Source organism: Rousettus aegyptiacus, unplaced genomic scaffold (genome assembly GCF_014176215.1).
Source record: "Rousettus aegyptiacus isolate mRouAeg1 unplaced genomic scaffold, mRouAeg1.p scaffold_m13_p_18, whole genome shotgun sequence".
Lineage (NCBI taxonomy): Eukaryota > Metazoa > Chordata > Mammalia > Chiroptera > Pteropodidae > Rousettus > Rousettus aegyptiacus.
Genome location: NW_023416293.1, coordinates 11,599,303 through 11,884,333, shown reverse-complemented (window position 1 = coordinate 11,884,333; position 285,031 = coordinate 11,599,303). Strand labels below are relative to the sequence as shown.

Sequence of the window (285,031 nt, the reverse complement as noted above, 5' to 3'; positions counted from 1 at the left end):
CGATAAATCACAGGACAGCTATCCTCTTCGCCACTCCATGCAACTTTGGACCGATCGCCTAAAGCGCCTCAGGAAAAACGTCTCTGCCTTTGTGGAAGTCCAGTGGGGGGTGACCTCAGGGGAAGCGAGGAGGGACAGTGTTAACTTGTCCTTGTCCCATGCGGGCAACCCTCATTGCGAATCGCATGACAGTAAGAGATAACCATTCACAGCCTATCGTCCTGAACGACCCTCACCCCTCAGAGGATAGTTAGAGATGCGCCCTTTGGAAAGAAAAGGTGTGTGTGTGTGGGTTGGTGGCTTTTGTACATCAGGAGTTAATTGATAGTTGTTTTAGATCGTTGTTTTAGAAATAGATGCTACGGACCCGACGGGCAGCACTAACCAGGTCACGTACAGAGCCTTCCGGGATTCAAGTAAATAAACCTTTTGCTGAAAACAAAATTTCACCAAATAAATGTGAGGATCTGATTGGCTTGATGTAGTGATTCAGGAATCAGGCAGCAGCCAGAGGTGCTCCCAGAGGACGGACCGAAGGAAAGGCCTTTACAGGCAGAAGGAAGGGGTGCGAGGCGGTGCCCCCACAGAAAGGGAAGCACTGTTTCCGGCCAGGCGTCTTTTGGGGGGTGGGGGTGGGGGTGGGGAGAGGCAGGGGTTCATCATGCAGATTCCCTCCCCAGTGCCAACCCAGAAATCTCAGACCCACTGTGCAAAGGTCTCGTTCAGGAGAAAGGCCGAAGCCACCACTGAGTCTCGGTTTGCTGTCGTGGGGCCAAATGACTCCGTTTTGGCCTGTAACGTCTTTCCTTTTCTTTTCTTTTTCTTTTCTTTTTTTTCTTTCTTACTTTTCTTTTTCTTGGGTAGGGTTGTTGATGTGCTTTTCTGATTGTGATTGTCGATGGTTTTTTTGGCGGGTTGCTGGTCGGTAGGGTCTTCTTCATTCCTTCCTTCCTTCCTCCCTTCCTTCCTTCCTTCCTTCCTTCCTTTCTTTCTTTCTTTCTTTCTTTCTTTCTCTCTCTTTCTTGTAATTTTTTTTTTTAACACTCTGAACATATTACCACAGGGGTTTGTGAATATTCCATTTCCGGAAATCTTTTAACTACCTGGACCATCATCTTGCAGTTGAGAGTTTTGTCTTGCCATGACATAAAAAGCTGTACTGATTAAGCCCTCGGGTCTTCACAGGTCAAGCTCTTTGTGCTTATATATGACCAGCGGGAGAGGAAAAATGCCCAGAGTAGGTTCATATGAATCTCTCGTTTTGTCCTCAAAACTTTATCATTATGGGCATCTGAAGAAACTGGAGTTCACACCCAGGTCACAAAGCTTCTATAGAATGTTGCTTCACACCCAAGTCTCCTGATCCTAATTGCATACCTGTTTGCCTTGTCTTTCTGAGCCCTGCTGCCATGGAGGTCAAAGGGTGCTCATCTCCCAGAAAAAAGAGCACCAAACACAAAATGGTCTGTCTGGTTTTAACACATTTGAATTATAAAATAAAAATTCAGCTTATCATCCTATAAGGATTCAGAATGAGTCACCCCAAGATGTTACTCTCTCGAATGTAGATTGTTTTGAGCTAAAGGCAGCCTAGATCCTGCGGGCTCAAGAGAAACTTCTGCCCCACCTACTTAACCACCTAGAAGAATTTAAATTAAGGGCCTTGTCCGTAGTAAGAGATCATCGGAGATCATCTTTTTGACCTCTCTATGGGGCAGGGCAGACTTCTAATCACTAAACATCTGCTTTTTTTTTTTTTTTTTTTTTTTTATCTCTTGCAATGAACTTTCTTCCCTCTGAAGCCCCAAGGCGACTTACCCGTCCTTAGCTCTGAATGCCAGACAGCCCTCACTTTAACTTTCTGTCCCTGAACCTCTCATGAATGTGGGGTTCCCATACATACATATGTAATTTGGTCGTCTTCTCTCGTTAACCTGTCTCATGTAGATTTAATTATGAAACTAGTCAGAAGAACCCTGAAGGGTTCTTTCCGACAAATACGCTTTTTTTTTACATTTGGTTTTGGTTTGATTTTTTTCCCCATTCAAATAGAAATTGAACTCCTTTATTTACTCCACCATTCCCTGACTGTGCAATGGCCGTGACACGAGGTCGGGGCCATTGCACAGAAGGATGGATGACTGGCTTTTGAGAAAGGACGTAGGGGTTAGGACAGTAGGTCAGGGTTCATCTCAGCGGGGATCGCCTTGCCCCTAGAGAGAGACAAAAATGTGGTCGGACAGATAGGGTCAGTTCGTGTCCTGGTAGAATTCGATCTCTGATGTTCAAGATAGCGCAGAAGGCAGAGAAGCACCAGACAGGTCCTCAGAGGCAGACAGGACGGGCTCAGCCAGCAAAGCAGGCTTCGGCCACTGAGGAAGCCGGAACCTGAGCTGCTCTGACCTAACACAAGCCTGAAGCCAGCGACCCCTGAGACCCACTTGGTTCAAGTGTCTTCTAAAGTAGGACCTGCCCGTGACATCCATCTGTTTCTTCAGCATCGGGATGGGTTCTCTTCTTACTGTTAGTACTTGGTGGTATGGCCACCATGTTCTTCAGAAATGTGTGTGTGTGTGTGTGTGTGTGTGTGTGTGTGTGTGTGAGAGAGAGAGAGAGAGAGAGAGAGTGAGAGAGAGAGAGAGAGAGAGAGAGGGGGGATGCTCTCACTAGGAACCCCAATCTCTGCAGTTCTTCCGGGGCCCGAGAATCACAGACGGGCCTAAGGCTCAGTCCTGGACCCCACAGTCTTCATTAATGTCTTGTGCACTTTGCAATGTTCGGTCATTTAGTTGGTAAGGAACAGAAATAGAAGAATTATGTAGGAGACTAATGAGAGAGAAAGAAGCTTGGAAAGATAAGGTTTGGGCCAAATTATGAGGATCCGGAACTTCAGGCCAAGGGAAGGTTTTGAGAAACATGTTTTTTTTCCTTCCTTTTAGTAATACATTTTGCCTCTTGTGGACCAATGATATATGTAGCTGACTACTCTTCAGCCAAAGATTTTGATAGCATTTAAATATTGTCTTTGTACATTTGCCACAATTTATGCAAAGAATGCATTCCCAAAGGTTGTGGTCAAGTCACATGTCACAAATCAAATCATATTTTAAGTGTGCTTGGGGACCTTGCTATTTACAGAGCCCCTTATAAACATTTTGTCTTCTGAACACTCATACACACACACACACACGTGTGTGTGTGTGTGTGTGTGCGTGTGCATATGTATGTATAGAGTATATTTATTTTGGCTTAAAAGTTGGATAAAACCCTGGTTTATTCACCCGCTCAATTTACCGTCTATTGAACTCTTGCTGCGCTATCCTTTCTAAGCATTCACTGCCCCGAGCGTCTGCCTAATTTTCAGACAGGAAGACACCACTTCTTTGTCATTTGCTTCATGCCCAAAATAAGCTATCTGAGGTGCAAGAATGCCTCGTGAAAGGGTGTTTTATTTTTAACAGTATAAGAGGGAGGAGGGAAGGAACTGCCTGGGCCCGCCCCTCGATGTCCGATGTCCACGGAGAATATTGTTTGTCTGTTTCGAAGGACACTGCGAGCTGGGGAGACGGGGGTGAGGGTGGAGGGCGAGTGTTCAAGGCCATGCCCGGCTGGAGGGAGGAAGAGGGGGTTGCAAAGTGCAACTCGGAGAAGCTCCGCAGATCAAAGAACCACCTTTCTGAATGACTCAGCTCAGACAGACAGAAACGAGCCTGTTGCTTGAATTACGCAGCTCGCCGCTCCGGTCCCCACTCTGCTTTGTCAGTGGGAACCTTACCCACACGCGCATTAGCGCACCAGTGCGGCTCCCATTTGCATGCGAGAGCCATCTGTTTCTTTTGCAGCTGGCGCGGGCTGGCTGGGACCGGCTCTGCATGTTTTTCTGGTCATCCTGTACTCGCACAAGCCCTTTCGGTGCTCCTGTCTCAAGGCTCTTTCTCATGAGACTTCCCGTTCTGGGGTACCTCGTCCCAGGGCAGAGATGAGCACGAGGCCAGGGAGATAAACAAACTGTCGCACAGGGGTGGGGCCAGGGTGCACCCCACCTGCCCTGACTCCATGTTCACGGGTTTCCAGCTCGGCCACATGGCCTTCCTCTCTGTGCATATTCATTATCCATCATGAACCACGACCCGCTATGGGGACATGGGTCACTTAGCCATAATAATTGCCCAATCGGAAACTGTTTATCAACCTTGGAACAAATGAATGCCAGATCTGAGGTTACATTGATGTGATGTTTAAATATGCGTTTAATTCAGCCCAGTGACTAATTATCTAAAATCCTGTCTATGGGGATTTGACTTTCTTTTTCTTTTCTTTTTTTTTTTTTTTTTTTTTTTACAAAATTGACTGGCTGCTTAGTTCTGTGTTGACACTTCCTATGAGTAAGTTATCCTCAAAGGCAGGATTTTTCCATCATTCCTGAACCCAGTATGCCCTTGGAGAATTCAGGGAAGCCAAAAAAAAAAAAAAAAAATGAATGTCAAAAGCTATGAAAAGAGCAGGGGGTGACTCAAAAGAATAACTTTCTTATTTGTTTGCAAATTTGCCCTTGGAATCACAGGGTTTAAGAATAACGAGATCCGAAGAGGAGGGGGGACTCCATGCGCAAAACAGGGATCGAGTAACCAAAATTTGTCACCGGAGTAATTAAATTAAATTATTCCATTCTCTTCTAAATATTTATTCCACCATTGGCATTCAGTGTAACAGATTCCTCTGTGTGAGATTTCCACGCTTAAAGCCACTTCTCGTATTATGTAGAAACAGGAACCTGACCTTTTAATAATTCCCATATGATCCCATAAAATCCATAATAACAACGGCTCCCATCACATTACCAAGTGCCAGGCCTTCTATTAAGAACTTTGCAAACAGTATCTCATTCAATTAATCCTCAGAACAGCCTAATAAGATCTGGTATGTTTCTTCCCATTTTCTAGATGACGTCATTGAAGCTCATTTTTGCCTGCACGGACATTCTTCCTTTGAGGACCAGCCTATCTTTCACTCTGTAAGCTACTAGGGTTTCTTTTCTATTTTTATTATTATTATTATTATTATTATTATTATTATTATTATTTTCGCTACTAGGGTTTAAATCCCAACTCTGTCCAATCACAGAACCACAGAGATAGACACATGACCAAGAAAGACCAATTAGAAACTATCCTGGGGATTTGAATTCTGAGCAGAGTTACATTCAGGACTCAAAAGCACTTAGAGAGGGGGTGCTCGAGCTGAGCCTGACTGCCCGAGGGCCTGAGAAAGACACCCAGGCCTTGGAGATGAGGGACAACTGAGCCCGATAATCTTCACTTTTACTCACAGGCTCACGTCAAAATTTCTCGAGCATGCACCTCCCTCCCGAGAGGCGCATTATTTTTATAAATGACAAATATTTACTCAGGAACCATTGTATCATCTGTTATAAAATGTATGCAAAAAAATTTTTTAAGGATGCATTAAAAAAGCATGAACGTGAGTTATAATTCCTTACTTCCGCGTCTCGTCATTGTGTTTCGTATCTCCAAGGGTCCTCGCACATACTTCACTTCGGACGACGCTGACCTAGGGGTCAAGAGAAAGAGCCCTGGAGTAAGTCCAGGTGATTCTTTGGATTATGATTTTTGAAAGATTTTTGAAGGCCTTCCCCTACTCCTGAGGTCTGCATATAAAAATAGTGTTCATCTTACTAAGTCGGCCTTAAAATATTACATTAATTAACTTTCGTGTGCGTTTCCCCATCGGATGGTGACGTTCTTAAGGGCAGGGGCCGCGTCGTATTTCTTTGCTTTCTCAGCGTTCGACTCTAACACGGGACATCGCACAAGTAGGCGTCTAGAAAACAACTGTTTAATTTAATAGAACCCCGCTCCCTCTGTAGCATTCCTCCCAGCGTTGTCCACCCAGGTACCCCTTCTGTTTCATGTTGGTCATGCCTGGGCCACCCCTGGCACGGTGTCGCTGAGGCCGTCTGAGCAGCTGGCTAGGGTCTCAAGCTCAGCAGCTCTGACCAACAGCAAATACCCGATTCATTTGAAACACACACAAATACAAAGAATTAACCGTCAAGTAGCCTCAGGCGTCAGAGAAGGAGATCTATTCGATAGCGATATCTAGATTGCCCGTAGTTATAATCTCCAGTGGAGGGACGGGCAGGCAGGGCTCCCCGTAAGGACTTTCTGAGTTTGCTCTGCAACGGAAAAGACACTCCGGAGCGTCTCTGGGTTCTCCCCAGCAGCTATTATGAAAGAACCCCATGTGGCATTCTGACCCCTCTGTGGTGAATTACGCTTCTCACATCTGCAGTTCTTTGGTCTGGAGGCATTTCAGCTTTTGCAATCAATGTCCTTAATTGTGCTCAGGTCGGGAAATCGTGCACATGCCTCTTGGGTTTTCCAGTCCCTTGACTCCACATGTACCATGAGGCTTTACAGAGGCGTAGGTTACATCGCGCATTTTTGTGAGATTACGCAAGTGCTCTTCCCTGGCGTCCCAGAGGAAGCCTGGGAAAACTCACAGTTTCGGGCTATTTTCTTTCCCAGAGGGAAAAGTGGAATTCCATTTATTTTTATTATTTTTTATTTTTGTCCCCACTGCTTTGCCCCACAGAGGACAGAGCTATGTGAAAGGACTACTGTCCAAGTAAGGTAGGCACTCACATCCTCGGGGAGAAAATTAATCAGATTTCCAGGGCCAGAGAGATGTAAAATGTCCAACTTCCAGGCCTGTCCCCCACCTCCACACCCCACATTTTGAAATGATTAGGCGAAGGGAGATCAGGCCTGATCCGTCTGGGGAAAGAGGCGGAGTGAGCCACAGTAGGAAGGAAGAGGGAAAGACGAAGTGAACGGAGAGAAGTCGAGGCACTAGAAAGGTCCACCGGGCGACCTCCCACTGAACAGGCCGTTTAACTGGAGACCCGTTTAACTGGAGACGGAGGCTGTTTCTTCTGAGATATTGGGACTGGATACCTGGGGCCCTTCTGGCGAGGGTGGGGAGGTAGGGGTGGGGATGGAACTCCCCCGGACTTGACTCAGAGCCCACAGATGGACAGACAGCAGGAGGGGACTTAGTCACGGGCCCTCTCCTCCCGCACAAACGGTGCCTGAGCCCTTTGCGGTGGGCACCCTGGGGTGCCAACCTAACGCTGGTCACTGGTCACTCCCTGCTAACCACGGAGGGGGCTATTCTCCCTGCTCCCCCGTCTGGGGCTGACACTCCAACATGCCACACGACACGCCGCGGCACGTCTGCACCCGCTGCACTTCCAAAACGTTAAAAAGAAAGGAGAAAAAGTCTTGATCGCGTTTCCCCCTCCGGCACAGCCAGCCGATTAGTTCCGGGCTCCCTTCTGGCTCATTGCTATTCAGTGAAAACCCCCCTGAGCGGAACCCCTAACCCCTCCTCCCTCCCTCCAGTTCCCCCAGAAATCCACGGGGTGGACAAACCGAGAGTCTATTTCCTGGCCTGCGTTTTTCTCCCTGAATCTGTGGACACGAATATTACGGTAGCGTCTGTTCTCCTGAGCCCGGAAGAGGAGGAAATATTCACACGAGTCTGTCTCGAAACTTTCTCCTTGAGCTGGCCTTGGCCCTCATCGTAGCCAGATTCGCAAAATGACACTGAGTGGTCCTCAGGCTGCCGGCAGACTGCTGTCACCCCTCTGCGGAGGGGTGAGGGGCGTAGAGAGAGTTTTCCCCACTCACGCTGGCTGCCGACGCTGTGGAAAGCAGTTTCCACGTTTTCCCACAGGCTATATACTAATCGAAGCACATATGTGTGGCACAGACAGGCCAAACTATCCCAGCCCTTCGAGGTCTCCACCGTTCACCCTGGAGGTATGGATCTTGTCTTTTTTCCTACACATGAAGTTTTTTACTAAAAAAAAAAAAAAAAAAAAAATCAACTATATACTATTATTTTACTAGACTAAATATATTATATATTTTTCATATTAGATATTATAAAGGGTTTTATATATATGTACATATGTATGTGTGTGTGTGCATGTATATATATATATACATATATAGTACACTGTGTGAGTATACCCTAATTTACTTAAGCAATCCTCTATTTTGGGAGAAAAAGCAGGCTTTTGTGTTTTTCGTTTTTTTTGTTTTGTTATCTGCACCCATGGGTGTTTGGGGATGTCAGCTTCTTGAGACCTGAGTGTGAGAAGCAAAAGGCAAAAGGAACAGTTAGTTCCCACTGTATTCCTCAAGGCCAAGGCCCTTAGCCAGTCGGCCACTCTGCCTTCGAAATCATCTTATGTCGTTTTATATGTAATGTCTAGGGTTTTGAATGGGACCTAGTGGGGGAAATACCAAAAAGCATGCCTACTCCATCTTCCCTGTTCCTTCCTTTAATCTTTAAAGCAGAAGGAGAAGCAGCCATGCAGATACAGGAAGCTATATCGACGCGTACCTCTGACACATACCTACATTAATTCCCACCATGGAAAAACCAAACCCCACACTTCTCTCATCGAGTCCAATTCGCCTTTATAATTAAGTAAACGTGAACAGTTTGTGTGCAGAAAGATCCTCGTCAGGAAAAAGTCGGAATCAGCTAAAAGCGGAGCATTCCTCGTTCAGCATCTAATTAGACTTGTCGCCGTCGGTCCTTTGCCGGTTACGAATCCTCGGTAGTTCCTATGACTCCATCTTCATAAGGGCGGGCAGGGCGGTTCGCCCTGATGCCAGCGGTTCCGAGCGTCGTCAGAGCAGGCGTAAGTCCTCGCGCGGACCTCGCGCGGGATGTCCGGGTGCGTGACGTGCGTACATCGCTATTATCTGTAGATACTTATTGGCAGCAAATGCGTAAAGCCACGGCAAAATGCTTGGAGTGTCATTTACGAAAGAAGCATAATTTGTGTCTTTATGGAAATAAAACTGAGAAATAAAATGCGAAGACGTCTTCCACCACAGTGCTTTCGATCAGCACAGAGCTCACCCAGACAAGCAGGCTGGGTAGTGACAAGGCTACCCCACCGCGGGTCAGGGTCCCGGATAAACTGGATAACGACTGGAACCAGTCGCCGCGATCTGATGTCCTGGTTGTTGGACCTAGTTGCTTAGCTTTAGTCACTGTCCTAGACCTTGAGGGTGGGGGGCCGTTAAATACGCAGCGAGACAGCTCTACGGAGCAAAAGACGGGGAAAAGAGACAGGGCGGCTGAGACGGAAGCCGGGTCTCCCCCAGACCGAACGGGCAGACCGGCTGAAGAGCCGCGGGCGCCCCGGGCTGCAGGACAGAGCTCGCTGCTCCCGGCCACCCAGGCTCGTCTGGGGACCCAGCTGTCGGAGGGAGCCAGGACGCCGTGCGCTCTCTCTGGGGCGGTCAGCACGCATCCATTCAAGGCACTCACCCACAGGCTCGTGAGAAAACAGAGACGCAGAGTCTGAGTGGCTGGCCCGGTCACACAGGACGTTAGAGACTAGAGTGCGGTCCCTGAACCCAGGCCTTGCCACGTGGCTCTCCTTCCCAATTCCGCCATGCCTAGGCGACAACACCGATTTGCCTTTCCTGAGTTCACACAGAGACACACAGCGGAGAGATGGGCGAGACATTTCTTATAGGAAAGTCAACTCGGGATCACATGTACTTCAAATAACCCACGGAGAGGAAGGACGATAGGTGACTAAAGGACAGTCAGACACACGCCACACCATGCAACAGTTCGCCCTGAAATCCAGCGGACTCTCCTTCCTGTTTCCCTCCATTAGCTAGATTACCACCTCGGCTATAACTGAGTGACTCCACGCTGTTCAGCCTCAGGCTCCACGACGTGGGCTATTTAAACATTAAATGGAGTCAGAAAGACATAAGGAGAGATATACAGCTCTCAGCACATGAACTTGAGCTTTCTGGCAGAGTCCGACCATTAAACCGAGAGCACTCTTACTGAGTTGAAATTAGCTCGTCATCTGTCTGCGGAGCTGGCCCGGGGCGATCACTTTTCTCACCGAGTTCCATCTGCAGCCCCGCTGCCCGGTAGATGGGGTTGGCGTTTCTGAGGGGGGCTCGAGGAACTGCCTGCAGCGTTTCTCACAAACTGGTACCCTGCTCTGTCCTCAAGGCTTTCTGCTTAGGGGGTTGGGGACAGGGAAACGGCTCCAGCGACATATAAGCCGGCTGGGTGACAGCTGTGGGCCAAGGAACTATTTCCCCTCTAACAAAGTCATACACCACGGAGACAGAAGGAGAGAGGAGGAGCCGGGTCCAGTGTCAACGTGTGTCCGAACACTTGAGGAAGACGAGACAGAAATCCTCCAGGACAAACAGAGGCTGGTCCGTCCCTGAGAAGGCCGGTGGCTGTCGGAGCCTGGCATTGTATCCCATGCTGGGCTGTCCCCCCATCCCATGCTGGACTGTCCTCCCATGCTGGGCTGTCCCCCCATCCCATGCTGGGCTGTCCCCTCGGGCTTCCACAGAAAAAGTGTAGAAGGGAGAGTGACGAGGTACCCGGGAGTGAGCAGCCCAGGCCTGCCTCCTCCCGACTCTGGACCAATATTCCTGATGAGCGTCTGCCGAGTTCGCCCTCTGTTCCGCACCCTTCCCGGGCACCATACAGACTTTCTAGATGAGTCCTAAACTCCAATACCGCTTCCCGTGGCCCCATAATCAATCGAAATTGCTGGAGCGTCTAACTTGTTACCACCCAAACCACATCTTTGAGACTATTTCCTGCATCTGGAAATGGATGACGAGCGGCCATCTGTGTCCGCAGCACATGGCTCTTCCTGGAGGAGCGGGCACTGGAGAAGGGGGACCCCTCCGGGCAGCGACCACCTTGCCGAGCAGGGACGGATACGGCTGCAGGACGCTGGGTCATCGATGAACGTGGCTGGGCGGGATGAAGAAAGGCAGCGTTAACGCTCAAGAGATGTTAGATGCAGAGAACCGGCGTCGCCTACACTGGCACGTTCCTTAAAAGACATAGATTATGAGCGCATTCCGGAGTGACCTTCCTCCTGCCGGTCGTCACACTCTAAAGGGCTGGACAGAACACGACTCTCCAGAAACCTTTCAGGGGAAATTCTCGCTTCTCACCCCGCCCACGCTCCTCCCTGAAACCCCGCACCTGGCACCATCCCCTCCATTAAACGGCGCTTGCCAGGAACCTGGCAAGAGCTCCGTTCGCTCACCCTAGGAAATCCATCTGCTCCGTGCGGTGGCCTCATCGACACGGCCTCTGGTGAGAGAAGTTGTCGCCGATACGGAAAACATTAGTGTCACAGACTAAACAAACACAACCCCACCGGGCCCCAGAGTTGATCTGAGGGGTTAAGGCACCGCTTTCTTCTCCCTCTTCTTCGTAGAGCAGTCGCCTGAGGTCCCTGGCAGATGTCCGATGTCCGCCATGACCGTCCCCTTCTGGCACACCAGGCCTGTCCTTCCACCAGCCTCCCTCCGGGCATGGCCACTGCTCCGCCGGGCGGCCGGGCGGCCCCTGCACATGCCTGCCTCCTTCCACGGTGTGCTCTGCACCTGCGGTTTGCTCTGTGCACCCGAAACGTCTGCTACTCAAATTCCACCTGCTGAAACCCTACCTGCCCCTCAGAATTCAATTCAAATACCACTCTATCCGGGAAGTCTTTCCTCGCCCATGTCCCCCAACCCTCTCCTAGTGTGGGGAGCCTTTTCCACCTCATCGCCACCTCAGTATACACCACGATCTCATTTTGCCCGGAAGTCATCAGCAGTTAGTAACCTGAAAGAATTTCTCTCATTCAAAATGTACATTCTTTATAATTATAAAAAAAATGTTTAAATTGTAATTTGACAGTTTTTGTAATTATCATGATACCTAGCAAGTCACCTTACCTAGAATACTCAGAAAATTTATGTGATAAACTGACAGTAGGTAGGACTGGACCTCCAGATTTTGTGAATGTTTAATGAGAAGGAATCAAAAAATAATTTGTATAAAATAACTGCTTGTCTCTCAGACCACGGGCCGAGCTGAGGCCCCTGAAACTGTGCTTTTTTTGTGATTGTCCTGTCGGGGATCATAGGATTAGACCACGCCCTGGTGGGTGGAGTTGAAGGATACTTCAAATGAAATAGACACCTAGATTACTTAATATTGGGAAACGAGAACAATTTGGGGTCAGGGAATGAAGAATCAGAAGGGAGGTCTTGGTCTGGCATGACAGCAAAACTCCCCCCATTTTTTAAAGGCCAGAGTGAGTAGGGCTCAGACTTAGAGATGAGGAAACACCTACGGTAACTTCGGAGGTGGGAGATGAGCTCCCCGTGGCCACGAGGGTGTTAGCTGCCTATGGGAGAGACAGCAGACCTGAGACAGGACACTCAGACATCCCGGCCCTGTGAATGTGGCTATTTCTCTTCCATTATCCTCACACTTCGATAGATTCTTGTTGCCTGTAGCAATCTGCTGCACCGTGTAAAATTTGGGGGAAAGCCATTGTCGCACTTGCGATGAAGGGAAGGGAAGGAGAGCAATACTTGTGTCCCTGTCGTCAGAGGTGTTGTCACAACGGTGGGGACTCGGCACAGAGGTGACCCCGCAGGGGACACGGGGCCCTGGAGGAGGCAAAGGACTGCACGCGGACAATTCGGTACTGAAAAGAATGTGATGTTAAATACTTTACATAATCTGTCACCGTCTAATTAACAAGTGTGCTGAGATTTTCATATCAGGTGTGTTCGAAATGGCTGATGACTGTCATTGATTCGAGCGACTGCGAACACCTGTCGGAAGGGAGCGGAAGTCACAGAGGTGCCATTAAATACAGCAGAAGTACCCAAGGTGGTTTTCGCACTTATCGTCAGGAAAGATGCTGCTTGGCAGAAAGATGTCTCAGGACTCAATAACAAATTAGGTTAAGGATAACTAATTATGGAGTGTGTGCAAAAGAACAACTCAAATTAATTTCTGAAATTTATATGCCCAAAGATTAACTTTATGGAATTGAAGTCCAGACTGTTCCACAGTTTAATCACTGATAGCATCGCCCTCAGCCTTGGGCCATCTCTAAAGGTTTCTACAGTGTTCAACAATTTTGAGCAAGAGCTTATCGAGCATCTACTGTGGGCTCTGACCACACGCTGAGAGACCCCTTAGAATATTAAAACATAATCCCTAATTCAAGGAACTCATATTTGATAGCGTGATGTTAGATTACACTAAGATTCCTTAACAAATGGTTGGAAGACAATTTAGTGAATGCACTGATTGAGACTGCAAAGAATAGGACGGGAGTTCCGAAGGGAGGGCGGAGATCAAACGCTTTCTGATGACAGATCTACAAAACTTCTGTTCGTGTACGTTTCACATCTAATTGATTTGTTTTTAAGTTATATATATATAGATTGTCTAATTGCTTGCAACTATTCAGTACCATCCCAACCAGTAACATATCTGGTTCTGTGGCTGGAGTGTATTCATTCATTCATTCATTCATTCATTCATTTTACAGTGTTAGGTGCCAAACAGGGGTGCTGAGACAGCTGGACACTTCCGGAATGGCGGGGTGAGGACTCTGGCAAAGATTCTCTTAAAAAACACAGATAACACTGCCAAAATTATCAAACGCAATGATTTCAGAACTCTAGAAATTAACCAAATGCATGCAACGAATTGGAAGCATTTATTCAAGAAAAATAGCTGACCCTGAGTGAGAACCGCGGGGTCTGTAGAATGTTAATTTGGAGCTGTTCCCCCTCCCCCTCCCCTGGCCCATGGTACTGTAATTGGAAAGACCAGCAGCCTCATGGACGGGGTGCTGACCTGATTTGATGCTTGCCCAAAAAATCCATGCCCTAGCGCACTGTCAAAAATAATAGCAATTAGCAGCAAACAATGGGGAAGGTTAATATTACAGCTGCTAAGGCTATGGTACAGTTTGGGATAAGCAACAGATCAGCCCCAAATTTAAAAGGGGTATCTGGGAAAACAAGACAGCCATGGGGCTTTTGGAAAGCCCCAACGTATTCCTGGGGGTCTGGAAGATTATGCACATGTACAAGGCTTGCACGTGCACTCGGGAAAGAGCAAAGAAGGTCCCAGGGCTCCTGAAGGAGCAGGAGGCCCTGTGCAAGCAGGAAGTGAAAACCGAGATGGAATCGTGAACTGTTTGAACTTTGAGTGTGCACCCACCCACGCAGATCCTTTAGCAATGGATGAAAGCTTTTCTGGCTCAAGATGTTTAAGGTAAACTTCTGACCCGGTCATTGGATAACCACTCAGCTATGCTGACCCAGAAGCGACTGCTGGGAAGCCTGGCTTAAACTGCAAGTCTCAGGAAACAGATTTGATCCCGGAGTATTGATCCGTACGGGATTCTGTAAGCAAAGCCGGCCAGTTTGAGATGAGACTGTCTGCCTCTGAGTTTACGATGACACCAGGCGGCTTTCCAACTTATCTCCCTCCAGCCCGTTTCCTATTAGTCACCCAATGAGAGCAAGAGAAAAAGGTTCTGTTTACGAAGCAGTTTCTCTCCTTCTCTCTCTCGCTCTCTCTCTCCCTCTCCCTCTCCCTCTTCCTCTCTCTCTCTCTCTCTGTCTCTCTCTCTGTGTCTCTCTCTACCCCTCTTTCCTGTACCACTTCTTCCTCTCTCTCTCTTTTTTTTTTAGTTTCCATGGAAATCCAGCACAGAACTAACTAGCAGACAGAAAGCAATATTGTTGCCTGGGTGGGGATGGCAGTAAGATGGCCCAGAGAGGGGAAAGTGAAATCCCAGAGACCCCAGGAAAAGCGGGTCGGCCCTCACCTGAAAGAGAGTTGCCTAGGTAGGCGACCCATCAGCACCAAGGGGTCTAGCACAGACCCAGTCCTGGGAACTCGGGAAAAGAGGAAGGTCTCAACGCCTAGAAGAAATGTGCCACGGGTCGGGAAGGGCGAGGAAGGGCTCTATGTCAGAGGAAGCAGGTGACTGGGCAGGTGATAAGGAATCAGACGCAGGAATAAAGTGGAGAAGAGAAGCCACTTACTAGAAATGCGGCGAGAGTCAGGAGGTGTGCACCGGTCAAACTCAGAAGGGGATTAGCAAGGAGACTGGCTTGGGGCTGACTGTCCGGTGTAGTTTGGGTAATGCGCAGAGCTCAGAGAACGCAAGGGCGATGAACGCCCGGTCGGCAACGCCTTGACACTGCATTCGGCCTTTCCGAAAAGCAGCGTTTGTTATAGTTCCCCTAACTTTTAAGGGGACAGAGACTTTTTCCTGAGGGTTTTTAGGGCAGTGGAACTACTCTGTCTGATGCTGTGATGGTAGATACAGGTCATAACACGTCTGCCTAACCCCACTAAGCGTGGACGCTGTCGTAAATGATGGCCTTACACCCTGGGTGCTGACGATGTGTCAACGTGGTTCGCCAATGATAATACGTGTACGGCTCTGGTGGGGGACGTGGATCATGGGAGGGAGGGAGGAGGGGAGAGAGGGAGGGAGGGAGGAGGGAGGGAGGGAGGGAAAGTAAAAAGGAAGAAAGAGGCTGAGCCAGGCAGCGGGGAGCCGGGCGGGGTGCGGGGAGAGGCAGTGACTTGGGAATATTTTAGCAGCCTGCGCTCCCCGCCCGTGGGCTGCTAGTCTCTTTCACAACCGCTGACTAATGCCCTCTCCCAGCCTCATCTTGGGAATGCGATCCCCTTCCTGTGCACTCAGCCAGTGCACTAGATGTGACCCCGTGATTGGAGGGGCCAAGACCTGCGCCAGCAACCTGGGGAGAGGCGGACGTGGCCGCCCAGGGCGACGCTGCTCCTGGTGCTGGTCATCGGCGCAGGCGAAACCGGCTCCGCGCGGAGGACTTGGCCCCCGTCCTCAGGAGAAGGTGCCTCGGGGCCTCGCTTCTGCCTGTTCTCAGGCTCCAGAGTGGCTGGGCCCCGTCCTCACATTTGGTTTGAATCACACACACACACACACACACACACACACACACACACACACACACACACACGCTGCACAGATCTGCCCGAGGGAATTAGAACCTCGCTTTCAGGGCCTCGCGGAGAAGGCAGGAGTCAAGAGAGGACTTGCCAGTTGGACTCAGACGTGGCCGACTGGTTGCCGACATGGCCCACGTTACCTTAGGACCTGGTGACCCGGCCGTCTGAGAGTTCACGAACCGATGGAGGAGATGCTGGGAACGGTCGGGCGTGGAAAGCGGAAATCAGACGCTCGGAGGCAAGAAGGGTAAAAGCCCACGACGGGAAACTCCGAAGGGGGCACGGTTAACAGAAGGAAAAGGTTTCCAGAATGATTTCGAATATCATCCCAATACCGCCGTCCCTAACAATCCCACTGCCGATTTAGGTGTGGCTGGGACAAGGCGTGTGTCACTGTTCAGCTGAGGTTTCTTAAATTCTTAACGTTTGCCCGGAACCACGCAAAATGCTACAGGTGATTCCTCCCTCGCTCCTAAGACAACTAAGTTTGTGGGGTGCTGCCGCTACGCCCGCTTTACAGACGAGACGCCTCCATGAGAGAGGGCATGCCGAAGGGACAGCATCGCGACGCGTAAGGGGAAAATTACGCTCCGGTTTATGAAAATACTGACTTTTCCACAATTTCTGTTCAAAGCGGCACTAACAAGGCCGGAACGGGTCCCTTCCCTGGAGGCGAATGACAGAGCGAACAGGTGTTCGATTTGCTTGACAGCTCCAGGTGACTAGGTGAGGGGACCTGGAATTCAAAGTCACAGGGGTTTCCGGGACACTGTCCGGACTAGTTACCAACGTCGGCCATGGCGCGGGGACCCAGGAGCAGCTGCATGGGCTGCGTGTCGGCCGCTGCTGAGAGAGGCCCACGGACGGCAGCGGGAGAGCAGGGTGCTTGCAGAGTGACTGGCGGAAGCCGAGCTATGTGGTGGCACCGGGGAGCTCACCCTGACTGACAGAGGCATCTGCAGCAGGCGGCCTCGGGAGAGTCTGCTGCACATGAGGGGAGGCCCCAGCTTGCTCTTCAGAGCCACTGGCCAGGTATCCAAAGGTAACTGGTAAAGGAGGGACCCTCGTTGCAGACGAGCAAGATCTTGGGGAGAAATCAGCCAGTGACGTGGTGACTTGGTCTCAAAAACAAGGCAGGAGCCAGAGGCCTCGTCCCCGGAGGACAAGTCGATAAGTCGGAGTGAGAGCAGCAACATGGCTCCGTCACAGCCCTCGGCAGTTAGGGAACTCGGTCCGCAGATGTCTCTCCACACAGTGCCTGCAATTCTTCTAGAATATGGAGAGGGACTAAGCCAGCAACTGGGAATTAAGGGACCCTGGTTGTTGGTGAAACTTGAGAAAGCTAGGTCCTCACACCCATCCTAGCGAGAGAGGATGGGGAAGAACTGGTCTGGCCACCAGTCAGAGGAAAAAGGCTCGGAGGCGTGCAGCTGACCACTAAACTAAAAGGAAGCCGCGGCTCTATGACCTCTACGAAAACTACTGCAGTCTGCACCCGCCCCGTTTGCAGAAGTGTGGGTGCAGATCGAGGGGCAACACTCTGCATTTTGCATTTGTCAAAAACAAATCTGGAGAACTGCGCCCTGGTCTGGTGACCCCGCATCGAGGAGGCCAAGGACGAACCGCAGGTTGGCGAGAGCGTATTAAAGGTGCAGGCGAGGTGACCGAGGCTGGGGATTGCTTTGGTTTCGTTTGCGGGTCAAGAGAGGACTTTTAAGAATCCTTCTTCTAGCCAAAGGGCTAGCATTTGGAGGAAGACTCTGACTTATTCGTAGTAAGTCCTGAGGGAATAATTAAAACCAATGGGTGACAGGATAGGGAGGCTGATTTCTAGTGGATAAATGAAGTTTCTAAGCAGTAAGATAGCTTTCCCCCCCAGGTCATTTCTCCACAGATTACCCCCCCCCACCTAGTGGCATTATCAGATGCCCCAAGGGGGAAACTTAGGGAATCTCTGGGGTAGACAGATAAACCGGTTTCTTCATGGCTGAACTCCTCAAACCCTCCAGCATTTAAAACTTCTCCAAGAAGAATATTTGCCAAATTAACTGACCAGGAAAAAACGGGAGCCTGGAGTCTCGCCACGCCCAGCCCTGCGGGGCTGTCTGTGCAGGGCGAGCTGAGCTGCGTCCTTCACACAAAGGACAGAACCAGGCTCTTTGCCTGGGGGTTTCGGCATCTTTCCATGAATCCTGGCACTGCCCCGTTGGGACGACTGCTCAGGATGGAAGTTTCTGTTACGCTCACCACTTCGCTCTTAGTGCTTCGTCAGTGCGCACAGTAGGTGCTCCATCACCGTCTCTTCATGATTAAATAAAAGAGTGAAGGGCGATCCTCCGAGAGGAAAAGGCGGGAGATGAGACGATCTCGAGAGAGGAGCTGGAGGTCAGCCTGCGGGAGGCGTGCCAGGTCTCGAGGGACATCAGAGTCACCGTGGTGGCCCACGGCCACTGGGCCTATTTCGGCATGGGATGGTGTTACCCGTCGCCCTGCCCACACGCAGCCACTGCACCAAGCCAAGGATTCTTTCAAAGGAGGAGACGATTTTAAAATCTCAAGAGGGGAAGGAGTACTTGGTTTTTAAAAGCATGTTCGATGTGCTTCCGGTGTACTAATAGAAATGACAGCCCACAGAAACGCACGGAGTGCCGCGCATTAGCAGGGAGAGCACTTTGCAGGGAGCCACCAGCGGCTTTAAAAAAAGTCGCTGAGAACCACGGCTCTGAGTCTGCCCTTGCCCTTGGGGAGGATGCCGCTTCAGGGCCCTTAGTCAGGAAATAGCACATAAGCCTCAGCATTGGAGGGAAAAAATAAACATATAATCCTACCGCGGAGCAATTAAATCCACGAGAAAACCTACTCGGTTAACCAGCTGAGTGCTGGAAACGTTTGCCTCTGCCTCGTGAAAGTCATCTCTCACTAACGGCTGTCTGATCTGCACCCGCAAGGATTACTGAGCGAGGAGTGGCAGATTCACCTCAGACAGCAGCTTAGCGACTCATCGCCAATGTCAGGCCGAAGCATTTGGGGGGAAGTGGGGGAGGAGGGCCCGCGGTGAACTCTGGGGGTGTCGCTTCTGGTGGAGAGACAGCTCACCAGGATCTGCGTGATGGGAATTGTCATACGTTGAGATTTCCTGCAAGGACTCGAGAACGTCCAGGCTTGTTAACGGAAAGTTATTTTGTGTGCACGGTTCTCTGACACTGTTCTCTTTCTCCATATTCTTTGGGACAACGGATAGAAAATCTGTAGTAACACCTCACCGTAGGAATATGAGATTATTTCAGATTGTCACGGACACAAGATCAATTACCCTTCAACTCCCAACAAATGCTCAGCTTTTCTGGCCTCGACTCCATCACCCCCTGAGATTACATTATACATCTGTTGCCGTTGGTAACCAAGACTCGGAGTAAATGGAACTATAGAAATCTATGGCCCTTTTTGATTTTCAGATGGTTGGAATTTTCGGAAAATGACTTAGTTTATTTTTGGTTTTTATGGTTCAGATATTTATCAGAAGGTCAGTAGGCCTTGGAAACTTTAGATGACTGGAGCTATGTTTTAAATTAGAAGATTGAGGACTTATCCAAAAACTTGAACTTACAAAAAAGAAGAATTGTAAGATAAGTAGGATTTCAACCGCCAGCCCAATGCCCTGTACGTCCCATTCGGGGTGTCTCTGTGAGCCCCTTTCTCTTCAGGGCAGCTGCCGCTAGTGTTGCAAGGACCTTCCCGGTGTCCCCACAAAATCTGTTTGGGATTTTTCTCTCAGTCTTCACCCTGTGTTCACCCTTTGGACTCGAAGGAGGAATATTGCTAACCCAGGGATTTTTGTAGTTCCAAATAACCAGAATATTCAACCCAAACTTGGCCTCAAACCAAAAAGAGAATCTATCAGCTCACGTATTGAAAACTTCAAACGTTCAGGCATATCCTGGTACGAGAGCTCGAATTCTATCTCCGGGACCCATTTGCTTTTCTCCGCGCCGTAACTCAGCTCCCTTTGAGTTGATTCTATTCTCGGGGAGCCCCCCAACCCCCCGACGCACACACACACACACACACACGGCCCCCAAATGGCCTCCACCTACCCTGGGAACAACTTCCTTCTAAGGTTCAAATCTGCTAGAAAAGAGCGAGTATCTTTGACTCAGAATTCTCAAAAAAAAAAGAAAAAAAAAAGTTCCAGACATTCACATTGCTTAGAACAGTCTGGATCTTATTCCCGCCCTGCGCCAAGAGAACACGGGGGACCAGTCAGCTTGGGCCTCAGGCCAGTTCCCATCCCCAGAGCTCGAGCCCCATCTAGGCCACGGGGGATGGAATGGACAAGGAACGATCCCAAAACAAGCAACAGACAGATGTCCATCATGTCCAGCCACGACCGTCAGCTCCTCCTGGGCTCAGGTTCTCCTCGACACGCCAGCCACGAGGCGCTCCCCACACCCCTAAATCGCCATGTGCTCCTCGTCCTCACGCCATCCCGCGTGCTGGGGTGCATGGAGGGGAGATGGGCTCGCTCTGGGAGCCGGAATCACCGGGCTCCGCCCAGTGAAGCTCCCTCCAGCCCCGCCAGGGCTGCCGGGCACCTGGTGCTTCTGATCATCTAACTGAAGCACGCCTCGTTTTGAAAATCTGTCCCAATGTAGGAACAATGATGATAAAATGTCCGCAGCGGAGGCGGCGTAGTGCCCAGCAGCACTTGCCGGGGTGGCCAGTAAAATCTGGGAGCGTTTTGATCTCGGTTGTCTGAAAAATATTTAAAGACTTCCCCTCTAAGCCATTAATCCTTTTGAAACTACTAAGCACCTGACACGGCCATTCATTCGACTTAGAGAACAAGCCAGCTTTGAATAAATACGAAGGACAATGAGCTAAGTAGCGATGGGGAAACAAAATAAACTTATTTTGTGCTTTCGGTTTGTTTTCGAGCGGATGACTAGAGCTAAAAGAAGGGGAGACATGGCACATTTCAGTCACCACACATTTATCCAGAGGTTGCCAAGTGCCAGAGCAGAGCGGGTCCCGTTGAGATGAAATAAAGACGACCCTGCCCTCAAGGTGCAAATATTCTAGCAGGAAACAGGTCTTGCGAACGATACACACACTAACACACCCACTACCCGGTGCCCCCCAGGCTGGGACCCCCGTGGCCTTCTCACTTCCAACATTCCCACCTGGAAGAGAGGTGAGCGGTCTTGCTTCCCGACATTCTATGCCCTCCTCGGCCTCTTCCAACGGATGACTGACTCCTCGTTCCCTTTTTTTTTTTTTTTTCCTTTTGCGTTACATCCTGCTGCGTCAGGCCCATCACGGCCCATCGCTGCCGCTCTCCCTACTGCTGTGAAAAGGCTGCGAGCTGAAGGAAGGCTCGCTGAATAATTCAAAGGCGGCCTCTCACTTCCAGAGGCAATGCTCCAGTTACCTAAGATAGCATTAGGCCCCTGCGCCTTCCACCTGTGCCTGGGGCGGGTCTCCATGGGCTTCCTCTAAAACAGCTAATGGATCAGCAGTGCCGACAGCTACCCCCCAAATCCTCAAGCGTCATGGACTTGGCCCAAAGTTGAGGGATAATGCTGTGTGTGGACGAGGAGCTGGTCAGGTGAGTCGGTCAACAGCAGGAGAGTAAGCAAAAACGATCGCCTATGCTACAATAACGTAATCACGGTTATGTAGAGTTTTTTTTAATCGAAAAGTTTTATCGACTTCCTCCTTACCTCCGGCCGCCCCTCCGTTATTTCAATAAGCACCTTCACCAACGAATTAAGAGAAACGCAAATCATTAACACATTTAACATACTTGTGTCGAATTGTAAACAGAAACGAGACTTTTCCCGAACAATATGCAGGAAGGCCTAGGATTCCCAAATAAGCTTCGCTCCTGCCCATCTGCAACAATATTGTTCCAAAAATTCCTTAAATTATGATCGTACTCGCAAGATTTCTAGGTGTGACGATTGAAAAACGCTGATTTAGTCAGGGATAGATATTGAATATGAGCTAAAGTTAAAGGCAGAACGGAAACAAATCCGAGAAACAAGGTCCTCTTTATACCCAGCCCGTGGAGGCTGCTCGTATTAGTTTAATTAAGCTCCTGGATTAATTTAGTAAACCCCTCCTGATTCATGCCTTACTGTGCAGGGAACCCAGTGCCATTCTGAGCTGGGCTCACTTTTGGCCTTAGGAACGTCAAGGCACGTTGAAGGATGAGTGTGTGTGGGGAGGAGGGTGTGTGGGGGGGTGTTCGACAGGAGTTTCCTTATATAAGGCACAGGGGAACCTTCTGGAAAAGATCTCTTCAGGAAACAGATTTCTAAGGCAAACGCGTTTGATAAGTGACAGAAGTCCAGATGAGAGGAGCGAAAGGCCAAAGAGATGGCATGGGGGGGGGGCTTCTGGAAGGTTGAGAGACCCCCAAACTATTTCTGTTTTCAAGACTCCTGAAATGTTATAACAGTACGAAACGCCAAAACCGAGTTACGGAAACAGGCACTTTTGCAAATTTACATTTAATATATTAATGATTTCGACACTAAAACAAAAACACGTGGCAAATAACTGTGCCAGTCAGGAGACAGAAGGATTCGCAAGCATCGCTAACTCACGATTCAGCGTAGGTGAGGTGACCCAGTCTGGGAACACGGGAGCATGGCCGTGGCAGAAGGCCGTCTTCTGTCAGTCGGGTGGCTCGCTCTGAGGTGGTACGAAGGACCTCGTTTGGAGTCATCCCCACGAGTGGCCTGCAGGTGGCTGCGTCTGTTACTTAGAGTGTCTCGCTGGGTCCGCACTGACCCAGCCTGAATCACGTGCCCAGGGGCCGCCGGGAAAGAGCGAGTGGAAACCGCAGAGCTCTTCGGCGTAAGCGCTGAGAGACTGAGAGACGCTGAGCTGGCGAACCTGGGGCCAACGAGCTCTTCGGGGACTTTGCTGACTTGAGCAGCCGCAGGCGGCACCTCAGACATTATCGCTTCCACCGGGCATCAGCGGCCTTGGCACAGGTGTTGCTGGGCCATCAAAGCAGTGGCCAGGTCTTCCTTCCAGGCACAGAGAGCCGAGCTGTCACTTTCCAGTGCTGGTTACGAGAAAGAAAAACAGTGAGAGCCCGGTCACCAAAGGCAGGAAGATCGCAGGAGCCAGGGGAGAGCAGGACGATCTCGGTCCATCATTAACCCTTGCCTGCCCTTTCCCTTGGGGGCCTCGTCAGAGAGCGCCTGAGGGGAAGGAGCATCGTTTCTCAACAGCCAGCTGTAGAGAGACAGACCAAGCGGGAAACACTGCCTGTGTCTACGTGACCAAGTCTGTTTCATCCCAGGGTTTCGTATTTAGAAGCCCACTGGTCCACAGATAGAAAGTTCATTCTCCAATATAAGTTTAATCGGGGATTTTTTTTTGAATATTTAACTAGGACTCTATATGCTGGTTCTTTTGTCTTATTTCTAGATTGTTTCAGAACTCGGAAAAAGAGAAATGCAACTTACCGAGGCTCTCAGACATTCATCATCATCATCATCACCATGGCCATCAACATCACCGCCATTATCATCACAGTAGTCTCAAGTCCTGGTGCAATGTTTGGCCCTAGCGGACACGTAAAACATATATTCGAGGGAATGAATGAGAAAATATACTCAGTCCTCACTTCCAGGCAGCAATATCTGGTTGGAATTTGAAGGGTGTGTTATAGGTAAAAGACAGATTCAGAGAAAAATTATTTGATAATTGTTACAATGACTCGGTCCCCACCCCCCCTCCCCCCCACCCCCCACCCCCAGAGCTGGTACATCCTGGAAAACACAGCTAACTCATTAACCGATTTGTGTTTTCCAAAAACATCCTCTGAGCACTTAACAAGCACCAGGCACCCCGAAAGAAAATTCCCACCTTTAAGCGGTTTAGGCTCTGGGTGGGTAGGCAGACCTGAAATTCAATATAACAAGTGATTTCCTAACAACATAAACCAGTTACTGTAGTAGCATAGAGGAGGCGACAATTAAGTCTGCCTGTCAAGAAAGTTAGGAAAGTTTTAAAAAGCTAAGGACCAAAAAAACGTCGCCTGAAATCCAAGGATTCACAACATGGTAAAGAAACGCACGCTTTGGGCGTCAAGCAAACTAGCGGGTGATTTTCAGTGTTTCTTGAAGCCAGAACACGGAACAGACCTCAGTTCCCATCAGTCAACGAGTGTTAGCTGAGGGCCTACTATGTGCAAAGAACTGCCCTGGGCCCATGGTAGCCACAGAAAAGGACAAAGACCCCAGAGCTCTGTAGACCTTCTCGGCTGTCACTCCAGGACCGCGCCCTCGGGCCCCGTGCTGGGCGGGCACCTCCTTCCCACAGTGGTTCCCACTCAGGAGGTGGGTGGGTGTCGAGCAATTTGAGCTTTGGCCCAAACCTGAACCCGTGACCCTGGACCTCTTAATGAAGAGGATTAAATCTGGAACAAGCTGACATTGAGCATCTGAGCAGTTTCCTGTGTTGCAGGTAGTAGAAAATACGATTATCACGGGACGAGGATTCCTTTGCCCTGAAACCCGATAATCACGGAAATGGCCACTTAGGATTCCGACACTGGTTGTGATGGGGGCTTCGCCAGTGGGTGTCCTGCAATGCAACCCAGTTTGAGATAGTGTCGCATCCCACAGGTTAAGGGCTTAATCCGATAAGACTGGTCCTCCGCTGTCCCAATGCTTTACCTGTCATCCGTGCTTCTGACCAACTGGCTCTGCAGGAAGTGCCCACGACCTCCTCTCGTCATTTCCTTCTGTGACAGCAAAGCCTTCAGTATGGTCGTTGTTACGGCCTGGCCTTGTCATGGCGACAAGTAAGGGAAGGATCTGCGTGGACCAGTAAAGCGGGGAACAGACCTCCCTCATCCCATGATAGCAGGGTTGATCCAAAGGGAGATAGATAGAAGATTCTAGAACTGTAGAAAGTGCGCAGGAAAGGGAATGGTGGCCCATGGTAGAGTAGGGGTCACGGTCTGGAACTGTGTCAAGCAGAGACACAGGTGTGGCATGACCGACCTGGGAACCAAGGTGAGGCGAACTTCCACCACCCGCCTCTTCCCCACAAAAACTCAGATCGAGCACATCTGAGTTCCAATCCCAACTTCACTACTCAAAAACGAAGTAAATTGGACCAAGTTTCCAACTTCTTTGAGTCCCAGTTAGACCCCCAATGAGAATACCAGTCCCCAAGGGGATTATAAGAATTCAAGGAGGTACAGTGCCTGGCAAATTGTCTGTATTTTTCCTTCTCTCTTTTCATTTTACTACGAAGAGGAGATGGTGAATAATTAAAACTGTCATCTGTTCCCCTAGTTCATTAGATATCTGCTTTTAAAGAACTCAAAGGATGTAAAATTAAATTTTAAATGGTGCCTGTGTGGACAGAATTCACACGCATCTGGAAAACTCAAAGTCGAATCTTTGTTCCCGCTGCCGGCAATTAGATTTTTCAGTATTTCCCTGAAATCCTCTTGCTGTTTCATCAAATCTGATTGGGGAGGATCACGTGATTCCCTAGGGTCTGGGGTTAAGCATTAGATATGAAAGTCACATAGACATGCGGAGAGATGAATAATACGTCTCAGCTCATTTATTTTCAAAAGCTTTTTGAGGCAGAAAGAAGAGGCGGATGGGAAGACCTCCGCAAGAGTAATCAGGTTTACCAGGCGAAAAGATCTCATTTTTACAGTTTAATACTGTGAAGCAGGATTATCTTTGATAAAATAGTTATCTTGGAATTGGAGTAGCTGCCGTTTTTATGTGTTTCTCCCTTACAGTAAAAAGACGTTATAATGGATGTAACAGGACCACGTGAAAATTTCATTTTGCACCTGCCCACTCTCTTCCCATCTCTGCGTATACTGTAACTAGTTCATTAAGCAGCAATTTCTTAGTTATCGCCTATACGTTTTTCCTGCACCATCCAAACAACGCTATGTTCTTTTGTTTTAATCCATGAAAAATAGGACCTTTGCATTGCCCTTACTTTGAAGGTGGAGGCGATAATTAGCTTGGGCTGTTTGTGCTTTAAGCAAACCAGTCATTTCAGCGGAGAAGAAAATTGGACGATTAATAATAATGATGGACTTTCGGCGCTCATGATTCAGTGTTATTTAACGTGAGTCTACATGCAGACAGTTCCACGTCAAACGACCCCATTCCCCACCGCACGTTGGGAAACGCAGCTCCTGCCATTATATCCAGAAACCTCGATCCTTACGCTACAAAACCCTTAACGTGTGGCTTTCTCCCTCATGGTCTCAAGACGGCTCCGCTACGTCTTCTAGATACTGTGCCCTCATTGTAGGTGGGGGGAAGGGGTCATGGCAACAGAGTCAGCATCCCAGTAAGTCTTTGATTTTTTCCCCGGAAAACAGTAGCTTTCGGTGCATCTTCACGCAGTAGAGAGCAGCTTGCATCTCGCTGGCCAGAACTACATTCACATTCATTGCTAATTGCAAAGGAAGCCTGTGCGGGTGTTGGAAACGCTCTATCGAGGCTTGATGCTCAGCTAGAAATGGTCGCTTCTATTTCTATCATCCTGGGCATATTCTTCCTCTTGCTCCTGTGTTAGAGTCTCAGGTTCTCGGATGCTTACTTCTTGGTTTACTCCCTTTTTTGATGGCGCCCATCCTTCGGTAGGTTTTTTGAAAAGGAGAAGTAGATTTTTGAGACCTCGCATACCTGAAAATATCTTTTATCTCGTGTCGCGCTTGAATGATAGCTTGGCTGAGTAGAATTCTGGATCAGCAATAATATACGTAATATATACATTTACATACAAATATATACATATATATATTTTGGCTTTCGAAAGTATTGCTTTATTGTCATCTAAATTCCAATGATATAATAAAATATAAGTATTTTTAAATATCCGTATTTCCAGTGATGCGATTGAGAAGTCCGAGGCCATTCTTATTCCAGAACTTGTTTATATGTTCTATTTTTCTTTCTGGGCATTTTGTGCCTGATCTACTACCAAAGTTCTACAAGTCGCTTTGTTCTTTGTTTATTGTTTGGGGGCACTTGTGGGCCCTTTGACTCTGGAGACGTATGTCCTTCAAGTCTAGAGGAAGTTCCCACATTGTTTCTTTGACCATTTCCTTTGCTCCAGGTTCTCCGTTCTGTTTTTCCTGGAATGGCCGTTAATTACCTATTACACTTCTTGGGTTGCTCATTTCATTTTCTTGTTTCTGCCTTCTCTCATGAACCGTTGCTTCTGCTTTTTATTTTTTTTCTTTCTTATGATATGTTGGCACGATACATCTTTCTCCATCGTTTTCCTCTTCATCTGTGTCTTCGTATTTGAAGGACATAAACAAATACGTCTAATGGGAGGCAGATGGCAGCGTAGCGGCCGCAGGGTTTGGAGCCGAGCGGCGAGGCACTCTGCCCGCGACATTCCTTACGTAACCTGTGCCGAGTAAGAGACAAGGCAGGACGGTCCGGGTCAAAGAGCGACATCTGCTCATCTGTTTGGTACGAAAAGGCGGAAACGGAATGAATTTAAATTCCAGCCCTTGTCGGGTTTGGCCGGGACCGGGGAGCCGTGCGACATGCTCCATGCTTCCTTCTCTTCTCCGCAGACCACGTGTTTAGGGCAGCGATAGCAACTTCTTCTAATACCGAGGGGACAAAAGTAGGTGTTTATCTTTAAGTTTGAGAGAAACGAACACAAGAGTGAACTTCTCGATTCCAGAGAAGAGATTCTCAGCGTAAGGGAGAGGATCGAGAAGGGGAGGAGGCAGTGACATTTGGTTTAAAAATTTGTAAACTTATCGTAATTGTTCCAAAATTAGGTACACGTGATCAATGTGCTTTATTTTTCTTTTTAGTGTGTGTGTGTGTGTGTGTGTGTGAGAGAGAGAGAGATGAAACAGATATGGAAAAATGTTGTTAATTGGTAAATCTAAGTGATGAATATACATGGGTATTTATTTTAGCAATCTATCATTTTTCTATATAATCAAAGTTTTGCGATTGAAAATGTCATCACGATTAAAGAAGACAAAGCTTTGTAGTTTTTAAATAGTCTATTCAGTCCATCCAGGGAGTTTCCAGAAGCTCCATTACCAACCCCCACATTCCCCTCCCCAAGGCTCTCTCTCCACCCACTTAGAACTTGGGCGAGAACCTTGAGAATGGGTGCTGGAGAGACACACCCAGCCCTTCCCCCTCGCCACTCCTCCTCCTCCGGGACCTCTAGCCAGCCCAGCTGGGAGCCACAGCTCTACAGGCACTGCTGACACTGGAGTCACTCACCGAAGCAGGCTGGGCACCATCACTCCCCTGGGGAGTTCTACTCGCTTTGAAGTTTTAGGCATAACCTTCCTCAGAGGCAGCTGCTTGGACCAGATCAGCCTCCCAAGGTCCTTTTGGTTATAAATGTGCCCGAACGCTGAGCGCGAGCATTTGGAGCCTGAGGAGTGCGTGTCATGACTCCCTTTCTCCTCCCCGGTGGTCTGTCGGCCCGGAGTTCTGACGCTGGCTCGCAGGGCTGGTTTCGCTCTGCTCAGGTGGCTGTCCTGCGTCCAGTGTCTGCTGGGCAGAGTTTCCAGTGGCAGCGTTTCCCGGAACCCCCCACGTTCAGATGATATCAGACCTCCTGTGACCCTGCCACCACCGGATCAGAAACACGACATCATTCCAGGACATGGGCCCTTCCAACACAGAGCCAGCTGTCCCCCGGGCTTCTGTCGCTGTGAGCAACGAGCCATGATGTCAGGCAGCTGTGAACAGGTGAGGCAGACAGCAGACTCACCTGAGTGGTGGGCGGGCTGTGTTGACCCCACCAAAGTGCAGGGACTTCCGGGGACAGGCCGTACAACATACTCGACATACAAAAAAATAAAAATAAAAAACAACACCATTCTACAGTCGAAGGCCAGACTATAAGGAAGGCGACTTTCTCCTGGCGAGATGGGGTTAGTGTTTTGTTGAGTCAGGCAATTTGGGCAGATGTTGGAGTGAATCCTCACTGCTGATCGGCTGGAGGAAACCGACTCTGAGTACAGATGGCACTTGCGCCTGGACGAAAATGGGGCGCGAAGCCTTAGGGGGCGTTAAGAAGAGTCGAGGCCTGCTTTAAAGACGTTTGTGATCCATAATCACCTTGCGATAATGACAGAGGCCAAAGCCGGCGGTGGAGATGAAGAGGCGATGCCCATCTGCGAGGATAATTGCAGCCGCAACGACAGACAGTAATGGTTTACGGAGCTCTTGCCGTGCGCCCGGCGCTGTCACCTGGTGCCAAGCATGCTCATGGCCTTGCGAACAGCGCGACCAGCTGAGCCGGCCGCCGTCCGCCTCACAGCGCTCTTAACCTTGTGTCCTAGGACAGCTGACCATTGTCCCCCGCCCGGTGACGCTGACTCTGTCGGATCAGCCTCCTGCCATCTGGAGTGATTCAAAGACATCTGCCTTTGGATCGGAGACAGGCTCGGGCGGAGGGAGGGAGGCCTCAGCCGCGTGGGTCCTGCGGGCGCTCGGCCACCGTGTGGAGCCTGAGCGAAGCCGAGAAGCATCGGTCCCGCTCCGGCTCACAGGTGCGTCGATCCGAACGACGTCTGCGGGCATCATCCCGGAGCGGCGAGCCTCCCGCTTCTTTGCCGTCTACACGGCCTCGTGCAGGACTCGCCTCACGCCGTGCCTCAGTCCTGGGTCCCTGCCTCTAATCTACAAGCTCCCCCCGCCCTTCCCCAATGCACCCCGTTTGCCCTCGAACGCTGTTTTTAAAACTAGTCCAGGAGGTATTTGCTCCCCCACTTTCTCTAGGGATGTGTTCGCCCTCCTGCTTGCCCCGTGAGCAGAGGCTCCCCGTCGCTGCCCGCCGCCTGGACCTCGACTCGTCACACTTTGGGGGGTGCGGGTGAAGACGTGAGGACATCTCTTCGCCCCTGGCCCGTGAAGTAAGGAATTGCTGCTTCAGTAAGTCATCCGTGTGACAGAAGCAGGGGTTTGCTGTTCCCGGCATCTTTAGGACTCTGCCCCAAGGGCGACAAACTGTTTGCCCCAAAGAGCAGGGCCACCCTTTCGGGCCAGAAGCCGAGGTTCCTATTTGAAAGATGCTGAGTGGTCCCTCACCCAGCTTGCCCAGAGGGCTGCAGTGAGAACAGGAGCAGTAAACATGATCCCTTTCGGTGCAGGGACAGTTAGGCCGCCTTGCCGTCCGTGGAGGATGTGCTTCAGTCGTTCTTAGAGAATAATGCCATTTTAGAGGCAGACTATATCTTAGGATCATGTCGCTCAAGTATCACATTGTTTGTAACCTGGTAAACTGAGGCCCAAAGAAGATAAATTGCTTGGGAGTCTCCCAATAAGAAAAAAAAATGGAGTTGGGACTAGAACGTCACCCCCAAGCCTCAATCTGGAGCTCTGCATCCCCATCCCCCGCAACACACACACTCACGCGCACTCACACACACACACACACACACACTCACACACTCACACTGCCTTCCAGAGTCGGCGCAGGAGTGCACTGAGCCACGCCGGTTCACGTCACGGTCAAGGTCACGGGTTGCAAAACAGCTGGACGTTTTTTCAGGGCCGAGTCCCGTGTTCCAGATGGAGCAGAACTAACGAACGATATGACGTGAGGCCTCACTGGCAACGTGTTCTTCCTGGTCGAGCTAACCAGGGCAGACGACGGTGAAGAAATACCGAAAAAAAACCCCAAAACAACAACAAAGCACCGTAATCACTACTCACCCGTGAGTCTGATACTGAGAGACGGACTCTCGGTGAGAGGAAAGGTGATATCACCCTACGCCAAGTTTTAACTGTCTCGGTCCTAGTCAAAATTCTTCGCTGTGACAAAACTCTAACTGAAATCACCTTAAAACAAATTAAAAAAAAAAAAAAAGGAAGGAAGTGGGGTGGATGGGCTCACGTGGCTCAGAACAAGAACTTGGGGAACTCAAAGAACTCGAGGAGGGCGGGGCGGGGTTCCACCCTGCACCTGGCCTTTTCCTCGGGCTCTGTGCCCGAGTCGCTCGTCTCTTCCTGGAGCGAGCCTTCTCGATTTGGTTAGAAAGATGAGCATGGTCATCGGCTTCAGATTCTTCCGGCGCCGTGACCCCCGAGACAAGACAGTTGTTCCTCCGATTTCAGACTCAGACGAGATGCAGCTGCATTTCCCACCGTCTCCTGGGCCACCACCGTGTCTGGGAGGGACAGGAAGCTGTGATCAGCCAGACTGGTGTTACTGGCCCCTGCTCTGTGAATGGGGAAGGGGAGGGAGGGTAGTTACGGCAACAGGGGGGGGGTGATAGCAAAGCGTGTTTGTGTAAGGAAGGGATGGGAGCCAGCACCAATGCTTCTTGTCTTCCATCACTGCTGGAGTTCAGCACGGCCGCCATTGCCTCCCTCCAGCCCACGTGCGTAGCCATGGACCATCGATGAATGAACTTGGGTGATAACATCGGCAGTCCCAGGAATTCTCAGCAAGTGAATCAGGCTTGCCAAAAATTGGTCCATATTGGCGGGCAGGAGACGAGGTGCCGGAACGAAGCCTTCTGGAAGAGACAGCAAGAGTCTGGGTTTGGTCACTGACCCAGTCTGGAACCTTAAGCAAGTCTCTTCACCAATTTGTTTATACAATGGGAGAAGTTGGTCCAGGAGATGGAGACCCACCTAGCCCTAACTTCCTGCAGGTGCAATTCAGGTGTGGTAATAGAGCACATCACTGCTCCCCCTGGTGGTTGATTTAAAGTAGGACAAGAGCTCAGAAAATCTCAAGATTTGAAATAAAGTGAAGAACAACTCTCTGCACAGAGCCTGACAGGCACATTCCAACGGAACGAGGTTAAAAGGAGAGTTTTGGGGAACAGAAGGACACCATTGCTTTGTCAGTCCAAGCTCTGGAGAAGTATAGAAAACAGAGACCCCTCCCCAGCGTGGAAATGCTGCAGCCGCCCTTCGAGGTACTGTGCGTCCAACCAGCCGGTGGTGGAGATAGGAAACCGACAGCAGAGAAAGAAAACTACTTGTCGAAGAGAGTAAATAGCTCTGCAGATGGCAGAGGATGAGAAGGAGACGAAGGTTAGTCTCACAAATACCGTCCATCGAAACTCACTTGGTCCAGAAGTGTTTGTTGAGCATCTACTGTGCCCTCGGGGCCGATTGTGATTCACGGCCCAGAGGATAAGAGAATTCACGGGCCGGTCCTCCTGCAGCTTATCTTCCTGTAGGGGATGCAAGCATTGCCTACACGCGCGCCATGAAGTGAAACTCGGGGGTTCTCAGGGCCCATAGCGGGGGGCCCACAGCCTGCCTTAGGTATCGGGGAAGTGGTGGTTAAGCTGAGTTTCGAGGGCGCTAGCAGCTTCCAGGTCAGTCGTGTGGGGCAGGCAGTAAGAGCCAAGAGTATGGATCATTTTGGGGATAAATATATATATTTTTAATTTAAAACATCAAATTTAAAACATTAAATTTAAAACATTAAATTTCTGAAGATGCAGTGATGAATAAAGTAGAATATTCTTGCCTTCACGGATGACAGTCTAGAGATGACAGAGGAGAGGTTTTGGGCCCAATAGCAGCTGGATTCACAGAGGTCTGTGGCTGCAGATGGAGGGTAGTTATGGCGTTAATAGAAATCTAGACAATGTAAAAGGCCAAACGTGTCTTAGTGACCAGCACAGTTCAGGAACTAAGGGCTTTTCTAGACGCGCGCTTGACAGTGTGCCTCCTGCAAGAGCGGAGGAGACGAGACGGCCCTCGTCCTGGACACCACGACACGGCTCAAGGGCCACGTCCCCACGAAGGCGCTCGCTGTGCTCAGCAGGTGACGGATGCAGCTGCGTCCTTCCGCCTCGGCAGCCCAACCTGTCGCGTTCGTTCCGCACACATGTGTGGCACACACGGCCGCGGAGGCGAGGGGCGGGAGGAAGCCCACGGGCGTGCTCCACAGCCAGGCGATGGGAAGCAGCTCGTGTCTGTCAGGTGCCGAAGTGAGATGCTGATGTTGCTGGGACTCAGGGATATCTTGGATTTGAGGCAGGGACTAGAAATTGAATGAAAACTGAAAAGTAGGGACGTAGGCTTGCACGCTAATGCCCAGAGGGCGGAGGACCAGCCTCAATACCCAGACCAGCTGTAGTGCCTTATGGGAAACGACGGTTATGCCTCGGACTGTTCAAAATGGGGTTCGGATCTGAGAATGTCCTTCATAAAACTAGGGCTCTCAAGAGTTTTCCCTTGGGTAAAGGAGTACTTCAGAAAACAGCCATCTTCCAGCACAGGGTGTTAACGAGAGAGCTCGTCTAATTCATCTTGGCCCTCTGTGGGAAAACTTCTCCCTGAGGGTTTAACACCGCCCCCACCTCCCAAGCCAAAGAACTAACCCCTAAAATGTTTCTAAGTTCCTGACATCCCTATGACATCAGACTGGACCAAGTCAAAACCTGCTCCTGGGCTGCGATGCCTTCAACCCAGGCTGCATGGGGTCCCCACACGGAAGGTGAGGTCATGTTCGACATTACAAAATGCCTGAGGAAACATCTCACCCCAAATGAGTCAGAACTGGACCCTAAAACATTGGATGTTAGGATGGCCTAATACAGTAAAATAAATAATAAATAAAATTACATAATCTACCTCTATCTATCTACCTATCCATCCATCCATCCATCCATCCACCATCCTTCCGTCCATCCATCCATCCATCCATCCATCCACCTACCTGCTGTATACATACTATGTACTGACCATGCATTCCTTGCTTAACGGTATCTCCATGTAGCTCCAGTTCTAAGATGGTCTCATTATTCTGCCTCCATTTATTCAACTGTGAAAGGAGAATATTGGACTAAATAATGTCTAGATTTCTTTCCAGCTCTAAATGCCTATAATTCCAGTGTAGTACATAATTACTTTGTTACCTTTGGTTAAAGGTGTTTTGTCTAGCCAGAGGAATTGTATTCAAATTCTACCTGTTGTATGGAAAATGGTACAAAGTATTACACTGTATTTACTCACAATCTTCTTTTCCACTGTCTTAATATCAGTTTATTGAGTTATTTTACACAGCCATATACATACGCGCCTTTTCATGAGAAAAGCCTCAGAACATTTGATAAAGTAAATCTTGCTTTTAAAATTTTTGATAACTCACATTTACAGAGTTGTTAGTAGTTGTGCTGGAGAGTGAGTGTTTTTTATGTTTGGTTACTGTATTTTAGGATTATACAACCTTCCTATAGGCAAACCAACCATATGAAAACAGAATAAACTTGTGGTTAGGTAGTTGTTTTGTAAAAAATAATCTCATAAGGATTTATTTCTAATAACAAGGTCTTCAAAGTGGTTCTGTCACATGACCTGGATGAAATATTCACTATACATACACGTATATGTGTGTGTTTTGTATACATTCGTGTATGTATATGTACAGACACATCCATCCACACACATACGCACACGACCACTACCTAGACCCCGTTCCTTTCAGCTTCTAAAAACAACCACAAAAGCCCAAGGACACCGCTGACAGCCATACCAACGTTCGCAGACGCGTTTTCCACTAAAACCAGAAAACGCAAATTCTAAAACAAATTAAGGAATAGCTTTCCTGCTCTGATAGTAATAATGATTAATTCCCCTCCGTGACAGTCCTTGTAACACTATATATTTGGAAGGTCTTTTCAAGACCTTATCGTGTCTTTAAGAAGCAAAGAAAAATAGATATCAGCGATTCGAGGTTACCGGCATCTAGAGTGTAAAGGGCAGGATACCGCTGAATATCATACGATGTACAGGGTAGGACAGCCCCACGGCAAAGAATTACTGGGACCCAAATGTCAAAAGTGCCCTGCTGTAAAACGCTTTCCAAAATTAGATTCTCCAGGGCTCATAAAGATGCCTGAGACTGTTAGATTTACTCATCGAATGTTCAGTACCACTAACGCGCAGTGACCAAAGTGACAGGTTTACAGTTCATGGCGCTAGTAAATCCTTTATCCTACCTGATAACATCAAACTTTGAAAAATGGACTGCTAATGGTTGAAATAATCAAAATACAATTTGAGTTAAAAAGTCCGTCTGAATACAACATTTCAGGCACACACGTGCAACATAAAGTTTAGTAAAATGACAACGATCCTTTTAACGTTTGTGCTCAGAATTCACCTTGACCATCTCTCTTACGTGTGAAGAGTCCTAATGAGTACACACAATGAAACCAGATTTAGGGGATGGTAAGTATATATCTTTGCCTTTGCCCGTCTTGCACTATGGATGAGTTCATTTATTAAAACATCCTTAAAGGGCTCTTTTCATATTCATTACTGACTTCTGTTAAATATTTTATATACCACGGTCAACAACACTAAATGGCTGAAGTTGTAACATATAAAACACTCAAAGCGTTTCACTGACTAAGATATTAACGTGCATTAACCAGGGCTCACTCCATTCAGCCCTGAAATATTTATTAATACATTAGTGAATTATTTATCCCTTTGCTTTATTCATCGCTTAACATCTCGGCAGTTTTGCACTTTAATTTCTTTAGGAAAAATAATTTCGAAATGGATCTTGCCGGGTTTCCAGAGCTTTAAGTCATACCTTACAAAAGCTATCGTTCTCCAAAAAGGTGTAATTTCTTAGGAAATCCCATTTAGCCAGAGTAGCTGAGCTTCACCAAGCGTGCATATAGTATAGTGCCATGCACGCAGAGAGTACACGGTTAGCGTGGAAAGATGAAGTGGTGATGGAGAAAGTGGGGAGGAGGAAAAGAAAAGAATGGACCAATAAAAATAGAATACAAACGGATGTCGAAAGATTCATAGTATATGGCTACATTAATAAAATGTAAGATGGGATCACACGTTTAAAAAGAATTAAATGTGGGTGGCTCATTTTCACACATACACCCTATATTGACTTCATGTCATCATTAATGATAGAAATTTAAAAATTTGACAGTTATTGTTTTTTAATGCTAATAAATCAAGCACTGCTCGTGAGAAAAAAATACATTTTAAAAAGTAAAAATAAAAATCGACAGTTATTATACATATCGCACGGTCTATTTTATGATTAAATGAAGGCTGGCAAATCATTTCCTGATCTCAAAGTTTAAGGTATTTGTTGTGTGAGACTCCTAGAGTTACATAAAGCATAAACTAAATAATAAACGTTTATTGTTTTTCCTCCTTTTCTATGGAAAGCATCACTCTTTAAGCATTTGGTGGTGATAGGAAAACTGTTTCGCAGCTACATTAAAAAATTGCTAGATGCAAAGGAAATTACTAGACAATTTAAAACTCATAGAGTTGGTTTTTCAGAGTTTGCAATAACAGCGTTTTATTGTACTGCTCGTAAATGATTATCCAACATTTTATCTTTTTCAAGCGCAACATTTATTCTGAATAAATGCCTTTCAAAATGGGTTCAATGCTTCAGTTTGCTTTGACTGTTGGTTTTTTAAAAAGCAATGTCCATTGCTTCCTTGCTTTTTTTGCCATACACATTATTGCTTAACTGCCTGAATCTTTGTGTTGCTGAGGCCTTGAGTCACCATAAATTATCTGTTGGCCATTTGTATTTCGAGTTTAGTGAATGTGTAGTTATATAATCCTTGATCTTAAGTGTCACAATTAAATTTTGTCCTTTAAATAGCCTGTTGATATAGCACTAAAATGGTTGTTTTTCTAGTAGATATAAATGAGCTAATTGGCAAATATTTAGTTCTGTGTTTCTGTTTTTGTTTTAGCAACAAAGAATTTACCACGACTCTCACAGAACATTTTGAATTTTTCTTTAAATTTTTCTATAAACTTTTAAGTTCAGACAATCCTCAGGGGAAGCGGGAGGGCCTGACTATTAAAAAAGTCGTTAGTAGTAAACACCACAGTAATTTTATGTGAATCGATTAGCAGGTCAGAGTAAGCTATAGATTGAGGTGCTGCTTATCAATAAACTAATTCATTTAAATACTTGTGAAAAAGTCACAAAGTGTGGTCTATCTGCATTTTTTTTAAACAAAAAATATGCACATTGTTTCAAGAGTTTTGAAACGAAGACAACCCAAAATCATATCAATACTTAGGTAGGAACGTAATAAAATAATTCCAACTGGATCTCTTTTGTACTGGTTCAGTACACGATCCCCCAAACTGCCTATTTCCACAATAGAGGGAGCCAGCTGAGAACATTTCTCATTGTCAAGTATTCTAACTATAAAAAATATGTTAGAGTTTACGGTCGTATATCATTGATTCTAAAATATATGGCATCTTAGGTTCAACAAATATAGTATATGCCACATTGAATCTATGCTAAATGGTTTACACCCATCAGGTAAGGATAATATCTCCATGTTACAGGTGATGAAATTGAGTTTGGAGAGATTAGAGTAACTTGGCCAATGGTACCATTAAAAAAGAATAATGCTAGAATACGAGCTTACGGTGCTCTGACTTTAGAGCAAGCCCTACGCTAGCCAGACCACACCGTCTGACGAACATTTGCATAAGGCTTGGCAAGAGGACCAGGAATTAAGATATGTGCAGAACAGGATCTGTTTCATATAAAAATAAATATCAGGTACTCATGAAAGCCGATGTGGGAATTTTTAAAAAGCTATGTAATAAGGAAACACAGTAAGTCAAACATCTATTTGTTTAAAATTACCTTGATCCCAGTCACTGGTGGGCTAATAAATATTTAACAACTGGTTTTGGGAAGAGTAAATGCTAATGCGTAGTGTTTGCTGATTTCTACGGTGTGAATTGAATATTCTCACTGGGGAGGATTTCGAGAGACCAAGGTGAAAGCAACTGGCTTAAAATTTCTTGAAAAGTTAACAGCCAGCTTGCTACCAGCAGCTTGGGCACACCTCTGCCACTAATGATGAAGAAAACATTTTATCTCGTGGGAATATCTTATAACATCTTATTTGTAATTAATTCAAATTGATTTGGAAAAGAGAATTAAAACTTGATAAAATTGTCTTAAAGCAGCTATGACAATATGGCAACCTGTTTAAAGGCGGGGTGGGGTATGCAGGGGAAATAATAAATCTGGTCAGCATATTGGTCTACAAGCATTTATTAAACTTCTAGGGTGAACGAAGCACTTTTCAATCATAGTTTCTACATAAACAGAGTGAATGTGATAGTCATATTTTTAAGGATTTTCTAAGGCAGGAGGACACTCATTAAAGAAATGTAGAGATTATTTTATATTTGGAAGTGTTGCAGATAATAAAAAGACTGGGTGAAAAACATTTAAAAAGCTTAAAGGAGAAAGGACCTTGAGGGGAAAATAAGTTTCTATTTCATAAAATGGAAATCATTGAATTTAGCAAAAATAATCTCACACACTAAAATTGAAAAAAAAGAAAAATTCAAAGGTATCTAACTGTGCTATGCAAACTTAAAGTTGAAAATGCATTTACCAAATGATGGGCAAAAATGCCAGGGCATCTGATAAAATACTTAGTCAGGAAAGACATCAAACTCCACAGCCTCCAAGGAACTCGGGACTTCTGTTGTTCTAGAGTTTTGTCACTTAAATATAGCTTGAAATTTGTAGGGTTTTGGGTGCTGTTGTAAATCAAAAAAAATAATCCCGTTTGGAAAATGGTATTTATTTTAACTGAAATATTAAACCGAGCACATTTTGTATCTCTGCATTTTATTTTTTTTTTGGAACACTCGCCCATACTAAGAAGTACAGTTGACGCTTAATGTGGGTTTGAACTGCGTTGAGTCTACTAACACGTGGATTTTTTAAAAACAAATATGTACGGTGCTATAAATGTATTTTCTTTTATGATTTTCTTAATATCTTCTTTTCTCTGGCTTACTTTATTGTAAGAATACAGTATATATACATGTAACATGAAAAATGTGTGTTAATCTACTGTTAATACAGAAGGCTACTAGTAAGTACGTTTTTGGAGAGTCAAAAGTTACACATGGATTTTTAACTGTGTGGGGGTCGGCACCCTAATTCCCATGCTGTTCAAGGGGCGACTGTATATTCAATTCACTTCCAGTCTATGAATCTGAGTCTCTTGGGCTCTGATTCTGTTCATGGACCTTCCTAGACAGAATTCCTTGCCCCGCGGCCTGAGGCCTTGATGCCCTCGAAACAGCTCTTAATTAAACAGATCCCTACGAGAGGAAGCATGAGAAGAAGTTTTGAAGGGATTCGCCTTGTCCTTCACCTTGCCCTTCACCTTGCCTCCCCAAGGCCTCGCCTCTTGTGTGGTGAGGCTCAGAATGTCCTTCTTCTCTTCTCCCTAGTTAAACCGGACCCATCCTGTACGCGCAGTTCAGGTCCTGTCTTCTTGACGTCGGCTTCCCTGGCGACTGGTCACGGCCATCTCTCCAGACCTCCTCCACATGTGTGCCTAGACCCCTTTCCTTTGGGACCTGTTTTAATTGACCTATTTTGGCAGCCTTTTCTTCTTTCCGCCCTTCCACAAACATTTATTTGCCAGCTGCCCCTTTGTCAAGGACTTTGCTAGGCACTGGAGAGAGAAACAAATTCCAGTAAGCCCTAGTCCTTTGAGTTCCTTCATGAGTTTGCCTCTCCTTTCCTCTCCAGCCTCATCCTCACACACACTTTTTTTTTAAATTTTTACTCTAAACAGGCCGAAGGATATTCGACTCTCTAAACACACGATGTCCTCTCATCTCCGAGTTCTGAGCTGTTTCTGCTGTGTCTGAGAATGTTTTGCCCTCCCGGTTCCCATTCTACCCTCCCTCTGGGGTATATCTAACTAACACCTACTCTATCCTTCTTATCTCAGCTTAGACAACGCTTGCTCCAGGAAGCCCTCCCTGATGCCAACCAACGCAAAATGCCCTTATTACATACTCCCTCGTACTGTCCCCAAGATTGCACTTTCAAAATGGAGTATGTGTTATTGGAATCTATTATCTATTAGCACAGATATATTTCTTTTGTATCTTGGGTATGAGTCATGTATATGTTTAGCTCCTGTATCTAGCAGGTTTAAAAAAAAAATGTATTAAGTGAATGATTGGATGAATGAACGAATGAATGTCACAAAGGTAAACAGGTCACAATCCCTGCCCTTGAGGACGTCACCATCTAGTGGGAGAGACAGAAAAGCAAACATAAGCCATATTACAAGGTGCTAAGCTTTAGAATAGAGACATAGAAAAAAAATTGTCACGCGTGGTCCAAAGTGATTCATTTTGCCTGTGGAAGTCGGGTCCTGAACCGAGAAGGTGATCTTTGAGCTGAGTTTTGAAGGATTACAAAGGTCTCTGGGTAGAGCAGAAGCATATAGCACATGCCCAGTAATTAACTACTTTAGAGTATTCTCAATCTTTCTGTTCATAAGTAATTTTCTAACAGAATGGTAATACCATTAACAGAAAGGCATCTGGAATACGAGTGACTTTAAAGAAGGCACTGGAAGAGGGGAGAAGCTAGTAAAATATCCAGAAATAAAGTGATCAAAGGAGAAGAAAAAGGCCAGGCAGAAAGAGGCCGCTTCTTTGAAGCTAAGGTTTGGGAAAGCTTTTTAAAAAATGGTGGTCCTGAGTGTGGAAGTCACAGTGAATTCAAGGAAGATGTTGGCCCCAGTGATCTGAGCTCACAAATCCCAAGGCAATGGCTTTTTGAACTTGGGGACTCGGGTTTAAATATAACTCCTTCAAACAGTTTCCCCTTCCCCAAACCTGACTTTGATTTTCCTTATGAAATTGCTGATTGGAAGTTATCACTCAGCTATGAGAAAACACTGGGGACATTCTATTTTAACCCTTTAAGGATCAACTTTAGTTGTGCCAAAAAGAAAACAAAAAATATTTGGTCATCTGGGCTATATTTTTATGTCCAAATGAAATCACAAATATTTAAAACAATTAAAAATGTCCAGGTAATTGGTCTAACTTCTTCTGAACTATGCGAGAGGAAAAAAAATGTCAGAGAAATAAAAATGTTTTTCTTAAACAAGACATGGAAGAGATCAAGTTTTCCATGAAAAAGGTCATCTTGGTTACTTATATCACATTTTGTCAGGATTAAGTTCAGCTCGAACAACAAAAACAAAAAAAACCCCAAAATAACAGTAGCTGAAACGTGCAAAGATTTAATTTTTCAGCTAAGAGACACCCCGGCATGGTCTTCCAAGGTCCATGTCACAGTGCCATGAAGCAGAGACCCAAGCCCCCACCTTCACACTCTGCCATAGTTCAAGTCACTTCATTGTCTAATATGAAGCTATAGCCCTAATGTCAATTTCTGCGAAGGAGACAGAAAAGGGCAAGGAATGACCAAAAGGGTTTTCCTCCTCCAACTTAACTTCCTGGGAACCACTCTCAACTTCTCCAACAGTGTGTGCTCTCTCTTTCACACTTTGCTGCAGCCTCTGCATTTTCTGCGATCTGCTTTCTTATGCCTGCGTGACAGTCACTGTCTAACACGGTCCTCCCACGCTCCACGGAAACCATGGCAGCGGAACCCCCGCAGATTTACGACTCCCCGGCGGAAGAGTTCAGTTCATGAATGTGCTGTAAATTCGTGAAGGGTATCTAAAGTCCTTAAGAACATTCATGAATGAGCCTTTTCAACACCACTTGGGAGGAAGTCGGGAACGTCACCGCTGAAACTGAGCAGTGATGAAATCCGGTGGCCACCACCACACGGGACATAGATGAATCCCTCCGGGCAGAACAAAGCCCAGCAGAGTCAGCCAAGGGCAGTTACTGCCACGAAGCACGTTTCCCTGAACAGGAACTCGAATGGTTTTCAAGGAAGGACATTTTAATCTTTCCAAAAAGTGTCATATGTTTCTCATTCATTCTGTAAAGCTAAGAATCTAAATTTAAATACTGCTTTAGTTTGGTATTGTGGCCGTAGTTTCAGGTTTAATCATTAGGACTGGACGATCTGAGGATGAGTTGCGTTTTTTTCAAGCTTCGAGTATAGAATTACAGTTCTCTCATGCGGAAGGAACCTTATGGCACATCTAATCCAACCATATATGTTATAGATGAAGAACTGATCCCTGTAACCTGATTACATAGGAATTATCCTATTTTGTGAAGTTCATTCTACTCTAGAAAGAGGGATGAACAGAGCAGGAACCTGGGCACGGAATTCTACTTGTTATAACATTAAGACTAAGTGTGCACACAGCCCAGTCAGAGCCGAATGCTCTGGACTTCATCTATTTGCTTTTAATTTCTTTCCATCCCATTTTCTGGCATACAAAGTGGAGGACCACTTTAATTTCTTTTTGGGAAACACGTGAGTGTCTATGGTACTTGCTGCTAACATTAAAATAATTCCTTTCATCGTTTTTACTTTTTAGAAAAACAATTTAAATGACGAGTCTTCTCAGACACTTGGATAAATTTCATTAAAAAACTGACATAAGACACTTTCTAGATGACATTGTGACTATCCAACTGGACGATGCATAGGAAAGTACTTCAGAAATATGAAGTACTTTATAAAAGAAATGGCTTATTCTACACATTCCATTCTATTCGTTACTAAAGCAAATATTTATGTAGCGCTACGTGCCAGGTCCTACGCTAGGTCCTGCGGATGTAAAGTGGTGTTAAACGAGAGGCCAACTTCTAAGAGTTTACAACGAAGTCTGTACCTGACCATCCGTCCCCAACCCAATAAAACAAAAACAAAAAAATCTGGGTAAGGCACCCCGCTGTGTTCTGTCATAGCACTTTGTACTTCTTTCCTTCCTTGCCGTTATCCCAATCTCAGGTAAATAGTTGAACAATTAATTGCTTCCTACCTGTGCCAGAAGCTAAATTTAACCCCTTTTATCCTCTTTCTGCTCCGAGCCTCGCGTGTCTGGAATAGAAAAGTCTAGCAACGAATGGATGGATGGATGGATGCATGAATGAATGAATGAATGAATGAATGAATGAAAAATGAAACGGATGCCCACAGCCCGAGTCTCTAACCCAAGACGACAGGACACGAGCGACTAGGCGTGCACGGCACGGCGGGAGTCGCAGGGGCGTCCTCGCCCGGCCGACTTCCCGAGCAGACATTGATCTGAGACTCCGACACTCGCCGGACGCCATCTCGCAGTCGCCGGCCACTGGCGTGACGCGGAGCGCTCCGCGCGAACTATCAGGCTCGTGCCAACAGCAGGGCATCGGCGAGACGGCTTAAACGACTGAGAGGTCGGCGCGGACAACATCCCACCCGAGCACCGCTGGCCCCAGGCCCCAGCGAACCAGTCGGCCCGTTCCCGGGCGGCGGGCCGGACCGGACCTACGCGCGCGCCAGGTTTCCGCCCGGACGCGGGACCCCGGCCGCCGGCGCTCACGTGACCGCCCCGGCGCGCCGCGCTCCGGACCGGCGCGCGCATGCGCGGCGCGCGGGCGGGGGAGCCGCGTGCGCTGACAGCTTCCGGCCGGGTGTCCCCGCCCCCGGTGGCTGAGGCGGTGCGGGCTTGGCGGCGGGGCGGCGGGGGGCAGGGCGTGGCCAGCGAGGTGAGGAGAGTGCCGGAGCCGCGCTCCCCGCAGCCATGGCTTGCTCCATCGTCCAGTTCTGCCACTTCCAGGACCTCCAGGCCGCCCGGGACTTCCTCTTCCCTCACCTGCGGGCGGACACCCCCAGCTGCGCGATGCGGAGGGACCCCAGTAAGTGCCGCGGCGTCGCCGGTCCCCTCCCGGCTGTGCGCGGGGCCTCCGGTCGGTGGGTTGGGGCCTCCGAGCCGCCGCGCAGGCTCGGCCGGGGGGCGCCTGGTCCCCCCGCTCTTCCTCCTGCGGCCACCCCCGGCCCGTTTCGTCCTGCAGCCCTGGCCGCCCTGGAAGCGGCCGTGTCGCCTTCCCCTCGCCCCAGCTTTCTCCCAAACACCCCGACCTCTGGCCAAAGCCGCGTCCCGGTTCCTCTCGCCTCTCTGCCCCGCTCCCCCAGTCCCCACTCCCGGCTTTCTCCCCGAGCGTCCTCTCGGCGTCCCCCTCCTTGCAGCCCGGCGTTCCCGGGTCCGCACGGGCCGCTCGCATCCCCCCGGGTTCCGGGCCAGCTGTCGCCGCTCCACCCTTGTATGGCCCGTGACCCCGCCCTCCTCCATCCCCGGGACCGTGGCCTCCAGCTGCCTCCCATTTCGTGTTTGTCGTCGCCCACACTCTCCCTTCTTCCACCTTATTTACCCCTTTCAGGTTTAGAGAATAAATGGCTGGTTGACAAGTGAGTGACTCCTAGGGTGGTGAGTAAGCGTCTCTTCAGTAAGGGACATAACCTGTCAGGAAGGGAGCGAGAATCAACATCAGGAACTAAAATTACGTGTAATTTACGTGTAAATTGCACGTTCCGCGATTGACGTGTAATTTACACGTAAATTACAGCAACAGGGCCAGGGAAAGTTAATTTGCTTCATTGAGATGAGATGCCTTCCACCTGTTGTCATCAGAGCGTCAAGCCCTTGCCCACGTTGTATAAAATCCCGAGTCTGGTTTGTTAGATACTGCATCTCTCAGAATTTCCTACATTTCTCCTGTTGAAGTAATGTGTGTTTTGTGTTTGTTTTCGTCATATTTCCAGTCTGAAGTACATTTCGCTTTGTAGTGCAGTGCTATCACTTTGGGCAATGCTGGAATGGTGATAAAAGGCCCACTAAATGTGCTCCTCCCCATTTAGAAGTCATCAAATCAAAATTACCTACAAATAGATTCTCTAGGGCTAAACATTAAATAAAGTTGGTGGTCTCCACCCTCAAGGAGTGTATAATTTACTGAGACAAATAGATTAGCAGCTACTGTGTGATTGACATATGTACATATGTAAATATATACCTACAGTTCTATGAGGTGCTAGGGAGTAATTCCTTGAAGTGGTAATACTTAAGCCTGCCTTTGAAGTAATAGATGAATAAGGGACAGGTAATGACATATGCGGAGGAAGGGAAGCCTGAAATGGCTTAGTACCTGGAGCACTAAGCAAAGCTGAAGGACCAAAGAGGAGAATGTGAAGGTTGGAAGGAGCTGGGTCATGAGAAGCCTTGTGGAAGGAGTGGGGAGCCTCCGAAAGACTAAGCAGAGAAAGGATGTGGTCACGTTCAAACTTAATGTAGTCAGAAAAGTTTTTGAATGGCTAACATATGCTTTGGCAGCAGTGTGCAGGAGAGATAGGAAGTAGGGAAATTGGTTAGGGAACTATTCCGATAATTCATGCAAGAAGCGATGTGAGCTTGAACTAAAATAGCTTAGCAGAACTTGAGAGGAAGGGCTAGATCAGAGAGCTGGTACGGGGGTGGAATCTGCAGGCCCTAGTGGAGAGCTAGTGGGGGTTAAAGCTGATGAGTGACAGGGACTTAGGGACACCTTCTGGCTTTTGACTTGAGCAAGTGTCTATAACGAGAGAAGGAAGGAGATAGGTTTTAGACCTTTTGCATTTTAAATGTTTGTGGTTTCTCCCAGTGAGGGGGTCCAGCTGAACACTAGACATAGAGGTCTAAAATTTAGGATTCCTGGGCCAGAGATGTTAATTTGGGAGTTATCAGCAAAAAGCGTCCTATCAGTTTCAAGGATTACGTCGTCATGTGCCACGTAGCACCTGAGAAGTGAGTGGTTCGGTGATTGCCTCGCCGTAGAGTGTCACTTACACACACCTGTGTGGCACAGCCTGCCACCGTTGCTGTATGTGCCACGCTCGTACATGACCGGCTGCACAGTAGGTTTGTTTGCACCACATCGACACAGACACATTACGACGGTGACGAGGCAAAAGGAATTTTTCCGCTCTGTTGTGATCTTATAGGACCATCACCGCGTGCGCCACCCATCGCGTAGTGAGATGAACTGAGCATTCAAGTTTAAGAGCTGAGTAGAGATTCATGGGAAGAAGGCTGAGAAACAGGAACAGATGGAGAGGAAAGCCAGGTGAGAGTCACGTCCCAGGAGCTGAGGGAGGAGAGAATTTGACGGGAGGGACGTGGCCGGCGGTCGCCTGTGTCGCAGCGGTCAGCTAACAGGACAGAAACGAGCTCGTCGGTTTCCGGAAGGCAGAGGTGACCGGGACCCAAGGATAGCTTCAGTGGGATGGCAGGGGCAGAAAGCACGTTTACAGGATATTGAGAGGTTAAAAATGAAGTCGAGTATTGCAAGGAGCTGGGTCTGAAGGGCGGTAGATGCAGGACTGTGGACTTTCCTCTTTCCCACTGCCCCCCGCCTCGTCCGGGCACCGTCTCCTCTCCCGGGCAGCGGCACCAGGCTTCTACCAGTGCCAGCAGACCCTCCTGCTTCCACCCCTGCTTTCTCGTGACTAGTTCCCCAGAGCAGGCAGAGCGAACTTTTAAAGACGTGGTTTAGATGGTAACGTTCCCGTTCATAACCCTCTATGTCTTTCATGTACACTTAATGGTTCTTACGAGGCTTTCAAGACCCTTGAGGCCCTGCCTCCTGCCACTTCCTGCCCCACAGACTCCTCTCTCCTTATTTCTTACACTACACACTTTTGTTGTTAAACCAGCCGAGCTCAGTTGTGCCTGAGGCCTTTGCCCTTCCTTGTGTCCGCCTTGGATGCTCTCTGCGGACCTTTGCATGCATGCCAGTCGCATCTCGTCAGTCAAGTCTCAGCTCAGATGTCAGCATCTTGGCGAGGCCTTCTCACTCCTACCCCTTGATCTCATGCGCCACCCTCAGTAGTATCATCTTGTCTGTTTTCATCCATATGTCTGTGTCCAGTGTGTCAGTCTTAAGCTACATCTGGCTTTTGAGCCCTTGAAATGTCACAAGTGGTACTGTGGAACTGAAATTTAAATTTTACTTTAAATTTAAATTCCAAATGTGACTCGTGGCTACCACATTGTATGGTTTAATAATTCTTTCTTTTTAATGTGGGCAGCTGCCAACACATAGTAATACCTGGTACCTGGGCACCCAGAATGCAATACTACTCTCTGCTAGATTTGAATTTTCAGAGACTATAACACTATGACTTGATGTTAGTTTTTATTTTCAATTATAAAATAAGACTGTCTTCTGTGTTAAGAGAGATCTTGAACCTTAGTTTCCCAATTAAGTGATGACTCAGTCAGATGCCGTCTGTTTCAGGTATAACATTTTGTCTGATGCTTTGAAATTTCAGAGATGGGCAGTTGTATGAGTCCCCATTTAAGCTACGGTGACATAATTTCCAGTGAGACTGGATTTCTAAACCAGAGCTTCTCAATATTTATAATTCAGTTGAGCAAATGAAGAAGAGGAGGAAATACTTATACAGAGAGGGAGAATCAGAATATTGGGGGGTAATCAGGGTGTTATAATATTTTGGATCTCTTAATTACCTAATAGTAAATTAATTGCTGGCTTGCTGAAAAGGTAGAACAGCTGTCCTTTCCTCTTTTACCAAAAGATAGAAGATAAAGCATGCATGGAATTACTTTGGCGTCATCAGTGAAAGTCATGTTTTTATACAATGACTGAGAAAAGTGTGCTTTTTAAGATAACCTGAAGTCATAGAATCACTTTGCTTTATGGTACATTTCAAAAGGTATAAAATACCTGTTTTTTATATGTAGTGAAATTGATTTCTCTTGTTTGAGATCGTACAGGAGAGAGAGAAGTAATCTGAAAGTAGAACATTTATAGGAACTTCAGAGAATTGATGGAGTTACTGGATTTTGTTAGCTGTATAAATTGGAAGAGGATCTGACAGAATTTTATCATTGAGGAAACTGAGACTGAGCAGTCTTTAATTTCCATCTTTCAGCTCATGTTTACTGAGCACCTACTACATACTAAGCACAATGTAGTCGTACAGGTACATAAAATAGGCCCCTACCTTTGAGGAGCTTTGAGCCAGTAAAGGAGATATGTAAGAGCAGTGATTAAAGGTGTTACACTATCATCTGGCACACGCTAGTTGGAGAATGAAGGAGTGTTGGCTCATTCTACGTAGGGGGCTCAGGAAAGCCTTTCACAGGAGGACTGTCATTTTTACCAAGTCCTAGTGGTTCAGTAGATGCCCATCAGGTGGAGAGAAAGTGGTCAGGCAAGGGATGGGAAACAGTGTGGGCTTCCGACAGCTGCACACAGTGGTTTGTGGTAGGAGAGGCGTGTGGTAAGGGGAGAAGCTGGAGAGATCGGTAGAGGAATGTAGATTTTACGCAGTGGCAGGATCTTCAGATGGAGGGAGGAGTACCTTAGGGTTACTTGGAAATGTGCTAAGGATTACTTGGAAACAGATAGCTGTAAGTAAGTTTTAAATATGACGATGAATGTGCCTACTTTCCCCTTCTCCCTCTTTGCTAAGTAAAGTCTGACCCTGCTCACATCTCAATATTATAGTAAATCCTCCCAAGGTGTTAAAAAAACCTTCCCTTTAACTAAGGAGCCGTAAACTTCCCCGTCCATCTAATCAAGAGATTTCCGAGTGATTTTTGCTATTTATGTTTAATAATTATTTATCAAAAATTGTAATATGTATGTTGTTTGTCTCAGTTATCTGCTAATAGTCATTACACTAATCAGACAGATTTTAATACCTACGACTACTGGAAGACTATTTTTTCTGAGTTCAGTTTCTTTTGCAGAGAAGTTTTTGGACAGATTATTAAAATCTGTATTACATTAGAATTGCATTCTGTGGAGGAATCACAATGAAAGAAGAACTCAAGGAGAAATGAGGACTTACAAATTTACTCTGAGAGAGATGTTTTGAAATGGGTGTTGGTGGGCGTCATTTCCCTAGAGTATTAGAATCCACTGAATACATTTAAAAGGATGATACAAATTTATATAAAAATGTCCACGTTTACGGTAGATGAAAAATTACATCTTTAGTGTAGAGGTGCATAGTACTGAAAAACTCTTTTGGGGTATATGTAAGCGAAAAGTTTGAAGACATTCTCCTGTAGAGCTCAGCTCAAGTCATTCATTCTCCAGCATTTTTGTTTGTTTTTTGTTTTTTTTTGTTTTTTTTTTTTTTTTGTTTTTGCATTATAGCATACATAAAAAATAAGACATGGACTCAGGATAGTGAAAATGCTTTTGAAAAAGAAGAAAAAAAGTTAGAGGGCTCATACTTTCTGATTTAAAATCCTACTACAAAGTTACAGTAATCAAAATTGTGTGGTGTGGGCCTAAAGGACAGACAAATAGACCAGTAAAACAGCATAGAGAGCCCAGAAATCCTTGCGTGTTATGGTCTGATGATCTTTGACGAGAGTGCCGAGGCCGCTCAGTTGGAGGGCGGTTTCTGCAACAAACGGATTGAGAAAACTGGGAATACAAAAGAATGAAGTTAATGAAGCTAAACCCTTTATCTTACCTCATATACAGAAAGTAACTCAAAATGGATAAAAACCCAAATGTAAGACCGAAAACTGTAAAACTCTCAGGAGAAAACAGAGAGACAGCTTCACGACATTGAACTTAGCAATGAGTTCTTAGATATAGCACCAAAAAGTACAGGTAACAAAAAGCAAATTAGACAAATGGGACTGTATCAAACTTAAAATCTCTGTGAATCAAAGGATGCAACCAACAGAGTGCAAAGCTTACATATGGAATAGGAAAAAGCACTTGCAAACATATATCTGATTAAAGGATTAGTATCCACAATAAAGAACTCCTACAGCTCAGCAACAACAAACAATAAATAACAAGTATAAAGTAGGAAACAATTACAAAAGACGTACAAGTGTTTTCTAATATACAAAATATATCATTGCTTTTAGTGGCTAGCTTCGAAAAGCAAAATAAATAGGAAGGAGAATAAGACATTAAACTTCAAGTCTATAGATTTTTTTAATTGTTTTTGTTAAGGTGGGTCTAAAGTTTTCTTAGGTTTTGGGGCAAAGGGAGCATGTTGAATAAATATTTTAGAGCAGAAGGACACATTTTATTACTGCTTAAATATATCTTCAGTTCTGTCATTTTGTGAATTGATTATCAGAGCCTATTATGTGACATAGGTCACTTATTTGGCAACAGGAGTCATTGGAATTGTAGAACTGAAAGGGACCTTAAAGGTCCAGTCTGATTGAATCATGGTGATTAGAAAGAACTAAACCCCCTGCGTTTTGAAAACAGGTTGGCCGTCTCCTTTTGGACTGCTACATATTTTTATGTGCTGAAAAGGATATGCAAATATGAAATTAATTTTCCCATTTCCCCAGAAATAGAGATTAATAATTCTGAGGGAATTAAGAAGCAGCTTCTCTATTTTTTAGTCTTTTTTAACTTCGTATTGCTACGTGACGCTTTCCTTGCCTTGACCAAGAACACTGAACTAAATTTTGTTGAACCCCCTGAATTATTTACAAGTCACAGCTTCTAGAGGTTCTTCCTCTTTAGAGAAACAAGAGTACATTATTTCTGTTTTTTTTTTTTTTTTCTAGTTTTGGAAGAACGGAAATGAATTCGCTTCCGTGCTAATAAGATCTTTTATTAGACCATGGAGATTAAGTTTTTCCTTTCCTAACATTTAATGATTTCAGTTTCTCATTTAGTTTTCGATCTTGACATACTCATATTGGAAAAGGCAAATAACATCAAATTAATTGCCTACTTCTAGAATTCAATTTCCTTTCTAGCTACAGGTTCTTGTTAAATGAAAAACATATACTTAGTTTATGAGGACAGACTGTTCAGAAACAGATGAGAATAATGTATTTTTGGAATGAAATAGAGCTATGGAAAGCAGAAGCTGAATTTCTTATTTAAGCTTTTGTTGGTAGAATAATTCATTCATTGGAAATACCTCTAAGAAGGGCATCTGTAATTTTTTGATGATCGAATTAAAATGTATTTTCTCAATGATTTGAGTGTTTTAATGACTATCATTTATGAAGTGAAGCTAAACAGTTTTTTACACTAGTATAAAGTTTTATTGTTTTGTGTTCTATGGAAATGCAAAATGTTTAGAATCAACAACTAATTTATTCATTATATTAAAAAATATTAATTTAAATCCTGCTGCTTTTATGGGAATGTATGGAGAAACGTTTGGGTAAGAAGGTCATTTTCAAAGACATACTCATTCAGCAAATATTTAAGTACTTATGATGGTCTTGAAAATATTTATTTATGTGTGTGTGTGCATAAAGTGTTTGCAAACACACACCATACATTCCCTGTCCTCCAAGATTTAACAGTTTACTATAGACACTACGTACATTTATGACAGATCAGACAAGTCAACAATACAGTGGATGACCCAAAGCAGTTTATAATTAAGTTCTGAAAGAAAAATACAAGTAAATGCTGTGGTTTCACCAGAGAGAAAGATCATTGTAGATGCGAGTACACGGCATAAAGGATTAATCTGAGCCCTGGAGAAGCCGACTTTGGAGAGGAAGAGACAAATAGGAATGCATTTGAGTTGATGAACATGGGCTAGGCAGAGGCACAGAGTAAGAATGAGGAATGAGATGTCGTATTTGGGGAATAATTTTAACAGCCATTAAGGGTATCTTGTGCCAAGCACTGTTCTTAGGGCTTTGCATATATTAACTAACAACAATATGATACAATTATTAACTCTATTAGATACAATTATTAACTCCTTTTTTCTAAAGAGGAAACTGAAGCAGTAAGATTAAATGCCGAAGGTCATAAAAATGGATATCCAACCCAGGCAACCTATGGTTCTAGGCCTGTGCTGTCTCCTACTGTAGCCACTAGCCGCGTGTGCTGTCAAGCACTTGAAATGTGGCTAACCCCAACTGAGATGTGCTCTAAGTGTAAATAAAACTTCAGATCTCGAAGATTTAGTATTAAAAATAATGCAAAATAATCTCATGATCAGTTAATGTTGCTTCCATGTCGAACTAATATTTTGGCAGCATCATGTTAAATAAAATAGAATTAATTTTACCTGTTTCGACTTTTTAAATATGGCCGCTAGTAAATTTAAAACTGCGTGTATCACTTGCATTCTATTTTTCTGGAATAGTGCTGCTCACAGTCGCCCGCCACTGAGTGAAGAGTCTTGAGTGGAAGAAAGAAAGAAGGATGATGCAGGCAGAGGACAGGCTGGTCGGGATCAGATTAGGTTGGCGCTGAAGTTTGTCCCTGAAGCTAGTTTTCCTCAAAATGTGATCCCTGGATGATCTGCGTCAGATTTGTGGCATGGGGCCGACCCTGAAACTTCAGTCATCCCTGATGATTTAGTCTCTTCCTTGCTGAGGTTTTAAGATTACCAAGAGAGGGGCATCTGCAGAAGACTGTAACTCTGGTTTTATACAGCAATGAATGTGAATGCTGCTTTCCTCATTTTCTGATCGATTTTGTTGAGTTGGACTTAAGCAGAATAAAGGATGCAGGCAGTTAATGACAGTGTCATGTAATGAACTGCTCTTTGGAGACTGGGTTTTTGGCTAATTTAATAGATGAGGCAGAAGCTTTTGACTGAAACGAGTGCCCCTTAGCGCGTTGGATGAACTGAGGAAAGGCCAGTGGCTTTGTGATTTGTGGGGCTTGGAATTTGTCCACTGGATCCTGCGCACCCTGCAGAAGTTGCCTGTTCTGATGTCCTTGTGCTGTAATGTGCTTTGTTCTGCAATATACTTTGTTAACCATACTTTGTTAGCTTCAAGTTATACTAGAGCCCAGGACTTTCAAATCTGGCCGAGGGGAGATTTTGATCTGTTTATTCTAAGAGGCAACCACTGTGAACTATTTTTAGCTTTTCTTTATAGTGATTGATCATATCATAGAAAATAAATTCGCCTTATTTCTTCACGAGTTCATAGAATTTATAGACCTTAAAGTCTTATGCTGATGTTTCATATTGACATCACACACAGTGCACAGTTCTCAAGTGCATGTTAAACTCATTGCTTTGGTTATCCACAACCGTGATCAGTGGCCAGTTAAAAACACACATGGCAGTATCGATTGAAGAACACTGTCCTTCATAGAAAAGTTACCGGAAGGAAGGCTGCCTCAATAAAACTCTTTACACGAATGACAGCTTTATTAGACAGACATTCATTAGCTATCTTTCAATATAAATCATCTTTTTTTTTTTTTTTAAGAATGTGCTTGGCCTGCTCACATAGTTTGAAGGTATAAGAAATAACCTTGGTAAAGTGCTGAGATTCTAATGCTTTTTAACAGCCAGCAATAGCTGTCAGATAGCGCCCTGCAAAACAGTGTCAAATGATATTCAGCGGGATCAGGAGGCTGCAGATGTATCGTTGGCACTGTGTAGAAGCAGCCACAAGGCCAGTGCAGTTTGCAGATGATTTTCTCTTAAAATTTTTTTTTAATGTTTCCCATTTTTAAGATGACTAGAATTTAGAATGCATTTCCTTATAGTATTGTAAATAGACTTATGACTCTAGACCATCCTTCAAAAACATCTTGAACCTACCCGAGTGATAGTTTTGTTTCACCTTCCTTAAACCTCTGTCCCATGGTTTCTTTGGAAAACGTACTCCTGTGATAGTGGGAGGTGCCTGATTAAATTCCTTCCCCCTCGTAATAGAAACTTGCCAGCCAGGGCCATTGGGAAATGGCTAGACTGTTAAGAACACAAATATCTTGTATAAAGAAAGTATTTCTCAAGGTCTTTCTCTTCCTGGATGTTTTGAATTGTGACAAAGCGATATTAGGTGTCTGCCAGGGCCGAAACGCACAGCACTGCTGTCCTCTGACTGTGTGAGTCATTCGCGCGTTGAGTCAGGCACTTTTTGTACCATGATGGAGGAGAAATAGCACGTTTTTTATGGTTTTGTTTTGTACAGCGTTCAGCAGAGGTCGTGTGCACAAGCTGAGCTCTTTGAAGGCGTATTTGCTTTTGTATCTCCAGCACTTAGCACAAGTGCCCAAGACATGAAGATGCTGTGTCTCTAGAATGAATGAATGAACGAATGAATGACTAGCTGACCTCCACGCAGTGCTGTAAATTCTACGTGGTCTTTCTGAGATCGTGGCAATTTGATAAATACATTATCCATACAGCAATTTTAAAGTTGAGTTGTGCTTTTTAGAGTGATAAACTTTTCTAGATACTTTGCTTTGTCATACAAGTGACAGTGTGTTTCCTGAAAAACTGTGTAAATGGGATGGCCTAGTTGCCATCAGCGCACAATGAGGCAGTTGTTTTTGATACAGTGGAAAAATCAGCAGAATAAAGAGATTGCCTCACTGAGTTAGAGTGCCAAAAGACAAACTGTAATTTTCCAAGTTACCGAAAGAAAAAAAAAAAATCCAGATTTCAATATTAAGGAAGGGTTTCTATTTTCAAATAATTATTGTCTTACTTTCGGCCTTAACTGCAAGCCCCACCGTCCCCTCGTCGTGATTTTAGCAACTTGTAAAACCTTATATCTGTAAGTGAAAGCTCTGTTTGCTTCCTAGAGACCAGGTTCAGTCCCATCTTTTTAATTAATTCCCCACAGTATTTTGAAGCTGATTGGTTTAAATACAATATTCATATTTTGTAGTGTTTTAATGGCTAAATCTTGATATTTAGCATTGGGGACTTATGTGCCAGGCCCTGAGGGCTTCGGCGTGCAGATTTAAACCCTAACGACAGCCCTACTCGATGTAGGCACTGCTGTTTTCCGTGCGTTCGTGGGGAGAGAACCAGAGCTCACGGGTACGGGTGCCTCGCCATAGGTCACAGCTGGCAAATGCGGGGTCCAGGATGTGAACCGAGGCAATTGATTCCGGGGCCTCAACTCTCATATAATTATGCAGCTGCCTGCTTTTTTCACATTGTATTTGAACTTCGTGTTTTTAATTTAATTTGAGGTAATACATAGGAAGTATCTAATGTTTGTCTCAGAGTAGTCGCTCAAAAACTGATAGTTACCCTTCTGATGTGATACCGTACGAGATAGAGTCAGAGATCATTTTGTAAAAACGAGTAACGTGAGCAGCGTAAGGAATTGCACTCTCGGACCTATGTGGGGTCGTCGATTCCCCGTTGCGGTGTTCACTGATCGTCCCGTTTCAGCGCGAGAGAACCTCTCCACGTGTGAGAGGCCGCGGGAGAGCGGGAGGCGGAGGAGGGCGGGCCGCCCTGTGCGGGCCACTGCTCAGGCTTTGGGCGCTGTTCGTATCGACAAGCAGCTCCTGTTTGGTGACGCATCTGTGAAGTTTTAGGTGTTCTTGTCACTGTATATATTTAGCTTGTCTGATGTCTCAAGTAACAAATAGTTGTCATTTTAAGGTTTATTTTTAAAGTCGCCTTTGCAGTTTGATTTAAGTGTGAGTAAACTCGATGTCCAATGTCTTACGGTCCAAATAACCTGCCCCGTTTTCCTGTGACATAGGTCCGAGTTTCCCGACGGTGAGTACATATAGCAGCACCCCGGTGTAGCGGGGTCTGCCGTTGTTTTCTTGCCTCACATAACGTTATTTTTATATAATATGTATTTATATATAACATTCATATGATATTATATGTCAGGAGTTGGTTTCTCTATTATGTTTAGAGAAAATGTTTTTAAAATATTTGAAGCTCTGTATTTCATGTAAGTGCTTTTCATCTTTTTAAAAAACAGGTAAATCAACGAACTGGGACGACGACGGCTGGGGAGCGTGGGAAGAAACAGAGCCCCAAGAACTTGTGAGTCTTTGTAACGCGCGCGCGCTTCGCGGTAGCGGTGTGCTCCTTCTGTGATGCTGGCGCCATGTTCCAGTGTTAGGCCGACCTTTCAAAGTCCTTGTCAGGGACGTTTTCGTGCTTGCTTTGTGGTGCTTGAGTTGAAACCTCTTGTGAGGGGGTTAGTGACCGACTGTAGCTACGTGGCCTAAATGGAGAATAGTTGTTTTCGAATTCCTTTTCCTTCACTAGCTGTTCTCTTAGATGCTCTCGCTTATTCACGCAGCATACGCGTAAGTGCCCACTGCACTCGAGGCATTTTCTAGGTGCTGGGGCTGTACCAATGAGCAGGATAGAAGTCCCTGCGTGTTGGTGTAGTTTCACCAATGAGTAATAGGACACGCAACCTAGCGCGGCTTCAGTAACAGGGAGCTTCGTTAACGCTCGTGGAGGGAAGTCGGGGAGTGTGGACTCCTGGGGCGCTGAGCCGATGACTCAGCCGCGTCCTCGAGGACTCAGATTCTTTCCGTCTCACTTGCCTACACGTGTCGACTTCATCCCGAAGCTCGTTTCTCCCCCAGAGGGGGCAGCGACATGCTCATTCACGACCGGGGGGCAAGACTGGGCTTTCCATGACGCTTCGGGGAGTAGGGATGGCTTTCCAGAAGTCGCTCGCAAACCTTGCCCTGCGTCTTCTTGGGTCAGAGTTGGTCCAGAGACTCATTTTTGAACTAGTCACTGGCAAGGACCTAAGATTTTCACTGGTCAGTCATCGCACTCCCTGGAGTCAGAGGGTCAAAGGGTAAAAGGGTCAGCTTCTGCTGAGCCCCAAGGCCACGCGGGCGCGGGGCGGTTGACGCCTGAGCAGAATCAGGCTTTTTTCATGAAGACGGGAGAATGAACGTATTTATCGAATAGCTCTTCTTAGCATCCCTGTTCCTAGCAGCGTACGTTCTGATGTAGAAAGAGAGATTTTTTAAAAAATAGATGAAAAGCATCAAGTGGGGGTAACAGAATTCAAGTGGTGATGCGCCAACAGGTGGCCGCGTGGCTCCTGTGGGTTGGGCGGTCTGCGCAGGCTGCTCAGACGACCGGTGACCACACACCCGTGACGCCGTCAGGAGAGTCAGCACGGGCTCAGCGAAACGAAGCTCTGGCGAAGGGCCCTGCAGGCCAGGGCAGCAGCTGCCGCCAAGGCCCTGGGCACGAGTGGGCTTGCAGTTGCAAGGGACACGGGGAAGGCCCCGTGGCTGGGCCGGGCCGACTGGCCACAAGACGGCTCAGGGAAGTGAGCAGCCTGACACAAGGCTTTGTGCGCCTGGAGTTTGCTGTGAACGTGATAGGAACCCACGCTCACGTGATGTGTGAGCAGAGCCCCCCGGAGGGGGTGAGCTGGGAGGACTTCTGAGAGGGGCTCGGCACAGCGGGCGGCCGCCTTGCATGTGGCTCTGGGTGCAGTCACTTTACAGCAGGTGACCACCGGGAGTAAACAGCCAGCTCCCGAGTGCGCGTGCGGTCCTCTGCGGTGCTTTTGCATTCTCGCGGGAGGGCCGGGGGGACAGTCACTGTTAATGTAGAACAGTGCTGGCTCCAGGCGTGGCGTTTTGTGTACAGACCCAGAGGCCACGTCCCGAGGCCACGGGCGCATGGCTGGTCCCGTCTGGGGTGGACTTCTGCTCGTGCACGGTGCAGTCGGGGATTCGCGGGCGAGGCTGGTTTTCCTTACGAACACCTGCCACGCCTGCCCTGGCGGTGTTAAGGCTGTTCGCTCACTGGTCGCGTGTCAGAGCCCTGCTTTTTGGCTCGTCCGACAGTGTCCCTTCCCTAAGCGTTGTCACCTTGCGTGGTAGAGACGACCGCCCTGCGAGTCGGGGTCCGAGGAGACGCGGGCGACCTGGGGCAGGGCTTCAAGGAGGCGGCTCATGCCAACCGTGAGCAGAACGCGCGCCGAGTTCCGGTTTTTCACGTCGCCTCGCCACGCTGCGGAATCGCCCGGAGCAGGTCTGTCCCCTGCGCTGCTTAGGTTCTGAAAGGCCAGGAAACAGTACTTCATGGCCGTTTCATGAGCATTTCACGTTGGCCTCGCTGACAACGCTGTGGGCCGTCCCAGGCACTCCTAGCCGTTCTCGTCCTCCGCCGAACCCTTGCACCTGGCCATGGTCTTGTGCACGTGGCGAGGGAGAAGGCACCTGGGTGACCCGAGTGGCGAGGACCAGCAGTCGGTCTGGGTGAAGTCAGAGGACGGCTTTGCCGGGGGAACCGCCGAGCGCCCGCGGGGCCGGCGGCGTGGCGGGGGGGAGCGGGCGCGTCAGCACGCGGCCTCGCCGAGCCGGGCGTTCCTCCAGGACAGCCAGCAGCTTTACTGGGCTGAGGCGACGCCTGCTCTTCTGCCACCGTCTCCGCTCGTGAACGGCCCCGAGGGCAAGGCCAGCGGCAGAGGCACCGCGGGAGCCAGCAGACCGGCCGACGCGGGGGACGCAGGAGCACGTGCGCTTGTCACGGCGACGATGGAGCCGCCTCGGAGCGCGGGGAGGGCGCTTTGCGCTCTGTCCGGTTAGGAGCAGGCAGCGCAGTCGGCACCCGCCTTCCCTGCGGCTCTCAGCGGCCGGGCGCGGCCACTTCGAAGATGGGACCAGGCCTGGGGAGCTGGACCACCGCGGAGTCCGTTTCCGGGTGTGGCGAGGCACTCGGACCGTAAGGCAGGGACAGGCTTCTCCTCCCGCGGCCGTGGGCTCGCGGTGCGCGTGATTCGCAGAGGAGTCGGCTTTTCTTGTCTGTCACTCTGGCTTAGATGTCGTGTTGCAGTCGCTAGGAGGGGAGCCGTGGTGCAGGGACCAACCTCAGACGGGCCAACTAAGAGGCCATGGTCCCTGCATGACCCGGAGGCCAGCCGGCTGCCACCGGGCCCAGCAGAAAACTGTCATCGCTTCAGGGCGCCTTTTACCTCCGCGTCGGTTCGCTCTTCGGGAGTAGTTTCCGATTTTCCTGGCAGAGGAGAGTAAAGGCTCTGTCATCAGAGGGGTCTAGTGCCAGGGGCCTGGCCAAGGCTGTGGGAGGAGGTAGCCTCGTGAGTGCTCCGGTTCTGCAGTGTCGGCCGAAACGTGGCCAGGTAAGGAAAGTGTAATTTAATATGTCGTCGGCAGCCACACCCACGTCCAGGAAAGCATGCGTCCACGACTCCGCAGGCCTCGAGCCTCAGGATGGCGTCTGTCTGGCCCCTGTGGACACTTCGTGCCCATAGTCGTCTGCTTGGGCGCTGCAGCTGGGGGGCTTGCACAGAAGGAATCTGTTTTCTCGCAGTTCTAGAAGCTAGAAGTCTAAGGTCACGGTGCCACCAGGGCTGGTTTCTGGCCAGACCCTTTCTGGCCTTGCCACGTCCTCGCGTGGCCTTGTCTCTGTGCACGGAGACGGGGAGCCAGTTCTGGCGTCTCTTCCTCTTCTCACAAGGACGTCGGTCTGTCGGATTGGCGCCTCACCCTCATGACCTCATTGAAGGCCCCGTCTCCAGAGAAAGTCACATGGAAGGTTAGGGCTTCAACGTGGGACCGTTGGTGGCGGGGAGGGGGCAGGAGGGCACGGTTCAGGCCTGACAGTGCCCAAAGTAACGGATCCGTGGCAGGCCTAACTCTGTGCACGAGTGCAAGGAATGAGGCCGAGGAGTTCCTGCTTGCCCGTGAGCAAACACACCGAAGGGGTGCAGAGGCAAACAGCAGGCTTTCAGCGCGGGAGAAAGGGCAGAATGAAGACCTTCCTCTGCACTGAGTTTTAAATGGGCATCATGACAATAGTGTCCGGCTTGGGGAAACTGGAAAAGCAGGTAGTTATACTACCGCATCTACCAATTAATGACTGCGTAACAGAGAGCAACTGGCTTTGCTGGAGTTTTTACTGTGTTACAAGCCATTTTAGCTGTAATTACAGTTTTTTTGCTTTGAGAAAGAAGTCAGAGGGGGATATTTGATCTGCCTCATGATTAATGGGAAGCAGGGCCGTTCAGGAAGAAGTTTGACAAGGCTCGGCTTAACTGGCAAGGCAGGTTTAACAGCTTTCCTTCGTTGGTAGATCAAGACCAAAGTGTAGGAAGCACGGACTCAAGGATCTGCTCGTGTCTGGAACAGGAAGCACGGAAGGTTCTGGGATAAAGGCTGCGGTTAAGCGAGGCGGCATAGAAAGTTTCCACTCAGGGACACTGGGGAGAGGCCCCATCTGCGTCACACAGTGGTTTAACGCCGTCGGCAGGGGCAGTCGGGGTCGGGCAGGTTATTGGGATGGCGGCGTGCGGGTCAGGGAGAGGCCCCAGAGAGACGCTTGTTTACAGGCTGAGGAACAGGCTGTCGCAGGCGCGACTGGAGACGCCTAGAGCAGCAATAACCCGGGACGACACTGGGAAATACTCTGCCTCGTTTTAGCGTCATTAGACTCTGGTGGCATCTAGCACACGAGACAAGCGCCAGGCGGGCCGTGGGCAGGAGGAGGGCGCCCAGCTTACACGAAGGCTGGGCCCGGGTCCTCACGCAAGGGGGCGGCAGCCCCCAAATGATCGGTTGATGTGTATGGAGGGTTTATGAAGTGAAAAGGCCCTGAGTCTGTACGAAATGCTGAGACCCATGAGGCTGAGCTCTGCCGTGAAGGCGCTGCCCTCGCCGGGGCTCGGTGGTCAGCTCAGGGTCTCTCAGCCTCGGCGCCGCTGGCATCGTGCGCCGATCCTTGTTTTGGAGGCTGTTCCGTGCATTGCTGGATGGTTGACGGCCGCCCTCGCCTCCACCCACCCTGTGCGGGAGCACTCTCCCAGGGGGACGGACACAGATGTCTCTAGACGTTGCCAAGTGTCCCCTGAAGAGTACAGTGCTCCCAGTTGAGAGCCACCAGTTTTGCTGAATAAGAAACATAATTGTAAAAAATTTGTTTCAATCAACAAAGTAACTCACTTGTCATACTAGATACAAAGCAGTGCGATCAAAGACCTCAGACCTGTTCGTCTGTACGGACTCGGCGGTCGCCCCCACATGTAGGTCAACATCACTCTCAGGCAGCCGGCAGGATTAGAAATCTTACAAAGCAGCGGAAGGAACCCTGAGGATCACTTGATTCAAGCTCCTCATGGTCCAGAAAAGGAAAGCAAGGCCCAGGACTGTTAGATCCCAATAGTACGTAGTACGGGCAAACCTCAGCAAGGCCGATGTTACTCAGGGGTGTGTTACTTACGGATACCAGCTTTAAATCAGTTGCTCGTTGTCATACAGTTTCCTGTGCAAGAATAAAACTAGGACGTTCGTGTGTCTTTGTGAATACGAGGAGGAGAAACTGGGATGCTGTTCTTCACGCGCACGTGCCCTGAGCGGGCGTGGGGAAGCGAGGAAACGAAGCGTGGGCTTTGCCCGTTAGAAGGCGTCTGGTCCAGCGCGAGAGAAACACAGTCACGGAGCTAACAGGCAGCAGGGAACCGCGCGACTCTTCACTGCAGCGAGTTGGAAAGAAGGGGAAAGAGCAGGGCGGGCTTGCTGTTTTCCCTGCGTGGGAACTGGGACTCGAGATGCAAAGAGGAAAGAGCGGGAAACTCTTTAAAGGAGTGCCGACTGCCTCAGGAAGACGCCGGCTCACACCTCCTACATCGGTTCAGAAACCGCAGGAAGATTAGCCTGATGTAAAGCGCTAAGGGAAAAGGTAGTTCTTGCTGAGGAAAGGCCTGCCATCGGCCTGAGAGCAGAGATTCAGGTGAGGTTGGGTTTCTCACGGAGCCGTTGCAGGTGCCCACCCTGCTGAGCCGGGCGACGGGGTGGCGGGGCGGGAGGCCTGGCTTCTAGCTCAGGCTCTGACACCCATCCCTCAGCCTCCCGAGACTCCGTGTTCTTGGCTATAAAATGAGGTTTGGGACCAGTTCGTCTTTGAATTTCTTTGACTCTGCGGCAAATGTAAACATGCAGGTCTGGCCCCTGTTAGTGGCCCGACTGTGGAAACGTAAGACAGAGACCTAGAAATAATGTTCTTTATTGAGAAATAACTTTTAGAAAATTTTAAGGATTTACTCTCTGAACATAGTTTTGGAAGTTCAATAACGGGAAGAAGCCTATTTGTATAGATGGTCAATTATTTTTTTATATTATTATTTTTTATAGAACTTGCCAAAATTGGGACTCTGTCCTCTTTCTGAGTATTTAGATTCTTTTTTATTGCAGTGAGATGGAACTCTTAGGGTAAGAGTCAGTTATCAAACATGATATCTAAAGATCACCCCGTGTGACTTGCCCAGCTTCTTGCCTCTCCCTGGAGGTGCGGCCGTAATCAGTTGTGAAGCCCCGAGCCTGCTGGTTGGTGTAACTGGGGTCGCAGTCATCGGGGACCGAAGGTGGTGTCGTCTTCGCTCACTGCCGAGCCCCTGCGAGGAGTCCTGGTGAGCGCGGCTACACGGACGATGCGACGGCAGAAATCGTAGGTTCAGGGAGAAACTAATTGCAGCTTACTTTTACCTTACAGCTTTTATCACGAAGGAGTAACTTTCTCCCTAATTCATATTTAAAATCCACGTTAAAGACAGCAAACCGGATAGCAAAATTCCCCCAAAATAAGCTTGACTAAAACGAGCTTTGCCAGCGTTGCCCTCCTCCCCGCCTCCCAGCAGGTGCGGCAGCCTCCTTGGCTCGCCACACTGAGAAGCTCGGCCGAGCGACTGAGGCCCGACGTCCCTCTGAGGAGAGGTCGTTGCACGGCCACGCTGGGTGTCAGGCCTCCTCGGCGTTTTCCTGCAGATTTCCTGTGACATCACGGGCTCACGTTTTAAAGGTTCCTGTGTGACATCCCAGCAAGAAATAATTTATCTTACTCTCATACTATTTCTGACCAGGATGATTTGTTTTTGTTTTTAAAATCTTAAATATTACTGTGCTAGTAATGCATGCATATTGAAAGTTTTAAAAAGGCATAAATGTGTGATTTTTTTTTAAAATGTGAAAATAGCCTGCATCCCCTTCCCTTTCTTCCTCCTCTTGATTAATTTGGTCTAAAAGCCATGGGATGGGGTCGAGTAAGGTAGGAGTCCACATGACATAAAACCGAAGCTGTAAGAGAATAGACCAATAATTGGGCTACATAACATTCACAAATTTCTGCTTGGGAAAAATTAAGCTACCACGTGGACTGGGAAAAAATATTTGCGACTCTTAATGTTCAAGGGGCCAATTTTTGTACTAGGTAAAGAGGACACACAAATCCATTAGGGAAAGAGCAGCAGCCCAGCAGGAGGTCTGCGCAGGGGGGAACGCGCTGCTCCCTCGTGCGAGAGGACGCCTGTTCCCGTCCGCACGAGCCCGGCTGCTGCGAGGCCACTCGTCGTCTTTTAAATTGACAAAGAGCCAGGGGCGAAGCATCTTCGAGCCGTGCGTTGGGGAGCAGGCGCTGCGGGAAGCAGGCACGTTGAAAACTTGCTGGTCAGAGTATAAATGAACTCAGCTTCTGTGGAGCACGATTTAGGAACATCTAGCAAATCTGCTAATACACATTCCTTGTGACCCAGCACTTTCGCTTCTAGGAATTTATCCTGCTGATATACTCCACACAAACTGGCAAACGTTTAAAGTTATTCACTGTCACATCGTTTGTAGCAGCAAAAGTCCAAGCGTCCATCAATGAGGGGCTGGTTCAAGAAATTGTGTGTCTGTACAGTGGAATATTATGTAGCCGTTAAAAAGGAAAGAAACTTTGAAGATGTCTAAAGTATATGTTAAGAGAAAAAAGGAAACTATAGAAGTTTTGTGCTACCATTTGTGTTAGAAAAAGGGGGAAAGTAGTAAATGTGTTTGCTTTCATGTGCAGAAATCGTCTCTGGAAATCACACCAGAACCTATTACGTTGGTTGGTTGTAGAGCGAACAGACTTTCCAGAGAGACTTTTCTAGACCTGTTGAATTTTTAACCAATGGAATTTACCTATATAATGAATAAATTTGCAGTGAAAAAGGAAGACACTTTTCAGGTCAAATAAACAGAGAGAAGTCAGGCTTACGAGTAGTTTACGGACCCTGTACCCTTGCCCATCAGACAATCCTTCCCTTCCTGTCTTGCAGCAGACACCGTGCCATCTCTCTGGAATAGGGTTATTCACTAAATTTGCTAGTACTGAATCATTCCTGGAGTGATCTTCTATGACATTCTTTTAATGTTTTGTTAGTTTATATTTGTCTGCACGACAGTGTTTTTGCGTTAATATTCAAAAGTGAGATTTGTCTGTAGTGGATATTTTGTTGGCCATCTTTAACATGTTTTGATAAAGGAATATTATTGAGACTTTGTAAAAAAAGAAAAAGAATTGGGAAGTTTTTTTCCCTCTTTTTCCTTTTTCTTCCTCCTTGCCTTTAAGGTGGATAAGCAGAATTGAAAGACTCTCGATGTTTTTGCGTGTACAATAATCGTAGTTTTTATCTGCAGGAAGAAGAAGGAAATACATACAAAACACAAAAGACTTCCTGGCTTCAGGATTGTGTGTTATCCTTATCACCAACCAACGACCTTATGGTGATAGCTCGGGAGCAAAAAGCTGTGTTTCTAGTGCGTGAGTATCTACTGCTTTTCAGTGGTCTTGATTTTAATGCATGAAATGGAATAGAAAGTGGATTAGGAAGAAAAAAAATGTTACTTCTATTGTACGCATTATATGGTGGCATCTTATAGTTCATTTTATATATAGCACTTTATTTCTTTTGCTCCTTTTTTCCCCCTTTTCTCTTCTGTTTCTTTCTTCTTGTTTTCCTTTGTTGGCTGCAGATAGTTTAGCTTTCTCTCTGTGGCCCTGCAGAGACAGCATTGCCCTGTTTTTACATGGGGCAGACAGCTAAAAGGCCACTGACCCCTTCTTAGTAATGACGTGAGTGAGATGATTTTCAACTGTAATTGAAAACTCACAGTCCTGTAGTTTCTTATTTGGGGCATAAGTTTGAGGCTCATAATTTTTGTCGAAGATTCAAATGAAGGTTTGGGTAGGTATATGTGGGATGTGAAAAACCTCGCCGGTCAAAATGAGTCGTGGGCATGTTCTCTTTGAGCCGATTTACCCGCAGGTGGCATAAATCTAATGGAAAGTTTTCTTTGCCATCTGAAGATAAAAGTCGTTTTGTAAATAAAATAGGTGGTGTGGTACATAAGAATAACTTACAGGGATTTAATTGGAAGGAAGGAGAGACTAACGGTAGAGTTTTATAAAAAGCTTATAACAACTTTAAACATTGTCTTTACCTGTACAAAGACCCAAATCAGTTATTACAGAACTATTACATTTGTACTCATAATTCTAAAGGGAAAGAATGAAATCTATAAATTACTTTTGAAACATAGTATAGGGTGACTTTGTGTGATCACTTAATTTTTCCAGCAAAATGGAAACACAGCGATAAAGGAAAGGAAGAAATGCAGTTTGCTGTTTCTTGGAGCGGTTTTTTAAATGTCGAAGAAGGGTAGGTACCAGTTAATTTTTTTGCCTTTTCTGTGCATTAAATGTATATGTGAAATTGTTTGACTTGTAAGTGACTCTATTAAGAAGTTTCATCATTTGGAATATTTAGTGACTGTATATTTATCCCAACTTTATCACGTGATCTGGTCAGCAGATTTTCATTTTACTTACTATGTGATTAAACACACACACACACACACACACACACACACACACACACACACACAGCCCTGTTGGGATGGGGTGTGAAGGAGAGTTCAGGGAGACTCACACGGCGTCTTCTCTACCCTCCGTCATTTCCTCTGCTCTGTTACTAAGTCACCCAGAAAGTCAAGGGCAGTCAGTGTCTTCCGTGCTTTGCCACCATCGGCATGTGTTTGAAGGGGACGGCGCTACATTTATCCTTGAAAGTCATAAATACTTTAGAAGTCCAAGTTGGTAAATGTGAGTTTCCTGCTGACGCAGTCAGATGTCTAGCGTGGTCTCGCGATGGGGCTGCTACCCTGGAACCCAGAGTCAAAAACGCTCTTGAGTGATGGAGAACTCTGATCAGAGTGAATGCATTTCTTCCAGCTTTGCTTTCAGATAAGACACAATCAAGTAGAAGCCCATAGTGCATGCCCGACGTGTTGCAGATGCTCAATGAAATGTTGTCTGCTCTTAGCAAAAACGAAAGTATTTCTTCTTAAGTCATTTTAGTCTAGAGCATTTTGAAGACGTTTAATTTCTGTTAGAAATTCAAACAATGGTTAAATGACTTTAAAGACAGCAGACAAACAGAAAGATTGATTTTGCCTGGAGATCACCTGCTTCGATGTGTGTGGCGAGGGTTTGTGTGTTTCTTGAATAAACCGGTTGTTGGTGGTGCTGAGGTTTGACTGGTTAAATAATAGTCACGGACTTATTTTAATTTTGAGGCTTGGTGTCTGAGCTCCTGACAAATTTTTGAAGTCTACATGTCAGGAAAAAAAAATCTTCTAGGGAACATCCTGCCTAGCAGGTGCTTAGAAATAGGTTATCAGAGGCAGTTTCTACACACTATTAAAGAAGGCGGCCACCAGTTGGCACAGGGCAAGTCCCTACAACAGAGGGCTCCGCAGCGATGCAGTTAGTCCGTAAGGTGCTCAGCAGCTTCTCCCACCCCCTGCCCGGGTGTCAGCTGAGGGGGACAGTGGGACATGACTGCCCGGCGATCATTTGGTATTTCTTCAGCTCTGTGTATAATCAGTGTGTACAGTCAAGTTTTGCTTTCTTTCATGCTTTTCATGATGAAACGAAATGAAAAATACTGTTCGTTTATTCACCTCCGGCGGATGTGACATTACCTTTTACGGGAAAGGGTTTTATGATCCCGCTTGTGGTGGAGTTTTGCTGGATTTTCACTTAGGCGTTGAATAAAACTGGCCCGCAGAGCTCCTCTCCCACTTATGCCTTTGAACATTACATCTAGAGAAATAAAAGCACTTGGTAAAGCCGTTAGACAAGCAGATGATCCTGTGTTTCGTTTTCAGAGAATGCGTGACCAGCGCTCTGTGTATCCCACTGGCAAGTCAGAAGAGGTAAGGAGAAACAAGAGTTCTTCATTTTGTTTGCTTTGATTTACGAGCTGCTTAGATGACAATTTTTATTTTTCCGGTGACAGAAGTTCCACCGGCCGCCCGGACTGGACCTGCATCGTGGTGGGCTTCACCTCGGGCTACGTGCGCTTCTACACGGAGGTGAGCTCGTGCTCGGCCGTCAGCAGACGCCACTCACTGGGGCACCTGGTCCCACAGCCCCCATCACGCTCCCTCGTGGCTCATCACCTGCTGCTTGGGCACCTGTGGTCTATACTCTCCGGGGGCGGAAGCTGGGACAGGGGAGGGTGATGGTGGAAAGTTCTGGTAGAAGCCGTCGAGAAGAGAAGCCGTAGTCTGAACAGAGAGTACCTGGCATCCGTGACAAACTTGCTGGGAAAGTGACAGTCATGCCTAGCCCTCCCTGTCCAGGTGTGTCGGGAGGAAACAGCAGGGCCCACCCTGTGCTTTCTCCTAGAGCGGCGTGCTCCTGCTCGCGCAGCTTCTGAACGAAGACCCCGTACTGCAGCTGAAGTGCAGGACCTACGAAATCCCGCGGCATCCCGGCGTGACGGAGCAGGTAACGGCGGCCTTGCTTTGAACGAGTTCCTTCCTCTTTCGTGGGTGGAAACCTTGGTCTTGTTGCACAGGCAGCCGTGCTAAAATATTCTAGAGAGAGAACCAATTTATAACGGACTAAAGCATACCAGTCTTGCTTTACTTATTTAATGAAATATTGCATGTTTTGTTCTACAGTAAATTAAACACTTTATTAGAAGCAAAAAAAAAAAGGTTTCTTATTTTTAGAATTTGGTATTGACTTAAGGCAAAAATGTGAAATACATAACTTTGTATCATTTTTCACTTGGATTTTGGTGTCAAAATACAAATATGCCGCCTTCTTTGTACTGCCCTGCTTCCAAAAGATTTCAAGTAAACAGATGCATATATCATGGGCCTGTGGGGACTCGCATGACAGATGGACAGAAGGAACTTAACAATCCAGTGAGAGAGACTAGACCAATGCCTGTTAGTGCCTATGAAAGAGTTAGGAATATAAAGCAGTCCCTGGTTTTGGACGTGCTGAGTTTGAGGTAATGGTAGGAAATAAAATGGAATTACCAGTACACCTGTAACGATGCAGAAGTTCCTAGGCACAAAGACCCGATCGAAGGGGGTGGTCGAAGTCACAGGTAATGAACGAATTCTTCCAGGCAAAGACCTAGGGCAACAAGACCTAAGGCCGAAGAAGGCGTAGAAATACTACTCATGATAAGGCGATGGGAGAGAGAGAAACCAGTGAAGGGAACGGAGAAGAAGCTGTTGGAAATCCACGGGGATAATCTGTTCACTGACAGTGCTTCTCAAGAGCCATTCTCCGTTTTCCTGCAAATTATCTGTATAGTGAAAGTTCTGTAAACACTTTAAACTTGGTTATGCTTATAATACTCTTTATTTTAGAGCCTATGGAAAAATATAATATTTAAATGCTTACTATTTGCTCTGTGAGTCAAGAAAATCTTTTAGCTAAAAAATAATTCTTATCGAATATGGAGAGAAGGAAGACTTGGTGTTATGCCATATTCTACAGAAGCATCTCTGGATCTCATACACCAATTTGTATATCAAAAATCTCTATTCTTCAGTGTACGCTGAAATTTATTGAAGATCCTGGGAGCGTGTTTCCTCTAACTCAGTTCTCAGGGCAGTGAGCCTAGGGGTGACAGGAGGAGTTCCGCAGAGGGGAGAAGATCTCTTCTGGAACGCGAAGCTTCCGCCGCGACTTCTGCACGACCCGTCGCCGAGCGTCGCCCTGCGGCTTTGGAACCACTGCCGTTCGTGTTGGTGCTCGCTGCAGGGGGACCGCCTGGCCTCGGCGGCGGGCGACCGCCTGGCTGGCGATCAGCCCCTCCGGGTCAGTGGGGCGGCGCTCTCCCCGCCGTCTGACTCGCTGGACCCCGCAGGCTTGGCCTTGTGCACCTAACAGCTCGCTTCTGCTACGCGCCCCGTTCCCGTCCCTGTGGCCCCCAGATCTTTACAAAATGGCAACAGCGCAACAATCCAGTAGGGATCGGGGCAAGACACTTCTCAAAAGAAGAAACGTAATTGGTCAAAAAGCATCTGATAAAATTTTGACAATCTAAGAACTACAAGCAAGGGCATTGGATAAATATTTACCTTTCACATTGGCCAAGGTGAACACTAGCAAACTGTTGGAGAAACAGGCACTATAATGCATTATTGGTGGAAGTATAAAATTAATAGGTACTTTCTTGAAGGCCATTAATAATATGGATGAACATGAAAAATCGTGAATACTCTGTGAGCCAGCAGACCCAACCCGGAGGAATGTATGCTACTTAATGCGAAAAGATGTGCACAGGAGAAGGTTTACCGCGGGGTGTTTGTAATAATGGAAATGCACTGCTGCATTTATATAACCACTGAGAATTTGACTCACGAGGTTCCCGCTGTCATGGAGCCTGCAGGCCGGGGACGGTAGAGGAAGCCGACAGTGAGCAGCCGGCTACACTACGAGGATTCGGGTCTGTGGCAGGCGCCGCGAAGGGCGTCATCGTGTCGATGACGTCGTAATAACGTGGGAGGAATGGAGATGCCCTTTGAGATGGAGTGAGCCCTGAAGGATGAGCAGTCAGGCAGGTGCAGACCTGGGAGTCAAGGTCCAGGCACAGGCAAAGCGCAGAGCTGACAATGACCTTCCCGTTCAAGGAACAAGGGGCAGGGAGGTGGCATCAGAGATGCGTGTGGATCGCGCCGCGCAGTTACAGCGTCCAGGCCCTCGGAGGCCCTCGGAGGCCTTCCCCACGAGCGGGGTACTCCGCGCCTCTCGGGAGGGCCGTGCTGGCTGAGCGGTCACGCACCGCGTCGAGCAGGGGTGGGCGCCGGAGGCCCAGACCTGCTTAGCCGAATTCAGTGCGTTCAGTGCAGCAGGACGAGTGACGTTCACGTATTGCGGTAGGGAAATGCTGACGTGGCCTGGCACAGCTTAGATGTGCTGCGGGATGCCGTGTGTGGTGTGGTCTCGAGCAGAAGTGTGCGGTTACAGGGGAGGCGTGTATTGAGACCTGCCAGGGTTCTAAGGGAGTTTCCCCTTTTTCTTCTGTCTGCTTTTCTATTTTATTTATATCTGCAAAGTGACGGTATTTCATTTTAAAGAAACTTGTTCCTCTTTTTGGTAACTTCACCATCTATCCTGAAAGCATTGTTCACCATATACAAAAGCTCATATTTGAGAAGAATTTTAAGTCCTTGGCCAAATGCATCCTGAAATTACTTTTCCATTTATTTTTACTATTCCTCTGCCTGATAAAATTTTGTGTGTGGGTGGTTGACAGTTGCTTAGTCATAGTATTTTTTATTTTTACATTAATCATTGACATTCAGCTATAATAAAAAAAAAATCCTTATTTGGCAATGATTAAAATTTATTGTTTTCTCTTTATTTCTTTGATAGAATGAAGAGTTGAGCATCTTATATCCAGCTGCCATTGTGACTATTGACGGATTTAGCCTTTTTCAGTCTCTTCGTGCTTGTCGAAATCAGGTAGCAAAAGGTAATTATTTGGGCAGGAGTATCCTGATGATGTGTGTCTTATCTAACCTGCTAAGGGATTTAAATATGTCCTCTAAATTAGAAAGGCTTCCACACTGTCTTTAAGGGGAGAACTGCCTTGCTTATAAGGTGAAGTCGGGGACTTACACATCAGCCCTGTCCTCTCGGTGCGAGTGGGCCCGTGACCACGGGAGCAGGCTTTGCTCATGACTCCAGCAACCCGTCTCAGCCACCAGCGGGATCTGCAGTTGTACCAGGAATCCACTTTGGGGCTGCAGGTGTAATCGCATCTCTCCGAGCAGCCAGATTTCTCACTAGATCAGCAGCCGTCCGGCCAGCCTGCTGGAATCTTGTGATTCCACGTTGCCTCCGCCCTCACTTAGGGTCAAGATGCCACTGTGTGTGTGTGTGGGGGGGTGTGTCCCCCAAGGTGGGCAGGGCGCAAAGGGGAGTCGGCGGCAGCTTCTTGTTGCTGACCCGTGAATGGAGATGTCAGAGGCCTGAAGGTAACGGACACATAGGCAGCTACATTGATTGTTTCCAGACTCGAGTTTGAAAAAGGTACAAATAATTCAAGAATCCTTAGTTTAACTCCCCTCAGTTTACATTCCGATGCCATTATATTTTTGGAAGAGGATATATATCATTAAATTCAACATGCCATTGATCATAAGATTCACTATTATTTTACGCGCCACTAAGAAGCCAAAATGCTGCCTGTGAAAGACACACCATCGAGTCTAGAGCCCAGTTTTAAAGAGGGGGAAGGAACGTGTTAAAGTCAGTGGAAATACCAGCACTAGTGCTGGTCGCCCGCTCCCTTCTGGGTCTGGGTAGAGGGTCCGTAGTGGCCCTAAAAGAAAGTTTAACTCTGACGTGATTTAGGCGGCGCCCGAAAAACGTAGGTGAATTAGGATGTGTTTGCTGAGTCGTAACGGTTGTTCCTAAATTCAGAACTAAACTGTAGGGTGCAAAATAAACAATTTCTCCTAAGGGAAGAATGCAGCATTCTCTCTATTGCAAGAAAATATTTTTCACTGTCTGTTTAGCAGATCAAAGTGATAGGTAAAATTCCGAAGTCTTGGTCTTGTGATTTTCTAATAGACCATGTTTTTCTATTAAGTCAGAATTCGTTTGAATTTCTCTATTTTCATAATTTTAAAAATTATTTAAATGTAGTCCATTATAAATTCACTACCTTGGGGACATTTCAAATTGTTACCGTTAATAATAGATATGCCCAGAGAGACAGGCAATTTTCTGTAGGTAAAAGCCCTGTTAGCAAACTAGAAATACACTAGTATGTTATAATTAGTATTGTCAGCCATTTAATTTTTACTGGTTTCGAATTGCTATTTATTACGTATAAGACCATGAGCCATTTGTCTTCTAGAAAGTAAGAACATAAGCTATTTCATGCCCTCATTTTGCAAGTTGCTGTAAAAAGAATCTGAATACTTAGCCACAAATCGACGTGACTTTTATTTCACAATATAGGAAAATTCTCTCCTCTTGGCCTTGCTGTCAAATCAGAAATGCTTCACTCTCCAGAATAAACAGGCAGAATCAGCTGTGTTCTGGTGTGTAGCGTGAGAACTTCCTGAGAAGTGGACCTTGCTTTTTCTTTCGTTACTCACTAGGGGGAAATGCTGAGGCCGATGGTCTCATTTCATTAACTTTTTCTGGCAGTACTGTTGCTGGTCACATGCCTTTCTCTCAAGCTTCACCTCGGTCACCTGCCGTGGTGACCTGCTGTCCACGCAGTCTTGCCAGCTCGTCGTCGGGCTTTTAGATTGTCACTGAGAAGCGCCCTGGTCGCTGTCCCCAGAGTTTGATCCACTGGCTTTCTCAAGGGGTAGAAATTGTTTTCTTGGCTTCAGTTGCAGTTGAATTCACCTTGATTAGTCTAGACTAATAGTCTGGACTTTTCAGGAGTCTCCTCTAATTACAGGAGTGTTCCAGAATCTCTTGGGACAGCCAACCTCCTCTTTCTCATGTTTGCGTTTTATTGCATTCTCTTAATGTGGATGGATCTTGCTTTACGCCTTCTTTACGTTGCTTTGTCTCATGACCGTTAGTTGAAATTTTAGAATAATAAATCAAGTTATTGGATTTTCCGTGATATTTTATAAAACTTCATTTTATCCGTTAGAGTTGACATCGACTTGTCTAATTTTTCTTCCACAGCCGCAGCATCAGGCAGTGAGAACGTCCAGCCACCACCGTTAGCTTATAAGAAATGGGGTCTACAAGATATCGATGCTATTATCGATCACGCCAGTATCGGTAAGCATTACTAGTTTGCTTCTTTTGGAATTTACTTCTTATACTTTTTGACCGACGTAGTTCATTGATTAGGAATGTAGATTTATTCTTACATGTAATGAAAATATGTCGCCCGAAGTGAGACACGTGGCAGGTCAGACTTGCCGATGACCACAGCGTTGTGTCTTTAAGAAATGGGGGCGGCGTTCACAGCTGCGCCCTCAGCAGCAGCTCCGTACAGGCTCAGTCCCGCACTGTTTGGGCTTTTTCTGCAGATTGGTTTAATTCGTGTAGTTACCATATGGATTAGTATTTTAAACATGTGACCTTTCAGCCAGCAGAACAGGGATGGAAGCAGGTGTCTCCTTGGAACCAGTGTTTCAGGGCTCGCCGTGGTAGGTGTCAAGAATACGGAGAGGATAAGACAGCATGAGCCTCTTTGGAGGTGACATGGGAAGACAGTTACGGTGCCACAGCACGATCGTCGCGGGCAAGTGGGCCAGCCAGAGTGGGAGCGGGGAGCCCCTCGCCCTGGGGCTTTGATCTGAGAGTGGAGGGACCAAGAGACCAAGCTCAGGAGGCTTCTGGCCACACAGGCGCGAGGGTGGGGACGCACTGCATGCTGGGAAGACAGTGGACGCCAAGGAGAACTGGCAGGAGCAGGGCCAAGTGTGCAAATGGAGGCCGAGCAGCGAAGGGCCTGCTGTACTGTGCGGAGAACCGTGGAAGGGCTCTGAGCAAGAGACTCTTATCACTGAGCCTGTTAGGAAACTCGCTTTGGCAGAAGTTTGGAGCCTGCAGTGGGGGTCAGGACTAGAAGCTGAGTGTGGCAAGGGAGCTGTAATGCTCTCCGTACGAGGTGATGAGCTTCTGAATTAAGCTCACAGGCACGCGCATGGAGGCGGAGGAAGTGCTGTTTTAAAACGCGTAGGAGTCTTTTCTGTTTATCAATATAGTGTGTACTTAAAAAATTCAAATAGTAGTAAATAGTAAAGAGAAAAGGAAATAAACATCCCCCTAAATCCCACTGACTAGAGGTCTTGGCATCGGCATTTTGGTAAACGCCCTTGCAGATGTATGTGTGTGCGTGCTACGGCGTGAGTGTGTAGAGAGAGGTTTTCACAAATATTATGTCGTACCAGTGATTGTGGCCCTTCTCTGATCAGCGTGTTACGAAGGGACTTTCACATCAATTTTGATAAATACACATTTTATCCCAAAGAGGGTAGATGGCGTCCTCGAAATAGGGTAATTGAAAGGGTTTTACTTGCAGAGAAACTTTAGAAGAATGTGGGGCTGGAGAACGGGAAGGCTTAGTGCAGTACCTCGGGGCTCGTCACAGTCGGGCTGTCACCCTCCTGGGCCTCAAGGGTGAGGGCGGACAGAGTTGCAGAATCAGAAGCTGAGGAGCAGGTCAGCGCTGGGGGGCTCGGGCGGAGCAGTGGAGGTGGAGAGCGGTGGGCGGATCTGAGATGCGGATCTGAGCTGTGTTTGGCCCTTGCTGGGGGGTGGGCTTTGTTCATTGTCAGAGGGAACCAGATATCCTGACCTCACTCTCCTCTCTCTCTCACTCTCGCTCTCGCTCTCTCGCTCGCTCTCTCTCTCTCGCTCTCTCGCTCTCTCTCGGATCTCCCGATGGGGCTTCGCACTGTCTGAAGCCCCTGGAGGTCCGCACAGTCTGCACGCACTGGCCCTGGGGCGAGCGGGGAGGAAGGGCCGGCCTGTGCGTCTGAGGGCCAGACAGAAGGTGGGTGACATGCGGGCCGTCCGTGTCTGTTGCACGGCACTAAGTGGGCTGTTCGGTAATGAACACCTCACTGGCAGACGGCTGGTTTGCCTTGACATTTTTGCTCACGTAATAACGCTGCAAAAATCCAAAGTGTTGAGTCCAGTTCAGGGTGGCTTCCCTGTCCTGTTAATTAAACTTTGGAACATTGAACCAGGCTAGGGAAAATAATTGGATAGAAAATATTATTCTATTCATTTATCTCTCAGCCTACAAAATGGAAAAAAAAAAAAAAGTCAGTGAACTTTATGTAAAGGTCCGAATAGTTCAATCAACAAATAAATGAGTGAGTACCTATTACGCCCCAGAAGCCAACATGGGTGCTAGAAATATGAGGCAGACAAGACCCCCGCCCTGATGAAGCTCGCATTCCAGCGAGGAGAAGACAGTAAACAGTTAAACCAAATGAGTAAGTACAGCGATAGCACAACGTTAGTCAGCGTCATGAGGAAAACCGGAGTTATGAGAGCAAGTGCAGGAAGAGGGTCCCTCAGGTCGACCGGTGAGGACAGGCCTCAGCGGGGCACTGGCGCTCAGACCGAGACGTGAGGGAGCCAGACGTGAAGAGGCGAGGGAGAGCCTCCTGGCCGAGGAAGCGGGAGGGATGAGTGTGTTTTGGCACTGATTTTGTAGCTTTTAAAAATGACTTTTGTCTGATAAATAAAATTAGGCAAAATGGAATAGAAGTAAACAGTTAAGGACCTTCAGTGACAATGTCATTTCGGTGCATTCGAATCATGTGGTGTTTGTTACTGCTTTATCATTAGGTATCATGACGCTGTCCCCTTTCGATCAAATGAAGACTGCCTCCAACATAGGAGGCTTCAATGCAGCGATTAAAAACAGCCCGCCCGCCATGTCTCAGTACATCACCGTGGGGTCCAGCCCGTTCACTGGCTTCTTCTATGCTTTAGAGGTGAGAGCGTCGTCTCCGATCACAAGGAAGGCCACGGGCTGATCTTCAGCTCGTCTACCAAACGCACGTGGATTAGGCAGTTTATGTTTCCAAGTTTCAGTTTAAGCTGAAATGAACTCCAACTTACTTCTCAGTTCTTTAGGTTGACTGATAAGGTGCTAAAGTTAACGTAAAACCAACAAACTTTGTCTCTGATGCCCCGAGCGGTTAGGTTGCCTTTAAGTACCGGTGCGGTCATCAGAAGCCGGGGTCGGTGACGGTGTCGGCCACCGGGATGCGCGTCAGGGACAGTGGTAAAGATGGTCGCGCTGCCAACTGTTGTCGACACAAGTGGTGACAGTTGCTTCCTAAAATAGGGAGAGTCAGGCGTTCCATTTGGCAGTTCCTGTTTCTCGCTTACAAAGCAGCCTTCTCAAAATCGACCAAACTATCTTGTCACTTTAATAAAAATACATGTTTTCAAAAAGGCGCAAGTCGCGTATAGATGGGAAATTTGTAGCCCTGCTGTGGACGCCATCTTCATGTCTTAAAGTTTCCTTAATGAAATTACAGTTTGAAGGAGAAAATCCCGAGGACGAGACACTAATGCTTTTTCCGTTTAAACTACGGAGTCAAAACTTGCCGGTGATATTGCTTCTTCCTAAAATAAAGTTTGCGCCACACCTCCTGCCAGGAGCTGCCTGTTCTCGCGCGTCCAGGCCTCCCAGCCTCTCAGACGCCGTGCGTTCTGTTCGCCAGCCGTTCAGTTCGCTGCCTCAAACGCTCTGTCTTCCAGGGAAGCACGCAGCCGCTGCTGTCGCACGTCGCGCTCGCGGTCGCCAGCAAACTCACTTCGGCTCTGTTCAGTGCTGCCAGGTAATCGTGCGACAGTCCTGTCTAAAAGCGTCGCGTCTGGGCTGGCTTCGTGGTGGCTCGCCGTGTGATAGGACGGGAGGCGCCGCAGGCCCTGGCTGACGCCGAGCGTTCTTTCTCCCCAGCGGCTGGCTGGGCTGGAGGGGTAAACACGAGGAGGAGACGGTCCAGAAGCAGAAGCCGAAGCTGGAGCCCGCCACCCCGTTAGCTGTGAGGCAAGTCCGCGGCTCCGCTCCCGGGTGGTGGTCTTAGAAGGGCTCAGCGCCGTTCGGGCGGGGGCCTTTTGTGTGCAGAGCTCGTTTGTCAACCCCACGCGTCTTGGGAACCTCTGAGAAGCCATCGGTGTGGGACGAGTTTTCCCAGTAGAGAGTCAGTTTCGCGAGGACGTGGTCCTTGCTGTTTTAGTCACCGCTGTCTCCCTGTCACATCGCAGTTGCTCACTACGTATTTGCGAGTGTGTTTTTTTTTAACACCTGTAAACTTAGCTTGAGTTGCAGGACAGTTAATTTGGTGATAGCTGATGAATTTCTTTTTTAAACATTTAGAGTCATCAGTAAGCTGATAAACTTAAAAAGTACTTAGTGGTTTCTTTTTAAAAAACAATTAAAAAACGGGAGCTGCATGATTCTGGGACTCTTCAGAAGGCCGCACTGTGCTCCTTCGCTTCTGTAGGACGGATGGTTGGCGCGATTTGTCAGATCTGGGGGGTGCGGGGCATGAGGTTTGCCCCCGGTTGTATAAAGTCCCACCGTGCAGGGAATAGAAACCCCCCCCTCCACACACCTTTATAGATGTTCTTCACCTAAAGAGACATAATTATGTTACTAAATTTTATTGAAGTCTATTTTTTAGGGTTTTTTCACCTTATTTAAAAATATTTTCATATGTCACATTTACTGAATTCACCCAAGAATCTAGAAATAAGCCGAACAGGCCCCTGCGCCCCACGGAGATGCCACAGGGTCTAAGTGCGTGGCCTCAGGGGTGCTGGTCAGATGGGGCGCTGGTCAGCGCGGGTGCTGGTCAGAGGGGGCTCTGGCGCGGTCTCTGCCTCTCTTCTTCCACTCACAGTTCTGAGATTGATTATTGATCAGGAGCAGTTTAGAGATAATTAGAAGAAGAGAAGTTCTTGCTTTGAGCTGATATATTGATGTCAACAAGATAGGAAATCGAGGGACAAAGAGAACAGGTGACTCAGAGCTAAAGCCGGCAGCAGATGCCGGGCGGGGGCAGCACAGTAATCCCCGGCTCCAAGAGTCCCTTCCTGTGACGCGCCGCTTAAGCAAGGAAGGACAGGACGTTCCTGACGCTCTCTCAGAATGTAAGGCGGTGGACATCCGTGTCAGAACCTATGAGCAGCACACAGGCGTTTTGATTTTATAACGGAAGAAATGTATTTTATAGTACAAAGTGCCAGATGCGAATAGTTAGTAAGTTTACTATTAGTTCACGTGAGGTTCACGCTTCTTCAAATAAAACCAGAGTCAGCCTATTTCGTAAATGCGTTTCATAACGTATTTCTAGATCGGCATGTGATCCGAGCTTCTTATTTTCTTTTCAATATCAGATTTGGACTTCCAGATTCTAGACGCCATGGCGAGAGCATATGTCTGTCTCCATGTAGCACGCTGGCGGCAGTGACAGATGACTTTGGCAGAGTTATTTTGTTGGACGTAGCTAGAGGGATTGCAATACGCATGTGGAAAGGTACGTCCTCCAGAAACCCAGAAGGAAAGCGCCTTTGCTTTTTACCCCAGTGGTTGAGCAACATGATCGTCGCTTGAGCTGCTGGTTGCGAATACTGTTTAATCCTTTATGTCTATACTTTCTTTTTTAATGTGATCCCACATCAGCAGCATTTGGTCCATTGGTCCAATTGATAAATCCTTTAAGTTTGATCAACTCACAGGCACTCGTAACCTCCTTTTTATGTACTTCCTGTCCATTCTCATTCATTGTCGATTCCCGGGCTCACTTTCTTGCCCCTGCTGCATTCATTCCACTTCACAAGGCCAGGCTCGAGTCATGTCCTCCCCGAATTGAGATTAAAATAGATTAAAATAGCAAAACCGAGCAGAATCCATCTCAGTGTGGACTTGCAGTTGGCTGCTAGTAACAGACCCAAGTAGAGGCTTGACGTGAAATCCCCACGATGCCCTCAGAAGCCAGTCTCCTTCCACGCAGCTTCCCCATGCACGGTTCTCCCGTGCTGCAAAGGCTGCCGCAGCTCCGGCCTTCGCTTCTGCATTCCAGGCAGGAAGGAGGGGAAAGGAAGAACTGCCAACCGAGTCAGTCCACTTTGAAGACACTTTCCGAAGTCCCTGCCGCTTTTTTTAATAGTACGTTAGCCAGGACTTAGTCACATGGTCATACCTATGAGGGAGACTGGAAAACATGCGGGCCCGTTGTCAGCCCAAACAGTACAGCCTTGACTGAGGGGGAAGTGGGGAGCGCATCTTTGGGAATTGTCTGGAATGGTAACAGGGCCGCACAGACCAGTGGCAGGAAACCAGCGTGAGGAAGGATGGAGTCGAGGACGTTAGCTTGCTCTGGACCAGCTCGGGGCCGCGCCCCCCTCTGCCAAAGGGCCCCCGCGGTGGCCGCCGCCGCGTGTGCGGGCGTCCGCAGGAGCCGCATCCGCATCCTTTCCCCTTGGTGTTCATCTTCCGGAATGCGCGAGGGAGGCGCTGTCTCAGCAAGAGCCTCACAACGCAGACGGTGTGCCCTGCGGGCCGCATGCGGGACTGCGGGCTCGCCGCCGGCGTGTCGCTTACTTACCTTCCAGCGGCAGGTGCTGGGAGGAGAGGCATCTGTCGCCTGTGGGGAGGGGTTCCCCGGGAGGCCCCCCCCAGAGTGGAAGACAGTGCCAGCGGCAGCTCCCCATGTCATTCCCAGCCCGATCTCCCTCCGTCTGCCTGCTGCCCAGGGACTTGAATAGCAGGAAATCAGTTTCAGCTCTTTCTTGCATTTTCATTGGACTTTCATTTTAAACCCAAACCTGATCACCTTCCCAGAATGTTCTAAAGGGGGAGAGTATTTTAAAGAGGAAGGAAAGGAAAGGGTCACGGAAGGAGGGGTACGCAGAGGCTGCAGTGATACCTGTTCTCTTTTTAAAGTAAAAAGTAGTCTGCAGCAAATAGAGCAAAATAGTAAGACTTAGTAAGACTTCATGATTGATTTCATCTTTATTATAATCATTTTCTGCTTAAGATATTTCATAATTTAAAAATAACAACGTTTTGCAACTTTTCTTAAATTCTTCCTCCCCCAAAACTATCCCAGAGTGCTTCAGAAAGCCCCCGTGGAACTTAGGTTAACTCACTCATCAGCCCCCTTTGCCTCTGTCCCCCAGGGTACCGGGATGCACAGACTGGCTGGACCCAGGTCGTAGAGGACCTCCAAGAAAGGGCGCCGGAGAGGGGGGACCCCTCCCGCTTCGGGGGCGCGCAGGGCCCGGGTCGAGTAGCTCAGTTCCTCGTGATCTACGCTCCCAGGAGGGGGATCCTGGAAGTGTGGGGCGCGCAGCAGGGGCCCCGGGTGGCGGCCTTCAACGTGGGCAAGCACTGCAGGTGAGCGGCCGCTGGCGCTGGACGCGGAAGGGGCGCCTCAGACGAGCAGAGCCGTGGTCGCGCCTGCTCCTCAGTTGCAAGTCGTCTGGGACCCGAAATGCTCCTTACTGCGGTTTTTCTTGCGAGTGCCTGGTGTGTAGTTATTTACTAACGGCTCCCTCTGGAAAGGCACGCCATGCTCCTGAGCGGCAGCGAGCCTTGGGGCTGCGTGTGCCCTGCCCCTTACGCCGGGGACGGGTCTTTCACATCCCCAGGGGACGATGTTAAGTGAGGGGGTGGTGTGTGTGTCGTCGCACAGTAGGCCCGTGTCCGTTGGGTTTTCTAGCACGTTTTAGCGAGGCTCCGCTCTGCCGGGGCCCTGCTCTGCGTCTGCTTCGGGGAGCAGCCTGTCCACTTCCCTCGCGCCGCTCCCGAATCGGCGGTCGCGCAGGGCGCCCGGTGCCATGAAAGCGCCTCCGGCGTTTCTCCGATGTTTCCCAGCGTTGCTCTGTGATTTCCTCAGGCTTCTGTATCCTGGCTACAAAATCATGGGCTTGAACAACGTCGCCAGCCAGAGCTGGCAGCCGCAGACATACCAGATCTGCCTCGTGGACCCCGCGTCCGGAAGCGTGAAAACAGTGGCCGTCCCTTTCCACTTAGCCCTGAGGTGAGCAATGCGCGCGTCCGCCGCCCGCGTCCTGCCGGCTCTGCTGCCCCTTACTCAGCGGTTCGTTTTGTGTGGTTTTCTCAGGTTTTTCTTTTTTCTCATTAGACCGATATCTTTAAAGTTAGGTAGGAAGAACATAAAGGATAAAAAAATTCGGAGTGTCAGAATCAGAAGGAAAGCCGTTTCACGGCCCGTGAGAACTCGTCGTCTTGTCGTTTCAGTGATAAGAAGAGCGAGCGAGCCAAGGACATGCACCTCGTGAAGAAGCTGGCGGCCTTGCTGAAGGCGAAGCCTCCCGCCCCGGGTAGGTGTCCCTTAGCAGAGGACGAAGCGCGCCGTGGTGTCGCTTCCTGAATTAACAGAGCATTGTGAACGGAGCAGTCCGGCCACCCCAGGGCACCGATGAGCTGTAGCAGCCCCTTTCCAGAGTGAGGCGAGGGGCGAGGGGTCCGCGCGCTGCTCGGTGGAATCGCTCTGTCAGGCCGAGCGTGCCCCCCGGGGTCAGGCCGAGCGTGCCCCCCCGGGGTCAGGCCGAGCGTGCCCCCCGGGGTCGGGCCGAGCGTGCCCCCCGGGGTCGGGCCGAGCGTGCCCCCAGGGGTCAGGCAGAGCGTGTCCCCCGGGGTCAGGCCGTGCCCCCCCCCCGGGGTCAGGCCGAGCGTGCCCCCCGGGGTCAGGCTGAGTGTGCCCCCTGGAGGTGTTCACTTGTGTGACAGCGATGTGCGAGGGCTCAGAAATCTTTTAAACTGACCGATAGTACAACAATATGCATTTTTCGTTCAGAAGAGAGTTTACCTGTAATAAAAGTGAAAAATTCACTTTGCTTAATTTTCTCTTTCTAGATTTGGTTGAAACAGAAATAAAGGAATTGATTCTTGATATTAAGTATCCAGCAACCAAAAAACAGGTAAGTGTATCTAGTATGTGAGCTGTCCTGCCGAGTAGCTGTCACACGTCCCTCTTCAGAAAGTCTCTATTTCCTGATTTTCCCTCCAGACGTGACGGGCCGAGGTCTCCTTCTCACGCCCTCATTCACGCGCATCCTCTTTTACTGTCCCGTGCGGGAGTTCCTGTCGTCGCTTTTCTCCTTTTTTTAGTTACTGTTGCCACACGCACAAGTACGTGTGCTTTGTGTGTGCGCACACATGCATAACACGGGGCCCGATCAAAGAACAAAACTAAACTCGCGCACGACCACCCGCCTTCGGAACATGTTGCCGGGAGCCTCGGAGAGCCCCCCGCGCGCCCCTCCTCAGCCGCGTCCCCTCCCACCGCAGGCCGGGCGACCGGCGGTCAGGATTTTGCGTTTTCTCGCTGTCACTTTTCTCGAGCGTTTTAGCATTTCCATGTGGCTCCTTTACAACATGTCAGCGTCTTCTGCCTTTTGGAAGTCCGTGTGAATGGAGCCCGCGCCGTGTCTCCCGTGACTTCAGCCCTTCGGCGTGACGTTCCCGGGGTCACCCGTGTCGGCACGGTGGCTCCCACCCCACGGCCGCAGTTTGCCAGCGCTGCGGCCGGGGCGTTCACGTGCTGGCCAGTCTCTCGCTGCTGTGAACGGCGAAGCCACCGTTATCCTTCAACGCGTTTTCTGCCCCCCCCACCCCCCCCATGCAGGGGTTTCCCGGGCGCATTTGCGATCTCGCTCCCCAGCACATGTCATCAGTTTGGCTGAAATACATTCTTAAAAAGCATGTTTAAAAAAAGTTGCTTTTGCTTTTACCCCTGGAAGGGGAGTTGCCAGGCTCTGAGCTCCTTCAGCTGCGCTAGTGACAAGTCGCTCTCGGAATGGCCGCGCCGACATGGGCTTGCGCTGGTGCGCGTGACAGGCCTGTCACCCCCAGCCTCAGCGCCCCACGTGCCGCCACGCCGGGCCCCTTTTGCCGGGCTCGCGACTACACACGCTGTCTCGCGGTGTCTCTGACTCCCGATCTTCCTACCCAGACGCCTGGCGTGCCGCCCACAAGTGTTCCGGGACCGCGGGCCCCGTGGGTCCCCTGGCTGCCCCCGCACCCCTCCTCCGCCTTTCATCAGAACCGCAAAGCTCGTGACGGCCTCGCTTCTAGTTCTTCCGTGGACGGAGTCATACGGAGCTCCCAGCTTGTTCCTCCTCCTTTTAAGCTTCTTCGGGTAGAGACCTTGGCAAACATGTCCTTCCCGTCCTCCACCACATCCGATGCCGGAGACATGGCAGCGTTCCGTGCATCCTGATTCCTTTTTGTCTGTTTTATTTTACTGTTACGGTGGTTTTTTTAAAAACACTTTTCGTTGTCTCATTGTAGAGCAGGCAAGTCTGACTTGTGATCAGGTTTCCATTCCACTGACAGCTGTGGGCTCTCAGTTTCCTTAGGGCGAAATCTCAGTAATTGAGAGACTGTTGGGACCGGGCGGCATTCCCATGGGCACCTCAGGGCTCTAGTGTAAAGGGAGAGTGTGGCCCGGACAGTTCTTATTTGACATCATCTTCCTGTTTTCACGTCATGGAACAGTTTGGGAAACCGGTGTGGTGCAAACTGTCTTCTCTTCACGCTACCGAATCGTGTGTGAAGCTGTAGATTTCATTTCAAATGCCGGGAAACCCAGCAGTGAAAGTCGTGTATGGTTTTCGACATGAAAGAAAAGAAATCAGTTTTGACTTCAGACTGAATAAGCCAGCCGCTGGCTTGTGTAGCAGACAGAACAGAGGCCGGTTACGTTTTCCTGGGCATTCGCCTCTTTCGGTCACTTTCTTTATATCTTCCGGGTAGTAGTGTCATCTGGGGCCCGGCCAGCCTCCTGAGCCGCCCTCCAAGGCCATTTCCCTCCCACAAACACACAGAGGTTCTTGTGTTACCATCTGGTATTTGTCTCATGCCCTATTCTCAGCCTACCTTGTAAACTGTTTGATCTCATCAGTAAAAAGTCCAATTTAATATGCTACCGTGTAAAGTTAGCTGCTTGCTATGTCTAACCCGTTGGCGATTCCGATGGGCGCTTTGTTAGGCATGAAGAAATGATTTGGAATTGGTGGTGAAATCGCTTAAATTTCTCCCAGGGGGAAGGAAGGGGCAGGCAGGTGAGGCGGGGTGAGGCGGGGTGAGGCGGGGTGAGGCGGGGTATGTGTGATATCTAGCTGGTCCATAGCTTCAGGCAGCCACGCTCATAGGCAGTCATTAAGCAGCAGTTACGTCTTCTTCATCAGCTTTTGTTATCCACGTGACAATAACAGCCTCTACTGCTCCATTCGTACTTATGTGCTGCGGGCTTCTTCTGACTCTTCCTGTTGGGGAATAGCTTTGTCTTTGTTTCTCTTTCGTTCTGGCCATTCTGTTAAATGTCTGCTGCCTTCTGGTGTTTCATTCCCTGGACTTTTTGTCGTCATACCTTATTTGGCATGATAAGAAACTGGTTATGTATTAACTTATGCAGCTTTAATTCTCAAGTATTTATGCTAAAACGTGTTAAAAATGGAGCTTCCCTAGAAGCTTGGGGCAGTGAGGGCGTAGGCACGAATGTCGAATGTGAAGTCGCCTTCTGATTGCTAGACTCGCTCAATCTCTCCCTCGTAGGCTCTGGAAAGTGTTTTGGCGTGTGATCGTTTGCCGTTTTCCTGCCTCAGAAACATCACTCAGACTCTGCTGGACACTCTGAAAAATCAAGGTAACGGGCTCGTGCTGATTGGCGGTTATGGCCTCACGTCAGATTTTATAACTCTGGCAAAAACTATCACCGCCTGTGACACACCATCATGCCGCTTTAATGTGGCAATAACACGTGTGGGATCAGGGGAAACATTTCATACCTTCAGTGTTTGGGGACAGCGATTGCTCTTCATCTGAGCTCTCTCCGAGCATATCGACTCTGTGTCCTACCACAAACGTTTTTCTTTTATGAAGAAGGATACCAGCGTGGAATGATGAGAAGCGATTATTCTGATGTAGAGCAGTCGAAAGCCACGGGCGTGAAGGGCAAGTTAGCAAAACAGCCAGGTTTTCTTGCTGTGTCATTTTTTATTTAACGTCGTGAGAGGAGGGAGACTTTTGTAGTGGGGGCGTTCTTTAAGTAACGTTGTTTTGACCGAGGTAATGATAAATAATTTGTGATTCGTGGTGTGGTGTGTTGTGTTAGTGTGTGGAGTCCATGTCTTCTCATGCATTTCCTCATCCACAGAGTTAGGACTTTCAAAATCACAGACTGTGGTTAAATGATTAGTTCTGAGTTTCCTGGTTGTTTCTTACCATTCAGAATTTGTCTGAAAAAGAATTGCATTTGTGACTGGGGGGTTGTAACTCCATAATCTCTCCAGCTGAGCCAGCAAAATTCAGTTTATTCTGATTTTCTAGCATCAGTCAAGTTGTAGTGTGTAGGATACTGATTTCATCTAGTCGTGAGTTTTTGCTTGTCATGTTAATCATATAAAGCCAGCTTTATGTTAATTATATTTAAACCAACTTAAAGTGGTTTAATTAACAAATCATAATATGCCTTTTCAAGAATTTAATTCTATTTTTAGATTCTTTTTTCAACACATGTATAGCTGACGTTTGGTAAACAGTGAACTTCTTTAGTGCACAGAACTTGTTAGAAATACCCCTTTAAAAAGTATACCACACTTATAAAGCCTCCCTCCCTTCCTGCAAGAGTCTAACAAAATGTCAAAATCTATTAAAAATTATCCTGCACTGGGCTGGGAGTAAACCAAACACCATTGTTGGGTTCCGTAGCATCACTAGTTCTGCCTGTAAATGAGATTCCTAAAACTTTCAAGTGTTCAGTATGCTAAGTGTTATTACAGCTATTCCAACTTAGACAGCATTTCGGATTGCTGTATCCGAAATGAGTTCTTGGGGGTTTTCAGTGTCTCCCTTCTTAAAGAATAAGTATTTGTTTTATATTAGATATAAATGTTTAAATTACCATACAGGAAGCTATTATATAGAAAGTATTTTTTCAGCATTAATCTTGAAAAAAACCTGATTGGTAGAGGAAGGTAAGTGGAACTCTGCTTTAGGTCCCTTTGCCACGCTTTCTTGAGGGCACCTCTGTCACACCACAGTTTTCGGGTGAATGAAAATAGCTTCGGCCAGCGCGAGAACAGGAAGAGCTGAGACGCTCTGTGGTTCGTCTGTCTGTAGTGAGTGAACCTGACAGGCAGCGTCTGAGTTCCGGGGGAAGGGAGGACGTTCTCAAAGCTGTTTGCATATCATTTACTTAAATTTGAATATTAAACTAAGATAGTTCTTCCTTTTTCTTTTTTTTCCCTTTTTTCCCCACCCCTACTTTTAGAGCACCGTATTTCATTTAAAAATTTAGATATCTTGCCATGGTGGAAAAATTATCTTTGCCTTATTAATCTGCTATAGCTTAAGCATCCCAGTATTAAATAAAAGAGAATGTCACGGAATTAATGTACTATTAAGAAATTTAAAGGAAGAAAAGCCTTTCTTTGAGTCTGTTAACTATGTCTCTTTAATGTGTTTTTTCCTTCTGCCTTTCAGAGCTTGAGTCTGTGGACGAAGGATTGCTCCAGTTTTGTGCCAATAAACTGAAACTACTCCATCTCTATGAGTCTGTCAGTCAGTTAAATGCCCTTGACTTTCATTCAGACACACCATTCTCTGATAATGTGAGTAACCCCATTACCCCGAGTAGTAGCGTACAGTACAGGTGTCGCATTAATTAAAAGTCATTTGCTCATTGTCCTGCACTTCGTTTCGGATGGCGGGGTTGACACGCGTGTCGGGTTCACAGAGAGACACGGTCTCTTCAGAGCATGTTCCCCCCCGTCTTTCAGGACTTGGCTCTGTTACTAAGGCTCGATGGGAAGGAACTGCTTAAGCTCCAGGCGTTATTGGAGAAGTACAAACAAGAGAACACGAGGGCCGCCGTCCGGTTCTCTGATGACAAGGACGGTGTGCTGCCCGTAAAAACATTCCTGGAATATTTAGAGTGTGAGAAAGACGCGGTCAGCATGAAGAAGGCAAGCGAAGAGGAGCACGTGGCTCTCGGTAGGTAGAATCACGAGGTGCTCCTGGGGCCCCTCCTCTCCTAGAAAAGGCCCGGGGGCACTCACAGCACCTCAGAGATTCGGTTTGTTTCGAAGTTAAACCCACCAGAGACATGACTCTGTATTTTCCCATCAACGAAAGACACTGTGGATCTGTGGCTGCTCCCGTGTCCAAAGGAGCGTGCCGTGTTTGTGAGTGTCAAGGGGACACCCGGCGCGCAGCGCTTCGCCCGCTGCCGCCGTGAACCGAGCACGTCGGGCCGTCGTTTTCTCCCGTGTCGTCTTGTTCGTCGGGGGATCTCGTGAGCTGAAATGTTGGGTAGCCATTGGTTAAGGCACTTCGTTTTGTCTCACTAGGCAGTTTCTTCTTTTGGAAATGTTTGCACGGAGGAAGCTCCACGGAGGACATGTGTCACACTCTGGGGTCAGCGGGACTGAGCCCTCAGCTGTTGCTGGTAAGGCGTCTTTCTGCCGGGCCCTTCTCTTTCTTGCTGACGTCCTCTGGAAGTGTCTGTCCTTTTAACCATTCTCTAAATCACACTATGGGACATACATGAAAACTATTTAAAAATGATCAAAGAAACTTATAATGATCAGAGTTCAATGAATGATATTTTATTTTTCTCACTCCCTGTAAATTATAACAAGGATATTCCATGGTCGGCCTAAAATAAATTTAGACTCTGACACACATGCGTTTACAGGGGACTGTGATCGCGAGTAAAAATGTTCACATTAGAATGAAAAAAGATCTTAGAGAGCAAAATTAACCTCTCTTAAAGCAGAATTATTAGACGTTCCCAAACTTCGAATATACGTTAGGGTTAATCTCTGTTCCAGAAGAAGTGTAGATAACAGAGTCCTCCTATGGAAAAGCAATGGTGAGGGAAGTCGCCCCAGCCTCGTGAGGCCCCTTCCTACCTCCCCCACGTGGACACACGTGGTCATTTCACACAGCTCACGGTTATGCGTGGGGAGGGAGGGAGGAACTTCCGTTATTAAAAGTCTGTTATTCAAATGTCATCTGGTAATATGGCCATACGTGACACTTATGCGAAATAATTCACATCTATAGTATGTGAATCTATACTATGAAAATTCACATTGCGAATAATGTGACATTCTTCGCTGTAATGTTTGGAAAAGATCTTATTTCATACTTGGCGTATACTGTATACTTCTGTATATGGTCTTTTCCTGTTGTTTGTCCATCTGTGTGTTTCTGTGTAGCTTAATTTACCTGTATTGTCGTCTTTAATTATTTTTCTTCTTTCACCTCTATTTTTCCTGAAATTAAAAAAAAAAAAATCTTACTGTTGCCTAGAAATGATTCCCAAATTGTGTCATTGCATTCTGGCGGCTCCTGTGGTACCCCTATTTCCACTGACTTTTGTATAAACAAAAGTTTAACGATTGGAATTTTTAAAGTTTACTTAAAAAATAAGAAAAACACAGTGTAGGTTATAAGCAAAGATTACTTACCTGGTTGGGCGACAGAGAGAGAGAGACCGAGACACAGGAGAGGAGAGCTCAGCGCCACGCTTGGCTTCCGCGTTCGCTCAGGGCGTCGGCCGGCCAGGGACGGGTTGAAGGGAAGAGTTTAGAGTCTGGAGATCAAGGCGTGGCACTTAATTTGTCTAAATAGCATTTAGTCTAAGCCTTCGGGTGGCCAGTCTTTTCGAGCCCCTGGAGGCCCTGCTGACGGGGGCAGGAATCGGGCTTTGCAGGACCCCAGAAACCTGGCGGGCTCTGAAATAAACAAGCCCCGGTCCTACACCTGGTGCCTGAAATGAACCAGAGGGAGGCTCTTGGTGCCTTGACAGTGAACCTGAAAGAGACTCTGCGGCCCCATGTGGCCTCTGGACATGCTGTGCACGTCCAGAACACCGACTGCTCCCAGTTGGTTGTGGGGTGATTTTATTACCTGTGAGGCAGCCAGGCGTTTTTAGCCAGCATGCAGATCATGAGCCACAGTGTCGGGCGAGACCAAGGCGAGGTCTGAAGGGCGGGCCTCGCCCGGGCGAGTGGCCGTGCTCGGGCGCGGTGTGGTGTGCAGCTTGAACAGGGCGTGACGTGGTCCCGTTCTGTAAAAAGGGGCCCCCCGCCCCGTCCCCGCTCTGGTAAACTGTGGCGTCTGTGCTCACAAAGCCCCGGCTAGCGCCGGTGCCTGGCCCGGCAAGTCTGTGTAAGCGTCAGCGTTCCTGTCCTCAGCACTGTCGTCGTTTCGTGGCTGTGAGGGAAGATACGAAACGGTATCTTGGGCTGTGAGAAAAATAAAAAGGCTTCTGGATCAATTGAGGTAGAAAGGAGGCTGACATGGGGAAAAACGTGGAAGGATTAACCAAAAAAAGTACAGAAGTTTTTAAAAATGGGAAGAAACAGAAGACTTCACTTTAAAAAGTGGGAGTGGATACATTTGTACTTGTCAAAATTATGTACGTATATAAATTTACTTGCACACGTACACACACGCACAGGTACAAATTTTTAAAGAGGAAAGCAAACATGCATGTTAGAATCAGGCAGCTGCAGGTTCAGACTTCAGTCTTGACTCATTGACTGTGTGCTGCTGGGTGAGTGACCTTTCCTCTTCATCTGTAAATCCCGCGTACGCATCCCTGAGACGTCGTCAGGGTTAAGTGAGATGCTGTGCCGAGCCCTGTGCTTGCCAGAGCTCCTGGCCTTGAGGACCTTCTCGTAAGTCGATTTCCTTCAACTTCTCACTCTTCTTAATTTTTGAAAATTATTTGCACTAATGCATTGAAGCCGGTAGTGAGCCTGTCATCTTAGAGTGTTCTCAGTGTCATCGAAGGTGCTGCAGAATCACAAGCCAGAGCCTTTCACGGATAGCAGCGCTTGCAGATGCGACATCGTGCCTCTCAGCTTTTCCTTATCTCAGAATTATCTGCGTGTGAATTTCATGAATCTAAAGATGTTTCGCATTTAATTACATGTGCTCGTAGGCATCTTAGAAGCACTTATGTTGATGAGAGTTTTTGTTTAAAATTGTTTCTCGTGACTTGAGATTTACACTTGGGGGTCGTTAGTTTCACTCGCTTGCTCCCCATGGCCAAGTCCGCAGCACCTCGTCCAGCCAGGACGCGGGCACGGCCCCCAGCGCCGCTGCTGGCCCTGAAACCTCCAGGCAGTGCCCTCTGTGATGAGGCAGGCCCTCGAGTAGCACCCTCTCGGCGTCGTTTCGTTCCGGCGTTGGTGAGACGCCTCAGGAGCTTAACTCTTACTTGTGGACATTGGGCCGCGGCGAAACCGGTTGCGTCATGGGTCACTTCACTTCGAGTCACAGGACCTGCCGATGATGCTAAAGGAGGATTTACTTACTGGCATGTGCTTCTCAAAGCGGCTCCGACTGGAAGACGGTGCTTAGACCAGAGACGGAAATGGTGAAGTGTAGGGTTCCGAGAGATGACAAAGAATTTCTTAAGTAGACGAGGTACCGGTTCCGCCCCTCACGTCACGTGGTAACATCACCAACGACTTAGCCCAGGAGACCGAATCTCTCTCACACACGCGTGTGTGTGAAGAAAGTGCAAGGTGTTGTTTGTGTTAAATACTGTTTTAGACTGACAAACGTTTAAATTTGATTTCAGTCCCTGCTCCTGAGCGTTTGGCTTTCTAAGGAAAAGGATATTCTGGATAAACCGCAGTGTGTCCGCGGCCTTCACACCACGCTGTCCGTCCTGAGCAGGATGAAAGGTAGACGGCCCGGGAGGCAGAGCTCGGTGTTTGAAATGCCACAGAAACGGGCGCGCGTGCGTGTGTGAGTGTGCGTGTGAGTGTGCGTGCGTGCGCTGATTTGGCTAAACAAAAGGAGACCACAGTGCACAAAGTGTTTCACTCTAGAGATTCTTTTATGTATTGAGAAAGCTCTTACTGCATGTGAACTATGCTTTATGAAAATTAAATTTTTGCATAATTAGAAGTAACGATATTAACTGAGCAAGTAAATCAGATGGTCTTTGATGGGAGTTCATCTTCTTCTTATTTTTGGTCGCATCAGGACAGTGATCTGTTAGGACATTCAATAGTAGTTTTCAGCAATGATGACACATTCCAGACAGGGGTTTAACGTGGATTCAGGAGCAGGGTGGCCGGCGCGGCATAAGCAAATGGATACACGTGCTCTGAAGGAAGAAGACTGTAGATCGATTTCCTAGTTCATTCAGGAAAAGACAAGTACCTCCCTGGGGAATTTACTTTTAACACGATGTTTAATGTGAAAGATTCGTCCCCCAAAAACCAAGAGAGTAAGTTTCTTTTCAAACTTTGCGCGCAGTGGCCATCGACGACGCCTGGGACTCGCAGTCCGTGTCCCCGTGGTGGCAGCAGATGCGCACGGCCTGCGTCCAGGCCGAGAACAACGGGGCCGCCCTCCTGGCCGCACTTGTGGGCCACTGCGTCGCCGTGCAGACGTCGGGCACCGCGGCGGAGCGGAAGGTGAGGGCGGAGCCGCGGCATTCGGGGACCCGACGGTCCGGAGTGTGTGTCTGGCAGGTCCTCGTGGCTTTTCGGGGTGAGGAAGGGGGTGAGGGGTGCTGCCCCTCATGTGTCCGTTCAGACGACACGCGCACTGAACCTAGCCGTCGCCACGTGCGCCGGGACCGAGCTGGGCGCAGGGGTCTGGCAGCGGCTGCGGCCCCTCTCCAGGAGGGCCCGGAAACATCCTCCACTGTCATCATCTGAGTCGGGGGGCGCCACTGCAGATCTCTTTGTAAGCGCCCAGGCTCCGTCCCCGTTGTCCCTGCGTCCCCAGGCCGCCACTGGCCCCCACGGGCCATCGACCGTAGTGGCATCTGTGGAGAGGCACCCGAGCGTAGCGCGCGGGGTGCCCCGCCTGTCCGCCGGCCGTCGGGCCGCGAGCTCGTTCAGGCCCGCGTGTCGGCAGCGCGTTCTCCTTCTCTGCCCAGGCGGCCTTGGGCGCGGACGCGGAGGCCCTCAGCGACTCCTGGGAGGCGCTGTCCCTGGACACTGAGTACTGGAAGCTCCTGCTGAAGCAGCTGGAGGACTGCGTCGTGCTGCAGACGCTGCTGCACAGCCGGCCGCGCGCCCGGCCCCCGCGAGTGCCGCCGCCGCAGGCCGAGCCCGGGCCCAGGCTCTCCGCGAAAAGGCTCCTGGAGGGAGGGAGAGGTAAGCGCGGGGCTGCGCGAGCCTCCGGGTCCGCGTCTGGGCCCTCGTCTGGGCCCTCGTCTGGGCCCGCGTCCGGGCTCGCGTCCGGGCCCGGGTCTGTATGGTCTGGGCTTTTGTTCGTTTGTAGAAAGACTAAAGAATGAGAAATGCACTCGGATTTTTACAACATATCAATAACCCACCACACACTTCCCAGTTTTCTCACAGTCCGACCCTGTCATTTCCCTGCTCAGGGCCCCCCGCTGCTCCCGCCCCCAACCTCCCACTGGTGGCATAAGCAGGGGTTCGCACAGCACCGTCCGAGGCCCTCGGGGTCCCCCCTAGTCCAGCTTCATGTCTGTGCGAGGCTGGATTTTCCTCGTGTGCTTGAACCACCGCCCAGAGCACAGTGTGCTGGGTGCAGACTGGGAGGTTCCAGAAACCAGCCAGACCTGGGCAGGATGTGCAGAGTCGGGGGCCACTGTCTCCATTAAACACCTTGTTCTGCTTTGCGAATTACAGTTACATCCGTAAAACAGTAACAGAAGATGGGCATAACTTCTCCATTTTCTAATACCGTAAACATCGATTACCATAACCCATGAGCTAAATTCTTGGGGGTTGTCAATTTTTTAGAGTTTAAGGGCCTGAGATGGAGACCAAGAAGTTCAGAAACTGCTAGAATAAAACGTGAGCGCTGAAGCGTGCTCTCCAGGAATTTCCGCCTTTGACTCCAACCCATTTTTCTGTTTCTTGCGGGTTGCTAGATCTGAGTCCAAACGAAGCATCTGTCTCTGGGTCTGAGCCTGTGCCCGCCCCCCACCCCACCCCTCATGTTCTGAGTCTTACTCACCAGCTCAAATGCTGCCTCCTCCCAGAACCTCTTGCAAGCCGCCCGCCCCCTGCGAACTTTCTGATTCTCACAGAACATCACACCCTTTCTAATGTCCTGGAGTCGCTGGCTCCTTGCAGGACCAGAAGCATCGTGAATTTTGAATGGTCTCGGCATACTCCCTCTTACCAGCAGCTCTGTTGGGCACTTGATACTGAAATGACTATTTCTGAGTTTATATTTAAATACCCAGGGTTTTTATAGATTTTTTTTTTTTTTTTTAGTTAACTCATTTTCTTAGTCTTTATAAGACTTGCAAACATTTTTAGTTGTAAATTCACACCTGGTAAAAGTGTGAGGATGCCATTTTAAAATTAACTAGAGCAGTATAATCAGGGGCTTGATTCTGGAACGAGAGTCATCAGGTGATTCGGAAGCCAAGCATGAGGAAATAGGTCACCCAGCACTGCTCTCGTCGGTGGGGCCTGTGACTTTACTGTGAGGCATTCTTACTGTGGAAAGGTTTCTATTTGACTCAAAAGTAGGAAGAGAGACTGAGAGAAAAGGTTTGATAAATTATAATCTATAAATTTGTTTTGTATAATAAACAGGAACGTTTTTCGCATTGCATTTCTAATTTTTTAGATTACGTCGATGACTGCAGCATGGCATAGCCTCATGTTGTTGATTTACTGTGGCCGAATTTTGTGCATAAAAATTCCATATAGGCAAGTTGGTTGACTATTAAAAGTAACATATTGCTCTAAGAAGCTAATCAGTCTCTCTTCACTTTCATGAAAGTGTTTTAAAGACGTATTTGTCCCTTTGTCTGTGGCTGGTAAAGTGTATTGAGTTTGTGACGGAGCAGGTACGTGGTGTTCAGATGTCCGTGTGCGTCTGCATTACGTGGAGCCAATATTTTACGAGAAAGTAAAGGCGCCTTAGGTATCAGACACCCCACCTCACACACTGAGCGGAACACCCCTGAGTGTCACGGCGTTGGGGGGGGGTCCCCTTCAGGCTTTAAACTGAAGGTGGCACTTAGGTCCCTGTCTCGGCTGCCTTTGGCCAACGAGGCACATTCTCACTCTGCTTCTTGCCTCCAAACTACAGGCGGCATCGCAGACAGTGTAGCCAAGTGGATATTTAAACAGAACCTCAGCCCTGACGTGCTGACGCTGGCCAGCACAGAGGGAGATGCAGAGACGGCCGACGAGGCCGGCGGCGGTCTCCACGGAGGCTGCTCTGCGGCGCTCGAGGCAGAGCCGGGCCCGGGGGCCGCGCCGTCGCGGGGCTGGCCCGACGCCCTCTCCTGCCTCGCGGGCCTGCGCGGGGCGCGCCGGCAGTTCCCCTGCAGCCTGGAGCCAGACGTGCTGCACGCGCACTGCTGCTGGGAGTACGTGGTGCAGTGGAACAGGGACCCCGAGGTGAGGCCCCCCGCGCGTCGGCCCCCCGCGCGGGCCGTCGAAGTGGGCGCCGTGGGCTCTGGGTTTCTCCCTTCGGGGATGTCGCCGTGCGCGGCCTGGTTCACCCGCCGCCTCTGCCAGGCCCCGCGGTAAACCTGGGAAGTGCAGCTGTCGCTCTGGAGAAGAGGACGCTCGGGCTCAGAGGAGTCGCGCTCCTTGCCTAGGGACACGCCGCCGAGTGGAGGCCAGGGCGCCTCCCGCGGTGTGTCCGCTCCGCTCCTCGTTGGGTCGTGACGCGTGTTTACCTCCCTTTGATCCGCCTCGTGGGAGGCGGCTACGTCACAGCCACCACGATGAAAGTCGTGGCACAGGGCCCGATGCCGGCCTGGTGCCCGCTGGTCCCAGTGTGTCTGTCTGTCCCTCACTGCGCGCGGTCTCGGGAGGCTCTGTATTCTGTTTGCTTTATCGGTTGTCGAATAATGGTTGAGGGCATGAATGATATTTGCAAAGAAGTAAACCCATCATTTCCACATCTGTGTGAAATTCAAGTATTTATTAGAGAGAACGCTGCCATGGTGTGGAAACCACAGGCCATTTGCATTTGATGTCAGCACGTGTGATCTGGGGGTTTCTAGGAATCCGTCATCCTGTGGAAAGTGTGGGCGTGGACGAGACCACGCATTATCTTACAGACACCGCTTCTAACCGAACTCGGCGTTCTTACCACAGCATTTGGGCCCTTTATGCAGAAATCCACGTAAGAAGTCTCCGTTTGTATTCGAAACGTCTGTGAAGTGACGTATTTTTTCTTTTCTCTCCCTGTATGTAAGGAAGCGCGTTTCCTCGTGAGGTCGATAGAGCACTTGAAGCACATTCTTAACGCACATGTTCAGAACGGTAAGTACCGGCCGTTAGACACCGTCGGACGCGGAAGCGGCAGGCCAGCCTCCACCGATGTTCTCTTGCTGGCCTCGCCGCCGAGCACGCTCCCGGGTGTCCCTGTGTGCCCAGTCCTGGCTGTCTTCGCTGCTTGGGGAATGCCGTCCAGGAAAGGGGGAGGGGTTCGCAGTAATTGCCACCTCCTGTCCCCACCCGTCGTGTCCCGAGCTGCTCTTCCTACGTGTAAGGAGAACGTTATGCACGGACGCCCTCTTTAGCTCACGGGCAGGTAAAGAGAAGGACGGCTGCCCAGGACCGTAATTCCTGAGTGGAAAGTCAGGGAGCCAAAGCCTCCTGATACTGCACCCTGGAAGCTCCCTGGGCTCAGGTCCCCCACTGGCTGCCACGCCGTGGGGACTGCTGGTGTCTCTTTGAAAAAAAAAGTTACAGTCGTTGTAGAAATGATAAGCAGCTTGCCGGCTCCATTTAACCGACGAGCTTCCTTCGAGGACTGAGGGAGCACCTCAGCGGGAGGCTCGCGAGCCGCCTCCCTGCGCAGCGGCAGGTGAGCGGAGGTACCGCCTGCCTCGCACACGCATCTGGAGGAGCTGCCGGCTTCTCCCGGCCCACCCTCCTGCCGGCGGGCTGGAGTCGAACTGCAGAAATTCTAAAACGTCTCATTTTACATAAGAGACCTCGATTATTTTATCTGCTCGTCTCTTAGATCTTACCTTCTTCTAAGAAAAAGAGACCTAAGGGACTTGTTTGGGAAACACGGTCTCTGGCGTACTCTGGCCTTCCTGAGAGAAGGCTGTCAGGCTCGCGCGAGGTAGAGCCTGGCCCGGGCCGCAGCCTCCCTCCGGGCCCCCCAGCCGGGCAGGACTCGCTCCCAGCTGCAGAAGCGACGCGGGTCGGAGCGGCCGCGTGTAGAATGTCGTGTTCGTGCTGCCCGGCCGACGGCTGTTTCAGGCGTTTTAATGTCAGCGCCACAGTTGGCTGAATATGAAAGTGTAAAGACCGGGTTTTGTGTTCGGTGGTTTTTCATAAAATGGTTTTGCGTTCCGTTTACTTCACCGGTTGCTTTACTTGGCGGTTACGTAAACTGCAGGCGGGACCTCGGCTTCGCTGCCCCCGCCGGGCCCCCAGGGACGGAGCCGTTCGCCTCTGCAGAACGGCCCGGTCGTGGGGCGACACACGCCTGGCTTTGGGTGACAGCGCCAGCCTCCCCGGTGGTTGCACCAGCTCCGCCTTCCCAGCGGCAGTGCGCGAGCGTCCCGGTCGCTTCCACGTCCTTGCCAGTGCTCGGCGGTGTCGTTTAGAAAGACGTTTCTCGCCGTCGCTGGCTGTGTGGCGACACCTCTTCGCGATGGTGTCATCCTCTCGCGCCCAGGGACGTGAATCTCTGCTTGTGCCCAGTGGCTGTGCAGACGTCCTCTTGTGCAGCCTCGTGTTGATTCCTATTAAAGAATACAGGTTTTTGTTTCATAAGTATCACACGGGATGCGCGACACGTAAAGAGCCCGCGTGGGCGACATGTAAAGAGCCTGCGTAGTTTGACGCGCTCGGGGAGGACGGCCGTCCGCGGCGTGTGACGCACAGGTGAGCCCTCCGCTGACGCGCCTCTCACTCGCTCTCCAGGCCTCGCCCTGATGATGTGGAACACGTTCGTGGTCAAGAGGTTTTCCGCTGCTGCGTACTTGATGGACAAGGTAACTTTAGACGTCACGTGCTGACTTCCCGTTTGGTTCTCTTCACTGATGTTAGAAAAAGTATTTGCCTTGGGCTTTGTCAGGCTGTGTATTTGGTGGTGCATTTTATTCCTGCTCAGTAAAATGTCATTCCCGGTGCTGGCATCTGATGACCCAAACGGGAGCCCCAACCCCTGAAGGAGAGTCCCACACCGTAAAAGCCTCTCAACCCCAGAGGCGAGGGCCGGGGCTCGCTCAAGCAAGGATCTGCGCTTTCTTCTCCATTGAAACGTAGAGACGAGCCCTGACCGGGGTCTGGATGCGCGGCCAGGACGTTTCCTTTGAAGTTCTGCTTTGGTTTTCCCACATACACATCTCCATAGGAGGTGGCCTAAGAATTCTCGGTCCTTTTTCTTCGAAGTCGTGGTGCAGTCTGCAGGCAGCATCTAGATTTTTCGTAGTAGCGTCCTGTATTCAGGCCAGCGGCCTGGCAGTTAGCTGCTGTCCTCCACAAGTCTTAAAGCGTTGCACCCTGGTGGGAGCGGAGGCCGCCAGCGTGCTGGACAGTAAGTGGCCGGGGGCCCAGCCAGCGCGCCTCACGGGCCCGCCGAGGACGCGGCTGCACCTGGCATCAGTTTAAGCGACGTGAGCCGCAGTGACAGACACTCCCGGGCCACCAACAGCACAGGATTCAGCCCTAGTCCGAGCGCAGCTCCCCCGAAAATGCCCCTGGGTCCCCACGGGAGCTGCCTCTAGTCCGCTCTGTCCCGTCCGTGTGCTCTGCTTTCTCGAACCCCTTCCCCTGGCCTCTGCGACCCCCGCCCCCGAGGGGGTGACGCACAGCCTTACGCGTGGGTCACTGTTCCGTCTACAGCGTCCTTGGAGCTCGGGCTGGGAGTCTGACCCAGGAAGCGCAGTTATGGGCGTCGCTGGGTAAATGTGTGAAGTGTCTTCTTTGCCGAGGGTTGTGCCCTGCTCCGTGGCTGCAGAGCTGTCCCAGGCTACAGGACAGGTAGCTAGACGCCAGGGCGCTTTGGGGACGCAGAAGAGGCAGTGAGGCTCGGGGAAGGCTCCCGGCCTGTCGTGGAGCAAGAGCGCGTGAGCCAGGGAGGAAGCGCCCTCTGCTGTCTTGCAGTGGCTGCGCCCGGGCGACGTGTGGCCGGAGGAAGGAGCGGGAAGCGGCGTGTGAGGACTCGCCGTGGCCCCGGGACTTTGCAGCCACGTGTCAGCTGCTTGGCGCGGGCTGGGCCGTGGGCTGAGGGCTCGGCAACGGCTGTGACTTATTCTGAAGACACTGGGGCGATCTTAATCAGTGGGGTGAGATGGGCAGATCTGCGTTTTAGTGACCCTGGCAACGGTTGGACTTCAGGTGGCCGAGCGTGCGCATCCCGAGGCCATCGCGGCCAGCTCAGCGAGGTTCACTGGAGCCCCCTCCTCCACTGTCACTGTCTCCTGTGAATTCGCGTCAGCCTAAGCTCCTGACGGCGGCACCTGGCTCTGCCCACCCCGCCCTGTGCACCGCGTGCGGCGCCGTCCTGTGCTCGACTCCGAGCTGGAGCGGGGATGTGTCTGCTTCAGACGGCGCCTTCTTTCTGACCATTTATAATCATCCTGCATCTTTATCAACAAGCAGAATTCGCACCTGCTTTTTGTTTGTTGCTTTGAGTTTGGTTCTCGATCTCTAATTTACAAAGTGAGAACCAGGATTTTATTGTATTTAGGTGTTCGATATCTATTTTTGAAAAGGATTGTGGTGAATCCCGGGGTGTGATAGATTTTTTGTCGTTGTTTTCTGCTCCACCACAAAACTGGTCGCACTGTTATGAGTAGAGCCGACAGGTGATCAATGGCAGGTCGCCGCGATCGTGTGTTTGGACTCTGGTGGTTGCCTCCTGTGCCGCAGTAACAGCAGCGCTGTGTCCTTGTGTCCTAGGTGGGAAAGGCGCCCAAGGACCGGCTGTGCCGCAGGGTAAGCCACCTCCCTCAGCCCCGCGCCGCGGGGGCACCTCATTCGGGGGTGAGTGTCGCCCTTTACCATTCTGCCAACGTCAGGAGGGAGATGGAAGGAGCCACGACTGGGGGAACGGCTCGCGACCCCCTCGGCCTGTCCCAGCTGCCCCTTCCAGGCCGTCAGCCCGTCCGAACGAGGGCTTCACCAGACGCGACGGGCCGTGGATGAGTGACACACTGCTGTCGGGCACAGTTCTGCTGCGCTCCAGACGAGGCGTCTGTGGGGAGCCCGGCGTCAGATGGAGTAGATTCATGGCGCATCTGACCTACCCTTACATGATAACAGTTGCACAGTCTTAATATCCTAGCCCGCAGATGCTGAGGCTTACATTTGAAGCCAGTGATTAATAGTGTGAGCTTTTGCTCAAAACTTTGAAATATTCTTATTAGAGACACTGGGACATAAGAATCCAGCTGTTACAGGCCGTTAGCCCCAAATCACCGTTGAATTCTGGTGTGTGCCTGAGTGTCTGTGACTACAGTTCACGTGTACGTGCTCACACTCTCTGAATTACTTGGGGATGTGCGGAATTTATTGGTTGTTTTTATAAAAGGCCGCATGTGAATGCAGTGGCCCCTTGGACAAGCCTGAAAGGTGTCCACAGGAAAGGCCTGTCTCCCACAGCGGGAGCCTGGCCTGCAGGCCACAGGCCTGGGGACTTGGGTTATGTCGGAAGGTTCAGTTCAGTCCCTAAAAGGTGCTCTGAGGTCAGAACAGGCTGTCTTTTTAGAATTGTCACCGAGACCCTTATGTGTATTTCCTGTACACCACGATTATCTGGCCATCAAATGCCTGTCTCCTGTGAGTTCTTGGACAGTGAGGGTGAGTGCCATGACCCGTGGTGACTGATGACATTGTCTTACACCAAGAGTGTGAACTCTTAAGAGATGGCAGTGCTACCATCTTTTTGAAGCCTAATTTTAAAATTAGTTAACTCCGTAGAAAGAAATGAACGATGTGCTAACGCCTCGGCTTAACTGTGCCTGTCTGTGCAGTGTAGAAAGTCACTCGACTAGAGTGCCGCGTTTCTGTTTCGGTAGAAACCGCAGGACTTAACCGTGTCCCTCTGCCCAACAGGACGTGGGGCTGAGCGACGGCGCCCTGACCTCGTTCCTGGGCTCCTGTCTGGGCCTCCTGCAGACGCTGATGGAGGTGAGAGGTTTTCATTCTCAACTGTCGAGACAGTGAACGTTTTGAAACTCGCGGGAGAAAGGACTACACAGAAAGAGTGAAATGAGTAAATGAAAATGTTTTGACTTCAGTGGTTTTATTAGGTTCAGATCTTACGGTTTTTTCATCTGGGGTGGGGAGCAGCCAGGCTTCCCTGGGCTGCAGGAGGCTCGCGGAGACATTGGCAAGCCGTGGGTTCCGCAGTTCTGAGCCGCTCTCCGACCTCACACCCGCAGGCAGACGTGAGCAGGGACGAAATGCAGGCGCCCGTCCTGGACACGGAGGACGCTTGGCAGGCCGTCGAAGGCCCGGTGTCCATCGTGGAGCTGGCCCTGGACCAGAAGCGCACGCACTACCCGCTGGTGGAGCACCACTCCGTGCTGTGCTCCGTGCTGTACGCGGTCATGCGCTTCTCTCTGAGGACGGTGAAGCCGCTGTCGCTTTTTGATAGTAAGGTCAGTACCGGAAAGGGCCTCAGAGCCCCCTTGCAGGCACGAGAAGGATGGTAAGCGGGCTGTGGCCGAGGCCCAGGCTTCTCCCCGTGGCGTCTCCGCCCCGGCCACGTTCCCGGGGGTGGGGGCACCTGGGACGCGAGGCCAGCGCTCTGCGTCACCTTCCCTTGAAGGAACTCCAGAAACCCTATTTTCTGGCATTCTGTTCTCCAACAAGGTGTTTTCAAAAGGGTTCAGAGTACACGCTAAGTATCAGCTTCTACTGCAGAACAAATTTTCCCAAAGCTGAGGGGCTGAAAACAAATGTCGGGGTGGTTGCGGGTCAGGAATCTGGGCTCCCCACCCTGAGCAGAGCATTTCTGGCACAGAGTCTCTCACTAGGCTGTGGTTTTATCTCAAGGCTCAGGGGGGTGCGGGTCGGGGCCACGTCTGACCTGACAGGGAGGGTTTCAGGTCCTCGCTGCATGCCGCTCACCAGGTGGCAGCTGGCCTCCCGCAGGGAGCGTGGAGGGGAGCACCAGGCAGAGGCCACGGTCCTTGGGTGACCCAGCTGGGAAGGTGGCGTGCGGCCATCTCGCTCCTCTGGCAGCGAGTCACCAGCGCACGCTCCAGGGAGGGGTCGGTCACTGGGGTCCTCCTGAAGGTGTCTGCCAGACCAGACGGCCGTCCCCAAACCTGAGTACATTCCACAGTGTAACTGTTGGAGGAAAAATCGACCATGAGTTAAACGATTTTTAAAAATCTTTTTCCTCCCTTAATGAAAATCCATACTTATCAGTTTTCTTTCTTCGTCTCTTTCTTTAGGGGAAAAATGCATTTTTCAAAGATCTAACTTCAATTCAGTTACTGCCTAGCGGGGAAATGGATCCAGATTTTATTTCTCTGCGACAACAGGTAATTCAGTTACTAGGTTTTGTTTTTTAGACAAAAATAGTAAAGCAAAAATGGAACTGGTCTTTAAGGATGCCGCTTTCAAAGTATTCTTGAGGCCTAGTTTCCCTTTAAACGACGTGTTACTTTTTGATAACTAAGCAATTTAATGGAAAAGCCACTCTGACAGAGAAGCCCACACTGGCTTTGCTTTAGTTTTAAGGAACCGCCCTAAGGAGATGCCGCTCGCTCTGTCCCCTCTCCCAGTTCTTACTGAAGGTCGTCAGTGCGGCTGTCCACGCCCAGCACTCAGTCGCGAAGGACAGAGAGTCGGAAGACGCACCGAGCACGGCTTCTGGGAAGGACCAGGACTGGCCGGTTCTAGCCGTGGACTTGGCCCATCACCTTCAAGTCAGCGAAGACGTCGTCAGGAGGCATTACGTGGGGGAGCTCTACACCCACGGGGCCGACCACCTGGCAGAAGAGGTAACTGCCGCCGGGGGGCGTGGGCCGGGCCCCCGTCAGAGGGCTGATGGTGCCAGGAGTCACGTCTCCAGGGAAGCTTTCCGCTTTTCCTGTCGCTAGAACTTGTAGGCACAAGCGTACAATGTTAAAATACAAAACTAATCGAGTTTCTGGCTAATGCTTAGTGAACTGCCGTGTGCCAGGCCTGTCCCTTGCAGAGGGCACAGCCAAAACTGACACGGTTCCCCCTCACTCCCGGCACTGACTCTGATGGCTGGAGCCGAAAAGCTGGGAAAAGCAGGAGCTACTGCCATCTAGTGGCTAGAGGTGACGCCTGCACTAAGCCCCCAGGGGAAACGGTGCTCGAGGCAGGAGGGAGGGGGCGGTGAGGGGGCGGGGCCACGTCACAGGCGTCTGTGTCCTCAGAACCCTTGGGGTCTTAAGCGGTCATGGGGGATTTAACACAATTTCTTGTTTTTGCCAATGACTTGCACAGTCATACTGAATTGAAAAAGTAGGTGATGGCAGAAACTTGGGTTTTAAATGCTGAGTGTGATTTGGACCAGCTTGGTTATACACTTGACCTTTGAGCGTGGGGTTAGAGGAGCTGACGCCCATGCAGTTGAAAATCCACGTGTAACGTTTGACTCCCCAAAACCGAACTACAGCCCACTATTGGCTGGAGGCCTCACGATAACACGGTCACCATACGTTGTGCATGTTACACGTATCGTGCTGTATTAGGATAAGAACATCATGTACTTACGGTACTTGCTGAAAAAATGGACGCCCAAGAGGAGCCACACAGCCCAGCTCTGCTGCTGGAGGGTTGGCTGTGGGCCCAGCCCCAGCTTGGGGCGACCTAGGCGCCCCCGACCGCGCCTGTCCCAGGCTGGCCGGTCCGTGAGCGCTTACTCTGCTCCCTGTGTTCACGTCCTCAGGCCATCCTCCAGGTCCATGACAAAGAGGTCCTCGCCTCCCAGCTGCTGGTGCTGGCGGGCCAGAGGCTGGCCCACGCCCTCCTCCACACCCAGAGCAAGGAAGGCATGGAGCTGCTCGCCAGGCTGTCGCCCACGCTCTGCACCTGGCTGAAGGCGATGGTGCGTACGGCGGACGGGCTGGGTCGCAAGGTCCCCGGGTGCTCACGTGGGTGCAGACTACTTCTGCTCGTTGGGAAATACCTATCCTGGTCTCTCTTCAGCAGCCGTCGTGTGGTCGTAAGTAACCGATGGCTCGTTCCCGTGTCCCACCTGCAGGACCCCCAGGATCTTCAAAACACAGAAGTGCCGATCGCAATGACAGCTAAACTAGTGAACAAAGTCCTGGAGCTTCTACCAGAAAACCACGGGCAGTTCAACCTGGCCTTGCGCCTCACGGAAGCCGTGGAAGCCATCTCTCTCCCTTCCTTATGACCCCGAGCTGCTGAGAACAGCCTGAAATCGTGACTATGACATGAATTAGTGCATGAGTATTTTACATAGCGACATCTGGAATTTTATGGAGGGAAGATTCTTTTATAAAATAAAAGTGTACGTTACTTTAAAAAAGTACAGTCCTGGCTAAATTCCACTCCTTTGGTTAATACTGAAGGTAAAATGTAAACAAGGATCAATTATACTATTACTAATACAGATGTTTTACTGTTTAATTCAAGCACTTAAGTAGCTTTACTGTTAAATTTTACTATTTAAAATCGGTTGTAACTTACGGATTATGTTCTTATGAGATTCTATATTTCATACTCAGTGTTATTGTGTGTTCGTGTACCGTCCCCATCGTGTGTAGCCCACAGTGAACGCGAGGAAGATGCTTTTGTCGTCACGCTTAACCCCGTACTCACGCCACCTGGAGTCCTGGGTGCTGACGGGCTCCTTCGGCAGAGCTGCGGCCGTCGCCATCAGGACAGTGACCTTGCAGAGGAGTCGCGGGTCCGCAGCCGTCAGCCATCAGAAGGGACAGTAACTGGGACCCTTCCTAGCACCAGGACAGCAGGGCTCAGGCCGTCCTCCAGGGGAAGGTGAGGCCTGCTTTCTGCCAGGAGGCAGAGCTGCAGCCATGCCAGGTAGTTGTAAAAAATGTATTATCCTGTAAAGCTTATGTTTAAAAAAAAGGCGAAGTTGCTAAAAATTTAAGTCCAATTTCCTTTTTCCTGTAAGTGTTTAGAGATGTTTGCTTCTGGGATTCGGTACTGTTAGCTGTTCTCGGAAACGGTACAGAAAATGCTTAGTGATGTTACAGCTTTAGCAAACCTACCTCACAGCTGGGTTGGGAGGATAAAATACAACAAACTTTGTACCCCACAGTGCCTGGAGCAGTCCAAGTGCTGGATCATTACTTGATTAAAACCAAATTGACCAAAACTCTGTAAGAAGTGTTTTGAGCTCCACAAATACCAAGTATTTATCTCTGGTTTATCTCTGGAACGTAGCCATACAGTGCAATTACTGACACCTGTCCCAGATCACAACTGTCACCATAGTAACTCACTGTGAGACAGAAGTTTGTTTCTTCCTTTCGTAAGAGGCCAGCTCTAGCAGTTGTACAAAGTTGAGTATGTCCTTCGGGCATGTAAAGAAAAAAGCCTGAGGACATCCCAGTGTAAATCCCTTTTAACTAAAGACCACGTCCAAATGAGAACCTACTCTTTAAGTACCGTTTTAGATACTTCGAGGGCCTCAGACATCTGAGCAAGGCACGTGCTGCCAGGGGCCGCGAGCTCACCTGCCCCGCGGACTCCGCCCAAGTCTCTGACTCCCCCAGCGAGATGCACGTCACCGTCTCCCATGGACAGTCTCGCCTTAGAGTCGCTTGTTACACGTGTTCTAAAAGAGTAGTTCTTCCTGTGGTTTTCCTAAATATCCTGAAAGTTATAAAATTTGGAGGCTGGTCAAAGCAGCTTGGAATTCCAAGCGTTTTTAAAGAGTCACCCCTCACTCTGGATCCATGATCGCTTTCCGGGGAGGCGCCCACCAAATGCACACGTTCAAGACTAAGCCTGTTCAAAGCTATTCTGTTAGAACACAGCCAGACTCGGGGACTGTTGAGAACACAGATGAGCTGAAATATGGCACACAGAACTGTAACAAATCAGTCTCTAGAGGTGCAGTCCTAAAATTTACCGCTCAAAATTTTTAAATTCTGACTTATAAACATTTTACTATTTCATCAAGGGCTTTTAAAATAAGTCTGACAGAAGAAAACAGATCGCCGTGGACAGGCATACCTCGTCGTCCCGCAGCTCACAGTCCCGCAGCTCACAGACGCGGAGTCTCTCAGGCTGGAGGCGACGCCCTCCTGCAGCAGCTCGCTGTGGCCGCAGTGGCGCGAGGTATGCCTGCAGACGCCCCCTGACGAGCACGCGGCACAGGTGAAGGGACCCGGCTTTTCGCAGAGCGGGTGCAGTGACGACGGGAAACCAGGAGGCGGCAGTGTTTGCCGTACGCCTTGCATCACGAACATTAGACAGACATGTCAGAGTCCCTCGTATAATGGGAAAGACAGCGAGAGTTCACATAACCGTAACGTCTACACTGCTGCGTCTAGGTGTCGAGCCGCAGAGCCAAGATAAACATAGATAAAGAAGAACAGCACCAAGTTTCTAAACACTTCACACTTTTGCAAAAAGAAAAATGGAGAAAAGAGGATTTCCCCTGTTATAAACAGCCACATTTAAACTGCTTCGTTTTTTAAAAGGCAAAATCAATTGCAATTTAAAATCACAGAAAACCTAGGTTTAATACTAAGCTTAAATGGAATATAACATTCATTTAGAAGTTGCTGTGATTCATTTACTTTTTAAGAGACAAATATTTTTAAAGTACTTGAGAGCAACAGGAAAAGCGCTCTCACCGATAGGAGTGGAGTTGTTGGGCTTCTAAAAGTTAGATTTCCGCGGGAGAGCATTAGTCATCCCCAGAAAGATCTTAATGCAACACTGAGTTGTCTGTAAAATGCTCTATTATCTAATGTAACGTATTTTAAGTAGTGAAATTCTGTACATACTGCTGTTTTGTGTCTGCTCATTGTGAACTTATGTATATTCGTAAATAAATTTTCGGCTTTCAAGTTTCCTTAACATTCGTAAATCTAAGGACGTACTACATTTTCCCCCTAGTGTATGAGAATGACAGTGTTGGTGATGTTCTTTCTAAAGCAACCAAACGCGCTATGCTGTAAGGGTTGGTGTTTGCTAGTAAGGAAGAAATTCCTCTGTTCGTCTCTTAAACACACCTCTGCCATTCCCCTTCGAAAGCATGTTTTTACTTGGTAGTTATAAGTTCTGCACCAACAAGTCAGTAATTTTCTAGAATGCCTTTATTTTTAGGTATTATAGAACTTAAATACTAAAACAATATTTGTAAGATATAAAAGAGTTTCTGCGCAGCCCGCTTGAAGGCAGGCGTGCTTGGCCTCTGTTCTGTGTGAGTCCATCATGGGTATGTCGCTCTCCATCTGTATGTCTGCACCTCTGCACGTGTGTGTGTACACATTCATCTAGTTACAGGAAAATCTTATTCTTACTTTGACGCTCATCTTCCACCACTCACTCTTCCGCTCGTTACCCAGACCTCGGATTTCCTTCCAGGGCTGCAAACCCCCCGTCGGCCCCGGCCGGCACTGCGGAGCCCTGCCAGGCGCGCGGTCACCACCAGAGGGCGGTACTACTTGCCACCCAGGACGTCCGCGCAGCGGGGACAGGGGGCCTCTGAGGACTCGGCCGTGTACTTCCAGCAGCGAGGGCATTTTTCTTTGGTAGTTGGCGTGACGATTACTTTATACGAAGACTCTTCACGAATATCGCCGCCTGTGACAGAAAAACGCAGTCAACTTGTGCCGCTTTCTAGTTGGCGTTGCAGGGGCTCCTTTCCCAAGCTTCCTCCTCCGCCCTGGTCCGGCTTGTCACGTCATGTAAGTAGCCCACGCAGCGGGGTCGCAACGTGACAGCTGAGGAAGGCTGAGGAAGCTGAGCTTCACCGAGTCCCCCCCGGGGCGCTGGGCCCTGCGCGCCCGCTCCGGGTCTGGTTCCGATCAGCTGCTCTGCCTTCAGAACGTGAAAACGGGCCAAGTGACACTGTCCCCGCTCGCCACAACACCTCCTCCTCTGTTAATGCTCTCAGACCTCGGGCCGCGACCACGCAGTAAGGGTAAGTCGCCGTCACTGCACGGAGCGACGCTGACGCTGCGGCCAGCGCGGGGAGCCAGCAGCCTCGCCCCGTGCTCGCTGCTGCCGGGTCTCGCGCTCCACCGGACGCCCCCGACCCGGCCCGCCACCGCCCGCGGGCGCCGAGGCGGGTATGGAAAGGGGCAGCAGCATTTGCCCCAAGTGTCTGCATGTGGTTCTGCCTCCATTTCCACGAAACAGAACGAGTCGGGTAGACGGCTACCTGCGAGACGCGTGCTTAGGAGCCACCACCGCGGGAGTGAGCCCCGTGAAACGCCCCGTCGCCCGAGAATGACTGAGCACGGCTTTGGCCCAGGGACGGGCAGGCGGCGCTGGGGCACCAGGCGCCAGAGGGACACACGAGGCGGCCGACCTCACGCGCAGTGACAACTGCTTGCTGACAGGAAGCGGGTGACAAGCCCCTTCCGTGCCCGGCCCCGTGTTCCCGAGGTCACACCTGAGCGCTGTTTCAAGAGCACGCTTCCTGAACCCGGCTTCCGCAGGACGCACGGCCGCCGGCGAGCGCGCGACGAGCCACGCGCCTCGCTCAGCGCTGCAGACACCTCGCGCTCTCCCGCCTCACCTTCTAAGTTGATGACGAAAGTCCCCGTGAGCTCGATCGCATCCGCGGCCCGCTCCCGGGGCTCCTGGGACAGGAGAGTCGTCTGGGAGGCCATCATCAGCTCGTTCAGCTGAGAGGTGCTCGACGTCTCCTCGGCCTGCAGCATCTGCGAGGGGGCGAGGGAGGTGCTGTCCACACGACCGTCCCCGTGGACAGGCTGCGCACACCGAGGGCTCCCGGCGAGGGACGAACCTCTGGCACCGTTACCTCCGATGCTGACACCATCTTAGGATGAAAGGTTTTAACTAAAACCGTCCAAGTAACAGTAGTACTTACTGAGGACATACTCCTTGCCGGCCCCTCACTTTGCTAGATGCTAAATGTCCATTATTTCTAATCGTCACAAACACCTACATGGCATTAATTATCTCCATTTACAAATGAAGACACAGGCTCAGAATGGTTAATTTAACGAGCCTGCTGGACTTGCGATTCCAGCCCGTCTGTCAGCTCCAAGCCCACAGCAGGAGCGGGTTACGACACGTCTACACAAGGGCCTGCTTTTAGCGCTGACGGCCATCTGAAAAGGCACAGGGCTCCTCTGAGGGACATCCGGTTGGGTGTCCGAATAGCCCTTTTACATTTTTCCTTCAAAAAAGGCTGAGACAACGAGGTTCAGAGACGAAGCTGGCTTTACCACGCAGTTGATTAGGAACTGACAGGACCGAGGCTGAAGTGATTCCTGAGGAGAACGGACCCACAGGATCCGAACGGGCTGCGCTCTTGTCAGCTTTTACTCAGAGCGAACGAAGTCGTGGAGAGCGCGCTCCAAACGAGGCCATGAGACCTCAGGCCACAGCCTCAAAGGTCCCGCTTCCTCGCTCATAAAATGGAGTCAGAACCTCCCAACCACGCGTTTTAAAGTGGGGATATTTTACCGATTGTTATCTGATTATCTACGAGGTGTTTCAAGCCTGATCTCTGGATTATAATGTTAAAAATTCAAACTGAGCCCACTAACGGTCATATTTTAGAAAACTACTATACCGGTAAAACTTTATATTCATTGCCAATTCTTTTAAGCATTAAAACTAAAGAATCTTGAGTCAGTGTGTTCAGCTCTGAGCCAGTCTGGCCCATCAGGCCCTAAGACTCCCGAGAAGAGGGCCGGCGGCCCCGGAGGTACAAACACGATGGAGCTTCGCGATCACGGATCTGCTGGAGCAGACGAATCTCCCCAAATCCCACAAGAGAAAAAGTGAGCATCTACTTTGGGATGTTCTGAATCCTATCCACATGGACAAAATTCCCAGAAAACCAGGCCCGTTAACAACACTTCCAATATTTTGTGTTCTAATACGACCTCGTGCACCCCTTCCCTGTCCCCGCGTCGGGCAGCAACGAAGTCAACGTTTGCCAGAGTCGGTGGTAACACAAGCATCCTAATTCCTAACTTTTTAAGTAGGTAAAATTTAGTGATTTTTAGAAAAAGAATTTCAGGTGCAAGTGTGTGACGCTAAGACCGTTTCAGAAGGCGCAGACTGACGCTCACCCACCTCTATCACCTCGAAGAGCAGCCCGGGCTCTATGACGATGACGACACTGTACGCGGCCGCGGTCTGGCCGGGGATGCTGCCCAGAAACGCGTCCCTCATGGCGCACGCGCTCTCCATGGCCTCCTCCAGCCCCGGCTTCTTCCAGATGGAGCTCGTCTGGATCCACCCGCTGCGGAACACACTCCTGGGCTCTTAAAGACAAAGCTCACGTACACACATTCTGAACTGCACGTAAAGCACAACCCATTAAACGTCCACTGTCCACGGGGAATGAGGATCACTGTTTAAGGTAATCGTGGGATGAACGTCTGTGCCATCCTAAATGCTCACTGACGTTTTCGTGGACGTGTGGAAGTAATTATGCCACATTTAAACAGGAGGAGATACATAGTAAGATCTCAAAAAAAAAAAAAAAAAAAGGATGCCTACAAGAAAATAAAACAGAAATATCCCAATATTATCAGTAGTTATCTTTGGGTAGGTAGGTGACTTTTTCCTCTTTCCAAATTTCTGATTTTCTATAAGCTAATAGAGGGGAAAAACTATCAAAAATGCTTACTAAAAGATACTAAGTTTTAATAAAACAATATGTTTCTGACATTTACAAACGTAGTTAAGAAAAAGATTTCTCGATGTGCTCGAGCCGCCGATACATTTCAGAAAGCACTTCGAGGTGGCTTGAAGGCCATTCTGTGTTCATCCCACTCCTCTGCGAACGGCAGAAACTACACAGTGACACGTCGTGCCCTAAGTCATTCGCCGTAACAAGTAAATGCCCCTTCCGTGCGGAGAAGCGATGTGAGGCTGCGCCCCCGCCAGGGGCCGTCCCCACGCAGAGCGTGACCAGGGGGTCCTTACCTTTACGATACGGGATGTGCTGGAACACCTCTTCGGCCAAGTGAGGAAGAATCGGAGCGAAGGAACGAACGACGACATCCAAAATTTCGGCCAGCGCCGTCTGGCACGAGCGCCGCTTGGGGTCAGCCGCGTCCTCACAGTAGAGCCTGAAGGAGAACGAACTCGGCAGGTGACGACCCCGGAGGCCGGCGCCATCCCGGGCTGAGCTTATTCTCACGGCGGCTGTTCTAAGGATCTAATCATCTCTGAGTTAAACGTATTCTCTCATTCAGTTTTCCTAATAGCGTCTACTGCACTCGACCCCTTCCAGTTGTGCCCGCAAAAGAGTCGGCTGGGAAGTGTCCAACTCCGCTTTCCGGATCACAGCCGCATTAAAGGCCAACTGATACCAACTGGTCAGTTAGCTGGTGGCGTCGAAAGTGTGACCGCCCACCCGTACCACGCCCGCTCTGCCCCTCGGGATTTACGGACGTGGAGATCCGTGTTCGTCGCCCTGCATGAGCAGCCGTTACGCCCCGGGCACCTCCTCCGTGGACACAGAACGAAGCACGGGACTTAGTCACTGCTCGTTCTCATGACCACATCAGGAGGCGGCATTAGCACCAGCGTGTCACAGGTGACAGAGCTGAGGCTACCGGACAAGGCGCCCCAGATCACGCAGCTGGTCATGGCAGGGCCACGGCCAGCGCTCGGTCACCTACCTGTCTTTGATGATGCTGAAGTAAAAGTTAGAGAGCTCTCTGGTGTAAAAGGCTCGCAGCAGCCGCACGACTTTCCCAAAATCGTACTGTCTGTAGGAATCGGTGACCTGGGGAACGAAGCCCGACCGTGGATGAGCGCGTGGCGGCTGAGCGGGACGCGCGCCTCCCAAGAGGCGGTTTGGGGGGCAAACACGGGACCGGCGGCGCGGCACATGCTCGGCCTCCCGGACGTCACGGCCAGTCACGGAGGCGGCCGCCTGGCTCTGCCAGGGACGCGCACGCGGGGCCGCACCTGGGCCCCCTGGACGCGAGGCGGCTGCTCGCCTCCGACGTCAGGGCCCACGGACGCAGTCGTGCTTCCAGTTGTTGAGAAAACACAATTATGCGGTCTGCATACAAACTAGAAACTACCTCGGAGCACGTGGCTCCTCACCGCGGTTCCCGCAGCGTTTGCGGGGGGGCGTGTGCGGGTGAACGAAGCGCAAATCCGCTGTGCCCCTCCCATCAGGGAGACACAGAGCGGACTCGGAGAAACGTGGGCCGAGGGGAAGTCTGCGCCTCTGGCTCCCACGAGGCGCTTCTCTGGTCTTTTGAGAAACAGGACAGAGAGACGACTTCAGACCCAAGGTCACCCTAGGCGCGCGTGGGACCCGGTCAAGTGCGACCTCTCCCAGCTGTCATTTCCGGCGGGGCTTCGCTGGCCTGAAACACAAGCCTCGACACCCCCCGGAGCTGCCACCGCCGCCTTCCCGACGCCTGCTCGGCCACTCGCCTTGTTCGCCAGGTCCTGGAGCAAGTGCAGCATGTACTGGTCGATGACGTACATGTCCTTCACGGGCACGGCATCTGTCTCTGGGTTGAAACCGGCCACGTTTCCCAAAAGAAAGCGGAGTGTGTTCCGAAGCTATGGACAAAAATACACCGTCAAAAAAATGTACGAGGCCTTCGGTTCTTCCTGAAAACTTATTTCTCTAAGTTTTATCCGACTCGTGTTACTTTCTTAATGGGATACTTTTTAATAACATTTTTAAACAAGACTACAAATGCAAAAACACAGTCATTCTAACAGGCCAGTTATAGAAACAGTCACCGGACTTTACGCAGAGAAATAAACGGAATGAGTTTTCATCCTATTTCTTTGTAACCTTTGAGCAAATCACTTCTCAGAGGCCTTGTTTGCACATCTGCGTAGGTAAAAAAAAATGTTCTCACCTGCCTCGCAGGTGAAAATAAATGGAATAAATGTGAAATGTCATTGGGCACGTAAAAAACATGTAAAACTAGTATAATTTCACATATTTACTAAACGTTTTAATAAAATATGAGACTAAAATTATGAGCATTAGTACTAGTTCTTTCAACAATTAACATGGGGTATTTTCTAACGCTCACGTGAGGGACTCACTTTCATTCAGTTTTGCGGTGCCAAAATATGTGCCTTTTTCATTTTTGGCGATTTAATGAACTTTTCATTCAGAAACAGTAACGGCTGACCTTGCTGATGTCATCTCTGGCGGCGTTAAGCACCGAAGAACTGATGGTCACTTCCGTGAAGACGTTGGACTCGGCCACCCACCAGCGAAGGATGTCGGCACCGTAAGGAGGCTCCCTGCTCGGGTCCTTGTCATTGAGAACAAACCACACGCGTCAGGGGCTTGCAGTGCCAACCAGGTGACCAGATCTTCCGGGCACTCCGACTCGGGACGTGCGAACGTGAACACACCTGCGCAGTGGCGGATCGGGGCTACGACCCCAGAAGTCAGGCCGCAGCTGAAAACGGAGCGCGCGCCGCAACCCCGTCCACTGCGCAGGCGCCAGCTCGGGGGTCCCCGGGGACCCCCTGACAGCTCCGTGATGGGGGGAGAGGGGTGGGGGCTGCTTCTCTTTTTCACTCTTTCCCCACCGACCATGTACATCTGAAATGACTACTGGACAGTAAAAAGCCAACGGAGTAAAGTAATGGGCAAGTGAGAGAGAGAGAGAGAGGGAGAGAGTGTGTGTGTGTGTGTGTGTGTGTGTGTGTGTGTGTGTGTGTTAAACAAAATAAACCAAATTATCAGCAGCGTCAGATGTGAAGTTAACGAACGGTGTGCTGTAAAGTGTATAAATTTCAAGAATGATGAAATGTGCATTCAGAAGCTGCAATCGCGTTTTTCTTGTACCATTTCCTTTTAACTGTAAAATGACAGTTTACAAACTTTTACAGCTCAGACAATTAAAGAAGGGGTGGCCTGGGCCAGGACCTAACTGAAGAGTCAGTTAGGTCAAAAGGGCCTCAATCCCAGCCCTTCCCTTTTTTATAATCACATATTATTTAAGAGTCTAGTTTTAAAACACGGCGAGGCATCTGCTAGTCATATAATTTTTTTTTTTTTTTTTTTTACATTAACTACATTAAGGTTTTGGCTGCCAACTTAAGAGCCTTAAAACAAAAATAAAATAAATGTTTGGAGAACCACCTACTTGTCCTCCGTTGATGATGACATCGGGATCGATGACATTCCCAAGGGACTTGGACATCTTTTCTCCCTTTTCTGCGACAGTGAATCCATGAACCATCACTGTCCTAAGAAGGTAAATCGGCGATCATCATAAACACAATTCTAATGATCTTTTTGAAGATGACTTATGGCTGAAAGCTGGACACAAAAATAGGATTTTTCTTGACAGATTATATATAAGTTTTTCTTGAAAGGCTGATTCTCAGCGGTTTATTCCTCATGATCGTTGAATAGTAAGCTCTCTACTTATACACAGAAAAATTTTTGATGTTTACATTCACTAAACAAGTATTTCTTGAGCATCTATTATGTATTGATCTTGATCATTAAAACCAGGAAGAAGTATGTCTTAAGAGCAGATTATCACCTCAAAATAATCTTCGAAAAGACAATTCGAGAGAAATCTGCTGTTACATAAGAAACAAAAAAACATGTTATATAAGAAACAAACATTTAAATTACTCTGAAATGGGTTTTCATTGTAAGATAGCAGAAATCTTAAGCTCTTCCAGAATCTTTCCGATTAGAACCTCTATCCATATAGTCGAATAAGGAAAAGTAATTTCTGTAACTGAGTAAGAACCCCTACTTCATGAAATTCACTAAAGGGATGCCCATCGACTCGCCACGTGGGGATCCGGCAGACAGGACAAGGAGCTCTGGCTCCCGTCGACCCAGACTGCGCTTCTCCACGCCCTCGTGCCCAGGCTCACGCTTCCAGAGCGGGGTCTGCACGGGTCGCCCCCTGACCCCCGGGGGCCACGGTCTGCGTCGGCGACCAGACTTCTCTGTGCTCTTGTCTCCTTTCTCTCCCCCCCCCTTCACGCTCGTGTCTCCCATGAGACTGGAGACCGTGCGCTGACTGGCGGTGGCGTCTGACCACCTACGTCACCGGTCGGCCCGGGCTTCACGCACTGGCCGGTGCCGGCGGAAGGCGCCTGGGGGACGTGCTGGCTCGGGCGCGCACTCACTTAAAAGGTGCCGTCCTCCTCACCGCCACGCTTGTCAGCAAGGAAGACTGGAACCAACCGCCCAGCTGGTCTTTCCCTTCCAGGTACAGGTCCGCCCTTTCGTCAGCACCTCAAAAACAAGCATTAAAAATTACACAAACCTAATTAAAACAGAGAAACAACAATGAGTGTGTGTCGAAGTAGTAAAATAAAATCATTTTTTGTGCCACGCTATCTATATACTACACCCGACAGCTGGACCACATTCGCCTGACATGTTACCCTCACTGCCAATTTATTAATCAACATAAAAAAAAATAAACGTTGGACTGTGACCTCCCAAACCATAAGTAATTAATACTACTATCTACATTAAGGAATGGTTCATAACAATTACCAGTATCAATATTTCCAGTTAAATATTTTATGAAAACTGCTGTTTTTTTCTAATTTTGCAGTTACCTGCCGAGCATCTCATAACTTTATGTGCTAATTCCTTTGCTTCTCATGTACCCCGCGAGGTAAGCATTACTGTCCCCACTCTACGGATGGGGAAGGTGACACAGTGACAGGTTTTATCACATGCCCAAGATCATGCAGACAGTGAGCAGCACGACCTGGCGCTGAGTGCATGTGCTTAACGGAGAAATCCAGTCAGAAGGAGGAGAACGTCTTACAAAGGGCAAATTGTTAACTTCGAACTTGACGATGGCTCAGGCAACAGATGGGCCAACTATCAGAAAGCCACATGAGCCGGAGGTGGGGGGGGGGGGCGAGATGGAAGGCAGAGCACAGAGGATTTGGGGGGCCGTGAAAATACTCTAGGAGAACGTGTCATTATACATTTGTTCAAACCCACAGAATGTACAGCACCAAGAGTGACCCTAAGGCACACTCTGAACTCGGGGTGACCATGGTGGACCAACACAGGTTCATGAGTTGTAACAAATGCCCCCCTTCTGGTGAGGGTGCCGGTGATGGGGGGGGCAGTCACTGGGAGGGGGGCAGGGGTCTCTGAACCTTCCCCTTAATTTTGCTGTGACCCTAAAGCTGCTCTAAAAAAATTAAGTCTAAAAAAACCATATGGCACAAGAAAAAATGGCCATAAATAACAGAGTTAGCACATATACGTCATTAAGCTTGACGGCTACTTGAGCTCACAGTGAGCAGCTAATTCAGGAGCTGATACTCTACGATAAAGAACCATTTGGTCAACATAAGTAACAATCATTTCAGTCAAGAATCATCAAGGGTGCTTAACTTCTAGGTGAAAATCGGGTGGGAAAACAGTCTTTCCACAGTCTTAAGATGCCACCCTACATGACATGTATTCATGGGGGGCGGGGCTGGGGTGAGAAGTAACTTTACAACAGAGAAAACGGGCAGAAGCCACTTTGTGATCAAAGTCACACGCCATCATCAAGAGACATCATGTGATTTGATATAACACACTGAAAGGACACAGTGCCACTTCTGTGGTATTCCTGCCAAAAATGCATACTCTAAACCTAATCATGAAGGATTAGGAAATCGAGATGAAGCGTATACATATGGTGCTTTACACTATTCTGACTTTAAAAAAAACAAAACATGAGGTCTACGGCGAAGGCTACTTGCATATTTTCAATCTAAACTCGCAAGTCTAAGAAGCCCCCATAATCTGTTTTATTTATAAAATGCTGATCTGTCCGTACGCCTAACACTGAGGATGCCGTGCTGTAGTCCTTATGAGAGGAGCAATGTCTGGGTGGAGGAGGGGGACAGTTAAAATGACGGAATCGAGCCAGTTCACCTCGACCAACGTGACCGAGCACCTACGACCTACAGGCCCCGCGCGGGGCACGGGGCGGAACATGAAGAAACCTGGCACCCGCTTTCTTGGAGCCGACAGGTAACAGGGCAGATCTTACGTTCAGTAAGAAATACCTGTGCTGGGTGTTATCAAGGCAAAAACACAGACCTAGTCTGTGCAGTTGGGAAAGTCTAACATAAAGGGATAAACGCACGTGTAATACGGGACGTTTCGGTCTTGCCATGTGGAATGCTGCATCTACAGCTGACTTTTCTTCCTCTACTGCCTCATGACCATTTAAACTTTTCCAGTACTCAACCCCATCCCACCCAAAATGTTAACTTCCTACCAGAAACCACATTTCGGATAACGCGATAATCAATGAGACGGTGAATAACAAACTGCTAGTGGAAATCCTTTCCTGAAATAAAGCTAATAACAGAAAGTATCCCCAAACCCTTTTCGCCTTGAAAAATGCCTACTTCTGGCCTAGTGAAATGATCAAAGACAGACCCAAATCCTGGAATGTGTGTCGTCTTAGAGAAATCATTGTCTCCAAGCCTTGGTTAACACAACTAAGAAACAAGGGGTTTAAATACTCTCTCAAGTCTTTGCCAGCTCTAAGATCTTTAATTTGGAGAGAGCTGGCTGTCACCTCTGACCTGACGACAGCGCGGGGGCGGGCCCCACGCCGCCCGGCTGTGCGGCCTGAGCCTCCCACGCAGTCCTCTCCTTCGCAAGATCCACTCACCTTCTGAGGCTGCTCTAGAGAGTACAGAAGTAATGTCACACACTCAGGACAACAACAAACACTCGGGAAATGGTCATTGTTACTAAGCTATATCGTAAAGGGCACGCCAGCATTTCCTGTTGGAGAACTGAAGATTCCTCCTGGTATATTTTTTCAAAGTTTTATATGCAACGACACTTGCAAAAACATTAGTTATACAGAACTATTTTTAAAACAGATGGTCTCTGACCCTGTGCTAGGCACTGTAACGCCTAATAAGTCAAGAGGCCAACAGCCCGTTAATAACAGCGCAACAAAACAGGCCACGCGAAGGGTCAAGTCTCAGGGTCTTTCCCGCTCTCGTACATACTGAATAGGTAGAAACAGATAAGAAGCAAAATATCGTGCTAGAAAGGTCCAGAAAATTTCCGCCAGCAAGAGCCTTTCCAGATGGTGTGTGAAAAGAGCAGAAAGACGTGGGAGAGTAACTTAAAGAATAAATCAACGATAAAAAAGATTACTATCAAAGCGAAATCAGCAAAAAAACCCTGAATAACCTACAATTTCATTACTAAATGTTTAACTTCGCTGAACTGATGAATTTTGAGCAAGATCATATTTAAGGCAAGTTGTAGAACCAACGTTAACATATTTGGCAAAACTACCGGTTAATCTATGTAACATCTGAAAATAATTTAAACCAAAAGTAATGACTAATATTATGATAAAATACAATTATTTTTTAAAATTAGACTATTTTAAAAGTAGTGTTGTATATGTCCTTAAAAGGACAACCTTTTTAAAGTTATTTGTAAATCTGTTTCTGTCTAAAAAAACAAAAGATCTATCTACTTCGTCATTTTTCTGTGGGGAAAAAAATCAGAAATGAAATGGAAAAGGTATTTTAAAAATGCAATTACTTCGGTGGGTGATGGATAAACTACGGTCCTTTCTAACAACAGGATATATTATTCAGTGCTAAAAAGAAGAGCGCTCTCAGGCGAGGAAAGACATGGAGGAAACTTGGACGCACGTTAAAAGAAGCCGATCTGAAAAGGCCACACGGCGTGTGGCTCCAACTACATAAAATTCTGGAAAGGGCACAACTACGGCAGCAGTCAAAGCATCAGTAGCTAGAGGCTCAGTGGTTGCCGGGGGTAACATGGAGGGTAAGGAGGGGATGCGGGAGACTTTTTAGGGCAGTAGAGCGATTCCGTGTGGTCCTGTCACGACACCCGTGACTGCGCATTTGTCAGAAACCACAGAACGCACACCACCAAGGAGGGACTCTAACGTGAGCGGTGGGCTGTGGGTGACGACGGTGTCGGTGCCGGTTCAGCGACAGTCATGAACGCGTCGTGGTTTGGGGGAAAGGAGGACAAAGGGCCTGGAAACTCTGTGCTCTGCTTCCTACCCGACTGCGCGGAGAACCCAAAACTGCTCTAAAAAATAAAAGTCTACTTCAAATGTCCTTAAAAAACCCCAAAAAACAAACAAACAAAAAGCATTCATTTTTAAATCACTGAAACAATGCCTTTGGTAAATGCTTAAAAATATGGGTATGATTCATTAACCGATTTGTGATTCACTTAAAAAATGCCATTCCCTCTCAAAGTTTTCAGATCTCAATTTCTTAAGTTCTATTGCCCTTGAACTCACAATGAAATAGGCACTTGGCCTGGCGTCAAAATTCACAAGCCAAATGTTTCACTGCTATGAAATGTCAGTGAAAAGTGAAGGCACTTTTGTGCTTTACAATCACCAAATTCCTCCTGTTAAACAGTAGGGCTGATGAAGACTGGTCGGTAAAACCAAGCTGATTTCCTTTGGCAATGGTGTACTCTTCAGGAAACAAGCAGACATGACATTATTTCACGTTAGACTTGAGTCAAACCACTTAAAACAAGAATACAAAAAGTACAATAATTCTCAGAAAGTAGGTGACTTTTTTTTTTTTTTTAAAAGAAAGTCACCTATGCTTTGTGGCTTTTTGGACTATGAATTCCCTGAGTATCATGACTTGTTTCTTCATTCTTATTGCCTATCTTGTGAATTTTTTTCAATTACAAAATAAAAGGGAGAAAAAATAAAATATAGCCAATTAATCTAATTGTTATGATTGATGTCAAAAGATATTTATGTATTTGCTTTTTCTGAGGAGGAATATGAGATCTGAATGAAAAGGACACACTATAGTCTGCAATCGGGCTAATGCATTGCTGTAACCATGGTCTAGTCACGTCTGGCAGCCTCCAATGCAGGCACCACATACGTTTAAATAACAAATGTTCTTTCTTTGAATTAATTACCTAACATGACAAAGAAAAAAATGATTTACTAACCAGTGTTTTTGTTTTGTTTTGTTTTTTACCATTAATTTCATTGAATAAAGTATTTCTGTCACGTCCAAACGTTTGGTTAAGACCATCGCGAACTGAAAACAGTGCGGGAACTCCGCCAGCACCACGGACAGCGGCGGGGCGGGTTTCCCTGGCGTTTCCCGCGGTTTAACCAAGGGAAACTTGCGCTGCTGCCCCTGCTGCTGCCCCCGGGGCCAAACCACTGCAGACATTAGAGAGTGACCAGCGGCCCGGCGCTCGCTCTGAAACACAAGCACTCTGCCACACGCGCACACTCTAGGAATCCCGCCGCCCCGAGCGCGGGGTCGGGAACTAACTGCTTCCTGTTCGTAACGCCGCCTGCCAACTTCCCTAGTGCTGCCTGCCCACGCTTGCACTGTAAGGTAGGGAAACAAAGAACCTAAACTCACAACGGCTTCCCTTAAATATGCTAGGAGACGCTTAGGGCATATGTCTGAAAATTACTACACAAAAGTTGTAAAAATGTCATTAAAATGTAACTTACATTTGGGCATGATGAATTATGAACATTTTTAGCTGTAATACAGAGCAAACACGCACTTACATGCATCTTGCTTTTCAGACCTGCTAAGCTGAAAAGGGGGCCCGAATGAAGGAACACGTGTACCTACCAGGAGCCACGCTGCGGTCCTTCCTCCCCGGGGAGGCCGCGAGCCGGCCGCTTCCCGCGAGTGAAGCCTGAGGACTGTCCCTCCCTTTCGCAACGGCCCGCGGCGGGCAGCTAACACGTCCCCTTGCTCCGGAGGCAAACAGGGTCTCCGGGGCCCGCAGGCCCTTAGCAGCCGTGCGAGGGGGCCATCAGCGCCCCCCGCCACCTCGCCCTGGCTCCGCCCTCGCCGTGAGGACAAGCCGCGGTCTTCACTGTCACTTTTCGCTCGGCATCCTCAAGGACGCGGCGTCTCGAGCATCTAAACGCACCCTCTGTGCGCCCGCCCTGCTGCCCCTTCCCCGCTCCCGCCCAGCCTCCCCTTAACTGCGGGTCTGAAGCGAGTCGGCCGTCCGCACAGGGCGGGGGACCAGGGGGACCTGGGGGACCTGTGCCAAGGCGACGCGGCGTAAAAGCACGAGACTGAAAACTCGGGGTCCCCGAGCTCTGGTCTGACTCTACACTGAGCACCACCTTAACGTGCCTCTAATCAAGTCATTTCCTCTCCTGAGAAATGCTGGGGTCACGCCCTTTCCGTGAGGTTGCCAGGTGGGCTGAGGAGGTTCAGAGGAGGGAGAATATTCTCATTTTTACCTATCTTATGGATTGTGGTTCTATATAAAATGTCATTGGAAAAAAAAGTTTAAAAATCGTTGGATTAAATGATCTCTGGAGGCCCTTCCAGATTAAAATTACACTATATCTTTCAAATGAAGCAAAAAATATACGAGTTCTTGATTACAGATTTTTTTCTAAGTAACATTTATGTATCTTTAAAACTGCTTAACTGGCATATAAACTGTTACTTCAAATTACCTGGAAGAACGTAAGACCATGATGTTCCACTGTCGAACCAGATGTCCAAAATATCCTGACCCGGCACGTACTCCAAGGCATCAGGACCGCCAACCTGGGAAGACGATGCGCAGGCATTTTAGTTGTGTTAGAAATGTACACAGTAAACGCCCAGCAAAGTCTTGAAGACATGAAATACGACCATTAAAGTCACATTTTTTAAAAATAAAATTTAAAACATTTAAAAATATTTCGATTAAGTACGACTGGCTCATTTGCATGCAGAAGCGACTATGGCCACTCAATGACACATTTATTAATGTTAATAAAACTTTATTTTCTTATAAAGGATCTTCCCATTTGGACTTTTTGGTGTACGATGCCATCGGTTAACTCCAATTCGAACCCTAAGAAGTCCCGATGTACCAACGTTGTTCTCTTGCAGTCGCGATGACACCTCATCGGTTGAAATCTTGTCCCTCACTGAGGACAAATAACCCTCACCCTCTGCTGCTGTATTACACGTCGAGCTTCTCCGGCTAGACACAAATGTCAGCTCTCAGAACGTACTGGCTCCTGATTTACAGTGGACAAACTCGCTGACTACGTCGTAACGGAACTACGTTTTTAACGCCCAAGATTCCTCCTGTCGTCATTAAGTCACGCGACAAACACGAAGACTGCTGAGCACGCGGAGACTCACCTGCGACAGGACGTCTTCCGGCAGCAGCTGCTCTGGGGGCAGGGTCCACCACACGTCACTGCCGCGCTGCTCCACCAGGTTGACGATGTGCTCCACGGTCTGGCTGTTGTGGGGGCGGGGAGGGCAAGACAGAGCTGTTCAGCGAGCTACCGCGACCGACACCAATCACGCTCAAGGTCAGAAACAGAAATATTTTTTTCCCATCCGCGGGACATTTTCTCCTTATCTTTTCCCCCGAACTTGATGGCATTATCTTCAATGACTTGCTTTCTTGGCTGTCATCTTAAATTCAATATAAGTAATACCAGTATCTCGAGAATAGAATAAATCGCATGAATCCATTAAAAGAAGAAAAAAGATGTTTCCTGATATCCTTATTTCAGTTACTGATTCCCCTATTTCTGTCAATCTATTTTCTACTCAGGTACCTATATTCAAAACCTAATCATCTCCCCCTTCCAGTTTCTGCCCAAATTAAACCACATTCTGACGGTTCTACCTTTCGAACCTGTGCTTCGTTCTAATACTATTAGTCCAACTTCACTGCGTCGATACTAGGCGGATGCGATGGTCTGACTTTTCCCCAATTCTCACCCCTTTAATTTCATGACGCGGCTTTGCGAGAATTGCATTCCTGAAACTGCATTACACTAATCCCCCCTCAGAAACTTCCGGTGCCTCTCGCTGCTCACAGGACTGGGTCCGGCTCTGCCCAAGAGCGATGCCACAGTGGAACACAGCTTCTGACAACAGATACCCGGGTTCATGTCCTCACTGCCACTGTGAACACAGGACCATGCACAAGTACGAAAACGTCTCTAACTCTTGGCTGTTGTACAGCTCATCTGTTCCAAAACATCTGAGCTCCTCCAATGTCTTGGACTTTGTTCTAGGCACTGGAGACAAAGCAATTACAAGGCAGCTATGATTCCTGCCCTAATGGCACCTATATTTTAGTGATCGCAGACACTTCCCTTAGAATGACGGCAAACTCAATGAGATGGTTCACAGTGCCCAACACAACAGAAGCCGATAAATGCATATCGAGTGAACTGTGGAACTGTCATTTCTTTGGGAAGAGACAGAATTATAAATAACTTGCAAATTAAACTAAGGGGGAAATTTATACTAAGTTTTCTCACAGGAACGACATACTTTTACTGTCACACCTTTATTGATATTACAAATTCCTCTGTTGCTATCCACTGAGTCACTGTATAGACAATGGCCAAGAACACGGGCCCTGGAGCCAGTCAGCTTGGGTTTAATTCCTGGCTCTAGCACCTTCTACCTACGTGACCCTTGGCTAAGCCCTTAACATTTCTGTACCTGGCTTGTAAAATTCAAGTAGTATCATTAAGCGAGCTGTTATGGATATTAATCAAGCTTATATATTAAATGCCGAAGCAGTGTCTGGTGCCCATTAGTAAGAATTACAGAAGTATTAGCCATTATTCTAACTGATTCTCTAAAGTCGGGTAAATTTAGACAGTTCACTTTGTCAACTGATTACCAAACACATACCCATATTAGTATTTAATTAACTGAAATACATATACTAAATCTAGCTTTGGTATCACCGTCCTTTCGCCCATGCTCATTAATGCAAGTAGCTAAGAACGAACTGCAGGTCCACGAGAGCTGGTATCTCGTGAAGACAGTAATGGACAGGAAACAGCTTTAAGCGCTTAATCTGGATCTGCTTTTTAATCATGATGATGTAGGGTGAATCACTTAGCTTCTCTGGGTCTGATGATTCAGATAAAATGAAAGGTTTATAAAAAACGTAGAAAGCAGAAGTCAAATGGGTATTATAAATCAGATATGTTCTATACACTGAAATTTTAAATACCTTACAATAGCAAAACATTGCTGAATTGGTATACTATGAAGGACAGACTGAAAAGTATAATGCTACCAGCGTCATGTTCGAAGAAATTACAATGTCAAAATGGGCACGAATCCATATTTCTAATACGACCATACATTTTAGATGGACTTTCACAGTAAAGATAAACTTTTGTGATGAGACCATAAAAACTTTGTGTAATGACTAATTATATGACATTCGGTTACTTATTACTATTTTTTGCAGTCGCAGAGAACATTTTATCAGTTAAGAAAAGACGAATAACAGTATAATAGAAAACTGAAATAAACCTATGCAACTAAAAGAACCGAGAGAGGTCAGCGAATTACATTTCCACATACACGATTAGTCAATACGCTTTCATGTCAACTATGAAATTTTCATCAAAAAGAATGAGTCTAAAATTGAGTGTCATTCTGCCTTATTTTTAGAATGTTATCATTACACTGTAATCTTGGTAAAGCAGTAAAACAGTCTTAAATGTGTTGGAAATAAAATACAAAAGTAAATGCAAATGGTTCACATTTCAAAATGGAGAAAATAAGGTAGAAATGTTAGGGCCAATATTATTGATCAAAATAAAAGCATTTCTGTGCACACCACACATGCTTTTCAAATCCCTTTACAAGTAGTTTCTAACTGGATTCACAGGGAAGCATGTTAGGTAGCTCCTGACAGATCGACTGCTCTGCGCCTCGAGATTCCCCGACAGCCACGCGCCTCAGGGCGCGACGCGGCGAGAGCCGGGCCTGGAGCCGGTGCCGACTTCTCCGTTCAGCCCGACTCATCTACGGAGACGGCCGCTGCAACCGTGAACTCACACTCTTAGGTTCTCCCGTTTGCTAAAAGCAAAGGCAGAAAGATGCCCGTCACCAGGTCATAGCGAAGCCGTGGCCCGGAGAGGCAGCCAGGGCCCTAGGAGGCTCCAGAGACGAGGGCGCTGGCAGAAGAGGCACCAGGGCCAAAGCCCAGACCCGGCTCGCGACCGGGCAGACGATGACGGGGACACAGCTTGTTGCTTGTCTGAGCTCGTTTCTATGAGCACAGGGAAAAGCGGAGAGAAGAGGGGCTGTGGGAACATCTTTATTCTTAAGAAAAAAGCCCAAATATTTTAGTAACTTAAAACTGTAATTCACTAGATGATACACGTCCATCTTAGAATGCCAGATCTAACCCTAAAGGGACAGTTCTTTTTTATATCCCTAAGGCGCAGATAATTCGAAGAAGACTTAGCATTCCATTTTTCGTACTACTAAACTATACTCAGGAGTCTGAAACTATAACTGAAAACAACGAAGATGCTAATTTTGCAGCGGAACGTTAAGGCGACTAGAAAGCCCCACCACGTTGAGGCCACCGCCGCTGGTCACACTGACATTCGAGTTTTAATTGCTACATTTTCTCTATACTATTCTGAGATCTTAGACAGCTATAGTACTTATATTTTTTAAATGAAAGTTCAAAACAAAATTTAAAAACAAAACTTGAAGTGAAAATAAATGCACACAACCTACAAACCTGAGGTTTGCTGGACTGCAAAAGAAACTTAATGTTCAAACAAAATCTGAGAAGATAATTTGGAAAAAATACAAATAAAGGCTGCGCAAATGCTCAAAAGATATTCGTTATAGCGCTGCAGCAAAAACAAAGAGCCAAATATTGGATGGGCTACGTTTCCTATTTTCATACACAGGGACCCAGGCAACCATTAAAAGCTGAGCTCCCACGCTTAAGGGCTGCCAATTCATTCTTCCAAAATTGACTTTTTAAAAAATTTATTATTTATATAATTGTATAATTATCATTGTGAACAACTGTATTAGGCATCCTTTTATATACATCTTTGTATAAAAACATCAGGCCTCTCATTTCCCTGAGATCAACACTTAAAAGGGTAATTTTTTATAAACTGAGATCGTGCTTTGAAATCTTTTAAAAACAATTTTACAGGCATTTCTTAGTGACAGTAAATATTCTTCAGGAAAGAAAATGGAAGAAGTCAAAAACCTGTCTTTGGAAAGTTCGGAGATTTTGTCACTGTCCTATCTTAGACAGTTAACTCATAACCTCAAGACGGTGTAAATTATGGTTGATAGAAGTGGGCGAAACCACTTATCACTCCATAATCTACGTGGTTCCATTTTAACGGTGTATTTCCTGAAGCAATAAGTCCGCCATAAAACTTTGTACTTTACCCAAGAGCCTTATCTGAACACACGACTACGTGTCCCTTCTCATGCTTCGAGCAGTGAAATCCAGCAGGCAGCAGGAGCGGCCCTGGCACCAGCCGGTCACCAAGGACCCGAGACAGACCCGGGCCGACGGCTGGTGCTGACGGCTGGTGCAGCGAGCTGCTGGGAATCCAGAGCCTGAGGGTTACTCGGCGGTGAAGGACCCACCGCTGTCATCCCAAGGTTTCCTGTGTTTTGTCTTTATAAAAGCAAAAATATTAAGAACTGTGAGACAGCTTGTCTTCTGTAAGTTACTGGAAGAAGAACGAGGTAAGAGGCTAAATGTTTCGTTTGTTTACTAAATTTAATTCCAGAACACACTGAAATTTGAGGAAACTTTTTAATTGAATACTATACTGGTGCGACAGGAAATGGTTTTGGAGAAACTTTTATTTAATGAGTATTAACATGACAAAAATTTGAGGTAGCTAAAGCTTACACTCAAATTAGACTGGAAATTCCTTGCCTGTTTCTAGTAAATTTCTTATAATATCCAGAAATCGGGAGCTAAGTTTTCTAAAAGCACATGTTAATACTGTATTAATATTGTTAAATTAATTACAATCATCTGAGATGGTGAAAAAAATTTAACTTCTTTTCCTTCCTAGGTAGCAAGTGTTTCTGTATTTTACCTTTTTTATGCAAAAAAATATTTGTTTTGTCTTTACTAGGAATAGATTTCCACCTAAATTAAAATGGCATTAGGTAACAGATTCAGAAAAATGATCAATGATGTTAAAAACAAATGGAAATGAGAAAATACAAATATGAACATAAAGTGCAAATGAGAACATTAATTTAAAGCAAAATTAAACCGTTGCAACTATGCCAACCTCTAAACTTATTTAGAACATGAACAAATGATTTTCTTCTGTAAAATAAGTATAGTAAGAGTATTTACAGACTTTCACCAGGAAAAGCTGAAGGAATCCTGATGCACTTATTGGAATTATCAAGTGTAACAGCAACTCCATGTGGGCTGTGTACCAACTTCCAGTGGAGATGCTGTTACTTTTGATGGTTACCAACTCACTACAATAAAAAGGCATGTCCACGACAGAAAGTCAGAGTCACTCGATTCATGTGCATAAGGAAAAGAGATAACCTTTTATGCTGTCTTAAAAAACGGACAAACAACGAGGAATTAACAACCGCTTTCTTAAGTCAAGTGCCATGTCACATAAAAGACCCAACGATGGAAGATTAACCAACGCTGAGCCATGGTGTGGGAAGGGATGTGACTGACCGCCACCTGCTGACCTCAGGGCTGGACGCGGGCAACCGAAAGCCCCTCGCCCGCTCCCCGTCCACGCTGCGCGCCCTCCCCTTGCCCTCCCCTTGCGAGTCGCTGCTCGGTGACCGCACGGCGCTGCCCGTGCCTGAACCCAGCGACGGCCTCCGTTAGAAACACCCCAGACGTGGCCGCAGGTGCGGACATGCTCTCTCGTCCCCCGGGTGCCCGAGACGAGTGTAAATGAGGTTCCTGGGCTCGTCTTCGGTCTCTCCCTGTCATCGGCGTGTGGAACTAAGTCGTGAACTAACGGATGGTGCACAGGAAAATGACCTATGACTCGACAGACAGGATACTTAAGTGTGTCTGTCATTTCTATAGGCCAATATTCTGTATATCTTTGTTACTTCTAAATCAGAAACCAAAGAACACCGTGCAAGCAACACGGAATTAACCACCATGTAGATGCACTGACCATAAATAAAACACAAATGGTACGAAGCTCGCGTTTATTTCACTAGCTCACGAATCCACCCGTATTACACTTCGCTGTCATGCTTACATGGTGGTCAAATGAACCAGTCTGCTTTACTGACTGACATGTACACATGGTCTACCGCAACTCAAGGAGACCCCCTGAAAAACCTGGTTCTCTTAATACTGACAAGAAAGAGAAACGCTGACAATGGTCTGTACACATTCCTTAACAGAAAAACCTCCAGTGTGGGATTTCAAACAGCACTTGTGTAAATGTATCTTGACTTTAGTTCTTAGAGGTTTTAAGGTATCAGCACTTCATATATGATCAAGCTCTCAATTAAAAAAATACATATATATAAGCAACGCTATTTAGGCCACAAAGGTCTTGGCTCCAAACTGTAAAACACACTCTTACCCCTCATGCCCCAAGTGTGAATTCCTTAGCCTGGTATTCAAGTGTCACCACAGCTGGTCCCGGCCGCTGTTTCTTAGCGTCCATCCTTCTGAAATTCCCCCTGACGCACCCTTTCCGGCTCCTGCACGCTCCGCCGCCTGCGCCCGGGCCTCAGCTCCCGCGGACTCCGCCTAAGCCACAAGGCCGCACGCAGACGCCGCAGCCTCTGCGCGGGGAGCAGGTGAGCGTTTAACGGTCCCGCACCTGCCAAGGCGCAGCCTGCAGCCCCCCGCCCCCTGAGCCAAGCTGCCACAGGCGTCAGGTCACCCGGGTCGTGGCAAGACCAAGTAGTGATGCAGCATGTTTCAGGGTGAAAAGGAACTGTCACAGAAAAGATACTAAACTACCTGATGTGTGGCTTTAAGCGATTAAAACCAACAAAAAACCACTTTAACCAACATTTTAAAACATGCTAAAACACATGTTTTTCCAAATGCACCACCTAAAGAAATGTTGACAATGCTGACAAAGAGAAGTGGAACCTTTTGACAAATGTGACGAGCCCTGAGGTAGGGAATTCAACCCGGTCTACCGTCTCTTGAACCCCATCACTTGACGGCCTCCGTGCCCTCAAAAATTTTGTCGCTGCACAAGTTTTTCTACTCTGAACCGTTACTATGTCCATGTATTATCTTTCCAGATTAAAAACGAAAAAAAAACTTAAGGAAAAACAATTGAGAATGTGATCACCACTAAAATAAATGTAATTTTGTACATTTAACTATATTGTAGTTTCTTACATTTTAAGCCAAGTAGCCAAGAGGGAGAGTAGACTCACTGAGAGAGGGACTCTGTTTCCCAAAGAGAAATCACACGCTGGGATCCCCCCAGTAACTACTACTCATCTCCGGATTCCTGATACCTCAGTCCAGGACGATGCCAGGCACACGGCCAGGAGCAATGAATTCTCATTAAAAAAAATAAAATTGAAAGCCTTTGTGTCTAAGTGTCAATAATGAAAAGCTGCAGCTGTTAAAATTTCAATCATATGAAAGGATCTTTTTTTTCCGAAACTTACATTTTATCCACTCCCAGAGATTACTTCAGAGTATTTCATTGAACATATATCAGCTCTCAATAGTCCACTGTTTTTCCATTTCGAGAAAATACCACTTGCTTTAAAATGCTGAAAAATTTTAGGAGCTCCTACCTGTTGATCAGGAACTTGTCTTCCGTCTTATGAAGAAACACAGGGATCGGAACGCCCCACGCTCTCTGCCGGGAGATGCACCAGTACGGCCGCCTGGCCATCATTTCGACCATGGCGTTCTGGGCCGATCCGGGAATGAATTTCACCTTTTTTAACAATTCCTGCAATTGATTCACAAATCAAGTCCAGTGAAAGAATTTTCTAGAACTGTTACTATTTGTCCTCATACAGTCCTTTATCTTTACATGTTATACTCATTCACACGCACCCCCTTAACCTCCCCCACACCCCCCGCCAGCAAAACTAAACTGACACACTACAGATCCCAGAGCGAAGGAGGCAAAGTTAAAATAGGGCCAGAAAGGACCCAACAAATAACATCAAGACCAGACGTCGCCTTTGGAAAACGCGACAAAAAATTTTACACCAGTTTCCAAACACCCTAATCAAAACTGGTAATAACGGGTTTAGAAGTATTATGCTTCTCTAAACCTCACTTAAAAATCAATTCAACTCTGACTTCAAACTGTTTTTTAATGCTTAAAAAACACAAGCTGTGTCATAAGTTGACAAGGACTGCACTATAACCCAACTTTAAATAGTATGGTTAAAACGAAAACACTTCCTCTGTCAATTACTAAGACACATGATGTAGAAAAAATGGGAAAAAGCTCAAAAAAGGCCAAAATACATTAATTTCACTTTTTCAATCTCTCTATCCATTAATAAGAGCATTTTCATGTTGCCAGTTTCCCGCTTAGACAGTTTCCTCACCTACCTGAACTACCGGAAATCTCTGGCCCCAAAGCCACTTGCAGCACCGCCGCCCAGCAGAACGACAGTGCCTACAAGCAACCTGACTAACCCTTGGACTGAAAACCCAAGAGATGTGAATGCTGACGGTACTTGGTGTTGTTAAGAAAGAACTACTGCTTTTTAAGGTGGTGATAACGGCACTGTGGTTACGTTTCAAAGAGTCTATCTTTCAGATATACATGCTGAGATGTTTATGAAAAAAAAAAAAAAAAAAAACGCCTGAAATTTGCTTCCAAATCATCAGCTGGGTGGAGTAAAAAGTAGTAGGAGGGGTTAAAAACAAAAGTGCCGGGGTGGACTGTCGTTGGAGCCGGGTGACACTGTTCTATTTCTGCAAAGAGCAACTGAAAACTGTATATACAGACACTAAAAAAATACTTGGCTTTAGCGTATTGCATTAGATCTAGCTGTTCTGAAACAAAAAAAAATCTGTGCAGAGCAGAAAGTTACAAATTTTAATATTTACAAGTAAGGAAAATAAGCTTCACAGGAATGCAAAAAACGAAAACCCAGTTCAGATCACAGCTGTCCACTCTACGGGGATACAGAAAACGTAAATTGCTACACATAACTCTGGCAAGGAGCCCGAACTGCCAGGCCGACAAACAAACATATCACAAAATGCAGAAACGTGGCAGATGGCAAGCTTAAAGCACACTGTATGTTCAGCCTGGTTAAATACATATTTGAGCTCTCCCATTCAATAGAATCACGTTGTTTGAGGGATACACACACAAGCACTGGAAGATCCCAAATACATGTTAACGCCGAGAACGTCGGCTGTAAAGTATTCACTAACGCAAAGCAACGACTTTTCAATCTTAAGATGGCAAAGGGTTTTGAAAGAGTTTTTTGAACGCTCGTGTGCCGGACCACTGTTTTGGAAACCTTCACTCACTCGTTCCGCGAGGAAAGAGCTATCGTCACCTCAACGCGGATGAGGGGACTGAGCGTGGAGAGGTCACCTTGCCAAACTCCATTCCGTCCTCATCCTGTGCTGCCTTTGCTACGCCGGGTGGGAAATCTGGGCCTGACTCCCCCCCTTGGAGCCCGATTTCCCACACATGTATGACAACGGAACACAAACCCAGGTCCTGAAGAGCTAAGAGGCTACGTCATGAAACCAAATTGGAAGAGTAGCAGCCACTTCTGGTAAAAACCCCACCCCGACCTCACAGGCGACCCCTCCACGCTGAGGTCATGAAAACCCAACCCGCACAGCAGGCTGCCCCGGTACCTTGGCCGTGGCCTTCAGATCCGTGATGTTCACAAACCACTGCTTGCTGGCACGAATAACCACCGGTTTCTTAGTCCTCCAGTCATAGGGATAGCTGTGTACCACTTCCTCCTCTTTCAACAAATTCTTTGCGGCACGAAGCATCTTTATCACTTGAGGGAAAAAATCAGTAACAATTTACCTTAATGAAAAAGTACTCTGAGAATCCTAATCATGCTCTCAGCTCCCAGGGACGACTAAATGTGGACCACGGGTGACAGGTACCCAATGCGTCATCTGCGAATCTCTTGGCAAAAAATGCAGGGACTGTGAAGCCTTGACCAGAATCCAAACCATGCCATTTCCACGGCTCCTCACTTCAAAGAAAGGTGAACAGGACATACTGAGAATTCTGCATTTGAAATTCAGAGTCCTCACTCATCCTCCATACCATGCCTCTAAAATGGTCGCCGGGTACTCCAGGAGAAACCGGGCACAGCGAGTTGGACTGTCACCAAAGACGTGTGTGAGTGCCGGCGCCACCCACGTGACTGTGGCCTTCCCTGGAAACGGGTATAGTCGCGTCTAGATGTAGTCAGTTACGTAAAGGGTGGGTGGTTCGGAGCGGGCCCGAAATCCAACGACCGGTGTCCTCGTAAGAGGAGATACACAGACGCAGGGCAGAGAGGAGAACGTGGCGATGGGGGCAGAGACTGGAGCATCGCAGCTGCGAGCCCGGGCATGGTCCTAAACCGAGGGTCGGCGGGAGCCCCGGACCCAGGACGAGGCGAGGAACGGCTCTTCATGGCCTCAGACTTCCAGCCCCCATGACCGTGCGAGAGTAAGTTTCTGCAGTCGCGAGCCACTGAGTTCGTGGTACTTTGTGACAGTAGCCCACTGAGTTCGTGGTACTTTGTGACAGTAGCCCCGGGAAACTAATACACCATGGGTCTTAGCCTCTGTTAGGGCAGAGAAAGGTTTTCATAGTACCTGGTCCCTGGACCCACAGCTACAAAGGTAGGAAGATGACTTAGGGCTGGAGGAACCCCAAGATCCGAATATGCATCCCGCACGGTGTGGGCCAGAGTCACAGGGCTGAGAGAGGAGTCGGGAGCATCTGGTTCACAGTCGGCATCTAGCGCCGAGCTGGAATTCAACTGATGCTGATTATTATCTCTGCGGTCCTAAAACAGCATCCCTCCCGGGGGACTGCCCTCGTTTGCTGACCAGAGCAACTGAAAGCAAAAGGTAAAAGAGTCCCAGGCTCCATTTTAAACCACGTGGCAAAATAAAAGACAGTTTCAGACTTTTGTTTCTGTCGAAACTAGAAGATGGGAGAAGAGCTAGTAAGGACTGCTGCTGGCTGCCTCCCAGAAAATGTGTATTTACGATTCCGACACACACACTTACCCGCATCTGTTCCCTCCTCAAGCACAGCCTTGTTCTCAAGTTCCGGACCTGCGACAGCTTTAAAGACGCCATCTTCGTCCACTAGACAATCCTACAAAGTGTCATTTTGAACAATTAAAGTGTCAAGACATTTTATATTACGACAGTATCTCGCAAAGTAATCTATATAAAACATTTCAGCATAGCCTAGTCTTTTTACTACACTGAAAATTTGAGTGCGTCTTATTCAGTTAACAGACATTTGTAAATGTATACATAGAAATCACCAGAGGCAAAGCACGCACCTAAAGTTTAATAACAAAAAGCAAAATACACTACATTTAGTCTCTGAATTTACAGATCTGAATGCGTATACCTTGTGATGACTGACACTTGTCTACTAAATGGAAAACCTGCTACCTGACGTGTGTAAAATAAAAATAGAGGTGTGTAGTTTTAAAAAACTGTTCGACTAGTAAAACTAGTAAAATCCACTTGCTGTTTTTCAGTGACTGAAAGTAACTGTCGATGTGACTTACTACCTGAAAGAAAAGAACTGCTCCCGTTTACATTCCAGTTTAACTTTGTGCTGACACTGTGTTAACCCTATGAAGTCCTTCCCAAATGAATCAATGAGGGCTTTAATGTATTGCACAAACCTACGCGTGTCACATTTATATGATGAAAACGATTGTTTATTATCAGAAAACAAAGACGTTACGCTTGTTCGCGTCTACAAAAGCGGTCGTCGGAAAGGAAGACGGTACCGTGGACAGGTTGTGTTGAGAAGCCACGCTATAATCCTCCATGCCGTGAGCTGGGGCCGTGTGCACCAACCCCGTTCCTTTGGCCATGGTCACGTGGTTGGCAGGTAAGAGGGGCGAGGCTTTACCAGGCGTTAAAGGATGAGTACAAGTTCCATTTTCCAAATCCGCACCTGTGGGGAAGCGAAGCCGAGCTAAGGGCCTGCGGCGCGGCTCCCTGTCTCCTGAGACCGGCGAAGGGGCCTCCAGCGGGAAGAGCGGCGTCTGCGACGACACGGGCCCCATATCCCGGCCCCCCTTCCACCTGCTCTGCGGCCTCTAAGTGATGATAACAGTATTTTTTTCTGGAAGGCAAACCTGCCCCATCCGAGTTATTCCGTGTTAGCTGCTCCACACTCTGCTACTTTCACAAGCGGTAAGCTAGCTGTCACCACCTTATTTTGCCAGGGATGAGAAGTGCTTACACTCCCCTGAAATGTGGTGGCTCAAAACGGCACCCTGATAATTCTCTGCACGGCAATAATCTGAAACGATTATGAGATCTAGAAACATAATCTTAAGTCTAACCTAACACTTTCCAAAGCCTCGTGAGATGCCCTTTGGCTTCCATGGCAACACGTGGCTTCTGAAGCGGGTGATGCGTGTGCACCTGGGAGGAGGAGGGGGTAGCTCGGAGTAAAGACCACGCTGGACCCTCTCACCTGCCTGTCACACCACAGGGCCAAGTGAGGCTCAACGTTAAATGCCTGCAGCTCTTCCCCTGCTTCGGCATAAAGTCCTCCTTATTTTTGTTAAGACTGTTCAAACTTCTAATTGGCTTGTATTTGAACCGACGTTTAGACGGCTTCCTTGTTTAGCCAGGCAATCTCCGTTTTTGGGTACCTTATTCATGTGAATTTTTTTTTTCTTTTAGCGAGAAACTCAAAGATATGTCATCCCTAGAATTCAAAGGTGATTTTAAACTTCTTTAGATTTCCACGGTTATGTTTCAAAACCAATTCTGAATTACAGTTTACTTAGGAATCTTTTGATAGAAGTAGTGTCTTTGGAATAATTTTCAGGATTCTTTAATTTCCTTATTAAAATCATATACCAAAAATAAATATATCCACTTCTTTCCTAGCTCATTTGATTAAATTCAGATAAAAAATATTTTTTTTTAGCAATTTAATTTTGAATAAAAAATTTAAAAGATATGTGTGCGCTCTACATTATACAAAGGATATCTAATTTCGCAATGGATATTTGCCAGAAATAACCTTTTCTGTTGTGTCTTTGTGAGTGTTCCTATTTTTCTATATTCCTATCATGTTTAATATGTATTACCCTCCAGTGTCATCAACGTGAAATACATTCCAGAAAGGCAGAGGCCATTATCTGTTCTGATTCAGAATGAGCGATGTTCGGCTAAGTACCAAACGCACATCGGCCCAATATTTTGATGACTGATGGTCAGAATATCTATAAATCCTCACCTGAAAATGTCGAAATAACCTCAAATGTTGTTTTCAAAGTCGAGGCCACAGGTGTCACTTTATCTGCAGCCAGTATGTAGAGGTCTTCGGAGGTGGAGCATTTCACAAGGGCATACCTAAAATAGATTTTCAGGAGAAATTAACTAACGATGAATGAAGAAAAGGCAGAGACAACACATAAAATGTTTTACATCATTTTAGAAAAACTCCAAAATCAAAACAGTACTATTTTCAAAAAAACTCCATTCCTCACGTTTCATTTTCAAAAAAGCTAGAAATAGGTGTTAAATAGAATCATCTAAAGCTCAATATAAACATAATTAAGTTATAACTCACTAACTTTTAAGAGGATGAGGATGAAAGAGAGTCAAAATAATGCTAAATGATGGAACTGATCCTATCTGTGATTAAAACAAAGAAATGCAAAGATATACCCACTTTGCATCTGGCATGTAGCAAACAGCCTGATTGGCTGGAATTGTCCAAGGCTGTGTGGTCCAGATTAAAAAACTAACAGGAGATAAACCATCTGTGAAAATAAAATGTCAAATGTTAGCAAGTGGTACAATTCCGTAACTTTAATAAACTCAAGCAATAGATCGACCATACCTATGAGAGACGCCAACTTAGGAGAGGGTTTCAAGAGAGGAAACTTTACATATATCGAGTGACTGATGTGCTCGGGATTGTACTCCAGTTCCGCTTCAGCCAAGGCAGTCCTAAGGTTTGAAAATATTAGACGTAAATGTTTGGAAGCCTCGCAAAATTTCTCCTTTAACTGTGAAAAAAACACGTAAATACCTTGATGAGGGAGACCAAAACACAGGTTTGTAAGATCGATAAATCAAGCCCTGTAAAAGACAAAGATATTACCTGCAAGCTGGAATTCTGTAAAACAATTTAACTCACTTTAAGGAAAAAAAAAACACTTCACTACCTTCTCAAACATTTGGTAGAAAATTCTCAACTGCTTGGCCTCATATCTTCCGTCGAATGTATAGTAGGAGTTATTCCAATCTGCCATTACACCCCAGCGAATAAATGCTGATTTCTGTTTCTCAATTGCTGCTTTAGCAAATGATCTAGCTAAAAAAATTTAAAAAAATAAAGTTTTTGAAAACCATAAATTCAAATTCTTAAACATGATTTTTAGCATGTACCTCTCTAATTGCAGGTATTGTACACAGTTTAGACTATAAAGTTTATGTAATAGGAAAATTATTTTGAAAGTTAAAGGTGTTCAAATTCTAAAATTAACTAAAATTAATCATTACATCCATTCTAAGCCAATGTTCGAGGAAGTAAAAGAATCTTCACGATCGTATCCAAATATAAAACAGTTTAACACATAATAGAAGAGTCCTCCCTGCTCTACTCTACTGAAGAATAAGAGATTAATTTAAAATATATTTGCATTTTAGAATTCATTTTTTTTTTTAATCACATGAAATAAGCCAACAGCCCTAGCCAGGAAAGTGAGTAAAAACATTGACCAAAATAATAATTCGACAAAATATGAAGACTAAAGAACTGAAAAGTATACTTGAAAATGCTTATAAACCTTTCAATCTCCAAACATAAGTTCTCACGAAAGTCAACTAAACAAAATCTGAATTTTCTGGGGCAGAAAGTGGTTCCATTAGATCTCATTAAGACCTAAACAAGACCAAAAACAAAATACAACAAAAGATCTCTTTGATAAAGCCTACACTTAGTTTACAACTACCATTTAAAAACAGAAAGAGATTATTTACCTTTTTCCCTAATTTCCATAGCTGAAAGATTCTGAGTGTTTCCACCAAGTTCTGATAATGCTTTTATTTCAATGGGTAACCCATGACAATCCCAGCCTGGCACGAAATGTATTCTGGAACCTCTCATCATATGGTATCGATTGGCGATATCTTTCAAAATCTGCAAAGAAAATGATAATCGTGATTCACATATATAGCATGTATCTAACAATTTACATTATTTTCTCAATCATTTTGAAACACTGAGAAAGCCCAATTTTAAGATTTATAGAAAGTAACCTATTAAATCTCCTAATTCAAGTTGTACATAAATACAGGAACAACAGATATTGAAGTTTTAAAATGCTATTAACCCTCCCCACCAAAAAATCTAAGAATAAACAACTTCAAAGTAAAAAGCATTAAGCCCAAAATTACTAATTTGTTTGTAAAGTTGAACTATACAAATAAGTAGCCTATACTACCTAAATTAATAATTTTAACCTTCTAAAAACCAGTCAATTACAAATTAGCTTTTTTCTTATGAAAAACAGTTTGAATAACTCAATATTTACATTTAGCTAACAAATATTAAAGAATGGACGCAGAATTTATAATGCAGAGTATTGAATATCATAGTTAGCACCCTGTCATTACCAAACTCTTACTCACATAATCCACTTCTTCTAAGTAGATTAGGTATAGGTCTTTACCTGATTTACCTTTCTTAGCTCATTTTAGGTACCAGAGGGCAGCAGAACCTTTTAAAGAATATATTACCATTACAAAATGGAAGATCGAAGGCAAAGGATAGATTTGGCCCCAAGCTGAATTTCCTCCTTCTCAAAACAGTGTAGTAATCCAGAAAATTATTTCTTCCTTTCTACCTCTATCAAAAGCAGAAAAGACATTACACACTTCTCCGACCCCTTCCCCCACCTAAAACTCTAATTTTCAAACTTCTTTCAAAGGGCAGGAGGGAACTTTGTGATCCAGGTGGTAGTCACATGACATAAAAATTCATCTAGTTACATATGCTTAATTTGAACTTTTTATGCTAGGTATACTGAAATCGATTGATGTACGAATAACCTCCTTCCCATTTGATCCTACATGACATTATTTGTTCACTATCTGTCCCTTCCCCATAAAATATAAACTCCTTGAAGTCAGAGATCCCATCTGTCCTCTTCACCAGTAAATTCCCAGCATACTGAGAAGTACCTGGCACAATCCTATAAATGTTTACTGAATAAATGGATGCAAGCATTCGCACATGCGCTAGACCGTGATGCTACACGGTGGGGACCCGCCACCCCCCGCTGTTCAGCAATGGAAACGGGGCTGGTCTAAACGGGGACGTGCTGTAAATATAACACATACAGATTTTAGATACTCGGTACCGAAAAAAAAGGATGAAACCTCTAAAAATGTTTACATCGGCTCTATACATAGTGAGAGACGATAGTTTAGGTATGTTGAGTAAAACACATGTTTGTTTCGACTTTTTTAATGCAGCTACTAGAACACTTCGACTCCTCTATGGCTCGCATTCGCACCTCGCATTGTCTCTAACCGACAGTGCTTTGTCACGGTCATGGAATGGAATTGCTTGAGCTGGAAATCTAAAACGTCCCTAATGAGGAAAGATGCAGCTGAAGCCTCTAGTAAAAGAAACAGCCGGGATGCAGTAGGAACATTCTACTCACTCTTCCATATCAAATACGAATTACCCTCCTCCTCCCCGAACGCATTCCTCCTAAGGGAGCGACTTGTCTCTTCCGTTCGTGATAGCTCTCAAGAAATGAGAGTCATTTCTCCTTTGCCTCTTCCCTTTATGTACCGCACATATACTCATGTATACTTTTGTTTATTAATAGACAAATATCTGAAAGCCTACTATGTGCCAAGAATTGTTCTAGGAACCTAGAGTATGGCAGTAAGGAGGAGAGGTAAGGTCCTTCTTCCGATGAAGACAAAACAAACGCGTCCAATCGCTAAGAAGGAAAAAGCAAAGCAAAGACTCGGGAAACGGCAGGCGGGTGGTCGTTGGTGATGCTACTTCAGAGGATCCGGAACGCAAGCCTGATGAGAACTGAACAGAGACAGGAGATGAGGAAGGGAGCCGCCTGCCACCTGGGACCGGCATCCCAGGCGGAGGACAGCCAGCAGGACCACTCGCGGCCTGCCCGGGGTTCCCAGGGCCCACGTCTGCGTGGGGCTGAGCGAGGCGGGCGAGAGGCGGTGTGCGTGGTGCCCCCAGCCTCCTCGCCCCGCCGGGGGCCAGCTCCGAGGGTCAGCACAGGAGCCACTGTGGCCATCAGCACATTCCGTCCCCAAGTCCACAGTGACTGATTCGGGGATGGACTTGTGACCCAGATCGGGCCAAGGAGGTTCAATTCCAGGACTTCTGTGAGAATTGCTGAGAACGGGGAGATGAAGAATGTAAGTCTGGAAATGCTGGGAGTACTGCACTATATTTCTATCCGAGAGCACAATTCACTCCCGGATCGTAAATAAATTTCTTAACTATTCGACTCATTTACTCTCCAGATTTACTTTTCAGTCATTTATGTACATTCAGATAATTTTTATACTGTCTTTGTTTTTTGTGATTACAGAGTAATATAGGTTTCTTGTTTTAAAAAATCCAGATGTTATAGAAATTTTTTTTTTTTTTTTTTTACAAAATTAGATCCTAATACTGTTTTAAAACTTGTTTTTCTTCCCTTAATATCTGGACATCCTTCATGTCAATACATACAAATCTACCTCATTCTCTATAAAATTACATAGTACCATTATCAAGGTTGATTTAACCAGGCCCCAAAGACATGAACAACCAGTGTCCTAAGAAAGAAAACAAGACAGTTAATACTTCTCTTGTACATAAACAGACTCACTCTTTCTAAAGTTCAACCAACCAAAGCATAATAAGAATAGACAGTTCAATGATCAGAGTATAGAGAATCCCAAGATATAGCTAATATATAAGATTCAAGAGGAATCACAGAAATGTGACAAGAAAATAAATGACATTGAAAGAACTGATTTGCTCCTTTAGAAAATAAATCGACGTAGATCCTTATGACATAAGGCAAGAAAGATTTCAAATGGATTAAAGAGCTAGATGTTAATAATAATTCAACATGAAAATCCAAGCACATAGAAAAATAAAAGATAAATTAAAACAATTAGATATTATGTCTTTCAATTTAAGCAGCAGATATCCAAATGAGCAATACTACTCAGTATTGGTTAAGTATAAGGCAAATTTCTCATCTAGGATAGTATAAAAAGTAACAACCTATTAAAAAGTAATTTACCCCTGGTATCCAGAAATTCCCATTAATCTTATAAATTCCTATTAATTTTGAAACATTAACTGCATTTATATCTGTCTGGTAGAGTGATGGTAACTATGATGTTCTTTCAATTTTCTTTTATCTGTCAAATCCATCTTTATAACCAGAAAAAAATTTAAAAAGTCTTCAAAATGAACCTTCCACTTCTTGCACGATGGAGAAGCACTTTCCCCATTCCTCCTATTGAATATAATTTTAAAACCCTGGGCATTATATGTAAAGCAAACGGAAGATGACTCAAAGATGAAGCGAAGGTACGGTCTAGAAAGCTCAGAACCAAGGAGAGAGAACGTGGTGAGTTTCCTGGGTTTTCGCTTTGCCTCATGCACCCTAGACGTGGAGCGGAACAAGCCAGCAACCTGGAAACGCCAACGGGCACAAAAAAAGTCAACCTTGTTTCCTGTAAGCCAAAAACCAGGAAAGAGGCAGCCTCGCAAGACAAAACTTTTAGGCAATAACTGCTCTACTCCGGCCGAACCCCCCCCAGAGAAGAACTGTGGCCTCATCTACACCCCTCCCACCGAAAGCAGAGAGGGGAGCTGAGACTTCCTCCGTCGCCAACACGTCACAGGGCTGGTGTCAAGGAAAATCAAGTAGGGAGTGGGGACTTCAGCCCTGTGCGGTGGTAACGGGGTCCCCCCCCATCTGTGTGTCAATGGAGACCACTGGGGGAGCGGGGAGCCTGCACTTCCGCTCCACCCGGCAGTAATGTGACCCCCACCTGTCTCCACTGGCGGGAGGTGGGGGAGAGGGGGTCAGAGGAAGCTTAGTGCAGAGTCACATGATAGAAGCCAGACACAGAACTTATACGTTACGATGCCACCTACTTAAATCTATAAAATAGGCAACAAATCTAAAGCAATGGAAACGAAAACTGCCTGCCCTGGGCGGGAGGCTGGGAGGCACTGGGGACGAGTTCAAGGCATGCGGGGGCTCCTGGGCTATGGCGATCGTCTCCCTTCCGCATCTTACGCTGGGAGGCCGTTCGGTGAGTAAGTATGAGTAAGTTGGACAAAGGGAAAAACACTATCAGGAATTAAGATGTAAATACTTTTTTAGACTCAGGAATACTGACATCAAACAACAAAATCTTTGCTTAGAAAAAGGCATGCATGTGGAATTAGCTGCTCCACTGGGCAAAAAAAAAAAAATCTCTTGGTTTTGGGGGGTAATGCTGAATGAATTTAAAAACTCAAGGAGAGTAATAAAAGATAATGATTTAAACAACTTAATGTAGGTGAGAAATATGAATTGGAAATGAAAGATGAGTTCGTAAATAGCCTGTGATAAAAACAACTTTCCTAGAAAACAGACCATTTAACCACGAGAGCCTGAGTCATCATGAAGCAAACTGCAGTCCCTCTTAACCATGGTGGGAACCAGAGAGGTAGCCTTTGAGAAACAGGGTAGTCAGGTGAGTGTCAGAAGAATCCAAGTTTCTTGCTCAATTCATTTACTACTTAAAACCGACCCAGCAGCCACACCTCAAAAACAAAACAGAAAACCGATACTGGGTATTGCAGGCTGGCTGATGACCCATCAATTTACATATCCCCCCCGGAATGCCTCATCTCATCTCAGAGTTGTTAACAAGCCCAGACTCCAACTCCTGATCTTCCTCCCCAAAACCAATGCCCTTCTCCATCTTCGGCAACGCCCACTCTGTCCCAAGTGCTCCAGACAAAAGCCTTGGAAGTAGTCTCGACTTCTTACATCTTACATCCAAACCCACCAGCAAACTGTCGGCTCTGCCTTCAAACTCTACCTAGAATCGATTTCTCCGAGCACGTTCGTGGCTTCGACTCTGGTCAACAATCCCCATCCTCTCTCCTGAATTATCACAAGGCCCCTATTTTCAAACTCCCTCTACAGTCTGCCAACAGAGCAGCCAAAAGCGATCCTAGTAAACACAAATCAGATCGTGAATCTCGCTCCTCAAAACCCTCCGGTGGCTCCAGAGTAAAATCCAAGGTCCTGCCAACGGCCTGTGAGATCTAGCCCCCGCTGCCCCTTATCTAATACTCGCCCCTTCATTTACTGCACACAAGCCACCCCGACTTCCTCAAACACGCCAGGGAAGCGCTCGCTTCCAGGTTTTGCCCCAGCAGCTCGCTCCCTTGCTTCCCTGACAACTTTACCCAAATGCCACCTCTTCAGTGAGGGAGGCTAAACTAGACCAAGTTAATAAAACGGCAGTTTGCCCCCCTGAACCCCCAACTGCTCTCCCCTGTGTTTATTTTCCTCCGCAACACTTATCACTATTGTCTCAGTCAGTCTGGGCTGCTGTAACAGAATAGCATAAACTGGTGGCCCAAAACAACAAGGACTTGTTTCTCACAGTCCTGGAGGCTGTGGACTCCAAGGTCAAGGCCCCGACAGACCTGGCATCCCCAGAAGGCCCCCTGCCAGGTGCGCGGTCCATCATTTTCTCGCTACGACCTCACACGGCATAAGGGGACAAGGGAGCTCTCTGGAATTATAAGGGCACTAATTCCATCGATGACCTAATCACTTCCCAAAGTCCCCACCTCCAAATGCCATCAATTGGGGATCAGGTTTCGACACAGAATCTGGGAGAACATTCAGCCCACAGCAACTACCCAACATGTTACACATTTTATCTCATTATGTCTTGCCGGACTAGATCGTAAGCTCCAAAAGGCAGGACTTATTTTTGTTTGCTGCTATTACCGGAGTGTAGAATAACACCTGGCACATAGTAGGTGCTCAGTATTTACTGAACAAAATGATATTTACTGATGAAGACAGTTAGCTCAGAGCAAGTACCAGCAAGGTTACTTTTCCACACAGTACTAAAATGGTTTAGTGCTGCTTTCTATTAAGACATTCCGGTTTTATGTGTCAATGCAAATTTACATAATGGTCATAGTATTAGAATACACTCTTTATAAAGTGATTTTAAATAAAGGTTTTCCCTCATGCCTTATACACTTAATTATGATTACCTTATTTAAAGCATGTCCAACATGAGGGTCACCATTTGCATAAGGAGGTCCGTCGTGAAGACAAAATTCTGTCTTCGCTTTTCTTTCTCTTTGCCATGAGTAAAGTTCTGAAAATCCACATTTCTGTTTAAAAAGAACAATGTTTGAACGTCATATAAATACACTCACTGGAATCTTACCATAAACAGGCAGAACTTATTTCATTCCAAGATGTTCAACTCTAAAATACAAATGGTGTGGTGTGTAAACGTACGCTGCTTTTAAAGCCTTTCAAAAGCTTTCCGAAAGCCTCGAGATTTACGTGTAAGCACTTTAAACAGTGACTCTCCAAGGGTCAGTCTGTTCGATTCCTGGGCAGTCTCAGCCCTCCCTCCCCTCCGCTGTTCAGCCCAGCCATGCCGAAGGACCGGTGAGTCAGCCCTGTCTATGTTCTGATATCCTTGAAACACTTGCTACTCCCTAAATGCGAAACACTCAATACAATCCCACTCTCCTTCCCTCATCTGCTACGTGACCTTGGCCAAGCCACTTTGCCCTAATGGGCCTGTTTCCTCGTTTGAAAAAAACGTGAGTCCATTGGGCGTGAAGATGAAATGACAGAACATTTGAAATGATCAGTGCCTGGCATACAGAGGTACTGGATAAAACACGTTTAAAAATTAGATGGCACAAACAGGTTTACGAGTCTAGACCTCTGACAACTGCCATAATATTTAAGCTAAACATACTTAACCCATATATCCTGAATATCAGGAATTTTAAAGACTCTAGAATTAGAGGAAAAAGTTACTGCTACTTTATGCGCAAACAAGTCCTGATTCCAACTGTGCACCTGCTAAGGCCGCAAAGGTGAGCTTCCGCTCGTCCTCAACGGAATTTTCATTTATCTGTGCATATGTTAATTTCCTTTTTTTTTTTTTTTACAAGCCACTGAAAAAGCATCCACATTCGACCTGCCCCAGCTAAAAATAAGACGTATCTCATGTGTGCCGCTACCTGAACATGGAGAGGGGCTCCTACAACAGTCCACGCCGGAACCTACCAATCAGGGACCTACCCACAGCTTTAAGTTTTCAGGCAGGAACACCTGTGGGAAGCGGATGATTTCCACCGATCTGGTCACAAGCCCCCTGACCCCCAGGGAGCGTGGCGCCCGTGGCCTGGCCCGCGCCGCCCGGGCGCGGCTCCGGGCAGGGCCGCTCCCCTCCCGAGCGCCCGGTCCCCGGTCCCCAAGCCCGCGCGGCGCAGAGGCGGGGCCCGTACCTGCTGGATGTCCAGCTCCATGTCCGGCTGCTGGCGGCCCAGCAGCTTCATGGGGAAGCTGGTCTGCGGCAGCAGCACCGTGTCCCGGTACCTGCCATTACTCGAGCTGGGCAGCTGGCTACTGGCCCCGGTGACCGATCGCACCACGAATCCCCTCGTCCTCCCTCGCCACCCCAGGCTACAGGGAAAGCGGGGAAGACCCCAAATCCGGGCCACGGCCGCAGGCCCGGGCCCAAGAGAGCACAGCCCCCAACGCATGGCGGGCCGGCCCGAGCCTCTCGGTGATGGCCGGGTCCTCCGCTCCTGCCGGCCTCTCCAGCCCAGGGACCCCAGGAAACCTCTGCGAGCCCGTGGGAGTGCGCACGCGCGCGGAGCACGGCAAGGGCGGGGAGCACGCGCTCCCGGGGCGCGCGGGCCGCAGCCGGCTCCGCGTCTTGGCTGCAGCTGCCGGGGGCGGGGCCGGCCGCGAGGGGCGGGGCCCAGGTGTGGCTCCCGCTTCAGTTGGCGTGCCCGGCCTTTGTAAAAGCAATGTATTGTATTGAACCCAGTATGGCCGAGACACCATCACTTAAACATGTAATTACTATACGATTATAAGATACTTCGCGTTCTTTCTCTTCATAGTAATTCGACATGTATTTTACACAAACAGCACATCTCAATTTGGCCTCAATCGCCAAGTGGTCAACGACCGCCCAGGGTCAATAGCTACCTCAGTGAGCAGCGCTGCTTTAGGGGATACAAAGTTCATACCACTATTATAAGCCAACCTACTTATTGATGAGTCCCTCTATGTCCCACTCCATTCCTAGTCTGCTCTATTCGTCCGGGTCATCACAGTTAACAAGTGTTACCTTTTCGTTCTAAGTTGTACCTCCTGGGAATGGCCTTCTTAATTATAAGATGATACCTAGATGTGCCTTACATAAATTAAAAGATGGACGGATTTTCTACAAAAACGAAAAGCAAATCTTGTAGTAAGCACTCCATCAATGTCAGCTTTCACCAGGCACTGTCTCCAGCTCTTTACCTGTAGGATCTCATTTAATCTTTACACCCCACAACATGCCAAAACAACCCTGGGAGGTGAGGTAAGGACTGCGTATTCCTATTTTACAGGTAAGAAGACTGAAGCACAGAGTTAATTTTCCCAAGATCACACAACTAGGAAGTAGCAGTTGGAATTTGAATCCAGTTCGCCCTCCTGTACCTGGCTGCATGATCAGCGTGTTATATTGTCTCCTCTACGCTGTACAGGCATACCTTGGAGATATTTGGGGCTTGGTTCCAAACCACCATAATAAAGCAAGTATTGCAATAAAGTGAGTTGTCATTTTTTTTTTTTTTGCTAGTGGAGGGTCTTGCCATCTGTAAAAAAATGCAACACCTGTGCACCTGTGAAGAGCAATAAAGCAAAGAATGATAAAATGAGGTATGCCTGTACTGTAGAACATTTGCAACATTTTTTTTAAAATTAATGTCCCGAATGCATAAAGAGCTGCTACCAATCGAAAATATAAACAATCCGATAAACAAAAGGGCAAAGGACGAGGACAGGCGATTCATAGAGAAATGGAAACAGCCAATAAACATAAAAAGATACTCAACTTTGGGAGTCACTGAGGACAGTAGTTAGAACAAGATACCGTCTCCAACAGAACAAAAATGAAGAAGCTTGATAACAGGGCTAAGGAGGGTGTGTGACAGTGGCCTCTCACACTGCTAGTGGTGATGTAAAATGTGTACTGCCTTTTGAATGACCATTTGGCCATATCTGTCACCATTTAAAATGCATCTTGTTTGACCTGCAGTTCCGCACCTGGGACTATGCCCCACAGCTGCAGGCTCGCAAGAGCACTGAGATGTGTGCACAGAGCTCTGCTAACCAACCTCCACCTAAGCTCTTGCTGGATTCAACAGAGCTGTTTCTCCATGAAACCTGTGCTGAGGGTCCCCTGAGCCCTCCCAGCAGAAGGCTACTCTCCAGGACACCTGCATACACTCCAGAGATACCCCGAGATATTTCGGGTTCAGTTCCAGACCAAGGCCACAAAGCCAGTCGTCATCATCTGCTGGTGAAGGGTCTTGCCTTCAAATTGTAAAACCCGCCAACATCTGTAACACATAATAAAGCACAATGAGGCATGCCTTTCTCACCTGTTGTGTTTATCCTTAAACTAATCCATGACAGCTGCACTTGCTATGTAATTACATAGTTATAAAAATTGGCGTGAGGTTAAAATGGTAAGTTTTATTATACATTTTTTACCATAATAAATGGTTGTACTTCACAGTTATTATGAAAATTAAATGAGATTGTGTAGGTAAAAACCTTCTCAAACTAGAACTCCTTGTAATGGTAGCCACTTATTGATATTTTCTGGGTTTTTTTTTAAAAAAATAGAAATTGTTTCTAATTACAAAAGTTTGGGAATTATAGAAAACACACAGAAAAATCACTAATTATTTTCTCACCAAAAACAATTTTTTAAAAAAATGCAAAGATAATTACTTTCATGAAAAACTGAAAGCTCTGAAGATCCCAGTAAAGGCATGTTTCTAAAAAGTAAAAACAAACCTCTGTTGAACTGGGTGAAGCTAAACAAGTGTAAAATGGTGGGGGGAACAGGTAAAAATTTATATGGATTCTGTGCTTAGAATTTTTGTAAGTATCTCAAGTCCCAAACTAGATGGTATATTATGCTCTGCGTCATTCATATAAAGCAAAACTCCAAAGGACCCATGCTCTAAGGAAAACACCTAGACAGGATATATTGTTTGCATTTTGACAATGACAATGTAGTCACAAGTTGCTTATTTAATTTTAAAATGTTTAAAAATAATGTAGTACCTTTCTTGTGCCGACAGAAGTGAAATTTGCAGCCACACAATCTAATGCCAATAGGAGTTCCCATTCTGGGGTGTGGTAAAAGGAGAGACCTTATTCAGGCGAACAGTTTGCCCACTGTGGAAACGCAGCATCCAGAAGAAACTAAAATGTATGCTCCTGAGATAAACAGGAGGCCCAATTTTATAGAGAAAGTACCCGCCCTTATTCCAAATTAGACCAATTTTATGCAAATGAGGAATCCAAGTTTGAAGTTTGATTGGTACAAACAGCACTGTCCTGATTGGTCAGAATCATGAGGTGCCTTCTGCTTGGTCATTATGGAGCCACTCTGATTGGTCAGTAAAGACACAAATGAGGTTATAGCTGTGTAGCTTCAATTGGTTGGAACAGGTTTCAGCTCATTGGTTGAAAGGCAGATTCTAAGAGCTTCTTTCTTTCTAGGGGTGAGCTCAGCTGACAGGAGCATAGTGGAGGCTGGCAATTTAGTATGTGCCTCTGCTTGCAATGTAGAGTTCATGAGAGGCCTGTGCCAGCAATGGCTGATAAACTCTGGTTATGAACTTGAGCCCGATTAAACACAAAGAGCCATTCCTGTACACTCTCGGGGTCAACAACTGATATAAATGATACCTTTCACAATACAAAATGACTTCCTTTTGGTAATTTTTCTTGTCCTGATTTCTGCTGTCTGATAAAATACAGGCATACCTTGGAGAGATTGCAGGTTGGGTTCCAGACCACCAAAATAACGGAAGTATCACTATGAAGTGAGTTGTAATTTTTTGCTGGTAGAAGGCTTTGCCTTCAATTTATAAAAAAACCAAAACCAAAACCCGTGAAATGCAATCATGAGATATGCCTGTAGTGGATTTGGTTTTCAAATCAATCGGAGAACTTTAAGTGGGGTTTAAGCAATTTACATTTACTGTTATTATATAAACTAAGACGTTTGCTATGAGCTCTGTCATCTTACTTTATGTGGTTATATTCCAATCACAGTGCCCTCCTTAAGAACGTGATGAATAATGCTATTTAGAAAAAGAGGTACGCGCTAGGACCACAACTCCGCATCAAGGGGTTCCGTCGTTGGGAGCAGAGGTGGAGGTGTCCGTGGGTAACGCAACCCTTTCCAGGTGAGGCACCGCTCTCGGCCGTCGGGTACCACCACCAACCCAACGACCGCTGTAAGGGTGATGGGATGTACAGTGCCTCTTTCAAAGGCAGACACACCTCTCACTGACTTCCGGCAACAGCGCCGAGCAAGAGCGCGAAGAAAACGCGGACAAGCGGAGATGCCGGCGGCTCCGGAGTCGGACGCGGCCGGGGCGACGAAGCCGCTGGGCGCCTGCGCCGACTTCCGCGCCTGCGCGGTCGCGGGGCAGGGCCGTCCTGCGTCCGCACGTCCCGCGGGCTGGGAGCAGGCGCCGCTGGACGGAACCCGGGACCTGTTGCTCAATAACGCCTGTTTTCGGGGTTATCACCGCGGTGTCTTTCTGCTAACTTTGTTCCAGCCTTGTCACCGTAAGTAAGTTTCTCCCCTGCAGGTCAGAGCAAGGGCAGATCATAGGCAGACCTGAGTCGTTTATTGGTCCCCTAACCCACCTCTTTGCACAGATTTGCGGAGATTCGAAGGATTTACGTTAAAAAAAAAAAAAAAAACCCCAAAACCGTCATTCTGATCGCCTCCTGATAGTCCTGTTTCAGACCTAGATTCGTGAGTGTCGACATTTTAATCGTGTGTCTGTGCTTGTATTTTGGTGCTCCGTTGTCTTTTTACGGCTCTACATCGCAGAAAAAACGTAAACCTAGACAGCAGGTTCGTTAGTGCACCCAGATTGAGAGACGCTTATGCCAAAAATTAAATTTCATTAAAATAATAATCTTCCAACTGTCTTTCCTGCATATTCGTAGACTTGCTTGATTTACATTTCCCTGAAAATATACGTAATTGCTAGTTCAAAAGATGTGTATATTACTTTTAATAAGATTTTCATAACCGTTCTGAAAGGTTTCACCACTTTGCATCCTGTACCTGTCCTTTGCTCATTTTTCTATTAGATTATTCATCTTTTACATACTAATATATACATATAAGCCCTTTATGTAACCAAAATTTTAAATCATATTGATTATCATGTTACATCCTCGGCGTCAAAATAATTGCAAAAGCAATAGAAACTTTATACCTTTAACACTGCCCACCCACATCATTTACAGATTGAGACTCAGAGAATTTAAGCGTCCTCCCTAAAGTCACACAGCTAATATGTGCCAAGGGCAAGACTTGGACACAGGCAGTTGCTTCTTGTTCTTGAGTAAGCTTTCAGAGAAAACATGTTCACGCTGGTAGAGTTTTAGAACCCAGAGGGGTAAAACTGGTAAGGAAGGAAGTACAGGGAGCGTAACCTGAACTGCTCTAAGGAAGTGATCTGCTTGCAGGTAGCTTTTCGGCCTTGCTTTTTACCATCAATGGGTAATTCTCATTTGGGGTCTGGAAGGGGTATGATTAAAAATGCTAATAGGAACCTTGTGTACGGGTTTTGCATTTTGATTGCATAATTACACTTTCTGTATACAAAGAATCAAAATTGTATTCATTTGTTTAAAAAATATGTAAGAAAAATATTAGGGCTATAGGATGGTAATATTTCATTCCTAATTCAGCTTGGACCAGAGAAGTACTTCAGAGAGAATGATAGATATATTTTAATTGCTAACTAACAGGATCTCTTTGTAAATCATTGTTGTGCTTTCCATCAAACCTAATTTTTCACATGCACTTAAAACTGATGTTAGCTTGAAATGGTGGTTCACAAATGCAGTGTACATTTTATGAAGAATGTAGTAGAAAGACAAAGCCTACAAGTTTTTCTGTGGACATGGCAAGTATAAAGGGAAGTGGCTTAGTCATATATGAAGCCTGATAAATGTGTAATGATTGTTTAACTGGCTCAAAGGTAAATGATACCTGTGAACAATTAGACCACCATCCAGTGAAGAAAACTAACTGCCTTTCACAGATGCCCCCTCATATAAGATGGGGACTTAATGTGCATACCAACACATGAAAATATCCTCAGTGTTTAAGACATTTGCATAGCACAGGTCTGCGTAGTGAAGACTGACTTTTCCATTACAGACTAAATCAGATATATGTCTGGGCATGGATAGAAGTAGAAGCAAGGCCAACAAAACATTCGCTAAATTATTTCTCCTGTTTTCTAGCTGAAGTGTTTCTGAATCAGTAATTATAACCAGTTTTTCCACATGTAACACCTGGTATGCCAAGAAAATGAATACAGCCTGATTATGATGCAATAAGATCAACGAATCATACACAATGGAGCCCAGTTTACTTTCACCTTAATTCCAGATAGTTATTCACAGTATGTTCATTACCTTATATCAGTTTCAATTCGGTCTTCCTTCTGAATGGTTTCAGACACTTCTCCTGTTTCTCATTTATGTTCATAATCCCTGTGAAGAGAACGTGGATAGAAAAAAGGTGTAAAGAAGCGAAAAGATACATCGAATCAATATGCAGTCAGAAACGAGTGGCAGAATAACTATCACTAAATCGAGGTTTATAATGTCCTCTATATTCTGTATTGTGCTTCCTCATTGCACTGAAATAACATCAACTTGATTTGATTAGAAGAGGGAAGAGTTTTGTGATAGGTTAGTTCCCCACAAATACTCTGAGACAGACATCAGGTACAAGGAGTTTATTGAGTGTTCCTGGGATCACTCAGGAGGACAGGGAAGGAAGTAGGAATGCACAGGGAAAGGCTTCAGCTGACCTCACCGGGCATTCAGAAGTTAGGACGGCCATCAGAGTTGGGCTAGCAGCCAACTGCATTGGAGAGTGGCCTTTTACATCCATCAGTTGACCAGTTTCAGAGAGGTGGCAGGTAAAGGCAGAACTGGCAACACTCAGTGGCTGAGGAAACAAGTCCTCCGGTCCTGAGGGACTCTGGGTGGCACATCTCAGCACCAGGAGTAGGTCAGCAGGACTTGAATCTGTATTTTCAAAGATGAATATACTTAATCCTACGACCTGTTTCCATGTTTTTTTCATTGGGTCCAAGAACTTCTCTGACATTCGTTACTTTTCTACATGATTGGTCTTCACTCCAACTAGTAACGTTGCTTGTTTTCTTTATTTCTTTTTGGCTGCCGATGAGGATGGTAGCAGATAATCAGCAGATTACATTTTATTTATTCTCTAAAGGAATATTCATTGATTTTTCAGAAACTAATTGTAACCACATGCATTCCCTCCCCTTTTTAATTACTCCACACATATACCCACATCTCTTATGCTAAGCTATTCATACCTCTCTTGGCACTTACCGATTTTGTGTTATAGCCTTTAGGTTCCAATATTTTACTGCCGACCCATCAAAACAGTAGCTCCTCAAGGCAGACGTTACGTATTTTCCCCCTATTCACCTTTCACAATCTGCACATCACCCATCTCACACATAAAACTTTTCCACGTGCCTGTCGTCCTGGACCAGTTTTCCCGCACACTTCAAAACATGCCACTGCAGAGGGAAAGAATACTGTAGGATTCATTGAGAGAGCTAATGCTGAAATGGAGTTTTTTTACAAGGTAAATATTTATTGAATCTATAGTTAATCGGGGCAGTCCCGAGTCAGGACTAACCAAAAATGTGCTGAACCGAATTCAAGTAACTGAGACCAGCAGTTGGCTTCGAAAGTAACCGCCTTCTCTGTCTCTCCTTAGGGCTTATGATGGCTTCCCGTCACACTGTGCTGATGCGGTTGGTGGCCTCGGCGTACGCTATCGCTCAAAAGGCAGGAACGATAGTCAGAGGTGTCATTGCTGAAGGAGACCTGGGTATTGTGGAGAAGGTATTGAAAATCTCATCTCCTTTCATACCAATGTTATTTTTGTTCCTCAAGGTTTAGGTCGAGGGTGTAATAATTTGAAAAAATCAGTGGCTCCCTTATGGAGATTTCACAGTGATGAGGGCTGACACTAAGTAGAAAGAGCGGGAAATATTCTCAAGAAGAAAAGAATCGGGGTACCTTTCTCATGTAGTTCAATGACGGTCAACGTGTCTTTTTCTTTCTAAAGCAGGGGTCTCCAAGTTGATTGATATATAAGTCATCTTCAAATTCAGTTTTTAAGAAGTTTCACTCAACAGACGTTTATAGAGCACTTACTGTGTGCCAGATATAATTCTTTAGGGGATGAAACAAGGATCTCTGCCTTTGTGGCCCTATGTTCCAGCAGAATAGTGCTTTGCATTGAAATAGCCAGCAAATTTCAGAGTGGCATAAAAGAGTTGATTTTCATGATCATCCCTTATGTCACTACAAAGCATCAAAATTCTGCTATTCAAGTTCATGTACATACACCTAACCAGGCATATGTCAGTTACAACCTGTTGTAATTCTCGGAAAGCACACTACAAAGGAGGTTAGGCTGTCAGTTTCAAGGTTTCCCACTGTCACTAGAGTGACTGTCTGGCATACGGACTTTGAGAATGCCATTGATGAGCTATGTATTAACTGTTATTACTGTTCATTTTTATATATTTTTTTATATTTTAGAAATAGTAATTTTTTCTGTACATCAAGAAATTGTCCTGAGGCTCTCTTGAATTGTTAGGATTAGTGAGTGAAAGTTATAGAGGGATTCATGTAAGGAATACCTTTGAAATAACCGAAGATACAGTTTTTAGCTTTGACTGCCTTCAATACGTTATGAATTTCCTATCTCTTTTCCTGTTTAAGCAAAAGATTGATTTAGAGATCTTACGGAAGGATTTTCTGAACTGGGGGAGAAAATGTGCCGATCATTTAAAAGCTCCTTTCCAAACTTTTACCACGATAAATCCCATGAGGAAAACCAAGACAAGAAACTAGGTGACTCATTTGGCGTTAAGTTCCATGGATCTAAAAACGGACAGTGTAATTCTAAATGACAAAGACACTCATGCCTTAGAACTCCTGTCGGTTCTGCCAAATTTTGCATTGCAGACTTGTCCTACAGACTTGCAGACCAAAGCCGACCGACTGGCACAGATGAGCATATGCTCTTCACTGGCACGGAAGTTCCCCAAACTCACCATCATAGGCGAAGAGGTAAGACTCGCCAGGGAGGCAGGGTTTTGTCAATGACTGTTTACCGTATGAATTTATAATTGCCACTTTGGTGATTCATACACCACTAGAATGATTTCAAGCACCATATCTAGTATTTTAACACAAAAATAATTATCAGATTCCTCAGACTTGAAGGAAATGTCTGATTATAAAATATTTTGGTCCATTTATAGGCCAGATTTCTCAATTCTTGATCATAGAGTATATGGTTACTGTTATAATGTTAAGCATAAGAACTATGAGATGGGCAGAATTCGAGAACTTTGGAATGAAATGGATTGTTTTTGTTTTTTGATTAGGCTTACTTGCACACTTATCCGAAGACTGTAATACTGTGAAAATGAAGGAACTTGACATTTCATGTAAACGAGAGAGAAGTATCTGATGTCAGATCCTTCTGAATCAGTAATTTAAATAAATTTATAATTCTTAAATAATAATTATTTAATGAAATCTATTTAAATAAGTATATAATTCTTAATACTTACTTTCTCCTTGTAATCTATTCAGGAAAATGAGGTTGGGTCATTTTGTAATCAACTTCGATGAGCCACATACGGTCGTTTTTATAACTTTATCTGGTGTAGTTGTAAATGGTAAACAGGAAGCCCTAGGGAAAACCGTGGATCTGCACGTCTTCTGTCGCCACGACAGAGGAGGCTCTTAACCACCACACGGCTTCGGTGGTCAGCGGTGCTCTCTGCCTTTAGGATCTGCCTTTTGAAGAAGTGGATCAAGAGCTCATTGAAGATGGTCAGTGGGAGGAAATTCTGAAGCAACCATGCCCGTCACAGTACAGCACCATTAAAGAGGAAGACGTATGGTCCATGCTATTGCTTTACTCTTTATGAATCTCTGTCTTTCCTAAGATTTTACTTTTTTATTGACAATTCTTTAGTTAGGTATTATTTAAAATTCTTAAATCAGACTTTTCTGTAATTTAAGTGGACTTTTTCCATGTTTACAAAACAATGTTTTTTTTTACTGTCACAAAACTGATGACAGCGTTAGCCATCCATAATTTCAAAAATGAAGAAAAGAACAGTTTTAGTTGGTCTGTTTAAACCTACTCTTTATACTTTGTGTGCTTACTTTGGATCTTCCCTCTTTCTTAGCTTGTGGTCTGGGTGGACCCTCTGGATGGAACCAAGGAGTATACTGAAGGTTGGTATCTCGTTTGTGTCTGCATTCGACTGCATTAGGACTAGTATGTGACCTTCAACTGTAAATGGTTAATATTAATAGAAAACTCTCTGTCCTTGGAGGAGACATACCTGTAATGGATGAGGCACATGGGGTGTGTGCACGTGCGAGCATGTGTGTGCACTGAGAACATCTCTGTCCCCCACTGAGTAGGGAAGCTGGACAGCGTCAGGTGTATGAGAGCCCCCACACAGGACCCCCATCTCCAGAGGTTTTGATTCACTGGCCCTGGGAAGGAGCCTGAGAATCTGTATTGTAAAAACAACGCCTACTCCTGTCTCTGACCAGCTCTCTTCTAATTCGTGCATTTTGCCAGAAGCAGGATTGATCACGCACATTCCTTCTACTGCAAAAATAACTTGGAGCTATCGATGTGCTACTGATGAGTTATAACCTGAGAAAGTTATATGACGTTCGCTTCTCCTTTGTAGGTCTCCTTGACAATGTAACAGTTCTCATTGGAATTGCGTATGAAGGGAGAGCCATAGCAGGAGTTATTAACCAGCCATATTACAACTACCAGGTATTCCTATAATCAACCCAAAGATATTTTATTAGACAACTATAGTGTGATACGATTCCCAATGTTAATCCAGTGGTTTCTGGCTTAGTTGCACATGCAGTCATCTTTTCAAAATATAGATTCCCAGGTTACGCCCCAGACCTATTCAGTCAGAAGCTCTGGAGGCATTGATACTGGACTCTATGTACTTGTGTGTGTGTACACAAGTGCCCTGTGTATATTACATGTATTTTTTATGTATGCCTTATGATTCACATTCAGAAGTTTCAAAATTACTGATGCGGTTCCTGAACTAGCTTAGTCATTGAGACACCTAATTTAAAGGTGTTCTTGAAACATACTAAAGAGTCCAGGGCCATGCCACCCTGAATGTGCCCAATCTCATCTGATCTCGGAAGCTAAGCAGGGTCGGGCCTGGTTAGTACTTGGATGGGAGACCACCTAGGAATATCAGGTGCTGTAGGTATAAAAAATTTTTTAAAAAGATGAAACACAATGAAGAAATGAACCATTTCAACCAAGAAAGATACTAGCCATGTTGTTTTCCAGGTAATGCTACACAGTGCCTAAATTATAGTCAGCATTGACAAATGTGAGAACTAAATATGCTTCGCATGCTTTTCTCTTATTTTTCTCTCTAATCTACTTCACCTTTCCTTTACACTCCCAAGAAATTGCCTTCCTAGAAGCAAGAGATTAATGTAATTCCAAAGTAGGAATATATCATTAAATCACATTACACATTAAGGGAAACGGTTGAGATAAAATACTTAAGGTATTTACTTTAGTGTGACTTTGATAGAATTTTGGAGAAACAAAGTTACCAGAGTAGGGACTATTACTTCTGAATTTCCAATTTGAGTTAACAGAAGGATTAATCTCTACTTCTAAAATTAATTTTATTCTACCATTTCTATGATTATAAATTTTCATTTATAATCATGTGCTTCTTAGGATTATTTACCAAAAATACTTATGCGTTATTGGGAAAGTCATTGTTTAAAGATTCATTAATTCTTTTATATGTTTAATATTTATACAGTATTATGTAGAGACAAGTTTGTGTTTATCATGTAGACTTTAGAGTTGATACTGTTACTTAAAAGAGAAATATGTAATTCACAAGTAACACTGTAATGAATAGCACCTTGCAGCACAAAAAGATCAGAGTGCTTGGAAGTTGTTAATAATCCATGACTTTTTTCTGAGATTAGAAAAACTGTATTCATTTTCCACAGAGCAATGAAAAGCAGAAGTTAAGGGAACACAAGAATGAAGCAAAGGTGAGAAAAATAGCTAGGGTCTTGGCTCTACTAGTAGGTAGAGAAGAGGTAGGCACTTTGTGGTACCCGGCCATTGCCCATCCCCTGTGCCAGTTCGTTTTCTCCTGTTCTACTTCTTCCCTTTGTTACCTGTCCCTTTACCACATGCTCTTCTGTGCACATTTTCCTCCCTTCTCTCTTGCTTATGCCTTGAGATTTGGTGCAACAAGTAGAAAGTTGCGCAACTCTGTTGGTGGTATTCAGGGCTCAGTATTCAATTTTAAATCATCATTATGATCGCTAAAATTTGTCAAAAGCTTTCTGGACACTGCTAGATTCAAGGGAGTCACATGCATTATCTCATTTAATACTCGCCATCATCCTTAAGGACACTTTTTCCATTTTAAAGGAAAGGAAACTGAAGCAAGTAACTTACCCCAGGTCACCCAGTCTGTCACTGGCAGATCTAGGATTCAAACCCCGATCCAAGTTCTTACCCATTATTTATATGGGATCCAAAGCCAGATAAAAGACTTGTCAGAATTTAAACTCTCTTATTGCTTCTAACAGGTACTGAAGCCGGTAGACTCTGCAAGGAAACAGCATGGCTTAGTGCAAAAAGACCCCTTCTGTCATTATATCTGTCTAGCTTCTTACCCGTTATGAGACGTAGCCCATCGTAAGATGAAAATGTTAGCCTCCGTTACCCCCCCAGAAAGTCGGTGTGGAGCCCTTGAAGGAGAGAGGCGGTGAGAGACGGAGAGCAGGAGCAGAGGGCAGCGAGCCACTGCCTCATGCGCTGCGTTTGCCTCCCCCGGGCGCCAGGCTTCTCGTTCGCATCCTCTGTGCCTCCGTGTCCACTTCCAGAGGGAAGACGGCTTCAGGGACCAGAGTACTCATGTCCGCTATTAGTGTGCTTTCCTTTTTCAGAATAAGTAGAGGGCTGGATTAATACTACGTAGGTTTCTTGAGAGCATGAAACTGGTCTCAGCCATCAGGCTGAAGCCTGGTGAGCCCCCAGAGCCCAGCCTGCCCTGTAGTGCGGACACGTGTTGAGCACCGGTGCTTGTTCCTTGGCACCTCTGTTGCCCGCTTTGCAGGGAGCGAAATCTGCAGACAGCGTTCGGTGCTCAGGGACGGCCTCACCCGGGCAGAGCCGTGTGGCCATGTGACGCGCTCCTTCCAGGGCAGTCCGTTTCCAATGACCCATTATTGCAGGGTTTAAAGAAAGGCCTGGCATTTCATCCGGTTTGGTACAACCCTGAAGAGCGTTCTAGCTCCAGAGCTCCCCCTAGGGGCAGCTGGGGCTATTGTTAGGTCTGCGTCCCAGCTCCACTCCCCACTGTCCGCTCAGGCTGCCTCCCCCTCGTCCGCGGTGTGGATCCGGGACCACACTTTCACACGCACCCTGCCGGCCTCAGACCTGAGGCGGCTTCCCAAGGAGTCCAGCCTGCCACTATGACACCCAGGGGTACTGGCATCAGACAAATAAGACGTGTTTGAAAGCATTTTGACAAGCACACTGAGGCAGCGCAGTTGGCTTTGAACCCAGGGTAGCTGCGCTGGGTTAAACTCTTCCTCGGGTCCTTGGTCAGGTGAATTAATTCCAGGCTCATTTTTCTCATCTGTAAAGTAAGGATGATAACACCTACGCTTCATGGGGCTGTTCTGGAGATAAATGAGATAATGCATGTAAAGCACCTGGTATGGTGCCTGGAACATGTGGAGGACGTGTCCTATGTCTGCAGTATTTGTCATGTTAAACGATGGTATTTTGATGACTTTGTGTTAATCATTTTATGCATCAGTTTTCCTTCCCATGAAACACAAGTTATGCTTTTCTGTATTAGGTATATAGTAATAACAATGGGGTTGAAAAATTTTTTGAGCTCTGCAAAGGAAAATACAGATCCTAAGATTGCATCGCTGTTGTCATTTTACTACCACGATTGCCAGGGAAACCTTGATCTTGAACCCCATTATCTCGTCAGTACTGGCCTGTTTAGTTGCTGTCTCTATAGCGGCAGAATGCATTATCACCACGACCGTCCCGGTATCCACACGATCCTCACCTTACCGTCTCTTGGGTATTGAAGGGCAGTAATCAATAGTCTTTCATTTCCTGGGGACTTCAGTACCTTTTGCAAAGAGCTATTTCAAACACAATAATGAGATTATCTGATGATTCAGAGAACAACTGGAATCAGTCAGTATATGACGTTTCCTTTCCTGAGCCCCCCCGGGGAATAGCCAAAAGTCCCCTTCGGTACCTTTGAAACCCAATTATTAACCAAAGCAACAATGAGAATAATCAGGTGATTGGGGAAAACTTCCTTGTGGATAATACCGTTTTTGTACTTTCTAACATTACCACGTTTCATTTGCTTTAATTATGCTGCTGATGGAACTGTTGTATTTCTGGCCAATGCACTGACAAGCTTTGCTGTTTCCCCGGCTCGCACAGGCAGGACCAGATGCCACGCTGGGGAGGACGATCTGGGGTGTTCTAGGTTTAGGCGCCTTCGGGTTTCAGCTGAAAGAGGTGCCTGCTGGGAAGCACATCATCACGACCACCCGATCCCACAGCAACAAGCTGGTTACTGACTGCGTGACGGCCATGAACCCCGACGACGTGCTGCGAGTGGGGGGAGCAGGAAATAAGGTACGGAAGCTGCCGGCCACCCACTGAACCAGGAAGGTATCGTGGGCGCTGACAACGGGTGACATCAGTCTGAGGGAAGAGGCTGAATACTGTAATTTGACATCTAAGGCACATTTCAGCAGCTCTTGAATTTTTTCGTGTCAAGGTTCAAGTCTTTTTTATCATTTATGTCACCGAGACCCTGTGCCTCTTGCCAGCCCTTATTTTCTCAAGGACCCTCCTGGATGACTCACGAGACCTTTCTAGCAGCCCGCCCCTACTGGGGACTCCCCCTGCTCTTTCGTCTAGGCTTCTGTCCTGAGAAGCACTGGCCCTGATCCGTTCTCAGCGATGGCCCTGGGTAGCGGATGCTGACACCTCGAAGTCGGCATGCCCGGCCTGAGCCCATCCTCTCCCTCCCTCCCCCCGATGTGCTCCTCTCCCTACTTCCACCTGCCTCACGGCACCACCACGTTCCCAGTTTTCCAGACAGACACTAACTAAGTCATCCTAGATGCCATCTTCATATCTAGCAGTCTGGTCCTGCCTACAGATCTTAATCCTTCCCTGATTTCGCCTCTCGTCCGTCTCAACCGCCCACCTTTCTACTTGAAACCCATCATTATGCGTCACCCAGGCCTTACAGTAGCTTCCAAAGTGGTCTCCCTGTTTCACCTCAGTCCTCATGATGCCATTAGAGCCATTAAAAATGCAAAATTTACCATGTCATTCCCCTACCCCGAGTCCTGGGATGTCGCTCCTTCACAGCAAGCCAAAATCCCAGCCTGTGAGAACAGCACGGAAACTCCCCCGAAGGTGTTCTCGAACAGCACCGAAAGGTAAAGTTCGTTATGTTGTGTTCCCTGGGATTTTCCTCATTCTCCCTCCTGCTCTCTTCCTCTGAATATTCGAAGTCTGAGTTTTATAGAACTAATTACTTGACAGTATAACCAAAAGGAAAGTCACGAGACTAGTGGAAGCTTGACAGTTCTGAGTCATGCAGTTTCTATCAGTGACCTCAGTTTTCTATAAGTATGACAGGAATTAAGATAACTGGTAGCAGAAATAGCCATGGATACAATCCTGAAGACTTAGGACACTACCTGTTACATTAGTCAGCATCACACATCCGTCAGGACTTATTACAGTTTTCACACTATTGCACTAGTTGGTATTTGTCCTTTATATAATGATGGTCGACTGTTTACAAGATTTAAAAACTTTAATATTTCTCCTTCATTGTTTTTACAGTAAGAAAGAAAACAGCATAAACAAAGGAAACTCACCCTCCCTTGGCACACGGAGACTGAGCAGGTCTCCGCCTTGCAGCCCGCTGACCGGCTCCCCCTCAGGCCCCCGTCCTCTCATGCATGTTCCGCACGTTTCTTCATATCGCCCGACGTTTAAATCTGCTGAAGGCCTCCCCCGAAGTGCAGTCTGACAAAGGAATCGACACATACTTGATAGAAACGAGCAGCTTTCTCCTAGTTGTGCCTCATTCGCTTCCTAGCTGAGGGATGATCATTGTGTGTCACCTTACAGATCATTCAGCTGATCGAAGGCAAAGCCTCTGCTTACGTGTTTGCAAGTCCGGGATGTAAGAAGTGGGACACATGTGCTCCGGAAGTCATCTTGCATGCTGTGGGAGGTCAGTCCATTTTATTTTGGGGAATTAAACAGTTTTTATACAGTTCTTACGTTAAGACATAGCATTTCAGTAATATTGCTTTTTACCTACTCTTAGGATATAAAAGCTAGAAGGAAAGTTAGAGATTATCCAGTCCAACCCCTACATTTCATAGGTGAGAAAGCAGATTTTCAGCGAATTCATTTTTCTTTAGTTACAGTTTCTCTTTTGGACCTTGATCTGCAGATAGTGAATTAAACCCTTTTTAATTTATGGCTTTAATGCTTTTAGAGCTTTTTTCTTGAAAAGTAAAATATTCATTATCATCATCTCAGCTAGTTTCTTTTAAGCCAGTATTGGTAAATACTTCAGTACTAGTGCTAAAGATCAATTAGCATTTTTTAAATCTGACTGAAAATATATTACAAATATATACATAAGATGATTTTTCAATTTCAAATATGTATCAGATCACATATACTCTTAAATACTTGATTTTTTTTATTCTATCATTTCTCCTAGTATATTATTGTATCAATATGTCAACATATTACATGGCAAGGAAGTTAAATTCATCATGATCCCTTCTCATTGGAATGTTAAATGAAACTATAATACAGTTATATTTTATGAATATCAGGTGTTTAATATAAATGGTAGAATAAAAAATAAGTTTTGAAACTGAGAGTAGTAGTGATGGAGTATAACCAATAGGAAAAGCAATCAACTCATGAAAAGAGAAATTGATACTGAGAAATATAAACTGAAAATGCTCAATGAAATTATTTTAATGAAGTCAAAATTGCTGTGTAGTCTAAAATTTCAAGTGAATGAACACTTAACCATTATTTTCCTTATTTTATCCAGAATTGGATATTATTGCCTTGGGTAGTAAGAGGCACTGACAGGTAACTTTCAGAAACAGAATGATCCAGTCACCCATTAACGTTGTGCTGATGTTTTTCTGCAGGGAAGTTAACGGACATTCACGGCAACGCCCTTCGGTATAACAAGGAAGTGAAGCACATGAACTCCGCGGGCGTCCTGGCCACTCTGAGGAACTATGACTACTACGCGAGTCGCGTTCCTGAATCGGTTAAAAATGCACTTGTTCCTTAAAGGAACATCTCCTTTACCTGGCCAGGAGGAGGACCTGGTTTCAAAATAATACATTTTAAAACTAACCAGATGGAATTAGAGCTCTACCTTCATTCATTGTTGGTCAGCAATTTACATTTTGTTAGGAGTAGAAAATAGAATTTAAAAATGTCTTCATTATCAACCAGACCAATTTTGACTTCTGGAGAATGTGTAAAGTCTGTCACATTTCTTTTCCTTCTTTTATTTGGAGAAATGAAAGAAAAGTTTAGTCCAACTGACTATTCTGGTCAATTGTTTAATCAACATTCCTGCTATACAAAAGATTCTTTAGGGCACAGAAGCACAAGTTATTACCTGAATCTCATCCTTATTTTTCACAGTAATTTTAAAAGTTGTCCAGTTATGAATACCCTAAAATGTCATTATGTATGTTGATGAAACGGATGTTTGGGGAAAGCTTCTTTATAATAAATTATTTCATTCTAGCTAGTCGCTGTCCAGTACTTTTAAATAAATTTGTTATTGGATTAAGAAAGTGATTCAGATTAATCATTCTCAGACCTAGCTGCGTCTCAGAATCACTTAGGAAGCTTCTCAAAAAATACAAAGTCACAGAACTCCACCCCAGCAAATTTGATTCTGTGTATTTCCAGGGACTTCGATAATCATTTAAGTTTAGAACTCACTAGATAATACGTTAAGTATAATCTTAGAGAGCATCTGAAATCCAGCCTGAAGCTGTCTTTGTGGCTTTGACACTCCCTCTGGCCACGCCCTAGTCCTGACTTCTTCCTTTGCTGGCCAGGCCTCCTCAACCTCTTTTCTTGGTTTTTCTTTATCTTCCTTTCCTTAAATGTCAGTAGTCACCATGATTCAGTTCTAGGTCCTCTCTAGTTTTTCATTAGATACTCTAATCCACACGTATGGCTTCATTTAGGGCCTACTGCCCATAATTCCAAAATCTGTATCTAACGTAGAACTCTTAAACTCTCGATTTCTATACCCAAACACCTACTGTGATGTCTCATCGGTATCTCTGAATTATTACGTCTAAAAAAGTATTCATTTTTGCCTAACCCTCCCTAAGTCATTTTACAAATCCCCCAGATGATCCTGATAATTGACCAGGTTTGGAAATCAGTTTCTTAATCCATTTAAGTCCTTCTAAGAACAGTTTTCTATCTATAAACAGTGGACTTAACCTAACTTAAATACAGATATGTGCAAAGTGAGAGTAACTGTGAAGGAATTTCCTACAGGCTCCTATGTAGACTTGAGTTACCCAGGCAACACAGTTGAACATATCTGATCCTCCCTCCGTTCCCATTGCCTCTGGATTAACTTAGACCCTCAGACCCCGTTATTTCTCCCACGGATCACTGCGGTGTCTTCCCGTCTGCTCCCCCTTCACGGAAACTCCTTCCCAATTCATCTACTGTTGTCTCTAGGGTGACTTTTTTAAAAATCAGGTCTAGCAAGGCCAGTCCTTCACTCAAAATCTTTTCTGGCTTCTTGTTGCTTTCCGGATCAAATGTGAGTTCTCTGTAATAGCATATCCATCTCTTGCTGTTAGGGCTTCTTCCTTCTCCAGCATCACCTCTGGACACCTGTATACTCTAGCCATGCTCGGCCATTTCAATCTCCTCCAAAATACCATGTTTTTTCTTACCTTGGCCTCCATTTACTCGATCATTTATTTAACAAATACTTTTTGAGCACCTGCTCTGTGTTAGGCACTGCTCTGGGTACTAAACATTCACCACAGGACACAACAATGGCATAAGCCTGTCTCTTTGTTGAGCTTATATTCTTGTGAAGCAATAGATAATGAACAAGTAAATGAAATTACTTATATTGTGGAAAATGCTATAGAGGAAGTCCAGTAGGAAGATGCGCCTGACAGCATCTGGGGTAGGGGGACAGCACTGGAGGGGACCTTCTTTAGAGAAAGTGGGACTGTCTCCCCTAAGGTGATGGATGAGCCAGAAAGTGGATGCCGAGAGCTGGGATCTCTAGTGGGAATAACCAGTACAGTACTCCTAAGAAGAAAGGAAGGAAGGAGGGAGGGAGAGAGGGAGGAAAGGAAAGAAGGGAAAGGAAAGGAAGGAAGGAAAGAAAAGAAAGCAAAGAAAGACAGGACAGCCAGCCAGGGTAGGCTAAAGTAAAATGAACAAGGGGGAAGGGTGTTGTAAAGTGAGGTTGGGGAGACAGGGACCAGATCATGTACAGCCTTAATTTTTAAAAAAAAAAATTTAAGCAAAAAGGAGAAATGAGAGTGACAAAAGGTACAGGGTTATCTTTTTGGAGTGATGAAATGTTCTCAATTGATTGTGGTAATGACTGGACACTTCTGAATATACTAAAAACACTGAATGTGTACTTTTAATGAGTGAATGGTATGGTATGTGAATTACATTTCAATGAAGCTGTTAGAAAAATTAAATAGCCACACGTGGCTGGTGCTGACCACATTGTGCAGCACAGCTTTACATCCTCTTCCTGGTTTATCTCCCCGATTTTAACAACCACATTTCAGCCCTACATATCACCTAAGCCTTAGATTCATGATATGCAACTGCTACGGGATGTCTTCGTCTAGATCCCTTATAAACATCCCAAAAAATGAGTCTGAGACCAAACACTTTTCCAAACCTATTTCCCTCCCGTCTTCCCTCTGTAGATGACATAACCGTCCACCAGTCATCCCACCTGAAATCCAGCAATAAAGCCAGAAACACCGGCTTCTCACCATCCCCTCCCCCAGCACCCCCTCCCCCAGCACCCCCTCAGTTGCCACTGACTCGACCTCCCAAATATGTCCAAATGTGTCCTGAATCCTAACTCACATCCCCACGGCCTCACGTTAGGCCTTCGTCTTCTATGTCCTCCCACACGGACTGTTGTAACAACATCTTAATTGACCTGCCACCAGTTCTGCCCATTCCGATCCACCTGCTACGCCATCAGAGCGATCCCGATAGGATGCAGTCTCAATCTTCTGTCACTGCTGCTTACAACTCTTCTACCCCTCGGCACGACAGGCAGAATTTAAAGTGGATGTCTACCTTCCAACCTTTTAATTTCGCATTGCCAAAACACGTTATGTCAATAATGAACTGGTCAGTTTTCCAAATATACATCCCAAAAAATCATGACTCTAGGCTTTAGTTCATGTTCTTCCTTTGACCTTTTTCCCACCCCCCAGAAATGCCATCTCTTATTAAAGCTTTCCTTTACTATTCTCTCCTCCCTCCGCCACTAACTATAGGTAAGTGTTTTCTATCTTCTGAGCTAACTTTGTACTTTGTGCAAACATTTATTATTTTTACTCTCACTTCCAATGTGTTTAAGATGAACACATTTCTCTTGTGGCATGTAGCCCACTGCACAGCAATTTTTACTTACCTGTTTCTTTCACGTATAGGACTAAGCTCCTTGAGGGCAGGGACTTTGTCTCATCTCTATAGCTCCTGTTTATGTACATAATAAATATGGTTTAACATGCTGTCACAATCTCAGTAGATGCTAAAAATACCCATTCTTGATTGTTTTTTAAATCTTGATTGTTTATTCATCCAAGAATGGAAGCAATTTTCCCTAAGTGAGTAATGAGTATAAGAAAACAGCCGCAAACACTATTTTTGATAGTGAAACAAATGGTTTTTTGACACATTTAAAAAAAACATTATCTCTTTGCCATTTGTGACACTGTGATCAGGAAAAATAAAAGGTTCTTTCCTTGTTTTATGTTTGAATGAAATTTTGAGCATATAATCATAAAGCAGATATGCAATAAAAACATGCAAACAGTAGTATAGAAAAGAGCTCCTCGCTATTTTAAAAGGATAAATATAAAAATAGAAGTATCTAACAAAAGATGATCTAGGACTACCATGATTTCAAATAATTTTGTCTAATTTGCTAGCTGAGATAGATCATCAATTGAGACTGAAGCTAAAAAGATGATGTGAACATCTTTACAAGGATAAATAGGTAATCGTTCTAATTCTCACTTTTGTGTGTGTCTGTATATGTTTAAAAGGTATTAATCTGTAAAAACTATGTCTGAAAGGCGAAAGATAAAATACAAGATTTGCCAAAAAAAAAAAAAAAAAAGCTAAAGTTATCAAAAGGTATGTAAAAGTATATTCACATCTGAGTTTTAAACTGGTCAATCATGAAAATCTGGGAGAAAATTATTCCAGGCAAAGGGAAAGTGTGAACAGGTAAAAGATGTGAAACAAAAGGTATAGTCTTAAAGAGGCTCCTAATACAAAAGACAAAATAGGCAATTATGATATATAACATGGTAAGCCTAAAATAGCGATAACTATAGGATATTAACAATGAGATGATAATATTTAGTATTTTTTATCTTGAATAAGTCATTGTTTTACTGATATAATTTTTAAAAAATTAGACATGTAAGGGTCCCTGATAGCACCTAAATTCAATGTTGGAGTCTAGGGTTAATAAGTTTGAAGAACAGGTATAATTTTGGTTTGGCTTGATTTATTTAATACAGGGCACAAACATATTTCAAATTTGGAAGATACAGTATTGAAATATCTCTTTATCCTGAAATCGCATATTTTGTCCAAAGGAATTTTCACAGCAAAAGTAGATTTACACGTGTGGGTGGAAAAACGCACAGACATACTATTAAATTCTTAGTGATGACTATGAGATCGGAAAGAAAAACAAATGAAAGAGAACCTTTGATTTCTAGCAATCGATTTGCTGGAATAACTCTGAACTTTTCCCCAAAGTAGTGACAGGCTAATAGCATCTAAGGGGACGAGGCTCTGCCAAAGAAGAGGATGCTCTTGGTCTTTCTGTGCTTGAAGAAGAACAGAAAAGGGTGATCACAATGGGAATTCTCATGAACTGGTAATGATGTTGGAACAATTTCCATCTCAGTGGCAGCTCTCATGCCTTCCTCAGTCACCTCCACAAGGGCTTGTGTAGGATTTTAGACACCGTGACACTGCTGCTCCTGGTCATGCCGGAGAAGTCAGTGTCCTGCGACTGAAGGCACCAGCCATCCTGGGGCTCCCAGTATGGCCTTGAGGTCATTGGTGTCTTCCACTTTAAACTCGGTTGTACAAATCTACATCTCCCTTGCTCATGTTCTGTAAATTTACTCAGGACATTAACGTCTCAAAGGTGAGTTTTCCTTCATGCTTCTACAGACCATTTGTTTCATTTGGCAGCAATAAAATGATGCTTGCCCCTATACGGTATTCTGTTTTTCAAAGTAAATTTTCTATTGCTCCTCCTCTCCTCCCCCAGTGATCAATCGTTTTGTAGCCTTTTCCCAGTATTAATTTTGATAGAATAAGAAGGACCCAGTATGTGCTAGGCACTGCTGAGAATCCAAAGATAAAGTTTTTTATGAAACAATAATCTTAAGAATGGGCAGGCTGCGCAGAAGAGAAACCAATTTCAACACAGGGAGGTACAAAGGCAGAGTCTGGTATGCACAGAATCACCTGGAGAACTTCTTAAAAATGAGATTATGGTTCCCAACCCTAGAGACTCTGGTAGGAAGCTATTGGAAGAAGTTCTGAGGCAAGTGCCTTACGTGCTCTGGAGGCTAACTATGTAAACACGTAGGTACCTTTGGTGGTGGCTTGGGACAGGTAGATAAATCTAAAGCGGCTTTAATGCACTCGAGTCCCATATTTAATCTAAGCGGCACTCTCTAGTAAAAAGAGGATGTCTTCGGGATGGTGATGAGGTTGACAAGTTTTTTGTAATCAATCCTGGCCCTCTTGAGCTCTAACTACAGCCCTTGGACTACGCCTGCAGCGCACGCACGCGCACACGTGTGTACACACGCGTATGTCACACACACACACACGCACGAGCTTTAAGAGAAGGAATCAGAGGACCCTGTGAAAGGCACGCTCGCGCAGTCCAGACAACGATTAAAGCCCAGCCACGCCGGGGCAGCGGCTTTGGTAGTAATGCCTTTTACCAATAAATCCTTCCTCTTAAGCATTAAGAACAAAAAGAACCCTTGGAAATACATTCTCCTTCTGGGAGAAGGAAACGCGCGGTCTTCCCGCACGCCCAGGGTCACCGTGGCTGTGGGCTTGGCGTGTGCGTTTCCAGGACTTCTCTGGGTTCACGGACACACGGGGCCCCCCAGTCACCACGCACCTGCGCGTTCCGTCCCGTGCTTCGCGGGGCCGCGCGTCACTGCGGAAACGGCCCCACGGCTCGCTTTCTCCGCTCCGCCCCGCCAAGCGTCACCCGCTTCAGCGTCTTTCCCCCGGCGACGAGGAAGTGCCACGTCAGCCCTGCGGTCCCGAAGCGCTGAGGGGCAGGGCCGAGGCCCAGCGCCTGCGACGGTCGCAGGCGGCGCGCGGCGATGACGTAAACGGCGGCGCGCGGCGATGACGCACGCGCGGGGCGGAGACGCGGCGGCCACGCGCAGGGGCGGGGCCGGGGCTGCGGCAGCGGCGGGCGCGCGCGCACACGTCGCAGCTTCTCGCTCTCGGTGGGGCCGGGTTGCTTCGGTGGCGAGGCGGGCGCACTGACTGGCAGCGTCGCAGACCCGTGGAGATGGCGACGCTCTGTCTGACCGTGAATTCAGGCGATCCTCCCCTGGGTAAGGGGCCGATGCGGCCGACCCGCGTGGGTTGCATCAGCCTGGGATGGGTGCGGGGCGGGAAGGTCGCCGCGCCCTGGCTTTGCGCAGTGGCGATCGCGGTCAGGGACTTCAGGCCTCCCCCTTTTCCGCCGACCTGAACACGCGGAAGGCTCCGCGCCCCTCGCCTTCCGTCCCCTGGCAGGTGGATCTGCTCCCGAGGGCAGGATTCTCGGGCGTGGAGGGAGGAGCGCTATGAGCCGCGACACCAGGGCGACACGAGGCTCGGCCCGGGGCTTGTGTCTCTTTCGGAGGGATGACTCCCAGCTCCCCTCCCCGACCCCCATTTCTGAAATGGTTTCCCCTGGAGACGAGAGCTGCTCGTAGAAATAACATTTTGAAATTTAAAATCCTATTATTTTCTCTTCCTCTCTTGTAGCATTACCCCCCCCCCTTTAAGTCTATTTGTCATCCGTCCCTCCCTCTTTTGAGAAAAGATCTTCAATCCACTTAATTTTTCGTACGTTTCATTGGATTCAAAGCAAACAAGGCAGAGGGTCATAGTAGCAGCATTGAAAATTTCAACTGAGGTTGCGTTTGTTTTTAATTAAGGTAGTAGGATAATTAACTGCTAGAACACCCAAGCGCACTGTGGACTGATGAGGTTGCTTTACTACACGCGCTGTAGATGTAAATGTCAGTCTAGACGTCACACCTGTCACTTTCCTGATACATCTTCAGTTAGACTTGAAATTGCATTTTCAACGTGGCCAGGGTTATTGTGTATAGATAGCTTGGAATTTCTGCTGCTTTATTGTGTTGGGAAGTCACACAAAAGAATAGTTTATCGGTCTCATATTTGTTAATGCGTGTGTATAGTATAGATGCAGAAGTACTTTTCGAATGTTCAGAAAGCCCAGATCTCTAGGTACAATTGGCCACATAGGGCTGACAAACTACGCATTACATTTTCAAGTTCGGTGCTGTTCTGAGTGTATTGTAACAAAACCCACAATTTAATAGCCACTTTAAACGTTTTTAAATGCTAATGTTTTAGCATATTGGTTCCAGTAATGATGGGCTAACTTCACACAGGTCAATGAACTCTAAAAGAAATGACTTTGATCCTTGGACCGTAAAACGGTGTGGTCTCATAGTTAAGTCCAACCCTGCCTGCCACTTACTAGTACAACCTGTAGAACTTTGGCAGGTCCCTTGTTTGGCATCTCACACAGTTTCCTTGTTTAAGAAATGAGGAATAGTATCTGCCACGTAGGATTGGTTGCCAGAATTAGGGGACAAAGGATTAATGAATCAATTTAGTAAACTTTAATATGCGTTGAGAGGGAGATTACACTGTGTTTTAGATTTTGAATTCTGGACTGCCTTAGACCTGTATTCAAACTCTGATTGCTACATATTTAGTCACGGACTTCGGTCTAGTTATTTAACCCCTCAAAGCCTCAGGTTCCTCTTCTGTAAAATGGACATAAAGGTATCGATACCTCTTAAGTTTACTACAAAGATTAAACATTATAAGGACTTTAAAGTATTTAGCATAGTGCCTACCACACAGCAATTGCTCAAATGCTACTAACAATGGCTTTTATACAAGGCACTGTGTTAATTTCTTCTTGTCTCAAGAAGGATGAAAAGATTAATTTCTGAGTCCCTAAATAGAAACTGCGCACATGGACTGTGCCAGTGAATTGTTTCTGCTTTGTTAATTTCTCTAAGACTGGAAGACTAGCATTTCTGTTTACAGATAACTGAGGAAAAAAAGTTTGCTCTTTGCAGGACTTCATTGTCATTTGTTGAGTCTTCCTCACTGCTTTATGATTCGAGTTTTAAATACTATATTGTTTCTAAAGTCTTTTCATCTTATTTTTAGGCGCTTTGCTGGCAGTAGAACATGTGAAGGACAATGTCAGCATTTCCGTTGAGGAAGGGAAAGAAAATGTTCTTCATGTGTCTGAGTAAGTGCTTTTATATCTGTTTTCAGTACTGAACAGCGTTTTAAAAATACTCGGGATTAAACGTTGCGGGCTTGTTTCTTTGCTAATTGGTAGATTGTCCCTAGAGAGAAATATTCTTTCTTCGTTCTAAAAGAACTGTATCTAGACTCTCATATTTGTCAGCAGGCAATCTGATTCCACTCGTAATCTATTTAAAAGAAACTAGAAATGTACAGAAAGATTGACACACGAGGATTTTAAATTATATTGTAATTTATTCTGGTAGAAAATGTGAAATGTTTAAAATCAGTAATAGGAAATAAATAAATTTGGTAAGAATTATTTTATTGCTACTTATTTTCTAATTATTTTATTGTTACTTCTCCTTAGTTGCTTTTTCTTTATAGTTTGATGTCTTTTTTAGAAATAATTTTTACAAAACAATTTTGATAAAGTTCGATCTACCATCTTCGCCCGGAAGTTGCTAAAACTAGCTTCCTTATGATAATCTATCCTTGGCTTTGTTGCCTTGATTTATTTTAAACCACTGTTATTGTCAGTAGCCCAATTATAGTTTGATATTTTCACCACTGAAGAGACATGTAGAAACTAATAAGAGAATGATATATCATAGAGTCTACTCTGAAGTTAGTTGCTGGATTTAGCTGACAGTTTCAGAACTAATTGGAACATAATAGAAACAGTAAAGAACAAATTAGATCTGTTTAATTTTTTTTTTATGTCTCATGACTCTTAACCGATTTGCTAGAGCCGTGACAGTGCTCCATGTCGTGTTTATGTTCTAGAAACGTGGCGTTCACAGACATAAATTCCATCCTGCGCTACCTGGCTAGAGTTGCAGCCACAGCTGGGCTCTATGGCGCCAACCTGATGGAACACGCTGAGGTGAGGACCGAGCATCCTCTCGGGTGTGTTTTGTTTCGGTTTGTGCTTCCGCTCTTGTGAGAGCATTGTTTCACTGTTGGATTATGTACCGTTATGCTCCATAAGGATATTAACAGAGTGTTAGTTACAGACAGACCAAGTTGAGGAATTCTCATCCTGTTTTTATTTTCAGGAAGAAACTCTTAGCTCCTCAAGTTGAACTTTTAATCACATACCAGCTGTCTTGTTGGGTTATTGAGTCCTTTCTTCCTCTTTCTAGATACCTGGAATTTCATAGCTGGATGTGACTAGCTAGACGATCTTATGCAAACCCCATAGTTTACAGTTGAGGCAACAGCCCCAGACAAATTAGGAGGTTTGCCAGGCTTATATACATTGTTTGGATTCCATTTTCCTTTCTAAGTATATTCCTTAATTATAGCAATGGTAGATGAATTTTCAGTACTGCATTTAGATCCTAGCTTTCCTACATAGCATCAAATTCAAAATACAAAGAATAGTTTACAAGTATTTACTGTTATATTCTGCAAGTGGGTGAATCTGTTTGACTGGGTGCTACCTGTTGGGTCCAATCAGCTCGGTCCTGCTGCCAGTTCTCACCTTTCTTTTTCTTCCGGGAAGTATCCCTCAGTGCCCGTGCAAAAAAAGAGAAAGCAAAGAAAAATAACACAGTGTGTTTATTTAAGGGCCAGTTTAGATCCCAGGCATCAGAATGAAATCCACGTAATGGTAAATTCTGTCGCTGAGATAAGAAAGTCATGGTACTAACTGTGGTTGGTGCTTTCGTTTAAACTCCGGGCTGCATTTCCTTCCTGTCTTTGTGTTCACAGATCGATCACTGGTTGGAGTTTAGTGCTACCAAATTGAATTCATGTGATTTGTTTGCCGCTGCGATCCATGAGCTCAGTCACTGCCTGTCTCTGAGAACATACTTAGTTGGAAACTCCTTGAGCTTAGCGGATGTGTGTGTTTGGGCCGCCCTGAAAGGTATCAGTACTTCTTCTTGACGGATATTCCACTTTAATTATTTAATTAATTGCTGGATAAGAAGTACACACACTTCTGCGAGTGGACGTGACCATCTATCTGTCCATCTAAGGGCAGTGACTTAGGACTTTCTTCCAAAGGAGCGACCACCCTGGCTGCTTTATCCCCGTCCAATCCCAGAAACTCCCTGTCCTCCGCCGTCCCTGGACGTGGTCACGTCTCTTTTGCCGCCTCCCCTCCCATCTCGCTTTGGAGCTGGCGTCGCTCCTGCCGAGGGAGCTGAGCCCTCGTCCCCACTGCGTCAGCTCCTCTTCCGTCTCGGCCGTTAGTTTCCTCCGGGCGCTGCTGTCTGGTCGCTCGGGAGGGGAGCATGAGGGGGTGGCGGGGCGGCCTGGAGTCGTTCCTCTCCGAGGTCGCCTTTTCCATCTTCTGCAGCTAGCTTGCGACAGGTGAGAATATGGGATTGATGATAGGTACAAGGGGGGGCTTAAATTTTATTTCCCATAAAAAAAAAAACTGAAGCAAACAAGCAAAAATGTTTTATTATTCTTTAAATCAAGTTATGTGTGTGTGTGTTTTTTTAATCTCCATACTTTTTTGTGGTTTAAAACTTCTCTCCAAATTAAATTGTAGTAAAACCCAACATAAAGCGAAGGCCTTTTCTGGTTAGACCTTTTCATCTGTAGGTTTATTGTGACATTTTTGCATGTTTTGATTTTTGACTTAACATTCGCAAAGGGCAAATAATGTCTTGACGTAGCTTTGTGGCCACATTGGCCTTCGAGTGGGTGCGTGGTGGTGGCTGGGGCAGGGTCTAGTGTTCGCTTCAGTGAACTGAACTGGAAAACTTTTTGATTAACTTTATGAATTCTGTAAAATACGTTCAGGTATTAGAGGACATGTCACCACCGTATGCCCAGATTTTTAAAATCTCATCCTAGAAAACACAACTGCGTTGTCTCATTTACTATAAATTAACTGTGAACGGGACTTTGATCTGGGAGTTGCAGTTGTATCATTTTCTATAAATTAACCGTGAGCGGGACTTTGATCTGGGAGTGGTAATTGTCTCCTTTTCTATAAATTAACCGTGAGCGGGACTTTGATCTGGGAGTTGCAGGTTTATTGACTGGTTTTAAAATGACGTTTGCCATCAGGAAATGCTGCATGGCAAGGACAGTTGGAGCAGAACCAAGTGCCAGTCCACGTGAAGCGCTGGTTTGGCTTTCTCGAAGCCCAGCAGGCCTTCCGGTCAGTGGGTGCCAAGTGGACGGTCCCAGCCGCCAAAGGCAAAGCGGTAAGCCTTTTATTTTTGTTGGTGCTGACATACCTGTCTGACACCCCAGACCTATGTGTCGTTTATTTTCTTTGCACAAATGAAAAACGATCCTTTTGGACGAATCCGCCATCGTTAAGTCTTGGCTTGCCTTTATGCCTGTGAAACGCCGTAAAGCCTCAGTCTTCATAATTACGTGTCTAGAAGATTATGAGCTTCCAGTACGTGTCCCTCAGGACATCCAAACTTCAAACAACTGCAGTCTTGTGATTTCATAGTTACACCAACTTTTTCTCCTCCTGAGTCTCCTGTTCTCTGATTTTTTGAGCCGTCGACCGTGGAGTCCTGGGCGTCTGCCAAGCCCGTCTGCCGAGTCCCTGGAGGGTGTGACTAGAGGACAGTCACAACGCTCCTCTCCCCCAGCCCGAGTCGCCTCTGCTTTGGTCTGTTCTGCATATGACGCTTGTGTAGTAAACTCAGGATTCAGAGACTTCCCGAAGCAGTGAACTTTGCAAGCCTCTCCGTGCTTGGATCAAGACCCTGCGGCCCCCTCAGTTTCCCTAAAAATCCCCCCTCGCCCTTCACTCCTTTCCACGTCTGACCGGTCGACAAGTCCTGATGTTACTTCTCACCTCTGTCCATCTGGTTTCTGTCTCCACTGCTGTTGGTTTTCGTTGAGGCCTCACGACCCTCTGCTTGGTTTAATATCATAGTCTCATCACTGAGTTTTCCTTCTTTGGTCTCTTTGTTCCTAGTTCAGCTGCTGTACTGTGCTGTCCTGGGTATCATATTAGAAAATACAAATAAATGGGTCCATTACTCCTGAGAACTTCCCATCGCCTACAACGTAAAAACCAGGCTTACGACGTTCACATTTGGACCTAATCGATGATCTCGGCCACGGGCGCGGCCCCCGGCTTCCCTAACCGTCCACGGGCCGCTCTGCCCTCCCCTGCCTTCGGGTCTCACCTGCGCTGTCGCGCCTTCCCTCGGAGTGGACGCCTTTGCACGCTGTCCATCTGACACACAGCCACTTATTTTCCGGCTTAGTTCCTACCTCCTTGGACGCTTTTCCCGATGACCCTAGATGCTGTCGATGAACCGTTAACGGCCTCCTTTAACAGCACCCTGAATGTATACGTGTCTGTTACTGGTATTTGGGTTTATCTCCTTCCTTTACAAGATGTTGAGGCTTCAGGTGCAAAGATGCTATGCTAGCCATTTTTCTTATAACCCTGTCTGGGACGTAGTGGGTACTGTTCTTAAACGTTTAACCATAAAACTGCGTTTGTTTTTGTTCTGCTTTGTAGGCACCTGAGAAAAAGCAGGATGTTGGGAAATTTGTTGAGCTTCCGGGTGCTGAGATGGGAAAAGTTACTGTCAGATTTCCTCCAGAGGCCAGTGGGTAAGAAAATATAACTTAAAAGTTACAATAGAATATGGTGGAAAATCTTTAGACATTATCGAATATTTTTAATAATAGGTTAATAATATAAAATGAAATAAGTAAGATTTTCATTGTGGGAGTTAAAATTCTACACATTCTAATGCTTTCTTAATTATTGACATTTAACGTATTAAATTTGTAGTTTTAGTTTATTAAATCAATAGACGAGATGACATTTGTATTTTACCCCAGATAGTAATTTAATTATAATAGCAAAATATCCATAAATAGAAAGCCTTCAGTGTCATTTATGCTTTGAGATTTTTAGGCTTTTGTTTAATAAGGATTTGTATTTGTACCCTGAGCAATCCTTTTATGAGCAATAGAAGTTATAATAGAATTTATTTTTAAGTTATGTGTTTCCCCTAAATAACGGAAGGGGAGTCCCAAAAAGCCAATTACTATTCGATTTTTTTTATTATGATTATGATTATGATTAGCAGGTTTCCCAAGCCTTTTCACTCTTGGCACCCTGAGGAAATACTAGTATTCGACTCGCTCGTTAGGAAAAGAGAGACCGCCCAGCACCCCCAGGCAGGTGGAACCCCCGCCTCTGCTCACCTGTCAGCTCCTCTGAAGCAGGCCTTGTGATAGACCTCTCCCCGTGACGTTCATAGAACAAAATGCCTCTCATTAAAGCAGCCTCAGGAACCTAGCCGTTCGAGAAGTAGTAGGCCACGTTTTATACATGAGATGATTATTTTTTTCCAAATCGCATGTGATTTTAGATTTTTTTTATAGCCAAATTTTTACCCATCTGTGGTCAATGGAATGTGTAGACAATAAAAGTGGCAGATAGGAAACAGTTTTATTTCAACTGTTCTTGATAATTCTTTAAAAGTTTTTCGTAAGCACCATTGACCGCAAAATCAGTATTGGCATTCCACATTTTCTTTCTGCTTTTCTAAGTTTGTTGATTGAGGCAGTGAAATAAAGGACAGGTAGACGGAGATGAAAGAGAAATAATGCTTCTGGAAAATGTACAGACTAAATCATTACATGATTGGTAGTCGGCCGAGTGGAATCAGCCATGACTTATACCTCTTCTGGGGTATAAGTCCCTCGCACCCAGTATTCGGTGTATTTGGTGTGAGAGTTCACGGTTGTCCCAGTGGGTAGTGAGTTCAGTGGCTTAAGAAAAGCCACTTTCTTAGCGGTGGTTGTTCATAGTTATGCCATTTGCCGCCTTTGAATCTTTTATACTTCCTGTCACTTCTTGAATGGCGAGCGCCCTGTGTTTATCATTCACTGTATAAAATACGTGTATCTGTTCTAACTTACGTCACTTTCAGAGACCGTGCTCTTGGCTGAATACGGTTTTGGGATTTGGACTATAAATCAATGTTCAGGTTTTTAAAATATTCAAAATTTTGATACTATCCCCTTATATTACTAAAGAATTCTTCAATTTTTTAATCTTTTTTTTTCCTCTGTCTTGCATGAAAGACTAGAATATCATTTTTATTCTTAACTAACATTTGTGTAGAGCCTGTTAATGTGTAAAAACTACCAAGCATGTCTCGTATAGTGACTCTGTTCATCTTAACAGCTCCCTGAGGCAGGAACTGTGATCATCTCCACTCTCCATTTTACAAAACTGATTCATACAGCGTTTAGTAACTTGCCAACTCAAGCCTACACTCTGGCTCTACAGTTCATGTTGCTTAAAATTATATACTTACATCTGTTAAATGTGGGAGAAGCCCAGTTTAGCATCAGTTCTATCTAAAGCAGCATGAGTCTCATTTTCTTCAGCTATTTTGATATAAGTTGTCTTGGGCTGATTATTTATCTTGTGAATATTTTAGTCCTGTTAGCTTTCTCGAGATTTTAAAAAGTTACAACTGCACGCATTAATTCAGATTTAGAAATCACATCTTTGCAAGAATGGTTTGATATCATCGCCCCTTTTAAATTTATTCCCGTGTGTAAAGCCTCGCACATTTAACTTTCATACAGTAGGCAGACAGTGATTATCGGTCTTTTCTTCTTAACAGTGAGTATAGCATGTTATGGGTTCTCTATTTTGTTTTTAATACAACTTTTTTATTGTAGAATAGTTTTAAATTTACTGGAACTTTGATAAAATAGTACGAAAAGTTCCCATATACCCTTCACACAGCTTTTCTTAATGGTAATGTCCCATATTTACGTGGGACCTTTGTCACCACGAAAGAGCCAATACTGAGATTTTATCTTCTAAATTCCATACTGTTTTTGGATGTCATTAGTTTTCTCTAATGTTCTTTTTTCTGTTCTAGAATCTCATCGGGGATACCTCTTATAGCCCTTTATTTTGTGCAGAAAGTTTTGAATAACCTTAAATGTATTGCATTGTACTTGTCTGCATTAACCTGTGCATATTAATCCTTCTTAAAAGTGAATCATTGATCCAGAATGCCATCTGAATTTCTAAAGGATTGTTTTTAAAATTGATATAAAGACATACAAAGTGGTGTATTTTTCCTCCCCAGTTGATACCAACTGAGACAGAGGTGTGTGTGGGGGGGACAGTGTGCCTGCAGCTAGCGTCATTAATTGAAACTAATAAAAATCAGCGAGAGCTTCCATGATTCATGCCTTGTTTGCTGCCCTACAAAGTGTGTTTCCAACACTAGTGGTATAAGATGGGACCTTTTACCCACCTCGTCGATAGAGGAGAATGTCGATGTGCACCGTTACCAACGGTGCCTCTGATTTATTTTATTCCTTATCATTGTCACCTGCCCACGGGAGGAGAATGGCGTTTTCATAGGGTGTGATTTGTGGCGTGTTGGTATTGGATGAGAACTTCAAGATCCTTTAGTTAAAATCCTTTTATTGACGCTTCTAGTTAAACCGAAGTAGCTTTTCTGTGTCCCTGATCCTCTGACGCGGTTATCACAGCAACACTGGCGACCCTGGTCCTGGTCCTCCTTGCTCGCGTGAGTGAGTGGATGCCAGTTCTCGGGAGCATCGGGTCCCACTAACGATGCCCTGCTGTGTCGCGTTTAAACAGTCTGGGAAGTAATTTCCCTCTAACTAAACGACTGTTTATTCCTCTGTAAATAAAGAAAAAGAAGATTCTCCTTAAGGTTGTAATGTGTGTAAATAACTTGTCTCCGTGAGATTTTACATATGAAATTATTATGATTATTTTATAAATGTGATAGTCTTTTTTTTCCCTTCCTGTCAGGGTCAGACTTTCTATCACAGTACTTCTTGTTAGAAAATAAAATATGAGTGGACTACCAACTAGAAGGAGTTTTGTTTAGTTCTCGTCTCCTCAAAAAAGGTTAAGTTTAAGTCTTTAGTTAAAACATGTTAATGAGTGTCTTTGTGAAATGTTTTTGTTTTAGTTACTTACACATTGGGCATGCAAAAGCTGCTCTTCTGAACCAGCACTACCAGGTTAACTTTAAAGGGAAACTGATCATGAGATTTGATGACACAAATCCTGAAAAAGAAAAGGAAGATTTTGAGAAGGTAATTAAAGGTGTAGTGATGACCCTTCGTCAGAAAAGTTCATTGAAATTAGAGGGTGACCCGATACCTTCACGGCACCAGAATCCTACATTCCGTTTGTTCTCATAGCTGCTTTCCCCTTCCTTTGTATATTCTGTGTCTGAGACCTGAGCCACGAAATGCTGAGCTGCCATACCAGAAAAAAAAACTTCAATTTATTTCTTTGTTGCTCAGTTATAGAGTTCACCTAAGTGCCACATTTTCCTCCAAGTACCGATTCCTTAAATGAATTGGCAGGTTTCTTTTTTGTCGTATCATTTTTAAGTTTGTGAATGAAACAGACACTAAATAGCTTTGGAAAATGTGAAGGTTTCCCAGCCTCTTATGTCCTCGTCATTCAGAAGCACTGCAATGTATCCGAAGACAGGGCAAACGATTGTCAGTACAACCAGTAAAAACGAGCTTTTCCAGAGTAAATGGAAAGCTCCAGCATAAGATCAGCTTTCTCAGCTGAAAATTTGGAGACTAGTGTACTGAATCTTTTTTTTTTCTTTTATGAGCTAATATCGTGCAACTTCCACAACCATTTTCAGGCTATGTAAGACTGATGGTGTATTATTACATTTGCCCAAATGCAGTGTCAAGGATTGCAAATACACACGGAAATGCAACAGATAAACCGGCGGGTCTTTGGGATTCTCATTGCAGGTGATCCTGGAAGACGTTGCGATGTTGCACATCAAGCCCGATCAGTTCACGTACACGTCGGATCACTTCGAGGCGATAATGAAGTACGCAGAGAAGCTGATCCGGGAAGGCAAGGCCTACGTGGACGACACTCCCGCCGAGCAGATGAAAGCCGAGCGCGAGCAGAGGATAGAATCCAAACACAGAGGCAACTGTGAGGCACATTTAGTGTTCTATAGTTCAGTCGATAGGCTCGCATTCCGCGTCTCTAGTAGAGCGTGGTTTCTTTCCGGCGAAGGATGCTGGTGTGACTCGCCTTCGGGAAGACGAGCCCCGCGTCAGTCCATCTCGTAGAGACCCCTTTTCCTTGCCATCCGCCTCGCCGCCGTCTGGTTCGCCTGGCGGCCGCACGTGGAGCGTGTGCCTTCAGCGCTTCCCTGTGCGGCCGTTCGCGTTTTCATTCATTCCGTGCAGACGATGCCTTCTGCGGCGGCTTCGTGTTTTTCCCACATGCTCAGTTTTTCTAAAATGTTTGCTGATCGTGCTATTCGTACCTAGGTCTTCCTTTCAGCATGTGAGTAAATGTGAACGTGATACGTACGCTTGTTATTTATTCTATATCTCTGGAATATCACTTGACAAAAAACCATCTTTCTTACTCATTACTTGTCCCCCGAGCTTCACAGTCAGGCTATTTTCCTTCTGCGATTATGTTCCCAGAACTTCCACACTATTCAGACCTCTTCAGTGCGACATTTGGGAAGTATAGTAAATTCGGATTCTTACAGAAGTATTATTTTTTTAAGTTTCCATTTTTAGAGCTAGGTAGCAACTGGACTTTTAGACCTAACTTGATTCTTTGAGAGCAGATAAAGACTCCATCATGTCCTCAGTAGAATTTCTACAGAGAATCGTTGCTTTTTTTCATCCATATGGGGCAGGTTTTCCATGTTCCGCCCTGGACAGGACCCTAGTCACAGGGAGCTCTTTTTCCTGGGGTTAAACTTGTATTGCTGTCTGTTTTCTGTCATCTCTCATTTTCTCGGCTCCCAGCGTCCTGCTGCCTTCGGGAGTGACCGAAGGGGCTTTGAGGGAGTCCCCGGGCTCAGGCTCTCAGCCCGAGCCGTGTTCTTCAGACGGGCACGGGCTGCAGCGCCGACGCCTGTGGGCCCCGCGGGCCGGGCCAGACCGGTCTGTCCCCTGAGCAGCAAAGGAACAGGACGCTTCTGCTTCAAAGGCACAGTGTTACCTGGGCGAGCGGGGCCGCCGGTGCTGGGAGAGAGGGCGGCTTCGGATGGGAGACAGTTTCCGGCCGCAGGCTTCTGTCGTAGCCTGCGTCGCAGGGTTGGCGGGACGCACTGACTCGACTTCTAGGTCAGGTGTACGGAACGCACGTCCCGCGGGGTTCGAGAGACCTCTGCATAAGAAATAACGCGTTTACATTTGGCATCCGATGTTGAAACTGGCAGTACCTTTAAACTCGTGGGGTTTGCTTATGATGTAAAACCCAAACATGTGACTGTATATCAAATTACAGGACTGTCAAAATAATTCGGATTCAGCCCGATTGGGAACACGCTAGATAAACTGTACTGTAACTCTCACCCCATAGCTGTCGAGAAGAACCTGCAGATGTGGGAGGAAATGAAGAAGGGCAGCCAGCTCGGGCAGGCCTGCTGTCTGCGGGCCAAGATCGACATGAGCAGCAACAACGGCTGCATGCGGGACCCCACCCTGTACCGCTGCAAAACGCAGCCGCACCCGCGGACCGGAAGTAAGCACAAGTGAGTGCCACCCCGCGTCACGCACACCGCTGGCCCCCTGTGAGCGGAGCCGCTGCACGGTGGGCGGGGGGCCGGTCTGCGCCCACGCTCAGGGCCACGGGCCTGGGCCGTGCCCCCGCCGCCACCTGGAGCCACACTGCGTCGTGCGGTGACGCCCGCCTGTAGACGCTGGCGAGTGTGCCCGACGTTGCTGTTCGGAGGAAGACGCCGTTCTTGAGTGTAGTTAGTGACGCAAGTAGTTCAGTGTGCTCGAGTGTAGGATTAAGATGTGAAAAGCCGAATCTCCTTAACATTATCACGTATGTTGTTTATTGGTTCCTAACACCACATGCGTTGGTCATTGTAGAATTTGCGATGCCAATGCCCAGTTCATTCAATTGCAGATTCACCTTTTCTCTTTGAATATTGAGTAGGTAACTGGGTCATTGTTCTCAAAGTCTGATAATGTTTTAATATACTTAGATTATTATGAGTCATGATCATGTCAGTTTTTTAAAATTCTTAAAGAATCATATTTCAAATTAGTATTGCTGTTTCTAATGCCTTTAAGATAGAAAGGGTAAGATCCTTTGCATTGCTTTTCAGAATGTTCCGTTTCTTTTCCAGTGTCTATCCGACCTACGATTTCGCCTGCCCCATCGTCGACAGCATCGAAGGCGTCACGCACGCCCTGAGGACCACAGAGTACCATGACAGAGACGAGCAGTTTTACTGGATCATTGAAGCTTTAGGCATAAGAAAACCATATATTTGGGAGTACAGTCGGCTAAATCTCAACAACACAGTGCTGTCGAAGAGAAAACTCACATGGTTTGTCAACGAAGGACTGGTAGACGGATGGTACGTCACCGTCGCCCAGCGTTAGAGGCGGGGTGGTGGGAGGCGGGACGGGGAGTTCTGTGGGGTTGCCGTCCCTGTCCTCACTTCCTCCAGTGCCCTGGGTCCCCTTCCCCTTGGGGTGAGGGCTGCAGACACCTCCGCTGTGAAGCGTGGTGCTCGGCGGGGGGACGCACGAGGACTCGCCCTCCGCCGGTCTCAGCGTTTGATGGAGGAGCAGTTGTGAGTCTGGTGTTTGGAGACCTGGGCTCCTGGGCATATGCAGAATAGGGACCGGGACCGTTTGTGAAATAGAAAGCAAGCGACGTTTTCGTGCGTGGGTTCACCATATCTGAAGATGTGCCCTCGTGTCGTTCCCCGAGTGTGTGTTCACTGGCCTCGGCACTGCGTGCGCTTCACTGAGAGCTGCTGCTGGAGGCGGTTTTCCTCCGCCGTGAACTTGGGCTCTGTGCCATTGGGATCTGTCCAATCATATCACCAGCTCTTACTCTGTGTGTATGAGCGGAACGTAATAGCGTTTATTAAGGTCTTCTGCACTCTGTGCAACCACACATTAAAAAAATCTCCTTGGAGCTTAAAAATGTCCGTTTCCCAGGGACGACCCGAGGTTCCCTACGGTCCGTGGAGTCCTGAGAAGGGGGCTGACCGTCGAGGGGCTGAAGCAGTTCATCGCCGCCCAGGTGCGTCGCGCTTTCCTCTCTGCTGGAGTTGTCAAGCGCGGATCCTGCTGCTTTCATCTTTGTTATTCTCGTCCTTTCTGTCGTTAGTTCCTTACAGTGCAAGGGCAGAATTTTCAAAAAGACTCTGTTTGGCACTGTTTATTATGGTGGGAAACTGAGGAGGTCCTACACCCCTAAGCTCGGGTGGGGCAGAGGCAGTCCAGTCCTCTTCCCCGGTGAAACACCTGCCCGTTCAGGATAACCAGATTAGTCGGTGCGTGACAAAGTGTATATACCCCAGTGCAAATACGCTTGCTAGTAATTATTTTTTCTAACAGGCATAGCTTGTTAAAGGAAACATTCTAAAGAATCCTCCTTTTCCTTTAAGTCATCGTATTCCTGTTCTTCCAGGGCTCCTCACGTTCGGTCGTGAACATGGAATGGGACAAAATTTGGGCATTCAACAAAAAGGTACGTGTTTGGACTCACCCTCGTCTCTCACGCCTAGCGCCCACGTGTGGACGTCATCAGTGTGCTCCCTGTAGAGAAAAGTTTGTGAAGAATCTTGTCAGTTTGCAGACTTCAGGAAAATGGAATGTTTTCCTTTTTTAAACATAGAGCATTAAGCCTACTAATACCCAATGACTAACAGCGATGAAAACGAGCAAACCGGGAGTTACGGGGGACAGTGACAGTTTCTTCCTTAAATCTTTGATGAACACTTTGCATTTCATTTTTCTGCTTCCAAGCTGCGAGCTCTCTGTAAGAAGGTATTCCGTAACGCTTTTATTTGCTTACTTAGCACATAGCTTCCAGCTTGTCACGTGTCATAGCCCGAGCTGTTACTCAGCCTTAAAGCACAATCACATTTACGTAAAAGACTTGCTTATGCACATCCATCGAAAACGTTTTAAAAAACACGTGCTCCCGTGTTCTTAGTGGCAAATGGAAGATTTGGCTGATTCCACCCTACTGCTCCCCCGTGTGCTGAGAGGACAGTTTTCAAGTTATATATGTCATTGAGCTGTACTGAAGGTTTATTAATTATGATTCCTGCCTCATCGAATCTAGTTTCTTAACTGTTAAAGCGAAAGTCAAAAGAGGAATATTGCATATCGACACTGTTCATTACTAAATTGGAAGCAGACGCTTAGACGCTATGATAAGGCAAATCATTCAAGTGCCACGTTTTACATTATGGTTTCTGTGATTGTGTTCTGTGAAATCTTTTTTTTTTTAATTTTTTTTTGTATTGCTGCTTGATTGTGCTGATGCCTTGCCTCAAGAAGTAGTTGCTTGTCGCATGATGTGTCTTGAATTTGTTTTATTTGGTCTGTTTGTGGTTAGTCAGTTTTTCAATACGTAAAGGAATCAATTGGTTCTTTCTGTTGCTGCAGTTACTAATAATAAATACGAGTGGAATTTACAGGCAGCGTTAATGTACTTTTTATTAATAATCCAAATTTTAAAAGTTGTAAGTTTTCATGAAGGAATATGCGTATTCTTAGTTCAAATATGTGAAGTACATTTCACTGAAATCGGTTCTGTAGGGTCTGTTAGATGAGCCGCACACCCCCCCGTCTCGTTTCCTTTCCTTTTCCTAGATACATTGCCTCCGGCTCTTCTAGGTGATTTTTTTTGGAACTCGCTGCCTGCATCTCTGAGCGAGTTGTGTGTCGCTGCTCGATGCTTCCGTTTTGGTCCATTCTTGGAAGGCGATGCTTTAGGTTTCTTACTCTTTCTCCTAACTCGTTGGTTTTCTGGAGTTGACCAATTGCTTTTTTCCTCTTCATTTGTTTCGTTTTCTGATTTCGTCTCAAACTCTTTGTCGTAACTTTCCTCCCAAAACGTTCACATGCTTCGGGTACTGGAGGCGTCTTGGGCAGAGCCTCCGCGCCGCCCTGGTGGGGCGAGGTCGGGGGGCCCAGCCGCCCTCCCCGGCGCCCGGGGGTCCCTTCACTGTCGCTCCATGGTGGGGCGTTGGGGTCCTGCTCTCCCGTCTCTCTCTCTCGCACCGTTCTGCGTTGCTCTGCTGCACCCCCTGGCTCCCCGAGGAGGGAGCCTGGATGAAGAAGGTTCTCGAGACCTCGTGTGTCACCTGTGTTTTCACTTTGAAATTCCACGTCCGTTGCAGGAACATCCGGCTTCCTGTCTGGAAACTCAACTCCGTCAATTCTAGGAAGTTTTCTTGCATTTTTTTCATTTTTTTCCCCCTTTTTTTTTAACATCTCCAGCAGCCATTGAATTCTTTCTTTTTCTTCTTCCTTTTTTTTTTTTCCTCCACATTTTCTTCTCTCTGGAACTCTTCTCGGCAGATATTGGGCCTCCTCGACTGGTCCTCCAATTTTATTTATACTCTTATTTTCTATCTCATCTTCGAGTTACTCATTTATGCTATCCTATTTCCCAGATCTCTCTTTTGTTCTCTGAACTTTCAAAATAACTTCCTGTTCCTGTTCCACGGTCATAATATTTACTAATAGTATTTTTTCCCCCGTACTATCTCTTTCCTCCAGGTTATTTTGTTTTTTCCTTTGACATTAGAGGCATTTTCCAGATGGGTATCCGCTCGTGTGTCACGTGAGGGACAGAAGGAGTGACTGGCAGCCCTCAGGAAGAGAGTTGGGCTTGTCAGCCGCACCTCGGTGTGGGGCCATCTGGCCCGGAAACCCGCATCGGTGGCCTCCCGTCTCGTGTCAGATTACGCGGTTTTCCCGGGGGCGGTGGCTGCCGGGCCTCAGAGCCACGTCCAGGGCCGTCGCACCTGGCGTCAGACGCTCACTCGCCGCCCCGTCTCCCCTCGGCTGCCCTGGGGTCTGCCACGACCCAGACGCAGCGTCTCGCCGAGTCGGGGAGGGAGTTCCGGCTGCAGGGGGCAGGAGGCTGCTTCCCGGCGGCTGTCGCCCCTGCGCCCCCTGTCCCTCCGCCCCTTCTCGGCGTGCGCCTTGAAGGAAACCCAACCTCCGTGTCTTCGTAACGGGGAGTGGCAGGGACTGGAAGTGGACGAGCGTCTTTCAGGCCGCTTCGTCGTCCTCGGTCTGTGGGGTCGTTAATCATTAAGAACCGTCTTAGGAACGAGCGCGGTTTAGAGTTTGGGTCGGCAGCGAACTGAGCCGCCCCGCTCGCGGTCCTCCTCGTCGGCCTGCGTGGCATCTCGAGGTCCTTCCTTCGCTTCCACTCCCTCGGTCCCCAGCGGTGCACGCCTCTCATTGAGGGCTCACGTCACTCCTAACCGCTAATGATCGTTCTCTCGTTTCGTAGCTTGTTCTGTCTTTCCTGCAAGTAAGTGTAAGTGAAGCGTCAGGGAACTGACTGTAACGCCCTGGCGTCGCGAGGTCAGCACCAAGGACAGGGCCGAATCGGCGCCCTTGGGACGCTCTCCCTCAGTGACGCGGTGTTGCTCTAAAGCATCTTCTGCCAAAGGGCAGGGGGTTAATTCCCGATTGGCCGGAGCCCTCTACGTGCTCCTTTGGAGAAAGAGCTTGACTCTCAGCTCAGCCCCCTTGCTTGCTGCCCTCAGCTAGTAGCCGAGGTATGTGGAGACTTCTCTCTCCACTCCCCCAAAGAAGGGAAGTCTTCCCTTCAAATGAGAGAGTGTTGAGTAACCCCAGTGCACAAAAGTGCGTGTGTTCCAGTTTGAGTGTGATGGGGACCGAGAGCCCTGTTCTTTTCAGTCACACACCTGTCTTTGTCCCTCTGGGGTCTGTCCCCAGCTCCTCGTAATTCTTAAGACTCTCTGGAGCACTTTGAAAACCACTGGTCCAGGGATTCTTAGAAGTGTACAATTTAGAACTGAAAAAGGCTGAACTCTTTCAAGCCCAGGTTTCACAGACTTATCTGCCCCTCACCATCCTGTGGAATGCTTGTTAAAAACAGATTTCCGAGCTTCAGACCTCGGGAATCCTAACCCCGGAGGGTTAAGTGGCCCGGAAGTCGTGTCGGCCAGTGCCGGAGCAAGTCCCGTCATTCGTCAAGTGTGAGGAACAGTCTTCTGCTCCTTTTGTCAGTTGATAAAACTGAAGGAAGTATCTCAGGCTGGGTTGTCTAGTTTCAACTTCTTTAAAGCACTTGTATCTTACCAGCTTAAGTACTGAACTGAGTGGTCACAAATTAAATCTTTGCTCATTCTAGCCCAGGAGAAGCTGAAAGAAAGAACGCTTAACTAGTAAGAATGACCTTTAAGCCTCAGAGAAGGAAAGAATGAACCAGAAAACTTGGAGAGACTGGTCCTGATTTAGTGCCGGCGTGAAGTGTAAGCCGTTGAGGAGCAGCAGACCAGGGTGGCCGAAGTAGTTTCTAGTGATTTTGGGAATGACCCTCTGAGGCGGGTTTCTTCTCCAAGCTCATTCAGAGTTTCCACAATATCATTCTTTTCAGAAGGTGAAAAATATTCTCAAAGCAAACCAGAAATCCAGTTCAAAACCAGACACACACACTGCAGTTCAGTTAACCACACCACTACTTCCCATCTCCCAATGGGAAGACGCTCACTTCTCCCTCCCGAGCTGTCTGGCCGTACGTTCGCTTCTGCCTACATCCTTCCGTGTGCTTCATTTATGTCCGAACACTGCTGTTGTGCTTCGTCGTCGTGGACCATTTGAAATCGAGCAGTGACGTGAAAAGCAGCAGATCCAGGTGGTGCTGCTGCTCTTTGGGAGGTAGAGCAGATGAGCGCAGGGTGACCACTCGCTCGGTCAGTCTGCAGATTCCGGTGGACTGCCTGTGTGTGCCAGGCCCTCGGTCGTGCTGGGAACGCAGCAGGCCCTGTCTATAGCATGCGGACCAGTAGAAGTATTTCGTTTATACTTTTAACCTACAGAATTGCCTTATTATAGTGACCTAATGCTATTTTGCTTTTGATGGTGATGTGTTACATGACACTGATTATGAAAAATTATACTAAACATCTATTTCTATATTTCTTTAATATGGACTTCTCGAACAATGCAAAATTGAGTATCATGTTTTCCTGTAGAATTAATATATAACCCCACAAGGATAATTTTTCCTCACCTTCTAATACCAGAGTTAAAAACTATTTTCAAAATATTTCTCATATAATGCTTTAACTAATTGGCTTTTCACCTGTCAGTAGTTATTCTCGGAAAGGAACTCAATCCTTCACATAGTCTTCATGTTTGATTGTTTTTCCCTTTTCTACTTGACATTAAAATGTTGGAGAGTTACTAGATAAACCAAAACATTAGTAAATGCAGTAACAAAAAAAGCCAGTTAGTTTTCCTGTGCTTTCATTTTATTTTACTTATGAAATCGCAAAAGGTCCATCCAGAACGTTGTAACACGAGGATGCATTCGTTGCAGGTCATCGACCCGGTGGCCCCGCGGTACGTCGCGTTGCTGAAGAAAGAGGTGGTCCCGGTGGACATCCCCGGAGTGCAGGAGGAGAAGAAAGAAGTGGCCAAACACCCGAAGGTCACCTCGCGGTTCTACCGCGTTGTCCTCTCTGTTAGAGAAGGGAAAATGGGCCGTGGCGGCCATGGCGGCCGTGGCGTGTGGGCGTCCCCTAGTAGTCAGCAGTCCTTGTCAGGATTTGATGCTAACTGAAGTAGATGCTGCTGTGGACTTCTGGCCGAAGAAACCTGTTCTAGTGATAATCTGCAGCGCGCCACACAGAACCGTTACTCGCACTCAGTGCTTAGCCTGTAGTCAAAACTCATCTCCCCCTGGAGGTGTTTTGGAAGATGAGGTTGGAACAGGTGGATCCTTTCACTGAAGCTCTGTGCGTTGTCTCTATGTATTTTCAATATGTAGCAAGATTCTGTTCATGGAGTCACCTATGTACCGATAATCTGATCACGCATAACCTCACCACTGTCATTTCTAGACTGACTCACTGCGAGCTAACGTGCACCATGAAGCTCTACAGTGTCCTCGTACAGCCTTTGTGTAGCCATTGCCTTTCTGTGTATGACGTTAGCTACTTTCTAATTTTACAGATTCGAGTTATTTTAAGGGGAGCCCTAATACGATTTGGGAAGTGTGTGCATGTGCCTGATTCATTTGGCTTCGCCTTTATCTTATCTTGACCGTGCAGCTAGGTGACTAGTGGTGTTTACTGTATGATGTCACCCACGACAGTCAGCTTAAATATGAAGTTTACTGAACATTTAAAAATTCGAATAGTGAGAATAAAACTTCGTGAAGGTGCTTGTTTGTTAAAAAGACTATGTTCAGATAGCATAAGCGAGATCACTGCGCATTATTGAAAAAGAATTAATTGGTTAGGAAATGTGCTTTACGTGACTGTCCGGATTTCCTGGTTTGATCTGTGGCATTTTCGTCATCCTCGTTCCTCGCACGGAGCGTTCTGTATCTCGCCCGTGTGTAATATAAGTTATTATAGCATGCTGATTTTTCTCACGTGCATTGGTGCATCCACTGAACAGTTATTGAACAGAAGCTGTTGAACATTTATTTCAAAGGGTCTTAACACTTTCTTCATTCTGATTCTGCCCAAAATAAACCCCTGAAATTTAATAAGTATAGGATTATTTTTATTCCCCAGATCTCTTTTTCTTTTTCATATAATACATACTGACAAGGCAGGGAGTTTATCTATACATATAAAATTTTATCTTTAAAATTTGTTTTCTAAAATACGAGAGATCCAGAAGTCCCTGCTAAGGCGGCCTCTGTTGTCCTATAATGCTTTGCAGCCACTGGTCAGAAATGACTTTATTTTCTCCTTTACTGCAAAAGCAGTGAGATTCTGAGGACCATGAAGCAGACAAATGATCCTATGTCGCCCTGAAAACAGAATGATTTAGGCTGGCAGGGCATCCAGCTCTGTTAGCTTTATTTACGGGTCGGTCGGCCAGCCCGCTATCACAGAGCTGGTATTCAGACGAACACAGATGGCTTTTGTTGATTAAAGAATAAAATGGAAGCAAGAATAATTTTGCACACTGGCTGCAGTGAGTTGTTGTTTCAACCAGCTTTCTCCTCCTTTTTCGCCCGTCAGAACCCCGACGTGGGCTTGAAGCCTGTGTGGTACAGCCCCAGAGTGTTCATCGAAGGCGCCGATGCGGAGACGCTGTCGGAGGGCGAGATGGTGACATTCATAAACTGGGGCAACGTCAGCATCACGAAGATACACAGGTGAGAGCTGTCCGCTTTCAAAGAGATTTGGAAGAAAACCGCATTTTGTATTTACTCATTAAGAGTTACTCGACGTATAGTTCTTCGTGTTGCTGACCAGTAAATCTGCCCAGGCAGAGACAGTGGCGATCTGGACTCTGATGTTTTTCCAATTATGTTCCAGTTTGCTAACGGGGTGTCAGGGTCGCTTTTGCTTGTGATAATGAAAATTACTACATCTAGATGTAATAACACTTCTGATGATTCGAGTCCCTTTTTCATTATCCGACTCACTGTACAGTTGCCTGGCGGAGGGATTCTTTGGACATTATCATATGTGACATTCTACAGTCTGCTTTAAAATTGATCTCTAATGACAAACATGAACTTTCCAGTGATTATATAGTGTGCTACACTTACAAATTTGATTTTAAGGTTACATAAATGGAACATAGTATGCCAAGATTAATTTATATAAACTCTGACATCTTAATTGTCTAGCTCTTGCATATGATTTCAAGTAATTGTTAAATGTTTTTAAATATAGTATTTTAGTTTTTTTTAATACTTACTACAGGTGACTTTAAAATTTGTAAGCATGCTCATATTCTTTATCAGATATATGTGGACCTGTTTTCCAGTGGATTATTAGTGTCGTTATAGCAAGGATTATATTTTGAACCAACCAGTATATATCTGCCTATATGAAAAGCTCAAACGAATACTTGCTTTGGAATTTTGCAAAGAAAATCCCTTCTCCATTTACTGCAGACACAGAACAAAATAACGCATTTTCCTGGCAGTTACAGTTTCTTTTCTTTGAACATTTTTTAATCTATCTAGAAACGCAGATGGAAAAATTGCGTCTCTTGATGCAAAGTTGAATCTGGAGAACAAAGACTACAGGAAGACCACGAAGATCACGTGGCTGGCGGACACGGCGTGCGCCCCCCCGGTGCCGGCCGTCTGCGTCGCCTACGAGCACCTGATCACCAAGCCGGTGCTGGGGAAGGACGAGGACTTCCGGCAGTTCGTCAACAGGGACAGCAAGGTGACCAGACCGCCTCCTTTTTGCTCTTTAGAATTTTTAACATTAGAGTTAAGTAGTCGATTCCTCAAACGGTATGGGGAAAGTTGGTGGAGTTTCATTACTGTAAAAACGATGCGAAGGAATAACGTCCCCATTCTGTAGATGGTGGGGAGGGAGGCGGCGCCGCTCGCCAGAGGACGGACCGCGGTCCGCAGCCGGACACCCGGCTCCGGGGCCCTCGGCGCCTCGCCGGCTGCCTTTCCCTGTCGCCTCGCGCCCTGCAGGTCATGGCTCGGGGGGACTCGCGTCTGCGGCGACACCTGTCAGCTTGGTGTGGTTTTCCCGAAGCCAGTCGGTTTATAAACGCTAACTCTAAAAAGGGTGATAAATGTAATATTTTTGTTACTGCTTCACTGTTTCATTCCATGTACTTAAATACTAGATTTTCAAATCATCTGTTTAAAATGGAAGTATTCCAGCTCCTGGAAACAACTGCTTGCATGGCAGAGTCATTTTTAATGCTCTGATTTTGAGAAAGTGTGTGTTCGTCTCGTCGTCCTTACAGCATGAAGAGCTGATGCTGGGAGACCCCTGCCTTCAGGACTTGAAAAAGGGGGACATTATACAGCTCCAGAGGAGAGGCTTCTTCATATGCGATCAGCCGTATGAACCTGTTAGGTAAGTGAATGTAACTGAACATCTAAGTGAAGATGTTTTGGATTACATTTAGAAAGTCGAACTTCCACTAAAGTACTGTGCCTGATAATTCTTTATCCAATTTGATTTGTTCCTCTCTATTTGATATTTTAGACTTTAATAGGAGATACTTTTGAAACAGCATAATATTAACAAATTCTTTTCTAAAATTAAAACCATCTCATAATTCATCTTCATGTAGTCCAAATATAAAGAAAAAATTTCTCCAAAGCCTGTAAATTGTCTTGGGGCATTGGAGTTTGCTAATTACTCTGCCCTTTAGAATGGAGAGATTCTCACAAGACAGAGGTTTTGCCTGTCAGTAGGTGAGGCGTGACGTGTGGATGGAGTTCCTTTAAGTCACCCGTGACCCATCCGCGTCCGCCGATGCCGTCTCTGGTGGCATGCGGAGCGGCTGTGCTTTCGTCCTGGGGTCAGCTGCCAATTAATATGACTTGGAAGTTTAAAATTAGCACCGTCAATTTTTATTTATTTGTTGTTTTTAAACTACTCCAAAAAATTGAGCCGAATAATAAGAGATCGGACTGTTCGTTTATGCTTTGAAAAGCATTAACACAGTGGCATCGCCTTAATCTAGGAATTCGGTCTCAGTTGCTGTTCAGATAATCTGGTCCAAGTACACACTTTTGGCCTCGCGTTGTCTTTTAGCCCCTATAGTTGCAGAGAAGCCCCGTGCGTTTTAATCTACATCCCCGACGGGCACACAAAGGAAATGCCGACATCCGGGTCAAAGGAAAAGGCCAGAGTGGAAACGGCGAAGACTGAGGTACGTGCTGGCCCCCACCGGGCACGCCGGTGACCGCTGACCTTTCCGCCACCAGGGCTTAGAGTCTCTGACCCGGCAGGCGGCCGTTTCCTTGCTGAAAAAGATACCAACTCTTACCTTGGGGGTTTTGTTTTCCTTTCGTGTAAGATTTTTAAATACCTTGCAAAATGAGATTTTTAAAACCTCATGTTATTACGTGAAAAGTAAGAAAGACTAGATTAAAAGAATGTTTTTAGAAAAGTTTTTTTTTTTTTCCTGGTGGAGCAGCAGTAGAGCCTTCTCTTTGCAACAGCCCGTCTGCTTTAGTCAGGGGGAGCCTTGCGGAGAGCTGAGGGGGTGTTGACGGCCGCCGGTTCTCACTAGTTTTATACATGGAAAGAGAGAATGTAGGCCTTGCCCAGGATCCAGCAGTCGTTACTGACGGGACAGTGGCCTGGTTTTCTGGTTTCCTATCTGTACCCTTTTATTGAATTCCAGTGCCTTTTGGCGAAGGGCTCCCGACAGTGGGGTCTGGAGGAGGAAAAGGGTAGGAACTGCGTGTCGTGGGCGATAGGAAGCTGTTTTCACAATGCTTAACCTCTGTCTTTAGCAATGAGTTAGGGTTCTGCCCAGCAGTCACCACCTGGCGGACATTCCAGGCTAGGACAGGACAGTCCAGGCCGGGACAGCTTCCTCCTCACACAGGGTGTGGATGTGCGAGATGGCGATGGGTCTCGGGAAACGGGGGGTCATTGTGAGGTCCAGCGACCTCGCCCTTCTGCAGTTCGCGGTCCTCTCTGTCAGTGAGGGTTTCCTGGCAGCCCTAGCTCAGTGAGATTCTTAACAGCTCTTTTTATTGAGTAGTTAAGTTTAAACAACTGGATAAATATTTGTATCCCAATAACAGGGTAGCAATTCAAAATAATGACACATAAATTGAAAAAAAAATTTTCATTTTTAAAAGATTTTGTTCTTAATGTTAAATGTTTTAATTTTATTTCTTAAAATGATACGCAAATTGGAAGAAAGAAGTAATACTTTTATTTCTTCCTTTGACCTTGGACTCAGATTGGACAGTCCCATTTCCTGTCCCCCAGTTTTCCATGGTGTTCGGTTTTTAACACAGCAGCTGTGAAAAATCGAGCTTTGCAAAGACACGACATCGCTGAAGGAATATAGCACTTTCTCACGTGAAAACTGAAGCACCTTGAGCTTGTAGAACACGCGATGTCTGGCAGGTGTTGAGGACGTTGCTCTGTTCACCTAAAACGTCCCGTGGGTTTCCCACGGCGCCCTGGAGCGCCTGGCGCACGCTGGTCACCGAAGATCTGGCAGCAGTGAAGGAGAGGGCGTGGAGGGCGCAGTGGGCACGGGGTTCGGGGTGCTGTAGGTGGTCAGGAAGCCGGGGGGTGAGGGCGTGGAGGCCATAGCGTAGCACGTGAATCGTGGAAGTCGCGTTGGTTTAGACGGCAGCTCAGCCTCGTTTCGGTCGACTAGGTCACGAAGCGGTAAACGACGGCGCTAGGGAGGGCAGAGGCACGTGGTTTCTTAGAAGATGCGCATGTGGCGCTGTTTACAGTGGCGACGTCATGACTGGAGCTTTTAATGTATACAGATTAAACACTCCATGGTCTTGGACGATAAAGTTTTGCTTTAGCTTGAAACATTATTAAACACTCCGCTCCACGTAGTTTTGCGGGAAGACGCTGACCGTGAATTACTGCTTCGCCTTCCTGCCTGCACAGGCGACGCCGCCTGCCAAGGGGAGCCCCGCGCCGCCTGCCACCGGCGCCCGTCTCCCCTCCGAGGATCCCCTGGCCCTTTACTCCAGAGTGGCTGCGCAGGGCGACGCGGTGCGTGATCTAAAAGCCCAGAAGGCAGCGAAGGAAGACGTCGACGCGGCCGTGAGACAGCTGCTGGCTCTGAAGGCCGCGTACAAGGCGCAGACGGGCCAGGAATACAGACCCGGGGCCCCTCCCGCCGCGGCCCCGGCCCCGGCGGCCGCCCCCGGGGGTCGGTCCCTGTACGAGGAGGTCGCCGCGCAGGGGGAGCTGGTTCGGAAGCTGAAAGCCGAGAAGGCGCCCAAGGTCAGTGTGCCGGGACGGGCCGGTCAGCCGGGGAGGGAGCCCCGAGGGGACGCGGCTTCTCACGAGGCACCTGCTCAGCGACACGGCCAAGCAGTCGGCGTCCATGGGTGCCCGCTGCGTGCCGGGCTCTGGGGAACGGCAGGTGGCTCGCTGGCACGTGGGGGCAGAAGCGCGCATGACGTGATCCCGTGTCATGTCGCTGTGACGTGCGCACACGGCTCCGAGAAACGCTGTGGCTCCGAGCGGCAGGGACGAGGGAGGGAAGCCACGGAGTCGAGCCCGGGGGTCAGCGTAGCGCTCTGTTCAGAGAGGTACCCCGCTTTCAGAATTTTACTCTGTTCTCACTGATTTTAGAATGTCCGATTCAATAATGACGTCGTTTGCCCATCTTAATTTTCTCTTTTATAACATTTCAAGTTGTAATCTTGCCAAACTGGGGTTTGTATTTTCTGTGCAAAATGTGTGCCATCCGACTTTAGACGCCAGCGAACACCTGCGTGTAGAGGCCTCTTCCTCTGGAGATGTTTGCAGGCGAGCCCCTTAGCTTCTCCCTGTTTCCTTTCTTGCAGCCAGTGAAGTTTCTTTACTTCTTGATTCTTGTATGTCTGATGAACTATGTCCTTTATCTTAGGACCAGGTAGCTTTTGCTCTGAAAAGGCTCTTAACGTAAGAACGGCACAAACACGAGGCCGGCCAGGCGCATCAATCGGCCTCCCCTCCGCGGTTGCTCTCGCCTGCACCCACTCCGGGTGGCGGCCGCGGCGGCGCACGCCGTCCGTGGGCAGCAGAGCATCGTCTCCTAAAGTAGCCGCACGCGACCTGCCGTCTCGTAGGTGCCAGTTCTTCGAGGTCATACCGTGCTCCCTGCACGCCTTCGACACCTGCCCCGCCCCCCATTGTAGCTTCCTGGCTTCGGGGGCTTCTCTGGAGCACTGCGATCACGTGGCAGTCAAACTTGGTCAGGGCGATTTGGCGGTACGAGGTGATCGACGCCCCGGCTTCCCGGTCACACGCCGGGTCTGCAGTCGGGCAGCGCTGCCGTGCGGGGAAAGCGTCCGGCCTGCACTCTTTGCCCGCACGGCTGGCCTTGTTCACTAGAGTCACGAGTGTCTCAGTTGGGTTGTTTCGTCCTTTGTCATCATTATTGTGTTGACATATCGGAGGATACTACAAATTGGTGAACATGTAATTAAAACCTCAGCACGCCTTCTTTCCCATTGTAAATCTGTGAGGGCGTGATGGAGCCTGGTGCAGGCAAAGCCCGAGCTCGTCGATGCTGTGACGGTGTGGGCTCTGACTCCTGCCCACAGGCCCGGGCCGTGGACCCTGGGTGTGCTTGGATGCTCTGTTGTGTATTTGTCTGTTTGTATGTTTAAGATGGAAGGTCACAGTGTTACATGTAAACGTATGTTTATGTTAGTTTTTATAGCTCATATATAGGATTATGGTATGGTTTGTAGTTTTAAGTTTTCTTTAGCTTCTATCTGTGATTTTGGGCTGATGATGTCATTCCTTTGTGCTTGGCTTTCTCCATGATGGTTACTTAGGGGAACTCTTTGGTCGTACTTAACAGTTTTGAGTAATCATTGGAATTTTCAGAAATGGCGGAAAATATTAAATATTTATCTTTTTTTCTCTTTCACTTCAGGCTAAAGTAAATGAAGCTGTAGAGTGCTTGCTTTCTCTGAAAGCTCAGTACAAAGAAAAAACCGGAAAGGACTACGTCCCCAATCAGCCCGCACCATCTCAGAGTTCAGATTCGAGTCCAGCCAGAACCTCCGAGGCTTGTGGGCCGGAAACGGCAGAAGCCAAAGTGCTTTTTGACAAAGTAGCCTCCCAGGGAGAGGTCGTTCGAAAACTAAAAGCGGAAAAAGCCTCCAAGGTTAGTGTGGCCGTTTGTGCTTCTATTTTTCACGCGATGGACTGTGTTCTTTCCGGGAACACCTTCTCCGTCAGATCTAGCCGACGTCTGCTCACACACTTTCCATCCTCACCTCTTTCATCTCGCCTTGGAGAGAGGCCCGTGACGATCCCCTCTGCCCCCAACTAGAGTCGGCTGCACAGCCTCATGCGACACTGCCTTCCTCTGACGTAATACTTAAAACGCTGTGTTTTACCTGCTCGTTAAATGGCCTGTTTCTCTCTAGTCTGTTACGTCCTTGGGCCTCGGCTGCTAGGACCTGGCCCCTCACAGTGCCTGGCTCATCGTGGGCCCTGGGTGCATAATCTTTGTTTGATTTATTCTCTTAAAGCTCTTTCAGTCTGAAGTGGCAAGTTCTATTTTGAACCGTGATGTAGTTTGTGCCGATCGTATTATCTTTACATGAATAGGACTTTCTGGTACAGATAGATTCATATGAGTGGAAACCACCAAGTCATTTCAGGTTTTAAAATTTAACCAGCAGTACAGAAGCCTGACTGTTGTCATCTTTATAACTGTGAAATGCTCGGCTTATGTAATTTAATGGCCCGTAACATAAACAGCAGTCGGATACACGTACGAGTGCTTTCTCCTGGACCTTTCTGCCGTGATGAAATGTTCTAGAACAGGTCCGTGCAGAACGGTTGTCGTTAGCCACCCGCGGCTCCTGAGTGCTTGCAACGGGGCTGCTGTGCCTGAGGAAATGAAATTTTAATTACACTTAGATGAAGTTTCAGTCGCCGCACGGGGCTCGCGGCCCCTGTCGGGATGCTGCAGTCACAGTGCTGTTTGTCGTCACTCTCTGCGCAGTCCGTCTACGCGTGTCGTGCTCTTCTGTTCGTTTTCAGCAGTTCGCATGTTTAACGCTGTCCGGTGCTGCCCCTGCGACCTCACTTCTGTGCTCAGATCTGCGCGCGAAGCTGTGGATGCAGGCGCTCGGGGATTTGGATTAAATCGTATCTTTTTCTCTCCTTTTGGTGACCGCAGGATGAGGTGGGCCCAGCCGTGCAAGAGCTGCTTCAGCTGAAGGCTCAGTACAAGTCGCTGACGGGAGTAGAGTACAAGCCAGTGTCCGCCGCCGGCGCCGAGGACAAAGATAAGAAAAAGAAAGAAAAAGAAAACAAATCCGAAAAGCAGAATAAGCCTCAGAAGCAGAGCGACGGCCAGAAGAAAGACGCCTCTAAAGCCCCGGGGAGCGGGTCGTCGTCCGGCGGCGCAGGAGAAGGGCAGGGGCCCCGCAAGCAAACCAGGTGCAGGGCCGGGCGCGGGGCCGGGCGCGGGGCCGGGCGCGGGGCCGGGCGCGGGGCCGGGGGAGGGGCCGGGTGCGGGGTGGGTGCGGGGCGGGCGCGGGGCCGGGCGCGGGGCCGGGGGCGGGGCCGGAGCCGCGCGGTGGCCCCAGCCCTGCCGGCGGCGTCGGGTCAGGAGCAGCCGCGTTCGTGCGCCCCCCACATCACGGGAGCCTCAGGCGCAATGCCAGCACGTAGTTCCGTCACTTGTCTGTCTGTCTGCTCCCTCGCTTGGGGCAAGAACCGCAGAACATAACGGGGTCTGGGCCCCCCTCGTCCTCCCTTCCCCGTCCCTCGTCCCACCTTAACGAGCCGGTGCCTTCTAACATGGCTGGTACCTGACTACTCATGGTGCTTTTGTACCTTGGAAGCAGAGTTCCCAACTGAACATCTTTTGTGTGGGTTAAATGCAAATTTCATCCTCAGTGGGACTTTAAAATTTGTTTGGTTACGTATTAAACAAAGCTGGTTTAAAGACCAAACAGTGGAGCAGCTTCCCTAGTATTTTGTGGACAGTGCCTCACCACCTTTTAAGAGAAGCCTGAATCGTTGTCCAGGTTAAAACATCGTCTCGGGAATGAGTATAGAAGAGATACAACTAACTCACGATAGAACCAACTCGTGTCGAAGAAAAGCTAATCTATTTTGAACTTCAGAGGTTTATTTCCATTCAACCCAAAAGTAATTGCTGAATGAAAGAATCGATATTTTATTTTCCGTTTCTGCAGGTTGGGTCTTGAGGCAAAAAAAGAAGAAAATCTTGCAGAGTGGTATTCTCAAGTGAGTATTCATTCCATCGATTTTTACGTTTTAAATTTCTCAAAGACGATGTTCTATGTAGATTTCTCTTGGCACTTGTGCTGTAATTTGGATTCAATTTAGGCTTTAAAGACTCTTTTTCTGTTACAAAGGTCATCACGAAGTCGGAAATGATCGAATACTACGATATAAGTGGCTGCTACATTCTTCGGCCCTGGGCCTTTTCTATCTGGGAATTCATCAAGGACTTTTTTGACGCCGAGATCAAGAAACTTGGTGTTGAGAACTGCTATTTCCCCATATTTGTGTCTCAAGCCGCGTTAGAAAAAGAGAAGAGTCACATTGCTGATTTCTCCCCTGAAGTGAGTGAGCGCCCTTCGTTTAATTTCGCAGGTTTTTTCTCATAAACTCAAAAGTGTGTTTTCAGCTCACAGTTGAATAGTAATTTAAAAGGCAAATTGTAACAGCCAATTTAGAGAAATATAAATCCATTTAAAAAATGTATTTCTACTTTCAGGGCAACTTATGATCATTTCTGTTACGTTAAGTAATTAGTTGGTTTTAACTTTTCTTTAAACATTAAGGACAGTAAGCATCTATGTTTATTTCACAGTGAACAGCAATTGTTTAACTTGCTTTAATCGATATGGCAAAAATGGAATTAGTTTACCAACACGTATGCTTTTTCTCTAAATACCCTTAAAAAATGTGTTACCAATAATTTTGTCTTACTAGGTTGCCTGGGTTACAAGATCTGGCAAAACCGAGTTGGCAGAACCCATTGCCATTCGCCCGACGAGCGAAACAGGTGAGGGTGGCCGCGGAGCGCAGAGCGGGCTCGCGGACCGGGGAGCGACAGCTCCGGCTGGAGCAGCCCCAGCTCTCAGCCGTGACGTCCATAACCCTCATTGATGCTGCATGAAGCTTCATGAGTGTCGAGAAAGTTGTGTGGAATTTTATTCTCTGTACGATGTTCATTACAGAGTTCTTTATCATTAGGACAAAGGTGTATTTTTAGAACACTGGTTATCTTTTATTGCATGCTAAAATTTTTCAGAATTTTCCAACAAATTTTATTCTTCGAATAATGTTTTATGTCAAATTTACTTACAGATTTTGTTAGTCATTTTAACGTTATGTTTACATTGTGTAAGATTTCTCGCAGGGGCTAAGTGATTTCATTTACATCTTGTATTATTCTTAAAGCAGTGTAGTGAAGAAAGTTGAGCTATTGTTATCTCCATTTTGCAGGTAAAGGTCTCTGAAAGGCTAAGTGACAGTTTCCTAAGTTACTCACAGTAACGGGGAGTGCCATTTGGAACTTTTGAGCCTTTGGGCTCATCAGTGACTTCCAAAGTGAGCATCGTTAGTGGAGAGTTATTTGCCCTTTGATACTTCTAGGGACACTTGTGAATAATGCCATGTTGGTGCATTATGGAAATTATGGCACACCTCTTTTTCACACCCCAGATTGGCAGAGTCTTGTTTCCCCATGGTAGGTGGCGGTAAAGCCTCGAGAGTAGCAGCTCATGGTAAGGGCTTTCGTGCCCCTGGCCGATGGAGCAGACAGCAACTTAAATTCTCGTTCTGATACGTAACTGCTGGCTTCAGCAAGTTATTTGACATCTCCAAGCTCAGTTCCCACATCTTTAATGTTGAAATTACAATTTCTACTTTGTGGGTAGAATGCGAGGGTTGAACAGGATAATGAACGCCAAGAACTTAACATAGAATGTGGTAGATGCTATACGATCTTCTGCTTTGTGTTTTTGAAAACAAAACAGCCGAAAAGCAGTCAAATTAAATGTTAAATGTAAATCTCGTGAAGAACACAAACATGTTTTGTGTTCAGTTTTCGATAGTTTTATTTCCTCGATTAATCTGTGTTTTAAAATACGTAATACCATTTACCGGCCATTAAGACCTTGGAAAGCGTTTACGCAAGCAGAGCGTTCTGCTTCCCGCTAAGCGCGTGGCCAGCTTAGCCCTCGGCAGCCTCCAGGGCGAGAAGAAACCCTGACCGCCTCGCCGTGTCTTCCCGTGTCTTCCAGTCATGTATCCTGCGTACGCGAAGTGGGTGCAGTCACACCGGGACCTGCCCATCAAGCTCAACCAGTGGTGCAACGTGGTGGTGGGTGCACGCCCCTTCTCACCTCTCAGTAGTCGTCTGCTTCCTCATTGTTTGTTTACAAAAAGCATCTGTCGTTTTTCCTTGCTTGTACATTCAAAGGACTGGGAGCATGGAAACATTTTCGAGGCACTTTGGGTCACAGTCACGGTCTCTGATAGTCACGTACAGTTGCTAGTGAAAGGCAGGGCGCTCCCTGTAACCATGACCAGCCTGTCTTCTCGCCTCTCCTAGCGCTGGGAGTTCAAGCACCCCCAGCCCTTCCTGCGGACCCGCGAGTTCCTCTGGCAAGAAGGGCACAGCGCCTTTGCCACCTTCGAGGAGGCGGCGGAGGAGGTAGGAGGCGCCGTCTTCCTCGTGACGTTTCACACGATGTCTTATGTCTTTGTCCACGCCGTGCGTTTTTTGTCTTTCTCCAGGTGTAGTACTATCTATCTGTTGGTGATCATTCAGTGAAAAACTCTAAGTTACAATTCGATCTGATGTCAAAGTAACGTTAAAAGAATTTCTTGGTATACATTATTTTATTACTTAAATTTTATCAGTTAAAAGAAAAAATAAGTGGATTCAAATGTGCATGGGCTTCAGCAACTACTTATTGAAATTTTATTAGAAGATGTGCTGTTTTAAATTTTCAGATGAAAATGTTACGAGCAGTATAATGAGGAAAGACTTCAATATATAGGCGAATTTAAAGTCTCGTGGGTGAAAGTAATTATCCTACAGGAGACTTTTCACCCTGGTTATTGTGTATCTTTCAAAAGCATCGGTTTTCTCTTATATTCAACATTTTCGAAGTTATTTAACTTCTGTTCACACCGCGTTGCTACACTGTCTTAGTAACTTCACACTGGCTGCTTCACACTTTCCTGAAAGGTTTTCCCCAGCACGGTTCGTTTCAAGCGGGACCGTTCTGTAGATCTGTCCCGAAGGAACGTGCCGTGAGCCTGAACCCTGGCATGTACGTGTTGCAGGTCCTGCAGATACTTGACCTGTACGCTCAGGTGTACGAAGACCTCCTGGCAATCCCCGTCGTGAAAGGGAGGAAGACGGAGAAGGAGAAGTTCGCCGGGGGCAACTACACCACCACGGTGGAGGTGTTCGTGTCGGCCAGCGGACGAGCCATCCAGGTGCCGGCCCGCCCCGCGGCTCGTGGGAGAGCCCCGGGGAAGCGGGCGGCGGGCGAGCCCGCACTTCAGGTGCTTTCTGGGCCGCGCTGTGACCTCCAGCTCGGCCGTCCATGTTCCTGAGTCTCCGAGGCCGGTCGCAGGAGGCCTGGCACCCTGACTCCCCAGGGACCCGCTGCTGGCCTTCGCAGTCACCGCCGCTCGTGGGAGGGGCTCCTCGCGGCCGTCCGCTACTGTAGTGGCGTTTGCCTGCACCTGGCCTCTGCCATGTGTGCTCGGGCTTTCAGGACGGGTTTCATGTAAAAAACCAGCAAAGATCAAAAAGCCTAGTGCCATTTTAAGGGATGCGATCTCATCATTTTCGAAAGCATGGCAGGTTATCAAGATTAAAGCTCATCTTCCTCTCTATTTTAGGGAGGAACGTCACATCATTTAGGGCAGAATTTTTCCAAAATGGTGGACATCGTTTTTGAAGATCCAAAGACACCAGGAAAGAAGGAGTACGTCTACCAGAACTCCTGGGGCCTGACCACCCGCACGATCGGCATCATGACCATGGTCCACGGGGATAACGTGGGCCTGGTGCTGCCGCCCCGCGTCGCCTGTATTCAGGTGAGGGGGGCGTGCGTCTGTCACGCAAAAATACAAAACGGGCCGTGGCTACGGAAGGAGACGTGAACGGGCGACTTTCCTGGGGCTCGTTCGGGCAGATCTCGCCAATACAGAGACAACACGGAACACGGCCCAGGCCCCAGCATCGCGCAGCTACCGATACCGTTTCTGTTCATGTTTTTTCCCTCAACTTTCTTAGCCGCCTCATATAAAGCTTTTATAGAAATCGTTCTTCGCAACGATTTATAATAGGTTAAATGAAATACGGTAGCTCGGTTGCAAATGCACTTCCTGGCGCGGACTGGCGGTGTGCAGCTGACCGCTGGACCCGCGCGGATGAGACATCGCCGTCGCCTTGTGACGCGTTATCACCCCCAATGCGCCGTGACCCCTGCGCGTCACATGGTGGTCCGACTTCATCACTCCTGTACGTTATTTCTCGTGTAAGCATGCACTGTTGTTGTGCCGGCTTCTAGGTGGTGGTTATTCCTTGTGGCATTACAAACGCGCTTTCCGAAGAAGACAGAGACGCTCTGATCGCCAAATGCAACGACTATCGGAGCCGGCTGCACAGCGCCAACATTCGGGTCAGAGTCGATTCGCGAGATAATTATTCTCCAGGTTGGAAATTCAATCACTGGGAGCTCAAGGTAAGTTCTTGAGTTGCATCTTTTACTCCCAGTTTGAATCTGTATGTGCTTTACTCGATACGTACTTTTATAAAATGTAGGACTTTTTAATTACTTTTCTCTATTGTGATAGTTGTGAGTTCTTCGCTGAAACCAAGTGTCGAGCAGAGATGCAGTTCAATGCTTCATGACAGTGATACCTAAGTTTACATATCTGCTCAACTTAAAATCTTTTTTGTGGAAACTTGTTTTTATCGTATCAGAATAAAAACGATCCTGAAGATCTCGTTTATGATTAGTAAATCTCACGGTTATCGCACTGAAATATTTATACTAGGAATTCACGTAAGTTATTTAGAACTGATGTCACTTAGTCCCCGTGGTTATAGCTGACCAGCAGAGCATCGCGGGTTAATTTCCTACTTGGTTCTGCACACCAGAGTGTTTCATACCAGCTCGCGCATGCGAGGCTGGTCTGGCTAAACTCTGGCTTCATGTTTTTAATGTAATTTTCATTTATTGCGCATTGCGATTAGGAGGTGGTCTGTATTCATAATGCCATTTTCAGACTCCTGGGATTTAACTTTTTTCCTAGTTCTGAAGCGGGGAATCTTCTCAGATCTCGCAGTTGGGGTCCGGGCTCCCCGAGCTCGCGCTGCAGGGAAGGGACGAGAGGACGTGGCGCGAGGGCTGCTCCGAGGCGTCCGGCACGGAGGCGCGGCGGTCCGGGCGCTGCTCCGGGCTCGGCCCGTGGCTTCCCAGCCTTGCTGGCATGTGTCTGTGTGTTATAAACGGCCCCTGAGGTAATCTGTGCCGAAGAAAAGTAGTTACGTTGACATACAGTGCAATTAACTTTTCCTGCGTGAACCATTTGAAAATGAGATGCTAGCTGGACACCCCATCACCGCACACACACATTCTCTCCGGCACAGCACAGCCACCGAAACCAGGGTGTCCACGCCGCCGCTGTCTAAACCCGGCCGGGTTTTGCGCGTTGTCCCACTGGTGCCCTCAGAGCAGAGGGGCCCAGTTCGGAGTTACGTGATGCACGTGGTCCGAGCTCTCCAGGGTCTCATCTCTTGATAGTTCCTCAGTTCTTCCTTGAACGTCACGATCTTGACGCAGCACACTCCTCATTAGCCTCTCCGTATTTTTATAGTATTCACCGGTTATAATCCGTGACTATCATTCTTTATTTCGCTGCTCAAAGGGTCTTCGATGTGACCAGCAGGATCCCCGAAGGAATAGGTTTCTGTGCTGTTTCGGGAGCGTTAATGTGCCTTTTTACTGTTCTTTGCCTTTTTATGACTTACAGCCGATAAAGCTGTGCAGTAAGTCTGTATATTTGGTTGGAGGCATACGTGACCGTCGTAATGGCCTTTTTTGTTTCCTAGGGAGTTCCGATTAGACTTGAAGTTGGGCCACGTGATATGAAGAGCGGTCAGTTTGTAGCCGTCAGACGAGATACTGGAGAAAAGCTGACGATTGCTGAAAGCGAAGCCGAGACTAAACTTCAGGCCATTTTGGAAGACATCCACGTTAACCTTTTCACGAGGTTAGTCTCTGAGAATAGCCTGCGATGTCTACAGCCACACCACCCTGAACAAGCTCAACCCTGTCTGATCTCGGAAGCTAGGCAGGGTCGGGCCTGGTTAGTACTTGGACGGGAGACCACCTAGGAAGGCCAGGTGCCGTAGGCATAAAAAATAAAAAAATAGGGATTGTAAGCTGACAAGATCCTTGCAATCTGTGAGGTCGGGTTGCTGCGCCTAAAAAATATATAGATATCTAGATATATACAGCCTACATCGCTCATCGTCAAACCTCACTGGACCTATGATATCCATACCGAGGAATTCTTTGCCCCGACTGGAAGTAATCTTTCTGTAAACTCCCATGGTTCTTAATCTGCCAAGTGCTTTCGGCTCCCTGCCGGGTTTGCATCTGTCCCATAGACTAATTTGGGTGCATTTTAGATCCAGGCTGTTATGACATGTAAATTTGAGGAATTGAGGTATTGATTCTCACCGGCCGAATACACATTAGCAGCACCCGGGAAGCTTAAAAAAAACAGGTGCCCAGGCCCCTGCCCGGAGACGATGATGTAGTTGGTGTAGAGCGGGCCTGGCACCTACACTCTCAGAAGCTCACATGATCATGACACGTGGCCAAGGCCCTCCTGTTGGCGCGAGGGCCCGGGGGAGCGCTCAGGGCTGCCCCGGCATATGGAGAGGGGTCTTTTAGAGTCACGGGGCTAGGCAGAGGCACTGGAAGGTTGGCGGTGTGCGCGCGGCGCCTTGTGTTCGTTGCTACCCACCCGAAGCAGAGAGGGAGGCCCGCTGCCCCTGGGCGTAGAGGCAGCCGTGGCCCAGGGGCTTGCTGCCTCTCGCTTATTCATTTATTTTCTAATCCCTGGCGCCTAACTCATATTAGGCTTCAGTAAATCTTGCGTTTACGGAGGGAACTTACTTCAGCCTTGGCGCTGACCTGTGTGTTTTTTAGGAAAGTGATTGTGCGTTTCTTGGTTTGTTAGCCTTAAAATGGGAATGTTTAATGGTCTCGTGAGGGGTTACTTCAAGGATGTGTTTGGCTTGCAAATAACGCATTTGAAGTTCATCTAAACTCAGAACGGATGGTGTTGTCAGAGATGAAAGATGACAAGTTGCTGCCCCAAAATGCGTTTAGTGCAGGGTTTCATCTCCAGGGGTTCTCTTCAGAGTCACCTGGGGCTTCGGGGACAGAAGCACACCTGGGCCGCACACCTGGAGATTCCGACTGATTACCTCTGAGACGGGTTCTGGCGTCTGGAGTGTTGAAACGCTGTCCGTCTGCTCCAGATGCTCAGCCCTGCCTGGGAATCCACTGCGTCAGTGGCAGAAAGCAGTTTTTTGTCGACATTTTTATTCAGTAAATTTGTTAATTGAAGTTACATAAAGGTGCAACCCTCATCCCCACCCGCCCCCCCCAAGACTTACGCTTGGGAAGTGGCATATTTTTTCCCCTAAATCTCACTGGCTATAAATTAGTCACCTGGGCCCATCTTGCTACAGAAATGTGCGAGGAAGGGGAACGGGCTTGGTGGGCCGCTGGCACAGGCGCACGTGGTCCTGGTCCTCGTGTGACGTGTGGCCTTCAGCGTGGAAGAGAATAATATTTATCCCCTTTACTAAAACCCCAGACTCTTAACGGAAGAAGTACACAGTACGTGAAAGCAGCTCGACGATGTGCAGTGATGTGTTTTTCCTTCTCAGAACATTTTGATGCCCCGGTGTTTGACTCTCGCAGCAACCTCGTATGGCAGTTAGACTTATTTGAATATTTTTCCAGTTTTGTAGAAGCAGAAAATTAGATCTGAGAGGTTTAAAAAAATAGCCCAGATTCTCATAGGTAGTAAGCGGCATAACAGAATGTTGGCCAATAGAGATTTAACATCAGTAATAAAAGTAACTATTACTTGTTCAGATTGAGTTCTCACTTCCTAGTTATTGTTCTTTCATTAAATTAGGTTTGTTTATTTATTTTTTTTAAAGAGCTTTGTTATAGTAATAAAAAAAATTACATATTCTTCTCCGATTATTTTTTGATAGGGCTTCTGAAGACCTTAAGACTCATATGGTTGTGGCTAATTCGATAGAAGACTTTCAGAAGGTGCTAGATTCTGGAAAGGTAAGAGACTTCCGAAGTTTTGAATATAAAAATATTTCAGAAATGGTATTTTATGGCTCACGGAACTTAAGTGATATTAATGTCTTCTTCAAGTCCAGTCACACAGAACTACTTAGTGTTACTCAGCACTGCACACTCTTTTCCGCTGGCTTTCCTGAAGCATCTCAGTGTTATATCATTTTTGGATACCGCTGTGAACTCCTCATGTACAAGCATTTTCTCAGGCCGGACATGCTGGCTAACCAGCATGCGATCTCTATGAGCCCTCATGTTTTCATTATTGAACATCTTCATTTTGTTTTTTCAGCTTGTTGTAAGTTCCTAAAGCAAACCTCATTCTGGCTTTGGAAATGTAATGTCCAGATGCCTAAAACAAGGTTAAAAGTCCGTTTCTTTCAACTCTTGACTATATATTTACTCAGATATTCGCTGATTGAACTTTCTGTGTAATAAGGGGAAAGTAATGCTCATTCCTAAGCCGGTTTTTTCAGAACGAGTGGGTACTTCTGGCTCCTTAAACTACATAATTTTTCTAAGCAGTCTGAGGCTCTTTAAGATTTTATCAGCTTTTGTGTTGTCCGCATGCAGATGTTCCTGGCCAAAACTTTTAATTTTCATAAAGAAGAAGTCCTGCTTCGCGAAGTTATTGATTACTGGAATAAATCACTTACAGGCTTTAGGAGTCTGTTATACATGCCGGCCGCAGTCTAAATGAATTACCCTGGCTCCGCAGAGGCGCGCCTGGCACTGGAGTTTTAGATCCCCCTTGGACTCAGTTTAGTGCACTTTCCCTGTATCTTTCTTTCTTTCTTTCTTTTTTTTTTTTAACTCATGCTGAGAATGTTAAGGCAGAGTTTGCATCGGTTCTGGTCGTAACCGAGTGTCTCTTATTGTATGAGCTGGAGAAATGTTAATCTCTCTGGCTGTCAGTTTACTAGTTGATAAAATGAGTACAAAATCAATAACCTTCAAATGGCCTTCAGATGCATGACACTTCAGTATTTAGCCTTCTCTTATTTCTCTTACTCGATTGCCTTCGTAATCTTCCACCTTTCTGGTTTTCATAATTTGTCACTTGACTCAATATAATAGAAAGGTGGTAGTCACTTTTGCAGTACAGTCTATTAAGGCATTGCATAAGAGTTAATAAATCAATAGAGTAAGTATGAGTTAATCCATTGCTTTCAAAGAAATGAACCTCAGCAGATAGTAGTGGAATCATAGCTTTTACTGTAATATCAGAGAATCTGTTGGGAGATTTCAGCATCTGTTCCGAAGCAGAAGATAGCGTTTTACTTGCGTGGCCAACGCGGAGACCGAGACGTACTGCTGCTTGTTGCCCACGCTGTTCCGTCCCCGTCTCCCCCATGCCGGCCGGCTGAGCCGTGTCCGCTGACCGTCAAGCAGCCTCTGAGGCCGTTGCAAGTAAAACTATTATTCGCTGGAAGGGGAAGAGGCGGGAGGGTCCTTGGAACTCGAATGTAGGTGAAAGTCTGATTTTCTGCTGTTCCCTGTTAGTACAAATGAAAAAAATATTTACACTTGACTTACAGGACTTGATTTTAGTAAATTTTTCCAAGGGGATGGTCTCAATTAAATGAAAAATCAATATTATTTGTAATATATGTTTTTTAATGTTGATGTACATTACTAATCTATTGATCACTGTGATTTTTGAGTGTGGATATTTCGTGTCATTAACATTTTTGGCTACAGAATGCAAGATACTATATATTGCAATAGACTTTATCTTTTTAAAACATAGATGTTGAAATTATAAAAAATAAAAAGTTACGAACTTTGCCATGGCTAGATAAATAGCCTAAAAATGTCTACTGTCCTTTTATATTTGAATTATATGCATAAATAGAAATTTAAGGTTTTATCATCTAAACTTTATCTTGGAGCTAGAAAGAATTAAAATGTGGGGTTTTTTTGCAAAATTATCAGTTTTGAATTCAAATACAAGTAACATTTTTTCATATGTTACACTATTTTAAATTTTTAAATTCTTAGAAATATCTTCTCAAAGCTTAGCAATTTTTTCTTAGAGAAAAACTTTACTGTAAAATTTGTTAAAGTTATAAAAATATAGCTATGTGAGTTAGTCAAAGAATTTTCTCAAAAACAATTTAAATTTGTAATTAAATTGTAGTATTTTTATCATTGCATAAAGACAATGATTAAAGTTTTCTCCCCATTCTGTCTTTCGTAATGAATTTTAAACAGTACTTTTATGAATGTACTTCTTTTTCATGCTTTTTGTTTGTATAAATGCTAATGATTTACCAGGTTTCAAAATGGGGACGTTAACTGGTTATTTAAGCTCTTAAATCTCTAGGTTTGCCTTTGCTTCGCTTTTCACTGCACAGTTCCTATATTAAAATTTTGCAGAATATTTTTTACTACCATCCTTCCTACCATCCTTTCGCCCACTCATTCTTCCTCGCAGGATTTGCCTCTGAATTTATCAGCTCTTTTTTACCTTAGGAAAGATTATCAAAATAACAGGCTGACGTGTTTTGCTGAATAAACATAAGAGACACAGATAACTAACTCTCCCTCGTCCCACGGTGATATTCACCCAGTGCATGCTCAGTTTTTAAATAATTTCTCAATCTTTGTCCATTTTCACATTATTCTTAAAAAAAAAAAAAGCCTTTTGAAACTTGTGTAACCAAGCCCCCGGTGCCGGAGGTATTTGCAGGAGGGACTGAGCGTGGGACTGAGCTGGGGTAACTGGTCAGAGGTCCATGGGGAGCCGGGGCCTCTGTAGCTGCTTCTAAGTGTGCGTTTCTGATGAGTGGGGGTTTTCCACACCTCGATCTCCCCACTACCAACGCTGACCTCTGGGAGTTTTTTATAGGACCGTTACATAAATGTTACCGCAGACGAATCTCATCTTGGAGTAGACATGCCATGAAAAATTGAGGATTCACAACTGAGAGAAGTCTTAATTCTCATCTAACATCTACATTTTACAAAGGAAACTCAAGGCTAGAGGTTTTTTAAATAGGTAGTGAATTTCAAATTTAGTATAACATCTCGGGTCTCTTGATTCTGCCTCTTATTCTGTATGGTCTGTGCCAGGAAAATTTGGGTAGTGCCATTTTCCTGATACAAAATGATTTTTGACTTTCAAATACCCTCGGACTTGAAAAACGATTCGCTTAACCTTCAATATGTTAAACGCAGTGCAACGTAAGGCAAGGTTTGCTGGATTGCTAATTGTTATTGTCGACGACACTTTAAAAGTCCACTGTTTGTCACCTCCCTCTGTCCTGATGAGCACTCAGGAGGCGCAGGCAGCGGTCCAGACGTGAAGAGGGGGGCTCACGAGGGGGCCTCACTGCCGCCCCTCCTCTCCGGGCGCCGCGGCGTAGCCACTTCTGCAATGGGGACACTGGGCGTGTTGCACAGAGGTCTGCGCTATGTCCTCACGTCCTGTGACGTGTGGGTTCGGGGTGGCGGGAAAACTTTCTTTTCTGTCTCTCGCATTTCCGAGCAAAGTTCCAGTAGGTTTGCAAGGGCGCCGCGGCCTGAGAAGGCTGCGGGACCCGTGCCGTGTGCTTGCAAGTTCCGCAGAGAACTCAGGGGTCCCCGGCGTGGCCTAGGAGGAGTTATAAACGCTCAGTGTTGTCCCTTTTCTCGTTAGATTGCTCAGATTCCGTTCTGTGGGGAGATCGACTGCGAAGACTGGATCAAGAAGACCACCGCCAGGTACGCACGGCCAGCGGGAGCCCCGCGTGCCGGGGCGGGCGGGCTCGTGCCGCGAGAGCGCGGTCACTGTGCTGTGTTTTAATTCCAGGGATCAGGACGTCGAGCCCGGCGCCCCGTCCATGGGAGCCAAGAGCCTCTGCATCCCCTTCCAGCCCCTGCGCCCGCTGCCGCCCGGGGCGCGGTGCGTCTGCGGCAGGAACCCCGCCAAGTACTACACCCTGTTCGGCCGCAGCTACTGAGGGTGCAGCCGCGCCCGCCCCGTCCCCAGCCCGCCTCACCTTGTAGCGCTCGGGCTGCTCCCTCCCCACATGGAGACAGTTTTATGATTTTTCTAACATAAATGTTCCGAAGGGAGGGCCCATGAAACACACACTGCTTTGCCTCACGGTGGGGAAGAGCTTTTCTGTAAACCTGCCCAGGAATAAATGTCATGGACTAATGCTGCGTGACGTAGTCGTTTGTTTCTGAAATACCCGAACTTTACACCACGAGGAAATTCCTGCGAAGAGATGAAAATAACTGAAAATGATGTCTCTTCGTAGGAGTTCCCTGACAGGTAGAGGTGGTCAGAAGTTGGCAGCTTTGAGGGAATTCTGTAGCAAGTAATTATGTTAAGGAAGGTGTCCTTCACCCAAAGCCTGATGCCATGAATTAACTTTTAAGATTCACCTAAAATAGTAAAACTTTCAAACACCTTCACTGGCGATGCTTTTCAGGAGAGTGCAGAAACCCGAATCCAAACAATATCCTCTAGGAAATGATCACCATTTCACTTGCGGGTGACAGCCATTAGCTAGGGACCTGATGGTCACAAAAGCAAAGGTGTGCAGCAAATAGGGCGAGGTGTGTTTACTAGGACCGACAGCGACAGCAGCTCGGGTGGCCTGCTGCTGATGGGGAGACTCCGTTCCGAGAGCTGAGCAGCACACAACGCTCCACAGAACAAGCGAAGAGACGGAATTTTGACCGGAGAGCCTGTCACCCTACTTCTGTCTGACCCCAGTTACTGATTTGAGTCATCTTTCTTATGACTGGTGTTCAGGGCTCATCAGCAGTATCAAAAGGTATCACGCATACCTTTGGCCCTTTGCTCGTCACTCGCTGTGCCATTGATTAGTAAGTCCGAGCGCTCTGTGCGGTGTCTGGCAGACAGCGGTAAAACCAGACGCGGTTCTTCCCGGCTTCATCTCGGAGTAGTTCTGCTTCAGATGCAAAGTCAGGCGGTGACGGGGACAAGGAGAAGGAGCAGCGGACAGGCCGAGCACTGAGGGGGAGGCCATTGTCTGGGTCACCCTCACGGAGACAGGATGACGTCATTCCCACCAGCAGCAATACACTGAGAACTGTCCCTGTGCCTGAGGTGACAATCACAGTTCGGTCACACCATCAGGCTCGAGAAAGCAGACAGACACACACATTTCCTGTGGCTCAGTAGGGGACGTTACACCAGTGCATTTTCTCACCTTTACTGGAAAGTTTGAGTTAGGCACGTCTATGATACTGATGTGGCGTAAAAAGATTTTTATCGAGTCTCATGGAATAGGGACTTCTCAAAATACATTTTAGGTGTGCCGCCAAAACCGAGTGTTGCCGTTAAGAAAGACCTTTGGAGTGCGGGTCTTACCTCCTGTAGGAAATACTCAGTCAAGTCTTCGGTCGCCGTATTTAGAGTCACGGTGCCACCCCCGCACCAGCGCCCACCACTCTCCGTTGACATTCAGTACATTTCCTGACTGACTTTGTTAATTATCTGCCTCCCCGGCGCCCGCCAGAACGTGAGCTGCCTAATGGCAGTGGCGTTCGTCTCAGTCCCTGCTGTCTCCCCAGAGTCCACAGTACGTCCGATGGTCTGGAGGAACTCAGTGAATGCTTGCCGCGTGGTTGGACGAAAGACGTCGTCTTGGTGCAATTTACTACACAAGTTGTTCATGGTAGAAGTCTTCACTGTTAGACTATTAAGGGAATTGGAGACCATTTATGGGATGCTAAGGGAATTATCAAGGCTACATATAGTAGATTGTTAAGATTTAATCAAAGTCAGAGTATGGGGGTTCTCCAGATAAACCGAACCAACAGACAGATAGACAGAGATTCGTTATAAAGATGTGGCCCACACGCTCGTGGAGGCCGAGAAGTCCCCAGGTCTGCAGTGAGACACAGCAAACAAGAGCCCTGGGAACCTGACGGTATAGTGTCAGTCTGAAGGCCCCCAGGCGGCCATGCCCGAGACCAGGAAGGCGTCACGTGTCAGGTGAGGCCCGAAGGCAGGAAGAAGCCAGTGTCCCCGCTGGAAAGCATCGAGAGGACCCAGGAGGGCCTGGTCCGGCCTTCAACTGGTTGGACGAGGCCCACCCACATGGGGGAAGGCTGCCTGTTTTACTGGGTCTAGATTCAAATGTTAATCTCATCCAAAGCGCCCTCAGAGAAATCCCTCAGAATAACGTTCAACCAAATGTCTGGGTCCCAGCCAAACTGACACACAAAACTAAGCATCACAGTCAGACTACCTTCGGGGAAGAAAAGGTCAGGTGTAGTCATCCCGGGCTCTTTCCCTGGAGGACCGTGTGTGGGCAGGCCGCCGAGAACAACAGAGGCCGCTATTGTTTCAGTTATTCGGGAAATGGCAAACCATTAAGGGATATGAGCGACAAGATAAGATTTTTTTTGAGAATTTCCTTGTATCAGTTCAATCGTAATGTGGCTTTCTTCCTGAAACCAGTGGGTGTTAATGTCTCCAGCTCGTGCAATCTCGAGGTGTGTGATCTTTCCCGAGCTTGGGGAATGTTTTCCTCGCCTCGTTTTTGAGAACATTCGGGAGTCGGGTGCCTGTGTATTCCAGACCGGCGGGCAAGGCAGTTAAGTCACCCTCGCCTCACATCTGGCTTTCACTCACTGTAGCTCTGATCAAGAATATTCCCTGTTCCATGCAGGGAACAGCATTAAAACCCAAACAGGACATGATTATCTGTCACGGGACCTGTCTCGCCAGAGCAGTCACTGCTTCCTCATCAGAGTGTGGAAGCCAGGAAAGGCCAAGGCCACGGGCGAGCCAGAAGTCACAGGGACTCTTGACTTCTGCGATTAAACACACAAACAAATAGAAGAAATCCCCACGTCCGTATCTGAAGCCTGCATCCTCCATGGGTCCCCCGCTCACGTGACCGCTCCTGCTTAATCGCCCTTTAAACGGCTTTATGGCTTTATAGCGGCCCATAAAAGGTGATTTCCAAATATGACAAGCGCTGAAAGGCTGAAGGGGAGAGTCTTCCAGGAGTTGCAATCACTAAATCCGCGGCTTCTCCTCCCAGAGCTCTCTGGCCTTCCCAGAAAAGCAAGAGTTGCCGCCGGAGAGCCGAGAGCCAAGAGCCGAGAGCCATGGGCCGGTACTCGGGCCGCAGCTTCCGCCTCATCTTCATGAGCGTCCTGAGCATCCTGCTCTTCGTGATGGAGCTCACGATCGCCTACCTCGGCAACTCGCTGTCCTTGGCCTCGGACGCCTTCGCCGTACTCTCTCACCTGCTGTCCATGGTGATAGGCTTGTTCGGCCTGCGGGCCAGCGGCATCACCCAGCACAGGAAGGGCACGTTCGGCTTTCTGCGGGCAGACGTTGTGGGGGCTTTTGGCAACTCCATTTTTGCCGTGGCCTTGATGTTCAGCATCCTGATCGAGGCCATCAGAAGGTATATCAATCCCGAGAAGACGGCGCAGCCGCTGCTGGTCCTCAGCGCTGGGATTATCGGGCTGTTCTTCAATGTCCTCAACTACTTCATCCTGGACTGTTGCTACTGCACGGCACGTGGGCCCAGGGGAGACGTTGAGACAGGTAAGTGGCCCCTCAGGTGTTGCAGCCACCTGTCCGACGGCCGGATCGTTCGGTCGGCCTCTTATCCCTGGGACTTTTCATAAGGTCTTTTCAAAAGAGTCACCTGCAGTCCGAAGTTTCTTGCGAGCGGATTGGCAGCAGGCCACTTTTGTCTTGGGGGTGAGGGTGGGGGGGGGTCTCCTTTAATTTTTACAGGGAATGAAAAAGAGTTCAGACAGACAGGGAGGAAAGGTACTCACCAGAGCTGTATCGGGAACAATATGAAAGAAAGTTGGACGGTGGCTTTGAAAGCGGTTACTTTTAATTAGTTACTTTTGTTTCTCCTTTAATGAGTTACTTTTGTTTACCCAGATGTGGCATGGCCCTGTGTGAATTTAAAAATAAGATTTTAATGTCTCTGTAAAACATGTTCAAAAATACTGCACTGTGTATAACCAGTTCACGCCGAGCAGGGTATTGATCACTTGGCTAGGCTAATAAACTCTGAGGAATATATTCAAGGATTGTTTAATAAAATGGAGAGAGAGGGGAAAAAAAGGAGATGACCTAGAGAATTTAGTTCTCTTTCGGATGGAAATTTTTATATGTATTTATTGCATACATCTGTCCTATTTGAGAAAAATGGAAAACTATTTACAGGTGATTCTTTAGGGGGACCCTAGGAGTGGGCACCAAACTTACTGGATCATGTGTCAAAAGACGGAGTTTTAAATTCTTGGAAGAGAACGATAAATCTAAAACAATAAATCCACAAGATAAATGATTAGATGGAACTGTGTTCTTTTACTGCCACAAATGGAATTGTTTTTAAAAGTACATGAAAACCTTCCGGCAGAAGAGTAACTTCCTGTGCTTTTTGAAGATGTCATATGGCATGAGCAGACCAGGTTCAAAATCATGGCTTCCCCACAGGGCAGTGGTCCACTTACTTCACGAGCCTGTGTGCCCACCTGCAATGTGCAGGTGCTAAGGGCGAAAACAGATCTTAGGGTTTAGCCCTTCATAGGTACTTGGCAAAGAGTAATTCTTGTTTTCCTAAAAATCCCATCGCAAGCCTTTGAATTATGTGATAATCCTGTATCGTTGAATGCCAATGGCTCATTTGGATTTTTTAAAATTTCAAGATTCTCCTAATTTTGGTGCTGATCAGTTTTCTCTGACTAGAAGGGACACTATATACCTGGCCTGGGAAGCCTCAGAGCCTACATGTGCATTTTTTAAATTGTATTCCTTTTGTCTTTACTGCTACCGTAAATTTTGTCGGCTGGCTCTCATCCTTTATCCTCTCTCTGTCTAAATTTTCCTATTGGCAGAAGGTATGTTATGAGAGCACCTATAATGTGTGTTAAGTATATAAAAGGCAGCAACCGAGAAACTAGAATCTGTATCTTTTTGTATTTAAGAAATCAACTAGGGCCTCGTCTTTCTTAAAATACAGAAGTTAGCGTGAGACCTTATGCCTCGTTTACATCAGTCGACATGCAAAAATTACTTCTCGGGGCGCCACGTTGTGAATTTCACATGCTTGATATGTGAAAACAAATGTATGTTTTTATTGCCACATATCAATTTAACACGGGAGAAGGGACAGCAAACCCTTAGTAGTGACCAAGGAAAAGGTGTTGCTGAATTTTTATAATAGAAATTTCACAGTGTTTAAACCCTCCAAGTAATTTTAGGATAGCTATTTATTAGCTCCTTAGCATTTATGTCTAGAGTTATGTGTTTATCACTTTGGCTAAAGTATACCTTTTGATATCCTTCCCATCACCTAAATAAGCTTAAATTAAAAAGTAAACATTTGGGTTAGATGGATCTCATACACTGACATGAACTCAATTTCAAATGTCTCCTAGTCTCACGAGAAATGTGATGAATCCACACACACCGATTTAGACTAGGAGGTTTAAAATATGAGAGGGGAAAATGATTCTTGATGTCAAAAGAGTCAATCTAGATTTAAGATAAAGAATTTCCATATGTCTAGCACCCCAGCTTGAAGCATTTTAAAGTGCCTATCAACTAAAGGCCTGTGGTACCTGCAGGCGTCTGATCAGAGTCAGGCAATCCATCCCTTCTGCAGAGTCTGCAGCCAGAAAGAATTTCCTTAGCAACACTTCGGTTTCCCCTGGGTCTCTGGATCTTTAACTTATTCTGCTCCGCCTGTCTGGTGTAGGAGTTGATACCAGTTATAGTTTACGTTTGAGATCACAGAAAAGTGAAAAATAAGACCACAAACTTTAAGTTAAATGTTAACAACACAGATCGTATGTACAGTTTAAGGCTTTAAACATCCCTGGGACTCATGGAGTAAGACGTGTTGGAGAATCAGACAGACGAGCCAGGAATCTTTTTAAAAAAAAAAACCTGAGAGAAAAAGAATGTCTGGAAGATCTGGCTGGGATGAGGGAGCCCGGCAGCCTTAGATCCATACTCAGCTGGTGCGAACCCAGCCCTGACCTGGAAACGACACGGTGGAGCAGGTATTTGGGGCTCGAGTGGCAGGCGAATGCAAAAAGTAAATATTACAAGCATGAAAGAAAGAAAGAAAAAAAAAAAACAAGCGAAATGAGTTTGAAGTCCAAACTTTGGATATTTGGGGGTGTGTCTGGGGGAAGAGAGTCGTGCAGGGTTTGGGGAGAGGGGGTTGGGGGCGACAATGTGTGGATTCAGACCTTCGGGATCACGTGGCCTCGCAGTTTCCTTTTTCCAGACCCGGGGACTAAATCCGCTTCGTTTACCTGCTTTCCTACTCCTCGTTTACTTTGTTCGATTCTCCTCCACTTTCACGCTATCTTTTATGTTCGTCTTTTATTTCTGCTCATTCTCCAGGCTTGAGTTTTCTTTTGTGACTAGCGGGTCTCCCTGTGCCCTTGACTTGCACTTGAATGGATACCTCACCGTACACTTTAAAACAAAGGTAATTTTGTGCAGCTCTGCCTGGGATAGACCAGGATTGCCATTCGTCTAATCTATAAGTGGCAAACTTATATCTGAAATATCTGTTTATTATTTTTAATTTTGAAAATTAATTTTTTTTTTTTTTTTTTTTTACAAAATGCTTTTCCTTTGAATTTATTTAGGTTATTTTTGTTTTGATTCCAAATTGTGCTTACTTTCTCTCTGAAGAGAAAGAGGGAGGGAAGGGGTGGGGAGAGAGAGAGAGAGCGAGAAAGAGAAAGAGAAAGAGAAAGGAAGGGAGAGAGGAAGGGAGAGAGGGAGGAAAGGAGAGGGAAGGAAGGAAGGAAGGAAGGAAGGAAGGAAGGAAGGAAGGAAGGAAGGAAGGAAGGCAGGCAGGCACGTAGGCCTTGAGCTCCTGTTGCTGGCTCTGTCTACACTCGCTTTCTGTGAGTGGCCGTTGCTTTTCCATCCTGTGTCTCAGGGACTGCCCCTGCTGCCCCTACCCCCAGAACTGCTTAGGCCTGTGAACACGGCTTCCTAAGGAGGCGTCTCTGTCACTCCGACAGGCTTCTGCCTGCCGGTCTGCCGCAGCTGGTTTTGGAGCTGAAGCTGTTTGGCATCTTTGAAGCCTGTCTGGTTGCCCTTGGGCCAGCTTTTTGTCCCTCCAGACAGCTGTCTTTCCGAGGCTTCTGAATGTTCAGGCCCCGAGTGCCGTGTCCTCCTGCTAAAGCTTTTCTCGGGAGGTCTTGGAGAAGCTTCCAGTGTTTTGCTTCCTTATGTGCTTGTTCTTCAGGAAAACTCACTCGCGTTAGAAACGTTTCATGGTTTATCCAAGTTCTTCCCTTTCCTTCTCTCCCACACGTAAGCCTGGCGTTTTTGTTGAACTTTTTTCCTTTTACTTTGTCATTGTTTTCTGGGCCAGGCACTTGTTTTTCCAACGTAGGTGTTTTGTTTTGTTTTTTTCCTCATCACAGTGAGAGAAACGAAGTCAGTGTTTCATGGGTCTGCCAAACGCAGCTGTTGGCCAAACAAATCTTGTCAACATTCGCCTCTCAGAGTGGATCACCTCACTCGAAAACCATTTCCCAGCTAAACCAAACGTCTAACCCGGGACTGCGCTCAAACGATCATAATCTCGCCTTGAACCCCTCATCGCGCCTCACTGACCCTGTGCCCGTTTTGGGTCCTGACTCTGTTTCTTGACCTGTTCTGCGGGACACAGGCAACCCCACCATCTACAATAACTTTTGCTTTGCAGCTCACCTAATGATATCTTAAATATCTATGCTAATCTTCCTAGCCTTCTCCTCTCAAATAATCCAAAATTTCTGGAAGCTTCCTCCAGCTGTGCCAACCTTCGCATAGTGGTTTCTTGTCTCGGTTACTGCGTAACGAACCACGGCAAATTCAGTGGCGTGGAACCACCGTCATTTTGTGGGCCTCGGGATTCTGTGGGCTGGAATTTGGAAGGGACACAGTGGCAAGAGCCTGCCCGCTCCACGGCGCCTGGGGCCGCAGCTGGGAAGTCGCAGAGGCCGGGGGCTGCCTCCCCTGGAGGTGATGAGCTCATGTGCCTGACGCTGGAGCTGGAAGGTCTCGGTATCTAGGACAGCCGACTGGACCACCTACACGTGACCCCTCCGGATGGCTTGGTTTCCTCACTCTGGAGTGGCCTCAGGTCATTCTGCTCTTCCACGTGAGAGTTCCCTCAGACGAGGGCGACGCTTCGATGCCTTGGTTTTGGCCCGACGGTAGATCCTCTGGGTTACAAGCAAATGACAAGATGGAAGACGCGTCATCGTGCCGCAGCAGGGCGTGTGGACCAGGAGCTGTACTTGTGGCCGTCCTGGGGAAAGCAGCCTGCGCGACCTGCCCTCCGGCTACGACTCGAGGCATTCCACACACGCTGGGGACTCCTTAAGTCTCGTCCCCCGGGGCGTTGGCTTCAGGTCCAGGGCGAACGAGGCTCCTCGGGTTACAGCTCCTTGAGTGTCTTGCTCTGCATCCGAAGATGTACGAGCTCAGGAAACGAAGCGCCCACTCTCCTCACGCCCAGCACCCGAAGGCGGGCTGGCGGCCGCACTCCCCGGGCTCCCTGATTTTGGACAGTGCTCGCAGTTTTAAGAGGATGACTTTTAGTAGCTCCCCGGGCCTGGTCTTGTCTGGTGGTGGTGGTGGTGGTGCAGGGCAAATTTCCATCAGCTCTCCGACATCTTGACTTTCTGCCTCTGGAAATTTCTGTTTCCCAGTACCTGAGCTTAGCTCAACTCAGCTCAGCTCATCATCTCATTCTGTCTCATCTCCTTTTAAAGAATATTTAGGTATAAGTGCATTTCCTTTCCTTTTTTTTTTTTTTTTTTTTTTGCATCTGCCTGGCCTCAGGAAACCGCTATCTTCCTCTGGCTTGGTCCGTCTGTCGTTTCTGAGCGCAAACTACTCTCCCTCTCATTTTCTTTGCGCAGTAAGACTGAAGCATATAGAATAACCCAGTCCTCAAGACTCACAGTCACGAAGTCCTATTAAAACAGCCCCGTATGTAAAATAAACCCATCCCATTATCTGCCGAGGTCAAAATACTGCCTGGCTCACACTTATGGCAGACTTAAAACCCAGTAGCTCCTCCCCTGGTCTCATCTGGAGGAGCCTCAATCACTGTGTGTTACTTTGGCCTCTAGATTTTTACCTTTATCCTCAGGGTTCTTGCCAACTCACCAGCACATTACGGCTTTAGGGACTAATAAATAATATGTTTTTCTTACTCTCCTGAGCTTTGAAGCAATTGATAGATAACATATAGATGCCAGTTAATGTAAAATATCAACCGTATTATAGATATCGAAGGCTATGGCTTAGATGTATAGCAATCAAGAGCTTTTTAGTAGTCCATTCCAGAATTAGACTCACCTCACCCACCAGGCGGAGCCCGCCTCATTTCTTACAGATCGGGATTGCAGGTCCCTGTGAGGGGAAAACCTGAAAGAGAAAACCCAGAAGAGGTTAGCTGAGCGTGCTCCACGCTTTCGGCCATGCTCACTAATCCGAGCAGTTATTCTGCCTCTGGGGAAAGTCGGGGACGTGATACTAAGAGGCCATGAGCATCACTCCTGTGCCCGTGCCTTTTGTGGAAATGTGACATTTGGGGAATGGGAGGCACTGACAAGAACCACGCTGACCGTCTGCTGGGTGACCTATTTGTGTTGATGGGGGAAGGCAGACTTGGGGCAGGCATTCTGAGACAACATGTCTAAACCGAAGCCGCCAGACGCCTGAGCCTTGGAGCCCGCCCCTGCCCCTTCCCATACTATTAGCAGACTTGGATCTAAGCATCCTGCTCAATAAATAGCAAAGATCCAAGACTTAGAGATGCTACTGAGAAAAAGTTAAAAAAAAGGAACCAGCAAAAAGGCATATGAAAAATGCATGGGAAAAATAATAATTACCCCAGGTAACAGAAGACGTTTTCAGATAAAAACATGCATGAGAACTGCCAGAATTCAGGGAGAAGGTGGATGGTAAGAAAAAGTACGGAAATGAAAACTCACATCGGAAGCAGTGAGACAGAATAAACACTATCGAATGCAACCCGAGATGTGGAAGACAGGCTTGAGAAGTGGGCCAAGGAGTTTAAAGTGACTAGAAGAAAGACAACAGATCTGGACAACAGTGGAGACACTCCATGTACACACTAGGTGTTTCCTGAGGCAGAAAGCAGATAAATGTACCGGAAAACCTACTCAAAGGTACGGTAGAAGAATTTATTCTGAACTAAAGGAAGATAAAAGTCTGCAAATCAAAAGAGAACATTGATACGGAGCCATCAATCCATATATTCTGGAGATATTTCTGAATATCGAGCATAAAGAAAGAATCCCATAGGCATCCAGTCAAAACAAAACAAAACAAAACAAAACTGTCACCTACAAGGAAACAAATTTTAGGCCGGATTCAGATTTCTCCACAGCAATATGCAATGCCAAGGTATAATGAATCAATATCTACACAATTCCAGGAGATAAAATATTTTTTTATCTCATCAAGTTTTTTTTTTATATACTAAGAATTTTGTACTCATGAAGTTCTGTTCATTTATTATGGGCAACATAAAGACATTATAAAAATAATTTATAAAACCCAAGAACCCTTCTTAAAAAAAAAAAAAAAACATTAAATGAAATCCAGTCAACCAAAATATGAATCAAGATGAGTTTAGAAATCAGAAAATGATTGTATGAAAAGACTGTGGGCATTAAACCCATTTAAATATAGAACTGTGGCTGAACTACTTTCAGAATTCCAGATACAGAATAGAGTATGAATGTTTTAGACATTAGTGGGAAGATCTTCAGAAAAAATCATTGAATAAAGTTAAATCTCCCCCTAAAAAAGAATTAAAGAATTTATGGAATAGTGATGTTAGAAGCCTAGGGGAAATGGAACTCACATATATATTTTTTTAAATAAAAGTAAAAAATAGGATTATCTTTCTTTGGAGATGATAGAATTGTTTACCTTAAAAATACCAGGAAATCCATGAAACAACTATATGAAGTAATAACTGAATTTAGTGAGATCAGAGAATAGAAAGTTGATATAAAAAGTCAATTACATTCTATACACTAACAACAAACAATTGGAAAATAAAATGAAGATAACGATCTCATGCATGTATGATAAAAGTATACATTCGTGTACTATTATTGTGTGGCCATTTGGCGAGCTATCAACAACTTTAAATGCCCATACTCTTTGACTCAGTATTTCTAGGAATCTATACTGCAAAAAGAGAGCAATGTTATATGTATGCACAAGGACGTATTCTACAGAATGTATTTACGAACGATCACAACTATCCCCATAACGATGAAAAAAATGCAAGCAGATAAAAAGGGAAGCTCAATATTCATCAGTGGGCATGAGAGATGCTTAACTAGACTACGTACATCGCTGCAGTGAAAGAGCATGCGCAGGTAGGACCCCCCACGGCGTCGTCGTTACAACAGTGAGGAGGCCTTCCTTACCCTTGACGTTCAGAACTTGTCCTTGCACTCAGTAGTGCAAGGTTCTTATTTGCATTTTACCAGTTAGGCTCAGAAACTTAGCGAATCGATCTGAGTTGTATAACAATTTAGTGTCAGAGGTCAAGACTCTTCTCCAAATGTCAGATTAATCTTTAACACAGCCCCTCATTTCGTGATGATAGCAAAGTTGTGTCTCCCAGCCCGGTTCCTTTGACCTTCTCCACTCTCCTGCCAAATAATAGCAGATGATAAGCTCACGACGAATGAGGTGCAGCTCTGACGGCTGAGAAGCTTGGAGTTTTATATTTGTAGAGTATTTTATTTTAAGTATTTTTATATTCATAAGGTGTTTTATTAATCGCTATTTTACATTAGTAATACCTTTTATGAATCAATAGCTAATTAGGTCTAAGCTAATTAGATTATTTGACCCAGTGGAAGTAGATGATCTTATAAAAAAAATCGGGCACTCTAAATAACTGCGAAGGGGACACCATGGTGTTACTTACTAGAAATCAACAGTAGTTCTGGGCATAATGACAACCGGAAGTTAGGGAAAGGACCCACCATCTGTGGACCACCTGCGGAACTCACGCTGGTCCCTATGCTATCTCCTTTGACTCTCGCGACCATTGCCAACAGAGTGAGCTCTACCTCCAGGCTGCAGCTAAGAACACAGATCCCGGAGAAGTTAAGTGCCTTGCCCAGTTGTAGCAACTGAGAGAGCCAGGTTTCGGGCCCCGGTCTGAGTAGCCCCCAAATCTGCATCTCTCCACTACATAACCCTGAGCATTTAACCTGTGCATTTGGCAGATAAAGGGAAAGGTATTTATTTATAGGTTTTATTTTAACATCCTCCCCCCACCCCACAACACACAATTTTTTCCATAATTTCTTGGGCAAATGACCCTTCTCATTTTCATATAGTCTAAAAACTAAGGTGAACCTAGTGGAGAAGAAATCTAACTGTTTGTGTGATATTGTTTCTGATAAAGAACACAGACAAGAGCATTTATAAATTATTACGTGACGTAAGGCTTAACTTCTAGCCACAACTATTATTAGGTTTAGAATTGATGTCAAGGAGGAAGTCCCATTTCTTGCAACTTCTAATTCTTTTGCCTCCGTTTGACTTGGAAATGGTCCGAAGCTGACATTTCCCCCTCCTGCTCACCAAGCCGGAGGAATCACACCCCAAATGCTCTCAGTATGTGGCAGAGAATTTTGGATATAAATGTTTCTTAAATTCCCAGTTCTGCCTCGAATCCTTTCTCCTCTTTCTCCCGAGAGCCGTGGCCCCTTTCGATTGCCTGTCCTCACTTCCTCTCCCGCCTCTCGGACCTCACGCATGGGGTTCCCCCGTGTGTCTGGATGTGCTCTTGTGATCCAGAGATGGTAAAAGGGCACAGACCAGGCCCCATACGATAACATGGCATCGCCACTGTCAAATGCGTCAGGGAGCCCAAACCCATCAACCCTGGCGCAATATAAAAATCAACGTCATTCTTTTACACTGCGCCCTGGGAAGTCGGTAATTTGGGTTCCTGTACTTTGTATGTGGTGAAGTGTTGTAACTCAAACTGTACTTGGTATCTTAGTCCATTCAGGCTGGTGTAGCGAAATGCCATAAAGTGACTTATAAGCAAGAGAAACTTATTTTTCACAGTTCCGAAGGCTGGAGTCTGAGATCAGGGTGCAGGGATGGTCAGGTCACGTCCATGGGCCAGAGCCTTCTCGCTGTCCCGGCGTGGCCATAGGGGCTGGGGAGCCGGAGACGTCTCTTTTAGAAAGCACAGATCCCCGTTCATGAAGACCCCACTCGCTGCCACCTCCCATAGATCCCACCTCCTAATCCTCTCATCTGTGAGGGTCAGGGGTTCCACATATATGAATTTCGGAGGGACACAAACATTTGGTTCTAAGTCTGTTTGACTCCCGCGCTCATATTATTAACTGCTAAGCTTTCCTGCCTTTCCAGTTTTCCTAAAGTAAGTGCAAAATTTAAATTATCCAGAGTCTGGTCTTTTCTCGATGAGCTGATCGTGACAGTTGATGTTATGGCAGTTTGCTCCTGGACCAGTGCTCGGAGCAGACTGACCACTTTGCTGCAGAATCAGCGGCATTTTGGGGAAATCGTGGAGGTGCCACTCCTGGGCAGGCCGATGGGCACGGCTCAAAATCCGTCTTAGAGCTGCCTCCTTCCACACAGCTGCAACACACCAGGCTCACGGACAATTTCTCCCTGTCAATCAACCAGCTCTGACGACTGCCTACTTTTTCTTTTTCATATTTCATGCCTCTATCGTTAAAACGAGTGGTCACCATTGGTAACGAAGCTCTTAAGGTATTCTAAAAAACTCCGAGGGACAAAAATGTATACTTTTGGGCACAAAAAGGACCTTTGTGTTACAAATGTTCATATATAAATTCATCGAGTCATAATTACATATATATGTATGTGCTATATATATATTTACATACAAATATTTACATATGTATATAAAATACAAATAAGTAGATAAATGAAACTGTATAAATATTTATATATAATTATATATTTTATATATCTAATCATAGTTCGTCAAAACATTTTCTTAAGCGCATTTTCTTGACACCCTTAGCCTTTCATAAAGTCCAGAGCAAGGCCCTGGGCAGAGCACCCGAGACGCTTAGGGCTCCCTCCTTCCTGTGCTCCGTCCCCAGCCACTGGCTTTCTAGTTCCCTAAACTGTCCTCAAGGCAGTGACATCATCCTCCTTATCTGCCCTGATACCTTTCTACGGACCCCAGGCTTTTCTCTCAGTTGTGCATGACAAAGGAACGCAGCCGGCAGGGGCCAGGGTGACCTGCCAGTGGGTTCCCAGGGGACTTTCTCTCTCACCTGGACTGCTTGGCCAGCCGTCTGGTTAGCATGTTCCAGAGGTTTCCTCGCTCGAGGGCAGGATGAGCCAGGACCCGGGAGGGAGCCGCTCGCGCTCCGGGGTGAGAGAGAGTGCCATCCGTGCGCTCCGATGGTCAGGCTCTGTCACGCGTGCCGTGATACGAACACGCCGATGATGAGACGCGGACCTCTGCACCCTGCCTTTCCCTCCCTGTGTCCAGGCTTTTTTTTTTTTTCCCTGACAGCTCTTTTCTTTCTTTTTATTAATAAGCAGCTAACATTGTTTGAGAGCTTACTACATGCCGTGCAGTGCCGGGAGCTGTTATAATCCCTTTACACCTGTTAACCCGTCTAATCCTCACGACCGTATGGAAAGGCACTTTTGTCACCCCCTTTTTACAGCAGCGACATCGGCCCAGACAATTAAGGAACTTGCGCAAGGCCACGCGGCTTCGAAACTGTCATTGGCCTTGACCTCCTTGCTTCTTTTAAATTATTGATCATTTTAATACTCGTTTTTAGGGAATGCTCTAAATGATAAATTTTCTCAGGTTCCCCGGAATGGAATATTTTTCTAGGGGTGGGGAGGGGATGCTTAACAGGCTCCCTGAGTTGGGAGGCTTATCTGGTAAAAGGTGGAACCCTCAGATCAAGGACGTTTTAGCAGAGAGCATTAAACGACAAGACTATGTTTCACGAGGCAAAGGCTCGAATTAGAATGCTCTGCCACCAATGGATTCTATGCTTTTTCAGAGTGAGACATTTTAAATCATCTCCAAGCCTCAAACTGATGTGTCTTTTTCAGGAATGGTTCAAGTTCAGGGTTTGGGGATGGAGGAGAGAGAATAGAAATCACCGGACCACCTTCAGATCCCTTTTGGAATGTGACAAGTTTTTAGAAAGCCAGACCTATAAAGAAACCGCACCTCCCGCCCCACCCCCACCCTCAAACCCACCCCACTCTGCACACTGACCTAGAGGAAGATTCTTCTTCAGAGGTCCCGCTCCTGGGACGCTCTGGGCCGCCTGGATGAATTTTCCTTGGAACAGAACCTTGTGTCAACAAGGAAGTCTATTTGGAATAGACCATCATGGAGGTCAGTCGACTGACCTATGAGTGTCAGGTCAAGCTGTGAGGGCCACATGCGGGTGAGCGGAACATGCTCTCCAATGGAGAATGGGACAGGCACACAGAGGAGGCACGCTCTGGTTTCTCTGGTGGCCAAGTGCATTTCTGAGTGCCGGGTGGCAGCGTCGTACTTTTAACAGTGTGACCTGTGCCCTTCTCCAGGGCTGCCCGCAGCGTCGCCTCTTGTGAATGCGGATCCTAAAAGGGGTGGGGGAAAGAGACGACACCGCGCCAAGAAGGGGGTGGCGGAAACGCCAATGTGTCCTTAAAGAAGCCCGTGGGCGAGAGGAGGGGATGAGGCTGCTGGACCTCAGCGGCAGCGGTGGGGGCGCGGAGTCAGGGATCAGCTCGGAGCTCTCAGGGCGCAGAGCACGAAGCGCGGCGCGCGGGGCAGGGGCGCCGGGCAGGCGCCGGGCAGGGTCGCTGCGCCCAGGCCGGGCCGGGGAAGCGCGCAGCGAGCGTCTGGGCACGTACGCGAAGGTGTCCGCGGCCAGCAGAGCGGTCACACCCACAGCCGCCAAGGTCCTTATCACTACGGGTCAACAGTCAGGGCGCTGGTGATTGCGGGGCCTGGGGAAGCGCGTCGCGGGGTGGATCCCGCCTCTGCTTGGGGGCGTGGGGGGTCCGCGAGGAGGGGCGCCCGGACACGCCCCCTCTTCCCAGCAGCGCCCTGCTCCGTCCCCTTCTAGGGGGACACACAGCGGCTTGCGGCCACCTGCCGCGGGAGGCCCAGGGCGCGAGGGCGGGGGGAGAGGCCACCGCGGGAGGCGGCGTGAGGTCTCTTGAGATACGGCCACCGCCTGGCCACTCCCTTAGACTCTGGCCGTGCGGGGCCGGGGCTCCCCGCCTCCGCCTTATAAAGCGCCGGGCGCAGGGCGGCGGGGCGGCCGGGAGGCGGGCACCGGGCTCGGCGGGGTCGGCGGCGCCACCTGCCGCGCGCGCCGCGGGGACCATGGGCCGCTACTCGGGCAAGACGTGCCGCCTGCTCTTCATGCTGGTGCTCACCGCCGCCTTCTTCGTGGCCGAGCTGGTGTCCGGCTACCTGGGCAACTCGATCGCGCTGCTGTCGGACTCGTTCAACATGCTGTCCGACCTGATCTCGCTGTGCGTGGGGCTGGGCGCCGGCCGCGTGGCGCGCCGCGCGCCGGGCGGGCTGCGCGCCACCTACGGCTACGCGCGCGCCGAGGTGCTGGGCGCGCTGGCCAACGCCGTGTTCCTGGCCGCGCTCTGCTTCACCATCGTGGTGGAGGCCGTGCTGCGCCTGGCGCGGCCCGAGCGCATCGACGACCCCGCGCTCGTGCTGGTGGTGGGCGCGCTGGGGCTGGCGGTCAACGTGCTGGGGCTGCTCGTCTTCCAGGACTGCGCCGCCTGGGCCGCCTGCTGCGGCCGCCGGCGCCGGCCCCGCGCGCGGCGCGCGCCCGAGGGGCGCACGGGCGGCGGCGCCCCCGGACCCCCGCACGGCGCCCCCCGCGCGGCGCCCGGCGCGGCCCCGGCCGTGACCCTGCGCGTGGCCTCGCTGGGAAGGACCGCGGAGAAGGGCGCGACCGTGATCGCGAACGTAGCAGGTGCCTTTCGGGTGCATCCTCCGGCCGCGCGGCCCCTCCCGCGGCGCCGCCGGCGCGTGCGCTCCTCCGGCCGCTCCACGCCCTCTTTTCCTTCCTTCCTTTTTTTTCCCAATCCATTTCCTCTGCAGTACCGCTCTGATCCTCTTCTGCTCTCTCAACGTATCCCGCCCCCGCCACCCCTCCGATTTCTTTTATTCCCCACGTTTTCCTTTTTCTCCCGCGTCCTCGGGCCCCCCTTTGCGCCCTTCCCTTCCCCCTCCCCCTTTCTCTCTGTCCAGCCGTATTGATTTTCTTGGGAATCGGTTATTATTGGGCAATCGACATCGCTCCCCGCCCCTCCCCTCTCCAGATGCGGTCTGTGCTTCTTTCTCCCACCCCCTTGGTGCGTCTTTCTGTCCCCTTGGGAGTTACGGGTTTCGGGGTTGGGGTTGTTTTGTTTGGGCTTGAATGGACGTGTGAACGAAGTCCAAAGATGGACCAGGAGGCTTATTTCAAAGCCAACATTGACTATGGCTGTGCGTGCGTGCGTGCGTGTGTGCGTGCATGTGTGTGTGTGTGTGCGTGTGTGTGTGTGTGTGTGTGTGTTGGGGCAGGGGGAGGCAGAGGGTCTGAGAAGCTAGGAAGCATTTACAATAACAAACTGTTTTTGAGTCCACTGGTTCTTTTTGTTTGTAGAACGTATACACAACACAAGGTTTCTTCTTTGAATGCAGGTGATGCCCTCGGCGCCGAGATCGAGCCAGAAGAGACCACGAAAAAGGAGAAAAAGTCCGAAGCGCTGAACATCAGAGGTAGGGCTGACGCTGGGTCCGGGGGACGCGCTTTTCACGGTACATGCGGACTGGGCCGTCCTCCTCATCTTCTGTTTGCCTTCGAATCGGGTGTGTTAGGGTGTGGGCGGGGCTCAGGCATAGACTCTGACCCCGGTCTCTTGCCTAATCGCTGTATCGATTCCGAGGGAGGCTCTGGAGGCTAATGATCGACCCTTGCTCCATCCGGACCCATGGCGATGCCACCTGCTTGGGGGGCTCACAGGTCGGCGGCGTGTTCCTCCGCCACTCGATTTTGCCGGTCCGAGGACACCGCTAACATCGAGTGCCACCTGCTTTAACTGTCCTTTTGATAAAGGTGGGAAGGGAACAGGCGCGTGACATTCGAAGTGGCATCGACGATGATCCTCGTCACTTTCTGCCAAAAATCTGTTTCTGGGATGGGTCTCCTGGCTCACTCAAATTTCCACGTCCAGGCGCAAAGTGGGGGTGCGTGAGAGGCACGTGGAAGGTCCATCACTAACATTCCTTCTACCATGTGCTCAAGGTCACAGCACTGGGCAGAGGCCGGCCCCTGGCGTTCAGGGCTGTGTTTCTCACCAATGTGATTTCCAGCTTCTCAGGCATAGCCTGGCTCCACGGTGATTCGGGAAGGGGCAATGCCCAGTCTCGACTTTGAGAATTTCGACAAAGACCATGCGACCCTTTCCTTTCAGATGATTTGGGGAGGCCTGTGGGCATAGATGGAAATAATATAAAGAAAAACAAAACGTCCAGGAGACATCTCCATTTCCGAGTGTCTCACATCCATTTTACAAAGGGATACCGGGACTGGATCATAAGAAAAAGCAGAAAATAATAACGACAACACATGAGCCCCTAAACATGCTACATGAATTAGCTTGTAAAAATTTAACTGAACCAGGGGGATTTCTAAAGAGCTTGGTTGTGAATTTTTTTTTAGAAGGAATCCGTAAGGAAAAATCATATCCGTTAATTTATTCTTCTTTTTTTTAAGGTGCAGCTTAAAAAATGCATATATTTGTAGGTTTTTAAGATGGAGTTCACCATCGTGGCCCTTTAACTTTTCAAAACATGTTCCGTTAATTGCTCGTTCTTATCTTTCGTTGCAGAGAAAGAGAACAGGTAGGTGGAAAGAAGCAAAGAAGGATAAATAGGTACCGGTAGATATTCTGACCTAGTTTAGGAAGCGTAACGTAGGGGAAACGCGTATGGTTTTGCTTGTTTTTAGTTTAGCGCCATTGGAACTCCTGGGTAGGAAAACGTGGGGGGTAAAATGCCTCGCCGTCCCTGTGGCTTCCAACAGAGGCGAATAACGAAGTGGCCGAAAGATTGGGTCGTGGTCTCGAGCCGCCCGGGTTTGGGTCCTGGCTCTGCCCCTGAAGGCGACGTGGCGTCGGGCAGGTCACGGGACCTTTCTAAGCCTCTAAGTGTCTCCTTCTTGGGGTGGTTGGGAGACGAAGCACGTGAAGTGCTCAGACCCATGGGAGGAAAACTGGCCAACGTTTGCCCGAAGCGCGTGCTCGGTGCCAGGCCCCCTTCATGAATGAGTCACCTAGTATTTATAATGATCCGATCAGGTGAGCGCTCTTGTCATTCAGGCAGCGAGCGGAGCCGCGGGGCTCGAACCGACCTGCTTTGGAGAGGGTGAGCTCAGGGCATGTGCCGTGGCTAGCAGGAGCCTTTCCATATTGCGGGCTGTGTCGGGGGGCTGGCCTCGCCTTGGGCCCTGTGTTCGCGTCTTAGAGCCGCGATTCAGAGAAAGACCACGGCATGTTAGAGCCGGACAGGCCTTAGCGAAAATGGACTCTGACCCCTTCACTCTACAGTGGAGGAAACAGGGTCCAGAGAGCATGGTGACTTCTGGAGTCACCCCAGCGGGCAGCAGAGGCAGGCAGGTACCCTGGCCTCCTATTTGCGTCTCCGTCCTTGCTCCCTGCCTGCAGACTCCACGCGGGATGGCTTGCTTGTCCAGTGGACGCAGTCCGCTGAATGCTTACCTGACACTTAAGCCGCTGCTTTAGACAGCAGGACTGCGGGGGAGGGGAGCAAACGTCTGGTGGGGATTCTTGTGAACGAGAATCATTTCTTGAGTATTATCACTGGTTCTCTTATTCTAGTGAAATTTTTAAAAATGCCTTCTAAGAATCACGCGTCATCCACCACTGCAAAGCACAGTGAGAGCACTCGCTTTTTAAAAACTTCTTGTCAGCGTACTTTGTAGTGGTCGATTTTGTTTAATATGATCAAACATGATGCGTTAAAGATGTTGCAACAGAATGTCAGAAAGACAACGAGCCCTTTGCATTTCCGTCTAACTGTAAATGGATGAACCGTAGTCCTGACCTCGTTTGAAACCAAATCCTCTTCGATGAGGTGTTTCATTCTAATTCTTGTTTTCCTTTCTTAATGAGAAAGACTTCTCATTCTTCCATAAGCACTCTTAATTAATGCCCCACGCTAATGAGCTGTGTTTCTCGTTCTTCGACAAATTCAACGGCACTGATGACCTTTCCAGGTGCTGGGATGTGCCTCAGATTTCAACTGATGTCCAGTTGCCAGTTCATGGTCTATGCCGGTTTATTTTTGACTTCGGTATTTACCTAGAGACAGCGAGCGAGGGTCCAGCGCTAAGGCGCCCTGTCTTTGCAAAGCCGCCTTGTGAGCGTCATGACCAATCAGACGACTAAGTTGTCCAGTGGCTACTTTGTCTCTCAGATAGTGCTGCCCGATTTGCCTTTCTGAGTCGGCTCAGAAGACTCTGCTGCCTCCACCGCGAGGTTCTAACGCTGATGTCCAAGGGCTCGCCGTTCTGGTGCCGGGACGCCTTTCTGGACATTTCCGGCCTGCTCCCCACCCCTTCCCTGCCTCGTCTCTCCCCCACCAACCGTCTCCCTTGCCTCCCACTGTCGAACGCACAGAAGTGTGTGGCGAGGCACAGCCAGTTTAAGTCCTGCCTCTGCCTTTTCCCAGCCGGGTGACCTTGGGCAAGGCACTGACGACCTGTTATTCCCGCCGCTTCCCATCAGTCTTGTGCGCCTTCTTCTCAGTGGCTCTTCCGATGTTGTTTCCCGTTTCGCAGACGAGGGCGGATCTCGGCTCTCGCTGCTCACAGTGGTTGACTTCCACAAGGTCCCTGGCCCACGAGGGCCGTCAAGGTCCATGACTCCACATTTAGGGCATTGGTCTGGCCGTCGGGTCCTCATCCGCTGCTTCCCTTGAGTTCTCTGCCCCGATGCCTTCCCACTGAGTTCTTTCCACCTGCAGTGTAGCTGCCTGGTGAAGTCTGTCTCCCACCCCTCAGGGTCCGTCTCGCGAGAGGCCTTCTCCGTGGTTTCCCATCCCGGGCACGATTAGTCTTCTCTGTGGAGGTGATTGACACACCTGTCTCAGAAGCCTGCCGGCGGACGGCGCTTCCCCAAGGATAATGACCTTCTCCATCATCTTCACACGGGGGCCCAGAAAACACACGGCAACGTCCAGTCTCAAGGATTTAGTGAAACCGATGCTTTCAGCAGTTTTCCAAACTGAAGGCTGTGATAGTTTCAGTAATGAAAGCTGTTTGATAAAGTCCGATCAGCCTTTAGAAAATCACCTGGAATCGAACAAAATAGAATTGAAAATAGTAGCAAATCATACATAAGGCTAGGTGTTGATTTTTCACCAAACATTTGTTTCTGTGTGTGTGTGTGTGTGTGCGTGTGCGCGCGCACACGCACACACTCTAGGAATCAAAATATGCTTCTTACTGTGGATTATGGGGAAAATAAGTTTGCAAACTATTTTATATAATTCCTAGGGGCTACTGAATTTCCCAGGAGGAAAACCTGAAATTAGAATTTAGGACTTAGTTGCACAATGGTTCTCTGGTCAGACCTCCCAGACTTACATCCCAACCCTGACCCTTTCTAGCTGCGTGATCTTGGATAAGTTGCCTCGCTACTCTGTTCCTTCCCTCATTGGTAAAACGGAGAGAGTCACCAACTCAGAGAGTCCTTACGAGAACTTAATGTGTCAATACATGGAACATACTTAGAATAACATCCGGTGTATACGTGGTAGCCTGTCCACTTGATGCCATTAAGCAGGAGACAAGAGTCACTCTGTGCCGTGGGAGCTGTGGCTATCCATCCAGAAAACGCTCTTTTCTTGAGTGTCTACATCGTATGCTGTCGGTGCAAATATATAAGCGAAGGAAGTGTAGAGCGTGACCCTCAGCCTGGAATTATTTATAGTGTAGAGGAGGAAATGAGGCTGACGTGCAGGAGGCAGTCTCAGAATATCGGACTGTCCCGGGCGCTGAATGTGAGGTGGACGGCATCTAGGAAATACTCGGTCTTTGTATTTTTCTGGCAGTATTTTTTTTAATTGCCCTGGAGAGGTTAAAGCTTCGATCCTCAGTTCCTTCTGGAGGAACGAGGCGTGTGGACCAAATGTTTTGAGTTTCCCTTTGTGGCTCAGGACTGACTGGGGAGTAAGAAGCTCCCCTGAGGGCGGGGAGAGAGGGAAGAGGACAGAGAGTTAGAAGGTGAGGCTGCTTCCTGAACTGAAGTTACGTTTAGCGTGTTCACAGAATGCCATTTCGCCTACTTGGATGCTGCTCAGAATCTTAGGAACATTGCCAAGAGGAAGAATTAACCCAATTAAAACGTCTTCCAAGCAAGACTGTTCGGTCGTAGCCGCGAGGTTGTTGCTAGTGTTTTGGATTATTGCCAATCTTCCTGAGGGACTCAGTGGGATAGTTGGAGAGACAAAGTAGACTTTTCTTGATGGATGCTTTCTTCTTCGGAAATTCTTACGCGGTTTGTTTGAATCACCTGGGGATCTTGTTAAAATGCAGAATTGGTTCCAAGAGATCAGAGGTGGGGCCTAGGATTCTGCATTTCTCCCAAGCTTCCGGGCCATGTTAGTCTGCAAACCATACCTCGAGTAGCAAGACTCTGATGTTGCTGTGTGTGTGTGTGTGTGTGTGTGTGTGCGCGCGCGCGCGCGCGGGTGTATACTTTGTGTGGATATTTTATAATCCTTCTGGCAACATGTTTGCCAAATTCATTAAATCCCAGTTTAGCTTGCGCCTCACAAACCACTGGACGCCAGATTTTCTCTTTTTCCTGTCTCGCAGCGGAAACCTCAGAAACCGTTCCCTTCATTAAAGGCATCCTCAGTTTTTATTATCTGTAGAGTTTTAATTGTGTTTTACTGTGACAAACGGCGCTTTCTTCCGTGGGAACGTTGACGGAGTCCCTCCCTGTTCTCTCAAAACAAATGTGGTTACGGATGAAGCCAGGAGTCAATGGGATCGAGGTCGAAGGAAGACAGAATAAAACGATGTGCTTAGTTCCCTCTCCTCGCAAAGAACGTTTGAAACAGTCGGACGCACAGTCCGAAAGAAAAACAAACCATTTGCACAGCCTCCGTGTCCGGCGTGGTGGCGGGCGGGTGGCAGCCGTGTGGCGCCGTGAGGTGACAGCCGTCTTCCCATGGATGTCTGAGTCCTCCGGGGCTTGGAGTGGTGGCCTGGGGGGGTTCGTCGTTCGCATAACCGTTGCCATTGTGTTTGTTTATTTTTAATGTGAATCCATCCTGCTGTCGTAACCAAAAAGAAAACAGATAGCGACAGGCGTCCGCAGCCTCGGACCGAGTCGCTGAGTGCCTCGGGGCCCACCAGCCGGATCCGCGCGTTAGCTCTCTGTCTTCCTTCCCGGCAGGGGTGCTCTTGCACGTGATGGGGGACGCGCTGGGCTCGGTGGTGGTGGTGATCACAGCCATCATCTTCTACACGCTTCCCCTGAAGTCCGAGGACCCGTGCAACTGGCAGTGCTACATCGACCCCAGCCTGACCGTCGTCATGGTTGTCATCATTCTGTCGTCTGCCTTCCCGCTCATCAAGGAGACCACCGTCATTCTGTTGCAGATGGTCCCCAAAGGCGTCGAGGTGGAAGAGCTGAGTAAGTCGGACGGGGTGGGGGGGGCGATCTCGCGGCTCTGTCCGCTGCGTGTGCTTCGGGCCAGGCGCCCCGCTCCGTTTTGGGGTGGCGTCTGATCTGTGCGCCCCGACGGACTTCGCATCGCCAGGCGCTAGAGACACCACGTACGCTCTGTAGCTTAGTAGTGTGAGTCACCGCGCCAGTGACCAAAGGTCCCCTGCCACCTATGACTCACCTGTAAGTCCTTGGCGACTGCGGGGCTCAGGCAGTACCTGCTTCTGGCCTGTCTCCCTTCAAGTCAAAGATTTACTCACTTTAACTGCAAGAAGGCCACTCCGCCGGGAACTTGCGTTTCCTTCTCCTCATTCTGAAACCGTTCACCACCCGCCCTCTAGATCCGACTGACTGATTTTTATGGGCACACGAGTCGCAGTGTCTCTTACCACACGGTACAAAGGCCAGTGTTTGACATTCAGGTCGTCCGCGACCTCATTGAGCGAGGGACCCTGTTTCTTTGCTCGTGCGGAAGGTCAGACTCCCCCGTTAGTGATGTGCGGCCGAGGGCAAACCTCTTAGGGACTTTGCGGAGTTTCTAAATGGGGAGCATCCAGATGTCGGTGAGAAGCGCACTATGCAACTTTATATCTAGTGTTTCTCAACGGGGATCCTGTCCTTATGGAAAAAAAAAAAAGGTTCGCACGCAGGTGTGCTGTGCCATCTGCCCTTGCTTCACCTGGCGGCCCGTGGACGCGACATAGAGCCCATGTCTGCCACGAGACCGAAGTCGAAAGGCCTGTTTGATGACACATACCTGAAACGAGATTCAGCGGCTGTGAGCGCGTTGTCTGGCCACGGTCGGACGTCCCCCCGTGAAGGCGTGACTTACAGCATTGCCATGACGCTCACAGCCCTGCCGGCCCTCGAGTGGCCTGAGCCGTCGCCTACAGCTGCCTTTCGGGGTGCTTTCCTCACACCCACGCCCCCGGAGGTTCTTTTCACCTTTCGGGAGCCTTTTCTTTGGCAGCTTTGGGCAGTTCACTGTCTCCGAGAGGCCGTTGGGCACGGTCAGCTCTGGCCGCTGTACTGGACAGAGCCGAAATGTTCAGTGTGCATTTCCTGCTCACCTCCCCTTAGCCCAGTGCTGCAGGCAGAGATCGGGGCGCAGGTACCCACACTGTCTCAGCTTCCCAGGAAAAAGAAGAAAGATAAACACACACAAAGCGATACGTGATTTATGCCGCCTTTTAATAAATAAATATATATTTACAAACAGATGCTTAAAAATAGATCGTTGTAACAATAGCAACACTTTCATGGCGCTTATATGCTGGGTATTATTCTAAGCGCTATTCTTAAATGAACAAAATAGTCCCGTGAGGTACCATTTTTATCACTCCTAGTTTGCATATAAGGAAACTGAGGCACAGAGGGACCAGGTGAGTTGCCGAGGGTCGTGCAGGTAGTAAATAACTAAACTGGGATTTAGACTCTGGCTAGTTACAAGGTTTTTGCTCATAATCGATATTCAGTACCATCTCTCTAAATATGTACCATTTTAGAAAGTCTAAAAATACCCAGAAGAGGCTAAATAGGAAAAGTTTCTCATAGCCCTACCACCCAGAAATGATCACTCTTAATATCACTGTATCCATCATTCAATAAAGCAAGCCTTTAACTGCCTAAAAAACTTTTTTTGTGTGTGTATACACTGATATTTTGTAAAAAAAAAAATAAAAAGGGGGAAAAAAAGGAGCAATCATGCCATGTATACAGTTGAGCTATTAGCTTTTTCACTGAAAAATACCTTACATACCTTCCCCACACTCTTAAATACGCAACTTACTTTTTCATGGCTGTATCATATTCTGGCGAAGAATTGATTTAACTATTCCTTGTTGCTTCCATTTTTTTTCTTCAATACAAAGAGCGTTGCCCGAATCATTCTTGTACATAAATATTGGGCGATTTCCTTCAGGTTAAATTCCTAGTCTTAGAATTGCTGGTAAACGTTTTCGATCCATATTCCCACGTATCCCCTTTAGAAAAGGCATCTTGCTTTATACTCCCATAGGCAGTCCATTCGATGGTCCATTCCTTTGTAAACTCAGCAACCCCGGGCATTTTTTTTTGTTGTTGTTGTTGTTATTAAATTTATTTTCTTGAATTGCCTTTGATGGGCTAACGGTGTATGGTAGAGGAATTCAGAGAGGAGAAAGAGGATTAGGAGAAAACGTACTCGGACGGGTGAGGCTGTTTCTCTCCCCGTTACGTTGTAAATGCATCATTGCCCTGAGAACGCTCGAGGGACCACGCCCCTCCCCGGGTAGCTCCATCCTTGGATTCTGGCTCTCACCTGAGCTGTCATCTGCTCTTGCCCCGTTCTAGTGAGTAAACTCTCTGCCGTGCCTGGAATTAGCAGTGTCCACGAGCTGCACATCTGGGAGCTCGTCAGCGGGAAGGTCGTCGCCACCCTGCACATCAAGCATCAGAAGGGCGGGGGCTATCGGGAGGCCAGCGCGAAAGTTCGAGAAATCTTCCACAACGCGGGAATCCACAACGTGACCCTCCAGTTTGAGGAGGTGGCCTCGCAGGAGACGCTGGAGCAGAAGGAGTCGCCGTTCCTCTGCAACTCACCCTGCATCTCCAAGGCCTGTGCTAAGCAGCTGTGCTGCCCCCCGGGGGCCCCGCCTCTGGCCCACGTCAACGGCTGTGCCAACGGCTCCTTCCCTGTGGGCGTGTACCGAGCGGGAGGCCTCGGCCCACAAGAAACGACGGCAGTGGCCGTCGAAGTCTCTTGGGATGGCCCTGTGAGCGACCGTGGACAAGCTTTTACCAAAACTCAGGAGGACCAATATTATGTCAACAGCACACATTTTTGATCGGAGGCCCACGGGCACAGACTGCATAGACGAGACACGCTGGAGCCACCAGCTTGGCTTGTGGAGAGGGCTTTGTGGGCTGTACACACGGACCACACTTGCAACGCACACACTCTGTATCGAGCGAGGGGTGGGCTCTTTGGGGGTGATAATTGACTGTGTCTGTTAATTTCTATGTGACTGATACGATAGCCCCTTGATGCGAGGATCCTGGGTGTGTCATGCTGCTCTTCGACTGTTTTAGTTTGCGCATTTATTTTATTTTCCGAAGCAAACTGCACTAGCGTAGATGTCAGGGACATCGAAGGCGGCGACTCCGTGACTGGACACGGGGCTCAAAGTCGTTTTTGTTTCAAACTGATTAGAACTTCTAGCTGACTCTCAGGTGAGCTCACAGCCAAGTACATCATAAAAACGTAAGAACCATAATGCCATAATGGCCCTTTTTTTTTTTTTTTTCATTCCACTGGAAGATCCTAAGAGAAAAGATAAGTAGTCTTATCATTGCCGACATTTTTTCTTGGACTCATTTTTGAATAAATGTAAAACGGATATCTATTAAGGTGGAAAACACTCTCAGAATATTAGAGGAAGTCACGTTTATTGGGGGGCGGGAGGAAGCAGGAAGAAAACGCTTCTGACCACCTCATTTTGTGAGCTGGGGAGAAAAGGAACATTGACTTTCTGCGGGGAACTGAACTATAGCTATAGGGTGTTTCAAATGTTGAAATATATATAACATTTTTTTTTTCACATAAAGTTGGAGACATTTCTGTTTCCTTACATGTGACACAAGTACTTACTTACATACTGTTTTTTAGAGTCAGTCCAGTTGGGACTGTTTTCATTTATTGCTTAATAATGACTTACTTATTTGTCCACGTTTCCCGTGAATCTTTTTTTTTACACGATCACATTATCTATGTCGCGTTTATCAGGAGAAAAATGAGCATTTCTGGGATAGAAGAGTATATGACATTGAGTATTCATTCCTGCCCCCAAATTAAACTTGATCGCTTTTTCTTTAATTGGACGTATTTTAAAGTATTTATTATAGTTGCCAACCAGGAACTCGATGAAAAGTGTATGTTCGAGGGAGAGATGAGAATTCAGTTCATTGCTGACTAAGGCGTGTTTTGAGGAGCTTACACTTCTCTTCTTGTATGTCTCTGACCCATATCGCCAAGTTCAAATAAATTTATTGGAATCTGATTTGGATCCATAACCATAACTGACCTATATTAGTATTGGTGAAGCACCTGCCATGTATTAAGCAAATAGTTTAGACAGCAATATTTTAATCAGAACTGTCTCAAAATAGGTATGTGAAAATGGGACGTGCCTCGCAAAAAAACTAGAATCTTCTTTGATTGGTTGCAAAATTGAAAACGATCCTCTTTTAGACTCTAAGCATCGAGTCCTGTTTAGAACTGCACAATATTCATCAGAAATGATGGGTTTGGTAACAGAAAAAGCATCCACATTTTCCAGCATAAATGCCATTTAATAAAACGTCTTAATCTTGAATTCTAAGGCAGAAATAAGCAAGCAACTGTGATCAGTAGGATAAGAAATTTTTATTTTTTGGAAATTTATCATCTAAGTTTAAATTGGCCATGAATTAGGTAAGTAGAAAAATGTCTAAATAGGTTTTATCCCAAGTTGTTTATTGGACTAGGCCTATATGTGCTTTGTAGCTAAAGGGGGGTAAAATACGACAACATTTTTATTTTTATTATTAAAAGTGCAACATGTACTCACACGAAACAGGGCATTCTCTACAACTCACCACAGTGATGTGTGAACCAAATTCTGCTAAATAAATGTTGGTTTGAAATGCTTGTCTGGAGCCAAAGAAAAAAATCTGTCCCCCACTTCCACATTTAAAGGTCTAATTTAATTTCATATCCTTATTTTTTATTACAAGTGAAAAATGATAATTTTTTAGTTTTGTGCAGCTGGCTACAGGAATGCACATTTGCTTATATCCAAATAATGCTATGTAGTTAATCTCTAAAGTATTTTTCTGGAAAGGGAAAAGCTCATAATTCCCATATAATTAAATCTAACCTCAGAAAAGTATTCTTGACGGACAGTTACGAACATACCACGTTATGGAGTAGAGCCAGTGTCAAATAATACCTTTTAAGATGGTTTGATTGAGCGTGTTTAATAATGTCCAAACGAGCTAGTCAGGTGCAATATTTTTGTTACCGGGTTCGGTGCTCGCCTTAGCTGTCTGGGTTTTCCTTGTCCTGAACTTCCATTCTTCCAAGGAAATGTAACCATTTCTTTTCTCCCTTTAAATCGGCTCTGCTTGGAGGCAGTTGCAGCCCATAAGCAGCGGATATTAACCATGTTTTTCTCTGGGATTAAAAAGAAAAAATACCGTCACTCAGTTTAGTGTTCCTGTGTGCTTAGGTTAATCCCAGAAAATTCTCTCTCTTTCTTTTTTTAAGAACCGGAAATAATGTTTTAAAAGTCCAGGCCTCCTCTGTGTGCGCCGGGTCAGGAACATCCATTCTGCAATGTGGAGGACATGGAGACAGCGCTTGGCAATGAACTTCCAATTTTCAATTTCTTTTCGAAAACAGAGGTTAATTTTTTTTTCATGATATTTGGCCATTATGACTATTCATAAGGCCTACCAGGCTTTATTATTGATGGGAAAAAAATATTATTCCTCTAACATTTTTGATAAAATATCAGTAAAATAAGGAAATATTATTCGAAAAATTTAAAATATTCTCCATAATTTATTAATTGTTGTTATTATTTTTCACCACCCGCTGGCCAAACTCTAGTGGATAAATCACGAACTTCCAGTTCAGCAGAAATGGGTGCTTTGATTGCCAAAAATTCACTGAGGTAGATTTGGAATTATAATAAGGCAAGCTTCCCTGGGAGGTAGTAACAGATTTGCTATTTATTGACATTTTAAACTGGATAGTTTCCTGTCACTTGGAGTTGTCCTGTGCACTGCAAGATTTTTAGTAGCATCCCTGGCCTCTACCCACTACATGCCGGGAGCATCCTCTTAAGTTGTGATAACCAAAAATGTCCCCAAACATTGCCACATGTCCCCTGGAGAGGAAAATGCCCCTAGTCGTGAACCACTAACTTAACCTAAAGGAACTTGAGGGATGTTGCTGGGGAAAGCTCACCTTCTTAATACAATCACTTCTGCAGCGTTCGCTCTTAATTTTTTTTAAAGGCAAGATCAATCTATTCGTAAAAATTACAGTTATGTCTAAATAGGAACTTTGGACACACACACACACACACACACACACACACACACACACACACAAAATGCCCTGACAAATTTGATTACACAGATGGGTCATTCATGAGTGAGGCGAAGAAAAAAGCGTTCGCCTTCACTAGCTTGTAGTGATCTCTTCAACTCATGAGTGTTCACAATTTGATGAACCCCCTACGAAGGGAGAACGGATGATATCAGTACAATCGACTATGGGGGTTAAGGCGTTTGATGTTCTACCAGTTTTAAACTGAATGATGTTTTTATGTCGTGGTTCCCGACAAGCAGCTCATCTTAGTGCCGATGACAAGTGCGGATGTTAACAAAAATTCTTTACCATTTATGGCTAAACTTAATCCTTTGCTAAATCTTATCTGTTTTTTTTTTTCCCCAAGAGGAAAAAATGTAATTTTTTTTTTTTTGCTTTTAAATGATCCTGCTTTTAAATACATCTCCACACTTTTGCACAAAAAGACTTGTTTAGAAAAAAAATGGGGAAACCTGACCTGATCTGTGCTTCAAATTTTGATTGAATAATGATGACTGACTGCATGCCTGTCCTATACCTGATAAATTGTCACCTATTTGTGCCTCTGAGGATATTTGCACGTGAGTAGCCACAGGAATGAAGTAGGAATGAAATCATGGAATAGGAGACTATCTGCTCAAACGGAATTCGCCTCAGACCATAATCCTCACTGCAATCTAGAGACGTTGTTATGAATTGGGACTTTAGCTGATGCAGATCGTGTCATTTTCTGGAGTTTTATTCTGGACTTTTTTTGTTTACACGGAACTGTCTCGAATGTTGCTAGATGGATCAACTGTGTCCTCTCGGTACAAAGCCAGGCTGGAGACACTGAGCCTGCTCTGAATTCTAACGGGAATAAGCCAGGAGAGGCGACGATTCTCAAGGCAGAGGGACCTCTTCCCGGAGGTCCGAAGCTATGTTACAGTATTGTGGAGTTTTGTTGCTTCAAGTCTTCGTTCTGGTCCTCAAAGGCAATTTTAAAGAAGTGTAATTGTCCCATCTGGGGGAATTATTAAAACTCTAAGATACCAAGTTTAAGTAACTCATTATGAATTGTATGTAAAGTTCCCCCAAGAATGTATGCACGCACGCATTCCTTTAAAAGTGAAAGAGGTTTAATGGTGCTGTCAATAAAAATTTTTTAAAAATAAACACACGGCTGAGATGTTTGTGGAAATTCAACAGATACCTCGAGGTGGCCGAAGTCATTTGTGTTTGTCACTTAGTCTGGTCAATGTATTGCTCTGCACCTCTTCGGACAGGTTTTCATATCTCGAGGTCATTCTCCGTCCCTTCTTCACACCCCTTGAGCCACTCTCCACCGCCTGAGGTCACAGTTCGCATCTTGGCAGAAACGTCACCACTTGATCCAGCTGCCTCACTTACCGTAACCTGGCCTGACCTGGTTTTCTGGTGGGAACTACTTGGCTCTGGGCTACCCAGTGGGGTTCGTAGGAAGGGAGGTCCCGGGATTAGGGAATGGCGGAGAGGCTGGGCTTATTTTAGGAGATGCCCTATGGATTTAGGAATCTCTCCCGTGAGCTGAATGTCATCGTTATGAATATCGAATAAGGGGAGCAGTCTTCCAGTTCTTTCCGTTGCTTTGGGTTTATCGATCAGGTAATTCATTAGCATATACTTACTGGAAACCACGAGCAAGTGGGAGTTTAAAGGGAGCCACCCACAGCCTGGGATGGCCCAGAGGCTGAGGAGCTCTTGTGCTGGATGGTTTCCGATGATCAGATGTGCACATTTTAGACCCCGGGCGGCATCTGCAAAAGGAGAGGGCTAGATGACTTTTCACGCCCATTGGCTTCCTTCAGTCATTAGCAGAGGGCAGAGCCCTGGGCTCAGAGTCCAGAACTTGTGACTCCATCTGAAAGGAAACCGCGCCTCTCTCTGCCCTGCCTTATACATTTGTAGTGCATTATACATTTATTTGCTTATTTCCTCTACCACGAGCATAAGGCTTTGTCTAACCCACCGCTGTGTTTATCAGCCCCTATCGCAGTGCGTGGGACAATGCCCAAGCACGGGGCACGTGGGAGCAGCACAATAAATACCGAATGAATGAACAAATAAGCTCAGCTCTTGACGTTACCAGATACAGGCTTTGGACAAGTCATTGAACTTTATTGTGCTTCGGTTTCTTATCTATTAATGAGGCTAATGATGAAGCCCGTGTTACCCGAGTTATGGGGTGGTGGTAGGAATCCTGGTAGATAAGGCGCGTGACGGCGGACCTAAACGTCAGTGGACTTTATTATCTTACACTTTCAATCGGGCACTCACGCTCCTCCTGTTCTGATCCTCCTCTCGTCTCGGTGATTCCTCTTTGTCAGCCAAGCACCATTTAAGGTTGAACGGCGCTGAGTAGTGGTGTGATCAACATGGGATTGGAAGAGAAGAGCCCAAGACGGCGTCGCAGAAGACTCGGCCCCTGGGAGGCGGGAGGCGGGAGGTGGCGGTGCGCACCGGGGAAACGCCAGGAACTGAGCGTCGCGGCTCGACGCCTCCCCCGCCACGCTCTGCGTCGCTCCGCTGATCCGACCGGCGTTCAGAGCACTTGTCACCTCGCCTCCCGTCCCACCTGGGATCCGCTGCTCCACCAGCCGTCGCGAAGCGTGCACGGCCTCGGGGCGTCTGCAGACACCCCGAAGTCACTGGGCGTTGATCCTCTCTCCACGATGCTCGCCGCTGGTTCCGGCGGGAGCGTCGTGGCCTCGTTCCCCTCGTGCCTGGCCCCCCCAAACAAGCTCAGACCGCGCTGCCATGTTCACGCCGCCTCTGCTCTCCGCCCGTCACTAACAAGCCACCGTGCTCCACTCGCGTTCCCCTCGAAGGACTCAACGTCGGCCCTGTTCCTTCTGTCCCCGTCCCCTTCTCCTGGGTTCGGTTTCATTGCCTCACGGCTGGCTCCCTGCCAGCCTCCTGGCCACTTCCAAACTTCTCGTCCACCCTCTTTCTTCCCTCTGCTCCAGGACAAGAGACAAACTCCTCGCCGGTCGCTGAAGCTCCTCCTCCCACCCGGCCCCCAAGCTTCGTCTTCTTCAGCACCGAAGAAATGCACAAAGATATCTGAGGAAGTCAGGGCACGAGAGGGTGTCAGGGTGGCCTCTGTGTGGGCCCGCAAATAGAGAACGACTTGGGGAAGGGATATTCTACCACAGCCTGTTCCTTTTTTGCTAAAAAAGACATTTTCATGTTTTTGAATAGCATCTGCCAAGTCACTTCCTTTCTAGTTTCTCTCTCTTTCTCTCTCTCTTCCCCTCCCCGCCCCCATTCTTTGCTCTTCTACGTTAGCAGGTCGCTTTGCCCCAAAGGTGACTTCTTGTGGATGACAGATTGCCACCCTGCCAGGCCTGGTGTCCTGATTTAGGAGCGCACTCTGAAACAGATGGCCCCTGTGTGTGGGAGCAGAACCGTGATCTCTCGCCTTTTTGCGAAGCAGAAAAAGATGGTGGACTCTCCTCCATCTCCCATTTCCCACTCATGGTCACAAACGTGCTCACGCATGACAATGAGCTCCAATATCGAGCCGGAATACTTGGCACATTGCGCTGGATTTTTAGGCTTGGGGACACAAGATATAAATTTGCATGGAATTTATAAGCACCAGGCCCCGTGACAGCTTGGGCAGGCGGGGCAGGGGAGGAGGAAATTCTCCAGTGGCCGGTGTTGACGCAGGTTTGCAGTGGCGCTGATAACAACCAGGGCCCCTATCAGCGTCAGAAAACTGGGAACTAAACGAAAGCCAAGCCGGACTGCTGTGAGTTTACGTGGCTGTGACCTGATGTTGAACAGTTTTCAGAAGAAGCTGATGTGACCCTTTTGGAATGAGTCGTACTCGGTGCTGGCTTTCTAGCCTCCTCTCTCGATGGTTAAAGCTTGCCCTGCACGGCACATCCTGAGTGGGGGTACGTGATTTGGAGCATGGCGTGACCAAACCCAGGCTCTGTGGCCAAGTGTGTTACTGAGAGCTTTTATTATACAAACTAACATGTGCTACGGAGGACGCTTCCAAGCCGAGCGTGTTGGCTCTGGAGTCTTCCCGCTGTCAATCAAAGCTCAACACTCATCACCTGCCTGACCTCAGGAAGCACGAGGCTCTCTGGGCCTCGCTCTTGCCGTCTGTCAAATTGTCGCGAGGATGAAGGGAGACGGCCCGGAGTGAAGGGGCGCGCTCGCCCTGGCCTGAGGGATGCCGACTTTAATAAGCAGGGCCTCGGCTAGGTTTATTCCTGTTCCAACTCTCAGCGGAGAAGCCGAAACGTATAGTGTAGATGAACTGAGTGCCATGGCCCATTAGACTTTGAACTTCCCGAGGGCGAAGGTCATACTCCATGACCTTACCAAAGAACAGTATCGACTGGATCACATGACTGAAAAAATCCCCAGGCACCTTACTCTTAGGAAAACGAAACGGAGCCAGTGCGGAAGGGCTTCCCCCGAAATCTGGGGGCTCCGTCCCACAGCACCCCACTTCCCAGACAAGGGGGCCCCGTCGACGGGACTCTGACTGCTGGAGGGTCTCAGCGCTGGTCGGAGCAGTGAGGGCTTCACCCGAATCTGGGCGAGCCTCGTTTCTGTCACCGCCCTCCAGCCAGAGCCCCCAGGGACCACGTTCTGTGGTTGAACAAGGGGTTTTCAACGCTCGCTCGGTGTAAGGAAGAGGCCGCACAGCGTGGGGGGCCACACGCTCACCGAGAGCGCGTCCTTGAGGACTCGTCACAGCACTCGGGCTTGGGTCCGATTCCGAGGAAGATTCAGGGAGCCGGGCTTTGCCCTGGGTCAGATGCTGCCCGCAGGTGGGGTAATTCTACAACCAGGTATGGATTTAAAAAATTTTTTTTTATTGAGGTATAACTGGCACATTATATTAGTTTTAGATGTATGACATCATGATTCGACACTAGATATACATTATGAAATGATCGTCGCAATAAATCTAGTTCACACTCGTCGCTTTACATAGTCACGGAAATTTTTTTTCTTGTGATGAGATCTTTTAAGATCTACTCTCTTAGCCACTTCCAAATACGTGTTACGGTATTATCCATTTTAGTCACCACGCTCTGCGTTACAGCCCCGGGACTTATTTATTTTATAACTGGAGGTCTCTCCCTTGCGACGCCCTTCACCTGTTTGGGACGAGGTGTGGCACCTGTTCCCGGCGGTGCCCTGTGAGCTGACTGAGATGTCACCCGTCCCTGGCAAAGCGCCGGTGGTTCAGCCGGACGGCCGTTTGGTCGTGTCCCTCTGCGTTTATCCGCCTCCTTGACCGCCTCGTTTTAGGACATCGGCCAGATGCTCCTCTCGTATTTCGCTTCATGGTATTTCCTCACTTCATGGGACTAGGAAAAGAAAAAAAAAAACAAACCCCGAAAACGTTTCATATCATGATTCGAAGAGATTCCAAACGCCTCAGCTTATTTCTTCGCTTGTATCACTCACAGAAAACAGTCCCTGTCACTGCGGCCGCCACCACCGCCTGTCACCGCGATGGGGAGACTCTGGCCAACGTGGGTGTCACAGGCGGGAGGTCGCGGGGCTCGTGCGCACCCAGACTCTTATCCACGCACCCGGGTCTCCGTCAGTCGTCGGTACCTGCGGAGCACGTGAGCGAATGACCCAACGAACAAGCGAAGCCAGCTCAGGGCGCGGTACGCCGCCCCCCGCGCGGTCAAGCGAGCAGGTATTTTCTTCGACCCTGTGACGTCGCCCAGGTTGCAAGTCACGCAGGGCTTCGAAGCGGAACACGCCCCCAGGGGGAGCTCCGGGGCTGCTCAGCGCCTGCAGCGTTTGGGGGGAGCAGACCGCCTATCTGCCCCTTCCAGACCCCGGGGCCGCGCGCCCACGCCCCCTCCCCCCGCCCCCTCCGCGGGCCATCGCACCGAAACAGATGCTTTGATAACAGAGCGTCCTTTGTCGCTTCGGGGGCCGCGATGCCCCTTGTTCCTCTTTCGTCCTCGCCTCCCTTTCTGTGCTGGTTTTTTTTTTTTTTTTTTGCCTGAGAACATTTTTTTTTTTTTTTTTAAAGAGAAGTCTGTGCCTTGATTGGCTCCGTGAGTGGGCTGAAGCAGGGGGGCTGGGTGGCCCCGTGCTGGGCCAGCGGCTCCTCACCGGCCTGCAGGTGATGGGGACCTCGCCCAGGTAGAAGCCAATCGCCTCGGGCGTGATCTCCACCTGCTCGAGGCCTGGCCGCGTGGTGGACGTCCTCGCGCAGGATGCTCACGTCCCGCACGTGCGTTTCCACCGCCCAGGGTCGCCTTCCTGGCCTCAGCTGCATCGAGGCTTCCAGCAGCTGATCAAGGTCAACGCCACCGCAGGCGACCTTGCCCAAGGTCCGTTCCTTTCCTTCTCTGCTTCTGCGGATTGTTCGGAAAGGACCAAACGGAGGGACCAACACTGGGAGGGAAGGGCGGGAGGGAGCGGGAGGGAGGGGGGGGAGGGAGGGAGGGAGGGAGGGAGGGAGGGAGGGAGGGAGGGAGGAGGGGAGGAGGGAGAGGAGGAGAGAGAGGGAGGGAGGGAGGGAGGGAGAGAGGGGAAGGAAGGAGGAAGGAAGGAGTAAGGAAGGAAGGAAGGAAGGAAGGAAGGAAAGGAAGACAGGAAAATAAAGAGTCCTCGACAGGCGGATACCATTCCTTCCTTACGCCTTCACTTCTTCCTTCCTTCCTTCCTTCCTTCTCTCTCTCTCTCTCTCTCTCTCTCTCTCTCTCTCTCTCTCTCTTTCTTACCTGATTGTAATAAAATGGTTCAGATATGTAGAAAGCATCTGAGATAATTGCGAACCTCAGAGGAAAGTATGCTTCAGGAAATAACCGTTTTCGCACTAAATATTTTGGGCTTCGACTTGTTTTTTTTTTTTACTTTTAAAATAAAAAAGTTGTTTTCAATTGCAGTTGACATTCAATATCCTATTCGTTTCAGGTGTACGGCATAGTGGTTAGAGACATTTGTATAACTTACAGAGTGGTCCGCGCAATGGGTCTTGCGCCCGCCCGGCACCATGCGTAGTTATTACGATATTATTGACTGTGTTCCCCACGCGGCGCTTTAAATCCTAATGACTGTTTTGCGCTTCTTAATCCCTCCACTTTTTCATCCAGCCCCCGGTCCCCCTCCCACCTCAGCCATCAGCCTTCCACCTGCTTTTTGAATTAACAACGTTTTCTGGCTGTCTTTCCAAGTCAGGATGTAACGATCTGCTCGATTTTTATTAAGAGCTCTATAGTATTCCATTGTGGAGCGACAGAAACGTCTACTCCCTTATTGATGAATTTTATTTCCTTTAGAAAACCGTATGGACTTTAATCCAAGTTCCGTTGGCCTTACGCTAACATGTTATGGGTTCTGGGCGTGAATGGATTTTTAGTTAATGTCATTAAAATGGTCATCCTTTATACTTTTTGCACCCAATTTTCTGTAATGAGTATATGATACATAATATTTAAAAAGAATAGTTTTTTAAAAGCAGTGTTCATTTCACGAACGTTTTGCTCAGTGCCGAATTCCAGTGGTATTTATTGCTACTACTGTACCATCTAATATTTGACGATATGTCTTATCTCTTCAAATAAATCATACGTTCCTTGAGAATGCGGGTTGCATCTCAACGACCTCGATCAGCCCCTCTGCGAGATCTCATTAACTCCTCACCAAACGCCTGTGAGGTCAGTAACGAGGGCAACGAAGCTCAGAGGGCTCGAATGATTCGCTCAGCTCAGTCGTGCCGGAGGCAGGATTAGAACCCAGGTGAGTCTCGCTCCAGTACCTGGCCCTTTTCACCACCTCGAGCTCCGGGACGCGTCTCGCACGGGGGTGGACACACCATGCGTATGTGTCCTCACGGCCGGCCGATGAACCAGCATGGCGCACAGTCCTCCCTTTAAAGACAAATCCGCAGCCCGCAGACCCAAGCCGGTCTCCTCGGAGACCATACACCCTGCCCCCGACGGCGCAGGCCTCTGCTCACACTTCCTTTCCTGACAGCATTAGCGACCGAATTCCCTTCGGCATGTTGGACTTGAGACCACACAACGGGGAAGGAGGAAAAGGTAGAGTGATGTCTAACCATGGAAACCTTTGCTGGAAGACAGAGGGCGAAGCTCAGTGGGTGAGAGCACACAGCCCGCTCTGGGGCCCCGGCGGTGGGTGCTGAGATGTGGACGTGCCTATTAATTAACCCTGTTATCTAACAGTTGTTCATTAGGATTCATAATTGCCTCGTCATAAACGAAGGCTTGCTTGCATGGGGATCTGCTGGGAAAGCAAAAACTCTGGACTTTTTCTTTCTTTCTTTTTTTTTTTTTTTTGAACAGTCTATTCCTTGGGAAATGAACCGCACCTCGTGGTGACCTCACCCAGGCCTCTCTCTGGAAAGCAAGTCGCATCACGTCCAGCAGAGTCCTGGCCTTCCCCTCCCCTCCCCCGCCTCACAGGGTTCTTTTGATAAGCCCCTCTAAGTACGTTAGATATGCAGTAATCGGTCCTTAGTTACAAGTTCTGATTTCATTAAATTCTAACATCGCAAGGTTTATTTCCATATGCCTTTTCAAGGTCCGGGAGAACCTGGATACTAGAATCTACAAAATGCACGTCAGCTTTTCGGGGTGTAGTTTGGAGAAAGAGGGAGCGTGGTTTAGGAAGAGAGAAAAGAAATAGAGCAGAATTAGAGCTGTTTGCGAGGAGGTCTTAGGCAAGATAAAAGCAAATGAGGGCAGTTAGCCTTGGCCTTGAGATTGCGCATGCCCAAGTGGCCTTGGGATGAAGTGAGGGCGTGGGCTGTGGAGTGAATGAATTTGGTTCTGGGGGAAAAGTGCCTTGCAGTGTGAGGATTATCTGTTTAAGGGAAACACACACACACACACACACACACACACACACACACACACACAAACCCCAACCTCAAAACGAATGCACATGTTCGTTTTCAAAACTGGGGAGATCATAAACATTTTCTAGCAAACGAGAGCTCGAGCGGGACGGGGGAGGGGAAAGTTCTGGGAAGGCTTTTGTTTGCCTTGGCAAAAGGGCGAAGGAAACTTGCCTTCTTCCGTCGTCCTTTCTCCCTTGCATACAGATGGGACTCACAGAGCTGAGACAGCCACGTTGTGACCCAAAGGGAGAGAGAGAGAGAGAGAGAGAGAGAGTCCCCCCTTCCCCCCGACCCTGCTTCCCCAAACTTCCCCAACCACCACCAGGATTCCGGGGCCTGATGTTTGCGGGTTGCTGAGCCGGTCAGCAGCTGCTGATCTCTGAGCTTCTTTTTATATGAGAACCATAAACCTGGCCTCTTTTAAAGACGCTCGAAACATTCCTCACTGATTCCTAGTCTCCGGATTTCCTTGTTCCCCCATTCGCACCAACGCCAGCCTGTTCACGGGGTCCACACGGACAGCGGCTGGAACCTCTGGGGCCTGCCCGTTGTCTCGGCTTTGTCTCCTGTTCTCAAGCCTCGTCGCGTCGTATTTTCAGGGATCATAATCTTTCCGATTGATTTCCGTACTCTGGGCTGTTCAATCCACCTGCAATTTGTTTCTCAGTGTTTGATACTGAGAGCAAAAATTCTTTGTGGAAGTCAGGGAAAACCCTGTGTGGGTCAAAAGTTTGTGCAGCCTTATTAATACTATCTGGGGCTGAACGCTTTCAGTAAAAATCCTCATCTCATACCCAGACTCTCTGATCGAGCCGTATACTAGCCAGAAGAGGGACTGCGGCCTGGGACATGCAGTGTAGACCACCCACAGAAGGGCTGGATGGAGAGGACAAACATGTCCAGCATCTAGGCGCCATGGGGCTGTTTGGGTTTGAGGAAGAAGGATGCAAATTTCAAAAGAGTTTATGCTGGTGATGAGTGGGGGAGGGGCAGGCAAAGGGGAAGGGGGAGGGGAGTTCTAGGGTAGGTGCACTGTCCCTGAGAAGAAATATTTACCACTCCCTGAAGGCTTGTGGGCTAGTCTGGAAAATTCCTGTACGAGCGGCATGTGGTGGCCTCTGGTGGCTGGCTCCTTTTTTTTTTTTTTTAATAGCCACCTGGAAGTTGATTCAAAGTCTAACAGACTTTCAGGAATGTGAGCGGTCTTTTGTGAGTTTGGACCTACGACCACTAACCTAGTACATCCGTGGTCTCTTTCTCCCGCGCTTTGGCTTCCTGTAATTTAAGAATTGAGCCCAGAAATTTTCTCTGGTCAAGGTGGATCCATAAAAAAAAAAAAAAAAAAAAAAAAAAAGGTTTTTCTTTTGTTTGCTAAACGGTTTGGGCATTGGCTCCATTATATCTCACTTCTGTCCTTCTGTTTTCTTTCTTTTATCTTACTTTCTGTATTTCTCATAAGCTTAAAACCACTTCCTCTGATTACCTTGAAGCTTTAAATTCTCAACTTCCTATCTTCTCCTTGTGGATAGCAAACAGCCTGGTGTGGAGCCAAAGCTGGACCTCGGTATGGAAGTGATTTTAGGCGATGCGTGAACAAAAACATTTTAATTCCAGTAACACATGTTATTTTACCGTTTATCGAAATACAACGATCACATCGACGTTGTGCCTTCGGAATTGTGCTGTGAAATTCTGCCTTTTTAATACGGCTCCTCAAGTAGCAATATTAAGCCAGATTTCATGAACATTCTGAAATAATACTTGTTAACTTTGAGCACCTACGACAGCGCTTTGAGGTATCTTAGTTCATTTAATGCTCACAGGACAATCCTCTGAGGGAGATGCTCTTGTTCACCTCCGGTTTTGAACACGAGGAAAAAGGTCTAACTTCAGTCCCCCAAGGTCACGAAGCTGTAAGAGGCAGGTCTAGGATGAGAACTTGGTCGGTTGACTTCAGACCACACCGTGCCACCTCTGAGGAAATAACAGACCGCGCTCGGCACATGATGCTGGCAGAAATCGTGAAGGTGGCATGTGAATGACCCAAGTTCAGAAAGCACATGGTCTTCGGAGTCGGACAGACCTCCACGGCCAGGCCGGTTATTGACCCATTGTGCGTTTCTGGACCCATCGCTGAGCCTCTGTTAAAACGATGGGGATGTAAACTGCTCGTCATCTTGTAAGTGTTACGGTCTATGCGTTCTCTCTCCTCCCTGCGATTCTCAGTTTTGTCGTTCGTAAAACGTCAGGATCGGCAAATTAGATTAGGAAAAAGCGACAGCTGTCGATGCCCAGTGGGCGTCTGTGAAGAAGATGCACACACGTCTGCCACGGGGCTGGCCTCTCAGGTTGACGTTTGGACATTTATGTTCACCCGGCGCCTCCAGAAAAGGCCCCTGGCTCCCCTTCCCCTCCAGGGACCAACACGGGGCGGGGGGGGGGCAGCAGGGGAGAGGGGAGGGATGTCATTGATGCCATGCTCCCCCCGGAAGGAAACGGTGCAGGGGGACCCGAGCCAGGAAGACAGCACAGTGCTCAGCAGAGCTGGGCTGCCAGAAGGGGCTGCATCTCCATCAGGAGCGAAGGCAGGGTGAACTCGTTCTATGAGTCTGTGTGCGGGTAGCTTTAGAACGCGGTCGCTTGCTGTAAGTTTCACCGTAAAGGGAGGATCTTGGCCTGCAAGATGGCACCGTGGTCAGGGCCAGCTCAGGATCGAAATGGGAAATATCTACGGCAATGTTCTCAAGGTAAAATATTGCCAGATTTTACAGCTTTGAACCCATTATCCTATGAGGACTAATACAAATGGCCCCAGACTATTTACCCAATGATTACAGTGGAATTTGGTAAAGATAGGGCCATGTTATTCTTCACAAATGATTAAACTTCTGTGAGTAATACAAGGGCAATTGCAATTTAAGAAAAAAAAGTTTGATTTGCTAGGCATTTTGAAAATAACCAGATGCCCTTCTATAATATAACTGAAGATGACATTTCATGCTCCTTCGTTGAAAGGACTTTTCGTAAGACCTCTTCCTCCCCTCATGAAATAGGTGCCCTTTAAAAAACAGAAAAACAGCTACATTCTCCTTGATGCTTTCTACAGTGTAAGAAGGAAAAGAATCTGGGTCCAAAGTTCTACATTCAAGTACATGCTCTTCCACTGAAGACAGCTACTTGACCTTGGGTAATTCATGACACTGTTCTAGACCCGAGTTTTTTTATCAGTAAAATGGGGGTAATGACACTTGCTTTGCTTAGCTTATAGGGTTTGGGTGGGAATCATGAAAGATAACGTACATGTGAAAGTATTTTCAAAACTGTGACGTGCCATAAAATACAAGGTATTATTATTATTCTCTGTGTCTTCTAATAAGGCACCAGGTCATTTTCCGCTTCCAAGTTTCTCATGCCTTCTCTTATCTCCTCCCTAAAGCTTAACTCCAAAGCGGTACGGGAGTTGAGGACTGGAATTCTGCTGTCCCAGTCAAGCCTGACGGCTACTGAAGAATAGTGTGCTTTTGTTTGTTTGTTTTTTCTTTTGTTTTATAAACACAGAATGAAGTCTCGATCATTTGGGAAGGAGGCTAGTGAAAATTTTAGGGGGGGAAAAAAACCCCAAGGAGTGATTCAAAATACTAACCCACTGTTTTATTATGTTTTACTGTTATGGCAAGGGTTTTAAGTAACTACCATGTGCGTTCACCCATAGACGAGATGCAAAAGAAACTTTCACGGTGTGTGTGTGTGTGTGTGTGTGTGTGTGTGTGTGTGTGTGTGTGTGTGTGTGTGTTGGTCCAAACACGTAAGGAAAAACCATAGGAGACACCCTTACCTGTGGGTTCACAGGCTTCTTAAGGGGTCTCCAGATGCCTTTTAAGAGGGTTCTTGAAACCACGCCATGCTTTGCACGATGAGCATGTGTAATCTTCCTGCGAGGAGAATTTGTCGCTTTCACTAGGTTCTCAAAGCACCTGTGATTTAAAAAAAACCAAAAACCAAAACTTATGAACTGGGTCAGAGAACTAACTTACAGATAGGCTAATTTATAGATAGACTAAAGATTCGTAGAGCACAGATTATTATGTGGTGAACTTAGTTGGAAAAGTCTTTTCCAAAGAAATAACTGAGCCAAGTCCTAAGCTAAGACGAGTTTCTGCTGGGTCTGCTTATGGGTAGATAAGATTACTTTATTAAGTATAGGGAACCATTACAGTGAGAAATTATAACATCAAGGACTTCGCTAATAGCGAAAGCTTTAGAAAACTGCATTAGTCATAACTCTTTATTTATCTGTTTAATCTAGTAATCAGACTTCAGTTTCAATACGTATTGAAACTTCCCTGAATAAAATGCAAAGTTCAAACGAACTTATGTAATTTTCAGGAAGCAAAAGAAAGAGTGATGGTGAAAATAACGTTCACAGAATCTCTGACGAGATGACCCTGTTTCCTCCATTTTTCCAACTTATTGTAGCACTGAGCTTTTTTTCTAATGAAAAAAAAATTCTCAACTGTTTCCTCAGAAAATATGTTTATTGATTCCTTGTTCTGCACACGCCACCATGCATAGAATTTAAAAGTTGCCTGTGATCAGGTCATTTAATGTCTGAGCAGGGAGTCATGAGGCAAAGGGAACTGTGGAGAAAGCCCCTGAGGCCCTCCGTGCAGGGTTCGAATCCCACCCCTGGCGCTTTGTCCTTTGGAGACACTGGGGAAGTCCCTTAATCAACGTGAGCCTTAGATCCCTGTGGGAACTAAGTTTCTTGCCTCCTTCATGTGTCAAAAATATTTTACCTCATTTTTCGCTTGCCCGCCTGGCAATTGATCTGCGTCCGCTGAGTCTGCAGGTTCTAGAATTCGGAGCATCTTGTGCTCACGTGAGAAATACAAACGGCGGGGTCGTTTCAGAGGCAGAGGGTAACCCTGTTTTCTAAGGTTATTATTATTATTTTAAACTACGTGATACGTGACCCCCTCCAAAGCGAATTGCAAAGGTGGCCGTTAACTCAGCTCAAGTCAAATGATTACACGTTCTAAATTGGTGTTAATGAATCAGTGAGGGGTTTTCCCTTTCTCTTAAAATAAGACAGAAGCATCATGAAAATACCCCCACTCGGAGATTTAATCGAGCAGCAGATGGAACCATGACAGAATTCTTTCAAGACAGCTTTGTGGGACCACCATTTGGTGACAAGCTGTAAATCTGAATGAACTTTACGGTTTGTCAAGTCCTCTTGGATTGAGCATAAAACATTGGCATAAGGTATCCTGTGTGCAGCAAGGCAAAGCGTGACCTATATCACAGGCTCAGAAGTTATTAGTCATCTTTTATAGATGGAAAAAAGTTGCAGAGAAATTCAACGAGCCGCCTCATTGGCGAGTTAAACTCTCCCTAGTGTCCATGACGCTGCATGCTCAGGCGCCAGCCTTTCCGGTTCCTTGTCTTCCGTCTCCTTCGCAGGCATCTTTCTGGGCTTTTCCCCCATCCTCCGCCTTCTCTCCTCAAGGTGCGCCTTCGCTCGATCACGTTACGGCGTTATCCATCCACTGGGTGCGGGCTCCATGGTTTCCCTGAGCTCATGTGCCCGCCGAGCATCCTCCCCCCCGGGGTCCTATTAGCCCCTCACACTCAACATGCAAAAAGCAGAACTCGTTATCCATCTCTTTCTCCCGCCCTCCCTAACTTTGTTAATAACATCGCTGACCTCCAAATCACCAAGGCACCGAAACAATCCCAGCTCCCACGAAATGAGAGCCGAAGGCTGCTTTAGTACGTCGTTGCCAGAGTCTTAGCAGATCCTGCGAAGCAGGGACCTTTACTTCGCCGTTTCTTGTTTCCTGTCTCCTTGGCTGAGTATCAGTCTCAGAGAGATCTGGCTTCCATCTGCACGTTGTCAACAGTTTCACTGAGGTGGCCTTGAGCAGGGGATGTCGTCTCTGTTTTCCTGGTGTGCAAAACAGGAATCAGAGTATCATCCGTTTGGAAGGATAAATGTCCTGAGGCCAGAAAGAAGAGAAGAGGAGTGTGGAGGCAGGTGAGCCGGTAGCTGAGAGACTTGCCATAGAGCGGTCTGCCTTCCTGTCGAGAAGGTGGACCGCATGGACCCGCCGTGAGCCGAGGCCAGAAGAGAGCAGCGAAAGTGCACGCAGCTGCTCTGAAGTGTAGGAGGGTTAGAGGTGACCAGCAGGGAAGGTGTGATGAGATTTCGGGGCAGGAGCTGTGTGACCAGGGGATGAGAGCTGAGTGGCCAGGAGTGGGGAGCTGGAGTTTAAGATGGCAGAGGAGACACAGTCCCTGGGGAAGGGGCGGACCATGAGGCTGGGATGGAACGAGGTCGAAGGTCACTGGAATCGAGGAACCGAGGCTCGGGCTGTCGGATGGCTAACCCGCTTGCGAAGCGGCGTTGACAAGGATGATGGCGAGATTAGAAGGCGATGAACGAGAGCCAAAGTTAAAAAAAATATAGTGAGGAAGAGACCAGGATGTGGATGCTCAACAGGCCAGGGGACCGTGAGAAGGCGGTGCCGCTGGCGAGCATGAGGACCCTCCGCTCCGTGGAACAGGTGGCCCTCGAGCAGCATGGGTCTGACCTGCGCCGGTCCCCTCATGGCAGATTCTTCTCAGCGGGGTCAGTGCCTCGACCCCCACATTGTTCAGGGTTCGAGTGTGTCTATAGACGCCTGGACATTTGTATTGCCTTTTCATTCACCCTGCACAGAGTTTCCAGAGTCTTCTTTACAAAGAACACATCTGAGTCCTCCATTCCTGTCTCAGAATTCTTCAAATGGTTCTCACCATCTGCAGGAAAAGCCTCAACTTCTAATTTAAAATATCTCTGTCTAGCCCTTCAAAGGCTCGAAGTACTGTTTCTCGCCGAGCTCCTGTAGTGTGAATCTCATTCCTAGGATTGGCGACATCTGCTTGTTTTGTAGTTTTCACCTTGGGCATCTGATCTTAGTGGTGCACAATTCTTGAGTGCAAGAGCATCGTGCTGGTATTTAGTAAATAATACATGTGTGTAACGTATTTATAATCACTTTTCATTGATATAGTCATTCGTCTTCACTGCAGGAAAATTTGAAACCACAGGGAAGTATTCCTCCCGCACATATACACCTTAAAAGAAATTACAAATCCCCAGTAAATCCAGACTTTAGAAGAAAGATTGCTAACATATTAGTATATAACCTTCCTATCGAAGGCTTAAAATACATAATCCAATGTTTTATATTTTGTATATTAATATTATAACAAATATTATTTTAACCAACAATAGAAGCCCTCAAAAATTTTTGTCCTACAGTCTACTACTTAAATATAAAACACGGATCTTTTTTTTTTAATCTTTCTTTTTTTTTCTTTGCTGGAAGAAAGAGAATCTTTGTTTTTCTCCTTAGTTCCCTGATCATTAACTGGACTTCTGCTTGTATAAGAGGAGTTAATAGCACGACTCAAAAGAATGGTTATCCCGGCTAAAAAGACTGCATTTGAGGGATTCTCATGGACATGGCCGAAAACGCTCCACCTGCCTGGGAAAAGCCATGTGCAGGCAGAACCCTGGCTTCCCAGTGCAGCCCACGGGGCTCCGGTCAGTTCCGGGAGAGAGGCGGGGCACGGGGACTCTCACAGAGACTTGGTGTGTTTTTGCATTGTGATTACAGGTTTGCCAGACATCGGTCCCTTCTCCACGTCTGTTTCCTCAGAGGAGAAAAAGATAAGCAGATGGCAACGATCTCTTCTGTTTCAGTGAGGGGATGGAAGACAGTAAAAACGGGAGCAAACAGGGGGACGTTGACCAGGGACCTTTTTTTCACTGCCCCCTCGTCTGTCTGTCTGTCCCTGTTCTTGTCAGACACAGCGAGGGTGTGAGCCTGACTTTTTGGTGCTGGGAGTCACAGCTGTGACAGCTTCTCGAAGGCTGACGACAAACTGAATATTATTGCCACAGATTTTTCGTTTGACTCCTTGGTGCGAAAGAAAAGGTTTCGCTCGGGTTCACAAAATTAGAGCTCCCAGTTCATGCCTTCTGCCACGACAAGATGTTAACACAGGTAGAGGTGTAACACACGACATCTGCAAGGTAGAGAGACTAAAACTGCCACTCTGATGAGAGTAAATGCAAATTCGTGAAAAGCTTGTAATCGTTAAGAGAAAAAAATAGTGAGCACATACGAAATACTCACCACACACCAAACACCACCTCTCTTTAAGCTATTTATAGTTTAAACTCGTATTTTTCCCAACAGTGACTCAATGAGGCAGGTAATTATTATTATCATTAATTTCCTTTTGACAGAGGAGGACAACTGAGCTGCAGAGAAATGAAGCAATGTGCCTAAATTCACCCAGCTGGTAAGGGACAGAGCCAAGACCCGAACTCAGGTCGTCTGGCCTGAGAGCCGCTGCTCTTGACCATGAAGCTACAGCTGCCTCTCAGGAGGTGACAGTGAGCGCATTGAATGCTGTCTAGCCTCCGATGTCAACTGCAAAGCCAGCTTTCCCAAGTCACGCTCTGAAAAACAAACAAACAAACAAACAAACAAAACTAGAATACTATTGTCATTGGAGAAAGGAGCTTTCTTATTATATTTATTCCCGAGGGGGTAGAAAGGATTCAGGAGATAATGTCAAATACATTTAGCTTTCTACAATTTCAGTACAGAGAGACCATTATTATGGGTGCATTTTAGCAGCTAGTTTATAGCAGAAATGCACATACAATGGCACACGTAATTAGTCAGATAAAAAAAACTGGTATCGGACACAGAGAAAACTGCCCCACCTGAAAAAAACATACAAGGGCACAAAGTGTCCGCGTACTTTTTGCTTTATTATTGATTAGGCTACATTTTAATTTTTTTTTTTTTTTTAGTCAAAGATCAGCTAGAGCAATGGCTATCAAGAAATTGAAATCCCGGGCATTATGATCTAATGTTTCAGAATATAGACAATTGTCTTTCAGCTTTAACTAGTTCCTGGACCTGTGTGTGAGTGTGGTACATAACTGAATTCACTCAGAAAACAGAGTCGAGATACAGATGCCATCAAAAGCATTACCCCAAAATAACAAATAGCCAATACTGTAAATAAGAGAGACATTTCATTATATTAGGGAAAATAACTTTATTACATATGATTACTAGTTACAATAAGAAAATTGATATAAATGTAATGTTATTTAGATACTTATTTTTGATTTGTGAGTTGGCCAAGAACATTAACCAAACACTTGATTCAGCGGCTAAGGGAAAATAAATCATTGATAGTAATAAGGGCTTGAAGGTGCAGTATATAAGGCAAATGAGCTTTTCATTGCCATTTTTTTTTTTTTTTGCTGACAATAATCTCATTACATTTCTTAAAATCTTTGGCAATCTGAGGTTGCCTGGAAGCTAAGTATTTTAAGAAGGTAATTTTCAATATATAGTTATAAATATGATGCTCCCTAATAAGTTCCAAACTCGAAATTTTTAAAAATGAAACATTCGTTTGATTGCTAAACCTTCAATGTACTTATTCAGTAATTTAGTTTTCTACAATTGGCTACAACGAGAAAGTTATAGATTAAATACATACGCACATGTATTTATTTTCTCAATATCAATTTTTATGTCTTACATCATAATAACTTTTTGTCAGACTAGCATGAAAACTATTGTGAGTTCAATAGTTTTTTTTCTTATATGTATAAATGGATTAGAAACAAATTAAAGAATATGAAATGCAACATCTTTTTAAACATCTTGTTTATCTCCTTAGGAATCTATCATCTTCCATTAGAAATCTCATGTCATCTGGAATAGTTTGTTTAGCATGATATTATAAGCTAAAAATATTTAATCCTTAAAATCAATTCTCCCTTAGATCAGGGATGATCAGTTGTCATATACTGACACAGGTATTAATACCTCTCCATTCCTCTTCTGGGTAATTCTCTGTTTAGGTTGTATTTTTTCCTGTAGAATTGAATTTATATACCCTACAAAATTGAATCGAGACTTTTCAATTTTCTTGAGCACACTCTGCATTTTCTCATTTAACATTTTTGAGTTGAGTAATGGGGGCTTACTTGTTTTTGTTCTAAAGATGTCTTAGTTGAAGTGAACTGAGTTTACAATTATTATGATTAAATAGCTCAACATTTCAGCTGTGAATGACTCATCAGCTTATAGGTTGTGGTGTAATTCAATATTTATATTTCCTGAATACTTTTCCCCTTTGATTTCCTTTGGAACAATTTGAAAAATTGTTTGGTAATGTTATAAGTAAATACAATAAATTTTCTGATATGATTATAGTTTTGTTTGAAAGATATCAAAACATATTTGTAAACGTGATATATCGGTATATTAATTTATCTACTCACAAGTAGTTAATGCTTTCAAACTGTAAAGAAAAAAATGAGAACTCTAATATCAAATGCTTTTCAAACTTTAGCCTTTAGTAAGTAGGTCTTTGTTTTATATATGATACTAGGATATTGATAAGTTCTCAAGATGCAGAAAAATATTTCTGAAAAAGATTGACTTAGAAGATAATTTGAAGTGTCTACTCTTTAATTAAATTGCCCACAGATAGACTACAGGGCTACAAAGCTTAATTTGGAATTAAGTCCTGTGTGTGAGCTAAAGCCATACTTTTTATTTTATAGGTTTGTAAAGGGAATTATCCAAGCGAAATTGGGATATTTAATCTTGACTCTCAAAGGAATAGGCTATGTTTTATGCATATCTAAATAGAGCTCAAATTTTTCCAAACACTCATTTATATTTATTAATGCATAGTGTAAAAACAAAACATTTGAATAAATAACTGATTAGCAGTTAGTTTAGTTATTTTTAAATATGGATAAGTTTAGTATGTAGCAATATAAAACCAACTACATTTGTAGAATAAAGAAAACAGAACTGATTCAATAATCACCATGTGTTTTCTTCCACCCTAATTGACCAATTTTCTAAGAAATTATTTTTCTTGAGTCTTGATAGCCTACAATTTTAAAAGTTTATCTCTTAGTGTAGCACATTTACTAACATTTTGTTAAATACCTTATTTTCATCTTCATCAACTCAAAACATTCTTTGTGTTTCACATAGTTCACATTATAAGAAAACTGTATATTCTGCATACATTTTCCCCCTAATTCCTTAAGCCATCTAAAGATAAAACGTAGACTTGTAAGTTAAATTTCTAGACACCGATGATTTCTCTTTCCTTCTGGATTAGTACCCATATTTTGCTCTATATTATTTTATAACTTTCTGATATGAAGTCTTCTGCCGTGCACAAACCATATTGCGTTTAAAAGCTTAGTTTTTGTTAAGATCATAAATGACCAGGCTGAGCTCTCTTCGTCCTTGTTTATGGCCACCGAAAGTGTTTTCTTTGAGCTGGACCTGATTTGGGCCATATCACTTATTCCGGGGACAGTCTGCGAGTTTTCCATTTTTCTCCCTTTCAGGAAAATAGCTGCCCTCCTCTATTTAAGCATTAAAACTTAAAATTAGCCTTTAGTTTCAGAGGATCTGTATTTTATCTGTTATTTGTATATTGGTATATTGTCTGTAAGACCAGAAAAAATGAAAACATGAAAGATTGAGAAATGAACACCATATTCTTTCATCTCTAGACACTTTGAAAAGAAGAAAAATCCCCACAAATGCATTGAGGAGATTATTTGATAATGTAACATATAAACTTGTACTGGATTTAGTTAAACATTAATAAAATAAACAACCATTTTTTTTTTTTTTTGTGGAAGAGAGAGATTAAGTATTGAGAGATTGAAGCTACAGAGAGTAACCTGTTGAATGTCTAACTAAGAATAAGCACCTTTAACATTTTAAGGGAGTTCAGATTCATAGAAAATACTGTAACTAATCTTTAAAATTGTATTGTTAGCAATTAATTAATAGCTACGATGGAGAAAACTGATTAAGCAAACAATCGTCATAAGAAAACATGATTATCATTATTATTAATATATTTTCATTCTGGCTTTACATATTTTTTTGCTCAAAGACATTTTCCACAGGTTCTCTCGAATTGGGTGAGTTTTTACAAATTCTCTGTAGCGAGATAAATTCAGGCAGCTGCGAAATCTGTAAATGCCAAATGGATCTGCTGAGAGAAATCCTGTGGGTTTTTCTCCTCCAGGGCAGCAGATCCCAGTGAGTTTTGGAAGTTAAAAGCAGAAATTGATTCGGAGCCTCCATCTGTGGCCTTGCAGCGCCCTCTTGTGACCAAGAGGTGGAATATACAGTGGATGTTATTTGAATTTCATATGAGTCCAGAACCCCCAACATGGCTTTATCTCGCTACAGTCTCACTGTTGTCCCTGAAGACGCAACACCACGCATTTCTGTGCCCTTCCCGCCTTTCCTGAGTCTGTTTTTTAGAAGACGTTTGGCAGTCTAACACAGGGCGTCATTTTCTGAGATCTGATACTCTGCTCCCTCTGGGAGACTAGCATTTTCACTGCAGACAGCGCTCCAGAAAACAGGAGTTCCTGGAGTGTGGGACTTCTGGGACCACTGAGGCGGTACAGAAGGGCCGGGATTAGAGTGAGGGGCGGGGCGAGGCGGAATTGTGCAGGCACAGGGTCCGATTCCATCTTTATTTAAAATGTTTGTTATTGGCTCATCATAGATCGTTTGGTACCAGTTTTTGTTTAAAAGAATATGGCACACAATATTATTTACTTTGATTACTGAGGTTTTGACTCTTCGGGCCTGTGCCAAGGCGATTGCCTTATCTGTCTCACCTTTGCCCCGATTCGCTTGGAAGGGAGTGTCTTTTTTGGCGCCTGCCATTCCTAGAATTCTAGTTATCACTTCGCCAAGGCCCCACCCACTCCCCTCCCCAGTGAACCCGACGACCGCTGGTGAATAAGCAGTTTCACCACGTCTATCAGAAGCACCCGGTATAAGGAAACTGAACCGACAACTCGCCACCAATCCAGTGATGTCGGAAAGGGTTTAATGGGTTCATGTAACAAGGGATGGGGAGGTCCTTGGGTGCAAAGGATCATAAAATAATAAAAGTTCAATAACATTTACACTGCTCCCATAAAACTAAAGAACCCACCATATTGCGTTGTTATCTGAGACCAGAACTGATCTTGTGCTTTGTGCGGCAACGTTTTCAGCGCTGGTTATCCTCGGCGTTTCAGACTGTTGGCTTTTTCTAGGAGGATGAAAAAGATGGAGCCAGATTAGGGAAGGCGTCTCCTAGGGGCGCAGGATTTAATATTAACTTCCTAGAGAGCACGGACGGGGGCTTCTGGCGTGTGCCAAGGTCCAGCTCTCTGACGCTGGGAATGTGACCAGAGTCCAACCTCCAAAGCTCGGCATCTGGGACTTGTGAGCTGTACAGTTGTCACCCCGTATCTATGGGAGGTACGTTCCCAGATGCCCAGCGGATGCCCAAAAGCACGGATCCTAGCAAACCCTGCATATACTGTTTCTCCTATACACACATGCCCGGGATAAAGTGTAATTTATGGATTAAGCATGGTAAGAACTAAAGAACAACAGCTACTAATAAAATAGAATGATGATAACAATACGCTGTCACGAAGTTCTGCGAACGCGGTTTCTCTGTCTCTGTCTCAAAATATCTCATTGTGCTGTACTCATCCTTCTTGTGTTGATGTGAGATCATCGGCCCCATTGGATGAGATGAAGGGAGGTGAATGAGATGTTATTTGGTGCAGTGAGAGTTCCTTGAGCACCAGCACTGTGACGCTGTGGCAGTCGTCTGACAACCGAGATGGTGATTAAGTGACTCAAGGGGCCGGGAGCATCTATCCGCTGCATGGAGATGCTGGACTAAGGGGTGATTCGCATCCCCAGCGGGATGGAGCGAGGCTGCATGAGATTTTACCACGCTACTCAGAAAGGCAGGCGATTTAAAACTTACAGGTCATTTCTGGAACTTCCCACTTAGTATTTTCTGACCGTGGTTGACTGCGAGTAACTGAACCCATGGAACGTGAAGCTGCGGATAAGGACAGCTGGGCCATTGGGGCTTTTGAGGTTTATGGTGGGCAAGACGAGTCGGCACGATCAGCAGCCCTTAGGATTCGCGGGTGGGCAGTGCTGGCCTGAGTTACACCTGTAATGTGTTTGGGGGGAGTTTGTTTTTCTTCCGATCAAAGTGTCCTCATTTTAACAAAATAAGGAACCCAGAAAGCTTTTAACTGCAGCTGGGCGAGAAGACAGGGCTAGAGTGAGGACAATCTTGAGAAGAACTGAGGGTTTCAATTCACTTAGGTCTTTGCTTTTCTCCCTGAAAATAGATCTCCACCTAATCTGCACCTGATTCCATATTAGTTTGACTGCAACGTCTTCATCACTGTGTTTTCGGGGAATTAAAATCTCAAGGATCGAGGTCCAATAAATTCATTTACGAGCAGCTTCAAAGTCTGGTGGAAGAAATCTAGTTGTAAATAATAAGCCGGTCTCAGAGTTGACACATGCTTGAAGAGTAACAGTGGTGGCAGCCATCCATGCATGTTTCTTATTTTCTGTTTGCACAGAAGTCAGAGAAAATTGATTTAATGCTGAACTAGAAATTAACGTCCTGTAGTTTTTGTAAATAGCATTACCATATACTCATTACTTGGCTATAATAGATGTTGCTTTTCTTGATATCCTTTTCGTGGGAAATTTTTTATGTTTTAAAGGGTTCTTTTCTGATACATGTGGTTTAAATAGGGGTTTCGTTAATTCTGACTTTCCGAGTTCGAAAAATTTATATTGTAATTGAGTAGGAACTCAGCTCAAAGTCTTTGTACTTTATTCGACGAGACTTTTAATGTTTAAAAATTAAGAGAAACTGTTTTAAAGAATATTAGCGGCCACACGAACGATTACATAAAAAAAAAATAACGTGCGCGATCAGAGTATATCATTAAATTTTATCAATTAAGCGTTCCTGCCAGGCAGCACTGCTGCCTAGAAAAAGCAAAGTCAAAGCTCTCGCATGATAAAGAGATTTCATTCACCTTGTGATTTCTCGCACATATCCCGAAGGTCGCAAGAGAATTTCCACAAAAGCCCCTGTTTGCCTTCATATTTTTCTATCATTGAACTTCCTATTATGCAACACGGGAGTGAGGCGTGCTCCTGGGTTAGGCCCTTCTTCTCTTCGGATGCCGTTTACGTCTCGTGGCCTTTGGCTCTGCCTTCCGAGCCATATTTCCTTTTCTATTCTACTTTAAAAAAATATTTTTCACCTGCTTTAAGAAAGTTGGGCCCCAGAGACCTCGTTCACTTCTAGTTCGGGCGGGTGGCACTTTACCCAATACAACTCTCTTAAAACTGGTGTGGCTTTCTTATGCATACGACTCAAAGCCACGCCATTCAATGAAATCCACATTCACGATTATTTTTGAGATGTACCTCTTATTTATTGCTCCTTAAGGATTAGGCATCTGTGGAACAATGAGCTTAAGAGTCTTTGAAGCCATTTGTCTATCTGAGATGGTCTGCTAGGCATTTAGTCCTTGCAGTGGTTTCGAGAAAGGGTCTTAGAGCTGCATCCTTGATTCGATCTTTGTTCTTAGGCCTTATTTTTTTGGGAGAATCTTTACCGGTTGGGGAGGCTAGATTCCAGAAACTGTTTTGTTTTCCAGCCCAGCAAGTTCTGGCTCCCCATTTTCTCTTTAAATTATGTTTGCAATTGGGCTATATTTGTTTGTTTGTTTGTTTGTTTTGTTTTTATTTTTGTTTTTTTAAAGCATATCTCTTTCTTGCAATACTTTATGCTATGCATCTAAGGAGCAACCAGCTGACACTTTGAGCATATTTTCCTGAAAATTATCTTGCTCAAATCCGCAAGTTTTTCCTGTTTTCCAAATTGCCATAAATGACAGTTTTACCAATTGTTTACCACTCCAAACATGGGTTTCCATTTTCCCCCTCTGTTATAGCTGATTTTTCAATCTTCTTCTGACTGGCCCGTCTCCAAAGCCAACACCACTCGTTTCAGATTTTTGTTACCACGGCACAGCACTTCTGGTACAATTTCTGGGTCACCCACCTATCACTACAACTGTGCTGTGTGACAGCCATAAAGCCCCAGGGCCGTGCAGCCACGAACATTTATTTTTGCCTCTGGGCATGTGATTCGCCGGTTATGCTGCTCTGAGCTGGGCTCAGCATGGCTCACGCATGCTGAGGTCGGCTGCGAGTCAGCTCGATGACTCTGCCAATTCTGGCTGGGCTTGCTCATATACCTGGGTCTTCACCAGAGGTAACGAGTTGACTGACTGCGCTCAGCTTGGTTTCCCCCCATGGCCTTGTTCTCATGGTGAGGCAGAGTGGCAAGAGAGAACAGAAGCACACAGGCTTCTTGGTGAATGGGGTCCAGCTCCTGGGTAGAGTAGAGGAAGAACACTGAGTTCTGCGTCTATCCATATAATAGATAACGGAGAGAAACTAAGACATCTGTCTTATCTCTATTTAGACTTCTCTGATTTCTCTGCTAGAAGTAATCTTCCTCTGGGAACATTTCATTTGTACTTCCGACATTATCATCACCTCCACCGCCATCAGCATCATCACCATCATCATCATCACCATCACCACCACCACTGCCATCAGCATCATCACCATTACCATCACCATCACCACCGCCATCAGCATCATCACCATCACCATCACCATCACCACCGCCATCAGCATCATCACCATCACTGTTACCATGACCATCACCGGCATCACTGTCACCAACACCACCATTCTCCCCCTTTTCCTCTTCGTCGTCATCATTATCACGGCAACAGTGAAACAACTGCCGTTTGTAGACACTGTGCTAGTTGCTGATTGAATGCTCGAAATTAGCTTGTGAGATAAACATCGTTTTGGCATTTTCCAGGTGAGGAGACAGACTCAGGGAGAGAAATTAATTTATTTAAAATTATGCAGAAATTTGAAGCCTGGCCTATCGGGTGATAAAATTTATGACCTTTCCATTCTACTATGCGATTATCCACTATAGTTTACCTAGTGTTATGCTATGCTATGCTTTCATTCCTCTGCTATAGTGGATGATTTTTGAGGACAAGTGTGATATTTCGATTTATAACAAGCAAAACATATTTGGTCTTCATCCTTAGAACCCTTGAGAGATTTTCTACAGGATGAGACTTAGGAATTTTTTTGTTATTACAAAGATATTTGAGCCCTGGCTCCTGCCTCCGGGTATCCCAGTGCTTATGATCTTTAAACTGCACACAGTGGAGTTAGCTTTGCTTGATGTCTATGTATATAACTTATATTTTGATTATATGTAACTAGATTAACTTTACGACCAAGGTTTGCCAAAGCAAATACTCGGGGAATAACAGACAGCCTCGCTGACCTTAGATGTGAGACCTCAGCCTGATAACAGCCTCATAAAAGCTGCCGAACTGGAATTACCAGGACAGAGGACCTGAGGTTGCTTTATTCAGCAGAAGGTGTCTCTGAGAGCAGTTTTCCGGGGAAGCAGCACACCTGGGATGCTCAGGTAGAAGGGACAGATAAATGGGCCGGAATTCCTGTGTTTTCCTTTTGTTGGAAGACTCTTACAGATGTTCCGAACAACCAGCGAACAGCCTCCTACACCAAACCCGCGTCGTAGCGGAGCCGATCTGCAGAGGGCCGCGTGAAGAGCCCAGGCTTTCTCTCTTAGTTGTCGGCGATTGGGGGAAGGCCGTCTGCACACACAGGCTTTGTTTCTCGAGACCACTCATTTTTGGGTCACCTCCCCCTTTCCTCTTGAGGTGTATGTCAGCAGAAGGGAGCTGGCCATCGCCTGCAGGCCTCCTTGCATGCCTGTGGGCAAGCAGGAAGGAATTCATGGCAATGTAGCATGGGAGGCCTCTCTGTTCGTGGGGGTGGCTTCTGAGTTTGCCTAGAAACAAGGAGGATACACTGGAGCCCTGAAGGGGCATGGGTCCCCGAAAGTTGAAAGTCTGCATAAGACTTTTGACGAGGCCAAACTTAACTGCTAACAGCCTACTGCTGACCAGAAGCCTTACCGATGATGCGAACGATCAGCTGACGCACGTTATGTAGGTCGTATGTATTATATACTGTATTCTTACAGTACAGCAAGCTCGAGAAAAGGAAATGTTATTGAGGAAATCCTAAGGAAGAGAAAATATGTTTATGGGACTTACTGAAAAAAATTTTATATATAAATAGACCTGTGCAGATAAAGCCCACGTTATTCAAGGGTTAAGTGTATTCTCACTTATTTTTGCCGAATGTTAGAATAAAAAACGTCGGCTGATTTGATAGCTTTATTTATTTAGTCATTTTTTTAAAAAATTAAGTTTATTGGGGTAACATTAGTTAATATAATTATATAATTTTCAGGTGTACATTATAATTCGACATCCGTATATTCATTCTATTGTGTGTTTACCACCCAAAATCCAGTTTCCTTCAGCTGCCATATATTCGATCCCCTTTACCCACTTCACCCTCCCCCTAACCCCTATACGGAGCTTTAATTATAGTAGAATGTTTGTTTCTTGGTTGAACTGTAAACATTTCAAGCAAATGCATCCCTCTTCCCCCAGCGACAGTAAAAGACCTGTTTTATATTTTGCTACTTAGAGACATTTACGTCTGTGTCGAGCATGCGTTTTTGATTTATAGGGGAATATTCGAGCCAAAGGGCAGAGGGCACAGCAGTTAGGTTTGGTCACGTGAAAGGGGGTTCACTCTCACAGACCGTGTACCTTGGTTCCCTCCACATCCCTGCCCCCCATCCTGGACAGAAGAGAGATTTCTCTGAACCGTCTAAACTCAGTCCTCAGATGTCTTCAGATGTCTCCGTTATCATACTTACTGAAAGAGCACCCACCTATTCTGCATTTTTGGACTCTTGTGCATAGATTAGAACTCATACTAGCATTTAAAAATGGAGAGAATATGGGAGACGTAGATTTATTTTTCCGCAAAAATTGCCAACACAGGAGAAAACATACATTGCTTAAGATTCATCCGAATTCCAAGTTACAGTTTGTTTAAAGGACTAAATTCGCCATTGTTTTAATTAATATATTAAAATATCATTACAAAGCATCTCAAAGATCTGAGTCAAATTGTATCCTAGTAAATCATAATATTTATTTATCCCTGTTATGTGGAAAGCCTTACGTAGGTGATATATATATATATATATTTAACATATTAACATATATTTCCTGGCCTTCAGGAAAAAGTGACTTTGAACACTCTGCAACACAATGCAAGTGCAAATACACATGAAAAAATGAAGTGTGTTTTTATTTAGGAAATAAATTTTCTTCAATTCAGTGTGAGTAAAGCCAGACTCATCTCATTCTCTCTCCCCATAGATTCTTTCATGCTTACCTTCTTTGTGTTGTAAGGTTATTATTGTTATTACCACTGAGTCTGGAAAACATGAAGTCACTTAGTGTAGGTGATCAGAGCGGGCTGTGGAGACAGGCCACTTGAGTTTGCATCTCAGCTCCATGACTACATCAGCCCAGATGACTCTGGACAAGTTAGCCAACCTCAGTCTCCTCCTCTGTAAAACGAGGCTAATGATAATTCCTACTTTCTAGCTTTGTCGTGAGAATGAAAGAGTTACCATGACGTAAAGCGCTTAGAAGATTGCCTGATAGGGAGTCAGTGCTCTGTAATAATACTAATACTAGACAAATAAAACCATATGATATATCAATCACGTTAATTATTATCTATTACTATGGCATTCTTCATTCCATGAGGTTTAACATGAGAAAAATTGCTTTTAAACGCTCTGACCCCTAGTGGACAGTTTAGGTATTGAATCATTTATGTGCCTGCGGGCCATGTAGTAGCAATAGATAATTAATCACCATGATAATTTTTGTTAGTTTTATTATGCGTCGGTAGACTCTGGAAGTTACAGATTTTTCTGCTTTTTTTACTCTTGAACAGGTCACTGTCCTCTAGGACTCAGCCTTTCATTTTTCATCAAATGAACTTTTCTAATAACTGCTTTCATCCATTCCTTTCTCCTGCTCACGGCACAGATGGACCTCACGTGGAGCAGACAGTGAACTCAAATCTTGGATTGCTCGTTGAGACCCCTACACACAGCCTGGCTCCAACCACACTGTCCAGACTTTCATTTTCTAGGAAAGACGCAGTCTCTCGGCTTTGAGGGTTTCTAAGTGCAGTTTCGGAGATGACGGCATCTACGGGACAATTTTTATACTAAATAAAGCAGCATTGACGACGCAGACTTTGGGAACCTAAAACGTCATTTGATGCTAAGGCGGTGGCTCCCCATCCCAGCCATGCTTCGGGATCATTTTGAAACCTGCAATGCAGATTCCAGGGCCCACATCAGGCCCACTGAGGAATCGAACCAGTGCTTAGCGGTAGAATCTTTGTAGAAAAGAGGCCTCTTGGTTCTTGGTCTCTGGTTCTCCTGAGCAGCTTTGGAGCAATTCTTCAGGCTGGTCCTGGAGGTCCAAAGCGTCCTTCTGGAAGCTTCCATTTGGGCCTGCCCCTCCCTGGGTAGGACATGGTGGTGTAATTCTCTCTATCTCTCCTTACCTGTTAGCAAAATAGTTTCCTCTGTGTCTCCTTCCGCTCAGAAATCTATACAATAGGAAAGTAATACATCAAAATAAGCACACAAATTGAAAAAAAATCTCAACTTTAAGTTATAAAGTTCGAAATTAAATTTATTTAATCGTGAAATCAGTACACATGAGCCTGTGAACAGATTCAACCGATATAGAAGTGTATGAAAGTAAAAAGCAAAACTCCTTTTGTAGAAAAGAGTGCAAATACTCAATTCCCACAGCCACTGTAATAGCTAGACCGAACTCTTAAGATGCTTTGTCTGTGTTGAACATTGCCTATCTATCCTCTTTCAAAAACAGCTTTGAGGTGTGATTAGCACAGAATAAACAGCACACATTAAAGTGCACCATTTGACAGGTTTTGACATATGCCCACACCTGCAAAACCGTCGTCATGAGAACATGTCTGTCACTCCCAAAAGCTTACGAGCAAGATCACCAACTCGGGCTCTGCCAGTACTGAAGACACTTGACATACTTCAGGTCTTTTAAGGACAAACCACGCAGAATCCAGAAACCATGTCCAACACTCGCCGAGTCGAGCGTGTAAACGTTTTTCTATGGCGTTCTTCACTCTATGAGGTTTAACAGGAGCAAAATTGCTTTTGAACACTCTGACCCCTGGTGGACAGTTTAGGTATTAAATCGTTTAGTTTTTTTTTCTTTGTTTTGTTTTGTTTTTTTTTTTTTTACAAGGCAGAGGTGGCTGTCACTGCTGTATTTTGGCTCATTTATGCTAAGACCCTGTTTCAAGAAAGACTAGGTAAAAGTCTACGGAAGAATATTCTGGGACTCTCATGACTCGTAACTATTGTTTCATTTCGAAAGTCCTTGAAATCAAGATTTTAGCATGCAAAGAGAACTTGGATGATACCGGCCCAGCGTCCACGACGGGGCTCAAGGTGTACGTTTATGTGTCACTTAACAGAACTCTACGGCTGGCTGGAGGAGGCTCCCTCTAGTCGAATCTGGGCCGATTTGAGCATCAAAATTTGATCGTCGACCAATCAATTTAATTAATATTTGCGGATTTGTACTAGTATAAGTGAATGACGGAATAAATAAATAAATCAGAGAGATGAGAAAGCTCTTCCCGACATCATCTTGCCAACTAATAAATGGAGAAGGAATAATGAAGTTCGAAAAGCAATAAAAAGCAGCAATAAATCACGAAATGTTAAATCTAGTGATGAAAGGCTGATGAGCGAAGGTGCATTTGCACAGTCTCCAAGTATTTGCAAAGGAAGAACAAAGGGAAACAGTAACTTTATTCATGGCGAAGAAATTTGCAGACATCCATAAAGGATCAACCTTAATATCACCAAAAATTAGAAAACCCGTTTCCACGTGCTTCTGGAAATGATACACTGGGGACAGACACCATGTCACGTCTGTGGTATTCCCGTCCCCAAAATATCTAATCTGAATCAAATAATAGAGAAATAGCAAAGAAACCCAAATTGAGGAACTTTCTCCCCAAAAAACTAGTTTACCTTTTTCATACATAGCATGGTCAAGGAACACAAAAATGGCTAAGGAGCTGTTTCCGGTTAAAAGGGACTCAACGACCAAATGCAGTGCGTAATCTAGGATTGGGTCCCGCACCAGGAAGAAACAAATAGCTATTAAAAGACATTATCGAGACAGTTGATGAAATGTGAACATAAACTGCAGACTGGTTAATAGTATTGCATCAATGTTTGTTTTCGTGATTTTTATGATCGCACTGTGGTTCTGTAAGACCACAATGTTGTTTTTTACGAAATACACAGTGGAGAATTTAGTTAAAAAAAAAAAAAAAAAGAGAAAGAAAAGATGCCTCCCTTGCTTCGTGGGGAGGAGGACACAGGAGGAGCGAGATAAGATGGAAGCGAGATGCCCTGGGAAGGCGACTTTAATCATCCGGGCAAGAGACAGACAGGGCTCTGACTGGCTGGTGAGAAATGGTGAGAAATGGCTGGATTTATTCTGGAAGTGGAACCAGAAGGATCTGCTGGTGGACGCGTGTGGATGAGGGAGAAGGAGAGCAGAGGGTGTCAGCTGAGTGACCGGGACAGTGCGGGGCGGGTTTCACTTGCCCAGTGCGGGGTACTGTGAGAGGTGGGGCCATCAGGAATTTAATTATCGAGCACCGCAGCTTGATTCACTTTCCCAGAGTGTAGCCCTGATGATACTCCCAGCCCCCTAACTGATAATTCCATTTCTTCAGCAGTAAAAATTGCCCAGCCCTCGCGTTGAAGACCTTGCTCAGCGAAATCTACTGTTATCACCGTCTGTGTCAAGCGGCCTGTCCCCACCCCCTGGCCTTGTCCCGCCTGTATCTGAAACCCACTGGATGCGTTTCAAACGACCATAACCTGAAGACTGTCTTTACGGCTAGATGCTTCTATGGGAAAAGAAATGTAAAACAAAAACAAAAACAAAAAAACCCCAAATCCCATATATTTGTAAGTAAAGGAAGGACTGCATGACATCATTCTTAATAAAACAGAGCGAAGGGGTCCAGCTGGCGAGGACGAGGACTTTGTAGTAACGTGTGTGTGTGTGTGTGTGTGTGTGTGTGAGTGTGCACGCGCGTGCGTGCGTGAGTGTACCAGTGAGATTAGGCGTGTCAGACACATTTACATTCGGCAGGAGGGAGCGATTTAACTTTCCTTTGTGTACCGCGCCCACGAAGCTGATGATACCTGGGGTTTGTAACAGCGGATCAATTTATTGAGATGGAAAGGCGCTTGAAAAAATTAAAAGTCGAAAATGCGGTTATTGGTCATTCCTTCATCAGATGACCCAGAACCAACCCTGCCATGTGTGATGCATGAGACACAGTTTTCCGAGCAGGAGTTTCGAGGCCTTAGACGTCGCGGCTCTGTTTTCTGACGGGACTGACCAAAACGCTGCCTGCCCGGCAGGTCGTCTCAGTCTTTAGGACAAAGAGCGTCTCCTCCACTTTCGATTTTTCAAAAATCTTATTTTTTTTCGTATCCTCTGATAATCAGATCACTTCATATTTACTCATTTACTTTGTCTTGGGATTGACATTTCAGTCACTAAAAGTAGTTTGAAATAAGTTCAAGGTGCTTTTGAAGTCAATCATTCTTCCACATATCCTTTGGATATAACTGCTTGAAAACTGGCCGTTTACGTGTTTGCTGACCAGAACGGCACACTCCCAAGTCCTGCCCTTTACCAGGGAGTTCCCGCATTCTTTTTATTGTTACGGCCCACATGAGACCCGATGAGTAAATGGATCCGTCCTCGGACGCATCTTACTTAGCATTTGGATCCGTGAAAATTCTGAAATTCGGAATTAATACCTAATTTTAAATTCTGATGTGGTAATATGCGCCCACTGAGAATTTTACTGAGTTTGTTTATAGGAAATAAATATTAATTTCGTTAAACTGTAGGGGCATTTGCGTTTTTTTTTCCCAAATCACCACCAGCTTGCTTAGCGAAAGGCAAACAGAGGCAAATGCCTTCGGTGAGTGACTTCTTTTCCTTTCAAGGATGCTTCTTAAGAGTGTGTGTATGTGTGTGTGTGTGTGTGATGTGTGTATATATATGTCTATATATATTTATATATGTATATAAATGAGCTTTTTTGGTATCGGGTTACATTGTCAGTCGAAATGACACCGCTCTTATTTAGACATTCTTTCTGGCTGATTTTCATTTCATTGTCTGAGTGGGTGACTCAGCCTCCTCATCTGCCTCGATGGGTCAGTTCGTCAAACACATACGAGACGCAACGTAAGGCCGAGGCCTGACCGATTAGGCTGGTCGAGATAGAACAGGCTACTTTTAGAATTAGACCATTTATTATCTACTTTTACAGCAAAAGGAGCTACCGCCCCCGTTCCCCCCGACATTCCTAACCCCTCCTATGAGAACGGGGAACCCGCGGATGAGGCGGCCGGGTCACTGCGACAGAAGTCGCGAGTGTCGCATTACAGAGGAGCCAGCTCTCCGCTGTGGCCAGGTGGGTCTCCATTCTGCATTTCCGCTTTGAGGGCGGCGGCCCGGAAGCCCCAGGTGTCACCAGGGCCTGGGAGGCAGTGAGCACCTGGCCCCATGATCGCAGACCGGGAGGCGAAGGCCAGCGGCCGGTAGCAGCGGCTCCTCGCAGGCCTTCTCGGCCCCTGTGCCCTGGAAGGGTCATCGGCGTGCCGCGAAGGCTCAGATGAGCTGCGCCAGGCCCTTGTCAGTGTGGCCCGTAGGGAAGGCCACCGACTTGTCGTGGTGGAGCTGTCCTCCAGGCCATTCTTCTGAGGTCGAGGGGGAAAGACTACAGTGGGAGCTTGTAAGCTCCAGTTTAGAGCGCTAGGGTACCCCGCTTGTCCACTTTTAGCTGCTTGGGACCCACAGTGAAGTTTTCTTGTGGGCAGCCCTGCCTCTGGCCGGGAGAACTGTGGCACGTTACCCTTGACCGCAAGGGGAGGCCCCATTTATCAAGAGAGCAGAGCGCCTTCCCGGCGCCTCGTTGCGGATTCTGCCATGCCGGGCTTCAGCTGGGAAGCACGGCCCGGTGCCTGGCGGCCGAGCCTCTGCAGTCGGACGGCTCTGCCGCTCACCAGCGGCGTGAACTTGAACACGTGGGTCTGGTCTCCTCGTCTGCAGAATGGGGACGAGAGCGGGAGAAGCCAAAGCAGTGTGGGTGCTGTGCTCAGACCGGTGCCCGGCCCGCGGCCACAGCCCAGACCCGTGGCCCCGGCTACGAGCGAGCGCGTCTCGCAGTACTGAACTCTCTCTCCACCGAGGGCTTGGGGTAAGCCAAAAAGGCGAAGAAAAGAAACCCCAAGAGTGGCCTGGTTACCGGGTAATGGGATTATGTGAACACGGACAGTCATCGAGCGGTCAGTTGATGAACGCTGGCGGTGGTTATAGGGTGGGCTTTATAAAGCAGAGACCAGCGTTCGTGGGATTTGTTTTTCGGTCGGACGGTATTTAATTACAACTCTGAGTTGGCCTAGTGACTTGTGGCTGCAGGCGGAGAGCAGCCAGTCCCTCGGTAGAGGCCACCATCAGAGAATACTGTCCCCAAACCGCTTCGTGTAATGGCCTTGGTCAGGGGCTGTCCACTTGGTCATTTCGCATCCTATGGGACATTTGTCGAGGGGAGGAACAGGGACGTGTGGGGACAGAGAGCAAAGGCACAGCCGTTTCCCCGCGAGGAGGCCCCGCGCTGCCCGAAACCCGGGCGCGTGCACTAAACCAGACGCCCCTGTCTGGAGCTCTCCGTTCGACTCAGGATCCGGCTCTCAGTGGAAAATTAAAAACAAAGTCATTATTATATATTAGATTTATTAAAAATGCAACTATTACCAAGAGCCCGTGGGCATGTGTGGAAAATGCCGTAATTAAATTAAGTTAAATTAAATCCAGCAGCTAGAAGTAACATTTTCCACTAAAGAGGAGGAGGAGAAAGTAAAGAAAAAAAAAAGAAAGAAAGAAAAAAAAAAAGCCCAGAAGAGAATTCCGAAGCAGAAAAGTGCAAGAAGGGGCCAGGATTCTTCTAGGACAGGCACCGTGTTGTAACTCTTCTTACGATTGCTGCCCTGAGATCATGGAAAAGTAGTATGTAAATTTGGAACAAGGCTGGAACTTTCCAGGCATTGGGAAATGATGTTTATTTGGAGGAAGGTGAATAACATGAGAGCCAGAGATGGCATAGCTACTATTGCAGAGAGAGGCCGTTTGCAGGGATCGCTTAGAGTGACTATTCCCACGGCGACTACGGGATCAGTGAGGGGAACGGTGCTCTGCCAAGGTGCCCGGGTCAAGGCGGGGTCACGTTGTCTGCGGGCAGATTCCACGGTCAGGCTTTCCCTCCGGAAGCATTAGGGTCGGGTTAGGATGACGGGTGATGGGCCGGGTGGGAGCGTCAGCTCCGACTCTGAGGGCGACCGTGCTACGTGTTTCCATCTGCGCGCAGCATGAGGAGAGTGAGCGGGATGAGGCCTGGACGCAGCTGTGGCCGCATTTCCTTTTTCCGTTTTTTGGAGCCGTGTCCCCACAAGGGCGCCCATGTGTGTGTCCCCACGTCCCTGAGGACCGGAAGCTCAGGCAGGCTTCTAGCTCGCTCGGGGCTGGACGAGAAGGTGTGGCCTGATTCTGCAAGATCGTCGCCGGCTGCAGCCGTGCCGCCTTTTCCGGAATTAGGACAGCTCTGGGGCGTTTTGAACAAATGAAATGGGCCGGGCAGCCCGAGGGTGAGGTCAGTGCTTCCCGGGGCGACAGCTCCCCGAAACGCGTGGTCCATGGCCATCCCCGGCCACAGCCCCTGAAGCCATTGCTATTCTGGAGGTCGCTGGCCGTGGCCTGTCTGGCTGCCAGAAATCTTCCACTTGTTCTGTATCCGAAACTTTAGTTTTCATCCCGTATCTGAGAAATCGCTTATCCTACTGATTTCCGCCCAGGCTGTGTCTTTGTTTCCAACGGGCTTGTGCTGATTTGGTTCGACTTACCCAGAATTCGAACATCAGAATTGATTGATGAATCCTTGGCCAAACAGTCTAACGTGTGTCACTCAAAATGATGGAACCGGTTGCTTAAAGGGACCGCTAGATTATCGCGAGGCCACTCAGAGATGGCGCTGGACAGTTCTGAGGTCTGGAAAGAATCTTGTCTTCTCAAACTGGTGTTCCAGGGGCCTTCATCATGAGAACTGGATTTGCTTAGCTCAGGAGAGAAGCCCGCGAGGACTTTAATCATTTAGGATGTGTTATGTGGCAAGCTCCTTCATTGTGGTTTTAGCACTCTTGAGGGGCAGGGGAAGTGGCGAATTCTGGTGTTCGGGCTGGCACCCCCATAACTGGTGAGGCCCCTTTATTCACCCTCCGTGAATAAGGACTTTCTGAGTTTACATAGAAGAAGTACCCTGCTCGCCCGCAGCCCTCCCTGGGAGGGGTTGCTGAACCAGGGCCGTATTTAATGTGATCCGATTTGAAGGAACACACTCTGCCCCTCCGCAGGTGTGGAAGTCAGGTGACAAAGCTGCACCTGGAGGAGGCAGAGGTCTGTTTTCATCCCCTGCGGGTTGTATTGTGGGGGGTGTGGTCATCCCTTGATCCAAGCCCAGGCTGCACGGTAAGTGTGTGATTTTTCTCTTTAATCCTTGCAAACTGGCAAGGAGTGTGAAGGGCATTGGATACTTATAATCATTTTTGTCTGCTGGGGTCAGAGCCGCCAAATCACTCGAAAAGCCAACAAGCCATTCGACCTGTCACATTGCATGGGGCGGGGGGAACTGGTTTCATTACTTCTGTAGAAAAACCATGTCACTTATCGCTGAGACTTCAGATAATTTCGAACAGTTCTCAGAAGTTTCCTTGTGGTATGTCCGTCATTTCCATGAAACAGTAGGAAAGATAAGGAGATGCTATCAGGAAAAACAAATCCCATTTCTTTAAGATGTTTTTTCCATCTACATCTTTAATGCCAGTAAAAGGAATTCTGAGGACAAGACGAGAGTGTGGCTCGATGGTGTCGTGTGTCTGATTCGCCTCCTGATGCCCTCACGAAGTCGGGCTTCCAGAAGCGAGCTGGGGAGACAGACATGGCCGTCTAGGACTGAACGAGGAACGTAGAGAATCACACGCGGTTTCTAAGGATGTGGACAGTTTACGAAAAATTCCGCTAGGGCTTCTGGCGCGTGGCCTCTCCATCGCCACTGCCGCGTAAGCGGAAGAGTCAGATGGGGGCCGTCACAGCTCGTACACTGGACGGGCCACGGGGCTCCCCACGCCGGCTGCTGGGCTGCCTCCCCAGCTGGGTGGGAGGCGGGGGGCGGGGGGTGCAGTGTGGTTTGAGAAAATCGGTGTGGCATGGAGGGAGGGACGACGGTTGATGGAGAAGCCTCCACCTCGGCGATGCCAACTCCACGTGGAGGGCCGCGGGCTTCCAGCTCATGGCCTTTGCCATCATTCCTGCTTGCCCTGTTGCAGTACGTGTTATGAACCAGGCTGCATTCTAAACATGATCACATGAGAGGGTTCTGACGGCGTGGGAGGCAGAGCTGATCCGTGCACGCGGAGGCTCAGTCCGGGAAGTTCATGCATGCTTCCGTTGTGTTAGGCTGTTTATCAGAAGGTGTGAACTTAGCTTTGAACTTGGCCTCGTGTTTTCTGCCTTCATCCTGTGAAAGGGAGACAGCGTGTGGTTAAGAGCTCAGACCTAAATCAACAGACCTGGATTGGAATCCCAGATCTGTGACATATGAGCTGTTTGAACCGGAGCGTGTTGCTTCAGGCTTAGTTTTCTTATCTTCAAACTGTGGAAGATGACTGTGCTTATCAACAGTTGCGAGGATTAAACGAGATGATGGACAGGAGGAAATCTTTTTTTTACTTTACTAATTGACGTACCTGGGTAAACACACACACACACACACACACACACACAGAAAGGCACACATAACTATAACCAAAACTTCACGAAACCATACCCTCATTCTGTGTAACACACTCTGATACTTCCTGTTCTATTCTATTTTATATTTCAAAAAATCCTGGTCATGAGCCACTAAATTAACTTTATAATCCATCAATGGGTCTTCACCAATAGTTTGAAAAACCCAGACCTGGCACTTCGTACAAGGACACCCATGGCACTCTGGAGGGATCAAGGTCAGGTAAGAGGTTTGCCGGGGCACGGTTCTCTGGCTAGAGGAAGTGGTACTAAAATGCTAGAAGTTTCTTAATGAGGGTAGCGTGACGGTCGCCAATATGATAAAAGCACTTTTTCCTCCTTTTGTTTTTTTCCGATTAAGTCACAAAATTGAAAAAGAAAAGGCAAAGAGGTTGGAAAAATTAAAACAAAGCAAAACGTCATTCTCTTTTCCTTAACATAATTTAATTCAAATTTCCTAACCTAAAGATTGATTTCAGAATGATTGATTTTTGACAATTTTGGACAATAAATACTTAAAAGTGGAGAAGGCCAAAGATGTTGTTTATATACAGTTTATCGGGGAGATGGGTAAGGGAAAAGATGGAATATCATGTTGTCCCAGAATTGTGACTAAAACCTACATCTAAAAGTAAGAGGCCCAAAGACTCCTGCCTTTTAAGGAAAGGTGGTGGGGGTGCAGCTAGACGCCTCCTTGCAGGGGTCACTAGGAGGAGGTGGACTGTCCCGGCCACCACTCGCCACCAACCACGCCGGGATGAAGATGTCGGAAGAGGGTTAGTGGCAGTTTACCTGAGGGTCACTAGCCTCGCGGGGCTGAGTGTGGCACTCACGGTGATAGCATGCTGTCCTTCCACCCGAGCAAGCGGGGGCCACTCTCCCCTCTCCAGCATCACGCAGAGGGACCCCGCGGACCCGCATTTTTAAGGGTCAGTTGTGCCTGCCGCAAGGCTGGACGCCAGCATCACGTGCCCCCCGCATGGGGCAGCTGCTCTGCCCCTGAGGACTGAGAAAGGAAAGAGATTTGGAAGGAGAGCACAGGGCTCGGAAAAGGGTGTAATGTGCCGTGGGCCGCAGCAGGAAGGGGACGCGTGCCCCCAGGCACTGAGTGAGCTCTGCACACGGTGGCTGGCCTTCAGCCCGTGCCAACACCCCGTGTGAGAGGGCTGCCCGCAGGTCAAGGGGACCCCACCAAAAAGGGGCTGGTGGATGGACCATTGGCACTGAGAGTTGGGAGGGGAGATGAGGTGGAGCTGCAGGGGGACTTGTCACTGGGTCCCGTCAGTGAGCTGCGTCGTGGGGAGTGCCCGCGGTACCTCAGCCGGCACACTCGCGAGCCCGCCAGGTGGCTTGGGTCCCTCAGCCCACGTGCCTGGTCTTACTGGCCAGCCAAGGTAGGCCAGAGGGAGGAATCCCACGACCCCGGTTAAGTACTGAGACGTTTGTCATCCACCATTCCCCACCCCCGTCCCATGTGCCTTCCCTGTCCCTATCCCCAAAGGATCTGGAACTGGAGGGTGGAGCAGGTGTGGCCATCAAAACGTCTTCCTTCTCCCTGCGAGTCCCCGAAGCCATAGGTGTGACTGGCACTGAGGGAGAGGACAAGTTTTGAACCATTTACGGGCCCAGACTTATTAACGGGACGGGACCACGCTTTCATAACTGGAATGTTCTGGAACCTGCCTGAGGTGTTAACGGATTTACTGTCAGGCGGGGAAGGAGGATTGACAGAGCGTGAATGAAAACAGCGGTGAAAAAAAGTTTTGCTTGTTTCCCACTGAGTTGAAATTCCAATGCCTCAATACGCCGGTTTCGAAACAAATGCGAAACAGAGTGCCCGGTCCTTTGACGGTGTCGAAAACAAGTATTTTTCCTTTCTTGCACAATGTTTTGTTTTTCCGAGACTTAATATAATTGTTTTATTTTTGGTTTTGCTTGGGTTTCTAGTTACATATTGCCAATTTAACCCCAATCATTTTTCCCCAATTGTCAAACCTCTCAGGATGTTGAAATACGTAAGGTGCTTGTTCTATCGAATTCACCTCGTTGAAAAGTCTTTTTCTGAGCCCCTTCTGACTGGCTCCGGTTTGAACTGGTTGCTTTCTGGGTCTGTCACAGAGTTATTATCATGTGATCTCCCAAGAATCATAGATTCTCTTTTTTCTGGATTCCGGGTCTTCGATTTCTCTTAATTTACTTCCTCGTTTTGAGGAAGCCTCGTCTCCAGCACCTTCTGGAATGTGTTGTACAGGAGGTCAGTTTTCGAACCTCGCATATCAGAAATGTTTGTAGTCTATCTGTGGTAGTTTGCCAAGTGACTTTGACAATGCCCCACCCCGTGCGTACACTCTCGGGTAGTGAGTCTAAGCTTTGGTCAACAGGACATCATCACACGTGAAGTAAGCAGAAATGGGAAATGCTTTCACATTGGGTATATCCTCTCTTGCCGCTTACTGGACCCCTGAAACCACCATGGGGAGAAGATGGGCTAGTCTGCTGGAGGATGAGAGACTGTGCTGAACAGAGACAAGCTCCCGACCACCCAGCCTACGACGTGGGTATGAGGCCATTCTAGATGGTCTAGCCCCAGGTGAACTGACGCCCGGCTGCGAAGATTCATCCAGCCGCCCCACTCCAGAAGAACCACTCTGACCCACGGAATTATGAAAAATAATAAATAGTTTGCTTCAATTAAGCCAATAAATTTGAGGGGATTTGTTTCATAGCAACATTGAACCGATACTGTATCATGACACTTAATGGATGCTTTAGCTGGGTCGACAATTCTGCATCGAAACTCATTTTTTAAAGAAGGTTAAATGCATCGCTCTATTATCTTTCAAGGCTGCTGTTGGGAAGACTTAAGCCGTACAATTTCTTTTCTTTTTTCTTTTTTTCCCATGCATTATTTTTTTTCTCTTCGAAAGCTTGAAGATGGTCTCTTCACCTCTAGCGTTTTGAAATTTCACAATAATGTTCTTGGTCTGGGTTTTTTTTTTTTTTCTATTTGTTGTGCCGGGTACTTGATGAAAATGGACACTTTGAAGCTGAAATATGTGTCTTCTTGTTCTGGGGTTTGTTTGCTCATGTGTTTACTTATTTCTGGGATTTATCTATTTATTTATTTACGATTTATGCAGTTGATGACTTCTACCCTCTATTTCTGGGTTCTCTCTGAACTTTCTTCTGTTTAGATATTGAATTCCTTGGATTACACACCTGGAATTTTCTCATGTGTCTTTTTCAATTTTCCAATGCCTTGTCTTTTGCTCTATTTTCTGGAAGATTTCCTGAAAATTTGTTTCCCACACTTTCGTTGAGTTTATCATTTCTGTTGCCATATTTTTCACTCCTAAGAGCTTTTTTTTTCTCAGATGGTTCTGTTTTAAAGAACATTGTTTTTGTTTCATGGGTGAAATGTCTTATTTCTCTGAGAATAGTAATGAATTGGTTTTGGAGGTTTTACTTCCCCGTATCGTTCTATCTCCTTAAAATTATTCTCTCTTGTCTTGTGTTGGTTATTGACTAGAATGAAGTTGTACAATTTATAGATGATTTGAAACTGGGAGAGATTTTGAACACGTTGGATCACAGGAGAAGATTCCAAATAATCTTTACCAGTTGAAGCAATATGCATCCGACAGTGAAATGTAACAAGTTTGAACATAAGTTTGGGTTAGTCATATCACAGACAAGATGGGAGAATTATGGCTTAGAAGTAAGATTTATAAAACTGATTTAGGGGTTTTAGTTGGTAGTTGATTTAATTGACAGGACGTTTATCATACCGCCTGTAGCGTACCAGTGGACACAAAAAATACGCTAATGAATTCTTAAGGTTTCATTAGTAAAGGCATAATGTTTAGAAGGAGGGAGTCGATGGGCTCATCTACTTTGTGAAGCCGTATTTTAGTAATAATAGTAGTAGCTACAATTTTTTGAGCGCTTTCATATAGTATTTGGCCTTTTTAAGGGCATCACATATATTAACTCATTTAATCCACACTTATGGTGAGAAAAAGAAGACACAGAAAAGTGTAAGTTCTTGTCCAAGGTCACACGAGTAATAACTTGCCCAGGACCGTGCAAACTCTAGAAGAGTTAGATTTTGCACCAGGCAGGGTCTGTGCTCTTGACCGCCATGCTGTCCTGTATCTTCAACTATTGTATTCAGACACTTGAAAGTGATCTGAACAGAATAGAACTCTTCAGATGGTGAACGAACTCAAAACCAAGCTAGACAGGGATTCTTCGAAGGAACTGTGAATGGGAGAAGACTCACAGGAAACTGATAGATACCTTTAAATGTTTGAATAGCTACAAAGAAAAAGAAGAATTAGATTTCTTCTCCCTGGCTTTCTGGGGTACAACTAGGACCAATGATTGGCAGGTACAAGGAGGCGGGTTTTAGCCCAGTATGCAGAAGACCTGACGACCAGGTTTTCAGACTGCTTGAACTGCTTTGAAAAGAACCAGGTTCGTGGCATTGGAAGTAGTTAAAAGGCACTGCGGTCCTGGGGGTAGGATTCAAACCACAGTCGGGGGCAGGAGGCGGGGTTGGATGAGATGACCATTAAGGTTTAAAATCTTGAGATGTCAGGATTCTATTCATTAGGCAAACAGTGTATTTTGAGAAGCATCTCTAAATTCCGTAGATTTTGGGAGAGAAGGCCGTCTGAAAAGGTCATTTTAGTTATTCCCCTGGTTGCATCCAATCCAATGGAACAGGTTTAAAACATTCCTCCTCCCCACCCCTCCTCTCTCATTGACAGGCCCCAAAGAGAAGCATCTTAGAATCGTAGGCTTATAAACATCTAGTATTGAGTGGACAGTTAGAGATTGCTTAGTGTAACTCTCTTTGCAGCTAAGGGAACCGAGAACCGTGACACAACCCCCCCAGGTCACACTGCTCATTTGTGGCAGAGCAGGAAGTAAAATCCAGCCCCCTGGATTCCAAGCTCAATTTCCTTTGTAACATACGATTATCATTCACACTCTTTTTGGAAATTCATTCCTTGAATCTAGCTTAAATTCTTCACCGTGCGCCTTAATCCCAGTTTCCTTCTGTTTCTGCTGAGAGATGAGGGTTGGCCATTTTTCCTGGCAGCGGAAAGTCTTTTGTTTTGAATAAAGACGTGCTCTCCATTAGCTCTATGTTGTACCCTCCTTGGCTGGCATGGGACGGTGCCCATTTCACCTTTGAACTCATCCAAAGTTAGCGAGAATTCTGAAGAAGAAAAGGCAAAACCAGTAGTTACTGTCGTTTGCTGTCATTTATTGAATACTTGTTTGAGGCCATGGACCAGGCCTGGCTGTTGCATGCATGTCCGCGGGGCTCACGCACATGTCCTCTCTCTGGGGACAGGTCGTTGTTTATTTCATAACCAGCTGACGGCATTGTTCCTACCAGCAAAACTGTAGCTCGGCAGGCAAATAAGTCAAAGGGGTCCAAAACTTAAAATAGCTTGTCTAGGGTGATCTTTTTTTCCACTGTTCTGTTCCTTAGTTTCTATGCTCTGCTCCCCTTGAGCTGGGCTGTGTAAACACACGCGCACTGCTCTTTGTGTATAAATACACTTCGATGTGTACCCGCGCGTCCTCCCCTTTCTCCCTGCCCACCCCTTATTATTAGAAGCGTATTCACTGGGGTGTATGAAGAAAGCCCGGTGGCTATAACTCAAGGTAACCACAGGAGGGCATTAGAGTCCACAGAATGAACAAAGACCTGCCCCAAAACCAACTTGTCTTCTTTCCCACAGAAGCCAAGTTATCAAATGATCTGTAAGACCTGGGGACTGTTAAGAACAATAGAGGGATGTCATGCATGAGGTGGCTGCATGGCCAGCTTGACCTTCCCTAAGTAACGCAGAGGACATCTGGGCTCAAGATAAACACGTCGTGACCTTCGGCACGTTGGTTCCCCCTGTGAATCTGGTTTCTCTGTAAAAACGGGCCTGGGGCGGCCCACCAGCCAGGCTTCCCAGGGCACTTCAGTAAACCAGTGCAGAGAAGCACCTGCCTGGTTTCCTTCCAGCTTTCACAGTGGTTCCTCACGCCCAGCGCCAACTGTCACTCCTCCGAGAAGCCTTCCAGATGCCCTGGTCCCGGTTCTGACTCCTTTGTGTCTAGTTCTGATTGCCCTCACGTTGTGTCCTATTGATTTGTTTCCAAGTGCGTCCCCTCTCTCCAGGGCAGCGACTGTGTACCTCTGCAGCTGCTGTTTAAGGAATGGAGGAATTTTAAGCATCTCTCTCCCTTGCTTCTTCCTCCATCTTTTTCTTTATTCACTTGTACAGCTTATTGGGCCAAGAACAGGGCTGAGGGTCCCTGCCGACACGAGTGTACAGACTAGACAACGTTTTGGCTAAAATGACTAGCAACGACAGGGTCTGCATGACAGCCACCCAGGTGAGAACTGCGCCCACCGAGCGAGGCCAACGTAGCGTGACGTGGAAGTTCAGAGAAGGTGTGCCTCTGTTGGCACGTGTTGGGGTTCAAACAGTTCCTGGCGGTAAATGTTAAAAAGACTTTCTTAAAAAAATAGAGAGAAAACTAATCCAGGAGGCATTTCATTGCATTAGGAATGGCAGGTTTCAAAGTTATAATAAAGTTATAATAAAGTTTGGAAAGGCCAGAAAAGACCGAACTTGAGCTCTCCCAGTGAGCTGAGTGAAAGATGGTGTTACAGTCGAGCTGTGAGCTTTGCGGTCAGATCGAGCTGGCTTCTTTTTTTTTTTTTTCTAGCTTTATTGCAATATAATAGACAATTAGTTGCTTGTATTTACATTGTACGATTCAATGTTGTTTTTCAATTATGGTTGGCATACAATAATACATTAGTTTCAGTCGTAGGGCATAGTGATTAGAGATCTATGTAATTCACAGCGATCACCCCACTCAATCTAGTACCCCCTTTCCCCTTCCGTATCTGTTACAACATTGTTAACTATTTTCCTTATGCTACACTTTATTTCCCCATGTCTATTTTGTATCTATCTGTTTGTACTTCTTAATCCCTTTGCCTTTTTTCGCCATTCCCCCCCAAGACTCCTCCCATCTAGTAGCCTTCAAAATATTCTCCGTATCTATGAGTTTATTTGCATTTTTGTTGTTGTTATTGTTTATTTTGTTCTTTAGACTCCCCATGTATGTATGTGAAATCATGCGATATTCGTCTTTCTCTTTCCGATTTATTTCATTCAGTACAATACCTTCTAGGTCCACCAAGGCAATATCTTTTTCCATCCCCGTCCTTCTAGTCTGTGTGTGTCTTTTAATCCAAAGTGAGCGTCTCGTAGGCAGCGTATGTAGGGGTCTTATTTTCTTATCCCTTCAGCTACCCCATCTTTTGGTTGGAACATTTAATTCTTTTCCATTTGAGGTACTCGTTGATAGGAATGTAGTTGTTACCATGGTTTATTCCTGTTTTTGATACATGTTTTTTCTTCTTAAAGAAGTCCCTCCAACATTTCCTGTAATACTGGCTTAGTGTTGATAAATTCCTTCAGCTTATTTTTGTCTGGAAAGCTCTTTATCTGTCCTTTGACTCTAAATGATAGCTTTGCTGGATAAAGTATTCTTCATTGTAGATCCTGGGTTTTCATCACATGGGATATTTGTGTCAAGCCCTTCTGTCCTGCATGGTTTCTTTTGAGAAATCAGCTGCCAGTCTTATGGGTGCTCCCTTGTAGGTAACTAACTGCTTTTCTCTTGCTGCTTTTAAGATTCTCTCTTTGTATTTAAACTTTGACATTTTAATTGTAACGTGTCTTGGTGTGGGCCTCTTTGGGTTCATCGTTTTGAGGACTCTCTGAGTTTCCTTCGCCAGGTGAGGGAAGTTTTCTATCATTCTTCAACTTCTTGTTCTCCCTCTTCAGATACACCTTTGACGTGGATATTTTCACATTTAATTTCGCCCCACAGGCTCCTTAAATTATCATTATAGTCTTGGCTTCTTTCTTCTTGCCACTCTGATTGAGTGTCTTTGGCTTCCCCATCTTCGGTATTGGTGGTTCGATCCTCTTCTTCATCCACTCTGTTGACTACCTCTCATACGCCCTTCATCTCAGATCATGTGTTCTTCATTTTCATTTCTCACGGGTTCCCTTCTTTAATTTCCACTTCCATTTTTTATTTTGTTTGTATCTCTTTGTTAAACTGAATTCGTCTACTCTTCCCCTAAGTTCATTGAGCATCTTTATAACCAGTGTTTTGAACTCTACATCTGTTAGATTGCTTGACTCCATTATTTCTGGATCTCTGTTCTGTTCTCTCATGTGGTTTCTGCTTCTTCATCTTCCCATTTTAGCTGCCTTTCCGTATCTGTTTCTATGTGCTAAGCAAAGCTCCTAGGTCTCTCAGGCTTACTAGTGTGAATTTGTGAATAAGGGGTCCAGTGGCACAGTCCTGAGAGGGGTTCAGCTGCAGGCCAAACTTAGCCCGAGCCTCTGCCCCTTCGGGGCTACCTGTTAAGATACAGCAGGCGATCCACAGATGCTGTGCTTAGAAACTGAGGCCAGCTGCCTCCAGTGTGGGTCTGGGTGCTGCTCAGCAGGGAGCACCTGATTCTCCGAGGGCACACCTGGATGTGGTTTGGGTGGGGCCCGTGTTTGAGAGGCGGGGTTTCAGGGATGCCTCTGGGCGGAGCGGCCTCCGTTATCCAATTTGATGTTGTCTTAGCTGTGATGATGCCACGTCCTCACACTGGGAAGCGGGGAGGGCTCAACAAGGGACAGTGGATGCCGCCAGCACCTCTGCCTGGGAGAGAGCCTCACCTTGGCCCTCACCGTGATGACTCGGTGTCCTCCCGTAAGTTCCCTGTATCCCCTGAGCAGCCGACCCGGTGCTAGTGCTCAGAGCGAGC

At 46.8% G+C, this 285,031-nt stretch overlaps 5 protein-coding genes, 3 long non-coding RNA genes, 1 other non-coding gene and 2 pseudogenes across 23 annotated transcripts; 7 read left to right on the top strand and 4 right to left on the bottom strand.

The window, feature by feature from the left end:
* The first annotated feature begins 43,329 nt into the window (after nt 1-43,329).
* RAB3GAP2 (RAB3 GTPase activating non-catalytic protein subunit 2) lies at nt 43,330-104,961 on the top strand. 7 transcript variants are annotated; one of them, XR_004955431.1, is made up of 34 exons: nt 43,330-43,541; nt 55,364-55,428; nt 63,825-63,948; nt 64,765-64,846; nt 66,357-66,404; nt 66,488-66,563; nt 66,880-66,981; nt 69,877-69,976; nt 72,163-72,261; nt 74,794-74,942; nt 75,718-75,797; nt 75,920-76,009; nt 77,362-77,501; nt 79,147-79,363; nt 79,866-80,009; nt 80,231-80,313; nt 80,849-80,913; nt 83,552-83,642; nt 85,481-85,608; nt 85,777-85,990; nt 86,347-86,444; nt 89,598-89,703; nt 90,284-90,444; nt 90,915-91,134; nt 93,059-93,372; nt 94,182-94,248; nt 95,869-95,939; nt 97,852-97,935; nt 99,007-99,081; nt 99,336-99,554; nt 100,356-100,445; nt 100,689-100,907; nt 101,828-102,948; nt 104,057-104,961. XR_004955431.1 is itself a non-coding variant. In XM_016165026.2 (34 exons), the coding sequence occupies exons 1-34, from the start codon at nt 43,427-43,429 to the stop codon at nt 102,296-102,298; spliced, it is 4,203 nt and encodes a 1,400-aa protein (XP_016020512.2). In that variant the 5' UTR covers nt 43,331-43,426; the 3' UTR covers nt 102,299-104,961. The 7 variants fall into 7 exon arrangements, 6 of the variants coding, with proteins under 6 accessions (XP_036091345.1, XP_036091344.1, XP_036091348.1 ...); XM_016165026.2 differs by having other exon boundaries at nt 43,331-43,541; nt 97,852-97,887; nt 101,828-101,986; nt 102,143-104,961; XM_036235454.1 differs by having other exon boundaries at nt 43,331-43,541; nt 101,828-101,986; nt 102,143-104,961.
* Nucleotides 74,113-74,244, top strand: LOC118613500. Its single transcript, XR_004955506.1, has one exon. It is a non-coding gene; the product is annotated as a small nucleolar RNA SNORA36 family (small nucleolar RNA).
* LOC107520829 lies at nt 99,178-100,835 on the bottom strand. The gene is made up of 2 exons (XR_001599435.2): nt 100,696-100,835; nt 99,178-100,248 (listed from the first exon to the last, which is right to left on the bottom strand). It is a non-coding gene; the product is annotated as an uncharacterized LOC107520829 (long non-coding RNA).
* Nucleotides 104,962-105,547: 586 nt separating the features above from the next.
* Nucleotides 105,548-142,986, bottom strand: IARS2 (isoleucyl-tRNA synthetase 2, mitochondrial). Its single transcript, XM_016165029.2, has 23 exons — nt 142,626-142,986; nt 141,363-141,485; nt 135,053-135,212; nt 134,236-134,384; nt 134,100-134,149; nt 133,908-134,017; nt 133,737-133,827; nt 133,299-133,414; nt 131,827-131,996; nt 131,081-131,171; nt 129,692-129,843; nt 127,639-127,799; nt 120,223-120,325; nt 119,541-119,634; nt 113,197-113,305; nt 112,188-112,290; nt 111,219-111,344; nt 110,497-110,628; nt 109,725-109,831; nt 109,024-109,169; nt 108,166-108,356; nt 106,631-106,775; nt 105,548-105,690 (listed from the first exon to the last, which is right to left on the bottom strand). Exons 1-23 carry the CDS (start codon nt 142,881-142,883, stop codon nt 105,548-105,550), a joined length of 3,030 nt encoding a protein of 1,009 aa, XP_016020515.2. The 5' UTR covers nt 142,884-142,986.
* Nucleotides 142,987-145,506: 2,520 nt separating this feature from the next.
* LOC107520830 lies at nt 145,507-150,227 on the bottom strand. Of its 2 annotated transcripts, XR_001599438.2 has the most exons (3): nt 149,277-150,227; nt 148,876-148,953; nt 147,029-147,408 (listed from the first exon to the last, which is right to left on the bottom strand). It is a non-coding gene; the product is annotated as an uncharacterized LOC107520830 (long non-coding RNA). The 2 variants fall into 2 exon arrangements; XR_004955432.1 differs by lacking the exon at nt 147,029-147,408 and adding an exon at nt 145,507-147,014 and having other exon boundaries at nt 148,876-150,227.
* BPNT1 (3'(2'), 5'-bisphosphate nucleotidase 1) lies at nt 146,847-160,506 on the top strand. Of its 6 annotated transcripts, none has more exons than XM_016165032.2 (10): nt 146,847-146,997; nt 150,227-150,354; nt 151,489-151,593; nt 152,325-152,432; nt 152,730-152,778; nt 153,249-153,340; nt 154,579-154,623; nt 157,067-157,264; nt 158,786-158,891; nt 159,841-160,506. In XM_016165032.2, the coding sequence occupies exons 2-10, from the start codon at nt 150,232-150,234 to the stop codon at nt 159,987-159,989; spliced, it is 975 nt and encodes a 324-aa protein (XP_016020518.1). In that variant the 5' UTR covers nt 146,847-146,997; nt 150,227-150,231; the 3' UTR covers nt 159,990-160,506. The 6 variants fall into 6 exon arrangements, with proteins under 6 accessions (XP_016020518.1, XP_036091353.1, XP_036091350.1 ...); XM_036235460.1 differs by lacking the exon at nt 159,841-160,506 and adding an exon at nt 158,012-158,082 and having other exon boundaries at nt 158,786-158,892; XM_036235457.1 differs by lacking the exons at nt 158,786-158,891; nt 159,841-160,506 and adding exons at nt 158,012-158,082; nt 158,495-158,715.
* LOC118613510 lies at nt 153,688-153,806 on the top strand (annotated as a pseudogene).
* Nucleotides 160,507-166,428: 5,922 nt separating the features above from the next.
* EPRS1 (glutamyl-prolyl-tRNA synthetase 1) lies at nt 166,429-208,512 on the top strand. 2 transcript variants are annotated; one of them, XM_016165076.2, is made up of 32 exons: nt 166,429-166,587; nt 168,458-168,542; nt 169,328-169,427; nt 170,258-170,414; nt 171,572-171,711; nt 173,001-173,095; nt 176,476-176,602; nt 177,290-177,482; nt 178,881-179,052; nt 179,659-179,892; nt 180,485-180,569; nt 180,960-181,019; nt 185,871-185,981; nt 187,531-187,667; nt 188,490-188,697; nt 189,242-189,354; nt 190,042-190,159; nt 191,884-192,225; nt 193,874-194,107; nt 195,134-195,396; nt 196,161-196,212; nt 196,344-196,553; nt 196,927-196,999; nt 198,243-198,322; nt 198,554-198,655; nt 199,294-199,449; nt 199,861-200,058; nt 200,535-200,708; nt 202,082-202,242; nt 204,275-204,353; nt 208,009-208,073; nt 208,162-208,512. In XM_016165076.2, exons 1-32 carry the CDS (start codon nt 166,542-166,544, stop codon nt 208,310-208,312), a joined length of 4,521 nt encoding a protein of 1,506 aa, XP_016020562.2. In that variant the 5' UTR covers nt 166,429-166,541; the 3' UTR covers nt 208,313-208,512. The 2 variants fall into 2 exon arrangements, with proteins under 2 accessions (XP_016020562.2, XP_036091341.1); XM_036235448.1 differs by having other exon boundaries at nt 191,830-192,225.
* On the top strand, nt 202,269-202,387 carry LOC118613459 (annotated as a pseudogene).
* LOC118613366 lies at nt 203,642-224,206 on the bottom strand. The gene is made up of 4 exons (XR_004955430.1): nt 223,670-224,206; nt 222,696-222,836; nt 217,702-217,770; nt 203,642-205,864 (listed from the first exon to the last, which is right to left on the bottom strand). It is a non-coding gene; the product is annotated as an uncharacterized LOC118613366 (long non-coding RNA).
* SLC30A10 (solute carrier family 30 member 10) lies at nt 208,648-238,268 on the top strand. 2 transcript variants are annotated; one of them, XM_036235449.1, is made up of 4 exons: nt 208,648-211,896; nt 226,103-226,180; nt 231,889-232,128; nt 234,493-238,268. In XM_036235449.1, exons 1-4 carry the CDS (start codon nt 211,449-211,451, stop codon nt 234,984-234,986), a joined length of 1,260 nt encoding a protein of 419 aa, XP_036091342.1. In that variant the 5' UTR covers nt 208,648-211,448; the 3' UTR covers nt 234,987-238,268. The 2 variants fall into 2 exon arrangements, with proteins under 2 accessions (XP_036091342.1, XP_016020574.2); XM_016165088.2 differs by lacking the exon at nt 208,648-211,896 and adding an exon at nt 224,715-225,389.
* The last annotated feature ends 46,763 nt before the right edge of the window (nt 238,269-285,031 follow it).

What these genes read in the sequence shown, in the direction of transcription:
- SLC30A10 (XM_016165088.2), top strand. Translation starts at nt 224,777, where the DNA reads ATGGGCCGCTACTCGGGCAAGACGTGCCGCCTGCTCTTCATGCTGGTG. An exon ending in CGAAGCGCTGAACATCAGAG is followed by an intron (nt 226,181 to 231,888) that starts GTAGGGCTGACG and finishes CCTTCCCGGCAG; the next exon opens with GGGTGCTCTTGCACGTGATG. An exon ending in CGTCGAGGTGGAAGAGCTGA is followed by an intron (nt 232,129 to 234,492) that starts GTAAGTCGGACG and finishes GCCCCGTTCTAG; the next exon opens with TGAGTAAACTCTCTGCCGTG.
- RAB3GAP2 (XM_036235451.1), top strand. Translation starts at nt 43,427, where the DNA reads ATGGCTTGCTCCATCGTCCAGTTCTGCCACTTCCAGGACCTCCAGGCC. An exon ending in GGCGAAGCCTCCCGCCCCGG is followed by an intron (nt 80,314 to 80,848) that starts GTAGGTGTCCCT and finishes TTCTCTTTCTAG; the next exon opens with ATTTGGTTGAAACAGAAATA. An exon ending in CGTCCTGAGCAGGATGAAAG is followed by an intron (nt 89,704 to 90,283) that starts GTAGACGGCCCG and finishes CTTTGCGCGCAG; the next exon opens with TGGCCATCGACGACGCCTGG.
- IARS2 (XM_016165029.2), bottom strand. Translation starts at nt 142,883, where the DNA reads ATGCGTTGGGGGCTGTGCTCTCTTGGGCCCGGGCCTGCGGCCGTGGCC. An exon ending in GGTTATTTCGACATTTTCAG is followed by an intron (nt 131,997 to 133,298) that starts GTGAGGATTTAT and finishes GCTTCCCCACAG; the next exon opens with GTGCGGATTTGGAAAATGGA. An exon ending in TGCTCTTCGAGGTGATAGAG is followed by an intron (nt 106,776 to 108,165) that starts GTGGGTGAGCGT and finishes GCCCCCTCGCAG; the next exon opens with ATGCTGCAGGCCGAGGAGAC.
- EPRS1 (XM_036235448.1), top strand. Translation starts at nt 166,542, where the DNA reads ATGGCGACGCTCTGTCTGACCGTGAATTCAGGCGATCCTCCCCTGG. An exon ending in AATGTTCTTCATGTGTCTGA is followed by an intron (nt 168,543 to 169,327) that starts GTAAGTGCTTTT and finishes TTTATGTTCTAG; the next exon opens with AAACGTGGCGTTCACAGACA. An exon ending in CAGCCGTATGAACCTGTTAG is followed by an intron (nt 189,355 to 190,041) that starts GTAAGTGAATGT and finishes GTTGTCTTTTAG; the next exon opens with CCCCTATAGTTGCAGAGAAG.
- BPNT1 (XM_036235457.1), top strand. Translation starts at nt 150,232, where the DNA reads ATGATGGCTTCCCGTCACACTGTGCTGATGCGGTTGGTGGCCTCGGCG. An exon ending in ACCTGGGTATTGTGGAGAAG is followed by an intron (nt 150,355 to 151,488) that starts GTATTGAAAATC and finishes TTTGCATTGCAG; the next exon opens with ACTTGTCCTACAGACTTGCA. An exon ending in TTCTCGAACAGCACCGAAAG is followed by an intron (nt 158,083 to 158,494) that starts GTAAAGTTCGTT and finishes TTGTTTTTACAG; the next exon opens with TAAGAAAGAAAACAGCATAA.